The sequence below is a fragment of the Dipodomys spectabilis genome, unplaced genomic scaffold (genome assembly GCF_019054845.1).
Source record: "Dipodomys spectabilis isolate Male_0828 unplaced genomic scaffold, ASM1905484v1 ptg000002l, whole genome shotgun sequence".
Taxonomy (NCBI): Eukaryota; Metazoa; Chordata; class Mammalia; order Rodentia; family Heteromyidae; genus Dipodomys; species Dipodomys spectabilis.
The window spans coordinates 45551733-45834004 of NW_024870679.1; the positions used below are offsets into that span (position 1 = coordinate 45551733).

Here is a 282272-nt window from a genome sequence, read left to right on the forward strand (position 1 = left end):
TGGGAAAGAGTGAGTAACCATGAGAGAGAAATTGATTATTTGACAACTTAGACACACCTCTTCAATATAGTAAAAGGAAAATGCAACACAACTCAGCCACTGACCCAGAGAAATTACCTGTTAAAAAGACACAGGAGTTTGAAATATTCTCTATAATTTGGTTTTAGATATAAAAATCCCAGAGGAAAATCACTAGATTCATGAATGAACAAGGCAACATGTCTCTTCCCAAAGCCAACAACTCCATAATAAAGGACTTACATGAGAGTGAAGAGGAAGGACAGTCAAACAATGAATTCAGAAAAACAATGTGACAAAAGTAATAAATTAAGGGGGAAATATACAAGCAGCTGAGCATATTCAAAGAAGATACAACTGATTTGACAAAACAAACAGCTGAATGAAATAAAGAAAACATTTCAGGATATTAAAGAGGAATGCAATGAATATATAGAAATACAGAAAAGGGGCTGGGAAGGTGGCTCAGTAGCAGAGTGCTTGCCTTGCATGCACGAGGCCCTGAGTTTGATTAATTAGCACTACATTATAAAGAAAAAGCTGGAAGTGGTACTGTGGCTCAAGAGTTAGAGAGCAGGGGCTGGGAAGGTGGCTCAGTGGAGGAGTGCTTGCCTTGCATGCCTGAGGCCCTGGGTTCGATTCCTCAGCACCACATAAGCAAAAAAAGAAAAAAGCCGGAAGTGGCGCTGTGGCTCAAGTGGTAGAGCGCTAGCCCTGAGCTGAAGAGCTGAGGGACAGTGCCCAGGCCCAGAGTTCAGTCCCCATGACTGGACCCCAAAAAAAAAAAAAAAAGAGTTAGAGTGCTAGCCTTGAGCTGAAGAACTGAGGGAAAGTGTTCAGGCCCAGAGTTCAGGCCCCACAACCTACCAAACAAAACAAAACAGAACAAAACCGAAAAAACAAAATTGAAATCCTTCAAATGAAGAACTCAATAGCCCCAATAAAAAAACTTTTTTTTTCTTTTTAAAGCCTAGCTAAAAAACGAAAAAGCCTAGCTAAAACTCAATCAAAAGGAAAGCTAAGGGGCTGGGAATGTGGCTTAGTGGTAGAGTGCTTGCCTAGCATGCATGAAGCCCTGGGTTCAATTCCTCAGTACCACATACACAGAAAAAGCCAGAAGTGGCGCTGTGACTCAAATGGTAGAGTGCTACCCTTGAGCACAAAGAGGCTCAGAGACAGTGCTCAGGCCCTGAGTTCAAGCAAAAAAAAAAAAAAAAAAAAAAAAAGGGTGGGGGAAGCTAATAGATCAGAGTAAGTTGAAAATAGGATATTGGGATTTGAAGATAAATTAGAGGTATTTAATCAAATGGTCAAAGATCAGGGACAGTGCCCAGGCAGACCACGAGTTCAAGTCCCAGGATTAACATGAAAGCCAGAAAGAAAAAAGAAAGAAAGAAAGAAAGAAAGAAAGAAAGAAAGAAAGAAAGAAAGAAAGAAAGAAAGAAATTAAAGAAATATCAAATCTGCAAATCATTGGTATAGATGAAGGAGAAGAGGTACAAATGGAGGACTTTGAGAAACTATGAAATAAAGTAATAGCAGAAAGCTTCTCCAACTTGGAGACATAGAGGGTTATCTAGGTGAAGGAGGTTTACAGAACACCAAACAGGCATATCATTCTGAAAGGTATGTCATGGAGGATCACAGTTTGAAACCAGCCTAAGCAGCAAAGTCTACGAGACTCCATCTCCAACTATCCCGAATAATGCTGGTCTGGAGGCATGGCTGAGGTAGTAGAGTGCCAGTATTAATTAAGCAAGATAGACTAGCAAACACATGAGGCTCTGGGTTCAAACCCTGGTACTGTCACACACACACACACACACACACACACACACACACACACACACACACACACACATTAAACTCTAGAGTCGGTCTTTTAACTTTTTCATTTTTTCTTGCAAATTCCATCTTCACAGTTTTTCCCCTTACTTCCTGGGAATATTATTTGGCCTAATCTTTCAAGCTTTCTATTAAAATTTAAAATTTAGCCTCTACTTGTGAAGCCTTGAGTAGAGGACTTAGCTAAAATCTTACATGAAAATTATGAGAAAATAAATTGATGATGTTTTAAAATCTTCCAGGGAATAATATGCCCATTAAAGTTTGGGAAACACCATCATAGGCCATGGTTGGGTGTTTCTTTTCTTATTTGCAGCTGAAAAATTCTGTTAGAGAGAGTGTAGCAGAGGTCATGGGTCATAGTTGGAGGCCCTGGGTCACATTGCATCAGTCTGCCTTGATTTCAAGAAATTGCTGCAGGAAGTAGAATTCTAAAGACAGCTCTTGCTCCAACATGCTCTGGATATTACTACAAAACTATGTAAAAAATTTCTGGACTGTTTTCAGTTGCCAAGTTTATAGTATTTGTTAGGACAACAAATACAGCTAGGTTGCATGTACAACAAGCCAGCTTAGACTTATCCTATGCTGGCCAGCATATCACTTTAGACACAAAGACATTCAGACTGCATCTCTGTTTGTCCTTATGCATACCTTAAAACGCTCTCTCTCAGGTCAGGTGAATTGCTTGCCAAAAACAGAGATCAGCATGGTGAAATCTATTTGTAGTCCCAGCACTTGAGAAGCTGAGGCAGAAAGATTGCCACTTTAAAATCAGCCTGGGCTACCTAGAAAAATGCTGACTAAAAAAAATAATAGTGGCTAGGAATATAGCTGAGTGGTAAAGTGCTTGCCTTTACCCTGAGATTAATCACCAGCTTCAGGAAAAATAAATAGGCCATTGTTTTGATATATCTTTTTGAAACAAGGTTTTACTGTATAGCACAGACTGGCCTTTTAAATTCATGATCCTCCTGAGTGTTGGGACTACAGGCTGCACTGCTATGCCTAGCAAGGCTATCGGTTTAAACTAAGCGCCACTGAATTTCAATAGACCAGGACAAAAAGTTAAATTAAATTATTTATATAAAGGTCTATGTTACTAACTTGAAACTATTAATTTGAACTTCTAAATACCAGCATTAGAAAAATAGACAAATTTAAATTGATGTTATCAAAATAAATAAGTAACGAAAACAATCTGATTGTAGTAACTAGTCATTTTCCCATTGCTGTCTCCCCACCTCTGCCTTCCAAGGAAAGTAACTTTTAGATGACAAATCTTTTTTTTTTTTTTGGTCAGTCGAAAGGCTTGAACTCTGGGCCTGGGTGCTATTCCTGAGCTCTTCAGCTCAAGGTGAGTGCTTACCACTTGAGCCATAGTGCCACTTCTGGTTTTCTGATGGTTAATTGGATATAAGAGTCTCACAGACTTTCCTGCCCAGTGGCTTTGAACTGTGATCCTCAGATCTCAGCCTCCTGAGTAGCTAGGATTACAGGCATGAGTCACCAGCACTCAGTTTGACAAATCTACTTTTTATTCTTTTATTTCTGCCTTTCCCAGCCTTTCTGTTTATAAAAACCCATTTATTCTGTTCAGCCTATTAGTGCACTTAGTCTATTTTACAGAGTAAGCATTGCCCTGTTCTAGAACCTGAATTAAGATATTCTTAAATCAAGGTACAAATTTAAGGTCAGCCTGGGCTACATAGCAAGTTCCAGGCCAACTTGAGATATACATGAGAACTTGTCTCAAAAAAAAAAAAGTAAATCAAGAGAGATTGGTGGTACATGCTTGTAATCTCAGCACTTGGGAGGCTGAAGCAGGACAGTTCAAGCAAGGGTGGCCTAAGCTACATAGCAATAGGGGTTTAACTCAGGGTATCACCTTAGGCTTGTTAGTTCTGTCCTTTTGCTGCCCCTTAGTAAATTTTCTTATTTCTTTTATTTTTCTTGCTAAAAATATGCTTCAAAGTCATCTGTGTGATTTTACCATTTTGTCCAGGAATATGGTTTTGTTTATATATTTTGTTTATTTTATTTATGTGTATTTTTTCTCAGAAGAATTGTATATCCATCTAAACTTCAAATAATGAAGGTGACTAGGTAAAGAATTGCTAACCATGCTGAATGAATAAAAAATACCACTATCTTTGGCTGTGTTTAAAATTGTTCTCACTCTTTCCTTCCTTCCTTCCTTCCTTCCTTTCTTTCTTTCTTTCTCTCTCTCTCTCTCTTTTTCTTTCTTTCTTTCTTCTGCCAGTCATGGGGTCTGAACTCTGGGGCTGGGCACTGTCCCTCAGTTCTTCAGCTCAAGGCTAGCACTCTACCTACCACTTGAGACATAGCACCACTTCTGGCTTTTTCTGCTTATGTGGTGCTGAGGAATCTAACCCAGGGCCTCATGCATGCAAGGCAAGCACTCTACCACTGAGCCACCTTCCCAGCCCCTGTTTTCACTGTTTCTAATTGAACTGATCATGAAATTAATTCAAAGGGAAAAACAGAGCTGTATTTCATTTCTGAAAACCTGAGAATGAAGACACCACAGAGACTGGCATTATTTCTTTATTTATATGTTACTAAACATAAAGGGGCTTTATCCCTTCATCAAAATCCCCACAAGCGCTATGGCTCAAGAGGTAGAGCCTTAGCGTTGAGCTGAAGAGCTGAGAGACAGCACCCAGGCCCAGAGTTCAGGCCCCATGACTGACAAATAATAATAATAATAATGATAAAAATTTTAATCCCCACAATTCCAAGGGATTTATTTTCATTTTAGGGGACTATACCACATCACCTTGGAGCTGGAGTTTCTTAAACTTCTTTTGTACTAGTGCTGACTTGAGAACAAAATATTCTAATGTCTACTTCTCAAGTAGCTAGGATTACAGGCTTAACTCAAGGTGTTTGCCTAGGACTTCTGGAAAAGAGATATGAATCTCCTTGGGGAAAAAGAACTGTTGCTGAGGCAGCCATTTGTGATCTAAGGGGAGCTGGATTTAGTGTGAAGTCAATGGTGGGGACATCTCAGTTTCTAAGGGCATTGCTTAGACAAATCTACCCACTGCCCTACTGGTGGATTTCTTACTTCCTGAGTTGATACCATTCAATTTGGCTGGTCAGTTTGTATTAGGTAGTATTCGCTCAGCCAACGGCCCTGGGAGTGGGGTGCCCAGACCCTGTTCTGGAGCAGTAGCTGACTAACAAGGAATGAAGACCCAGGCTGACCGCAGGATCTTTTGTCAGGGCTGTGCAAACAGCCGTGCCACGCAGGTCTCCCCCTATAAGGAGGGACACAGAGGCCCTTCGTGCCCTGGCCCAGGCCTGGTGCGTGCCTGCAGCCTGGCTAGTCACAGACTGGCACCTTCTTTCCCGACCCCAGCCGGTGCGGATGCCCGCGGGGGCGTCGACGCGCCTTCGCCAGGCGGCTGCCGTGAGGGGCGGTTCTAGGAGAGCCGCAGACCCCGCTTCCTTTCCTTCCCTTCCCCGTCCCGCCCTCAGCGCCCCAGCGCCCCCAGCGCCCCGAGCGCCGCGCCGTGCCCCTCTCCCTCACCCGGCAGCCCGGGCTGGAGATCGCGCGGGACGCCGCGCGCCCGAGTCTGCTGCTCCCCCGGCCCCCAAGGCGCGCGGCTCGGCGAGCTGGACTTGGTCTGCTCCAGTCCAGTCCCCCCTCGGCTCGCGCCACTTGGTCTGCACCGCCTGCATTCTCTGTGTGCGGGGCCCGCCCGCACTGCGGGAAGAGGCCGGGAGCCGCCCACGTCGCGCGGCGTCGCCGTCTCCGTGGGACGAGGGGAGCCGGGCGCGGGGGGACCCGGGCGGGCGGCCATGGCGCGGCGGGCGGGCAGGTAGCGGGACCGACCAGCAGGCGGGCAGGTAGCGGAAACCGGACCGCAGAGGCCGCCATGGCCCGGCGGCGCCGCCGCGCCTGCATCGCGCTGTTCCTGGTGCTGCTCTTCGCCTTCGGCACGCTCATGGGCCTGCGCACGCTCAAGGCCCCCGATGGGCTCCCGGCCCTGGGCCCGGGCCCGGAGCTGGCGCCCTTTGAGCGGCACCCGGAGGGGGCGCCTGCCCTGGCCGCCCGCGCCCCGGCCGCCCCCGCTGCCCCGCCGCCGCCCCCGCCGGCGCCCCGCACTGCGGACCCCCGCAGCTCGTCCGGGCCGGGCCCCGCCGAGGCCGAGCCCGCCCCCGGGCGGAGTCTGAGCGTCTACTCAGACCTGCACGCCTTCTACTACTCGTGGTATGGCAGCCCGCGACGCGAGGGCCACTACATCCACTGGGACCACGTCATGGTGCCGCACTGGGACCCCAAGATCTCGGCCAGCTACCCCCGCGGCCGCCACAGCCCCCCGGACGACTTGGGCTCCAGCTTCTACCCGGAGCTGGGGCCTTACAGCTCCCGGGACCCCGACGTGCTGCGAGAGCACATGACCCAGCTCAAGGAAGCGGCCATCGGTGAGGCCCCCCCACCCCACCCCAGCCCCTGCAGTCCCCTCACGGGCACCACTCTCCACCAGCCTGATTTCTTATCCCTCCCGCTCTCATCCTGGGCCCACTACTTGGCACTGTCCTTTCCTTCTAGTATTCCCTTTGCCTGTCCGGACCCAACAGCTCCAGGGCTCTGCTACAGGCAGAGCTGCTGGGTACGCGCCAGATCTGTCCTAGGTAGGGACAGCAAAGAGAGGGAGGCAGACTTCATATCTACTGGACTTCCAAGTTCCAGGTAAGCAAGGACTAGGAAACCCCTCAGGAGCATGGAGTCCAGGTGCAGAAGAAAGCAGTAGCTATTCCTGTTTCTGCTGACTGCAGAGAAGAAAGTTTGCCCATGTTGCTGGGCAGAGACAGTTTTCATCAAATGCCTAACTCGAAGACAGGACCCTGGGATCTTCCCACATTGGAGGCTTGGTTAAGATTTTGTCACTGAATTCTGCTGGATTTTACAGTACAGTCAGTATGCTTGGAGATAGCTTGTAAGTAGGAGGAAAATGGAATGACAGTAGCCTGGCCTGGCAACACATGCCTATAACTCTAGCTCTTGAGAAGCTGAAGTAGAAGGATCACCAGTTTGGGGCCAGCCTGCGCTACATAGCAAGACTTTGTCTAAAGGATGTGAGGGGGAGAGGGAGAAGAAAGAACACAGAAAGTAAAAAGATAAGGGAACTACAAAGAGGTGGGTGGGGAGCCTTACAAAGACAAATAAAATAGGGGTCTAGGGGAACTGTCTAGGTTTACAGTACAGAGGGGCAGATGGATAATCAAGGCAAAAATGCTGTATCCTGTAGAAAGCAAGTTGACCTCTAAGCAGGGCTCTCATCCATGTGGACCCCAGGTGGGTGCCTCTTCTAGGGAGATAGTAGTGTTGGTGGCCACCTGCTCACTCCTGCTTGTTATGCCACTTGCGGATGCACCAGTGGAAGCCTTGGGCTTCCTGCTGGTGTGGCATGCTACTGCTCCTTTGGCAGCAATTTCAGCACCTCTGGCGAGGACAGCTCCAGAACGTGAAACTCTTGGGATGTGATCTGCCTAGGATGAACTTGGCCCAAGATTTTCAGGAATTATTTTGCAACTAGAGTTGGTTTGGGGGAGGGGCACACTATTTCCTACCAGGCCTCTGTCCTGTCTCAGGCGTCTTGGTCCTCTCCTGGTACCCACCTGGCATGGCTGATGATAATGGGGAGCCCTCAGATGACCTGGTACCTGCCATTCTGGACACTGCCCATCAGCACAACATCCAGGTGAGTTTCTAAGAAAAGGTCATCTGTTTTCTGTGGAGATTGCCCTTTACCCCACAGTGCCTCTAGGGGAGCTCTTAGCAGCTGTCTAGGAATAGCTAAACATTGAGTGTGGTATTAAGGGAAGGTCTATACAATTTACTTTCTTGAATTCTGAGAAAACTTAATGTAGGTTACAGACCCTGTCCCTGTTAAGCAAGAGCCCAATAAGCCTGCAGACTGAATTCAGACTGAACTCTGGAAGCAGTGTTGGACCAGGTGCTAAGCAGGAAGGGTCACCTTCAGGTGGAAGGACATGAGCTAACATGAGGCCATTTTCCCTAGACATACCAATTGGATACTGCTGTGGTGAAGTAGGAAGGACACAGAAAAGCCCACTCCTCATCCCTGAACCCGCACTGAACAGACACAGCACCTTCCCGTCCATTGCTCTGTCCACTGCTTCCAGTGGTTTCAGGCAGCCAGTGCCACTCACTGGAGCTGGCACAGAGGGGGAGTTGTTGGACATATATCCACTGACCAGTAACTGCTCTGTTTGTCACAGGTGGCCTTCCACATCCAACCCTACAAGGGCCGGGATGACATCACTGTACATGACAACATCAAGTACATCATTGACACGTAAGGCTGCTCCAGGGGCTAGGTGTTGCTGGGAATCAAGGTAGTAGGTTGACAGTCAAGTAAGACTCACTCACACAGTGTTTTTGTCTTGGTGGCACTGAAGTTGAACTCAGAGCCTTGGTTGCTCTACCATTTGAACCATACAAGTGCCCCCTTCCCCCCCCCCCACCAGCCCCACAGTTGTTTTAGAGGAAGAAGGTGCTGGACTTAAGAGTCAGACAATCTGAATGTCAACTCCAGTTCTGCAGTCTGATAAGAGGCAAGCTTCATAAGCTTTGATTTATCTAATACACACATGTGATTCTTACAGTGCTTGCACAGTATCGTTCATAAAATCTTTTTTTTTTTTCTTTTTACTTTCTAGTACTGAGGTTTGAACTGAGGACCTTATGCTCTTTCTTGCTTTCTTGCTCATAACTGGCAATCTACCACTTCAGCCATGTCCCAGCCCAGCTTTTTGCTGGTTATTTTGGAGATGGAGCCTAATGGACTTTTGTGTCTGGGCTATGTTTGTACCATGATCCTCCAGTTCTCTACCACTGGTAGTCAGGAATTTTTTTGTTTGTTTTATTGGCAGAACTGAAGTTTGATCCAGATGCTTTTACCTTTGCTAGCTCCATGAGTCATACCTCCACCCTTTTTCTTTATTTTTGAGATAGGGTCTTATTTTTTGCCCAGGCTGGCCCAAACCCTGATCCTGTTTACACTTCCTGCTGTAGCTGAGATGACAAATATTTGTCACCATGCCTAGCTTTTGCTGCTGAGATAGAACAGAACTACTTTTTTGCTGGGCAGGCTTCAAACCATGATCTTCTTGGTCTGTACCTCCTGAGGAGCAGCTAACTTTACAGGCACCTGCACCCTGCCTCCAAAAAAAAAATGTAATTTTTTAAAACTTTTATTTATTTTTTTTTGTTGGTCATGTGGCCTGAACTCTGGGCCCGGGCACTGTCCCTCAGCTCTTCAGCTCAAGGCTAGCACTCTACCACTTGAGCCACAGCACCACTTCCAGCCTTTTCTGTTTATGTGGTGCTGAGGAATTGAACCCATGCAATTGAACCCTACCACTGAGCCACCTTCCCAGCCCAAAAATCTAAATGTTTATGTGTACCTAAGTACTGTCAGTTATACAGTAATGGACACAACTAGGAAAGTTTCTGATTTCAGTGTTTACATTCTAGTGTGTTAGAGGAACAGGGAAGCCAAGAAAAATTAAAGAGGGAAAACAAAATAGTGGCCCATACTAAGAAAACGTAAGAAATAAAGCAGTTTTAAGTCAAGAATTTACCAAAGAGAAACTCCCTCTCTCCTTGTGTGTATGCTGTGCTACCAAGTTACTCTTCAGCCCTCAAGAAACTATTCAAGCCAGGTGATGGTATCTCATGCCTATAATCCTAGCTACTCAAGAGGCTGAGATCTGAGGATCTTTGTTCAAAGCCACCCCAGGCAGGAAAGTCTGTGATTCTTATCTCCAGCTAACCACCAGAAAACCAGAAGTGGTGCTGTGGCTCAAGTGGTAGAACACTCACCTTGAGTTGAAGAGCTCAGGGACAGAGTTCCAGGCCCCACAACTGACCAAAAAAAAAAAAAGAAAAGAAAAGAAACTACTTGAGAGTTGGGCACTGGACTGGTGGCTCATGCCTGTAATCCTAGGTACCCAGGAAGCTGAGATCTGAGGATCAAGGTTCAAAGCCAGTCAGGTCAGGAAAGTCCATGAGACTTCTAATTAACCACCAGAACTGGAAGTAGAGCTATGGCTCAAAGTGCTAGAGTGCTAGCCTTGAGCAAAAGAGCTCATGGACAGCACCCAGGCTCTGAGTTGAAGCTCCATACTGACAAAACTACTTGAGGTTTAGGTACCAGTGGCTTACATCTGTAATCCTTGCTACCCAGGAGGCTGAGATTGAAGATCATATATGGTTCAAAGCTAGCTTGAGCAGGAAAAGTCTGTGAGACTCCATCCAATTAACCAGCAAAATGCCGGACTGGAGGCATGGCTCAAGAGCACCAGCCATGAGTAAAAAAACAAGTGAGCAAGGCACTGAATTCAAACCACAGTACCAGAACACACACATACATTAAACCTACTTTAGAATGGGTGAACCACATACACCTCTCTAGGGGACAACATGAGCTGACATGAATAAAGTTTAGGCACCAGTGGCTCACACCTGTAATCCTAGCTACTTGGGGGGCTGAGATCTGAGGATTGCGGTTCAAAGCCAGCCTGAGCAGGAAAGTCCATGAGACTTATCTCTCAATAAACCACCAGAAAAAGAGGTGGTGCTGTGGCTCAAGTGGTAGAACGCTAGCCTTGAACTGAAGAGCTGAGGGACAACACCCAGGCCCAAAGTTCAAGCCCCACAATGGACAGAAAAAAAAGTTCTTGTTCTTGTTTTTGTGAGTTTGTGAATTGGTGATCATTTGCTAGTCAGGGAGTGAGCCCCGACCCAAAACTCTCTTGGGCACCTTGATTTTGAACTGCTCAGATTCCAGAATTGTGAGAAATAAATGCAGTTAAGCTACACACACACACACACACACACACACACACACACACACACACACACACACACACACACACACACACACACACACACACACACACACACACACACACACACACACACCTACCTTGCTTTAGTATGTATAAGGCCCTGAAGAGGGTTCAGATCTAAAAAGATCTGAGGGAAGGAAGAAGTTTCATACAGAAGGCTGGCAGAAGGAAAGGCCTAAAAAAGGCAAAGAAGAGACAAGGTAGACAAGGGAATGGAGAAGGTGGTCACAGGAAAGGAGAGGGGTAGGATCACACCAAGTAGGTGGGGATTCTTAGCTCCTGGTTTGAGTTATATATATATATATATATATATACACACACATATATATATTTTTTTTTTTTAATTTTTTTTTTTTTTTTGGGGTCCAGTCGTGGGGCCTGAACTCTGGGCCTGGGCGCTGTCCCTCAGCTCTTCAGCTTAAGGCTAATGCTCTACCACTTGAGCCACAGCGCCACTTCTGGATTTTTTCTTTTTTTGCTTATGTGGTGCTGAGGAATCGAACTCAGGGCCTCATGTATGCAAGGCAAGCACTCTACCACTGAGCCATCTTCCCAGCCCTGAGTAATATTTTAATGAGAAGAAATAGGAAGGCCAGAGTGAAAGTAGACACCAGCTAAGTGGCTATTGCCACTGTCCAGAGGAAAAAGGGTGGTGGCTTGGCTAAGCATAGAGAAGTAAGGTTTAGGGATGACCCAGCTGGGAGAGGAAGGTCAGTCTAACTGTGGATACTAGCTGCTGCATCCTAAGATGCCTGTGCATGAGGAGAACCATCCCATCTCACAGCTGTGCTGGTTTCTCACATGCAACTCAGGCTCCTTCCCCCTGCCCTGCAGGTATGGCTCTCATGGTGCGTTTTACCGCTACAAGAACAGCATGGGCAAGAGCCTCCCACTCTTTTATATCTACGATTCATACCTGACGTCTCCTGAGGCCTGGGCCCACCTCCTAACACCTAACGGGCCCCATTCGATTCGCAACTCCCCCTATGATGGGGTCTTCATAGCACTGTTGGTGGAGGAGGGCCACACCCACGACATCCTGGCTGCAGGATTTGATGGCATGTACACCTATTTTGCCTCCAATGGTTTCTCCTTTGGCTCCTCCCATCAGAACTGGAAAGCTGTGAAGAACTTTTGTGATGCCAACAACCTCATGTTCATTCCCAGTGTTGGGCCTGGCTATATCGACACCAGCATTAGGCCTTGGAACAACCACAATACACGGAACAGGGTCAATGGGAAGTACTATGAGACAGCCTTGCAGGCTGCCCTGAGTGTGAGGCCTGAGATTGTTTCCATCACCTCCTTCAATGAATGGCACGAGGGCACGCAGATTGAGAAGGCTGTCCCAAAGAAGACACCAGCCCGCCTGTATTTAGACTACCTGCCTCATCAACCCAGTCTGTATCTGCAGCTGACTCGCCGATGGGCGGAGCACTTCATCAAGGAGAAGGAGCAGTGGCTGATGTGAGAGGCTGACATTCAAAACTCAGTAGAGGATAGCATTGTGTGGGTTCACTCACTGGTTCCCAGAATAAAACAGTTGGGTGCTTCTTGATGGGCCACCATGCTTCCACAGGGCCCAGACAGGTGGTGTTGGGGTACTGGGCTAGCAGGTGTCTGCCCAGAACCCAAGGCAGAGCAGCTCCACATCCTCAGAAGTTTCATAGAATCCTTCTGCTTTAAGCTGTGGCAGGTGGTGGTTTATGTAATAGAGTTGTCCAGTTACTGCTCTTGGGTCTCAGGGATGACCCAGCTTGCACCCTGTTCCTTCTGCCAGTCTGCATCTTCTCTTCAGGCCTCGTTCCAGAATCATTTGTCTTCTCAAAGATAGGGAAACATACTTGACTTTGTAAAAAAGGAACTTACAGGCTTAACTGGATCCAGATTTCTAAACCCAGTTATCAGGAACAATCTTGAGCATTCACACATTCAACACCTATTAACTGAGCACTGCAGGATGAGCCTGGAGCTGGGGAAAACCTGACTGAGGAAGTCATGTCCTCAAAGCTCATAGGCTTCTACTCTGTTTGGTGTGGCCTCCTTGGCTAGTACCTCCTAGGTGCAATCTTTTTTTTTTTTCTTTCAGTTTCACTGTTGGGAGTTCAATTGTTTTTCATTTCCAAGCTCAGATGAACACAATGCAGGGAGAGGACCAGAACACCCTCTCCCTTTAGCTGCCTGAACAGGATGAAGCTCTCACTAGAGCCACTTTCAGTGCTCTTATGATTTGTATGAAGTAGTATCCTCAATTACAGGTTTCTTGCCCTTAAGACCTCATAAATCTTGACTTCAGATTCTGTGACTAACTGATTTAGGACTGGGAAGGCTATAGTTTTGGCACAATGAAGAGTAGATCAGCTTTAAAAATTACTAGTTTAAGTGAAACTTACAGAGGGAATAGTTAACACAACCCAGTGCTTATTTAGAAACTAATGTTAATTGCAAAGGCCCTAAAAAAGCAGGCCTCTGGAATACCACGTCAATATTCTTAGAATATAATTGAGGCAGTGTGTATTGAAAACCATTGTACTGAGATTTACAGACTCAAGACTGACTCACAATTCTGAAAATCGAGTACAAGGGGGAGGGAAAGTGGAACCTAGGGTCCTATCTCAAGGACACATAGCCCTGAGTAACTGACACAAAACCCCATCAGCCTGGCAACTAGCTTGTGCATTCACTAGGGAAACCAAGGTAGGCAATGCCAGTGGAAAGACATGGATGTTGGCCTGTAGTGATTTCATTTCACACATACACAACTGGAAAAATATGGCAAGGCCAGCGTAAAGAGGTAGCCACCTCACACACTGCTGAAGGCAGTGAAACTTGACTCAGTTCTTTGAAGAGAGCCATAAATGCATATATAACTTTGACCTGGTAATGCTATCCTAGGAAATAATTCAGAAAAAAAAATAAACCATTTACAAATGTGTTTAATAGCATTTTTATTAAAAGTTCGAAATGCCCAATAATTACGTATAACACTTGATATACATATGAATAAGCTGCTGAGTAAACACTGGAGTTAAATAAATTACGCATATAACTTATTCTAGGGATAAATAAGGAAGTACGGCTAAAAAGGATATTATAGATTTGTTTTCAGATATTGTTTAATTTGGATCCCTCTCCAGTATTTCCATCATTAGATCAAAATGATTGTCTTCTGGCTCAGAGGAGAGTGTTTGCTCTATAGCTTTACAATGTTTATCCTAACCAGATTCCAGCTTCAAGAGCCCAAATCCTTGCTGCTGGTTCCCTGGGACTTTACACTAGCACGTCTAGTTGGTTTGGACCACCAGAGGAAGCTCTCACTAGCTTCTAAATCTGTTACTTAAAATTACTTCTCTTTATGTAACCTGGCTGGCCTTGAATACTATATAGCTCAAGTTGTCCTTGATTTTATAATCCTTTCTGTGTGCTGGAATTATAAGTGCTTTGATTTCAGGCACAGGCACTACTATGCCTGGTTTAAAATATTTCATAATTTAAAAGAGGAGGAGGGAAGAAAGGGAAAAAAAAACCAACTATTATTAGAGTCAGGCCATCCTAGGAATGTTCTTTATCTTTATTCAACTTTTGGCTGATATATGAAACTATGGAATAAATATAATCCACTCCCCTCACCCTCCACACGAAGTGTGAGGATAAACCAGCAGTTTCTGGTATGCAATGTCCAGAAAGACATGTTGCCCAAAGCTGGGCTAGGGACATGGCTCCACTGGCCTCTGCAAATGAGGCCTGACAACCAGCAGCAGGCAGACACATAGTATCCAGCAGTGTCCTTGGTTCTCCCTCCTGAGTGTCACGAGCAGGACCCATGTGAAGGGAGCAGCCCGTACTTCTGTTGGAGGATTGCTGTAGTATTTTCCAGAGCACTGAGGAGGACACAGAAGTTAGTTATTGTCTAACTTCTCAAAGCCCTGAGTCAACCAGTCTGCTGATCACGGACTTCTAAAGTACTAGTCTCATGCTCTATTCATCACACTTGATGGATCCTAAAAAGGAGGAAACACCAGCAAATCTAGTCCCACTGTACCTGCCACTTCTCCATGTCTACCTCATCCTCCTCTTCCCTGCCCAGAGCAAGACTAAGAAGTAACAACCTTCACTTCCTCAAAACTTTGTTTCATTTCTCTAATTTCCCTAAAATTCTATCTTCATAGCATAGCAAAGAGACTTACCAGCCTGGACGAATAATGCCAAATTTTCCAGGCACAGATAAGTCAACCACAGTAGAACCAAGGCGACATTCAGGACTCTGGCCATCCCCAATTGGTCCCCCATCAATGACCAGGGACAAATGAGGCCAGAGGTCTTGGAATTCCTGAGAAGAGGGAAAGGAAAAGCATGGCCAAGCATACTGCACACTCAGCATAGATAAGCAAAAACCCAAATTTTGAAACAGGAGGCATCTTCCTCTAGCAGAAGAAACATCTTAGTTAAGCTTAGGACTGCTTGGATACCACATCCTAACAGGTTTTGCCCTTCTGAGTAAAAGTCCCATATAACACCTGTCTAGAACTTAAAAGGACATCAAATTCATTGCTGTTAGGGAGGCCTGAGTGGACTACCTGGGACTCTGATGGGCATCTACAGATGTGGGCTTTGATCCTAAACATTCCATCATACCCATGGTACACATGCAAGGTACTTCATCTAACCCTTCTAATAAGATGGCTGGACATTTGACCACTAAGGGTCCTTCCAGCTCTAGCATTCTGATCCTGGATCTTCATGGACTATGGATCAGGACAGGAGGAATAAAATAGGATGAGCTCTGCAAATACATGCCACATCACTGATTCTGAGCTGTGGTAAAGCTGCTCTAGCCAAAATTGTGGATTGAATTGTTTGCTGCACTAGAGCTCCCCACTTGATGACAATGTAATACACTTAGGGCTAGGAACTCAACGAAGCAGAAAAACACCAGTTATTATGTTGGCCAGGTCAACTGATGGTTGACAAGGTAAGAACTTTCCTCTCTCCTTGTCACATGTCCATCCCTGCAAACCAAGACCAAGCGAAGCCACCATTCTCATGAAAAGGAGAAGCATGCAGTTCTCAATTTCTGAAGCCCATGAGCTCACTTAGGTCTGGGCATAGAAAACTCTTGTCACTTTATATTTAAATTTAAAAAGAAAAGTAAGTGAAATTTCTTTCTGTTCCCATGTCTTCTAAACTATGTAGCCAAGAAAGATTAGAATAATTCTTTCTTTGGCCTGCCTTGTGGCAGAGATAAGAGATGAAGGTCAAAACTTATGTAAAAATCTAGTCACTTAATGGCTGTGTGACTAGAAGTGACTTTTCAGGGCCCAATTTTATCTTCACAGGACTACTAAAGATTTATGGCCTAACAGAAGTCTCTAACAAAGAGAAGACAGTTGTTTCATCAAAGTCTTTCCTATTATACAAAACCTTTCCTAAGTTTTTTTTTTCATTTGGATGCTCTCCCTCAACTTATGGCAACTGAGTAGACTTCTCAAGGATGGACCCAAAGAACCACTCTCCTACCAGGCAGTTTCAGCACACTGGTTCAGAGGAAACCATTTTTGGCCTTCTGAGGCTTCCAGGGGAAGGATTGGGCAATTCTCACCTCTATGTTCAGAGAACTGGTCTGGGAGCTGAGATTAGCACTTGTGAGAGCAAGAGGCCCCCCAAACATCTGGGCCAAGTCTTGCATGAAGGCATGGTCAGGAATCCTGATGCCTACAAGCTATGAGGCAAGAGGAAAGGGAATTATCAGGAAAGTTGGCAAAGACAGAGAATGAATCTACTCTGGATCCTGAAAAGCCAAATGGTCAGAAAAAGTCTGACACACAGGAGGAAACTTGACTCACAGGAGTAAAGGGGTTGAGGTCTTTGTTGAGCTCCCCGGAGCGTTCCATCACCAGGGTCACTGGTCCTGGCAAGAGGTCTTTCAGGAGCTCCTCAGGCACTGTCACTTGGCAGTACCTGGGAAACAAAGGAGCATAAACTTACTCCAAATGAAGAGCCAACTGAGCCAATGGTGAGCCTTTCCTGGCCTTTACGCAATTCCAGGAAAAGGGTTCCTTTGGGTCTACAAATGATCCACCTATCCTCCTGCTTCCCCTCCCAAAGAGCTTGCGCAGAAGGCAGGGCTGCAGAGAAGCACCCGGGCTTGGAGCCCTCGTTTATTTTGGGAGCTACAACAGGAAAAGCGCTGTGATTACTGTGGCAAGTCTCAAGCCCTGTTTATTCTTTTTGACTTTTCTTTTTTTTGGAAAGGCTTTCGCTGCTAAAATGAAGTTCCGGGTTTGCTTCCTTGCCGAGGGCCGCCCCTCACACGCACGGGAGCGCCTGAGCGGCGCGGCACGGCCGGCCTCCGGCGTCGCTGGTCGCTCAGCGCCCAGCCGGGGACCTGGCACACGCGAAAGGTTCGGTACAGATTTCCAGTTCCGGATTCTTCGGGGAGCCCCTCCCGCGCCCAGCGCCTCAGTCTCCCACGCCTGTCACCGGAAGCCCCTCCCGCGGTGCCGCCCCCAGTGGGGCCGGGTCGGGGCGGCCTCACCTGTAGACGTCGGCCACGCGGCCCAGGCACACGGCCAGCGGCTTCACCTCGCTGCGGCCCTTGAGGCGGTACACGGCGTCCAGTGCGGCCGAGCAGCCGGCCGAGCAGGCCAGGCCGTACAGCGTGTCGGTGGGAACGGCCACCACGGCGCCGGCGCGCAGCTCTGCCACGGCGGCCCGCAGCGCCGCGCTCCAGCCGGCGCGCTCGGGGCTGGCGGCCTGCACGGCCCCGCTCCCCGGGAGCCGCAGCAGCCGGGATCCGGGCGCCGCCGGAGCAGGGCAGGGCGGGCGGAGGAGGCGGCCGCTGCGGGCAGAGCCCGCTGGCCCGTCACCCAGCCCCACGCTGGCAGCCACGACGGCCCTCAGCCCCGCGCAGGGACGCGCCGGAGACATCCGCCCAGGCCCGCTTCCGGGGGGAAGTGACGCACACAACCAGCTTCCGGCTCGGGAGGCGCGGCCCCACCTCCGCGCCGGGCAACTTAAAGGGACCGCGACCCCGAGGAGGCTTGAAGGAGACCGGTGGGGACGGGGCGGGGCGCAGCTTTGCGGAGCCATAGCGCAGCGCTGGGGAGGGGGGGCGGCCGAAAAGGGGGTGGTGGTCGGGCCGCGCAGGCGGAGATGGAATGGGGCCCGGGCTCAGGCTGGTCACGGGGGTGAGAGGGGACCCGTCGGGGCGGGGGTGGGGGGAGGGGTGGGAGAGGGTCTCGGACCCCGCGCAAGCGCAGGCCTTGACCGTCGGTGTCTCGCTCTCTCCCCGGCAGGGAGGCTGCCGGCGTGGACCGCGGGAAGGCGGGGCTGGGGCTCGGCGGGAGGCCTCCCCCGCCGCCGCCCCGGGATGAGCGCGCCCAGCAGCTGCTGGACGCCGTGGAGCAGCGGCAGCGGCAGCTCCTGGATACCATTGCCGCCTGTGAGGAGATGTTGCGGCAGCTGGGCCGCCGGCGGCCTGAGCCGGCTGGTGGCGGGGTCAGTGCCCACTCCGGGCTGGGCTGGGGGTGGTGGTGAAGAGTGTCTGCCCACTGGCTAGGCCGGCCAAGAAGCCCTTGCTTCCCAGGGAGAGGGGGTGGAAAAGCGCCCCGCCGCTTGCTTTACCTTTAACCTCCTGTGATCTGGGCGAGAGGTTTTGAAAAAAGTTATCTAAATGCTAGAGGCTACATCCTTGCAGGCCCTAATCCAAGGCCCTTCCTCCCTGGCTTACTTTTCTCCTTTCTGTTCCCACTAGAACGTCTCAGCTAAACCCGGAGCGCCCCCCCAGCCAGTTGCCGCTGCCAGAGGTGGCTTTCCAAAGGATGCTGGCGATGGAGCTGCGGAGCCTTGACCATCCCCCTAGCTGGGCATCCTAACTTCTCTCCCTCCCCAGGGCTGGTGGCTGGACTCTGAATAACTCCCTTCAGGAAAAAGGGGCTAGTCTTCACTGGCAGTGGCGGTACTTGGCCGTTAGCCTGGGATGGCAGCTCTGTTGGCAGTTGGGTTCACTCCCACTTCATCCTGGCTGAAGGCAGTGCTGTGCTTTGAAATGTAGCCCATGATTTCCCAGTCTGATTACTCGGATTTGGGCAGACCAGTAGTGCTGGCCAGAGTGGTCTGGTCTGGCCTGCTTTGGGGGTTCCAGGTGGTATTACATGTTCATTTCATGCTTTGGGAGCTCTAAGCCCCCTTAAACACCTTCAGCAGAGCCTTGATTAAAAGGAAACCTGCAGACTCTCCTGGTGACGGGCCTTTCCTTTCTGTCCCCTCTCCAAGACTGATGGCTGGGGAGGGGGGATGGAAAAAGGTCAGCCATGGGCAGGAATGGGAAGTAATGCCACAGATACTACTAGATTTAAATAAGCATTTAATTAAGATTTCATTAGTATTTAATATTGCTTTTTCAATTCCAAAAAGTTAAATTTTCACTTAGCAGATATTTTAAAGTACAATATTAAGTTTATACAAAATGAGCAATTAAGCAAACACCATTATTTCACATTCTTCAAAAATACAAATTTGTATTTATTCTTTTGGGTTTGGAGGTTTCTTCCTTTGGAAGTACTGAACATGTAACGTTTTCATATCGCTCAGTGGAAGTTTATTGTTCCCATGTTTTACACTTAAAATAAATTTGATGAGACTTTTACATAATCCAAATAAAATTATTTGGGACTTAAAAAATTGTCACTAAGACCACTGGCCAATGATTGGTGTGTGTCAAAAGAAAAAAAGGCAATTTTCAGGGGCGCCTGCCTTGCCTGGCAGATCTGACCCAGAGCCACAAAAACCTGTTTCCAGCCACCTTCCCCAAATTGGGTCTAGGGGGGAATTCACAGGAAAAGGGAATAGCCACTTTGAATTCTGACCTCCAACTCCACTTTCTTCTAAACACAATGAAAGATGTAGGTTGTTGGGAGGCCTGAGAACACAGAGGAAAGGGGCAAGAGAAGCCTCTGACTTGGCACCACTATCAGGGCAAAGATATTGCAGAAAACACCCTGGGTTTTGGTGGGGAAAAGTTTTATGAAAAAAACTCCCGTAAGAAAAAGTTGAAACTGCCTTGAGCGGAGAAAGGGACATGCCATTTATCATCCTTTTGGCGCAGTGGACATACCATCAAAAGGGCAATGTATGATCTTAAACTTCACTTCCAGTAAAAGAAAAAAGCAAGAAAGGAAAAAAAAAAAAAAACAACCTTGTACTATGTACAATGTGACATAAAAATCCAGTTTAATTTGCATTTTTCAGTGCAGACTCAAGCCCTCTCTTGAGTGTAACAGAATTGCTCAAACAATGCCCATCAATTTCCCTTAATGGCATGAAAAGAAACAAGGGACTCTTCTCCCTTCCCCCCAGCCCCCAAGGGTATGCAAGAATAAATGCCTGGGTATGCCAGGCACCAGTGGCTCACACCTGTAACCCTAAGCTATTCTGGAGGCTGAGATCTGAGGATCACAGTTTGAAGCCACCCCAGGCAGGAAAGTCCATGAGACTCTTACCCCAATTGACTACCAAAAGGCCAGAAGTGGAGCTGAGGCTCAAGTAGTAGAGCGCTAGCCTTGAGTAAAAAAGCTCAGGGACAGCACTTAGGCCCTGAGTTCAAGCCCCAAGTCAGCCACAGAAAAGAAAAAAAACAACAAAATAGAACAAACAGATGGTCCAATCAGAAATATGCACTATTCGGTTTTGTTGTTAACCTCCTTTCCCCAAATGTTAAGGAATGAACAATTTTCCTTCCATCTGTCACAGCAGAATCACGTGCAAATTGTATCCATGAATCTTTCTGCTTTGAAGTATTCTTAAAACATCTGTAGTCTATAGCCTGAGAATTGAAGATGAAACAAGAACAGGTGGGGGAAAGGAAGAAAGTTGATCAAGTAGATTATTAATACCTTTGTTTACTGGATTTTATGAAGGCTGGAAGCCTTTTTATGAACCATCACAGGTAGGACAAGGAAGCATATAGAAATGGCTCAAACTAACCCCTCCCCCATCCCCTAACATATTTCTGATTGGTGTTATTTAAAAAATTGTAAACTCTTGAGCAGTTTTGGTGCAATCCCATAAATCAATGGTTTCAGTGATGCTGGAGAAGTCTTTTAAGATCCAGCTGAATGGATGTAATTATAAATATGGCAGTCTAGGAGGTGCCAGGTGTCTTACCGAGGAACAATCTGTCTTTCAGCCATCACTTTGTAATGGTGAAGTGGGGAAAGATGGCAATAGACCAAGAAGTGGTGAAAAGGGCCTCAACAGTCAGCAGAAAAAAATGCCCACAGCAGTTCTCTGGAGAGCCTGAGGGGGGCGCCCAGGGCACGCAGGGAAGGCTTGCATAGATTGAGCTGAGAATGCATAACAGTGGTTCCCTCTGTACAGCCTCACAGCACAAGGGCCAATTGAGTGGAAAAAACACGGAAAAACACGGACAGGCCAGGGCCACATGGGACGACTGTCAAGCTACACATATTGCACCAAAACAAGTGCTTTTCTTTTCACACCTCAATTTAACTTTTTATTCTGAGCAAAAAATAAAACTTTGTGGAAAGTATATATATGTATGTATGTATGTATGTATGTATATATGAGTATATATACACACACACAACAGAAATTGCAGCAATTGGGTTAAAGATAAAATAACCTAAAGTGCGTTTTAATTTTATTATTTCTTTAACATACCAATATGAGGTTCTGCAAACATCCCTCTGGACACATTCAGCATTATACAAAGTCTCAGGAAAACCCATCTACCCTCCATTATCCCCACCAGTCTGCTGCCTTGACCCTGAAATGATCACTTTCCATCCATTGACCCTCCTGGAAGCGGTGAGGAGAAAGTTGCCCCTTCCTGTCTTCCCCAGAGAGGTCTTCCCATCTTAAAGCCTTTCATGACACTACTGTCACCAAATTAGTGGTGCTTCCAAGACTGGCCAGACTCTGCCAGGAAAGATTGACCATTTTTACCTCAACGCTCTGTCTGAGGAGGGCCAAATTCACCAAGGAGTATGGGGGTGCTAGATAGTCTCTTTACCACCTGTCCCCAAACCATCACCTTCTGACGGGAGAGTCCAGCTGAGATGCTAGGGGGAGCTTGTGTAAATCTGGTGGGGGAGGGAGGGCGCCGGGAGGAGGAGGATGGACAATTGCTGAGGTTACCATGGGAAGATGGTAGAGTCCACTTGCTAGCACTCTTTTTTATTCTAACCTCATACTCCAGGTTCACTCCCAGGATGAGGAAAGCACATTCTCCATCAAAGTTCTTTCTGGCTCCAACATAACCAGGGGCCCTTCCTTCTCTAAGGTCCCTAGTACTAGAGGCTGGACTTGTAGAAGGAAAATGGGAGGGAAGAAGTGCTGGCATGGTTGTGGAAGGAAAGTCTGCCTACCCTGTGAAATTTACCTGCTCTGCACCACCACTCACTGACATGTGAAGCACATTTCTGATTTTCCCAAAGTGGATGGAATCAGCTAAGCCTCTCTTGTAAAATCTAAAATGACCCACAAAAGGCAGATACTTCAAGTAGAAAAGTCTGTCAGCATAAATACTGCTTAAGATGCTTCTCCACCCCAAGTCTGTAGAGCAGGAAAAGCCACTTGTATGGACAGGGGCCAATGCCCTAGCTAACCAGGAAGAAACAGTATCTGAACTTGCACATGTCCTTCTCTGGGCTCAGAATCCAAGGTGATCTAAGGATGGGTACATGGGAAGGTCATGACTACCCTCTAATACAAGCTCACTTTAGGGTCCCATCCACTTGCTCTCTCAGAGGTTATACAGAAAACATCAAGGGCCTAAGCTCAAAAATTCTTATAGGAGCCTGGCCTGGCCAAGTGAGCCCGGACAATTCATGCCCAGTACTGGTTTTCTCAGGAGGACTAAGCCATTGTGGTAACAGAAGATTCTTTTTGCCTTATCAACTTCTGCTGAGGCCAATGGATGCCAAGACCATCAGCCTTTTGCAGGAGGGGAGTACAGGTCAAAAAGAAATCAACTCTGGCCAGACTCTGGGCATGAGAATCAGCTACTTGTTCTGAGGTTTTACTTCTCATACAGTAACTGTGCTGCCACCACCCATCCAAGTTTATTCCTGAAACCCAGGCTAAAGGCTGTATCTCTGGCTTCAAGGTTAGTCTTGAAGTCTCAGTGGGCCTGAGTAATGGCTCAGAGAGCAGGAGAATGACCAATACAGATCTCACTGCCTTATGTGAGGACCCTGCTCCTTGCTGGAAGCAGGGAAAGGATCCCTGGGAGACAGATGCTAATTCTACACCTTGGGCCACAAATGGTGTCTGAGCTTGGTGAGCACTCATGACTACATTAGGTAGCCAAAAGAGAGCAACTTTCCATTCTCATGTGGACTGTATTTTATCTTTTATTTTAAGAGACAATGACCTGGAGTCAAAGGCAGACAGATGGATACAATTCTATACACAAATCAAAAAGGTTTTTTTTCCCCTATAGCACAACTTAATGAAAAGTTCCAAATGAGATAACTTATTGCAACATTTCAGGCTTTTTGGTGGAAGGGGACTTTTTTTTTTTTTTTTTTTACCCTGAGTAGATCATTGTTTGTAGGTTTTTTGTTTTGTTTTTTTGTTTTTTGTTTTTTTTTCATCTTTTTGCTTAGAAATCACATGACTAAGCTGAGCAAGTCACACCCTTCTTTGCACTGTACTACGCTTATGCAAAATCGCAGAGGTGAGAGGTGGAGATGGTAGGGAGCAACAAAAAGCCTGGTTAGAGAACCTGGAACCATAAGACCTGCCTGCCAATCACCTGCCAATTCTTTCACACTTCCTTCAAACTGCAACTTCCCCTGAGAAAGCAAGATGCAGCTCTTCTTCTCTGAGGAGGAACACACTGTTGAAGCAGACCCCTAGTTAGTAACTGGCCACAAGCCATGTTTTCACTCAGACAAAGCAGGGGTGTTTGCCAGGAAAAATGCTGTGTGACCCACAAGCCCTTGGCAAGCAACTGAGAGACACAAAGAACCAGGAAGGCAAAGACTGAGGTGGTGCTGCTAGAGCCTGCTCTGCACACACATCATCAACAAATAGCAGTTGAAAGCTTGCCTATAGTCCTGGCACAACCGTCACTCACAGCCATGGGCCAGGCTTGAAGTCACCCATCTGTGCTGAGCCAGCTACAAGATGACCTCTGCAGCATCAACTTGGAATTCCACCAATGTCAAGTGCAAACAACAAAACCATCTCAGCCAACTCACAGCTGTCTCACCTGCCCTGCTATTGCTCACTATGATGCAAAGGTTGGACTTTCCAGACAAATTTTAGCCTCAGAGTCAAAGACATATGGGGAAGAGCAATGCCCAACATAGCGAACTTTCTTCTGCCCAATCCAAAAAACCCCCAGTGCAAAGGATGGGCAGTACCAGAGTGATGGAAACCACATCCTTTCATTTAGTATTTTTATGCACACAAGTAACCTTAATTTCCAAGTTCACATAACAATAAGCAAAAGTGACATACAGTGCAGCCAAACAGTTCACTTATAACTTAGCTTTTTTTTTTTCTCCTCCAAAAGATCAGGTCAGTAAAATGGGTACTCCTGGGATGTGAATAAAGAAAATATGTCTGAAAGGTGAGGCTTTCAAACAGCAGACTTCTTCATCCTTCCAATTTCTGACCCCATGATAGCAGGCATCACGCTTCATGCTTCCTGTTCCCCCTTTTCCTGGAAGTGAGCATGACAGGCCCTTCCCCTGGAGAAGCTGCTGGCCAGGCCCATCTCCTCCACCCCCTACAGTAGTGCTTCAATGCAAATCAGATTGGACGGGTGTCCAGGTTCTGGAAGGACAGGAACTCTGACACATCCATGGCACTTAACATTTCTGTGTGAGGGATGGAAGGAGCCTCAGCCTGTTGGCTTTGCTCAATGGAAAAGGGTCCCATGGAGATGGATGATGAAGGGGGAAGGGGCTGGAAAAGTCTAGGGTGGTAGTTGCAGGCTGGGCCCATCAGGAGGCTGGGAGTTCGGCTCTGGAGGGGGTGGGGAAGAACAGCCCTTTCTCCGACCAGATGCCCGCTCCTTCGCAGAGTCCCGGCATGCACACTGACACTGACATGCCTCCTCTTGTTTGATGATGATCACAGGAACACTGAGGCCAAACTGTTGAACAGAGCTCCCTGCGAGAGAGGTGAGACAGACTGCTCTTCAAGTTGCCATGACTAGATGCAGGCACACACAGACTAGGAAAGGGCTGAGTGCCATGGAGGCAGAAATGGTAAGCAGGATGGGTATCAGGCTCCAGGCCTTGTTCTTGCTTTAAACAGGACTAGGGAAAGCCTCAGACACTCTCCATCCCTCAATACAAAGCCCTCTTTCCCTACAGAAACACATAACAATCCAGATGTACCCCATCCTTCTCAGCTGTTACCTCCCTGCCAGACACGGCAGACACCTCCCTTCTCTTGACACTTTCATACCTCTTGGGCCCTTCTCTTTGCCTAAACCTATCTAATAGACAGTGTTTTCTTCTGGGCAACTTCCACTCACCTTCCATGACTCAGAGCTGACATCCTTCATACCCCTTCTCCCAGGCAGAATTTCCTATGGGCTATGCAGAGGGTAGGCCATGAGAAGCCAACACGGAGCTGTCTGGCACACATGTACAATGCTGTTGCCTTCCTTCTGCACTTCTCCCACACTGATCAGGACCAGTTTAGACTTCAAGCTCCTTAGTACTTCAAGCTTCTCAGTGTGATACATGGTAAGTGTCAGCCAATCTCTTCTTATACAGCTAACCTAGCTTGTGCAGCTTTGTGGTTGGTTCATGTAATTCAACAGAGCTATGGACCAATGAACTCAACAGGATGGTAAGGAGGCCTGAGATCTAGTGCTCTGGTGCTCACAAATGTTTACTTATGACCTTGGGGAGTCATTTAACCTTTTTTGGGTCCAAGATAAATCAATTGATCCATCCACTCATCCATTCATCTCTCAATCCATCCATTCATCCATCTATCCATGAGACCAATTATCACTGAATAGTCTGGCCTGCAACCCTAGAGCTGAACTCTTGATCCTCCTGCTTCAGCTTCCTAAGGGCTGGGATCTTGGGTATGTATTACTATACTCAGCTCTAGGTCCTAGTTTCTTAATATATAAAAGAAAAAGTTCAAAATAAAAATGCCTTCCAGCTATGCATGAGTTTCTGACCTAGATATTGTTTCTTCCTTACTGTAATTAGAAAAGAGTCTAGTCAATTAACAACTGCCCTCTTTAGCATTAACTGTGAATCAAACTTTCTTCTGGCTGCATATAAAAGCTGTATCTGAAAGGCAAAGAACTGTCACTAGGTTAAAAAAAAAAAAGGAAAGAAAAATGGCATCTGCACCAGAAGCCATTACTATAATAAATGATACAATTTAAGTCTGAGAATGGGCAAAGCTTTATAAAACTTCAAAGCTGAGGCAAAGAAATAATTTACTATATCTCAAGGGGCCCAAGAAAATTAACTTGAATTTAAAATTAACATAAAATTACATACCTGTGCTACTGGCTACTGGTACTGCGGTGGTAAAATACACCTGTTCAACTTTAGATGCTTGTTGCTGGAGGAAAAAAAAAGTCACACTTATAGCCACTCCAATATGGAAGACATCCAGAGACCTGAAACCGCCAATTGTAATGGTCATCCAAGAGGATAGAAAACCCCTAGTGTTCGGGGTTTTTGCACTGAGTGATGTTTTGTTTGTGCTCTGCCATGAGGTCACTGCACTATTTGACATTCTGTGCTGACAATGTTCCTAGCTTTGTACCCCAGTACTTGGCTGTCTCCCAGCTGTCTAATTCAGTGGGCTATGTGTCCGAAGACTCCTCCAAGATTGCTTTCTTAAGCTGATGGTTTCCATAGAGGGAGCCCAGGGCTGGCTTTCCCTTGAGGCTGTCACCCCCATGCCATTCTGTTGTGAAAGTAGAAATTTCTTTCTTCCTCTTAGCCTGCACACTAAGAACAGGCTAAGGCTGCTTCTCACAGGTAGTGTGCCCTAGGCAGTGCTGTCAGGGCTGAAAGGGATAGTTCTAGAATGAGCCTGGACTCAGCTACACCTGATTCAAGCCCAAGATCTGTCAATTTCTTTGTTTTTGTTTGTTCGTTTTTTGGGGGGCTGGTCATAGGGCCTGAACTCTGGGCCTGGGCGCTGTCCCTCAGCTCTTCAGCTCAAGGCTAGCGCTCTACCACTTGAGCCACAGCGCCACTTCCGGCTTTTTTCTTTTTCCTTATGTGGTGCTGAGGAATCGAACCCAGGGCCTCTGGCATGTAAGGCATGCGCTCTACCACTGAGCTACCTTCCCAGCCCCAGATCTGTCAATTTCTTAAGAGTCGCAATTTCTTGTAAAAGTTGGAATGTTAACCAAAAATCTTTTCAAAAGACTCATGAAAAATGTCCAGTAAATATCAGTGATATATATATATATATATATGCATATATATATATATATATATAATTTATTTATTTATTTTTTGGCAGTCATGGAGCTTGAACTCTGGGCTTGAATGCTGTCCCTGCACTCTTCAGTGCAAGGCGAACACATTACCACTTGAGCCACAGTGCCACTTCCAGTTCTCTAGTGATTTATTGGAGACAAGAGTCTCATAGGCTTTCCTGCCCGGGCTGGCTCTGAACCGTGATCCTCAGATCTCAGCCTCCTGAGTAGCTAGGATTCCAGGCATGAGCCACTGACACCCAGCTGATTTGTATTGTTATTAAGGAGCAATATAAAATTGTGGCTATATCACATTTATCACTCTAGTACACTTCCTATTAAGTTGACTAACAGATTTCTGCTTTCTTTAAGTCATATTTTAAAAGGGCTTTTTTTCTTAGCCCTAGAAAGCAGTGTTCAAGCTGACTCTGGGAAGAAGTGAAGGCACCTAGCTAAAATAATAATAGATCTTGAGACAAAATAAGTAAAATAAATAAATAAAAATAAAAAATGCTGGGCACTGGTGGCACATGCCTGTAATCCTAGCTACTCAGGAGGTTGAGATCTGAGGATCGCAGTTCGAACCCAGCCCTGGCAGGAAAGTCTGTGAGACTCTTATCTCCAATAAATTACTCAGAACAAGCTGAAAGTGGTACTGTGGCTCAAGTGGTACAGTGCTAGCTTTGAGCACAAAGAGGCTTGGGGACAGCACCCAGGCCCTGAGTTCAAGCCCCAGAACTGACAAAAATAAAAATAAAATAAAATGATGGAGACTTGAGCCCTGGTGTTTGTTTGTTTTGTGCTGGTTCTGGGGCTTGAACTCAAGGCTAAGCACTGTCCCTTAGTTTTTTTCATTAAATGCTAGTGCTCTACCACTTGAATCACATCTCCACTTCTCACTTTTTGGAGGTTAACTGGAGGTAAGAGTCTAACTGACTTTTCTGCAGGGGTTGATTTCCAACCATGATTCTCAGATCTCAGCTTTCTGAGTAGCTAGGATTACATGCATAAGCCATTGGTGCTAGCTATTTTTATTGTTGTTTTATTTTTGAAACAGTATTTGACGCTTGATTCTCCTGTCTCTGTCATACGAGTACTGGGAGTATAGGTGTACGCTACCACACCTGGCTGAATCCCATTTTTAAATACACAAAAATGAATTACATGGAAAAAGAATGACACTTGCTTTATGTACCTTCCCAGTGTTAGGCCCAGAAAAACAATAAACACCACAGCCACATGGAAGCAGTTTGTCACACACTGGACAGACCTTCTCAATGATCCTGGCCACTGATATGGAAATGGGCTGCCATTTCTGGAATTTGAGTACTCTATTTAATCCTATTTTTCCAGCTTGTTTACATCCATCCACAAATTTTCCTCCCTAATACCTCTTTTTCTTCATCTAATTCTACCCAAATCTCAAGACTCCACCCAGAAAGTCCCTTAGCGTCTGAACACTTCAATTGGCAGGACGATCAAATAACTAAGAGCCCAGACCCTGATGCAGTTTGTTTTTGCTTGAGTCCTAGCTTTTTTTTATTTATTTATTTATTTTTTTTGTTCCGGTTGTGGGGCCTGAACTCTGGGCCTGGGCACTGTCCCTCAGCTCTTCAGCTCAAGTCTAGCGCTCTACCACTTGAGCCATAGCGCCACTTCCAGCTTTTTTTTTTTTTTTTGCTTTTTGCTTATGTGGTGCTGGGGAATCGAACCCAGGGCCTCAGGCATGCAAGGCAAGCACTCTACCACTGAACCACCTTCCCAGCCCCCTAGCTTTGTCTGGTGTAAATTACCTGTTGTAATGTGTTAAAAAGTACTTAACGGCTGGCTGAGTGGCTCAAGTGGTAGAACACCTGCCTAGTGAGTATGAGTTTAAACCTGAGTATCACCCCCCCCCAAAAAAAAGCACTTAAAAGCTGGAGATGTAGTTTCAATGGTACAGTACTCTCCTAGCATTCAGAGTCCTGCTCTGAACCCCAAAGGGAGGTGGGAGGGAACTGCTTAGTTAATGGAATGTATGGCACACAAATAGAGACATAGAGACAGTAAAAAGATTAGTGGTTGCTAAGAATGAGGAGAAAGGGAGAGGGCTGCATATGTGAAGCACAGGATAGAACTATTCTGGACACAAACATTATGCATTTCTGAAATCCAACAGAATGTACAGCACAAAGAAAAGACAGACCCTTCTAGGTCAGCCTGAGCTAGAGAGTAAGACCATGTCTCAAAAAATAAACAAAATGAACCTTAATGTAAATTATGGACTTTAATTAATAATAATAATATATTAATTTTGGCTTATCTGATGCAGAATATTAATAATCTGGGAGGGCTAGGAATGTAACTCAGTGGTGGAGCATGTTTTACGTGCTGGACTCTATCCTAAGCATCTAAGTAAAAAAATCTAAAAATTACAAAATTTACATCTACCCACAAATTTAAAAAATGTATATAAAGTAATGACTGGGGGCTGGGAAGTTGGCTCAGTGGTAGAGTGCTTGCCTCGCATGCATAAGGTCCTGGGTTCGATTCCTCAGCACCACATAAGCAGAAAAAAGCCGGAAGTGGCGCTGTGCTCAAGTGGTAAGGCACTAGCCTTGAGCTGAAGAGCTGAGGGATATCACCCAACCCCAGAGTTCGGCCCCCACGACCAACAAAAAATAAAATAATGACTGGCATATGTTAGATCCTCAGTTTAAAAATTTGCCTAGAGCCAAGCACCAGTAGCTCACACCTGTAATCCTAGCTACTCAGGAGAATGAGATCTGAGGACTGCAGTTTGAAGCAGCCCAGGCAGGAAAGTTCGCGAGACTCTTAACTCAGAAAACTAGAAGTGGCACTGCAGCTCAAGTGATCAAAGCCCAGGCCCAGAGTTCAAGCCCCATGACTGACAAAATAAATAAATAAATAAATAGCCTAGTAGCATATGGTAGCATATGCCTGTAAGTTCCTCAGAAGGCTGAGGTAAGATAACTTGAATCCAGAAGTTGAAACCAGACTATACAACACAACTGGAGACTGTCTTTGGGTGACACACAGAGAGAGACAGACAAACAGATAGAGAGAGTGCAAGGTGGTACATGCCTATAATTTAATTTAAGGCCAGCTTGGGCCACATAGTAAATCTCAAAAAGAGAAAAAAATTTACACTTTTTCCTACTTTTAGGCATGTTAGCCTCTTTAACCTGAATGCCTGAATGCCTTGATGGAAAAAAAAAACAAACCCAAACACACATTTTTCACTTTTATCATTCAATTACCCAGTGTGGAGTCTGGTGAAGGGTGGGGCATTTCTAGAATCATCCTTAGAAAATGATTCTAGGGGAGCAGAGGCGTGGCTCAGTGGTATTACATCCCCAATACATGGAGATTAAAAAAAGAAGATTCTATGGTGGGTTCCAGAAGCAGAGTACTTCTCTGACTTGGCCACCACTGTCTGATTCTGTCTCAATGGGTCTCATCAGGCCCTCATGTAGGCTGACTCTGATACGGGGATGAACGCTGTTTTGAAGTATCTTGGATGGACCTCTGAAGCTTTGACGCTTCCCTGTACTAGGTGATGTGATAACCCCACAGATAAGAATAGGCTTTCAAGTGCCTCTACTGTGAGGTAAAAAAGTAAAGGGGTTTTCCTGTCTCCTTATCAGAGGATTATAGTTTTCCTTGATTTTTTGTTTGTTTGTTTATTTTTGCTGGTCATGGGGCCTGAAATCTGGGCCTGGGTACTGTCCCTCAGATTTTCAGCTCAAGGCTAGCGCTCTACCACTTGAGCTACAGCGCCACTTCCGGTTTTCTGGTGGTTTATTGGAGATAGGAGTCTCACGGTCTCTCCTGCCCGCACTTTGAACCGCGATCCTCAGATCTCAGCCTCCTGAGTAGCTAGGATTACAGGCGTGAGCCACCAGCGCCCGGCTTCCCCTTGGTTTTTTTTAAATCACTTAATTATAGCAAAAATGACTCCATGGGAAAATTACATGTTTCTGGGTAAATAAGCTAGCCATTCTCCCATTTCCAATAAAGGACATGTCACCTGTGTAAGTACCCCTCTCCCTACTGGGTATGCATATAGTAATACTTACAATTTGTTCTTGGTTTTGTGGTGAACTAGTTGCACCATTTAATATCCATTGTAAATTCTGCTCTCTCATGACTAGGCTGGGCTGCAGAATGGCCGCGCTGGAATTCGGGGCGATGGTTATGGTGGTATTATTAGTTAAGACAGAGTTGGCACCCAGGGGCAGAGTCTGGACCATGGCTGGCAGGGGCTCAGTAGTACTTTGTGGGGGGGCTGGTGTTGCCACAGCTGATGCCACTGCTGCCGATGCAGAAGCCCCAGCAACAACAGAAAGTCCCGGTACGATGGGCTGGGGGGCCTGGGGGTGCGGAAGAAACTCCTGATGATTAGCAGCAAACTGTGTGCTGTGGGAAACAGGCACTTCTGGAGGTTGTAAGAGAGCAGGGGGGTTGCCAAATGCAGCTTTCTGAGAACCGGGTCCTAGGGAGGGAGCAGGCGGAGGAGCAGATGGAGCTGAGGCTGGTAGATGAGGCTGAGGTGGCTTGGAGATGCCAGGCTGCAGTATAAGCGGGAGAGATAAAGATGCTGAATTTCCTGCAGGTGGCGGAACATCACTGACTGACTCTGCATCACCATTAAAACTTTCAATCAAGGCAGCTGGCGAGAAAAAGAAATAGAAACATATATACATATCCCAAGCCTCATAGGACCCACAAAAACAGTTATGGGCTGAACAAAAGAGCTGAAATCGTTACAAGCTGTTTCCTTCTCTGCTAGCAGGCTGGCTTTCTGCTTTCATTTAGTGACACCTCTGGTCAAAGTAGTAGGCTTCATGATCAACAGTGTTCCTATGTACCATGGCTTGCCAAAGACCAAGCCATAAAAACAATGTGTCCTACAGTTTTCCTGAAAAGAGATGAGGCATCCTTTCTTTGGCGTGACTGGTGAATAACTGACTACTGTAAAGCTTTACTGACAGATTTCCACTCAAATGCAGGAGAGATAAACATCTGAAGCCTGGTTTGTGTGGCACCCACTTCTGAACAGTGTATCCTATCAGAATGAAATGTTCACAGCTCCTTCCATTTTTGAAAGCCAATGAGATTCTGGAAAAACAGACCCTCTGCTTCAGGAGCTAAGGAACTGAATGGAAAGGTCTGTACTTTTCTCACCTTCCATGGAAGCTCTTCCTTTAAGCTAATTGAAATATCTCACTGTGTCAGTCATTCAGTGTATTCATAAATGTGAACTCCCTGCCCAGGGCTGGACAGGAAGAAGAAGAGAGTTTGTAACAAACCTGTCTGCAGAGGATCTTCCTGAATTGCTGTATCATCTGAATTCTGAAACATTGATTCAAAGATGATTGCTGGTGAAATTGTGCTGAGGTCCTGGTCCTGGGTCTGATGGAGAAAGATAAAAGATGTGAGACCACCATTCTGAGAAAGTTCTTCATTACTGGAGAACTAGAATGAACTTCTGAATACACTTCCTGTTTCTGCCTTCATGTATTTCAAAGTGACATCTATTTCCCCAAAGCTTAGATATACTAAAAATCTGGCTACTGAGGAATTAGCTGCTCAGGAGTTGCCTTGCAGGTTGAGCAAATAAAATTTTTTAATAAAGTTTATAAATAAAATAAAAAGTAAAATTTTGTAAATAAAGTTTATTTGAACAAAAACACAGTTACATGTTATTTACATTATGATGATTTATCAACTGTGCATTTAAGACCCATGCTCCGTTCTGCATGCACACTGTACTGTAATAAAAAAGGTTTGTGTATGTGTGTGTGGTACTAGGGGACAAATTAAGGGACTTGTACATATATTATCACTTGTATCACACTCCCAACCCTTTTGTTTGCAGTACTGGGAATAACTCAGAGCTTACACTCTACCACTTGAGCCATACTTCTAGCTCCTTTTTTCATTGGGTATGTTTTTGTTTTGTATGTGTGAGGTGGTAAGCAGGGCTTGAATTCAGGGCCTTGCATATCATTTGGCTTTTTTTCCATCAGGGCTGGTGCTCTACCATTTGAGCCATGCCTCCAGTTCTGCATTATTTTTGAGGTAGGGTCTTATTTTATGCCCAGGCCAGTCTACATTGCAATCCTCTTATGTCACTGGATGCATACCACCTCATCCAGCCACTGATTGAGATGGAACCTCTTTTTGCCTAGGCTAGTTTCAAATCACAATCTCCTGTTTCCACCTTCCAAATATAACTAGAATTATAGTCCTGAGCCATTTCACCTAGCTCAATTTTGTTTTTGTGATAGGCTCTCACTAATTTTGGCTCCAAAAATCTCGATCCTCCTGCCTTTACCTTTTGGGCAACTGAGATGATAGGTGTGTTGTGTTTTTTGAGACAAGGTCACACTATGGTAGCCCAGTCTGGCCTGGAACTTACTCTCTTGCCTCAGTCTCCTGAGTGTTTCAGTCACAGGTATGCACTACCACACCTGGATGAAAAGTTGTTGTTTTTTTATAACCTTTTTTTTTTTTTCCGTCCGGTCGTGGGGCCTGAACTCTGGGCCTGGGCGCTGTCCCTCAGCTCTTCAGCTCAAGGCTAGCACTCTACCACTTGAGCCACAGTGCCACTTCCAGCTTTTTTCTTATGTGGTGCTGAGGAATCGAACAGGGCCTCTGGCATGCAAGGCAAGCGCTCTACCACTGAGCTACCTTCCCAGCCCCTGAAAAGTTTTTTTTTTTTTTTTGGGTCCGGTCGCGGGGCCTGAACTCTAGGTCTGGGCGCTGTCCCTCAGCTCTTCAGCTCAGAGCTAGCGCTCTACCACATGAGCCACAGCACCACTTCCGGCTTTTTTCTTTTTGCTTATGTGGTGCTGAGGAATCGAACCCAGGGCCTCATGCATGCAAGGCAAGCGCTCTACCACTGAGCCACCTTCCCAGCCCCCCTGAAAAGTTTTTTTAATAAAATAAAATAAATAGGCAAGCGGTAAACCACTGCCAGGCTTCCAGACAAAATCGCTAGGGGCAGAATGAGTGGGAATGGCTCTAGAGACAGAACAGGCTGAGCCTCTAAGCCTCTGGGTCGTGGAGCAAAGAGGAAAGAGCAGCAAGAACACAGGAGTTGTCTGGGCCCAGGATGATCACGGAGCTCAGCAACTGAAAGACAGCATGGCCACTCCCTAACAACCCCCACCGATCCTTTCACAAAAGGCCTGAACCAACAAAAAGCTCATTCTATATATTTGGAAGCTCAGATACCCATCAAATAATTATCTCATACAAATTTACCAATTGACTTAAATATGTGGCCATTTTTTTAAAAATCTGAAACACAAGTAAGAGGATCAAAACCTGGGACCAGCAAGGGTATAAAATGAGACCAATGCAAAAAAAAAAAAAAAAAAAAAAAAAAAGGGCTAGAGGTAGCTGGAGTTATAGTGTACCAGCCTTGAGTGAAAAAGAAGGGACAGAAATCAGGCCCGGCGTTCAAATCCCAGCTCTGGCATAAAATAAATAAACAAGTGTTAGGCAACAATGAATAATCCCTCCTAAAAGAACTCTTACTAGGAAGAGGAAAAGAAATCCTAAATGATCAGTGACTGAATACAGAGTGACAAATCTGACACTTCAGGCAAGCCTACCTCAATTTTCCCACCTTCACTTCTAATATACTTACTGTACTGGAATTTTCTTGTAATTCAGAATCTGTGGACAGAAGACCCAACTCATTCAAATAAAGTGAGTGATTTGTATCCTGAGAAAGAGAAAAAAAAAATCTTAAGTAGCAAAACCTAGGCTTTTATAGAATCATATTATATAATAAAATACTTGATTACAATGTCCTTAAGGTTGAAATGTCAGGTGACCAGTTGTGGACACTGTCCCTCAGTTCTTCAGCTCAAGGCTAGCGCTCTACCACTTCAGCCACAGCGCCACTTCTGGCTTTTTCTGCTTATGTGGTGCTGAGGAATCGAACCAGGGCCTCATGCATGCAAGGCAAGAATTCTACCACTGAGCCACCTTCCCAGCCCCTGGTCCTAGGGCTTGAACACAGGGTCTGGACATTGTCCCTGAGCCTCTTTGTGCTCAAGGCTAGCACTCTACAACTTGAGCCATAGTGTCACTTTCGGCTTTTTCTTAGTAATTTATTGGAAATAAGAGTCTCATGGACTTTTCTTTCCAGGCTGACTTTGAACTGTGATCCTTAAACCTCAGCCTTTTGAGTAATAGTAGGAGTTTAGATGTGAGCCACTGGTGCCTGCCATTTCTTGTTTTCTTGAGAGGTGGTACTGGGGCTTCAACTCAGGAGTTCACACTTGCTAGGCATCCATTCTACCACTTGAGCCACACCCATACCCCTTTTGTATTTCTTTCTTTTTTAAATAAGGCCTAACGTTTATGCTTGGGCCACACTGGATCCTAAGCCTCCTATGCATGCTTCCTGCATAGTTGGAATGACTGAAAGCCACCATGCCAAGCTTTTTATTGGTTGAGATGGTATCTCTTGAACTTTTTCCCAGATTAGCCTAGTATATGATCCTTCAATCTCTACCTCCTTATTAATTAGCATTAGAGGTGTGAGCTACCACACTTGGAAGCTTCCATTTCTTTATCCAAGGATAGAGAACTTGCTTAGCATGAACAAGGCCTTGGGTTCAATTTCTGGTACCACACACACAAACACAAAAACAAAGAGTAGTTTCTTTATATATAAAATAGTAAGATAATAAAAGAACTCTGGATAGACATAATAGCTCAGGTTTACAATCCTATCTACTCAGGAGGCAGAGCAGGACTGTGGTTCCAGGCCTCTGTGGGCAATAGTTCAAGAGACCCCCATTCAGCCAACAAAAGCTGGGCATGGTACCTCATGTCTATCACCTCAATGACAGAGAAAGCATATGTAGCAGACTTGTAATCTAGCCTGGCCTGGGCATAAATATGAGACTCTATCCAAAATATAACACAAAGAAATATATGTGATTCAAAAGGTAGAATGCCTGTCAAGCAAGAGCAATGTCCTGAGTTCAAACTCCAGTACCAAATAAATATAAACGTCAAAAAAAAAATAGTTCTTGAAGACCACACCTCCACAAAAGTAAATAAATATAAGGTACCACAGTCCTTGGGTATTTACAGGTAAACAGTTCCAAGGAGACCGACTTAAGAAAGCTCCACATGTGCAGGATACAGAGTTCAGTGCTGTTCTGCAGGTGCTTGATTCATGTTTCCCACAATGCCACCTAACCTCTGCTAAAAACCTGCTGCCTTTCAACAAATCTCCAAGCTTCACTTTAAATTAAGCACACAAACTTTTTACCTTGCTTTGGGGGCACCACTTCTTTTGGGGAGGCAGATTTTCACAAGATTGAGGTAGGGAAACAGCTGACCATACATGATGTAAACACAACTGATGCTAACACAGGAGAGTTGCTCTTCAACAACTGAGCTTCATAACACACATATGGTAATTTAAAAAACTTTGGTTTTGAAATTAATTTATTTTTTTGTTGGTGTTGGGGCTTGAATTCAGGGCCTGGGTACTTTCCCTAAACTCAAGGCTAGCACTCTATCAGTTCCAGCCACAGTACCACTTCTGGTTTTCTAGTGGTTAATTAGAGACCCACAGACTTTCCTGCCTGGGCTAGCTTTGAACCATGGTTCTCAGATTTCAGCCTCCTGAGTAGCTGGGATTATAGGAGTAAGCCACTGGCAGCCAGCTTGTTTTTGAAATTTCTTTTGATTTTAAAAAGTGTGCTGGGCCGGGCGCTAGTGGCTCACACCTGTAATCCTAGCTACTCAGGAGGCTGAGATCTGAGGATCGCGGTTCAAAGCCAGCCCGGGCAGGAAAGACCGTGAGACTCCTATCTCCAATAAACCACCAGAAAACCGGAAGTGGCGCTGTAGCTCAAGTGGTAGAGCGCTCGCTTTGAGCTTAAGAGCTGAGGGACAGCGCCTAGGCCCAGAGTTCAAGCCCCACGACCAACAAAAAAAAAAAAAAAAGTGTGCTGGGAAGGTGGCTCAGTGGTAGAGCGCTTGCCTTGCATACATGAGGCCCTGGGTTCGATTCCTCAGCACCACATAAGCAGAAAAAGCCAGAAGTGGTACTGTGGCTCAAGTGGTAGAGCGCTAGCCTTGAGCTGAAGAGCTGAGGGACAGCGCCCAGGCCCAGAGTTCAGGCCCCACGACCGGACCCCCCCCAAAAAAAGTTATAAAAAGTGTATTATTATTATTATTGCCATGTTTGGTCAAACTGTATATGATAAACCCGCAAATAAGGTAAGCTTACTGTTTTCCTTTTCCGAGAATAAAAGACATAAGCCACTGCTTAATACCATGTTCAAGTGATAACAGCAAATTTATCTATCCTGGGTTCTCCCTGGAACAGAGCTGCAGGGGAGCAGAAAATATGGCAGAACAAACAAACTGCCCAAAACTACACAGGGGCTTTGTGGCCCAGTGGCTGTTACTTTATAGGCAGAAATGGGAAAATGAGAGCCATTCTAAGGCCTCTGAGTTCAAGAGCATCTTCTTCCACCACATCTGATGAAAGTAAGAGAGAAGAACTAAGGCAGAGCCTACAGTACAGTGAGTATGGTAACCTTCTTGGTTTCTGCTACCCAATTACAAAGACTCAGATTTTGACCCAGATTTCTTTCCTCTTGCTAACAGACAGAAGATATTTTAACTTTTTTTTGTAAGACACAAACAACTGCTGTTCTGTGGTAGCCAGATCAAAACAAGAGATGAGAACATTGCACACCTCTGATCCATTTTGTTGTGGAAGTGCATTGTAAGAATGTCCTTTGTTATCATGACCTTTCATGTGACTCTTGAGACTGTACTGAGTGCTGAATGTTCTCTCACAGCCGTTACTGGGACAGAAGAAGGGTCTTTCACCTGGCAAGAATGATAAAGTCATGTTAGTAGATTGAGAAATCTACATTTCTATAAGAGAGGGAAGTAAATAATGTCATGAGGACTGGAGAAGCAGTTATTAAATGATGGGATAAGCTGGGCGCCAGTGGCTCACACCTATAATCCTAGCTGCTCATGAGGCTGAGATGCAGGAAGGTGGTTGGAAGCCACCCTGGGCAGGAAAGTCCATGAGACTTTTTTTTTTTTTGGTCAGTTGTGGGTCTTAAACTCTGGGCCTGGGCGCTGTCCCTGTGCTCTTCAGATCAAGGCTAGCACTCTACTACTTGTGCCACAGCACCACTTCCAGTTTTCTGGTGGTTAATTGGCTAGATAAAGAGTCTCATGTCTCATGGATGTTCCTGCCTGGACTGGCTTTGAACTGCAATCCTCAGATCTCAGCCTCCTGAGTAGCTAGGATTACAGGCGTGAGCCACTGGAACCAGGGCCCAGGAGACTCTTATTTCCAATTAACCACCAGAAAAGTGGAAGTGGAGCCATGGCTCAACGTGGCTCAACAAGGAGAGCACTAGCCTTTAGGGAAAAAGTTCAAGGACAGTGCCCAGCCCTCATTTCAAGCCCCAGGACCAACCAAAAGGAAAAAAAAAAAAGCAAACAAGTTGGATAAACTACACTTTAATTATCACAGTTCTAAAACTTAATACAAAGTAAAACACTTGTTCCTTATGATTTATTTCCTGAGTCCCATCTTCAGATCCTTTCAGGTGAAGGCTAAACTGATGAGGTGAAGGCTCACTCTCTCCCTAGTGCTAGGGAAACAGTCAATAATAGGCTGGATAAAGGTCAAAATGAGAGACTCACCAGTGTGTGTACGGACATGAGTTTTAAGATGGTGGCTTGCTGCAAATGCTTTTCCACAGCCATCATGATCACATCTAAAGTGTACATGCAAAGAGAAACAGAACTTGTTAGCCAAGAGACCTTCAACCTTAACATTTGTAAATGCAAGCTAGAGCAAATGTTCCAAATACTAGGAGATAACAAAGTGGGCCTTGAAAAAGAAAGGTGGCTTATCTGGGCTAAGAAACTAAGGTAAGTATTTCTTATCCTATAGGTAAAGTACATGTTGAGACCTCTAATAAAAAAAATCCTTTTTATCTTCACTTAAACAGAACTCTATTATAGACAGTGAAAATTCATATGAAAAATCTCCTGAGAGTGACATATAGCAAATAGGGAGAACTGGGTGATGGTGGCACATGCCTGAGACAGGAGCAGTTTTGAAGTATACAGGGAGCTTGACATACAACGTGAAAACATACTGTACCTAATACATAGCCATGTAACAAAGTAGCCAATGACTAGTGATGTACAGAGGGGTTACAGTTACATTAGTCAGGTTAATGAGTACATTTCTTTTTGAACAGTATCACCTCTTCCCTCTTTTTCTCCAAGTTTTTCCCTTCCCAATCCCCTTCACCCACAAGTTGTATAGTTCCTTTTCAACATAGTCTCTAATGAATATTACTGCTTCATTAGCTCACCCTGTCCAACCATTTCTTTTTTTTTTTTTTTTTTTTGGGTCCGGTCATGGGGCCTGAACTCTGGGCCTGGGCGCTGTCCCTCAGCTCTTCAGCTCAAGGCTAGCGCTCTACCACTTGAGCCACAGCGCCACTTCCAGCTTTTTTCTTTTTGCTTATGTGGTGCTGAGGAATCAAACCCAGGGCCTCTGGCATGCAAGGCATGCGGCTCTACCACTGAGCCACCTTCCCAGCCTGTCCAACCATTTCTGTATTCCCTCTTACCCACCCCAAAACAGATAAACTTATATACAAAACAAAAAGTACAGAAGTCAAAAACAGAGACAAAGGGAAAACAAAAACAAAAACAAACATACACAAAAAGTAAACTAACCAAAAAACCCTTGTTTCCATTTCTTGGAGTTCATTTTGATAAATATCATTTTATAGGATCATAGGCACATAGCTATTGAGTCTTTGTGATCCTCCCCTAAGAATATGCTCCCTTTGGTCTCACTGTGTGAATGTTTAGAGTCCTGTTTGATTTTTCATGCCCAATTATAATTTTTTGTCTTTTATCATCCATTGTGTTTACTTGTAGATTTATAGATACATTCTATTTACTAGAAACGAGAAACCATGCAACCTATGCTTCTTTGGGTCTGGCTTACTTCACTTAATATAATTTTTTTCTAAGACTCTCCATGTTCTTGCAAGGCATGTACTCTACCACTGAGCTACCTTCCCAGCCCCAACTCTCCATGTTCTTACAAATAGGACAATACTATTCTTTTTGATGGAAACATAGAATTCTATTGCGTATATATATGACCTTTTCTTGATCCATTCATCCACTGAGAGACATTTGGGTTGATTCTATATCTTGGCTATTGTAAACAATGCTGCAATGAGCATGATTGTTGCTCATAGCTTTAGTGTGGCCTGGTTTGGGGTTAATTGGATAAATGCCCAGGAGGGGAATTGCTAGGTCATAGGGATGCTCTATGGTTAGTCTTTTGAGGAACCTCCATACTGCTTTCCAGAATGGTTGAACAAGTTTACATTCCTACCAACAGTGTAGGAGTGTTCTCTTTCGGTCACATCCCTGCCAGCATCTGTTATTGTTGGTTTTCTTGATAATAGTCATTCTAACTGTAGAATCTCAATGTTGTTTTGATTTGCTTTCTTTTATGGCCAAAGATGATGAACATTTTTTTCATGTGTCTACTTTCCAACCTTGCTTCTTATTCTGAGAAGTCTCTCTTAAATTTTTAGCCCTTTATTAATTTTGAGGGTTTGTGAAAATGGCAATACTGCCCAAAGCTATCTACAAATTCAATACAATACTCATCAAAATCCCAACAACATACTTCAATGATATAGAGGAAGCAATTCAAAAATTCATATGGAATAATAGAAGACCCTATATAGCAAAAACAATCCTTAGCAGGAAGAACAGTGCTGGAGAAACATCAATACCAAACTTCAAACTCTATTTCAAAGCCATAGTAATAAAAACAGCTTCGTATTGGCACAAGAACAGACCTGAGCAGCAATGGAATAGAATAGAAGACCCAGAAATGACCCACAGACCTATAACCACCTAATATTCCATAAGGAAGCCAAAAACACTGGATGAAAGAAAGATAGCCTCTTCAACAAATGGTGCAGCACTGGCTATACACATGCAGAAATCCAAAGCTAGATCCTTATATATCACCCCGTATCTGAATCAATTCCAAATGGATCAAAGACCTCAATGTAAGGCTAGATACCCTGAAAATATTATAGGAAAGAATAGGGGAAACACTAGGACTCCTAGACATGAGTTGAAACTTCCTAAATTAAGATCCAGAATCACAACAAATCAAAGAAAGACTGGATAAATAGGACTGCATCAACTGAAGAATTTCTGCTTGGCAAAGGACATAACTAGCAAGAAAAATAACCCACAGAATTGGAGAAGAGCTTTACTAGCTATGCATCAGACAAGGGCCTAATATCAAAAAATTAAATCCGCCAAAAGGAAATTCTGTCTTTTCTTTAGAGTATTAAAGTTTGAACTCATGCTTGCTAGGCATGTACCAAATTTGAGCACCCAGGCCCAGAGTTCAAGCCCCATGACCAACAACAATTGAAAGAGCCGGTTGCTGGTGGCTCACGCCTATAATCCTAGCTACTCAGGAGGCTGAGATCTGAGGATCGCAGTTCAAAGCCAGCCCAGGCAGGTAAGGAAAGTCTGTGAGACTCTTATCTCCAATAAACCACTAGAAAATCGGAAGTGGCACTGTGGCTCAAGTGGTAGAGCGCTTGCCTTGAGCTGAAGAGTGCAGGAACAGCGCCCAAGCTCAGAGTTCAAGCCCCACAGCCGACCAAAAAAAAAAACAAAAAGAAAGACAGACAGACAGGAAGGTAGGAAGAAAGGAAGGGAGGAAGGGATAGCGGTAGGGAAAGAGACAAATACAAAGACAGAGTCTTGGTAGATGTTACAAAGAAGGAAGGAAGAAAGAAAATGATCAAATTTATAGGCCAGGAGCCAGTGGTTCATGCTTGTAATCCTAGCTACTAAGGAGGCTGAGATCTGAGGATCAGGGTTCAAAGCCAGCCCGGGCAGAAAAGTCTGTGAGACTTTTTGTTTGGTCGGTTGTGGGACTTGAACTCCAGGCCCAGAGTTCAAGCCCCAAGACTGATAAAAACAAAACAAAACAAGGGGCTGGGAAGGTGGCTCAGTGGTAAAGTGCTTGCCTTGCATGCATGAGGCCCTGGGTTTGATTCCCCCACATAAGCGGAAAAAGCTGGAGGTAGCACTGTGGCTCAAGTAGTAGAGCACTAGCCTTGAGCTGAAGAGCTGAGGGACAGTGCCCAGGCCCAGAGTTCAGTCCCCACAACTGACAAAAAAAAAAAAAAAAAATTTGAGCCATACCTTAAGCTGTTTGCCTTTTCAGTTATTTTTCTGATAGGGTTTCCTGCTTTTTGCTCTGGCTGACCTTGAATGGCAAGATCCTCCTTATTTACATCTCCCACAAGGCTGCAGTTACAGACCTGGATCAACATACTTGGTTGGCTTGTTGAAATGGAATCTTGCTAACTTTTTGCTATACTGACTGTCAACCACCATCCTTCCAATCTCAACTTCCTATAGCTAGGATTATAGGCACTCACCCCCATGCTGGGTCCTCTCCTTTACTTTCTTGATAACCAAGGCTAGAAGTAATCTTTCCCTCTTTAGAACTACTAAGGCATTTATCTACATGCTTCTTTCAGGCATCTCTTACTTCTTATTTCTTTCTGTGTACATTTCCCATCTGTTCTGCTAAACTGAGATGTCACTGAAGGCAGGATTCATGTAGCCCTTCACATGTAATTGAATTCTCTACATGGTAAACATCCAATAATTACATGTATGAGCAAATGCATTTTCTTATAAATCAAAATATTTCTTTAAACAGAAAACTCTAAAACATTCTAATTTTAAATGATCTATAATAATCACTATATCTAAAGTCCTATCTAATATTTAAGAAAAATAGCAGTTTTAATCATTTAAAAAATAAATGCATAGGTCTAAGTAGAAATGAGAGTCCAAGCAAGGTGCTCATGGCTCACATCTGTAATCCTACTCAGAAGGCTGATATCTAGAGAAAGAATTGTGGTTTTAGGCAAGCTCAGGTAAAACATTTCTCTAGGTTTTATCTTCAGGAAAACCTAGGATGGCCAGGCACCAGTGGCTCATGCCTGTAATCCTAGCTACTCAGGAGGCTGAGTACTGAGGATTGTGGTTCAAAACCAGCCAGGGCTTCAAAATTAAGTCTGTAAGACTCTTATCTACAATTAACTAATAAAAAGCCAGAAATGGAGCGGTGGCTCAAGTGGTAGAGTGCTAGCCTTGAGCAAAAACAGATCAGGGAATGCATCAAGGCACAGAGTTCAAGCCTCAGGACCAGCACATAAACCAATAAACAAATATATGCTAGGTGGAGAAATGATTTAAGTGATTGAGTTGCCAGCCTAGCAAATACAAAATTAGAATCCCCTCAGCAGTTTACAGAGGGAAAATACACTAAGCCTCAGAGCAGCAGCTGTAACAAACTAAAACTAACCATACTTGCCTTTAAAAGGATCATGACTCAAAAATGCAAAATTTAAGAATTCAAAAATTTGAAAGAATTCAATTCCATTTAACTGGTGTCTAAGACCTGTCTCTGGAGACAATTTTGTGTGTGTGTGCTGGTCCTGGGGCTTAAACTCAGGGCTCAGGTTTTTTAGTTGCTCAGTTGCTCAAAGCTATCACTCTACCACTTGGGCCAAAACTCTACTTTCAGCTTTCTGGTGTTTAACTGGAGATAAGAGTAACCATTGAAAAAGAAAAAAAAAAAAAGAGTAACCATTGGCAGTCAATATTCAAGCCACTGTGGGCATCTCACAGTCTCAGACACTATGTACTAACTTGTGGTTCAAAGGAGAGCTTTCTTCTTCATATTTCCCTGATACTCATAAAAGTACCTATCCCACATGAGAGTCAACAAATACTTTCTGAAAATACAGTGGAAGGATGAGGCAGGAAGGTGCCATCCACAGAGTGGGTGCTCCTGGAACCATCTATAATCCTCTAATGTGTAGCAGTTGGCTCCCGCTATCCTGGGCCAAGGCAACACTGCCAGAGAATGAACAAGTATAGGGAGCTTTCCTTTTCTACTTGCAAACTCCTCAGAGTTGCCAAGACACCCTGCTGATACCTGTTCATTGACAAGAGAACAGTAAGACCTACCGAAATGGCTTTTCTCCTGTGTGGGTTCGAACGTGCTTCCTCAGATCACTGAGTGTGGTGAAGTATTTGCTGCAGCCTTGAGATTCACAGTTAAACGTTTTCCCTGTGTGAAGCCTTTGATGTGCTTTCAACCTGCAAAACATCCCAGAGAAATGCCCTATGGTATAATGTACTACAGAACCTCCTGTGCAGCCTAATGTACTGCAGGATCAAGTACTTATGAATCCCATATCTAGGGTATATTAGTATCCACTAAAAAGAGGTTGAGAGAAATAAACAGTGCAATAGTGACTACTCACTGGCTGGGCTTCAAACCTCCACCCTACATCTTACTGGATTAAGTCTGCTACAGAAATGCTTCTACTTACCTAACCACTTAAGACTTGAGCCCAGCATTCTGTGTGCTTTCAAAGTATTAGCTACTGTTATTACTGTTTTCTCTAGCTAATATTGGAGACTAGTGTAAGTCTCCTGATACAAACAGAGGAAGGAGAAATAGTCATCCATTCACAACTTCCCATTTCTCAGGACAGAAAGAAATTATCTTCAGGGTAAGGAGGAAAAAAAAATTACAGAAGATTTAGAATGAAGATCCTGTTCCAAGGGGACCAGTTCCTCTACACTAGCTAAAATTCCAAGGCCAGAATGTCACTCCATGAGCTCTAAAATCTAAACAGAGATGAACTATTACTACTCAGCCTAAAGCATTTCCACTACTAGATGTCCCATAGAGAAGCACAACGGTGAATTATCTCTCTTGCTGAAGGTAACAGCTGGCAGCCACAGGTTAGAGCAGGGTCAGAAGCTGGTGAAGCCATGGAGGAGAGGCCAACCTGTACAGTGTGTTGAATGCCTTTTCACAGCCCTGCACATCGCACTCAAATGGCTTCTCCTTCGTGTGCACTCGCACGTGGATCCTGAGGCTGTAGGAGGTGAGGAAGGCCTTGCCACAGCCTTCTTGATTACAGACAAAGGTGTATTCTCCTCGGTGAGTCTTCTGGTGGGTGCGCAGGTTACCTGCTGTGCTGTAGGTACGGGGGCAGCCCTCGAAGGTGCACTGGTACCGCTTCACCTGGCAGACAGAAGATACCTCATCAATGGGGCAAAATGACTGCCCACACTTACCTCCTTCTGAATTCAGCTGCCAGGAAATGTTGGAGAAAATACAAATGGGTTTCCATCATAAACACAGAAAACCACCTCCAAGGGCATGGGAGAAACCTTCTTGTTGTTCAAAGCACACATAGACAATGCATAGTAAGTATTTGAAGTGACAGTGGTTTTACACACTGCTGTCCATCTATCTCTTGACATATAAGTATATGTTTTCATATGAAATCTTCACATTGTTTTAAGGTGTGATTTAAATTTTTTTCCCTCTGGCACTCCAACTTGATTAGAATTGACCAATGTTAAAGATATTTGCTGACCAATGTAATACTGAGTCTAAAGCATCCTGAAATTGATATAACTAATCAACAGACAGTATTCAGGATTTCTCTGAATAGTTGCCACTGCTTATTTTCAAATCCTCAAAAGAAATGAAAATGCATCATGAATTCTTGGAATATCTGAAAGTATGTAGCATTTTTCAGATCATCAGCCTGATGCTCTCAGTATAGAGGCTTGAACTCAAGGCCTCCTGTTTTCACTCAGCTGTTGCTCTACCACTTGAGCCACTCCTCCAGCCTGGGTTTTTGCTGGTTAGTTAAAGTCTTTGAAACTCAATCCTCTAGGTCTCAGCCTCCTGAATAGTTAGAATTATACTTGTGAGCTACAGGAACCTGGCTCACTACGAACTTCTTGACATGGAAGGAAATGGCAGGGCTACATGCAAGCCTCCATCTCCCTCAATGTCCATGTGCTCCTTGGCAAACTGGCTGCACTGTGTGAAACTATTCTTTTGAACTGCCTGGTACTCAGCCTCTTTCACCCACCCATAATGTCCTTGATTATCTGCAAATATATCCACTGATATACCAGTGCTTTGTCCTGAAAATTCATACTTCTCAACACAGCAGTGCCACAGGACTGTCTCTTCTGAGAGGCTACTCTCTTCTCTCCTAACCTCTAAATAGAGGTGTCTAAAATTTGCCTCTTGAACAAGGCATTTGAATTTTCTGAGCTCCAGGTTCTTTATTTCTCAAATGCAAGTATAAATACCTTTCCTGCCTATCTCACAGGACTCATACACACACACACACACACACACACGCACACGCACGCACGCACACACGCACGCACATATATACACACACACATATGCTAGTATTATTGTCTAGCTTTAAACAACATCTTTGTATGCACAAATCTTGGGGCTTTTTTAAAGTAATTTTTAAGAAATAGTCTTCCCGCCCAGCACCAGTGGCTCACACCTTTAATCCTAGCTACTCAGGAGGCTGAGGTCTGAGGATCAGGTTCAAAGCTAGCCTGGGAAGGAAAGTCCATAAGACTATTATCTCCAATTAACCACCAGAAAACCAAAAGTGGCACTATGGCTCAATATAGTAGAACCCTGCCTTGAGCAAAAGAGCCCAAGCCCTAAGTTTAAGCCTTACAACCAACAACAACAACAACAACAAAAAGGGGTGGTGGTAGTTGTCTCCCTAACATAGCTCAAGGACTCAATCCTCCTGCCTCAGTCTTCTTCCTAAGTATTGGGTCTGTGCCAGCACTCCCCACTGGTATGTACAAGTCCTAATCTTTCTCCAAGGCAGCAATCCGTGTCTCCAGCTTTATGTACTATAGTACATTGATGCTATTTACTTAACAGCTACTGAACTACTATGCCTTAGACAACAAATTCAGTATCATGGAGAAAAGACAAAAATCTCTGAGCCTACAAACAAACACACACATACACAGTACTTTGGGAATATAAAAGGAACTTTAATGACGTGACTGTAAAAGGGGGATGAAGGATGGTTAATGGGCAGGGCAGATATGTGAATATTCTAAAAGTAATATATGTAATGAAAATGGCATAATAAAACCCTCCAACAACTATTTAAAAGAAGGGAGAAGGGGGGCTGGGAAGGTGGCTCAGTGGTAGAGCGCTTGTCTTGCATGCCTGAGGCCCTGGGTTCGATTCCTCAGCACCACATAAGCAAAAAGAAAAAAGCCAGAAGTGGCGCTGTGGCTCAGGTGGTAGAGCACTAGCCTTGAGCTGAAGAGCTGAGGGACAGCGCCCAGGCCCAGAGTTCAGGCCCCACGACCGGACCCCCCCCCCAAAAAAAAAAAAAAACAAAGAAGGGAGAAGGGAGTAGAGGGGCTAAAAGTTATCTAGATGGGGCAAATTTGATCAAACTACTTTATATGGGTATTATAAACATCACAGCGAAGGTTTTTTGGTACAGTTAGATTTAAGTTCATAAGTGTTCTTCAATGATCTTCTAACCCCTCCTAAAATGGAATCAATGAAAACCCAGAGACAAAAGATGTTTCTGACTCAAATTTGTTTGGGGGAGAGGGGTTGGGCGTGGGACTTGAACTAAGCCTAGGTGCTGTCCCTCAGATCTTCAGCTCAAGGCTACCACACTACCTCTTGAGCCACAACGCTACTTCCAGTTTTCTGAGGGGTTTATTGGAGATAAGAGTCTCACAGAGTTTCTTGCCCGGGCTGGCTTTGAACCGCGATCCTCAGATCTCAGCCTCCTGAGTAGCTAGGAAAGGCCTGAGCCACCAGTGCCTGGTTCTGATTCGAATATTTTTTAACTCTTTTGTTTTTAGCTGAGCTAACAAGGTATTTTTCAGATAATCCAGTAGAGAAAGGCCCTGAAAGAGGGAATAAGCATGAGGACAACTGCGCATGTAGGTATCGTTATCCACAAAAAATGGCACTATGTGAGAGATTGGATGGAGTAAGAAAAACAAAAAGCTGGACATGATGGCAAATGCCTGTAATCCTGGCACTTGGGAAACAGAGAGGAGGATGGAGAGTTTGAGGTCAGCTCAAATGGAGTATTGTGATAGCTGGGCGTCACGCCTATAATCCTAGCTACTTAAGAGGCTGAGATCTGAAGATCATGGTTCAAAGCCAGCCTAAGCAGGGAGATCTGTGAGACTCTGATCGCCAATTAACCACCAGAAAACCAAATGGTGTTGTGGCTCAAGTGGCAGAGTGCTAGCCTTAGCTGAAGAGCTCAAGGACAGCTTCCAGGCCCAGCATTCAAGCCCCATGACTGCCAAAAAAAAGGGGGGGGGGGAGAAAGAAAGGAAGGAAGGAAGGAAGGAAGGAAGGAAGGAGGTGATAGTGAACATCATGACATGAATGCCATGGAAATTAAGAATAAAGTGACCAGCTGCCATAGGGACAACGGGGTGCTGAGGACTGAGAGCGGCAAAGTGGAGAAGCTAAGATCAACTCTCAAAATTATGGCCTGCAGGCCAATATAAATTGTGAGGCTACCACTATGGGTTGAATGGGCCCAGGAAGAAATGTCTAATATACACATGAACATACAGGCTGCAAAAGAAGACTTTATAGGGTGCTAGGAATGTGGCTCTGCAGTAGAGTGCTTGCCTAGCATTCATGAAGCCCTGGATTCAATTCCTCAGTACCACATACACAGAAAAAGCTGGAAGTGGCACTGTGGCTCAAGTGGTAGAGTGCCTTGAGCAAAAGAAGCTCAGGGACAGTGTCCAGCCCTTGATTTCAAGCCCCAGAACTGGCACAAAAAAAAAGAAGAGGAAGAGGAAGAAGAGGAAGAGGAAAAGGAAGAGGAAGAGGAGGAGGAAGAGGAGGAGGAGGAAGAAGAAGAATGAGGAGGAGGAAGAGGAGGAGGAGAAGAAGATGATGAAGAAGACAACGATGAAGATTCTAATGGCAGAAGCCTTTGGTACACAGTCAACAGCTGACTTTACTTGTAACACAATACTAAGTATCAGGTTCAGGTATAAGGCCCAACTCTGCCAGTTACAAAAATGAAACTTACTGAGCCTCAATTTCCTTACTTATAGAGGGGCCAAAAATCTATCTTCTTTTAGTTGTTGCAAAGAATATTATTAAGAATAATTTATGTAAAGCATTTAATATAGTAATTGACATATATACCAATCAAGTATACCCAATATCCAATGAAGTAATAGCTCTCATAAGAGGACAAAAGGCAGCCCCCAAAGCTACTAAAATTCAACCTACTAGTGAAAGAAGAGAAGCCTTTGGTGAGTAAGTGGGAGAAGGAAGCATAGAGGCAAAGAATGTCATAGAAGCCAAAAGAAACAGGGTGTCGATGAAAAGGAAATGATCAAAATGTCAAATGGCAGAGAAAATAAGGAAGCCAAGGACTGGGGAAACACGCGGATCACACCTAGGAATTCACTAGTGACTCAGCAAGACTCACGAACAAATGACTGGGGCAGGGGTCAGGATGGAAGTGAATAAATAAAAAAGGAAGTGGAAAGAGTCCAGATGGTAGGCAAACGCACAAGGGGACTTGTGGTGTTCTTCATAAGACTAATTTTTTTGCTTTGTTTTGATTTTGGCTATATTGAGTTATAAACTCAACCTTCATGTGTTAGGCAAGTACTCTAGCACATGCCTCCAGCCCTTTTTGGTTTAGTGTTTTGTTTTGTTTTCCAGATAGGGCAGTTTCTGCAGGGGGGGGGGGGGTGTTGTTGTTGCCTTAGACTGTAATCTTATCTCCACCTCCAACTAGCTTAGGGTTACAGACCTACACCATCCTGTTGGTGCTAGATCTGGAGCAGATTTTAAGGGAGAAATGTCCTGGAAGATCTAGGGAGTAACAGAAAAAAGAGAAAAGGCAATATTGTATATGTAAGGGCTTTAGCTCAGTGGTAGAATGACTACTTGGTATACAATAACTGAATTTGGTTCCCAGCACACAAAACCACCTGGATGGAGAGAAAAGCATAAGGTTGGTAGTTCAGAGCCATTCAGTTTCAAAGACAAAAATGGAAAATAATGGGTGTGATCAAGGAGAAACAGTTTTCTTTTGATTTCATGGTCTGTCTCAGCTACTCAACCCTACTACTGAATAATAAAGTAACTGGAGACATACATAAAACAACAAGGCTATGTTCAAAGAAATTTATGGACAGTGACATTTGAAGTTTATATAATATGGAGTCTTTTGAAAAATGTTTTTAGCCATCTTCTTTCTATTAAAAAAATAATTAGGGCTGGGAAGGTGGCTCAGTGGTAGAGCGCTTGCCTTGCATGCTCAAGGCCCTGGGTTCGATTCCTCAGCACCACATAAGCAAAAAGAAAAAAGCCGGAAGTGGCACTGTGGCTCAAGTGGTAGAGCGCTAGCCTTGAGCTGAAGAGCTGAGGAACAGTGCCCAGGCCCAGAGTTCAGGCCCCACGACCGGACCCAAAAAAAAAAAAAAAAAAATTAAAGATGCCAGGCACCAGTGGCTCACACTTATAATCCTAAACTACACAGTAGGCTGAGATCTGAAGATCATAGTTTGAAGCCAGCCTGGGTAGGAAAGTCCATGAGACTCTTTTTTCTTCTTCTTTTTTTTGCTTGTCCTGGGGCCTGAACCTCAGCTTGCCAGCTCAAGGCTAGCGCTCAACCACTTGAGCCACAGTGTCCCTTCTGGCTTTTTCTGCTCATGTGGTACTGAGGAATGGAACCCAGGGCCTCATGCACACAAGGCAAGCACTCTACCACTGAGCCACCTTCCCAGCCCTCCATGAGACTCTTTTTTTTTGGGGGGGGGGGGGGTCCGGTTGTGGGGCCTGAACTCTGGGCCTGGGCGTTGTCCCTCAGCTCTTCAGCACAAGGCTAGCGCTCTACCACTTGAGCCACAGCGCCACTTCCGGCTTTTTGCTTATGTGGTGCTGAGGAATCGAACCCAGGGCCTCAGGCATGCAAGGCAAGCACTCTACCACTGAGCCACCTTCCCAGCCCCTCCATGAGACTCTTATAGCCAATAAATTACTCAGAAAAAGCCAGAAGTGGGGCTGTGGCACAAGTGGTAGAATACTAGTCTTGAACCCAAAGAGGCACTCAGGCCATGAGTTCAAGCCCCAGGACCCGCGGCGGTGGCAACAACAATACAACAACAACAAATCGTTAAAAATGTTTAAAACTAGGGCTAAAAATGTGGCTTGATGGCTGTACACTTATCAAGCATGCCCAAGGCCCTAGATTCAGTCTCCAGTACTGCCAAACAAACAAGGTAAAAAGGATTCTTAGTTCTATAGCTATACAAAAATCAAGCGACTGGTATGATGGTGTTCACATGTACTCTTAGCACTTGGGAGGTACATGCAGGAGGATAGTGAGTTTAAGATTTGCCAAGGTTGCACAAGACCTTATCTCAAAAAAAAAAAAAAACAAGGAAGGAAGGAAGAGAGGGAGGAAGGGAGGGAGGGAGGGAGGGAGGGAGGAAGGAAGGAAGGAAGGAAGGAAGGAAGGAAGGAAGGAAGGAAGGAAGGAAGGAAGGAAGGAAGGAAGGAAAACAATGAGCAAGCAGCTGATAGATTTGGCCAATGAGCCACAGCCTCTACCAAAATCTGTAGGAGTGAAGAGAGAGGCCAAGACTCCGCCTAGCTCCTCCACCCTCTCTCTCTTTCACTTGTCTAACACTCAATCTAACCTTACACAACTCTTCAGGTTTCTGAGGTACCTATTCACTGCTTGCCTTTCCCACTGCCACACAGGTATACTAGTAAGTATCCATAAAACTGAATTCCTCATCCTTTAATCTCAGGTCTCAGGGCCTAGTTTTGAAGTCAGGCTAGGGTTCTAAAGCAGCCCAAGACTGAGATGCAGTTTAGTGGACAAGCACTTGCCTAGCAAGCAGTATACCCTGCCTGGGTTCCATACTCAGTACCAAAAGCAGAAAAGAAATTTATATATATATATATATATATATATATATATATATATAATAAAACAGTGCTCCACACATACCATCTCTGCTCAAATGATCCAGTCCCAATTCCTTAGCCTGATATTAAATGACATAACTTTTTTGCCCTATTACTAAATAACAAGCCAGTAGAAGGCTATGTCTAGGCCTAAAGGCAACAACATAATTTTCCCCAATTGCAATTCTAATTCCTACTTCCTAGACTTTTCTCTCTCCTCTGCCTTGACTAGAAATGCCCAGATGCTTTATTTGCTTTTCTTAGTTTCCCTGTCTTTCTATAACCGTTCTATGTCGACAGGATAGTGTCCTTCCCTAAATGCCAATAACAACTCATTTGACACTTAGCTTATATTGGTAATTTTCCTCTCTGCATACATCCTGACTTCCCAACAAGACTAAAAGCCACTTCCAAGCTGCCAAGTAGAGATTTCAAAATAACCACTGATCAGTCAGGAAGAGTGACTGTACATGTAGCAATAAAGGAGATATGTCCCAATCATAAAGCTTATGGCAATGATGAGTGATAACAGTAGATTTCATTCTTTTGTTTGTTTTATTGGTCTTGGCTAACCTAGAATTTGTTCTGAGACTGGCCTCAAACCTGTAATCCTTGTACCTCAACCTCCTAAGAGCTGGAATTACAGATGTGCATGACCATACTACCTTAGAAGTTCATTCCTAAAATGCTACAGCAGTTGGTAATTGCTTAGTAGGTAAATAATTGCAACAAATAATTATCTTTCTTGCCTCTCTGCCCTGCTCTATCTGAGTTTATGTACTTGGCCAAATCAAACTTCTGTTACGTGTTCTTGTCTTAAGGGCTAGTATGCAACTAGTACTTATTCCCACTCCAAACTAGAATAGGCATCCTTATTATAGGATCTCATGACTTCTGTGCTCTCTATCTGGGGCTTCTCTAGGCAGAGATTCAGCTAACTATGCATCAAAATATTAGAAAAACTGTCTGTGCTATGTATAGAACTTCTCCCCATTATTTTCCAAATAATACAGTACAACAACTCTAGTGCTTACACTGTATTAGGTAACATGAAGAATCTAAAGATGATTTAAAGTATATAGGAAAAGGTATATAGGTTGTATGCAAACACTACTCTTTTAGAGCAATAAGGGAGGGAAAAAATTAAACAGATTCAAATAGGGGAAGAAGAAGTCAAATAATCCCTATTTGTAGATGATATGACCCTATGCCTAACAGAGTCTATGGACTCTACCAAAAATTTCTACATCTGATAAATGCCTTCAGATATGTAGCAGGATATAAAATAATCACTTAAAAAATCATCAGTCTTAGCTGGGCACCAATGGCTCATGCCTGTAATCCTAGCTACTCAGGAGGCTGAGATATGAGGATCATGGTTCAAAGCAGCCCAGGCTTTCAGAAAGTCTGTAAGACTTTAACCACTGGAAGTGGCACTGTGGCTCAAAGTCGTACAGCATTAGCCTTGAGAGAAAAACTCAGAGACAGTGCCCTGAGTTCATGCCCAACAACCAACCAAGAAAGAAAAAGGAAGGAAGGAAAGAAGGAAGAAAGAAAGAAAGAAAGAAAGGAAGGAAGGAAGGAAGAAAGAGAGAGAGAGAAAGAAAGAGAGAGAGAGAGGGAAGGAGGGAGGGAGGGAGGGAGGGAAGGAGGGAGGGAGGGAGGAGGGGGGGAGGAAAGAAGGGAGGAAGGAAGGAAGGAAGGAAAGGAGGAAGGAAGGGAGGAAAAGAAAACAAACAAGGCTGGGAGGGGACCCTCTTAAACTTCTCGTGGGAATGTATATTAGTGTAACCACTGTGGAAATCAGTCTGGAAGTGCCTCAGAAAACTATCAATAGATGTACTTGTGACCCTAGCACAGCACCATTGTGCATGTATCCAATAGAATAGATAATAATGTACAAGAAAGATACCTGAATACCCATCTTTACTACAGCACTGTTCACTATAGCTAAATCGCAAAATCAACCAAGGTGCCCAACAATAGATGAACGAATAAAGAAGATATGGTATATATATACACATCAGATATCATACAGCCATAAAAAAATGAAATAAATTCATTTGTAGGAGATAAACCAAGTCCAAAAGGCCAACTATATGTGGAAGCTAGTCTTAAAAGACACACATAGCCAGGCACTGGTGGCTCACACCTGTAATCCTAGCTACTCAGGCTGCTGGGATCTTGAAAGTCCCTAATTTTTTTTTTTTTTTGTCGGTTGTGGAGCTTGAACTCTGGACCTGGGTGCTGTCCCTCAGCTCTTCAGCTCAAGACAAATGCTCTACCATGTGAGCCACACCACCACTTCCAATTTTCTGGTGGTTAATTGGAGATAAGTGTCTCATGGACTTTCCTGCCCAGCTCATGAGACTCTTACCTCCAGTAAATTACCAAAAAAAGCCAGAAGTGGTAGAGTGCTAGCTTTGAACAAAGCTAGAGTAGAAGAGTTGTAGAGTGCTAACTTTGAACCAAAGAAGCTTAGGGACTGCACCCAGGCTTAGAATAGCTCAAGCCCCTGGACTAGCTTTAAAAAAAAAAAGACACACACATTTAAGGGCATGCATATATGTATATATAACTACATCTATCTATCTATCTATCTATCTATCTATCTATCTATCTATCTATCTATGTGTCATGCACACAAGACTGTAACTAAGGGATTGTGTAGAAGGAAAAAAGGAAGGGAAGGGTTGGGAAGGTAGCTCAGTGGTAGAGAACTTGCCTTGCATGCATGAGGCCCTGGGTTCAATTCCTAAGCACCATATAAGCAGAAAAAGCCCGAAGTGGTGCTGTGGCTAAAGTGGTAGAGCGCTAGCATTAAGCTGAAGAGCTGAGGGACAATGCCCAGGCCTAGAGTTCAGGCCCCACAACTGACAAAAAAAAAAAAAAGGAAGGGAAGAGAGAAGGTGAATAATTTCAAACTATGATACATCTATGTATAGATATAACATAAGAAGGGACATGATGTAAGCTGCTGACAACAGAGGACAGGAAGTAAGAGAAGCATAAAGTTATTGTGAGCAAAACAAAATATATGTATTTCTAAAATAACATGGTGAACCCCCTTGGTACAATTAATACATGACTAAGAAAACAGTAAAGTTAATAGGCTTGGATGGGGGGCACCAACAGGAGGAGAGAGGGCAAGAAAAGGCAGTGCATGGTAATGAATATAGTGAGCACAGTTTATTTGCATGTATAAAAACAGGACAATGAGACCTGTTGAAATTGTTTTAGGAAAGGGGAAAAAGATGGGGGTGACAGGGGAAGGTTAATGAAAGACATTATTTACATGTGAGGAATTTACATACAAGGACAAAACCTCTCTTGTACAACTAATGTATGTTAATTTAAGAAAATTTAGAAAAAAATTGTGCCTCTACTGAATTTGTACAGAATTTCCCCCTCATCATTGTTCCCTAAACAATACAGCTCAGGGCCTGGGCACTGGTCCTGAGCTTCTTTTGCTCAAGGCTAGCACTCTACCACTTGAGCCACAGCACCACTTTCAGCTTTTTCTGTGTATGTGGTACTGAGGAATCGAACCCAGGGCTTCATAAATGCTAGGCAAGCACTCTACCACTGAGCCACATTCTCAGCCTGTAAAACAACTATTTACTAGTGCTTGTACTGAATTAGATAATGTAAGTAATTAAAAGATGATATATGTATGTGTGTATTATATGCAAATACAACTTGAACATCCATGTACTTTGTATGCATGGGAGGTGCAGTTTTGGAACTAATTCCCAATGGATAATCAGAATGACCGTTTCTCTTTAAAGTAGGAGATAAAATTAAGATGAAATAACATATTACATCATTATCTATAGTTGCCAGGCAAAACAGTATCTGGAAAATAATAGACATTAAATAAATATTTGTTGAATTAAATAATTCAACACAGGGGAACAACTACTCATTGGCTATACTGTAAGCTCCAGAAGAACAGGACGAGGCTTAACTGGTTCACTGACAACATACCCTCAGAAATTAGCCTGAGGAGAAGCAGTGATGCATCCACATTTCTTTTTGGTTCTTTTTGTTTGTTGTTTTTGTTTGTTCTAAGACTTAAACTAGGGGCCTCAGACTTTCATTTAGCTTTCCTGCTCACAACTGGCATTCCACCATGTAAGCCACACACCACCAACCAGCATAGCATTTTGCTGGTTAACTGGACATGGAGTCTGTCTAACTGGTTTCAGTGATCCTATCTCAGCCTTCTGAATATCTAAGATTACTAGTGTAAGCCACTTACACCCAGCTCCATTCACATTTTCCAATGCTATGGAAGTAGTGACAAGGACCACAAGTGGTGAGAAGTAAGTGTATCAAGGAGGATGGTCAACTAGGTAAATGCAGCAGAGAAGATGGATCAAGTATTCTTAGTTGCTTGTAATCTTTGCACTCAGAGGCTGAGGCAGAAGGATCACAAATTCAAAGCCAGTGAGTTTGAAATTAGGCTGGGTTATGGGGCTTCAAAGTAAAATACTGTCTAAAAACAAAAACAGCCAGGCGCTAGTGGCTCATGCCTGTAATCCTAACTACTCAGGAGGCTGAGATCTGCAGATTGCAGTTCAAAGCCAGCCGGGATAAGGAAAGTCTGTGAGACTCTTATCTCCAATATACCACTCAGAAAACCAGAAGCGGTGCTGTGGCTCAAGTGGTAGAGTCCTAGACTTGAGCTGAAGAGCTGAGGGACAGTGCCCAGGCCCAGAGTTCAATCCCCACAACTGATCAAAAAACAAAAACAACAACAACTAGCTGCTCTAGCTTAATAAGATCACTACAAGAGTGGGGCAGTGGCCAAAGTGTAAGGAAGTAAGTACCAACTACACTTTCAAGAAAACTTGAAAGACTAAGGACCGATAATTAGAAGATACAAGTTGAGAAAGTATTTGTATTCAAAACAGGGGTAGACAGTTGAGTATCAAAAGTACCCCTATACAAGCTAAATAAATAATCTTTCACTTCATCTGAAAGAAATAGTTAATACAAATAGCCACTCGGTATCTTTCAGAATTCTTTTAAAATAGCACCAAATTTCAGTAAAAAGGGAAAACTAAACCTCTCCAAGCTGAATCAGAACAGGAAGTTACAAAACCATCCATGCAGTTTTTCTTGATTACACATAGGAAGTATTACAACACTGGAGACTTTTAAAGCAGATGAAGTTGAACACACAAGTATCAAAACTCAGGCTCTGAGAATTATATTGTATTTTGTGCTAAGGAATTAAAAAATAAAACCTTGCTACTAAGAGGCCCAGAATCAAGAGGAGAGCCAAACAGATAAAGAGATAGGAACCAGGTGGCTTGGGAAGCTGAATTGATAAGGAGTGGGTTCAGCACACTAGGGAAAGAATGCAACTTAGACAGGGTGACTAAGAGAAGCCAGAGGTGACACCCAAAGGGAATCTAAAGACTTCAGGGAGGGGTGGCACATAATTACTTTACTTATCAAAATGATATCTATGTAGTGAATTCAATGTCACTAAACACTCCACAGGATATAAAGAAAATTTGTTTTTCTAAGAGAGCTTAAGACTCAACAGGCAACTTCAGCTTTCTTGCACCACCTCACACAGCTGTTGCTAACCACACTGCGTGCTAAGACTCCAAAAAATAGAGCTATGCTACTACTGGGCAGGAAGCCTGAGCCTCCCGGAGAGTGGGTAATGACTTAAAAAGTGTTCCCAGCAGCTCTAAAATAAGAGGAATACTTAACAAAGATGACTGCCCTGTGAAGTCAACAGAACCAGAGAGAGAAAAGTAGAGGAAATAAGCAATAGTGAGAAAATTAAACCCTGAACTCCAAGAAACACAAGTTAAAAAAAAAAAAATTGCCAGGTGCACTAGCTGCGCTGGGTTGCGCACGCCTGTAATCCTAGTTACTCAGGAGGCTGAGATCTGAGGATCCAGGTTCAAAGCCAGCCAGGAAAGTCCAGGCAGGAAAGTCCGTGAGACTTATCTCCAATAAGCCACCAGAAAACTAGAAGTAGCGCTGTGGCTCAAGTGGTGGAGTGCTAGCCTTGAGCTGAAGAGCTAAGGGACAGCGCCCAGGCCAAGAGTTCAAGCCTCACACCAACAAAGAACAAACAAAAAAAAATTTTGCCAGATGCTAGTAGCTCTCGCCTGTAATCCTAGCTACTTAAGAGGCTGAGATCTGAGAATAGCTGTTCAAAGCCAGCAGGGGAAGGAAAATTAGTGAGACTCTTATCTCCAATTCACCCACCGAAAAACCCTGTAAGTGGAGCTATGGCTCAAGTGACAGAGTGCTAGTAGCCTTGAGCAAAAGAAGCTCAGGGATAAACCACCCAGACCCTGAGCTCAAGCCCCAGGACTAGTACTGGGGGAAAAAAAAAAGATGATACTCAGAAAACTCCATTTACAAGCCAGCTGCTGGACGAGCCGGGTGCCCGTAGCTCATCATGCCCGTAAATCCTAGCTACTCAGGAGGCTGAGCTCTGAGAATCAGAGTTCAAAGCCAGCCCAGGCAGGAAGCTCTGTGAGACTCTTATCTCCAATAAACCATTAGAAAACCGGAAGTGGTGCTGTGGCTCAAGCAGTAGAGCACTCGCCTTGAGCTAAAGAGCGCAGGGACAGCAACCAAGCCCAGAGTTCAAGCCCCACAACTGGAAAAAAGAAAAGAAGAGAAAACTACATTGGACAAATATTTGCTATCCTCTACTCAATAAAGAAAGGCCATGTGGACAGATGAATGCTGACTATTATGGCTAGAAGACTTACCCTTCTTCCCCATTACAGGTGACTTCCTTGCCTTCCTCCATACCAAAACTGACCCCCTATACTGACACTGAGCTCATTTCTTCATCCCAAAATGGGTAACCAAACTGCTTGAAGCAGAAATGTAAGAGCTCTGAACTGACCCCATTTCTTCAATAGCACTTGCACACCAGCCATAAGAGCCAAGTTCACACACTCATCATCCTTCCCATAGCTCATCCCCTCCCCCAAGGCTGTACTAATGCTATCTCCTGCCCCTTCAATTCTCAGCTCTGTTCACAGCCTACAGGTCTCAGCATCTGACTTTACAGTCTGAGAAAGTAGTTTCCTACAGAAAGTATAGACTTGGCCTTTAGAAAGTCTTTACCTCATATCTCAGTTCTACCACACTGCCACTGAGTGTTCTCTACAACTCAGGGTTGTTGTTTTTTAAATCTGTGTGAGTATCTATTTTATAAGATTATGAAAGTGAAATACAAAATCATGTCTAAAATCCCAGAGGTCAAGCAGGGTGGGGTATGTCTATAATACCATCTAGTAGGGAAGTGTAGCTAAGAGGTTCAAAGACTGGCCCTGGGCAAAAGGTGTGAGACCTTATCTAAGAAAAAAACTAAAGAAAAAGGGGCTGTAGAAAAGGTTCCAATGGTACTGAGCCTACATAGGAAGCCCCAACTTCAAAACCTCACACCAAACTAAAAGGAAACACAAACCAACCAACCAAAAAAGCCCACCACAGTAACTAGTACACAGCAGCTATTCGACAGATGTTCACTGTCTTACCCTCACTACCCCTCTTCCAGCATAACAAGCTTTTCTTCTTTAGCTGTCAAAGCCCTCAGCTTTGCCTGGTGCCCCAAATGCCCACTGTTAAGGGACTAAAGAAGTCACAGGAAGCCAAGGATGAGTCTGAAACACTACCTGTGGTGTTGCAGGAACCCCTGCAGGGGACCACAAATATCTTCATTTTAAAACAGTTATAGCAGCTCACACCTGTAATTCTAAATTCCTCAGAAGGCTGAGATCTGAGGATCATGGTTTAAAGTCAGCCTAGGCAGGTAAGTCAGAGACTCTTATTTCCAATTAAAACAAAAGCCAGAAGTGGAGCTGTGGCTCAAGTGGTAGAGAGCCTTGAGCCAGGACTGGCACACACACAGACATATGCACACACACAAACACAAACACACAAACACACACATATACATACACACGGAGTTAACAAAGGTGGTTCACATTCCACATTAGTGTTAATACAACAGTTCAGCTAATTGGGGGAGCTGGCAAGTCTTCAATGGACTATCTTAGAGCCCAACAATTTACCACCTGGTTTCAAGAAGAAAATGCTTCCCAACAGTTCATAACAAAAAATGTTTCAACACTGTAAATTATTCTTGAGCTGAAGTTACCTCTGCATCTCCAGTGAAACCACAGAAGTCTATGGGGAAGAGAAGCCAAGTGTACACTTAACTACCATAACAGACCAAACTTTATGCTACATGTGTTATGCATATATTGCTGCCCATTGTTTTATGCATGAATCCCACTTATTCTTCACAGAATGCAATGTAATATTTTTACTTTAAGTTTACAAAAGAAGAAACAGAGCAGCTTGCTTATGGCCACATTGCTAGTATATACCAGAACAAAGATGGAACCTAGGTTGAAGCCATCCTTCATAGAAGAAACTATTTTGAGAATAAGCTTGATCAAAGAATAGAAAGGAAAAGAACACTAAAACCAAGTTCTTCTGGACCTTAAAATAACAAAATTTTGGGATTGGAAAAGTAGCTCAGTTGGTAGAACATCAGCCAGAGTGAAAGTATCAGGTCCCAAGTTCCAGTCCTGGTCTTGGATGGACACACACACACACACACACACACACACACACAATTTAGCAATATCTTATATCCAATAGACTATAGCTTATGTAAAAACCAAACTTGTCCCCTTCCTAGGTCAGTGGGCCTACGTGAAAGAAATACTGATGACCAAGTATTAATGAACATGTAATTGATGCTGATATGTGGCATGGCCTGGTTGTAACAGGAAAACATAGGTGCTCTGTACTGTTATAGACTCTCAACACATGGAGATTCAAAGCTCTGAGGGCAGGGACTGCGTTGTACTGCTTGATATTTGACAAAAATAGAGGAGTCAAATCTTGGCCAGGTAGGGGAGGGAGTGAATGGATCCTTAACATTATATTTCCAAGCAGAGATGTCTGGCTGTCCTAGTTCTGAATGGCAATTCCATGGGAGATTAAGAGGAGATCTGTGAAGAAATATAATCACAGCAGGCAAAGGCAAAGAGTGGAAGGTAGGTGGTTTCCCCTTAGGGAAAGGCAAACATGTAAGTTCCCTGCCTGAGGGATTTATGTTGAGCAGTAAAAGATATTAGATTGCAATCAGGTTTCCTAAGTAAAAGACAAACTGGAGTCAGGATCACCCCCTCCTCGTGTGTGTGTGTGTGTGTGTGTGTGTGTGTGTGTGTGTGTGTGTGTGTGTGTGTGTGTGTGTGTGTGTGTGTGTGTGTGTGTGTGTGTGTGCAATAGAGAAAGCAAACCACAAGCCTCTTGCATGCCAGACAAAGCTCTGTTATTGAGCCACATCCTCAGCACCATCACTCCCCTTTTCCTGAGATAGGATCTTATACATCCCAGGATGGCTTTGAGTCTCCTGCCTTAGATTAGCAGCCTGAGTGCTGGGATTACAAGCACACATTACCACATCAGCTTCTTCTTCCCTCTTACTCTTATACTTAAAATGTGTCAGGCTGAAAAAGAAATCTCAGGCTGTGGGAATGGTCTGTAAAGTGCCTGCCTAGAATGGGTGAGCCCTAAGTTCTATCCATTGCAAAAATAGAGGGGCTGGGAAGGTGGCTCAGTGGTAGAGCGCTTGCCTTGCATGTCAGAGGCCCTGGGTTCGATTCCTCAGCACCACATAAGCAGAAAGAAAAAAGCCGGAAGTGGCGCTGGGGCTCAAGTGGTAGAGCGCTAGCCTTGAGCTGAAGAGCTGAGGGACAGTGCCCAGGCCCAAAGTTCAGGCCCACGACTGGACCCAAAAAAAAAAAAAAAAAGATCACAGACCATTGCAAAAATAGATAAATAAAAGGATGGAGAAGGAAGAGGGAGAAATGAGGAAGAAAGAGGAGGAGAGGGGCTGGGAAGGTGGCTCAGTGGTAGAGCGCTTGCCTTGCATGCATGAGGCCCTGAGTGCGATTCCTCAGCACCACATAAGCAAAAAGAAAAAAGCCGGAAGTGGTGCTGTGGCTCAAGCTGTAGAGCCCTTACCTTGAGCTGAAGAGGGCAGGGACAGCGCCTAGGCCCAGAGTTCAAGCCTCACTACTAACAAAAAAAAAGAAACCTTTAAGGAGTAAACCTTAAAAATGGTTTTAGCTGGGTGCTGGTGGCTCATACCTGTAATCCTAGCTACTCAAGGAGGCTGATATCTAAGGATTTCAGTTCAAAGCCAAGCCAGGTAACAAAGCCCATGAGACTCTTATCTCCTATTAATCTCAAGAAGACCAAAAGTGGAGTTATGGCTCAAAATGGTAGAGCACTAGCCTTGAGCAAAAGAGCTCAGGGACAGTGCCCCGACCCAGAGTTCAAGCCCTACAAATGATTTAAAAAAATAAAAATAAAAGAGCCAGGTGCCAGATTACACCTGTAATCCTAGCTACTCAAGAGGCTGAGATCTGAGGATCACGGTTCAAAGCCAGCCTGGGCATCAAAGTCCCTGAGACTCTTATCTCCAGTAAACCACCAGAAAACTGGAAGTGGCGCTGTGGCTCAAGTGTCAGAATGCTAGCCTTGAGCTGAAGAGCTCAGGGGCAGCGCCCAGGCCCAGAGTTCAGGCCCCAATACTGACCCCCCCCCTAAAAAAAATAAACAAGCCTTCTGAAACTGTTTTAAGAAGGGAAAGTAAGCCAGGCGCTGATGGCTCAGGCCTATAATTCTAGCTACTCAGGAGGCTCTGTGTGGCACTGTGGCTCAAGTGGTAGAATGATAGCCTTGAGCTGAAGAGCTCAGGGAAAGCACCCAGGCCCAGAGTTCAAGCCTCAGGACTGACCAAAAAAAAAAAAAGGGGGGGGGGGCGTAGGAGTCAGGTGCCCAAGGCTCACATCTGTAATCCTGGCTTCCCAAGAGGCTGAGATCTAAGGATCAAGTTTAGAAAACAACCCAGGCAGGAAAGTCTGTGAGACTCTTATCATCAATTAACCACTAAAAAGCCTCAAATGGAGCTGTGGCTGAAGGCACTAGCCTTATTTAAAAAGAACATTTATTTAAATAAGGTTAATTAAGAACAACCTTATTCCAAAATAAGTTAAAAAGAATGCTTTTGAGCAGAATAACAATATTTTGAGGAGAATTTCAAATACACAGCAGTAAAAAAGCAAGTACAAGAATCTGAAATGTGAAATTAAGAGTCTGAATGACCCACAGTCCTACAGTAGGAAGACAATACCTGTAGCAAGGTTTTGGTTGGTTTACTTTTGCACAAGACAAGCATATTGGAAAAAAAATGAAGCAATCAGTAAGCCAACTACACACTACAGCAAACAATGGAACAACCAAAAGCAAACAGGAAAATCAGGCTAAAATCTGACTCAGAAATAAGCTGCTTAGGAAGCCAAGAAGGCTAGATCTCAAACACTTTCTCGAGTAGCACCAGTGCTAGAAAGAAAAACAGGTTGGGAAAAATGGGGAAAAACAAGGGTAGATTAAGAGATTGAGATGCAAATACCAAGATAATATCGTGAAATCAAAAGCTAAGGGTAAGATAGTGCTTCCAGAAGGCAAATCTCCTGAATGTCTATTCAGCAAGATGTCCAAACACTGTAATCAACTGCTGTTTCACTCTCAGCCCTCATCCAACCTCACACCTACCAGTCTCAAGACTTGATTATAAAATCTTTCACAGAGATCTCATGGGAAAAATAAAATAGAGTTGAGATATATCCACACCAGACTAAGGAAAGTCCTCATAATACCTTTGACCTTGTTCAGCATGATTATCAATGACCAGAGATGTGAATGACAAATCAGGTTTGCAAATAGAATAATTGCACACAGTACAACATGAAAAAATAAAAGTCAATGTCACTAGTTTCATAATCATTCCTTCTCCCTTTCTGCCTAGGTCAGCATTTCCCAAAATGTGTTCCATTTAATTCCTGGAAATGAGAGCTGAAAAATGGGTTCACAAGTTTATAACATCTGAAAAATTCTTCACTTTCTTCCTTGTTAGTTTTTAGTATATCAACCGCTCTGAAAAGACCTCTAATAAATAAACTTGGGGGGGGGGGGGGCAGGAGAAAAAATAATAAATAAACTTCTGTTTTGATTTAATGTTTTCCAAACATTTGCTAATGAAACACAATCACATAGTAATCATTAACTGAAGGTAGCCAAAAGGTAGAACCTCATTTAAACTTGCTATGCCAAAAAAGAAAGAAAGAAAGGATGCTAAACTGCTACTGCCTAGTCAGTCTCCTTCCTAACCTAGGAGGAAAAAAAAAAAATCACACCAACTAAAACAACAAACATGGCACTTTCTGCCTCTTCCCTCATCCCCTCCCAGTCTTCCTTACTCTCCAGTGGCTTCACTACCTGTGCTCCACTGAAGGCCTTCTCTTGCAGGATGTAAAGGATAACCATACAACTGGCAGAGCTAAGTGGCTTCCCTGAGGTGTGATCCCTTCACAGGGTCACACTGGAATAGACGGTCAAACTTTACACTCTTCCCTCCACTTTTTTTTTTTTTTTTTTGGTCAGTCATGGGGCTTGAACTCTGGGCCAGGGCGCTGTCCCTGCACTCTTCAGCTCAAGGTAAGGGCTCTACCACTTGAGCCACAGTGCCACTTCTAGTTTTCTAGTGGTTTAGTGAAGATAAGAGTCTCACAGTATCTTAAAAGAAAAAAAAGTCTCACAGACTTTCCTGCCCAGGCTGGCTTTGAACCAGATCCTCAGATCTCAGCCTCCTGAGTAGCTAGGATTACAGGCATGAGCCACTGGTGCTCAGCTTTCCCTCCACTTCTACTACAAGGCATTCCACCCATCTCTAACAATGGTGATCTTCTCTGGTTCCTCTTTCTCTGTCCAACCCTTAAACTCTCAGACCAACTCTTGCTTCTCCCTTAAGCAAATGGCTTACAGTTTAATTGCTACCCTTTCCTGTCTCCACAATCCTAATCCTAAATTGTTTCCTTGACTTCAGACTCTCATTTCCAGTGGGCTTTCAGCTTATGTTTGTTAACTTTTCTCCAAGGACTACACATTCAATACACTCCAACTAACTCCATCAATTTCCCCACCAAACTTTCTGCTCTTCCTGTCTTGATTCTTGTTACTGGAATCAACATTGAAGGGAAGGTGGACAGTAGAGTTAGCTGCTTCCCTATCAGCATACACACAATGTGAATTTGCCTTTGTTCAAAGTACCCACCACACTAGACCTTTCACTGCTAAACTCTTCACCAGCTCCAGCTATTAGCTGTACTAATACATATAAATTCAACACACTTGAAAAAAAAAAACAAAAACAGATGAATCTTTTCAATTCACTTCACTCAAAACCTTTGAATTACACCCAACTCACAACTACATTATTCAATCGCCAATAATATACCAAGTTCCTGAGGTATCAATAAAAGTTCCTCTTTCCTTCATCAGAATTAAATAAAACTCCAAGCCAATGTTCCAAATGTCTTCTAAGTAACACTGCCTCCAAGCTACTACTGCTGCCAGGGCACTCTTTCTAAAGTACTAGTCTAACCACATTGTCTAACCAGGCTCACAATCTCCCACCCAATAGTTTCCCACCATATCTGGAATGCAGTACAAACCTTAGCAAGCTATCTTTGCCTGACCCTCAACAAGGGATTTATGCTATCTTCCATCCTTATCTCTTACTATTCTTTGTTCTAGTCCAAGGGTCACAATACAGCCAAATCTAGCTACCTGCTTGTTTTTGTAAATATCACTCACCACTATCTTTTTGTTTTGTTTTATCCCAGTGCTACACTTCCAAACCTGTGACTCTTGCTTGCTAGGCAAATGCCCTACCACAGAGCATTATCTCCACCCCACTTGAACATTATCTATGACTGCATGGGTGCTATAGCAGAAAAGCTAAGTAGTTATAACAGAGATCACAGAGCTTAGAATATTTACGATTTAGCTTTTTACAAAAAATAAAAATACAGAGCTCTATTCTAACAGGTAATAGGCAATTCCCTAAGATGGCCTATGTTTCATATCATTTCTTAGTGTCTGCCATTCCCATCTCTCAGAAGGATGTGTCTCTGCTTCTGATGTTGACAGCTAGCTTCTGTGTTCTCAGTGTAGAATTTGCACCAACCCACATCATTGTCATACAAATATTTCTACTTCTGTAAACTGTCAATCTGCATCCCCATCCTCACAGAGCATAAAAGCACCTTGCTTTATAAATGTTTACTGAGGGGCTGGGAAGGTGGCTCAGTGGTAGAGTGCTTGCCTTGCATGCATGAGGCCCTGGGTTCAATTCTTCAGCATCACATAAGCAGAAAAGGCTGGAAGTGGTGCTATGGCTCAAGTAGTAGAGTGCTAGCCTTGAGCTGAAGAGCTGAGGGACAGTGCCCAGGCCAAGAGTTCAGGCCCCATGACCAGCAGGAAAAAAAAGAAAAAGTTAGCTTAATTGAAACATCCTATATAAGCTCAAATACTGGGTGGAAATCAACATAATAATATTTAGTATGGAGATATTCTTTTGTCACAGGTACTCAGGCTTGAATTTAGGGCTCAGACTCTCAATTGGCTTTTTTGTTGTTGTTGTTCAGAGCTGGTACTCTACTACTTGAGCCATACACCTCCAGTTCCAGCTTTTTGTTGGTTAATTGGAGATAATAGCCTCTCCGATTTGTTGGCACAGTCTAACTTTGAATTATGAGCCTCAGATCTCAGCCTTCTGAGTAGCTAGGATTACAATTGTGAGGCACTGAGCCTGGCTAGGGAGGTATTCTTAAGGCCAACATATGACTCGTATTCAACTGCCCAAGACTTGACAGTATGCTCAAGACACTAACATGGAAAAGTTTATCAATCCCAGCCAGCACTATTAACATTTAGGGCCAGCTAACTGCTACAGAGAGTTCCCTGTATATTGTAAAATATTCAGTAGAATCTTCAGTCTCTATCCACTATATTCCTGGAACAACTCCCCTATGCGACAAACAAGTGTCTCCAGACATTACTAAATGTCTTCTGAGGGAAAATATTACCCCCAGTTGAGAGCCACTATTCTGGAAGTTTCCAGGTTCAAGGTGACAGAAAGATGATGTTGCTAATAAAACATACACTACCCAGCAATTGTAGTACAGTGTCCAGATTAAAAGATAAAGCCCCAGGGTACTCAATACTATTGACTCACACTTGTGAGATTGTACTCAACTCTAAATTCTAAAGGGACTTGGAAAACTAGAATTCATTCAATTAAAGGTGACCAGGCCAATGGGACACTGGAGGAAAATATCCTAAGAGGAATATTTAACTAAATGGAAGTGGTCAGATAAAAGAGAACTCAGGATCTTTAAGAAAATTGTGGGACTGGTAGTGGGAGAACTAGAACTAGAAAGCTGTGCCTGAAGGGGGCAGATTTGGCTCTATATAAACCAAAAGCTTTCTAACAATCAGAGTGGCCCAACAGTGTATTACATTGAGCCACGATGTCCTTTTGGAGCTGTTCAAGCATAGACCATGATACATCAAACAGGCTGTAGAGAGGGATTCTTGCACACCATGGGAAGTAGTACAAGATTTAAGGTTTTTCTAGCTCTGGGTTAATGCTAGAAAAGGCCAAATGTCATGCATACGCCATATGTAATTCCAAGACCTTAATAACAGCAACATAGGTTTTTGTGAGAGTTTTCTTCTGTTGGGTGCTGAAAAAATAGTATGTCTAGCAATCCAGCAGGCTGAGATTTAAAGAAGAGTGGATGTTTAAAGCCAGTCCCAGAAGACAAGTCCATGAAACTATAAAATAACCAGCAAAAGCAGAGCTGGATATGTGGCTCAATTGGTAGAGAGCCAGCTGTGAACAAGCAAGAGGAATAAGCTCAAGGCTGAGTTCAAACCCCAAGGTTCTGGGTTTTTTTCCTTAAATAATTTATCCTATTTCTGCTTGGTAGCTTCTTACATTTAATCCCCAACACTATAACGACCAGTGACCTATTTTCTGTAATAATTCCTGGATAACTATCACCTCTACCTCTAACCATGTCTTTTATTCTACTAGTACAATTTGTAAAATGCTTTACTCACATTACCTAAATATGAATATAACAACTTATTCAGATGATCTACTCATTTGCAATCTCTTGCCTGAATTATAAACTCTAGCCTTCACAATTCACTAAGCACTCACTAATATATTCCAGAAGATACTCATCTCCCAAACAAATCAATTACATACAATCCAGAGATAAGCCAAATCTAGTTATTTTAGTATCAGACATTCAAGTTTAATTATTTCAGCATCATAAACATAAATTTACTTCAATGTAATTTATATTTTATTCATGATAGGGGAGGAAAATGTGAAATATTACAAATTAGTATTTATAAATTACAATATGGCCATACAATCCAAAAGATCTAGTAAGCAGTCACCATAAAACACAAAGTACATGTGTTGTTAACAGGCAAAAATCACAGTCGGCTCTAAGCCCAGGACTCCTTAACTCCCCAGTTGAAACTGCCAGCAAGTGTTGGATAAAGAGTTACCCAAAAGCCTAACTGGGCCCTCACTAGTCAATTTACTTACTTCTTTGCGTTTCGTTTCTGGACATTCCGATTGCAGAGTAAGGGTTGCACCTTCAATATTTCTTGGCATGGGTGTGGAACCAGGGTTTATAGTCAAATGAATCTGATCTGGTGAGATAATGTGTTGCACGTAACCCTGGGACATTGCTTCCTGGTCTATTAGGAAGCCCTCTTCACCCCCTACCAGAAAAGGCAAGTGTTCTCCACACTGTCCATCGTCATCTTCATCCTCCAAAGTGCCAGGGTCCTGCTCAATAAGAACAGTGGTCCTATCATAAACAGTTCCAGATGAGGAAGGCACCAGTCCATTTTCATCCACAAACCTGAGCATCTTGTCATCGGGGGTCAGGTCATCTTCGTCCGCCTTAAAGAAGATGATGTTGTCGTCTGGACTGTGTTCTCCCATGATTCAATGGTGCTCAGCTCAGTTTCGAGAAATGAAAAGGTAATGACCTTTCTGCAATAGACAAAGTCAGAATTAGTGCCATACCTCAAGAAACACTGACCTTAGCAACATTAGGATTCATTTTCCCCTTCTTATTTAAAACAGCAAGTGAAAAATTGACTTATTTGGAAATACTTTTTTTTTGGTTGGGTATGGGGCTTTAACTCTGGGTCTGGGTGCTGTCCCTCAGCTCTTCAACTCAAAGCAAGTGCTCTACCACTTGCTCTACCACTTGAACCCCAGAGCCACTTCCAGTTTTCTGGTGGCTTATTGGAGATAAGAGTCTCACAACTTTCCTATCCAGGCTGGCTTCGAACTGTGATCCTCAGATCTTAGCCTCCTGAGTAGCTAGGATTACAGATGTCAGGTGTGAACCACTGGTGCCCAGATGTTTTTTGGAAATATTTTTAACTTTGATACAATCAAACAATTTTAAAGGGAAAGCCGTGCTTTTTTTTTCTTCAAAAACTGAAGGAATAAGTAGTCTACAAGATCTTTTAAATGTGTTTTACTGTCAACCAGTTTCAAGATTGGACAAAATACTTGAAGAGGGTAATGGAGCAAATAGAAAGGAGGGTGCTTCAAGGTTGAATGGCTATAAACCTTAAAGTAAGGAGATCCCTTTCAAATATCCCTACATCACACCATAAGGCATACATAGCCACTTGTAGTCTATGGTGGAAGGAGAAAGGCTTGGGATACAGTCAATCACCTACAAATCCTGTCTGTGTCTGCTCCTTATTTACTTGGGTAACTTTTCCTGTGCCTCATTTTTATTACATGTATGGTGAGACTAGTAATTCCTGTTCTCTCAGAAATTGTTAGGAGGAACAAAAGAAAAAATGTATATAAAATAAAATGCCTGGCAAACAACAGAACAACGTGAAAGTCTTCCCCCCCTTACTAGAATAGTTTTGCTTCAGGTGAAGAGCTAATCCCTATCAAGGAACAGCTAATGAAAATCACTTTGTCTCCTGAAATAATATGGCATGGACCAGAAGTTATTCTTGTCCTTAGGGAATGTCTGGAATATAGTACAGGGACACTAGGAGCTCAGGAAATGTCAGCTAAATGAATGACAGATAGACAAGCAGATATACTCCCTTGAGGAAAATACCAAGTTTGAAGCTTTCATGGTTTGTACCAATGATTCTCCCTTCACCAGCAAACACACGGGTTCTACAAAATGTGGGCTTGCTGGGCAGCACAGAGACTTTATAAACAATCGGCATATCACTTTTAACTTGCAGCTGGTTCTGCGCCTTCTCTTCGGCTCGGGGTTGGGATGTGAGCACTGATGTTGTGAGGCGGCCGACAGAGAAGTCGTTCTGTTACCAGGGACAAGTCAAGGGATCTAATCCGGGAGGAACACGCCCGACCCCTAGCTCTGCCTTACGCAATACCAAGGCTGCACATTCGGATGCCGGGAGAGAGGAGAGGACAGCAGGGCCCCGCGGAGCTGGCCCCGCACCTTCGGCGGCGATACGAAGACCAACTTTCCGGGACAAACCAGACCAGGTCTGAGGGAGGCCAAGGAGTGCGAGCCGAGCACCCCAGAGAGACTGAGGTAAGGAGCCTGCCGGGGACAGCCCCTAGTCCCTGACTACAGAGCAAAACCTGCAGACAAGCTGGGGGCGGGAGGGGGGGAGCGGACTACAAGACTGGCGAGCTGGGGCAGGGTCCGGGTCTCCATGGAAACAGGGAAGGGGGGCTGGATGCCCATCCCCATGGAAACGGAGGAGGGGTGGGGTCCCTACGGAGAGTGGAACGAGGTCTCCGCTGGGAAATGCGTCAGGAGGAAGCCTAAGTCCCGCGCCCCCCCGAGAAGTCATAGCCCAAGCCGAGTCTAGTTTTCGCCTTTTACCTCCGCGGCTCCCGGCAACTGCGGCGGCGGCGGCGGCGGCGGCGGCAGCAGCAGCTTCTCCCCTCCCCAGCGGCACCATGATTGCCCCCACCTTTCCCCGCCGTCACTTCCGCTTCCTCTTTCCGGAGGAAGGAGAGGACAGCGGCACGATTCTCTCCGGCGCTTCTGATTGGTGCTCCTATCTGGGAGCTGAGTGCTCGCCTCCAATGGGCGAGCGGGAGGAGCGGGGCGGAGCGGGGCCGCGGAGGCGTCGCGGGGAAGTGTCCGGAGCGTTAACGCGCTGTTCCGGGCTCCTGGTAGCAGCGGCATCCCCAGCCACGAGTTCGAAATACTCTCCGCCCCGTTTGCACACTTATTGCAACCCGAAGTGGGGACGCCCGGCTTGAACCAGCAGGGGGCGAGCTTTCCGGACTTATTCTACCCCACCAGCGCCGCCTTGTCGCCCATCTAAGTTAACTCGGTCAGAAAAGGAAAAGTGGACCAAAGAGGCCGAGTTAGGAGAATTCTTGGCCCTGCCCGAGAGGAAGCGGCCGCCTCTTCCCTTTTCACCCTTTGGTGGACGGTTTCCGATCTACTCACACTCGAGCTCACTTCGGCGGTCTCAAATCAACTTTTCTCCCTTAAGGGTTTCAGCGAACGCCACCTACTGGCCACTCGCTCCCACTGCCCGCTCTTACCCCGCGCCCAGCCTCCATTACCCTGCCAAGTAGTGGCACTGGCGCCCTGGGTACGATTTTGTCTGTACCTCTTATTATGTCCCAGTCTTTTCTAGATGCCTGTGAAGTATAGCTATTGGACCCTCTCTGCAGCCACTGCCTGTTTTCTCCTTGAGGTACTTTTCTGGAATACTCGAGTGGGTCCAGGCGCTGTGGTGGCTCATGCCTGTAAATCCTAGCTATTCAAGAGGCTGAGATCTGAGGATCGCAGTTCTTAGCTTGGGCTGGGAGTTCGTGGACTCTTATTTCCAACTAACCTCCAGAAAGCCAGAAGTGGGGCTGTGGCTCAAATGGTAGAGCACTAGCCATGCACAAAAGATTATGCACAGCGTCCAGGCCCTGAGTTTAAGCCCCAAGACTGGCAAAAAAAAAAAAAAGTGAAAAAAGAGTAGGACAATCTCGAGAGGGGATTAACGCCATTTGACCAACTCTTGCTTGGAAATGTGGATAATGTTGACTATATGCCTTCTTGGGCCCTGACTGGCTTAGCTGTCTCAGTATTAAGCTACGAAGGTTCACAAGTCAATAGCTAAGTGAGAAAAACAAAACATGCACAGGAACAACTGTTAAAAATGTATTTATCATTAAAATATATTAGACTATGAAAGAAGGGATACATTATAAAGAGCTCGGAGGATTTGCAGGCCCAGAAAAATCCATCTGACTCACCAGAACCTGGTTTCCTAAGCCACTGTATTCTCAAAGGCTGAGTGGCCAGCCTCAGAGTTACCTAGCCACATCTAAGTTGGAAGGGGGTAAGAGTTCCTATATACACATTGAGCAGTGGAAGCATCTGTGGTAGCTCAGGGTTGTTTACCCAGGAGCATTCTTACTGTCCAACTCATTCTCCCCTTGGGACTTCCAAGTTTGTCCAAATATCTGATCACAAGTTCAGCCCAGGTTGTAGGAAGGCAATGACTGCCCTCGAGGCAGGTTGAGTGAGCAAAAAAAACAGTTCTATAAAAAAATTTTAAATAAAAAAATGAATAGAAATCTATTTTGCGTTAAATAACTAAAGTTGAACATCAAATGTCAGTTTTACCAAGGTGGAATTCCCCCATGTTTTCACAACTCAGCATAGGGTATGCTAACCCCAAGCACTAGCAATGGGTAGGTGTAGCATCTGGAAGAGACAGCCACTATTCTTGCTTCCAGGTGGCTTTGTTTCATCCCAAGACAGACATCTCTTGAGCTGAAACAGGTAGGGCTAGCAACTGGCTGCCTTGAATGAAACTGGAGATGAGAGAGGCTCAGAGTGGGTTGGAGAGAAACTGATGAATAAACTCTTGAGCTTTTTTCTTCTCTGTGATTTCAAGCTTTGGATGACCAGTTGGGTTTCGAAGCAGTAAGCTGCCAAATATGCTTGCTGTGTGTGGAAATAAAGAAAATACTACTTACTTTTATGTTGTTAGAAATAATTTCTGGTTTCAAAAATAGGGGAGTGGGCCAGGTGCCGGTGGCTCATGCCTGGAATCCTAGCTACTGAGGAGATTGAGATCTCAGGATCTCGGTTCAAAGCCAGCCCGGGCAGGAAAGTCCGAGAGACTCTTATCTCCAATAAACCACTAAAAAACCGGAAGTGGCACTATGGCTCAAGCAGTAGAGCGCTCGCCTTGAGCTGAAGAGCGCAGGGATAGTGCCCAAGCCTAGAGTTTAAGCCCCACAACTGACCAAATAAATAAATATATAAATAAATAAATAAAAATAGGGGAGTGGTGTATGCTATAATCCCAACACTATAAATTCCAGGCCAGCCTAGGGTACATAGTTGAGTTTAAGGTCTGTCTAAACTGCATAGCAAGACCCTTTATTTCTCTGTCTCTTTCTCTTTCTCTTTCTCTCTCTCACACACACACCTATTTTGTTGTTACATGCTAGGCAAGCATTCCATTACTAAGCTATTCCCCCATCTAAACTGAGTATAAATTTTTCCCAGAGCTGGATGTGGTGATGCATACCTGTAATCCTGCATTTGGGAGGCTAAGGCAACAGGATCAAGAGTTCAAAATCAACCTGAGCTATATAGCTAGACCCTGTCTTAAAAAAAATTATTTTTTGCCCCCAGAACTTGACATTTTAAGCTCTGCTGCCAATAACCTGAAACCCTGCAAAGCCTCCTTTCTCAGAATAAATCCATTTGTTTGCAGAGGTGCTTTCTGTAAACACTTGGATACTTACCTAGAATATTCGCATCCAAATGATTTTTCGCTGAATTTTTCAGCAATTCTTGCAAAAACGCCATCAAGTAGTTGAAGACATTTTTATGGCATCTGGGAAGAGTAGAAATGACCTGAAAGAGGAAGAGGTGGGATTTGCCTTTTTTTTTTTTTTTTTGGTTGTGGAGCTTGAACTCTAGACCTGGGCGCTGTCTCTCCACTCTTCAGCTCAAGGGTAATGCTCTACCACTTGAGCCACAGTGTCACTTCCAGTTTTCTGAGTGATTTATTGGAGTTAAGTGTGTCACGGACTTTCCTGCCCTGGCTGGCTTTGAACTGCGATCCTCAGCTCTCAGTCTCCTTAGTAGCTAGGATTACAGACGTGAGCCACCAGCACCAGGCTTTACTGTTTTGTTTTTGTTCTGTGGGTCGTGGGGCCTGAACTCTGGGCCTGGGCACTGTCCCTCAGCTCTTCAGCTCAAGGCTAGTGCTCTACCACTTGAGCCACAGCGCCACTTCTGGCTTTTTCTGCTTATGTGGTGTTGAGGAATCGAACTCAGGGCCTCATGCATGCAAGGCAAGCACTCTACCACTGAACCACCTTCCCAGCCTGATTGCCCGTTTTTGTTCACTCAATTATTTGCCAAGATGCCTGCTATATTCTAAGAACTGAGTATATAATATATGAGCATGAATAAGACTGCACAGAAAACTTTAACCACTTACTGCCTGGCATTAAATACTAAAAGAGAAGCAAGGGTCAAACCCTATGTGAATTTGAAGGTCAGACTTCTAACTCTGTGTTCTCAGAAGACTTAGGAAATAGATGTCAGACCCAATGTCAGTTGGGTCTTGTAATATAAAATTGGACTAGTAGACTACTAGGTAAGGTCTAGAGAGTTCTGGGCCAAGAAAGTATGAAAAATCAAGAGAAGGCAATCAGCAAGACAAACAGAAAAGAGTACACTATTAAGAAATTACTTTTGGCAGAAGCAAACTCACTTAACAGCCATTAAGCATGGAAGGGTTGTTCAGGCTAGAAATCAATGAATAGTACAGCTATTTGCATATCGGGATCAACTGGAAAACTTGAACAAAATACATTCCAAAAGACATTTTCATTCACTGATTGTCAGCTAAGTTCCTGGAACTTGAATTATTGGCAAGTGTTTTAGATTATTCTGTCAATATCTGTTATATAAATGAACCACTAGGTGAAATCATGGGAAGTCTTGAATATTTAAGAAAATAATTGTGCCAGATGTTGGTGGCTCACACCTGCAATCCTAGCTACTCAAAGAGGCTAAAATCTGAGGATCAAGATTCAGAGTCAGGGGCTGGGAAGGTAGCTCAGTGGTACAGCGCTTGCCTTGCATTCATGAAGCCCTGGGTTCGATTCCTCAGCACCACATAAGCAAAAAGAAAAAAGCCAGAAGTGGTGTTGTGGCTCAAGTGGTAGAGCGCTAGCCTTGAGCTGAAGAGCTGAGTGACAGCGCCCAAACCCAGAGTTCAGGCCCTACAACGGGACCCAAAAAAAAAAAAAAAAAGATTCAGAGTCAGCCCAGAAAGATAGGACTTTTTTTTTGCCAGTCCTGGGGCTTAAACTTAGGGCCTGGGAACTGTCCCTGAGCTTCTTTTGCTCAAGGCTAGTATTCTACCACTTCAGTTACATTGCCACTTCCAGCCTTTTCTGTTTAGGTGACACTGATGAATCAGAACCAGGGCTCCATGCATGCAAGGCAAGCACTCTACCACTAAACCACATTCCCAACCTGAGACTCATACCTAGTTAACTAGCAAAAAGTTGGAAGTGGAGATGTGGTTCAAGTGGTAGAGTACTGCCTTGAGCAAAAAACCTTAGCAAAAGTACCAGGCCCTGAATTCAGGCCCCAGTATCAGTATACACACAAAAGTTAATTCTGATGAATCAGAACCAGGGCTCCATGCATGCAAGGCAAGCACTCTACCACTAAACCACATTCCCAACCTGAGACTCATACCTAGTTAACTAGCAAAAAGTTGGAAGTGGAGATGTGGTTCAAGTGGTAGAGTACTGCCTTGAGCAAAAAACCTTAGCAAAAGTACCAGGCCCTGAATTCAGGCCCCAGTATCAGTATACACACAAAAGTTAATTCAAAATGAAAAGCCAAGTGTATTTTTTAGACAATATGACAAAGAGTTTTAGAATATACAATATGATGGTAACATTCAAAATAAATGATTAAGGGAGGTGACAGTGGCTAACACCTATAATCCTTGGAGGCTGAGCTCTCTAGAATCAAAATTTAAGGCCAGCCTGGGCAGAAAAGTCCAATGTAACCAGCAAAAAAGCAGGCTAGGCATGGTTCCATTGTGGTGCTCTAGTCTAGTAAATGCAAGGTTCTAAGTTAAAACCTCAGTATTGCCACACACACACACACACACACACACACACACACACACACACACACACACACACACACACGGTTCCATTGTGGTCATGGTTCCATTGTGGTGCTCTAGTCTAGTAAATGCAAGGTTCTAAGTTAAAACCTCAGTATTGCCACACACACACACACACACACACACACACACACGGTTCCATTGTGGTGCTCTAGTCTAGTAAATGCAAGGTTCTAAGTTAAAACCTCAGTATTGACACACACACACACACACACACACAAAAGCTGAAGGAGAACAGGATAAGGAGAGACCAGAAGAAAGAGGGTAAGTTATAGATCAATGGGACTGGGCACATGGGAGATAAGGACAGGGGAGGAGTCAGAAATGACTCAGGTTTCGGGGTTGAGTCACTAAAATTAAGGGTGATGCTATTAAAAGAAAAAGGGACATGAGAGGAAGAACAGGTTTGAGAAGGAAAGATAGGGCATTCAGTTTCTAAGACTTGCACTTGAGGGACTGTGCCCACTTTATTGTCAGGTGTCATTGCCTGGGGCTGGTAACATGTGTATGCTGATGCTAAGTGGTTCCCCTCACCTGCTTACTCGCTGTGTAACTGCCAGAACACTCCAAGCAATTATGGTAGGCGCTGAAACAGATGACGGGCTCTGGCAGACTCTCCAGGAAAAGCAGCAAGGCTTCAGCTACTGAATGGTTGCTAGCAGCTTTTGGCCTATTGTTAAGGAACAGATGATGATGATGCCCATGGCTAGAAGGCCTAGGGGCAAGCACATGCCAGAAGTGCGGCCTTGTTCAGTCAGGCCCTCCACAGAGCTGGGATGCCAGCCCAGTATCTCAAAGGGACCATGCTGTTTTTCAGCTGAGCCAGACCCTCCTGAGTTCTTGCTATATGGGTTGCTTAAAACTGCCAAGTCTTCTCTATGCAAACTTTAAGAAAAAAAGATGTTAGCTGAGGACACAATATGAGACTGCATTTTGAAAGATTCTTCTTTCCCTTTTCACAAACACAGACACACAGACACACACACATGCCTGAAGGATACAAAGATTATCGATTGTTCCTTTATCCAAACAGTCCCTGATATGTTCAAATTCCAACCTCAAGCCTGGCTGCTGAAACAGATCTTCCTGCAAAAGGAAAGAAAATCACAAAACAATTATTTTCTCAGAAAAGTGACAATAATTTCCCATTTAGCAATATGACCATAGTGCAAAAAAGTAGCAGCAGTGAAACATTTGAATCAACCTAGCAGACAATGACTGAGGCTGATGAGGTTATTCCATCTTGCAGGACTTCTCAGACATGCTTTTATAATAGATCATTAAGCATCTATTACATAACTATTGGTAGGGCACACACAAAACGAGATTCAACACAAGAAGAAAACTGAGAAGCAGTTGATCTTTCCTGTAGTGCTGAGAGATTAAACAGAAAAAAAGAAAATATAAAATGCATGGCCAGAGGTGAGGTGGGACTCAAGTGGCAGAGTACCTGTCTAACCAGCATAAGTTCCTGAGTTTAGACCCCAGTAACATACTCAAAAAAAAAAGGGGGGGGGGGCTGGGAAGATAGCTCAGTGGTAGAGCGCTTGCCTTGCATGCATGAGGCCCTGGGTTCGATTCCTCAGCACCACATAAGCAAAAAGAAAAAAGCTGGAAGAAGTGCTGTGGCTCAAGTGGTAGAGTGCTAGCCTTGAGCTGAAGAGCTGAGGGACAGTGCCCAGGCTCAGAGTTCAGGCCCCACGACCGGACCAAAAAAAAAAAAAAAACTGTGTGTGTGGAAGGGATAGTAGGGGAAAAACAAAGGAGGGGGTAACAATGCTCAATAGGAAATGTACTCATTACCTTACTCATGAAACTGTAACCCCTCTGTACAGTATCTAAAGAAACCATATCCTTTGACATGTCATTTTAATTGAAATAAAGTCAAACCATAAATATTTTGTAAAAGTGTCTAGGTATAAATGATCACAGCATTAAAAAAAAATAAAGCTGGAGACCAGTGATTCATGCTTATAATCCTAGCTACTCAGGAGGCCAAGATCTGAGGACTGTGGTTCAAAGCCAGCCTATGCAGGAAAGTCCAGGAAACTCTTATCTACAATTAAGAACCCAAAAAAGCCAGAAGTAGAGCTGTCACTCAAGTGGTAGAGCATTAGTCTTGAGCAAAAAAGTTCAGGGACTGGAAGTGCCTCTGTGGCTCAAGCAGTAGAGGGCTTGCCTTGAGCTGAAGAATGCAAGGACAGTGCCCAAGACCAGAGTTCAAGGCCCACGACCAACCAAAAAAAAAAAAAAAAAGTAGTAGTTCGGGGACAGCACCTAGGCTCTTGAGTTCAGAACCAGCTCCAGAACCAGCACACACACATAAACACACACACAACAAAGATGGAAAAAAGAGAAAGCCAGAAAAGAATCTCAGCTTTATGTGCAAACAAGGTTTATGAAAGTTATTTTCATTGGTTTTAGATATTTTATATTCACTTGTTTTATAAAGTGACTTAAAATCATGTAACTCTGTTGATAACAACACTAGTATATGTACTGATCACAATTTGCATTTGAAAGGAACTCTACAGAGAAGGTAGAAGAGCACAGTACTTAAAAATATGAATTCTGGGACCTAGGGATGTAATTCACTTGCCTAGCAGATGTGAGGCCCTGGGTTGGATCCCCAGCACTATAAAAACAATAAGAAAAATGTCTGAGGGATGGGAAGGTGGCTCAGTGGTAGAGGGCTTGCCTTGCACACATAATGCCCTGGGTTTGATTCCTCAGTACCACACTAAGCAGAAAAAGCTGGAAGTGATGCTGTGGCTCAAATGGAAGAGTGCTAGCCTTGAGCTGAAATGCTGAGGGACAGCGCCTAGGGCTAGCTAGAATTCAGGACCCACAACCAACAAAAAAAAAGAAAAAGGTTTGATCTCTTTTTTTTTTTTTGGGGGGGGGGAGGTGTCTGGTTGTGGGGCCTGAACTCTGGGCCTGGGCGCTGTCCCTCAGCTCTTCAGCTCAAGGCTAGCACTCTACCACTTGAGCCACAGCGCCACTTCCGGCTTTTTTCTTTTTGCTTATGTGGTGCTGAGGAATCGAACCCAGGGCCTCATGCATGCAAGGCAAGCGCTCTACCACTGAGCCACCTTCCCAGCCCAAGGTTTGATCTCTTAAGTCAGATTCCCACCTCTTCCCATTTATCAACTGTGGGATCCTTTACCTTTCTGGAAATTTGTTTCTTCATCCAAGACCCACTATGAGAATTAAATGGAGCAATTTGGTAATAAACACTTAGAACAGAGCTTGGCACATTCCAGCACCAATAATGTGAGGGTGGAAAAACGTGAAAACAGAACATCATAAGAACATATGTTGCTGGGCTGGAAGCTAAGGGTGTAGCTTAATGGAGAGCACTGGCCTAACATTTATGAGGGCTGGGGAAAAAAAATGTTGCCATGGTATCATACTCTGTAAAGATCTCCAGGGAACCTACAAACAGGTTAGTCAAATTGATCAATTGGCTCCATGAAACTTGCACAAATCACTCTAAGATCAGGCCTCTAGATTCATGGGTTCCATCTGGTCCTCTGCCTCTGCCTAAACAAGTTAGCTCCTCCCATTCCCAGAAGCTAGTGAGAATGCCTGCAAAGGACAGCAGGATGACATCCCAGGAGACTTCCAGATGGCTTTCTGACTGGGGGACCCCAGAGGCGTGGGGAAGGAACATACTGTGCTAAGAAGGCTGTCCTATTCAAGGCTACGTTCCCTTGGGGGAAATCAAGATCAAGTTCCACATGTAACAGCAGTTCTGGAGGAGGTACAAAACATGGCACAAGACCTCTGGAGGAGGAACAGCTGGAGGAAAAACAGCTTTCCACAGTTTCTGGGAGTAAAGGCTTTCAATGTAAAAGGTTCTTGGGGCTGATGGTCTCTCTCAAGGCAATGAGGCCTTTAATACAATTTAAACACAACCTACCTGCTGGATAGCATTTCGGTATAGGTAATCAACCATCATCCAGAGTTCTTTGGGGATTTCCATGGGGCTCTGCAGCTGGCTCACGTCATCTTCTGTCCATATTGGCATTAGAGTCTAATGGAAAAAAAGAAAAATCAGGACAAGATGGCCTATTGGTAGAACTTCTACCAAGCTGGGTTCAGGAGAATGAGTGATATGGGGACTGTAAACCTATGGAAGAAGGGAAGCAGTGCCCCTAACCAAACATTCCAGAAACAAAAATGAAGTCAGAGCCAGGCGCTGGTAGCTCAAACCTATAACCCTAGCTACTCAAGAGGATGGTTTGAAACCAGCCCAGGGAGGAATGTGTATGAGATGCTCATCTCTAATTAACCACCAAAAAGCTGGATGGAGCTGTGGCTCAAGTGGTACAGTGTTAGCCTTGAGGAAAAACAAAAATGAAGTTACGTGGGATAAAAAGGTGATTTTTGAGACCAGGGAGAGAGTTATAGCAAATAGTTTCAAAGAGTCAGATCAAATATGAACCATCTTCTTAGGGGTAAAAAAACAACAAAAACACTGTTCTAGAATTCCCCTATTAGAACCAAAGAAGAGGGTGGTGGTCTAGAGAGGAAAAAATATCATGCTTGGCACTCCAAAGATCTGAGATCCAACTCATGTGATTTGTGACAAACCAAGAGTCTCTAAATGAAAACGTGCATTGGGGAAAAAAAATGAAATCAGCAAATTACCATAAATCTGCCCCAAACTAGTTCCCCAGATATTTGAATTGTCTCCACAGGAACTTCTTTAGATTGAAGCAATTTTAGTTTAGGGTAACCTACTAAGGGATTAAAAAAAAAACTAATAATAGCATAATCTTGTGAACTTTCATTATTTTACAATCCATGGCTGTTCCTATACATGTGCTACTCACCCTCAAAATCCTATGTTGAAACCTAATCACCAAGGTGGTTAGTTCATAAGGGCTGTGCACCCATGAATGGAATTAGTGCTCTTATGAGAGGTAAGAGAGAAGTCCTCACTCCTACTAAGTGAGGACAACACAGCGAAAAGAGGGCTATCTGTGAGCCAAGAAAGTGGGTCCTCACCACACACTAAATGTCTTGAATTTCTCAGCCTCCAGAACTGTGAGTAGTAAATTTCTGTTGTTCATAAACCCAGAGCCTATGGTATTCTGTTACAACAACCTAATGAACTACGACAAGCCCTGGGTGTGAAAAACTGAAAAATAGTTGCATTGCATAGCTGTTCCCTTAGAGAAGTGTTGTCTCCCCCAACATAAGTTGGCTTTATCACTCTCTCTGACCCGCATACCCATATAATATTGCAGAAGTGATGATACTGGAGTTTTGGAGCTTGTGCTACCAAAGACCTTAGCTACTGCTCTCAGGCTCTTACTGCCATATATAGAAACCCAAACTCACATCCTGAAAGACAAGAGTCCATGAGCAGAGAGAGGCCCAGAAAGCAGCCAATACAGAAACATGCCATTACAGTCACCACCTGACTACAATACACAAGTAAGTTGAGGTGGAGACATGGCTTAAGTTGTAGAGCACCAGCACAGCAAGCAAGCTGAGTACAAGTGCAAGACCCTGATTTCAAACCTTGATACCAACAGCAAAAACAAAACAAAGAAAACCAAATTGCTGACACTAGTAGCTCAATCCTACAGTCCTAGCTCCTCAGGAAGCTAAGATGTGAAGATCAAAATTGAAACTCAGTCAGGCACTGGTGGCTCACACCTGTAATCCTAGCTGCTCAGGAGGCTGAGTTCTGAAGATCACAGTTCAGACCCAGCCCAGACAGAAAGTTCATGAGGCTGTTATCTCCAATAAATCACTCAGAAAACTGGAAGTAACACTGTGGCTCAAGTAGTAGAGTGCTAGCTCTGAGCTGAAGAGCTGAGGGACAGCACCCATGCCCAGAGTTCAAGCCCCATTACCAACAAGAACAACAAAAAATGCAAACCCAGCTGGGGCAGAAAAGCCCAAGAAACTAGCTCCGACTAATCAAAAAAAAAAAAAAAAAAAAAAAAAAAAACTGTACTGGAGGCTGGGAAGGTGGCTCAGTGGTAGAGCGCTTGCCTTGCATGCCTGAGGCCCTGGGTTCGATTCCTCAGCACCACATAAGCAAAAAGAAAAAAGCCAGAAGTGGCGCTGTGGCTCAAGTGGTAGAGCGCTAGCCTTGAGCTGAAGAGCTGAGGGACAGTGCCCAGGTCCAGAGTTCAAGCCCCACGACCGGACCCAAAAAACAAAAAGCTATACTGAAGGTATGGCTCAAGTGGTAGAGTACCAGCTGTAAGTGAAAAAGCCCAGTGAGAATGCAAGGCCTTGCAAGCCCTGGTACTAGCACTGAAAACAAAACAAAAAACCAAGTAAGCCTAGGTAAGACCAGCAGAAGAAAACAACAGTCATGAAAAACAACTCACTATTATTTTAATTTGGGGGTGCTTATTACACAGCAGTATATACCTGAAACACTAAGAAAGCTCTAAAAAGTTGAAGAAACTTAAGTATGTTGGAAGCAAGTACAGGAATATCTTGTTTAACTGGCTAGGTTGCTACATAGAACTAGATGTTTCCCTGTAGTTTGAAACTTACCAGCTCACTAACAGTTTCAAGTGGTAGATCTAAGATTGGCTCTCTCATGCAGCACAATGTATGAATGGGAGATCCGAAACAGCTGGGTAGGTAGTTCCCAGACACGGACAAAAAGTAATCCTTTCCCCTGTCCAAGTGCAAAACCAGAATATCCTCAATTTTATCTTCACCTGAGTTGAGTTTTGTGGCCGTGGTCTTATTTACAAAGAGCTCCAATTCAATCACAATGACAGAATCTACAGAAAAAAAAAATTAAAAGAAAAGTAACGTTGGCAAGGGAGAAACTAAGAGGAAAGAAGAAGGAAGAGAATAAGGGTTAGGAAAAGATAATAAAGTCTATACTAACCAACAAGTATCTATATGCTTAGCACTAACTAGTTGCAATAAGTTTATAGCCCAACTACGAAAATGAAGACAACAGAAACTGTTTGATAAACCAGTGCTAAAACATTCAGGTACTACTGTATTCACGGCTCAAGTGGAAGAGCACTTGCCTAGAAAATGTAAAGCTATGGGGCCAGAAACATGGCTTAGTAGTAGAGTGCTTGCCTAGCATGCACCATGCCCTGCATTCAATTTCTTGGTACCACATAAACAGAAAAGGCCAGAAATTGGCATTGAGGTTCAAATGGTAGCATGTTAGCCTTGAGCAAAGATCCTCAGGGACAGTGCCCAGGCCCTGAGTTCAAGCCCCAGGACTGGCCAAAAAAAAAAAAAACAGAAACAAAAAGGAAAAAAAAATGTAAAACTAGGAATTCAATTCCTAGTATTACCAAAAGGAAAGGGGGGGAGGGGAGAGAGAGAGGGAGAGAGAGCAAGAGGAAAAAGAAAAAAATTCAGTAGTAAGTAGTATAACCGAAGTTAGAAGTATTAAGTCAATAAGAAGGCCCGGATCAAAAAGCCTTTCCTGGGCTGGGAAGGTGGCTCAGTGGTAGAGCGCTTGCCTTGCATGCATGAGGCCCTGGGTTCGATTCCTCAGCACCACATAAGCAAAAAGAAAAAAGCCGGAAGTGGCGCTGTGGCTCAATTGGTAGAGCGCTAGCCTTGAGCTGAAGAGCTGAGGGACAGTGCCCAGGCCCAGAGTTCAGGGCCCATGACTGGACCCCCCCCCCCCCAAAAAAAAAAAAAAAAAAAGCCTTTCCTAAGCTGGGCACCAGTGGTTCATGCCAGTAATCCTAGCTACTCGGGAGGTTGAGATCTGAGGATTGTGGTTCAAAGCCAGCCTGGGCAGGAAAGTCCATGAGACTTTTTTTTTTTTTTTTTTGGTCATGGGGCTTGAACTATGGGCCTGGGTGCTGTCCCTCATTTAGCTCAAGGTGAGCGCTCTACCACTTGAGCTACAGCGCCACTTCCGGTTTTCTAGTGGTTTGTTGGAGATAGGAGTCTCATGATCTTTCTTGCCCGGGATGGCTTTGAACCACGATCCTCAGATCTCAGCCTCCTGAGTAGCTAGGATTACAGGTGTGAGCCACCGGTGCCCGGCCATGAGACTCTTATCTCCAATTAACCACCAGAAAACTGGAAGTGGCACTGTGGCTCAAGTGGTAGAGTGCTTGCCTTGAGCTGAAGAGCTGAGGCACAGCACCGAGGCCTAGAATTCAAGCCTCATGACTGACACACACACAGACACACACACAGACACACACACGCAGACACACACACACACACACACACGCAGACACACACACACACACACACACACACACACACACACACACACAGCCTTTCCTAAACCAGGTAAGATAGAGATTCTGAGCCAGTGGACCTTCAGCCTGGGAACTATTCACAAATCTCTGCCTCACCACACCTCATATAGTCTGAAAGGAGAAGCCAGAGGATAGATATGGTACTGCTCAATTTCTCTTTCACAAGAGCAGATCATTGAGGTTGATTATGCTAAGATAGGGGAAATGGCTCCCTTATACCAGCACCTGTTTTACAGTAATCTATGTCTTCTCTTCCTGTGAAATTAAGGAGCATACAAATAACTAAAAATGTTTCTGAAACTGAACACATGTCCCTCACCATTATATACTTTATTATGGATATGTTCAGCTATAAGGTTTTTTGTTTTTTAAGTTTCAGGCAGAGAACAAAAATGCTCAGAAGAAGTTATTTTAAGAGAATGAACCAAGACAGGGTAGGCATTCCTCAGACTAGAAACCAGAAACCTAAGAAAGAGAGGCCTCACCTGGCAGGAGGAATCCTCTGCTGGGGTTGGCACTAAGCCATTGTTTACAGTAAGATTCTTCATCAGGCTTGTTGATAAATTCAAACTGACAGGGTACTTGTCCATTATGAATTGTAAAGGATTCTACTTGTAATTGCATGTACTTCACATTCTGAAAACAGAACTGGGAACAAGCAAAGATCAGTCAGAACCAGTGCCCTGATACTTTCATACAGCTACTTATCCACATACCCCAAACAAGGAAGAAAACAAAGGACCATTTCTTTGAAATGTTTCTGCTTCAGGTATTTACCTAATAGAGTTCCATTACCACTGAAGACCAGTTATCTGTATAACCCGAAGAATCTTTTTAATCTCAAGAGAAGCATCAGTAGGAACACAAATCCACTGCAAGAACACACACCTGTTGTTCTGAAATCTAGGAGCACATCTGGATTATCTTCCAGTTTAGAAGACAAAACAAGCTCTCTTTCTCCAGTGAGCATTATCACCCTCACTCTATCTAGAAGCAGTCCCTCAAGAAAGACCAGAAACCAATCGTAGTAGATAAGGAGATTTAAGTTGTAGGAATAAAAGTGCTCAATGCTAATATTCTAAACATATCCATCCTACCTCACGCTTGGAAAGGGACACAGAAGGAATGTTGGCGTTTTCCATTTTATCCAGGGAGCGAACAATTTCCTCCAGAGTCTTCCGATAGAGTTCTTCATTTACGACCTTCACCTGGAATGGAAGCATCAGAGACTGAGTGTGGAGGCTTATGTTTTCTCATTCTTGGTGTACAGGACATTCACAGCATTAGGAAATAGCAGTTGATAACAATACAGAAAGGACATACTACATGGGCCACGAGGCTGATGGCTATAATCCTAGTGACTCAGAAGGCTGAGTGTGATGCCAGTCAAGGCAGAAAAGTTCTCAAGATTCCACCTCCAACTAACCAACAAAACACCAGGCTGGAGGCATGGCTCAAGTGCTAAAATGACAACCATGATCAAGGAAGCCGAGCAACGGCTCAAGATCCTGTGTTAAAGCCCTGGTATATAAGACAATGGTAAGAAAGACAGTATTAGAGTGATAGCATGTTGGCCACTACTTCTGTGAGGTCGTAGGCAAAAGATGCTCACAGTATGACTTTATTCTGTCTGATGCCACCCAAGGGATGGCAGCAAGAAGCTTTTCTATGACATGAAGCAACATTTCTCAAACTAAGTCTTAAATCCTTGCTGTCAGCCACGAAGATTTTGTTAGGCTCTCTCTTCTGTATTTTGGGTTATAAACTATATATATATATATATATATATATATATATATATATATATATATTCATTTTTCAATAATAAAACTTTCATTATAAAATTCCTTAGGCTTTTCTCTAACTATAAACACCCACATTAGTTCTGAGAGGCCAGTAGCCATATCCTTGAAATAAGGTACAGCACAACACAGAAGTCACTGATGAACAAATACACAGATAATGAATGAAAAGATGACCGACAACACTAGTCATCAGGAAAATGAAGCATGAAATAAGTATAGCTTTCATTTGTTCACTAAACTGGCATTTTTGCCAAATGATTAGCTGAGCACCAGTGGCTCATGCCTATAATCCTAGCTATTCAAGAGGCTGAGATCTGAGGATCACAGTTCAAAGCCAGTCGGGGTGGGGGGAGGGGAGGGGAGGGTATAGGGGTGCTGGGAGGAGCTGGGGAGATAGGAAGGGATGGGAAGGGGAAACAAAGGAATAGTCAACAATGCTTGATAAGAAATGTACTCATGGGACTGGGAAGGTGGCTCAGTGGTAGAGCGCTTGCCTTGCATGCATGAGGCCCTGGGTTCGATTCCTCAGCACCACATAAGCAAAAAGAAAAAGAGCCAGAAGTGGCGCTGTGGTTCATGTGGTAGAACGCTAGCCTTGAGCTGAAGAGCTGAGGGACAGTGCCCAGGCCCAGAGTTCAGGCCCTACAACTGGAGCCCCCCCGCCAAAAAAAATGTACTTATTATCTTACCCATGTAATTGTAACCCCTCTGTATGGTATTTTCACAATAAAAAAAAATCCCCCCCCCAAAAAAAAGAAGCCAGTCCAGGTAGGAAAGTCCATGAGACTGTTCTCTCCAACCATCAAGAAGATAGAAGGAAAGCTGTGGCTCAAGTGGTAGAGCATTAACTAGTCTTGAGCAAAAAGACTCAGGGACAGTGCCTAGGCCCTGAGTTCAAGTCCAGAACTAGCACTAAAAACAAAATAAAACAAAACAGTAAGTTGTACCTTTACTATCATGGAAAAATCTCCTAAGACATATTTAATAAGGAACAAAAAGATGCTCTCAGAATAATACATATAATGTTATCTCTTTATTTTGATGCTAGTCCTGGGACTTGATTTCAAGGCCTACCAGAGCTTTTTTGCTCAACGCTAGTCTACCACTTAAGCTACAGCTCTAATTCCAACTTTTTGGTGGTTCATTGGTGATAAGAGTCTCATGGCACAGGCGCCAGTGGCTCACGCCTGTAATCCTAGTTACTCAGGAGGCTGAGATCTGAAGATCACGGTTCAAAGCCAGCCCGGGCAGGAAAGTCCTTGAAGACTCTTATCTCCAATAAACCACTAAAAAACCAGAAGTGGCACTGTGGCTCAAGTGGTAGAGCCCTCGCCTTTAGCTGAAGAGCACAGAGACAGTGCCCAAACCCAGAGTTCAAGCCTCACGACCGACCAAAAAAGAAAAAAAAAAGAGTCTCATGGCTTCCTTCCTTTGAACAGTGATCCTTAGATTTCAGCCTCCTGAGTAGCTAGGATTGTAGGTGCTATATTTTTTACCAAAAAAAAAGCAGTGGGGGGAGAGGGATGGGATGTAGTCATTGGCAAAGCACTTGCCTAGCAAGTGCAACATCCTGGGTGCAATATCCCAGTACCAAAAAAGAAAAGAAAAAAAAAAAACACACATTTAAAATAAAAGAGGCTAGGTACAGTGGCACATGCCTGCAAATCCCAGCTATGTGGGAGATGTATACAAAGAAGGATCACAAGACCAGCCAGAGCAAAAATGCAAGACTTAATCTGAAAAAAAGTAACTAAAAGTATAAAAGGCTGGGGGAATGGCTAAAGAGGTAAATAAACCCTAGTGCTGCCAGTAAATAAATAAATAGGAAAAACATTTGGTATATTGTACACAGAATAGTGACATACTCACTTATAAATGCATAAAGAAAGATCTAGGGCTAGGAATGTGGCTTAGTGGTAAATTACTTGCCTTGCATGCATGAAGCCCTGGGTTCAATTCCTCAGTACCATATAAACAGAAAAGGCTGGAACTAGCGCTGTGGCTCAAGTGGTAGAGCGCTAGACGAGCAAAAGAAGCTCAAGGACAGTGCCCTGGCCCTGAGTTCAAGCTCTAAGATGGCAAAAAAAAAAAGAAAAAGAAAGATCTAGAAGGATATAACTAAGGGAATTGCTAGCTATATGGAAAAGTATACAAGTCTACTGAAATAATTATTAAGCTAAAACTATGTTACAAAGCTTCCTCATATTCAAGGACAGAGAAAGAGAACAGAAAGACAAAAAGTTGCCCTGATATGAAAAACAGTACCTTATAGAATTTTCCCAGGTACCAGCTTCCCACCTACCCCAACGTCAAACACTGAGCTGACAGGTTTGTGATCGCTGGTCTTCAAGGCCATGTGGCTCTGGTAACTCAGCTGAGTTATGTTCTTTCCTTTCCAGAGAATTCGGTCACACCAGGCAGGGGCACGACACTTCTCACTGAAATGCAAAGTCCATTCTGGGAACACTTCTGAAGAAGCAAGACCCACTGCTGAGCAAGTGCCCAGCTCAGGCAGGTAATAATGGGACAGTCTTAGTGCCCATGTACCCCAGGGATCTAACATTAGTCTGTAAGGAATAATATGTATCCTGTGTGCCATTAAAACAACTACGAAAGCTTCATGAAAACAGTTTACTGGGCTGGAGGCATGGTTCAAATGGTAGAGTGCTAGCTGTGAGGGGAAAGAAAACACACACATACACATATACACACACACAACACACACTTCACTGACTGTTCTTTTTGTTTGTTTTTCAAAGTGTTAGCAAGGATTCATTTTAGTAACTGGGGCTAAAGTAAGGAGAAATAGAAAAAGGGAAACATTTCCTGCTCCCCTGGCAGGAAATGAGAATTAAAGACAGCTGACTCTCTGTCCTCTAGCCTCCTGTGAAAATTAGGACATAATAATAAAAACCATATGAGAATAAGAGCACTATGGTCCTTCAAAGACAGTCCTTAAGGAACAAGCTCTGAATTCCTAGTCCTGAAGTCAAATCCCGCCTCTCTACCACTTATTGTTTAAGAGGCTCTTTGATTTTTCTACGGTGCTGTGGCTCACATCTATAATCCTAGCTACTCAGTAGGCTGAGACCAGAGGATTGTGTTTCAAAACCAGCCCAGGCAGGAAAAAGTCTGTGAAATTCTTATCTCCAATTAACCACCAAAAAGCCAGAAGTATGGCTCAAGAGGTAAAACACTAGCCTTGAGCACAAAGCTCAGGGAAAGTGTCCAGGCCAGAGTTCAAGCCCTAGGACAGGTGAGAGAGAGAGAGAATAAATATGAACAAAGTATATTATATGCATGCTTGGAAATTTCATGATGAAACCCCTTATTATGTATAATTTTGTTTTTATTTTTTGTATAATATATTCTCATAATTTCATTTTTAAAAATCATACCTATTCTAATAAGTGAGATGATGTAAATAAGATATACCAAATAGCATGTGACACACAGTAAGCACTAATAAAAAACAGTATCAAGCTGGGTGCCAGTGGCTCACGCCTGTAAGCCTAGCTACTCAAGAGGCTAAGATCTGAGAATCATGGTTCAAAGCCAGCCCAGGCAGGAAAGTCCGTGAGACACTTATCTCCAATAAACCACTAGAAAAAACTGGAAGTGGCGCTGTAGCTCAAGTGGTAGAGTGTTCGCATTGAGCTGAAGAGCTGACAGATAGTACCCAAGTCCAGAGTTCAAGCCCCACAACCGACAAAAATAAAATAAAATAGTATCAAGGGGCCAGGAATGTGGCTTAGCAGTAGACTGCTTGCCTCACATGCACGGTCTAGAGTTAGATTCTTCAGCACTACATAAACAGAAAAGCCCAGAAGTGGTGCTGTGGCTCAAGTGGTAGAGTTCTAGCCTTGAGCAGAAAGAAGCTCAGGGACAGTGCTCAAGCCCCAGGAGTGGCAGAAAAAAAAAATAGTACCAAGCATATAATAATTAGATATAAGCCAAGTTAGTTTGAACTACTGTAAGCACAGCTGACCTATTATGGAAGCCCAAGGCAGTCAAACAGACAATCTGTGGGAAGGCAGGCTGCTTAAGTGAGCAGACACTGATAGGAAATGTTCCCCCTACCACCCTGCCCCAATTTCCTGTAATTCCTTTTTATAAATATGGAAATTTTTACTGGAGTGAAAAACACAAGGAACGTCATAGAAAAATCATATTCTTCAAGTCCATGAGGTCTATTGCTTCCCAGAATTTCTAGGTTACCATTTGTTCAACCCTCTGGAACCATTTCTGACCTCTGACCTACCTGGTATCCCAGTCATCAGAGCCAGTGTCATATTTGTAGGTAGGCTGGAATGTGAGCTCACCCTCAGTGAAGCCTTCAAAGACAGTCTTTGCAGCCACCTGAATTTTGAGCTGTATAAAAGGATGGGAGAGAAAATACTTCAGAATATAAAGGTTGATACTTGAGAGGCAGGCAGAGATCAGGGAAACACAACTCAAAGCTGGCCCAGGTATAAAAGTTCATAAAACTTCATCTCAACCAATGGCTGGGTGAGTTCTATGTGCCTACATCTCCAACGACATGAGAAAGCACAAATAGGAGGATCACAGCCTAGGCCAACCCAGGCATGAAGTGAGATCCTACTTCAAAAATAACCAATACAGGGCTGGGAAAGTGGCTCAGTGGTAGAGTGCTTGCCTTGCATGCATGAGGTCCTGGGTTCAATTCCTCAGCACCACATAAGCAGAAAAAGCCAGAAGTGACACTGTAGCTCAAGTGGTAGAGTGCTTGCCTTGAGCTGAAGAGCTGAGGGACAGTGCCCAGGCCCAGAGTTCAGGCCCCACGACTGGCAAAAAATAAAAATAACCAATACAAAAAAGGGCCAGAAGCATGGCTCAAAAGGTCAAGTGCCTACCTAGCAAGTCTGAGGTCCTGAATTCAATCCCCAACATCATCAAATACACAAACAAGTCAAATGTTTAATTAATAAGAAAGAAAATCAATTTGAAATCCATACCACTTGAGCTACATGTCTAGCCCTTTGTTTCTGTTATTTTTCTTTTTTTGGGGGGGGTGGGGTGGGGAGTCCGTCATGGGGCCTGAACTCTGGGCCTGGGCACTGTCCCTCAGCTCTTCAGCTCAAGGATAGCGCTCTACCACTTGAGCCACAGAGCCACTTCTGGCTTTTTTCTTTTTGCTTATGTGGTACTGAGGAATCGAACCCAGGGCCTCATGCATGCAAGGCAAGCACTCTACCACTGAGCCACCTTCCCAGCCCCTCTGTTATTTGTGCCTGGCCATCCTAGACCAAAAATCCTCCTGCTCTTCTCCACTTTTCAAGCAGCTACAACTGTAGATATGAGACTCTGTGTCTGGAGTTTTCCTTGGATTTTTGTTGTTGGTGGTGGTGGTGGTTACAGAGCTTGAACTCTGGGCCTGAGGACTGTCCCTCAGCAATTCAGCTCAAGGCAAGCGCTTGAGATAAGCCACTTCCAGTTTTCTGGTGGTTTATTAGAAATAAGAGTCTCACGGATCTTCCTGGCTTTGAACCATGATCCTCAGATCTCAGCCTCCTGAGTAGCTGGGATTACAGATGTGAGCCACTGATGCCCAGCTTTTTCCTTGAATTTTAAGATAGGGTTTTATTATGTAGCCAAGCTGGACTCAAACTCTTGATCTTCCTGCCTTAGCCTCATACTAGGATTACAGGCATGTAATACCATGCTGGTCTGGTGAATCATTTTTAAGGCTCAATCCCTTCTCATCTCCCTCACCTGTTTCTTTTGAGTAAAGATCTCACTATATAGTCCAGGCTGGCCTTGAACTTGTGACTATCCTGCCTTAGCATCCTATGTGTTGGTATGAGTATGTACTATGCCTGGCTTTAAGAATCTTAAATCTGTATCTAGAAGCCTGAATGCCACCTCACTGAGATGTCTTAAACAGCACTAGGTACACTTCAACATACTTTCTCAGCTCCAAGTATCAAACATATCATCCATCCAGCATAGTTGCTTCAAATATATATACAGAGAATTGTGCTCTTAAATTGTGTTATGTGAACTAGAGGAAATTAATCTGCCTTGATTTTCCCATCTGTGAATTTGGGATTTATGACAGAACCTACCTCATAGGCTCATTAGAAAAACTGCCAACAATAAAATAGTGTCTGAGCCAGGCTCCAGTGGCTCACGTCTATAATCCTAGCTACTCAGGAGGCTGAGATCTGAAGCTCACCGTTCAAAGCTAGCCCAGGCAGGAACATCCGTGAGACTCTTTATCTCCAATTAACCACCATAAAACTGGAAATGGTGCTGTTGCTCAAATGGTAGAGCACTAGCCTTGAGCTGAAGAACTCAAGCCCAGGCCCACAGTTCAAACCCTATGACTGGAAAAAAAAAAAAGTGTCTGACACATTTTGAAAGGAATAGTAACATATTGCATTAAATCACAGGGCCCCATCCAAGTCACACACAACAAGTAAGAAAGCCCGCATGTATTCCTGCCTCTTCCTTGGGACCACACTTGGTACTGCATGGATTGGTGGAGAACTGTCATCTCTAACATAGGGGACACAGCCACTTGCCAACTTTCTGAAAATGATTTTCTGGAAACATTATCAAAGGAAAAAGCAACAGAAAGTAATTTTAACATTAGGTATGAATGTGCTGGGTGTTAGTGGCTCATGCCTATAATCCTAGCTACTCGGGAGGCTGACATCTGAGGGTCATAGTTTGAAGCCAGTGTGGAAGAAAACTACATGAGACTCTTATCTACAATTAACCAGCAAAAAATAAAATAAAATAAAAAAAGATCTGGAAGTTGAGCTGTGGCTCAAGTGGTACCATGGCTAACTTTGAGCAAAAAAGCTCAGGGATAACACTCAGGCCCTGAGTTCAAGCCTCAGGACTGGCCAAAAAAAAAAAGGTTTGAATGGAAGAAGATGCCTCTTGAATTGATACATATAGATGTTAAAATCACATGGAAAGTAGATAATACACAAAGTCCGATACTAGTACTTCAGGAAGGACCAGAAAGGACAGCAAATTGAGGTGGATAGCAAAATGGGAATGCCTCAATCCTAAGCACAGATGAAACAGACAGATATGGATAATGCTGATATAAGAATTGAGTAGAAGAAGCTGGGTGCAGGTAGCTCATGCCTGTAATCCTAGCTACTCAGGAGGCTGAGATCTGACGATCACGGTTCAAAGCCATCCCGGGCAGGAAAGTCCATGAGACTCTTATCTCCAATAAACCACCAGAAAACCAGAAGTGGTGCTGTGGCTCAAGCGGAGTGCTCACCTTGAGCTGAAGAGCACAGGGACAGTGCCCAAGCCCAGAGTTCAAGCCCTACGACCAACAGAAAGAAAGAACGAAAGAAAGAAAGAGAGAAAGAAAGAAAGGAAGGAAGGAAGAAAGAAAGAAAGGAAGAATTGAGTATAAGATAAAAAAAAAAGAAAAAAAACTAGAGAGAGGAAAAAAAATGGGCCAATAAAGAAACTAGCCTATAAAAAAGAACTTGTGGGCAAGGATAGGAGGCAAAATGGGGAAAGCAAAGGAAGAGGTGACATTGTCCAAAAAAGAAATACACTCATTACCTAACTTATGAAATGGTAACCTCTCTACGCAACACCTTAATAATAACAAAATTATATTTTAAAAAAAGCAAGCAAAATTAAGATTCTCCTTCAATTAATCTACACTGGGAAAGAAAATGATAATAGAAAGATTTAGATTCATGACAATACTTAGGTTATTAAAATGAGGAGAGTTTAGACTAAGAAAGAAAAGAGACATTTACATTCTGAACAACTCTGACCACTAGAACAGGATTCAAATTTAATGAAAGGAGTAGTAAGAGGACAGTGAGAAAGAAAGACATTTCTCATGTCCTGGAAATGGCTAATGACAAATGCTGGTAGAGAACAGCAGGTTATAGAACTAACTGCTATTAGAATTGAAGAGAGGAACTGAGAAAGATTCCAGGCTTACCCATGAGGAAAAGGATGCAGGTAGCAGGAGGTTCATCCTAAGAAGAATTATTAAATCATCTCAAAGATACCAAGTAGTTTCTTTATCGAAGTTGGGACCCTTTCAGTCTGAAATTTAGACTTCTTGAATAAGTGAGAACATGTTCTTGCTCTCAAAGGAGATAAAGTGCCTCAAGGAAAGAGCCAATGGGGAGACCACTACTGAAGAGAGAAAAGAGAGAAAAGTAGATGAAAAGAAGAAACTACTGGACATCAGGTCCTCAGAAAGCTCCCATGTTGAGGAGGAAGTTAAGGGCTGGGAAGCCAGGCTTCTCTGTGCCCTCACAGCAGAAGCAATTGTCCAAAGAGGACAGAGGTGGCCATCTGTACCTGATCATATGCATACAGGGTTTGAAAGGCCTTCTCTTCGATGAGCTTTTTCACTTTTTCCACATCCAGCTCTTCTATCCTGTAGTTGAGGTCCCCCAGCCACAAGATCACACTGTGAGGACAGAGCACAAAGGTAACAAGGTTTAGGAGGGACTTTAACCCATCCTTTCCAGGGTGCTCCAGACAGAAGTGCCCTGAAGTTCAGCCTTTTGGGAGCTGGGTAGGGAAGTGACATGGCTATTCCACTTTTTTTTTCTTTTGCCATCCCACTTAGCACCATGTGAAAAATGTGACTGACTTACAATTATCTTGGCCCATGATCATTATAAACAATGTTGAATTCTCCTTAACTATTTTGTTCTTATATGACTGAGAAAATAATCTAATAAGATCTCAAAGTAATGCTAGACATGGTAGCACATACCTATGATCCCAGTACTTGGGAGACAAAACAGGAGGGTTTCAAGTTCAAGGCCAACCTGGACTACACAGTGTATTTGAGGCTAGCCTGAGCTATATACATAGCAAGACCTAATCTCTGTCTCTGTCTCTCTCTCCCTGTCTCTCTTTCTCTCTCTCTCTCTCTCTCCCTCTCTCTCTCTCTCTCACACACACACACACACACACACACACGCACGCTCACAGATGAATGAATGAACCCGAAAGCAAAATCACTTATCCCATTGCTGGGAAGATGAAAAAAGAACCAAGAATAGGAAATGATGATGATCTCTCAAGAGCCCCAAACCAGATAATGCCACAAAGCCTTTGCTGCATTACATACATTCCACTTCACAAAACATAATCTCAGTCTCCAGATAGAATTCCTCCAAAAGGATCAACCTTTGTAGTGGAGCCTGGATTTAAACTACTGAGCTCCTGAGCAGTTATGACAGTGGTTTGTTACAACTGCTGCTTTTGGTAAAAGCAAACTCAAGGCTTTCTGATGATACTGATATCACACATCTCATGAAGTCTGAAGCCAACAATCATATCATTGGAGAATGTGAATAGCAGTATGCACACTACCAAATAATGCATCCACAGGCTAAAAGCACACAAACTGACACACAACTCATAAATTACGATACCACAGGTTCACTAGAATACAGAAGCTCAGCTGTGAGAGATCCCTGCAGGGGGTCTTGGAGAAGAAAAGCCATCATGCCAGCCTCCAGAACACCAACAAGCCAGAGACAGCTCCACTGCAGCAGGACAGAAGAGGATAACTTTATTTTCAAGCAAGCACCATGGCCCCAGTGGCTTCCTCTTCTTAAAAAAAATGGCATCAGCTTCAACTATTACCACAAAGCCTGAAGTTCAAAGGCTTTGCATTCAGACAAATAGCAAGGTTTAGCCATAAATGAAACAAAGAGGATGAACACAAGTAAAAGATGCTCTAGGGGGAGATGGAAAGGGATGGGATGGGGAAACAAAGGAGGAGGCAACAATGCTTGATAAGAAATGTACCCATTACCTTGCCCGTGTAATTTTAACCCCTCTGTACGGTATTTTCACAATAAAAAAAAAAAAAAAAAAAAAAAAAAGATGCTCTAAGCAGTTGCAACTGTAGCTTTGTAAAGTAAGAGGAGAAAAAGAGCCAAGTAGAGGCAAGTAGTATTGTCCAATTCTCTTGTGCTCCAGAAAGAATACGCAGAAATTCCTAAAACATAATACTAAAAACTGGATTGAGCTGCTTGGGTTTTTTGTTTGTTTTTGTTTCTGGCTACCTTTCTCATAATGTTATATCTAGACACATTCACATTAAAATAAATTTAATACTCTTCCAGGGACAAATGATGCTGGAAAATGATTCTAGAAGTCTACCAGATGGTAAAGTTAGGGAACTAAGAACTGCCAAGAAAGTTGGCAGCTAGTACCCCCTCCCACAACTGCACACATCACACACATGGAGAACCTCACAGGAAGAAGCCCAGACTCACTCGTGCTTGGTGATGGTGAGAGGGGGAAGACTTGGGTCAACCTGACAAAACTGCATCCGAGAACAAATGTCTTTATAGTCTTGGTTCCTCCTCTCATATTCTTCTGTGTGGGCTGCCAGGTGCGAATTCACAACACAAATACTGGTGTTGTGTAACTGGAACCTGATTGCCACGCCACCTTTGTTACCCTATTAAAGGATAAAAAAAAAAATATATATATATATATATATATATTTTATAAACATATATATATCCAACATACAATTATGTCACAAACTTTCAAAATATTTTGTCTTAAGCCATCTTACTAATAGCTTTATGAGTTTATTTTTTCACAGATAAGCATACAAATCTAGTGTTAGGCATATAACTCAAGTGGTAGATTGACTGAATAGGAAGGCATAAGGCCCTGAGTTAAAATCTAGTACCTAAAAAGATTTTTTTTAAAGAATCCACAAAGGTACAAGGATTAGTCAGTATTGAAAGATGAGTCCAGAGCCTGGCTCTCTCAATTTACTGCTCTTTTCTCCTATCACAGACAAGCCATGTGCTCTCCTTTCTCTACCAAAAATTCTGTTGGCCAGATGCCAGTGGCTCATATCTGTAATCCTATCTCCTCAGGAGGATGAGATCTGGAGATCATGGTTTGAAGCCAGCCTGGGCAGGAAAAGTTCATGAGACTGTTCTCCAGTTAACTACCAGAAAACTGGAAGTGGTGCTATGGCTCAAAGTAGCAAAGTGACAGCCTTGAGTGAAAGCTCAGCTCACGAGTTCAAGCCCCATGACAGACCAAAAAAAAAAAAAAAGGATCTTGCAAATCTGCTGTGAGCATTCTGTTTTTCTTGATGACCCAACACAGATTCTGCACCATTCTTCATGAAATTGTCAGGATTAACCAGAGCCTCTAACACTAAGTAACCAGGAATACAGGTGCTAGTTGGGAAAACAAGCTGAGACTTTACTACCAGATGAACTCTAGTCTGTTCAATCCAGCTCTGCTTGAGGGGACACTGGCTCCCTCAAACTAGCACTGATGTAGTACTGCCAAAACTTGGGAGTCAAGGTCTTTAATGGCAGAATATCAGGCAAGGACTCACCATTCTCCCCATAATTCCTGTCCCCACAGTCTCAGCTGCCACTTCAGAGATATATGCTGCATGTTCCTGTTTGACATATAATAGCAGCATAATCCCAACCAGTCGGATGAGCTTTACCTAGAAAACATTCAAGTTATGGCATGAGAGAGAAATTGTAAACAGGAACAAATGTCCCTAAAGAGAAGTAGTCTTAAAGCTGGCTGACAGCATCAACTCCCGCATGCTGGGATGTAAGATTTGACTCACTGAGCACACTTTACACCTAAATGCTCCCAGTTGACCAGACTCTGAACATTCCCACCCAGAGGCACCTGTTCGAAGGAGATGGAACTGAGAACAAGAACAGAACTAGAACTGGCTTACAATAAAGGTCACTGAAAGGAAAAAAATATCTTAGAATTTCTCTACCAGTAGCACAAAGTTAAAAGGTAACTGGGGCTGGGAATGTGACTTAGTGGTGAATACTTGCCTAGCATGCATGAAGTCCTAGGTTCCATTCCTCAGTACCAGATAAACAGAAAAAGCCAGAAATGGCACTGTGGCTCAAGAGGTAGAGTGCTACTCTGAGCACCAGTGGCTCGCCTATAATCCTAGCTACTCCAGGAGGCTGAGATCTGAGGATTGCAGTTCAAAGCCAGCCCCGGCAAGAAACTTGTAAGACTTATCTCCAATCAACCACTCAGAAAACCAGAAGCAGCACTGTGGCTCAAGTGGTAGAGTGCTCGCCTTGAGCTGAAGAGCTGAGGGACAGCACCCAGGCAGAGTTCAAGCCTCACGACTGGCAAAAAAAAAAAAAGGTAGAGTGCTAGTCTTGAGCAAAAGAAGCTCAGGGACAGTGCCCAGACCCTGAATTCAAGCCCTATGACTAGTAAAATTAAATTAAATTAAAAAAGAATAATAGCCAGGCGCAGGTGGCTCACGCCTGTAATCCTAGCTACTTAGGAGGCTGAGATCTGAGGATCGCAATTCAAAGCCAACCCGTGAAACTCTTATCTCCAATAAACCACCAGAAAACCGGAAGTGGTGCTGTAGCTCAAGTGGTAGTGTGCTAGCCCTGAGCTGAAGAGCTAAGGGACTGCGCTCAGGCCCAGAGTTCAAGCCCCATAACCGACAATAAATAAACAAATAAATAAATAAAATTAATAATAATAATAATAATAAAAGAGGTCTCTGACTTCTCCCTGACCTTTGCATATTTGGCATCTGGATGAAGACTCTCTGACACAGCTTTAAACCATTCTTCCTCCTTTGGAGTATCATGAAAGAAAAAGGCTTCCTTACTCAGATCCAGCTCCTGGAACCTATTAGAAAAGCAGCCAGTTAAGACAGTAGAGGAAGACAACATGGATAAAATGGTTTTCAAACTGGTTTAGAAGCTTATGGCCTAGCTACACTACAGAATCCTCAAGAGGGAATAAAGATAAATATTCAGAGCCAAAGAGCTAACTGATGTATCCCCATTTTACACCTACCATCCCTGGTTCATTCAAGGATCAAAATGAGAACTAGGATTCAAACTCAGTCTACATAAATTTCCATCTAGGCTTCCTTTTCTGGCCTTCCAAACCAACAGGACACAAGATAATGGTGGCAAGATAGTACATGTAAAAAAATGATTTGAAGCTGGGAAGTTGGCTCAGTGGTAGAGTACTTGTCTTGCATGAATGACGCCTGGGTTCCATTCCTCAGCACCACATAAGCAGAAAAAAGCCAGAAGTGGTACTGTGGCTCAAGTGGTAGGGCACGCTAGCCTTGAGCTGAAGGACAGCACCCAGGCCCAGAGTTCAGCCCCCATGACAGAGAAAAAAAAAAAAAAGATTGGGCTAAGGGAGCAGCTCAATGCTAGAGCCCCTGTCTAACAGATGTAAGTAATGCTCTGGGTTCACTTCCCAGCACCAAAACAAAAGGACTTTAGCTAATCGTCCTTACCTGGCAAAAAGTATTTTTTGCTGAAAAATTCAGTTCAAGATGTACAGATTTTAACAGAAGGTAAACTAAGAATTAAATATTAGTATTAAAATGCCAAGCATAGTACTTTGCCAAACTTTTGTTTACTAAGAAGAACATCAAACAGAGAGGCAGCTGTTATTCAACACATGCTCAGTTTTCAATTCTTTCATCTGTCACAAAGACTTGACTACATATTCATGTCCCCATCCCTTCATCATAGTTCAGTGTTTTTGAGAATGGAGAGATGACCAAAAAAGAATCACTCACCCTACACAGTACACATCTGGTGCCTGGATACCATGGCTCAGCCAGGGGCGGAGGCATTCTTTCGGGGATTGTCCATTTACATTGTATGTTCCCACAAAAAACCTGTCCCCCAAGAGAATTGATCAGCGATTTGGAGACAATATGGAGAAAACAGGGGAAAGATTTTACTTGGCTTCAGTCTCTATAAATGGCATTTTTAATATTATTTATTCATTTATTTTTCTAGAGCTGGGCTTGACTCCCAGCCTGGGCACTATCTCTGAGCTTTTTTGCTCAAGGTTAGTGCTCCAAGTCATCAGCAAAAAAGCCACAAGTGGAAGTGGTAAAGCACCAACCTTGAACAAAAAAGCCAAGACTGATACTCAAATCCTTAGAGTTCAAATCTAGTACCAGCATGCAAAATAATAATAATAATAATAATTGAAAAATCCATTAAAAAAACAAAAAACAACAACAACCTGGATGGGATCACTCTTTTTGAAAATGAGGAGAGGAGAGGTTCTATAGTACACAGTTCGCTTTTAAATTCAAGGTGTGGGAGGGAAGTGCTTGAATTCCAGGCCCAGTTAGTTACCTGAAGTTCTGAATGTAGGTGTACTGCTCTTCTTTCTGAAGTAGATGTGACTTCACAATTGTTTCTCTCAGCCCAAACTTTTGCACTGATAAAATATGAGCCTTATCTGATACTGTGATGGTGGAAGAGCGAACCATGTCAGAGATTTCAGACTTGGATTTATTGTGCCTGGAAAAATAAAAGCATTTTTATATTATTTTGATGAGTCCTTGATGGCAAAATAGGTGAATATAAGTCAAAGATAGACATTCCCACAAAGAAGCATCTGAATCACAGAAGACTATAAGAGACCAAAAGTAAGCTTATTTGCTACAACACACATGGAGAACTTACTGAACTTGTATGTTGTTGTTCACATAGTATATTGGTATGGACAGTAGATTCATAGACTCTTAGACCAGAAAGGGACTTTGAAGATAATCTACTATGCTTCATTCATGTTCAAGTGAGAAAAATTAAAGCCACCATCATTTACAAATTTTCTAGGCTGGATGGTGGCACAGTGTGGACTAAAATTCAGACAGGACAATGCTCTTTCTAGAACCCTGTGCATCATCTAACAAGACTTCAAACCTTTCAGACCAGGAGTCAATAGCTCATGCTACTTAAGAGGTTGAAATCTGAGAATCTCAGGTTCAAAGCCAAGCCTGGGGAGATAAATCCTTGTCTTTTACTTCCAATTAACCATCAACAGCCAGAACTGGAGGTGTGGCTCAAATGGTAAAGTGTCATCCTTGTGCAAAAAAAAGCTAAGAAAAACTCAAGGTCCTGAATTCAGATTCCAGAACAAGCATGTGTACACTAGTGCATGCAGGCACATGTGCATATGAACACAGAGGGAGACACACACACACACACACACACACACACACACACACACACACACACACACCTTCAGATTTTTAGTTTTGCATTGCATTCTTTTTTTTTTTTTTGAGTTGGTCATGGGGCTTGAATTCTGGGCGTAAGTAAGCACTGTCCCTGAGCTCTTCAGCGCAAGGCTTTTGCTCTACCATTTGAGCCATAGTGCCACTTCTGGTTTTCTGGTTTCACAGACTTTCCTGCCCGAGCTGGCTTCAAACTGTGATCCTGAGTCTCAGCCTCCTGAGTAGCTAGGATTACAGGCATGAGCCACCAGTGCCTGGCTGGCTAATTCCACTTCTATATCTCTATTTCACAGGAAGTCACCTAAAATAAAAGGAAAGGCAACAAGAGCCAGGTAGTGGCTCATACATGTATGTAATCCTAGCTACTCAGGAGCCTGAAATCTGAAGATTGTGGTTCCAAACCAGCCTGGGCAGGAAAGCCCATGAGATTTTTAATCTTCAATTAACCCACAAAAAAGCCAGAAGTTTTGGCTCAAGTGGTAGAGTGCTAGTCTTGAGCAAAAAAAGTTCAAGGACACTGCCCAGGTCTTGAGTTCAAACCCCAGGACTGGCATCGAGAAAAAAAGGAGAAAGAAGGAGACAGTGGGAGAGAGAGAAGGAGGGGGGGGGAGGGAGAGGGAGAGAGAATATATACTTTATTATTTGTATAGTACTTATACTATAAATTATCCAAGTACCAACTTAAGCAAAATCTGACATATTTACCTATCAGAACCATGACAGTTCCAAGAAAGTTTTGTTGAAGGTTATTTAATGAACCAAGATACATAAGGCACTTAAAACATTCCTAACACTTAATAAATGTCTAATGAGTGTTTATTATCACTACTATGTACATACTAATTAAGGCTATGGAAGGCTTTATCTGTGTAAAACACCACAGCCCAAGTGTAGGTAAAGAAGGACTGATCTGGAGCTGGGAATGTGGCTTAGTGGTAAGAGTGCTTGCCTAGCACACAGGAAGCCCTGGGTTCGATTCCTCAGTACCACATAAACAGAAAAGGCTGGAAGTAGCACTGTGGCTGAAGTGGTGGAGCATTAGCCTTGAGCGAAAGATGCACATGGACAGTGCCCAGGCCCTGAGTTCAAGCCCCGGGACTGACAAGAAAAAAAAGAAGGATGGATCTAGCTACATTTCATTTAGGAATTGTTCATTGTTGCTGATGGGCTTCATTAAAATCTTGACAAGATAAAGTGTTTTATCCAGACCAGATGATTCAGGCTATGATCAATAGGGGGCATTGGAATCTAGACTAAATATACTGTAATAGTGTGTCTCCTGGAAAATTTTTAAAAGTAAATAAACCACAGATTAAGGCCAGCCAGGACAGAAAAGTCCCTAAGATTCCATCTCCAAAATAACCAGCAAAAAAAAAAAAAAAAGTGTGGCCAATCAAGCAAAAGCAAGTAAAGCAAGTAGGAAACCCTGAGTTTAAAAAGAAATAGTCCATGTAAAAGGATGGTGCTAACCATACACAATAAGCGTTCAGTGAATGTCAGATGTTTTTTAGGAACACATCTTAGACCCAGGCTACTTGGAAGAACTTACACCATAAACAATAACAGTCACAGTTCTCTCTCTACTGGTAAGAGCCTCAGTCATAAGAGGTACTAAAAAAAGGGTTAGCCGGGCACTGGTGGCTCACGCCTGTAATCTTAGCTACTGAGGAGGCTGAGATCTGAGGATTACACTTCAAAGCCAGCCCGGGCAAGGAAAGTCCATGAGACTCTTACCTCCAATAAACCACCAGAAAAACGGAAGTGGCGCTGTGGCTCAAGCGGTAGAGTGCTTGCCTTGAGCTGAAGAGCTGAGGGACAGTGCCCAGGCCCAGAGTTCAAGCCCCATGATGGAAAATAAATAAATAAATAAATAATAAATGTAAAAATCAAAAAAGGGTTGCACCAGGCCCTGCTGGCTCATGCCTATAATCCTAGCTACTCAGGAGGCTGAGATCTGAGGATAGCAGTTCAAAGATAGCTCAGGCAGGAAAGTCCATGAGATTCTTATCTCCAATAAACTACTCAGAAAAAGCCTGAAGTGGAGCTGTGGTTCAAGTGAGCCTTGAGCAAAAGAAGCTCAAGGGCAGCAATCACACCCTGAGTTCAAGCCCCAAAACCAGCCAAAAAAAGAAGAAGAAGAGTTGCATTACCTTGGGAGCAAGTTTTCTGGTTTATCCTGACTCCCGGAACTTGGGTTCATAAGCATGTTTTTTCCATTTGGCCTTTCACTGTCAAAGTTAGAGCCACCACCTAGAGAGGAGGAGAAGGAATTGAGACAGACTAAATTCGCTTTAATATACAAAACACAGCTTCTCATGGAAGTGGCGCTGTGGCTCAAGTGGTAGAGCGCTAGCCTTGAGCTGAAGAGCTGAGGGACAGTGTTCAGACCCAGAATTCAAGCCCCACAACCAAAAAAAAAAAGAACACAGCTTCTCAAATGGTAGCCTAGGGAATTGATGGAAGTCCATATATTGCTTAGAAACACTGCAAGGCGCATGCTGGCATCTGGGTGAAATCCCACAGTGCAAACACAGAGGGGAAAGAACATCTTACCTGGATGTCTTTATCACTACAAACATAAATAATTCTAACTAGCCCAACTCTTTTTCTTGGAGATAGAGTGTAAAATAGAAAAATTAAGACCAGCCAGCCACTGGTGGCTCATGCCTGTAATCCTAGTTACTCAGGAAGCTGAGATCTGAGGAACTTGGTTTGAAGCCAGATCGGGCAGGAAAATCCATGAGACTCTTTTTGTTTTTCTTTTTGTTGGTCCTGGGGCTTTAAGTCTGGGCCTGGGTGCTCTTCCTCAGCTCTTCAGCTCAAGACAAGCGCTCTACCACTTGAGCCACTTCCGGTTTTCTAGTGGTTTTATTGGAGATAAGAGTCTCAAGGACTTTCCTGCCCAGGCTGACTTTGAACCACGATCCTCAGATCTCAGCCTCCAGAGTAGCTTGGATTACAGGCGTGAGCCACCGGCACCCAGCCCATGAGACTCTTATCTCCAATTAACCACCAGAAAACCGAAAGTGGTACTATGGCTCAAAGTGGTAGAGAGCTAAACCTTGAGAAGGAAAGGGAAAGGGAAAGGGAAAGGGGAAGGGGAAGGGAAAGGGAAAGGGAAAGGGAAAGGGAAAGGGAAAGGGGAAGGGGAAGGGAAAGGGGAAGGGGAAGGGAAAGGGAAAGGAAAGGAAAGGAAAGGAAAGGAAAGGAAAGGAAAGGAAGGAAAGGGAAAGGAAGGGAAAGGAAGGGAAGAGGGGAAAGGAAGAGGGGGAGGGAGGGAGGGAGGGAAGAAGAAAAGTTAGGAAGGAAGGAAGGAAGGAAGGAAGGAAGGAAGGAAGGAAGGAAGGAAGGAAGGAAAGGAGGGAGGGAGGGAGGGAGGGAGGGAGGGAAGGAAGGAAAAGAAGTAAAGAAAGATTAAGACTTCAAAATCTAGAAATCTGGAAGTGGCACTATGGCTCAAGTGGTAGAGTGCTAGTCTTGAGCTGAAGAGCTGAGGAACAGCGCCTTGGCCCAGAATTCAAGCCCCATGACTGACAAAAAAAAAAAGAAGACGACAAAATCTAGAAACCTGTTTTATCACTTGCTTTATTATTTATTGACATATGACTTTAAACAAACCCTCTAATTTTTCTCAATGTCAGTAATTTGATCTGCTCTACCTTCCACATGATTTAACTGTAAAGCTTAAATGAATTGATATGGAAGTAAGCAATTTAATACACAACACATTCTATAAAACAGAAAATAATTATCTTATTACCATCTTCTGTAAGTGAAACTTCAGCTCTAAAGAAGAGAAAAAGGCAAAGGTCAGACAGCTCACAAACTGGGAAGGGACCCAGTGGTCTGGGAACAAGAAGCAGTTGTCATTGCTGACAATTACCCCTGAAATCCAAAAAAGCCTGAGGATCATCAACAAAAAAATTATTTGGGGAGATTTGTTCAACCAAGATAAACCTTAAAAGGAAAATTAATCTGCCAAGAGTTTCTCAGTTCCTTAAAAGCCAAATTTCCTGTGAACAGAGAACAACATGAAGAAGCCAGGGAGAGATGTGACATCAGTACACAAATTGAGAAAGAACACTGGAGGCATGAAACACTGCTGGAGAATTTTGCTTTGAAGACTACTGCTAAACACGGGTTTCTCTAACAAGCATCATGTGAACCAAAAAGAATAAACTTTTGTAAGAAGAAAACTCACACATTTGAAACATGAAAATAGCTGTACTTCAATGTCTCCAATCAATCACTGAATGCTATGGACTGAATATTTATGCCCTTGCCCATTCATAAGGTAAAATTCCACATCTTACCAAATTGGTATTAGGAGGTAGGACCTTCGAGAGGTGGTTAGGTCCTAAGGGTAGAGCCCACATAAATGGCATTAGTGCCCTTCTTTTTTTTTTTTTTGTCGGTGGTGGGGGCTTGAACTCTGGGCCTGGGCACTGTCCCTCAGCTCTTCAGCTCAAGGCGAGCGCTCTACCACTTGAGCTACAGCGCCACTTCCGGTTTTCTGGTGGTTTATTGGAGATAGGAATCTCACGGTCTCTCCTGCTCGGGCTGGCTTTGAACCGCGATCCTCAGATCTCAGCCTCCTGAGTAGCTAGGATTACAGGCGTGAGCCACCAGCGCCCGGCGCATTAGTGCCCTTCTAAAGGGCTAAGAAGAGAGTTCCCCTTTGGCCATACGACCTTTGGCAAACCAGGGAACAGGCCTTCTTCACTAGACAATATACTACAATGAACTTGGAATTCCTAGGCTCCAGGACTATGAGAAACAAAATGTCTTGTTCGTAAGCCACCCAGTCTAAGGTATTTTGTTATAGCATCCTAATGGAGTAAGACATGACAGCCTTTCAAGTTTGATTCCCAAATGCCTCTCCAATCAATACAGCAACGTCACTGCAATAGAGGCAGTTACTGGCATCTCCCTTAAATGACTTCAAAAGCCTCAACTAGTCTCTCTGCCTCTTATTTCACTCGCCTGGCTCCAATCAAATCTCTGCATAAGGGTTTTTGGAGAAAGATAAATCTGACCACCTCACTTTAAAAAGTTTTTGTGTGTGAATGGTACTTAAGTTTGAACTCAGAACCTTGAGCTTGCTAGGCAGGCACTCTACTAGTTGAGCTAAACCTTCAGACTTTTTTGTTAGTTATTTTTTTGGATAGGGACTTAAGTTGTTGCCTCTTGTGAAAATTCATCCCAGTCTCTACCTTTCCATCTCCCAAGGTGCAGGGATTATAATCATGACCAATTAATGTGGCCCTGCATTAAGCCTTTCAAAGACTCTCTGGTGGATTAACCGAAACTTATATAGTCACCAAGGTTCTTCCCAGTATGAATCCTGCCACCTTCCCCCAAGCTATGTCACTTACAGTCATCTGGCCACCAGCTCCTTGATGACACATTCCAAGTACATTCAAGTCAGTGCAGCTTTGCAGAAGTCCCACTGGAAACTGGCCTTCTTCTCCCTCACTTAGCTTTAGGGCTAACTCCTAACTATCAGTGAGCAGAGGTCAACAGTATTTTTCTGGAAAGGGCTAGAGGGTAGATGACTCAGGATTTTCTAGCCATATAGCATCTGTTACAACTGGTCTACTCTGCCACTATAGTATAAAAGCAATAAAACCAATAAACTTTTATGTGTGGACCCTGAGATTTAAGCATCATAATTTTCTTTTTCTTTCTTTCATGTTTTTTTTGTTCGGTTCTGGGGCTTGAACTCTGGGCCTGGGCACTGTCCCTCAGCTCTTCAGCTCAAGGCTAGCACTCTACTACTTGAGCCACAGCTCTACTTCCAGTTTTCTGGTGGTTAATTAGAGATAAGTTTCATGGACTTTCCTGCCTGGGCTGGTTTTGAACCATGATCCTCAGATCTCAGCCTCTTAAGTAGCTTGGATTATAGGCGTGAGCCACAGGTGCCCAGCCAGCATAATTTTCTCACAAAATATATTTTAAATGTATTAAAAATATAGCAGTATGGGCTGGGCACCAATGGATCATGCCTGTAATACCAGCACTCAGGAGGCCTAGGCAAGAGGACCCCAAAATTCAAGGCCAGCCTGGGACACATAATGCATTCTAGGTTAGTCTGGACTAACAAAATGAGACTGTATCTCAAAAAAATAAGCAAAATCATAGCATTTTACAGAACAAAGAATAAACAGTAATGTACATAACTTTTTTGTTTTTGTTTTTGTTTTTTGGTCAGTGGGGTTTGAACTATGGGCGTGGGCGCTGTCCCTGAGCTCTTCAGCTCAAGGCTAGAGCTCTACCACTTGAGCCACAGTGCCACTTCCTATATAACTTTTTTTTTTTGCCAGTCATGGGGCCAGAACTCTGGGCCTGGGCACTGTCCCTGAGCTCTTCAGCTCCAGGCTAGTGCTCTACCACTGGAGCCATAGCGCCACTTCTGGCTTTTTCTGCTTACGTGGTACTGAGGAATGGAACCTAGGGCCTCAGGCATGCAAGGCAAGCACTCTACCACTGAGCCACCTTCTCAGCCTATAACTTTTTTGAGAGTTGGGAGTCTGGCTCTATTGCCCATGCTGACTGTGAACTCCTGACTCAAGGGATCTTCCCACCTCCATCTCCTGCATAGCTGGAACTACAATATGCACCATCATGACCAACCTGAATACATGCAATTTTTTTAAGTCATTTAGGATTTAATAAGCAGTACTGTCACTCTGCCTTTCTTTGCTCTTCCAGGAGCATATCAAGCTCACTGTCAACTCTTTGCCCATGTTGATCTCTCTATCTGGAATGTGCTTCCTCCTGATCCCCACAGTGCTCACTTCTTAGTTTCATTGAAGGCATTACTCAAATATTAGAAGCTCACTCTGATACTCCATGAGAGGACCCACCACATCATTTTACCCCCTGATTCCAGAGGCTCCTAAACTTTTAGTTCACAGTTCCCTACAGCCTCAAAAATTCTGTCAACACACCTCTAGACCAAAAGAAACACTTCTATCTAATAGAGCCAAATATATACACACATATTTTTTCCCCAACAGCTTAGAAGCCATTTCAAAAACCAACACACAAAAGTAGAAAATACCTCCATCAAGCCAGGAGCCGGTGGCTCACATCTGTAATCCTAGCTACTCAAGAGGCTGAGATCTGAGGATCTCAGTTCAAAGCCGGCCCGGGCAGTAAAGTCCCTGAGACTCTTATCTCCAATAAACCACTAGAAAACCGGAAGTGGTGCTGTGGCTCAAGCGGTAGAGCGCTCCCCTTGAGCTGAAGAGCATAGGGACAGAGCCCAAACCCAGAGTTAAAGCCCCACAACAGACCAAAAAAAAAAAAAAAAAAAAGGGGGGGCTGGGAAGGTGGCTCAGTGGTAGAGCGCTTGCCTTGCATGCTCCAGGCCCTGGGTTCAATTCCTCAGCACCACATAAGCAAAAAGAAAAAAGCCGGAAGTGGCGTTGTGGCTCAAGTGGTAGAGCGCTAGCCTGGAGCTGAAGAGCTGAGGGACAGCGCCCAGGCCCAGAGTTCAGGCCCCACGACTGGACCCAAAAAAAAAAAAAAATTCTCGTCTATTTTTTTTTTGGGGGGGGGGGGGGGGTGTCCGGTCCTAGGGCCTGAACTCTGAGCCTGGGCACTGTCTCTCAGCTCTTCAGCTCAAGGCTAGCACTCTACCACTTGAGCCACAGCGCCACTTCCGGCTTTTTTCTTTTTGCTTATGTGGTGCTGAGGAATCGAACCCAGGGCCTCAGGCATGCAAGGCAAGCGCTCTACCACTGAGCCACCTTCCCAGCCCTATTCCCATCTCTTTTTAACCACAGTTATCACTAATGTGGACCTGCAGTATTACACACCTTCTCTGATCTCAGAATCTGGTTAGATGCCACACATACAATGTTCTACATAGTTTATGTACAGTAGAAGCTTAGCATCCCTAATCCAAAATTGAAAACGTTCTGAGTGACACGAGGAAAATTCTACACCAGGAAATGCTAGTATGCACAAATCATTAAAAAATAATGTAAAAAATTACCCTCAGGCTATGTACATGAAACACAGACCATGTCATGCTTAGATGAGCCCTGCTCCCAGATATCTCATATGTGTAAATATTCCAAAATCTTTCTTTCTTTCAAATCCACAATCTGAAAGTCTTCCAGTCCTAAGCATCTTGGGTAAGAGATTGTTTTCCATCACAACCACCTAAAACCGAGATCTACAATGATTTCATCAAAAGGAAGGCAGGCAGCACCATCTACTGTTGACCTACTGACCTGGGAACTACTCAGACCTTGAAGTTTGGCTAGTTTTCAGCAGATGTGGATTTATCCTGAGAAATTTAAGTTTCCCACGGTGCCTCTGAGTATCACTACAGAGCTCTAGAGATGCATCAGAGCACAGTTTAGAAACCACAGTTAGCCTTAAAACTTTTTCCTCCTAGAACCATTTTTTTGTATCAAATCTTACATTTATAAGAAATCGTGTGTGTGTGTGTGTGTGTGTGTGTGTGTGTGTGTGTATAATTGGATGCCATTCCCACTAAATGTAAACAAGCCCTATGAGGCAGGAAATGGTGTTCTCCATGTTATATTCTTGAGATGCAGGGAGGCCCCTAAGCACACACATGTGTTCCCTACATCAAAGTATTGTAAAACTTAAGTTGAAGTCCTACTCTCTCACTATCTTTCCACAGGATCTAATAACTTAACTCCTTGCTTTTGTTTTCCACCTAAAAAGTAGGTTGTTTATAGCAGCATGCCAGTGATTTCACATCTATAATTCTAGCTAGTCAGGAGGCTGAGATCTGAGGATCATGGTTCAAAACCAGCACAGGCAGGAAAGTCCATGAGACTCTTATCTCCAATTAACCACCAGAAAACCAGAACCAGAGCTGTGGCTCAAGTGGTAAAGCAGTAGCCTTGAATGGAAAAAGCTCAGGGACAGCACCCAAGCCCTGAGTTCAAGCCCCATGACTGACAAAAAAAAAAAAGTAGGTTTAACATAAAAAAGCTCACGGGGCTTTGTAACAGGCAAAGACAATTATCTATCTGTGTTTTTCAACCTAGGGAATTCTTTTTTTTTTTTTTTTTGGGTCCGGTCGTGGGGCCTGAACTCTGGGCCTGGGCGCTGTCCCTCAGCTCTTCACCTCAAGGCTAGTGCTCTACCACTTGAGCCACAGCGCCACTTCCGGCTTTTTTTTTTTCTGCTTATGTGGTGCTGAGGAATCGAACTCAGGGCCTCAGGCATGCAAGGCAAGCACTCTACCACTGAGCCACCTTCCCAGCCCCTAATCTAGGGAATTCTGAGTAAGTGCTCTGTTAGGGATTTCTAAGCGCTCCCTTAGGATTTTTGCTTTTTACTTCCTGTCAGACTGAAAGGCCACCTGGAGACAAGTGGTTTGTCCCTATGGATTCTGCTTCAATCCATGGTGGGTAGTAGACTGGTAAGAAAACTGCCTTGCAGATCTGCATCTTGCCACGGCTCTCACATGAAATCTTTCCCTAGACTTGCTCCAGTAAGACTAGAATGTCTTCATTCACAATGGGAACTTCAAGGGCTGGGAAGGTGGCTCAGTGGTAGTGCGCTTGCCTTGCATGCATGAGGCCCTGGGTTCGATTCCTCTGCACCACATAACCAAAAAGAAAAAAAGCCGGAAGTGGCGCTGTGGCTCAAGTGGTAGAGCGCTAGCCTTGAGGTGAAGAGCTGAGGGACAGCGCCCAGGCCCAGAGTTCAGGCCCCACGACCGGACCCAAAAAAAAAACAAACAATGGGAACTTCAAGGCATGATGTCTAGGGGTTCCAGCCACAAGACTGTCTTCTTAGAAGCTCTTCTCTCCAGAATTTGGCACACAATCTGGTTGCCAGAATCTCTACCAAATACTATTGCACAGAACCATGACCCCTATGGCTGGCCCACCATCATATGATGAAGTACAAACTCATCCTTCAACTTCATGACCCACTCAGGAGTCATCTCTATAAAGCCATCTCTGGCCCTCTCCAAATATATATATTGGGTTTGTTTGTATTTGTTTTTGTTTTGTTTTTGTCGGTCGTGGGGCTTGAACTCTGGGCCTGGGTACTGTCCCTCAGCCCTTCAGCTCAAGGCTAGTGCTCTACTACTTGAGCCATGGCACCACTTCTGGTTTTCTGAGTGGTTTATTGGAGATAAGAGTCTCACAGACTTTTCCTGCCCAGGCTGGCTTTGAACCATGATCCCCAGATCTCAGCCTTCTGAATAGCTAGGATTACAGGTGTGAGCTACCTGCACCTAGCTTCCCTGAAACTCTTATCTCCAATAAACTAGAAAACTCTTATCTCCAGAAAACTCAAATGGTAGGGCACTGGCCTTGAGCTGAAGAGTTGAGGACCAGAGTTCAAGCCCTACAACCAACAACAACAACAACAAAAAATACAATCCTAGAATCTGAGGCACAGTACAACCTATATATAGCAACACTTGGTTAAATAAAGTTTACAAATAGTCTTCTATTAGTAAAAGCAAGTCATACTGCCAAATTGAACTTGGGCCAAACAAAATTATTCTAAGCATTCTGAGCTCTTTGGAATCTAAACGGCCAAAAAGACATTGAGCATGAGCTGATATAGCTATATACATTGGAAAGGAGTGGAATACAAGTCTATGCACATATACCCCACATTTATAAATTACACATGGTTGTGGTTTGTCCCCAAAGGTTCAGTGGAAGCATAGTACTGTGAGTCAAATGTTAAGAGGTGATAGAACTGCTAAGATATAGGACCTATAGAGAGGTAATAAGGTTATTGATGATGGTATTCTCAGAAGAAATTAAGGTGGTAATGGAATCCTACTTGGTTCCCTCAAAAGTGGTTTGTTATAAAAGGATCAAGTGGTTGTAGGCCAGGAGCTGGTGGCTCATACCTGTAATCCTAGCTACTCAGCAAGCTGTGAACTGAGAATGAAGGTTGGAAGCCACCGGGGCAGGAAAGTCAGTGAGACTCTCATTTCAAATTACTACCAGAAAACAGGAAGTGGATCTGTGGCTCAAGTGGTAGAGCACTAGCCTTGAGCAAAAAAGCTTAGGGCTAGTGACCAGGCCTAAGTTCAAGTCCCATGACTGACCCTCCAAAAAGCAAGTCTAAAGGTTATGGCTCAAGTGGTATGTGCTAGCCTAACAGGCAAGAGGCCCTGAGCTCAAACCCCAGTATGGAAAGAAGGAAGGAAGGAAGGGAGGGAGGGAGGGAGGGAGGGAGGGAGGGAGGGAGGAAGGAAGGAAGGAAGGAAGGAAGGAAGGAGCAAGCTAGCCATTGTCATTTCTCAGTGGAAGGATTTACTTTTCTTTTTGCTTGTATGTACTTTCAACGTTAGCTACAATATCTTGTTTTACATACAGACATAGGCTTTGGAGTCAGACTTAGACTTCTTTCCCTAACTCTGGCTGCATGACCTTGAGCAAGTCTACCTAACCTCTCCAAGCCTCTGCTTCCTCAACTGAACAAAAAAAAATAATGGTATCTTCCTCCCAGGGTTGCTATCTTTTTCTCCAAGATTACCTCAAGGCTATCCCTTACTCCATAGCCAAAAAGCACTTAGAAGCCAAACCAGATCTGCTGAAAGCCCAGAACTGCAAAACAAAGACAGGAAACAACAGCATCTCAAGTTCAGTATCTTGAAGCCAGGCCTACAATGAATATGTGATCTGAGTTTTTTCACACAAGGAAAGCAACAAACCAAAATCAAAAGCCCCATTTCTCCCGAGCATGAGTGACTAGAGTTTATAATCCTGTCTGCTCAGAAGTCTGAGGTCTGAGGATTTTGGTTAAAAGCTAGCCTCAGAAGACAAGTCCCAGAGACTCTTATCTCCAATTTACCAGCAAAAAGCCAGAACAGGAGATATGGCTCAAGTGGCAGAATACCAGCTGTGAGTGGAAAAGCTGAGCAAAAGTAAGAGGCCCTGAGTTCAAGCCCCAGTACCAGAAAAACAAGCAAAAAAAAAAAAATCTCATTTCCTTTGCAAAATGTCTATGAGATAGCATTATTTCTTAGTTCCCTGCTCCTTGCTCCTTCTATCTCCATCTTTTGTTCCATTTCCTCTTCTGCGCCCCTTAGTTTTTGTAAGTAGTCCTCAAGATCTAGACCAATGCTGTATAATTTTTTTTCAGTTTTTCTTTATTTTAGGCTTTCTTATAGGAACTGATTTTAGACATAGCAAATAATCATGGTGGAGAACGATTTGTTGTCTCCTATAAATATGGTATTGGAAAACACTGCTTCCATGGAAAGTTACCAATAATATCTCATATTAAAATCATCCTTTTTTCCTTTCAGGTCCGTTGTTTTCAAGGATAGCATTTTATATGGCAAGCACAGGGCAAGGAGAGAGGGAGAGAGAAAGGGAGGAGGGGAAAGGAGATGGGGGGAGAGGGAGAGAAGGGGAGAGGGGAAGAGAGGGAGAGAGGGAGAGAGAGGGAGAGAATGAATGCCTGGCTTTTTTTCTGATTAACTGGATGTAAGAATCTTGTGAACTTGGGCTGGGAAGGTAGCTCAGTGGTAGAGCGCTTGCCTTGCATGCTCGAGGCCCTGGGTTCGATTCCTCAGCACCACATAAGCAAAAAGAAAAAAGCCGGAAGTGGAGCTGTGGCTCAAGTGGTAGAGCGCTAGCCTTGAGCTGAGGGACAACGCCCAGGCCCAGAGTTCAGGCCCCACTACCGGACCCAAAAAAATAAAAAAAAAAAAAGAATCTTGTGAACTTTTCTTAAACTGGCTTCTAACTGCAATCCTCACATCTAGGCTGGCTTGAAACTGCCACGCTCAGATCTCAGTTTCCTAAGTGGCTAGAATTACAGGCATGAACCACTAGTGCCTAACAAGTATAAATTTTTTTGAAAACAGAATATTTTTTTTTTCTTTTGTCAGTCCTGGGGCTTGAACTCTGGGCTTGGGTGCTGTCCCTGTGCTCTTCAGCTCAAGGTGAGCAAGTGTTCTACCACTTGAGCCACAGCGCCACTTCCAGTTTTCTAGTGGTTTACTGGAGATAAAAGTCTCACGGACTTTCCTGCCCCAGCTGGCTTTGAACCACGATCCTCAGATCTCAGCCTCCTGAGTTGCTAGAATTACAGGTGTAAGCCACCAGCACCTGGCAAAAACAGAATATTCTATAATTGCACTCAAGAATACAGTGGCCCTTAGCCACACTTAAGTATCTGAATGTATTTGCTAGAGCAAACAGAAAACTAATTCTTTTATCTAAATGAAAATTTAAACAGCCACATGTAGCAGCTACTGGCTACCACACTGGACAGTGCAGATCTAAGGTTTTTTTATTTATTTTTGTTGGTTGTGGAGCTTGAACTCAAGGCCTATGTGCTGTCTCTGAGCACTTTTGCTCAAGATTAGCATTCTATCACTTTGAGTCACAGCTCTACTTTCAGTTTTCTGGTGGTTAATTGGAGATAAGAGTCTGATGGGCCTTCCCTGCCTGGGCTGCTTTTGAACCTCAATCCTCAGATCTCAGCCTCTCGAGAAGCAAGTCTAAGGTGTTTTTGATGTTGCCATTTTCATTTTTTCAGTGCTAGGGATCAAACCCAGGGCCTCATGCCTTTTTTATGGGGAGGGGGGGTGCCTTGAACTCTGGGCCTGGGTGCTGTCTCTGAGCTCTTAAGCTCAAGGTGAATGCTCTACCACTTGAGCCACAGTACCACTTCTGGTTTTCTGGTGGTTTATTGAAGGTAAGAGTGTCAGGGACTTTCCTGCCAGGGCTGCCTTTGAACCGCGATCCTCAGATCTCAGCCTCCTGAGTAGCTAGGATTATAGGTATGAGCCACCGGTGCCTGGCTAGGGCCTTATGCTTATAGGCAAACAATTTCTTTTTTTTTTTTTGTCGGTCGTGGGGCTTGAACTCTGGGCCTGGGCGCTGTCCCTCAGCTCTTCAGCTCAAGGCGAGTGCTCTACCACTTGAGCTACAGCGCCACTTCCGGTTTTCTGGTGGTTTATTGGAGATAGGAGTCTCACGGTCTCCCCTGCCCGGGCTGGCTTTGAACCACGATCCTCAGATCTCAGCCTTCTGAGTAGCTAGGATTACAGGCGTGAGCCACCAGTGCCCAGCTTAGGCAAACAATTTCTTACCATTGAGCTTATTCCCAATCCCCAGATCTAGGCCTTCCTCCTCCTCTATCAAGAGACTGCCAGCCATTGCAGTTCATTGTTAATAGAGCTCTCCAGCTCTGCCTGAGAGCAGCATTCCACTGTCTTTTGGGCATTTCTATAAGATGTTCTATACATGGGTGGGTTCCATGTAAAACTATGACCCCACTTCTGAGCCCTGTCCCTGAGCTCTCCCAATTGTCACCAGCACCATTATCCATGCAGAAGCCAACCTGCCTTCTACTTATCCCTTTTCTTGGACTCCAAAGAGAGTCAGCCAAGCTTCTCTTCATTCTTACAGCTCCTGTCTTCTAGGCCATTGCCTCAAAGATCTTGCCACTATTCCCCAAGAAAGAAATCCTCCCACTCCTCCAGCGGAATCTCTAGACTTGGCCACAATAAACTTGGACTTCATCCCTGTCTATTCTAAAACTTTCAGTGTTACATCACTGCCCACAGGTCAAAGTCTAAACTGGATCAACTGGCATGGGAGGCCCTTTGCATATTGGCTTTACTCTCTCATACTAGCCAGACAACGCAATCTAAAAAGACTGGTTTCCCACTCATGCCGCCCTCTTCATCCATATAGAAATCGCTCCCTCTGCTCAAGCCCAGCCAAGTTCAACTCCTCCCTTCTCCTTTGTGAAGCCCAACTCAACCACACTAGTCTTTAGCAAGCATTTTTCTGTTTCTTTGTGTGTGTGTGTGTGTGTGTGTGTGTGAAAATACCATACAGAGGGGTTACATTTACATGGACAAGATAATGAGTACATTTCTTATCAAGCATTGTTACCTCCTCCTTTGTTTCCCCTTCCCATCCCTTCCCATCTCCCATCCCCCCCCCCATCCCCAACCCCCACTATATAGGATGTTGGTATAATTTGTGGAGGGGAAGGGAAAAAACAAATCATTTAAATTGGGATACAGGTGGACTCATTGCAACGAGATGTACAAGTCGTTATGTCCAAAAACAAACATTTTGGGCTGGGAAGTTGGCTCAGTGGTAGAGCGCTTGCCTTGCATGCTCGAGGCCCTGGGTTCAATTCCTCAGTACCACATAAGCAAAAAGAAAAAAGCCGGAAGTGGCGCTGTGGCTCAAGTGGTAGAGTGCTAGCCTTGAGCTGAAGAGCTGAGGGACAGTGCCCAGGCCCAGAGTTCAGGCCCCACGACCGGACCCAAAAAAAAAAAAAAAAAAGAAAAAGGAACATTTTTCTGAATTCTGAGCACATTCTTGTCGATCTATCTTGTCTGGCACTTTAAAAGAGTCAAAGCAGGGCTGGGAAAGTGGCTCAGTAGTAGAGTGTTTGTCTTGCATGCCTGAGGCCCTGGGTTCAATTCCTCAGCACCACATAAGCAAAAAAGAAAAAAGCTGGAAGTAGCGCTGTGGCTCAAGTGGTAGAGCACTAGCCTTGAGCTGAAGAGCTGAGGGACAGCATCCAGGCCTAGAGTTCAAGCCCCATGACTGGACCCAAAAAATAAAATAAAATAAAAAGAGTCAAAGGACTTGGGGAGAAAAGCCTTGGGGTTGTTTTTTGGTTTGGGTTTTTTTGTTTTTTGTTTTTTTTTGGTCTGTCAAGGCAGTGCTCTACCACTTGAGCCACAGCACCACTTCCAGTTTTCTGGTGGTTTACTGGAGATAAGAGTCTCATGGACTTTCTTGCTTGGGGTGGCTTTGAACTGTGATCTTCAGATCTCAGCCTCCTGAGTAGCTAGGATTACAGGCTTGAGCCACCCGTGCCCTGCTTAGGGTTGGTTTTTTTGCTTTTTTTTTGTTTTTAGGTGGTTTGTTTGTTTAAAGAAAATAGAGAGCTGCCTGTTTTACTGGATCCAAATATTGTACCATATGAAAACTTTAAGCAAATGAGCTGGTTTGTTTCCTCATTTGTAAAATGGGGAGAGAACTACCACACCTACACAGAAACCAAAGGATAAACAAATGCAATCAGTATAGATCAGGTGCCTAGGAAAATCCAGGTATGCAAAGCACATAAAATTGTTCACGTCCCTCTTCTCCATCACTCCTAATGAGTAAAAACAACTACTCCCAATTTGAAAACCACAGCTACTATTTATTGAATGTTCACTCATGCTAGGTACTTTGCTAAATGCTTTAACCACTGTCTCTACTTACTAGCCCATTTTACAAAAGAGGAAGTTGAGGCTTACAGCAGAAATATCCAATGACATAGAAGCAGAAATGGCATGGTTCACATCAAAACCCAGATCTGCTTAAAGTCAAAACCACACAACCTCCTCTTTTGCAAACATGATTTTCCAATCACTGATGGAACTAAAAACTCTCAGGCTTAAGTACTATGTGAACAGAAGGATTAAGTCTGTTTGGATAACAAAGCAAAAGTACCACAATGGTCTCCACAGGATGTGTGGGTGTGTGGGTGTGTGGCTGTCACTTCTGAGAGAAGATCATGCCCTACCCTACTTGAGCAACTACTAGACAGATCTAGGAGGAAGTATCCCCTCCTATCTCAGTCACCAGACTTAGCATTCATTCCTACGACACCAGAAGAACCTGCATGACCAAGGAGACAAAGCACTGCAAACCACGTACACCAAAATACCTGATAGTTATGAAATGGGCAGGATTAAAGTAGGTTGGTTCAACACCTGTCAAGTTGGGTACACACAGCAGGGTGCTGGCCCATGGACTATCTTAGTCTAGTACAGTGAGAGATGCATTCAGCTCACCAGGTGATAAACAGATCCAGACCCAATTACTGAAAAGTGTTTGTTGGGCTGTCTTAATAATGGTAAGGGTAGAAGTATGACCATGAACATTAATGGTATATATATACTTAAGTTTCATGATAATATTAAACACTACTTTCACTACTTTAGTATCTTTTCTCCTCACAGCACTCTATGGAGCAAGGTGCTATTATCATATTCACATTACAGATCAGGTGATAAGGAGAGAGATAAATAACTTGCTCAAGAGCACATCATGAGTAGTAAGTAGCACAGTCAAGATTCAAACCCAGGATATTCTAGTTGACAGTATGTTCTCCCAGCCAATAATCAATGTCACTTCTCAGAGAAACAAAGGAAAAAACCCTACAAAAGCAAAAAGAAGGCCAGGTGCTGGTGGCTCACACCTACCTACTAAGGAGGTTGAGATCTGAGGATCACAGTTTAAAGCCAGCCCAGGAAAGGAAAAGTCTGTGAGACTCTTATCTCCAATTAACCACCAGAAAACCAGAAGTGGCACTGTGGCTCAGGTGGTAGAGCACTAGCTTTGAGCTAAATAACTCAGAGACAGTGCCCAGGCCCAGAGTTCAAGCCTCGTGACCAACAAAAAAAAGAAAAAAAAAAAAAAAAAACAGCAGAAAGCCAGGTGCTAGTAGCTCACACCTGTAATCCTAGCTACTAAAGAGTCCTGCCAGCCTGGGCAGGAATGTCTGAGAGACTCTTATTTCCAATTATCCACCAGAAAACCAAAAGTGGCGCTGTGACTCAAGTGGTAGAGTGCTATCCTTGAGCTGAAGAGCTGAAGAGCTCAGGAACAGCGCCCAAGCCCAGAATTCAAGCACCACAACCGACAAAAAAAAAAAAAAAAAAGCAAAAAGATTTTTTTTTGTCGGTCGTGAGGCCTAAACTCTGGGCCCTGTCCTTCAGCTCAAGGCTAGCTCTCTACCACGTGAGCCACAGCACCACTTCCAGCTTTTTCTGCTTATGTGGTGCTGAGGTATTGAACCCAGGCCTCATGCATGCAAGGCAAGCACTGTACCACTGATTCACCTTCCCAGCTCCAGCAAAAAGATTTAGCATTATACTATGTTCAGACATAAGTAAGTACATATAGGATAAGAAGTTTAGTTTTGTTTCAGAAACATTTGGAGATACAAAAATGTCTCCAAAGAAAAACAGGCACTGGTGGCTCACACTGTATTCCCAACTATTCAGGAGGCTGAAATCTGGAGGATCATGGTTCAAAGTCAGACTGGCCAGAAAAACCTGCAAGACTCTAATTAGCCAATAATATGCTAGGCTTGCAACGTGGCTCAAATGGTAGAATGCCAGCCAGGAACAAGGAAGCTAGCCTTGAACACAAAGAGGCTCAAGGACAGCGCCCAAACCCCAAAACTGGCAAAACAAAAAGGCTAGCACTCTACCACTTGAGCCACAGCTCCACTTCCAGCTTTTTCTGAGTAGTTTATTAAATATAAGTCTTACAAACCCCATGACCGGCCAAAAAAATTTAAAAGTCTCACAGACTTTCCTGCCTGAGCTAGCTTTAAACTGTGATCCTCAGATATCAACCTTCTAAGTAGCTAGGATTACAGGTGTGAGCCACCAGGATCAGGCTTATCTACCCTCTTTGATCCTCAGTCTCCCTATTATGATTCAGACATGAATTATACCCCAAAAAATTCATGGGTTAAAGGTTTGGACCTAAATGGAGGTATTATTGAAAAGAGATCAAGGAATCAGGGCTGGGAAGGTGGCTCAGTGGTAGAGTGCTTGCCTTGCATGCATGAGGCCCTGGGTTTGATTCCTCAGCACCACATAAGCAGAAAAAGCCGGAAGTGGGGCTGAGGCTCAAGTGGTTGAGTGCTAGCCTTCAGCTGAAGAGCTAAGGGACAGCGCCCAGGCCCAGAGTTCAGGTCCCACGGCTGACATTAAAAAAAGAGAGAGAGATCAAGGAATCAACACAATGCCAATTTTGTTCATAGATTAATACCTTGAAAGATTCATAATTTTTCTTTTTCCTGCAAGCCCAAAGCTAGGGGAACAAAAATAAAGGGTAATGCTGGCCATTAGTGGCTCAAGCCTGTAATCCTAGGAAACTAGGATATGAGTATCACAGTTTGAAGCCAACCCAGGCAGGAAAGTTTGTGAAACTCTTTATCTCCAATTAACTATGAAAAAGTCTGAAGTGGATGAGCTACTGAGGAGGCTGAGATCTAAGGATCATGGTTCAAAACCAGCCCGGGCAGGGAAAGTCGGTGAGACTCTTATCTCCAGTTAACCACTAGAAAACCAGAAGTGTTGCTGTGGCTCAAGTGGTAGAGTGATAGCCTTGATCTGAAGAGCTCAGAAGCAGTGCCCAACCCAAGAGTTCAAGCCCCATGACAGACAAAAAAAGTCTGAAGTGGAGTTGTAGCTCAAGTGGTAGAGTGCTTGCCTTAAGCAAAAAAAAATACCTCAGGGCCAACACCCAGGCCCTCGGTTCAAGTCCCAGGACTGGCACACACAAAAGGGTGAATATATTAAAAACAAAAGTGATGTGACTGAAGTTTCATAATGTTCTGGTCCAGTGTTTCATTATCTGAACAAGTAAGAACAGTTGTTGTGTTTGCCACTTAATGACTTTAAAACTAAATATTGAGCCAGGTGCCTGTAATCCTAGCTACTTAGGATGCTGAGCTCTGAGGATCGTGGTTCAAAGCCAACCAGGGCAGGAAAGTCCGTGAGACTCTTATCTCCAATAAACCACTAGAAAACCAGAAGTGGCACTGTGGCTCAAGCGGTAGAGCGATCGCCTTGAGCTGAAGAGCTGAGGGACAGCGCCCAGGCCCAGAGTTCAAGCCCCACGATGGACCAAAAAAAAAAAACAAAAACAAAAAACTAAATACTGACCATTTCTCTTCCCCTTTCCCTCCCTCTTCTCCAAGTCATAAAGGAAAGTGTAAGAATTTTAAAGAGGGCTGGGAAGGTGGCTCAGTGGTAGAGCGCTTGCCTTGCATGCCTGAGGCCCTGGATTCAATTCCTCAGCACCACATAAGCAAAAAGCCTGAAGTGGCACTGTGGCTCAAGTGGTAGAGTGCTAGCCTTGAGCTGAAGATCTGAGGGACAGCGCCCAGGCCCAGAGTTCAGGCCCCATGACCAGACCCCCCCCCCCCAAAAAAAAGAGAAGATTTGCAAAGAACAATACTCAAATATTCCTTAGAAAAAACAAGCAAACAAAAAAAAGCTGTGGAAAAACTGGGTGTGAGTACATTCATTAATGGAAGGGAAAAATGGTATATACTCTTTTGATTCTGTTATATGCATTTCGATTGTTTGATTCCAATTCCTAAAAAAAGTTATGATTCTATGATCAGTTCAGAATTTCAGGACAGAAGCATCCTAGAACCATATTATTTAACAACTTCTATCTCTGAACAAGGATTACAGTCTAGAAAAGAGTTGTTACACCAAAGTCTGGCTTATTAGTTGGTGAAGCTAAAGTTTAAGAGTACTTGGGGAAAATAAAATTAATAATTCTGAATAATAATTTTTTCTTTTTGGCAGGATTGGGGCTTGAACTCAGGGTCTCCACTTGCCAACTAAGTCAAGCCCTCAGCTCTTTTAGTTATCTGCCAAGTTAAATCCCAGGCTTTTTGCTAGTATCCTGATCCTCCAACTTCTGTCTAGGATTACAGATACACATCAACTGAATTGTTCTTTGCAATAGAATCATAGAATCTTGCAAACTTTTTTTTTTTTTTTGACTAGGGCTCACCTCAAAGTGGATCCATAATTTCATGGCATTATTGAAAGATGGTGAAAACTAAAAGGTAAGGCCTTATTGGAGGACGAAGGTTACCTGGGACACATTTTAGAAAGATAAAAGTTGTCCCCAGACCTTTCTCTTTTTTTTTCTTTTTCTTTTTTGTCGGTCATAGAGCTTGAACTCTGGGCCTGAGTGCTGTCCCTCAGCTCTTCAGCTCAAGGCTAGCGCTCCACCCCTTGAGCTACAGCACCACTTCTGGTTTTCTGGTGGTTTATTGGAAATAAGAGTTTCATGGACTTTCCTGCCCGGGCTGGCTTTGAACTGCGATCCTCAGATCTCAGCCTCCTGAGCAGCTAGGATTACAGGCGTGAGCCTCCGGCGCCCAGCGTCCCCAGACCTTTCTTTGACTCTCGCTCTCAGCTTTCCTTCCACCATGGAGTTTGTGCTTTGCATGGGTCAAAGACAATGGAGCCAGCCAAGCATGGATTCAAACCTATGGAACTGTGAGCCAAAATAAATCTTTCCTCCTTTAAATTGTTTTCTTCAGATGATTTTGTTACAGTAACAAAAAGCTGATGCACCCACTTCTAGTGAAAAATGAAAAGCCTTCCAGAACTTTTATGGCCCAGACATAAGGCCCACAGAACCACAGTGAGTGGTTAATAACAGTGATAATATACTCAGGCTCAAACTGTAAGACTTTGAACTCCATGTGGAACTTGGATTTTACTCTTAAGCAAAGGAAAGTTAAGTGTTTGTTTACACAGTGCATAGTACACAAGGCAAGGAGCTCTTCTGTGGTGTTCATAACACTGGGTAGTTAGCATTAAAAAGAATGGAAAGAATCCATTTTTACCATTTGAGTCTGGCACTATGTAGTTTTCCAGCAACTCTGTTGTTCTTTTGTGTGTGGGTGGTGATTGTGGATGGGGATTAAACCTAAGGCTCTCAGAACACTGTTTTTTTTTTTTTTCTTTTTCTTTTTTTCTTGAGCTGGTACTAGGACTTGAACTGAGGGCCTGGGTGCTTTCCCTGAGCTTTTTCACTCAAGGCAAGAGCTCTACCACTTGAGCCACAGCTTTACTTTCAGCTTTTCAGTTGTTAACTGGAGATAAGAGTCTTAGCCTAAGCTGGGAGGGTGGCTCAGTGGTAGAGTGCTGCTTTGCATGCATGAGGCCCTGGGTTTGATTCCTCTGCACCACATAGACAGAAAAAGCTGAAAGTGGCGCTGTGGCTCAAGTGGTAGAGTGCTAGCCTTGAGCTGAAGAGTTGAGGGACAGCGCCCAGGCCCCAGAGTTCAGGCTCCACAACCAGAAGAAAAAAAAAGTCTTAGCCTACTACTGAGAAGCTAGGATTACATGTATGAGCCACAAGTACCTGAATTGTTATTTTCTTAAAAGTCAACTAAAGCCGGGTGCCAGTGGCTTATGCCTATAATCCTAGCTACTCAGGAGGCTAAGATCTGAGGATTGGGGTTCAAAGCCAGGGCAAGAAATTCTGTGAGACTCTTATCTCCAATAAACCACTACAAACTGGAAGTGGCTCTGTGGCTCAATTGGTAGAGCGCTTGCCTTGAGCTGAAGAGTGCAGGGACAGCACCCAAGCCCAGAGTTCAAGCCCCGAGACTGACAAAAAAAAAGTCAACTAATTTGTTTTAAAAAACTATACATTGTCTAGCATCTCATATCTTAAAAAAAGAAAATGACACAAGTACTCTTGATTTAGCCATTGATATGGGCCCAGATATCTCTAAAACACATCCTGAGCCATGTAAAGTGGAGAGCCCTGGCCTCAATTTGCACCTAGTGCAACTTCAATCGAGGTTAGCAAGGACTAAGAGCAATTACTCTATCCAATAGATAGGCTATTGGAGAGGTTTTATTTTCTCCAAGCTGTCCTTTGGGGGCCTTCTGCTAGCTGCCTGTGGTCTGGTGATAAGGCTGAAAGAGAAGTGGGCAAAAGCAAACCAGGAAGGGTGGGGGAAGTATAGAGTACAGAGTGCAGAGTACACTCAAAGAGGAAGAGGGCAGGAGTGGTTCAGGCTAAGAAGAACCATATTTGTCCTTCCAGTTCAACACAACACATTGTTTTTGAAAACCTACTGAGTTCGAGACATTAGGCTGGCATTTGAGGAGAGGGAACGCAAAATGCTAAGAACATCAAGTTCAAGCTTTTAAAAAAGTACTTGATTGAAAAGTCAACAAAGAAGTGAAAAAGTAGAAGGCTTTATCCAGTATGAATAAGCAGTGAAGTTTGAAGTTAAGAAGAGTTGTGGCTAAGACTGGATTTTTTTTTAACTGTATTTTTTTTTTTTGTCTTTTCTTTTTTGGTACTGGGGATCGAACCCAGGACGTTGCACTTGCTAGGCAAGCACTTTGCCACTGAGCTACATCCCAGCCCTGTGGCTAAGACTGGAGCAGGGAACTGAGGCCATGTTGTGCAGGCCTCCACATCTGAACCTTATTCTAGAGGCAACAAGCTCTGGTACAGATTCAAAGTCATACACAGGAGTGGAATAAGAAAGGCGTGTTCTAGCCAGGCACTGGTAGCTCACGCCTGTAATCCTAGCTACTCGGGAGGCTGAGATCTGAGGATCATGGTTCAAAGCCAGCCTGGGCAGGAAAACCCATGAGACTCATCTCCAATTAACCAGAAAACTGAAGTGGCACTGTGGCTCAAGCAGTAGAGTCCTCGCCTTGAGCTGAAGTGCTGAAGGACAGAGACCAGGACCAGACTTCAGGCCCCACGCAAACAAACAAACAAACAAAAAAAGAACGATGACCAAGGCTTTTAGTGACTGCATTGAATAAAAAAATCCTAGAGGCTGGGCACCAGTGGTTCAGGCCTGTAATCCTAGCTACTTAGGAAGCTGAGATCTGAGAATCGCAGTTCAAAGCCAGCCCGGGCAGGAAAGTCCGTGACTCTTATCTCCAATAAAAACCACTAGAAAACTGGAAGTGGCACTGTGGCTCAAGCGGTAGAGGCTCTCCTTGAGCTGAAGAGCGCAGGGACAGTGCCCAAGTCCAGAGTTCAAGTCCCATGACCGACAAAAAATTTAAAAAGTCCTAGAGAAAAGACAGTGAAGCCATCCTTGGTGAGTCACACCAATTCCAGCACTCAGAAGGCTGAGACAAAAGGTAGCAAATTCAAGGTCAGTCTGGGATACTCAAGGATTTGTGCTCGCTCTGTCTCTTAAACACACATACACCAGGGAAAAAAAAAAGATAATACAGATCTCAGTTCACACTGAGAGGAAACCACCCTAGGATAAGGCCAGAGGGCAGCTGGGTTCTAAGTTATTCCAATGTCTATTATAGCTATGTGTGTCCCAAGGAAAAGAACCCCTAAATAATCTCATATTCCTTAAATCCTGAGTGACCTTCCAGGAGGCAAACTCTTATTCTCATAGTACAGATACAAGAAAGGACAGTTAAGAGAGATGTTTAGCAGGGTGCTGGTGGCTCACACCCGTAATCCTAGCTACTAAGGAGGCTGAGATCTAAGGATCACAGTCCAAAGCCAGCCGGGGAAGGAAAGTCCATAAGACTCTTAACTTCAATAAACCATCAGAAAACTGGAAGTGGCACTGTGGCTCAAGTGGTAGAGCACTAGCCTCAAACTGAAGAGCTGAGGGACAGCACCCAGACCCAGAGCTCAAGCCCCATGACCGAGGGAAAAATAAGAGAGAGAGATGTCTTCTGCTGTACCAAGAAGCAATAGTAAAACAAATATCCAACCCATTCAGTCACATCATTTAAATGTTTATCATAAATATTCCAAGAATGAAAGATTCTCCTCATTTATATTTGTTAGCTTCAGTTTCTTTTTTTTGGATCTGGTCGTGGGGGCTGAGCTCTGGGCCTGGGCGCTATTCCTCAGCTCCTCAGCTCAAGGCTAGTGCTTTACCACTTGAGCCACAGCGCCACTTCCGGTTTTTGCTGCTTATGTGGTGCTGAGGAATGGAACCCAGGGCCTCATGCATGCGAGGCACTCTCCCACTGAGCCAACTTCCCAGCCCAATTAGCTTCAGTTTCTATAATAGATCATCACTAAAGCCTACAAAATTGTTACAGTCACTTTTTATTTTTGTTTCTTTCCTTTAGAGACAGGGTCTCACCAGGCAGCCCAGGATGGCCTTCCAGTTACATGCCACCATGTCCAATACTTTCATTGTTTTTCTTTTTGTTTGGGATTTTTTCTTTTTTTTTTGGGGTCCGGTGTTGGCGCCTGAACTCTGGGCCTGGGCGCTGTCCCTCAGCTCTTCAGCTCAAGGCTAGCGCTCTACCACTTGAGCCACAGTGCCACTTCCGGCTTTTTTCTTTTTGCTTATGTGGTGCTGGGGAATCGAACCCAGGGCCTCATGCATGCAAGGCAAGCACTCTACCACTGAGCCACCTTCCCAGCCCGGGATTTTTTCTTACAGCAAATTTTAAGCAGCAGCAACAACAAAAACCATGTAAATGAACAAGTGTCTGATGCCCCAGAGCTGTCCTTACTCTAATAAATATTGATGCTCCTTCTTGAACTCTTGGTCTCTAAGGATTTTCCTGCACAAAGCTCCACTTCTAATTGAATGTTTGTGGGTTACCTCTCCTGTTCTACCCACAACCACTGTAGAATTTAAAACATACAGTTTTCACAAGAAAGAAAAAAGGCCTTCAGGGGATTCTCCTGTACTAGAAACAAATGTGAGATTAAATGGGGCAAAGAAGGAAAATGGAGAAGGGAATGACAAAGAGAGGAAGAAAATCCAAGTACAGTTCCGTTTTGTTTAAAGAAACAAGTTAGGGGCTGGGAAGGTGGCTCAGTGGTGGAGTGCTTGCCTTGCATGCCTGAGGCCCTGGGTTCCATTCCTCAGCACCACATAAGCAAAAAGAAAAAGGCCAGAAGTGGTGCTGTGGCTCAAGTGGTAGAGTGCTAGCCTTGAGCTGAAGAGCTGAGGGACAGCTCCCAGGCCCAGAGTTCAGGCCCCATGACCGGACCCAAAAATAAATAAATAAATAAATAAAAATAAAGATACAAGTGACTTCAAAATAAGTTAATTTGCCTACAGAAGTCCCTACAAAGGTATCAGTGATGAATGTTGTTTTAAGCAAACTCACTTTCTCCATGCTGAAAGGATTTGGTGGTCACACAGGTTTTACTCATTAATATAGACAAAGCAAGATGAAAGAAAAGAGAGGGAGGGAAAAAAAAGCCTGTGGCTTATTTTTCTAACATTCTCAATGACTCCTACTCTGATAATCTAGGTTACCCTTTATGTTACCCCAGATATAAATAGCATTCATTTCCTTTCACAGGCCAGCAGACTTTAATGCTTTGTCTCCAGAAAGAGAAAAAATACTCATAAATGCATTTCATTCACGATGTGTGTTCCCACAACGCTGGTTCACCTTTAATCAATAATGAAATTAAAATGGAAGCTCCACTTCAAAAGAAAAAGATGTATTTGAAACCACCACTTTGATAAATTTTCCCACAACAGCCCACAAGAGACTTTTGAGTAGCAGTTACCCTTCCAGTGTAAGGCTCAGATTCCTGCAAGAGCACACTCCAGGTCTTTGGTGGTACCCAGGATGCAAAGCAGATTAACTGTTTACAGAATGTCTTAGATGAGTACTCAGTCCAACATAGGATTCCCAGTAGGGTTTGTCTAGGTAAGAGGATCTAGTTGCCAGATAGCAGCAACAAGGCATTGCTCTCAAGTCAGAAAAATCCACCCAAAGTCAGCAGTAATAAAAGAAGTGAACAGAGGTGCTGGTGGCTCATGCCTGTAATCCTACCAATCCTAGATCTGAAGATCCCCAAAGGATCTAAGACTCATTTCCAAATTATCACCAGAAAACTAGAAGTGGCGCTGTGGCTCAAAGTAAAGTGCTAGCCTTGAGCAAAAGACCAGGCCCAGGAGTTCAAGCCCCATAACTGACCAAAAAAAATGTATTTTTTAAAATTTTTTTAAGTGAAGAAACAGAAAAGCTCCTACCTAAAAGAGCTACAAACCAATACCAGTGCAAGATTTTAGCAGCTACGATAGAACAGAAGAGCTGGGCACCAGTGGCTCACATCTAATACTAGCTACTCAGGAAGCTGAGATCTGAAGACTGCGGTTCTAAGCCAGTCCAGGCTTGGAGATTCTTATCTCCAACTAACCAGCAAAAGGCCAGAAGAGGAGCATCAACCTTAGCCAAAAAAGCAAAGGGTGAGTGCCCTGGCCCTGAGTTCAAGCCCTAGGACCAACATGAGAAAAAGAAAGAGGGAGGGAGAGAGGGAAGAAGGGGAGGAGGGGGCGCAAAAGAATCAGATAAACAAGTTGAACCATTGTATCTCATTTCCAGATCACAGCTTAGCTTTTGCAAACAGACCTGACTTTAAAATAGGAGTTTTATCAGAAACTAGCTCCATTTCCTTTTTCCACTATCATCTCCACTCAATTCACCCTAATACTCTTTAAATTCAGCAGAGACAAGTCAAATAAATGAATTGACATTTTGGAAAGAATCAATAAAACAAACTTATCTATCAGGGTGAAGGTAAGGAATGAAATCAGATTCACCATGTCCCCCAAATACCTTGGCCTTCAGATGCTCTTGCCCTTGGCTCACTCTATCAGTACCACCATCCTGCTGCCCTGCTCCTATGGCCTGTCTGCTCTATTTATACACTATCAGACCCCTGCCTGTCAGAATGCCAGTTCCTGGGAAGGAGGACTGCCTAGTTTCTTCTGCATTGTGCAACAAACAGCACTTGGAGCAGCTCCCCCACCCCCACCTTTCTCCCACCCCCCCACCCCCCGCCCCATCAGGTGCCAATACTGGGGCTTGAACTCAGGGCCTAGGAGCTGCCCTTCAGCTTTTTTACTCAAGGCTAGCATTCCACCACTTGAAAGCCACAGCTCTACTTCTGAGTTTTGGTGGATAATTGGAGATAAGAGTCTCATGGAGGGCTAGGAAGATGGCTCAGTGGTTGAGCACTTGCCTTGCATGCCTGAGGCCCTGGGTTCGATTCCTCAGCACCACATAAGTAAAATGAAAAAAGCTGGAAGTGGCGCTGTGGCTCAAGTGGTAGAGCGCTAGCTTTGAGCTGAGGGACAGTGCCCAGGCCCGGAGTTTAGGCCCCATGACAGGACCCAAAAAAAAAAAGAGTCTCATGGACTTCTCTGCCCTGCCTGGCTTGGAACCACAGTCCTCAGATTTCAGCCTCATGAGTAACTAGGATTATAGAGGCGAGCCACCTTAGCCCAGCTTGGAACAGCCTCTTGCCTTGGCTTGGTTCCCCAGGCTACTGGAAAGAGGGTATTTTGGTCATTTGTATATAGGAATTGGAACCTGGACCTCCACTCAGGTGGCCCAAAGGGTTTCTCTTATCTGTTGAAGAAGCACATTGCTCCACTGAGACCATAGCAATTTGGAAACACAGATGGCCCAAAGAGAAATGGGGACTTGGTTTGATACCATGCTAATCATTTTAAGAGGAGCAACTTGGCAGTTCTTATTATATTACCATTTATTGTAGGAACAAATGCTTTCAAACTAATAATTCCTCTGCTGTGCTTGGATAGTTTGCCTATTGTGAAAGTAAATCCAATACTCTGGGATCCCTACACTTTGCTCACCCAGGGGCCAAAACAACTGGCTTTCAAGTTGGGCACCTGTAGCTCATGCCTGTAATCCTAACTATTTAGGAGGCTGAGATCTAAGAATCATGGCTCAAAGCCAGCGCATGCAGGAAAGTCCATGAGACTCATCTCCAATTAACCACCAAAGAGCTAGAAGTAAAGCTGTGGCTCAAGTGGAAGAGCACTAGCCCTGAGAAAAATAAGCTAAGAACCGTGGCCAAGCCATGAGTTCAAACCCCAGGTCTGGAGGGGGGAGGTGGGGAGAATTGGGTTCAGAGCTGTTTGGCCTGATATTCTAGGGAAGACATCATTCTAGTAAGGAAATAGGTAAAGCGTTCCAGCAGTCTGAGTCTAGCCCACTGGCTTTAAAGAAGTAGAACTCACCTCTTTGTGTAGCCATTGGGTCTGTTCTCCTCTGCCAATTATCTGGATCCTGGCAGCCTTTCATGAAGGGCAATGAGAGGGCCTGCTCTTAAACTCTCTTCACATGTGCTAGCACATCTCGGAGTATCATGGAAACTGAAGCAATAGCTATCTCAAGACCAACTCTTCAAGTGAACTCTGAGATAAACCCAAGAGAGATGGAAACTATCAGCATATCTGGCCCTTGAATCGCATCTTGTGCTAGCCACAGTGAAGAAAAAGCCTAAGTGCTGAGGAAGTCCTCAGCTGGCCTCATTTCCTCTCCTTTTACAAACTCTTACTCAACCTGTCACCCTTCCCTACCCCTCATAGTTTCCAAGCCTTGTAAGAGCACAACTACTTGACAAGACTCTTGATCGCTGACGTAGAACAGAGTAGAGTGGTACAAATAGGTACAAGTGGTTATGCCAAAGCTGGCGTGAAACAAGTGCTTCATGGGCACACCCTGGGGACAAAAACCACCAGGGAGCCCTTGGGGGAAGGAATCAGGTCTGCAAACTGACCCAAATTTCAGCCCTGAGTCTCTGGCTCTCCAAAAGCACAGACACCTAACTCAACAATCTGCCTTTTGTGCAACATAGCATTAACCACCAAGGGCTGGATGTCAAAACCAAACAACAAAAAAAACCTTGACCTATTTACCTGAAGCTTCTCCTGGCTTCCAGTCCTAGGACAGCTCCCCCGGACTCCAGCTCGGTGCATGGCCCCATCCAGAAAACCCAGGGTAGAACCTCAGAACACACTGCACCTCATCCAGAGGCACACACGGTCACGGTCGTGTGCACACCCTCCAAACACACCCTCCAAACTCAGATCAGGACCGAAGAGCACGCTCAGCTAGAAAAACTGAGGCCCAGAAAGAGGCCGCGAGCGGCGCCGGGACACAGCGAGTCTGACAACACTGCTTTGCTAAGACCCCCAAATATTCCTCAGCACCCCATTATCACCGGACGCCCCCCCCCCCCATCATGCCCGACTGAGGTTCTCCACAGAACCTCCGTCCCAATGTCTCCACCTCCCGTAGGGCCCAAAGCTCGGTCTTCGCCCCACGCGTCCACCTGCTAACTCGCACGCCCAACCTACCCGAAGGCCCGGCCTCATGCCTCCCACGACCGAGCCTCCCCCTGTCCCCTCCTAAGTCCCGCTTGCCATCCCTCGCCGTACCTGCAGAGTCGCACTCCCGAGAGCCGGCGGCGGCGGACATTTCCCTGCCAGCTTCCTCAAGCTCCTCATCCCGCCGCCCGCCCGCGTGCTCCGCCCACCCCAGACGAGCCCGCCCCCGCGTGCCACTCCCGCCAATCGAAATTACGTTTGACTCACAGCCCCACCCCCAAACAGAACTAACCCCGCCCCCTGATACCTGCTATCCTCGAATCCCCACTTTCCTTTCCAAGATGGATACCTGCCTCCGCCAATTGCCGCGCACCAGGGTGAGGTACCCGGGGCCGTGTTCCAACCGCGTGCTGTGGCAGCCTCTGGCGCTGGCTCCACACACTTGTATCGGGATAGCCAGAGGAACTCAGGATCCGGGGTCGCAGGATCGAAGCCTGTGTCAGGAACAAGGAGCACAGTCTGAACCACGGGCTTGTGTTCTGGGAAGAATCTTCAACTCCGTTGCCCCTGGGCACAGCGTGAGTCTGAGGCCCAAATGCAGTAACGTGCTCTGACCCAGAGAGCCTGCCATTACTCCAGCCTCAAAGAACTGCGCGCTAAGGTCTGTGCTCCATCTATGTATATATATAGATATAGATAGCTTTGTGAGCTAGGAAACGCTTCCAATTTTATATGCGAGGTGACTGCGTTCAGAGAGGTAAAGTCCAGAGTCAGAATCAGGGGTGCATGAATCAGAAGTTAGCATGTTAGAGTAGGTTGGCGCATTAACGTGTAACCTCCGTCTGCAGTTTGCAAGCCACCCCAGGGACATACGCTCTGAGTCAAATGCACGCAAAATAGACTATCAGTGCTGGTCCTCTGGATCCATCTTAACTACCTCTCCTTCCTAGAAGCTCTTGAGCCTCACTTGCTTCCAACTCATAACCGGGTCAGTCTGACTTTAAAACACTTGATAGAAACCCTTCTCCTATCCTGCATATTTGCTTGTGGAGCTACATAAAGTTGATCCAACAGAATTGGACTTGCAAGGACATCAGAAATGGAAAGACCTGGGCTTCTGTCCTGGCTGTGACAGGACAGCACTTTTTAACATTTCTATATACTGACCTATATCCAGTCTCATCTAATCCAAAAACAAAACAAAACAAAATCCACCTTGGATTGTTATGTAAGACATGTTTATATTTCCATTGTGCAAATCAGAAAGCCAAGATGTGGGTCCGGTGCAGGTGGCTCATGCCTGTAATCCTAGCTACTCGGGAGATTGAGATTTGAGGATCGTGGTTTGAAGCCAGTCCAGACTTTAAGTCCATGAGATTCTTACCTCAAATTTACTACCAAAAAGCTGTAAGTAGAGCTGTGTTTGAAGTGGTAAAGCAACAGCCTTGAATGAAAAAGCTAAGCATCAATGCCCAGGCCCTGAGTTTAAGCCCTAATAAAGGCAGAATAAAAGAGAAGGGGGGCCGGCCGGGCACCAGTAGCTTACACCTGTAATCCTAGCTACTCAGGAGGCTGAGATCTGAGGCTCACGGTTCAAAGCCAGCCCTGGCAGGAAAGTCCTTGAAAATCTTATCTTCAGTTAACCACCAGAAAACCAGAAGTGGCACTGTGGCCCAAGTGGTAGAGTGCTCACCTTGAGCTGAAAAGCTGAGGAACAGAGGGTAGGGCCAGAGTTCAAGCCACACTACCAACAAGAGAGAGAGAAAGAGTAAAACAGGAGAGACAGAAATAGTATAGACTTCCTGCTAGTTACTGGAAATGGGATGTGAACCCCAGAGCAGCTAAGAGACCTACAAGACAGATGCTAAAGAAGAAAAAGAACTTATCCATGACTTTAAATTACTTTCAACATTTATATACTATTACCTATAATTCAGTCTTATCAGATCCACCCTAAAAAAGTGGGGTGTCAGTGGCTCATGACTGTAAGCCTAGCTACACAGGATGCTGACATCTGAGGATCACGGGTCAAAGTCATCTTGTGCAGAAAAGTTCATGACATTATTATCTGCAATTAAGCAACAAAAGAGAAAAGTTGGAAATGGGGTTGTGGCTAAAGTGGTAGTATACAACCCTTGGGGATAGCACGCACACTTTGAGATCAAGCCCCAGGACCTGCACACACAAAAAAAAACCTTGGATTGTTAAATCATCCTTGACTTCTCTCCTCTATTCATACAGCTCTGTCCATCCATTTAACAAACATTTGTTAAGTGGCTAGTCACTGTTCTAATCAGTTTTAAAGTTGTCAACACCAAACCAAATTCACAGCTCCCAAGGCAATTTCACTGTCCTCAGTAGAGCCTCCTTAGTACTTCTCCAGCCCATCTTTCCTTCCCAATCTCCCAGTCCTATCCCATGGCCAATTCCCTACTCTCAGCCTCATTCCAAATGCCTGTAGCACTGTAATACATTCCTGTTGATCTCCTCATTCCAGGCTCCTCCTTTCTATGGTTTTTATCAGGGGAGCTTTTCTAATTTCCCAATCTTGCCTAACCACTCCCCAGTTTTCCTTAAGAGCTCTCCACAAGGGCAGAGTCCAAGTTCCTTGTTATTTATTTCAGGCTCTTCAAGAGCTGCCCTCTGCTGGTCTCTCCTGCCCAGCTCTCTCCACAGCTTTTCCAAGATCAGTCCAGCCTGCACTCCTCCCTCTCATTGCATGCCCTTTTCCCTCATAGCCTGGGGGGGGGGGAGGGAGAGGGGGAACAGAGGAGGAAGGGATTCTCTTGTTCTTCTAAGCTTTAACACCATCTCTTTCATCAAGGCCTCCTAGAGCTGTTCACACACAGAGACTGAGACAGAGAGAGACCAAATAAGGAAGAACAAGAGCAAAACAGTTGAAAACTCAGACTCTGGAGTAAGACTCAGCTAAGCTTGTTCATCCTGGCTCTCCACAGTGTACCGGCTGTGCACTCAGGAAAAGCACCTACTGTCTTGGAGCTTCAGTTTCCTTATCTGTAAAATGGAGACCTTGATAATACTAACCGTGAAGGCTGTGGTAAGTATTAAATGTGATCATTTGTTTAAAAAAAAAAAAAGGTTTTAGAATGGTGTCTAACACATAAGTCCAAGAAGGAGAAAATATTTTCTGAGTTGTTGCTATCTGGATGGGAACTTTCACATGTGTTCTTTCTTTCTTATTTGTTGGCTGTGAGGGTTGAACTCAGGGCCTAGGTGCTGTCCCTGAGCTTTTCCTGCTCAAGGCTAGTGCTCTGCCACTTTGAGCCACAATACCACCTCTGGTTTTCTGGTGGTTTATTGGAGGAGATAAGTCTCATGGACTACCAGGGCTGGCTTCAAGCTACCATCATCCTCAGATCTCAGCCTCCCAAGTAGCTAAGATTACAGGCATGAGCCACCAGCACCTGATTCACGTGTGTTCTTTCTTTTAATTCTCACAACTCCATGAGGGATATTCATGACATGTAGAAGATTACCAGAATGAAGGTCCAGAAAAGTGAAGTGGTTTGCCAAAGTCACACAGCTAGGGACTGTCAGAAATGGATTTCAAGTCAAAGAGGCTGTCTCCTTGCTCTTACAGGTTGGCTATCCTTTCCAAAACACTTATAACCAAAAGTGCTTCAGTAGGTTTTAGAGCTGATGGCTCCAGATGCCTATGGCTCATGCCTATAATCCTACCTACTCAGGAGTCTGAATGCTGAGAACTACATTTCAAAGCCAGCCTAAGTAGGAAAGTTTATGAGGCTCTTATCTCCAATTAGCCAGCAGAAACCCACAAGTAGAGCGGTGGCTCAAGTAGTAGAGTGCCAGCCTTAAGTAAAAAAGCTAAGGGACAGTGCCCAGGCCCTGAGTTCAAGCCCCAAGACTGGTACCAAAACCGGGGGGGAGGGGGGGCGGGCGCACCTGGGAATGTGGCTTAGTGGTAGAGTGCTTGATCAGCATACATGAAGCCCTGGGTTTTATTCCTCAGTACCACATAAACAGAAAAAGCTGGAAGTGGCAGTGTGGTTCAAGTGGTAGAGTGCTAGCCTTGAGCCGTAGTGCCCAGGCCCTAAGTTCAAGCCCCAGGACTGGAAAAAAAAAATGTGCATAAAACAAACTTTGATGGTGTGGTATTTTCTACTTGTTGGCATCATATTGGCACTTAAAAAGTTTTGGGGTTTTAGAGCATTTCAGAGTTTGGATTTCCAGATTCAGGATGCTCAACTGGTATTACTGTTACTATCCCTCCTAAAACCATTACTAATAATCATTAAATGATAGTAATTATTTTATTTTTTTTTATTTTTTGCTGGTCATGGGGCCTGAACTCTGAGCCTGGGCACTGTCCTTCAGCTCCTCAGGTCAAGATTAGTGCTCTACCACTTAAGCCACAGAGCCACTTCCAGCTTTTTCTGCTTATTTGGTGCTGAGGAATTGAACGCAGGGCCTCATGTATGCAAGGCAAGCACTCTACCATTGAGCCACCTTCCCAGCCCAAGTAATTATTTTAAAATTTAGAAATAAATGTTCGCCAGGCACTGGTGGCTCAGGCCTGTAATCCTAGCTACTCAGGAGGCTGAGATCTGAGGATCTCGGTTCAAAGCCAGCCAGGGCAGAAAAGACCATGAGACTCCTATCTCCAATAAACCACTAGAAAACTGGAAGTGGGGCTGTAGCTCAAGTGGTAGAGTGCTCGCCTTGAGCTGAAGAGCTGAGGGACAGGGCCCAGACCCAGAGTTCAAGTACCACAACTGACAAAAAAATTAAAAATAAATAAATGTTCCCCTGCTTATAGAATAAATTTTAAACTCCTTAGCCACCCACTCAAAGCTTTATGTTCTTGTTTCTACTTTCTTTCCTCCACCCAGAAGCCAGTTTGCCAGTTCTTCCTGGCACACCTGAGCCCTCAAGCCTCAGGCTTGAGACCAATATACAATCACACAAGGCCAAGCTTTCCCCTTACACCCCCTCCCCCAACACAGAGACTAGATATTGGCCTGAAACAACTAATGCCACTGAGTGAACACCTGAGCCCCAGCACCTGGTGGCTTAAATTTGCATGTTCTGTAATTGGTTCTCTCCTCCTCACAAACTCTCCTTTACCTCCAATCAAAACAAATGCTGTCTAGAAGCCTCTAACCTTTTGCTGCAAAGCCAAAGCTAGACCATTTTCTCAGCTGTAGTGAGGGATAGAGCAGGGTTCAAGAGCAAGAGAACCCACATGACAGGCTTCTCTTGATTCCAGCTATGAGTGGCAGAGAGAAGATGGGCCTCTAGAATCTGCTGGCCGTGCTAACTTGTAAGAAATTCTGCCACAAGGGCTGGGATGTAGCTCAGTGGCAAAGCGCTTGCCTAGCAAGTGCAACGTCCTGGGTTCGATCCCCAGTACCAAAAAAAAAAAAGAAAAGACAAAAAAATACAGTTAAAAAAAAAAAAAAAAAGAAATTCTGCCACAAAGTCACAACCCATACTCTGCAGCCCTGCTTAGAGCCAGAAGAACTAAAGTGCTCTACAGTAGTTAATGCTTGGGTCCAATGCTATATAGTTCATGCTTAGATCCAAAAACCTTAATGCAGAAACACAAATACCATGGCTTGCATACAGTCTGGGAGTGTCACCATTCCATGCCAGGAAACTTGGGAGGGCCACAGAAATTGTAATGTATGAGTTCAAAAGTTAGAAAGTGGACTAGAGTGAGCAGGTCTGTGCCCCAGCCAGTAGATACCCACCCTGTGAGCCTTAGGTCTTACTTACTTGGACAGGCCCTGGTGACTTCCTGGAGGAACATCCTAGTGTGTGAACCAAAGGGCAGTTGGAATACAAGGCTGAGCTTTGCTGTGTCCAGCTGAACAGTCACATCTGAACCTACAGAAGGAGCAGGAAATGAGCCCTTGGCCACCAGGAGTGAAGAGTTAATTTTTTTTTTTAAATTTTTGCCTGTCCTAGGGCTTGAACTCTGGGCCTGGACGCTGTCCCTGAGCTCCTTTTACTCAAGGCTAGCACTCTACCACTTTGAGTCCCAGTGCCACTTCTGATTTTCTGGTGGTTAATTGAAGATAAGAGTCTCACAGACTTTCCTGCTAGGTTTAGCTTCAAACCATGACCCTCCAGTCTCAGCCTCCTGAGTAGCTAGGCTTATAAGTATGTGCCTGGCTCTTAGATTAATTTTAAGTATGGAGTCCCTAGAATAGAGAATTTAGCCCTGGCTCCAGACGGTCCTTTGACTACTACTGCTGATAGGACAATAAAGGATAAAGGAACCCTTTGGCCCCTCAGTTCCAAATGAGCTCCCACTTTTCAGAGGGAGCTCAAGACTCTGAAAAGTCAATACGCCTCACTACTGCATTGCATGGTTCCAGCAGAGACAAGTTCTCTGGAGCTGTAGTCCTTCCGTCACCACCCTCACCCCATGCAGGATGAACAGCACATAGAGGTGGGACTAGGAGAACAGTCCATGAGTTGGTCTTCCTGGAAGTCCCAAGCTCTTTGCTAAGGCACAGTCAAGAAAACAGATGTGAGTCTATCTTCAGAGAACTAGACTAGGAAGCTCCTTATACGTATCATATGCTCAGCCCAAGGTGAGCACTTGAAAAAAGAAAAAAAAATAAAAAGAATGGACAGAAGCCATGTAGCAGAGTGATAAGAGTTAAATGATAGGCTGGGAATGTGGTTTAGTGGTAGAGTGCTTGCCTAGCATGCATGAAGCCGGGAGTTTAATTCCTCAGTACCAGTAAACAGAAAAACCTGGAAGTGGCACTGTGGCTCAAGTGATAGAGTGCTATCCTTGAACAAAAGAAGCTCAGGGACAGTGCCTGAGTTCAAGTCCCAGGACTGGCAAAAAAGAAAGAGAGGGCCGGGGAGGGAGAGAGGGTTCTGGCACCCTGGGCATGACAATGCACAAATGTTATCCCAACTATATGGGAGACACAATGGCTGGGCCTAGTGGCATGTACCTGCCATCCCAAATGACACAGGGTAGCACAGTAAGAGGACCACAGTCCAGGCTGGTTGGACATAAAGCAACACCCTATCTTGAGATTGCCTGCCTAACAAATGTGAGGCCCTAAATACACTCTTCATTACCACCAAAAAAAAATTTAAAAGTAGGGGCTGGGAAGGTGGCTCAGTGGTAGAGTGCTTGCCTTGCATGCATGAGGTCCTAGGTTCGATTCCTCAGCACCACATAAGCAGTAAAAGCCGGAAGTGGGGCTGAGGCTCAAGTGGTAGAGCGCTACTCTACAGCTGAAGAGCTGAAGGACAACGCCCAGGCCCAGAGTTCAGGCCCCACGACCGACCCCCCCCCCCAAAAAAAAATTAAAAAGTATAGGCTTCAGACTCTGGATTCTGAGTTTGAATCCTGGTTCCACTAAGTACTAATTTTTTTAATTTCCCTGCACCTCAGTTCCTTTATCATAAAATGGAGATGAAAACAGCAATAATCTCATATCACAGAGATTTATTTATAGATCTTGCCAAATCTGAGATGAAAACAGTGATAATCTCATATCACAGAGATTTATAGGTCTTGCTAAATCTTTTTTTAATTAAAGGCCCCAACATAGCTTCTGTTTTTGAACTTTTTAGACAGATAGTCTACCACTTGAACACCAACCTCTCAATCTTGCCAAATTTTGTGTATAAAACTTTTAGCAGATAACTTGGCAGAAGATAATCACTGATTAAACATTCACCTCTATTATTATTGCCTAGCAAAGAAATCAGACATTATTTAAGTGAAAACAAATAATTAAATTCCTATGAGTTACAGAGGGCTGGTTAGGATGAGAAAAGACACAAATCAGTGAGAGAAAAGCAATTTCAGAGCTTTGTCAAAGACTTCCTGGGAGCTGGAAGGCATGTGCCTCACACTATATAGCTCATGCCTCTAATCCTAGCTACTCAGGAGGCTGAGACCTGGAGATCACAGTTTTCCAACTGGAGCAGGAAAGTTCATGTGACTCTTAGCTCCAATCAGCTACTAACAAAACCAAAAGCGAAGCTGTGTCTCAAGTGGTAGAATGCCAATCTTGAGCACAAAAGCTCAGGGAAAGCGCCCAGGCCTTGATTTCAAGCCTTGGATAAGCAACAAAAAAAAGAAAGACAGAAAGAAAGAGAGAGAAAAGAAAGAAAGAAAGAAAGGAAGGAAATAAAGAAAGAAAGAAAATGTGTGAAATGAAATCTGGAAGGTACAACTATCCATGGAAAAAGTGTCTAGGTGTAGGAAGGAGGAACCTCTGCCATTAGATTATGTGATGTCTCAGATGACTGAAGCCTTCCAGAGGATTCCAGTGCAGCAAGCCTGTGGAACAATGATAGAGATGAGCCGCAAGAGGTGGGTGGACAGGGCTATATCTGTATAGTCTTATTACCACAATAAGAATAGTGGGAGCCAGAAGTGATGTACTAATGGCTCACTCCTGCAATCCTAGCTACTTAGAAGGCTGAGATCTGAGGATTGTGGTTCAAAGTGAGCCCAGACAGGAAAGACTATGTGATTCATCTTCAATTAACCACCAGAAAAACAGAAGTGGCACTGTGACTCAAAGTAATAGAGCACTAGCCTTGAGTGAAATCGATCAGGGACAGCATCCAGGACTGAATTCAAGCTCCACAACAGACAAAAAAAAAAATTTTTTTTAATAGTGGAGTTGTTCTTATTTCATACCATTCCTCTCTGTTTGAAAATAGTCCTCCCCTTATTCTCCACTGGGACCCAGACTGACAGGACCACTCACCAAGGATGTAGAGTTCACCATCTGGGGATACTGTGGGAAAGGAAAATGAGAAGTCTTTAGCAACTGAGGACCCCTGTCCCCTGACCCCACACACACATACACACAAGAACAGAGAAACCTAGAGGGGGAGAGCTCCCAGAGGAGAGGGATTCATACCACCCAACTTCCTGTGGCACCTTCTTCCAGTGTAAAATCCCGAGAGACTGGTATAATCTGATCCAAAGAGACATCATCCCCTGTAATGGCCATCCTCCGGTGTGTGTACAGGAAGAGACTAAGGGCAGAAAGCAGAAATGAGAACAGAACCCACTGCCCATACCATGGAGCCCCGAGCGCTCATGCTCTCTCAGTCCTTCTGTCCTGGTAGTAGCCTGGCTGGACCCACTTCTCAACCTCTGACCACAATGACCTTGAAGGGTACAATTTATGAATGAAGGGCTGGGAAGGTGGCTCACTGGTAGACTGCTTGCTTTGCATGCATGAAGCCCTGGGTTCGATTCTTCAGCACCACATCAGCAAAAAAAAAAAAGCCAGAAGTGGCGCTAGCCTTGAGCTGAAGAGCTGAGGGACAGCACCCAGGCCCAGAGTTCAAGCCCCACGACCGGACCCAAAAAAAAAAAAAATTTATGAATGAAGCCACAAAAGTTGTACTTGTCTCATTTGGAAGAGCACTTCCCTTGTTAGCAAAACACAGCTGATTTGGCCTGGATTGTATGTTACAGGAACTGTGCATGCTTAGCTACCTCCTTTCTTTACCTGAATGTCAGTTCCCCTACCTATAAAATCAGGAGAGTGGATTAGGAAATGTCTAGGGCTCCCCTCCCCCAGCTCTGAGACACTAAGATTCACTTATTAGCTATGAGACCTCTGCCAAGTATTATTCTCTTCTCCTGTGTAATAGGCAGATATTCCCAGGTGACACTTAATGAGCACCTTCTTTGTACTTCATACTGTGTTTAAAACCTTTACATGTACTGACTTACTTTAATCTTTTTGCTCTAGGGGAGGGTGTGCTAGGGACTGAACCCATGGTCTTATACCTACCTGCGCTCTACCACTGAATTATACCCTCATCCCCAATACTCTAATCTTTCATCTGAGAAAAGGGATAAAACAACTTGCCTAGGATTACAATGCCTAGATGTGAATCCAGACATTCTGGCCAGAAGCTCAAGATGTGGACACTGTGATAACTATGTCTTTTCCAGAAGTCTCCTCCATGTCTTGATGATTATATGAGTTAATGCATGCAAAAAGGCTTTAAATATGGTGTTCAAGGAACAATCACTATCATTATCTCTCTCTAGGAGACTTAGACCCAGCCCTGGAGGGATGGCTGAAGTCCAACTGGAGGGTACAGTGAAGTCTGTTATGGCCCAGAAAACCGGGTGCCCAGACCCTATCACTCACGCGTATTCCTGGCCACCATGCTCCAGGCGGTAGCGCACCAACCCCAGCAGGCGGCTCTGCCTGCTGTCTCCCTCACACAGCGTACCTTGTACTGCCTGCTGCTCAGTCAAGGGAAAATCAAAGTCCAGGCCAGGCTGTTCCAAATCCAGTTCACTCCACTAATCCCTGCCTTTTCCTGCCCTGCCCCCCTCCCCAAGGTGTGAGCTTGGATAAGTCATTTCACCTGTGAGCCTTGGTCATTGTGAAATTGGAATTAATAGTTTCCATTATCTCCAGGTTGGAAGTTGCATATTTAAAGCACCTGGCAGAGTGTCTAGGACCAAGTAAGTACTTTAGAAATAAATAGTAGGCTCCTTCTCTTCTGATGGCTAAAAGAGGGGTAAGGGACAGTGACTGACATTGTCCATTCGACTTCTCAAAGCCAGGGCAGGCCCAGCCTGCGGGGAGCTCAAGTTTAGAAAGGATATGATGATGCAGTATTCCCCCTCTGCCAGCGTCTCCTGGATAGCCACAGACTGGTCCATGCTGGATCCTGTTGAGCAGACATGCATGGAGGAGAGTTGATGGAAATTAATTTGGGTCAATTCCATGAGGTGACAGAAGGAGGGGGAGGGCTTTTGAAGAGGAAGGGGGAGGGGGACTTTGTAGAGGAAGAAGAAAAGGCCTGGTCCTTCCCCACAGGTCTTCTCCCTACAATGTGCCTTTGAGTTTCCAGGGTCCCCATCCCTTTTCCTCTGACCATGTCTGATTCATTGTACCACCCACCCTCTGTCTGGGAGGGCATCCAGCTGTTCCTGAGTGGGGACCAGACTTCTTGTTGCAAATAGGAGACCGGGTTCCCATGCTTCTAGGATAGGTCTCGGCCTCCAGGATTGGTCCTCTCTGGGAGAAGGTGATGACATATATGAATATAGTCAGAGAGAGAGACATCTCCCCTTACTCTAGGAAGGGAGAATCCCACCCAAGAAAGAAGCCCAATCCTGTTGGCTCCTTTTTATCTGGAGGCGGGAAAAGCAGCTCGCCCTGTTGTTCTTTGCCCTCACCCCACCCAGCAGGCCCGTTGCATCAGCCTCGGACTAGGGGTGGGCTGTCTGACAGCCGCTGGGCAGGGGTCCCAGCCGTCAGCTTGTCCACTTCCTCTCACTCCGCATCCCCTTATAGCGCCCCCGCCTCCCCCGCCATTGCCACCTACCTCCCCAGCTGTCAACGCTAGGTCCTTGGTACACGGGCTGAGGCCGAGCCAGGAACTACATTTCCCAGCAGCCCCTGGTGCCACAGGACCGCCGGACGGCCTGCAAGTCCCAGCATGCCCGAGTCAGTACTGGGGGCGTCTCCACATCCCTGTTAACTCCGTAGGTCCTGGGATAGCTGGGCTTCCAGTGTTGGGAAACCTCTCTAGTCCATGCCGTATCCTCAGTCCTCCAGATCATCGAACCAAGATTCCTTTCCCCCTCAAAGGGGGAAAAAAATCTCCTCTCCTTAATTCCACTCACTCCCTAGAGGGGATAGTTCTGACCTCTGCTGAGACTCTTTCTCCCTTAAATAACTACCCTATCCACGTGCCCTTGGTAGAGAGATTTGTCTTTTCAGGCTTCATTATCCTCTTCTAAGTTTAGGAAGTTGTTCCAGATGGGCAGGTTAGATAAGAGATTCCTGAAAGGTCTCTCTTGGCCTGTGGGCCATTTGCTAAAATGAGTTTCTTGAGGACTCATCCATTTTGAATAACTGGATCTCAGGACATATTTGTTCAATTAATGAATTATCTTAATGACAACACCTGCTCTCTAGTGATCTCTAATGATCCACAGTGAAAGAGCAGCTGGGCCAGTGGTGGGGAAGGAGTAACTTTTTTTTTCTTTTTCTTTTTGTTATTATAAAGGTGATATACAGAAGGGTTATCGTTACATAACTCAAGTAATGAGTACATTTCTCTTTGGACAATGTCACCCCACCAGTTTCATTTCTAACTAGTCCCCTCCTCTTCCCCTAAAGACTAGTTCAGCCCTTTCCAGAAGCAGATGTTCAATCTTAGTTATTTTCCTGGAAACATTTACTACACTAATGGAGCACAAGCTTATTAGAATTTAGTTTCAAAGTCAAATGGGGGATGCAAGGGAAAGGGATTGATTCCGACTCTTTGAGATTAAGGAGGTAGATGTCAGGGAACCGACCCTGAGGTCTCCTTTTCTTTCTTTCTTTCTTTCCTTCCTTCCTTTCTTTGCTTGCTTTGCTTGCTCTCTTTCTGATACTGGAATTTGAACTCAGGGCCTCTGTTTGTTTGCAAGGCTGGCATTCTACCACTTAAGCCACACACATCCAGTCCCTTTTGGGGGGGAGGGGGCTGGTTATTTTGGAGATGAAGCCTTACAGACTATTCTACCTAGGCTGTCTTTGAACCCCTATTCTCTAGATATCAGCCTTCTGAGTAGCTAGGAGATTATAGGCATGAGCCATTAGTTCATGGCTCTAATCTTCCTCTTAATGTCAAAGGCTTGAACTGAGAGCCTGGGCACTATCCCTGAGTTCTTTTGCTGGTTAATTAGAAATAAGAGTTTCATAGACTTTCCTGCCCAGGCTGGCTTTGAACTGTGATCCTCAGATTTCTGCCTCCTAAGTGTAAGGTCCGCTCCTGGCTGGCTAGCAGACTCCACCCCCCTCGCAGCAAAGTCTCCATCCAGTACCTGCGTTACCTAGGCAACTGGGACACCTGGAAGAGGTCACATCGGCATCCACTGAGGTCACATCTGAATTTGATGTGGCCACACCTTTCTCCACCCATACCCTAGATAAGGCCTAGCCCAGGCCCAGACGCCCTCTTTCCTAGCTCTCTTTCCCACCTCTCTTTCCCAGCTCATTCCTTCTCTTCTCTTTCCCGCTCCCTTCTCTTTCCTAGCTCTTTCTTTCCCACCTTTCCCAGATTCTCTCTTTTCTAGCTCTTTTCTCCTTCTTTCCCAGCTCTCTCTCTCTCCCAGCTCTCTTTCCCAGGCCTTTTCCCCACCACGTGGAGGACCAAGATGGCTTGGTGCCAGCCAGAATGATGAATAAACTTACCCCTTACCTGAATTCCACGTGCGTGGTGCTGTTCTTACTCGACTACCTCTTTTTAAAAACCTAACATTAAGTAGCTAGGATTATAGACATGAAACACCAGTGCCCAGCCAGTTTTTTCATCTATGAAAAGTACCTGGCTGCACCTAGTTTTTCCAGGCCCTCAGTTCAAGCTCTGCAGCTAACAAAAAAACAAAAAGAAAAGACTGTCTTTGAAGGATTCTGGAGTCTCCACTATATAGGAGTTGGGTAGGAAGCTTTCTGTCTTTTGGAGATTTTCCCAGAAAAATCCAAGCCTCTCTTGGGATTGTAAAGAAGGTACTGCCATCTAGATGGGCCCCTGTTCAGGCCTAGGCTATGGAGTAATGAATGAATCCTGTTCACTAAGGATACAGCTACAGGGATCTGAACAGGTGGTTTGGGGGCCTGCAAAGCCTACAGGGTCTTCCTAGATGTTATACCCTGATTCTGTTAAGCCAATAAGATCAGGAGCAAAGAACAGAGGAGCAGTGGTGTGTAAGCAGCCTGGACCCATGACAGGAGGATACTAGTGGGCCCTAAAACTGAGGTTCCCATCCTGAAGGAGTTAGGTATCTGAGACCAAAGTTTGACAGCACTATGAGTAGCTGGGCTGAACCTCAGCCTCATGACCCCTGGGGCTTCCCGCCATGAGGACCTGTCTGCAACTGACAATGTAGTCAGAGCTGCAGATGGGACCATTCATCCTCCCATTATCCCTCTCTTCTCCTCACAGAGGCAGACAGTATGAAATGAAACTTGGGCTGAGCTGCTCCTCACTGGTCTCCTAGCTCCTTTCCCATGAGGTCAGCCAGTCCCCAGAGACCAGTAAGATCAGGAACAAGTAGGCATAGCATGGAGATGTGAAAAATTCTAGCTGTGGCCCTGGGCTTTGACATTATGTAGAGCTGAGAAAGTCAAACTAGTTAGAGTCCAGGCAGGCTAGCTTGCCCAAGATCGAACTCCAATGAGACTCCAGGACTGCAGCTCTGAGAGAGGACAGTAGCCCAAACCTTGGTGTGCCTCAAGCTTACTTCACAGAACTCTGAGCCCTCAGAGCACATGCTCACAGCTTCCTGCCCTTTTGAAACAACTGCTTCCTTGGCAGGAGAAAGTGGTGCAGTTTTTCTCCTGGAAGAGAAAGCAGGACACTAAGACAGGAACCTCAACACTGTGACACAGGGACACTGTGCCTGTGTCACTGGTCCTGGCCAGCCACCACATGTTGACAATGATTTCTCCTCCACTTCTCAGAGCAGGCATCTGTAACAAGATGGTGGTTACCAGGGATGGAGTGGGGAGTGGCTTGTCCTTTGATGGATTGCCAGCTTGGGAGTAGAACAGGCAGCCTGGGGAAGTACTGTCACACCTTTGGGGTGGGGGCAACTCCTCTGAAAAGTTGTGTTGTGAACAACTCACAACCTGTAATCTCCCCTGGACAGACACAGGCTGCTCTATGTCTCCTTGGAGCTGGAAAAACTAGACAAGTTGGTCTGGGGGAAGTGAGAGGATCTGTTAGAGAGCAGGTAGCCCAGCTTTAGAGAACTTATTGGGGAGGAAAACTTCAGAGGTAGGTGTCAGGCAGACAAGAGGTTGAGAGGCTGGTGAAAATCGGGCTGTGATTTGGGGGCCTATTCAAGGCTAAGGTAGAGCTGGGTGAGTAGTGGGCAGAAGGACTATGAGCTTGTGAAGTCAGAGGTTATAGCAGTTGGGGTAGAGGGGTATCTCAGAGTTGAGACCTAACCATATACCAGTGGTTTATAGCTGTAATCCCAGTTGCACAGAAGGCTGAGATCTGAGGATTGAAGTTTTGGTTTCTTTGTTTTTTGCCAGTCTCAGGAGGCTTGAATTCTGGGCCTGGGTGCTGTCCCCAAGCTTTTTTGTTCAAGGCTAGCAGTCTACCACTTGAGCCACAGTGCCACTCCTGGCTTTTTCTAAGTGGTTTATTAGAGAGACGAGTCTCACAGACTTTCCTGCCTGGGCTGGCTTCAAACCAAGATCCTCAAATCTCAGTCTCCTGAGTAGAATTATAGGTGTAAGCAACCAGCACCCAGGGTCTGGGAGATTCTCATTTCCAATTAACCACCATAAAATCAGAATGGAGATGTGACTCAAATGGTAGAGCACCAGCCTTAAGTGAAAAAAGTTAGTGTCCATGCCCTAAGTTCAAGACCCAGTTAAGAGAATGAGACAGAGAGACAGAAGGAGTTGGGGCACTAGGGATGAGCACCAAGGGTAGGGATGTCTCACTAGAGACTGAGGTGGACTCACTGAGCACCAGGCAAAGAGGCTGGACCAAGGCTGGGACTTGGGTTGTTAGACAGTGGTCAGCAGGGAGGAGATACAACTGGTTCTATTTCATGCATCACAGCTACCCAGGAGGAAGAGGTACAGCCACCTTGGGCCTTATCTCAGCTTCTCTCAGCATCCCAAATACACTGTTCTCCCTCTCGCTCCTCAGTCTCTGTGTCTGACCGTGCCTGGATGCCAGCAAGGCCCTCCTCTCCCCTTCACCTCAGAATGACATTTTGTCTGGGCTCCATCCTGCTCCAGCCCTACACCATGTAGTGGTATCCCCTGAGCCCCACACTCTGCCATCTGGTGGGAGATCCTTGCCTCCTGGTGGTGCATCTCTATGGAGCAATGATAGTCCTAGCTTGTCTGTGATGGGTTGGAGCACTGTGTGACTCCCATCCTCATAGGTGGCAGGAGAGTATTGGTTAAGGTTTTTCCCTCCTTTACATGTTGCTTACCTAGACAGGAGTAGGGGTCAGCTGACTTTTTTTCTTCTTTTTATTGGCAGTACTGGAATCTGAACTCAAACTCTTGTGCTTGCTCTACCACTTGAGCTACCATGCCTGTAACCCTACCTACTCAGGAGGTGAGATCTGAGGATCACGGCTCAAAGCCAGCCCGGGCAAGAAAGTCTGTGAGACTCTTTTTTTCGGGGGGGGAGGGGGGAGTTGGTCATGGGGCTTGAACTCTGGGCCTGGGCACTGTCCCTCAGCTCTTCAGCTCAAGGATAGCCCTCTACCACTTGGGCCACAGCGCCATTTCCAGCTTTTTTCTGCTTATGTGGTACTGAGGAATTGAACCCAGGGCCTCATGCATGTGAGGCAAGCACTCTACCACTGAGCCACCTTCCCAGCCCATCCATGAGACTCTTTTTTTTTTTTTTTGAGTCCGGTTGTGGGGCCTGAACTCTGGGCCTGGGCACTGTCCCTCAGCTCTTCAGCTCAAGGCTAGCGCTCTACTACTTGAGCCACAGCACCACTTCTGGCTTTTTTCGTTTTGCTTATGTGGTGCTGAGACCCAGGGTCTCAGGCATGCAAGGCAAGTGCTCTACCACTGAGCCACCTTCCCAGCCCCCATCCATGAGACTCTTATCTCTAGTTAACCACCAGAAAACCAGAAGTGGCACTGTGGGTCAAACAGTAGAGCACGTGCCTTGAGCTGAAGAGCTTAGGGATAGTGCCCAGGCCCAGAGTTCAAGCCCATGACTGACCCCCCCCCCCCAAAAAACATGCAGGGAAGACCAGGGTCTCTGAGCTGAGAACAGCTACCTTTGAGCAAAGCAGCCCCACCACAGACATCTGACTGAGTACTGCAGGATCTAAAGAATGAAGAACCAGCCTAGGGCAGCCCAAGCAAGGCTGCAAAGAGAAAACTCCTGTCATCACACCACAGATGGGTAAACTGAGGCTGTCAAGCAGGGAGGCCAACCAGTAGGAAACACAGGATCCCAAGAGCTCAGTTTTTGCTTCCTAGAGGCCCTACTGTTACAGGGACAGCCTGAGGCAGGCCTAGGGGAGTTGCATCCTAGTAATAGCCCCCCTGAGAGTGGATGCTGTTGGCCTGTCAACAAAAACATCCGAGGCTCAAGGGGAAACCCTCAGTCAGAAGTCTGGCTTAACCGGGTGCTGGTGGCTCATGCCTGTAATCCTAGCTACTCAGGAGGCTGAGATCTGAGGATCGCGGTTCAAAGCCAGCCGGGGTGGGAGAGCCCATGAGACTCCTATCTCCAATAAACCACCAGAAAAACTGAAGTGGCGCTGTAGCTCAAGTGGTAGAGCGCTGGCCTTGAGCTGAAGAGCTGAGGGACAGTGCCCAGGCCCAGAGTTCAAGCCCCACAACCGACAAAAAAAAAAAAAAAGTCTGGTTTACTTTGTTAAAAGCTACTTCAGGATTCAGACTCCAACTCGTCCTTAAGTTTGATCTGAGCCAAGGGCAGGAGGCAGTTCTGATTCGGATTCTTCAATCCCAGACTTTATCCCAATGTGTCTGCTTTTTCATGGAAGTCTTTTTTTCATAGTGGTGATGGGAGTGGACATTATTCTCATCTTCTTGTCTTACCTAGGAAGCTGAGCACAGCTACCACTTCTGACTCCTACAGCCAAGGGGCATCTGATCTTTTTCCTCCTGGCACTAATTCTCCATTAGCCCTCACCTGTCTCTTGGTGACAGCTGCCAGGGTGCTGTGATTCAGGGGAAAGCGGTCAGCAAACCACCTGTCTGGGTGCCTTGTGATGGTGGTGTTTGATACATGAATAGGGCCATGCTCAGGGTGAAGTGCAGTTTGAACAATAGGGCCCCCTTCTCTCCATCCTCATCCTTTGACCCAGAGCCTCCACTACTCAAGAAGCAGTTCTTATCCAGTCTGTATTTCTCCAAGGGGATTTCAGACTCCACAGCTAAAAGGATTAGAGCCAGGTGCCTGTCATTGTGAGGACACAGGTCTCCCACATGAGCCCGTTTTTCCATCCCTAGTTGGGACAGATGAGGCTGGAAGGACAACTCAAGAAAATCAGAAGGCTGTGCAAAGCCTACTGGTGACCTCCTGGCTAGACTTTTGTTTTAAGCCTAAGCACTTCTCCAAGGTTAGAATATTTTTGGTATTCCTATCCCTCCCCCCACCCCCAGCTGTGGTATGTGGATGAGTCAGGGAGGTTCAGGTGCAGTCCCTGGAAGCTGGCAGCTGCCCCTCCTTCCTTGTGGGGGAAGTGGCAGCAGAGTGGTAGGGGTGGAGAAGTTAGGTCAGTTACTTAACACATTCAATCTTAGTTGCTATTGAAAAATGGATGGGACTGGAGAATATCATGTTGAGCTAGATAAGCTAGACTCAAAAAGCCAAATATTGGTGGCTCAGTGGTAGAGTGCTTGCCTTGCAAGCCTGAGGCCCTAGGTTCGATTCCTCAGCACCATATAAGCAAAAAGAAAAAAGCCGGAAGTGGCGCTGTAGCTCAAGTGGTAGAGCGTTAGCCTTGAGCAAAAGCAGCTCAGGGACAGTGCCCAGGCCCTGAATTCAAGCCCATGTATGAAGATGGCATAAGGAGCCTCAATGAAAGCTGTTTTTCAATAGAGGATTGGAGAAGAGCTGTGGCTCAAAGTGGTAGAGCACTAGCCTTGAGTGAAAGAGCTCAGGGATAGCACCCAGGTTCTGAGTTCACACCCCATGTCCAACAACAACAAAAGCCTTCAATAGAGGATTAGAAGGGTTGGGGGAAAGTAATTTCTTAGCAATACTCAAATACCATAGGGAAAAGCCTTGGTATAATGAATACACTAAAAATAAAAGAATGATAGAAAAGTAAAACAGGATCAGATGGGAGTGTGGGCACCAGTGGAATGGGGGTAGGATTAGAAAAGAGGGTGAATGAGGATGAGTATGGTCTGTTGAAGTAGTTTATTCATGTATGAAAATAGAACAATGAAGCCTGCTGAAAGAGGGAGAGTGGGTTGGAGGAGAGTGCTAAAGGGGGTGAGGTTGGTGAGGATACATTGTATACATGTGTGGGAATATCACAATGAAACCCTTGTATAACTAACTTATGTGCCCTATTAAAAAAATAGAATCTTAGCTGCTACTCAAGTTGGTGAGAATGAGGTAGGGAGGCATTAAGAAATACAAGATTGCATTAGTTCTCAGTCCTGGGCTTCAGAAAAAGACACACTGAGAATAAGGGCTGGTTTTATTTTCCCACAGAATCTTTTTTTTTTTTTTTTAAATATAAAACGAAGATAAAACACATCTCAACCCTACAATGTGCCAGCATGTCTTGTTTCTACAAGACTCATGCTAGACCATGACTATGTAGCAAAGAGTCTTTAATAAGAGCATTTGGTTGGGAGAAATAGAAAAAGATCTCGGGGAAGCCTAGGCAAGCCCAAAGTTGAGCAACATCTCTGAACACTAGAGCAGTCCTTGTCTCTTCAGATCCTCGTATGTCTTCTTGTTCACAACATTTCCACTGGAGTCTTCATACTCTTCCTACAATAGAAGGAGTACACCTGGTTAGCTATACTCCCTGGGAGAAACATCTGGAACCAATCTCTGAGCACCCTGACCCACTTGATCTGATCCCATGGCACACCCTGGCAATCATGAGATTGGCATTCATCTAGCACAGCCTTTCTCAAATAGGGTTCCACAAGAGTATGAACTTCTCTTAACATCCAGAATGGTACCTTTAGGGTACCTAAGGAGAGTTCATTTACATCATTTCTTGTGTTTAAGATAAGGAACCCTGGCTGAGAAAGCCTGCCCTAAGTCAGTAGTTTTCAAAGGCTTACCAAAAAGCCTAGGTTTCTGCCCCAGGAGGCTGAGAAGGCTGAGTTTCCCCACATACAGGGCAGTTCAGCTTGATTTTATTTTGTATACTAGAGTCCAACATTCCAGCTGGGAAGGGTTTTGTTGCTAAAAAAATAAATACTGCAAGCTACTGTTGTGAAAGAAAAGGAGTCGACTTCCTGTCTCCAAGGGGCCTGAGGTCTATTGCTATCACAACTTACTCTGGGCATTCCTTATCTCTGAAACCTGCAGCTTGGAGATGATCTCTACTTCAATAAGCAACCCCACCCCCACCTTGGGTGGGAGAAACCTCTCTTAGCACATGCTGTTCTCAAAGGAGATCTAGTGCATGACAAAGACTGAGCCACCACAGCACTAGAGACTGGGTACTCCTACTTGTCACTTCAGAATTTCAGTGAGAGAACACAACCTGTTTTAACATATTTAAATTACGACAAATATCATAACCAAATGAGGCTTCTCGTCAAGTCAGTTTGCAGATACTGTCACACAGAACATGTCACTGATAAACCAAGAACCATCTCTGTTTCCCACCTACAGGGTGAGGGAGGGAGTGCTTCCTGTTGGTCTGCCTCTAATGCAATGCATATCAGCACCTACCTCAGTGTCGGGCTGCCATCGCTCTGAAGCCTTCTGCAGTTTCAACTTGGCCCACACTGAAGATGAGAAATGAGCATCATAAGGACTGATAACTATCCACTGGGTCCACATGCTTGCACCATTCCCTGCCTCCAGCTCCCCAGCTCTAGCAGGCTATCCCAGCGACTGCTTCTGATACTTGTGCCTGCCCCAAACAATTTGTTTTGGAACTGAATTTGTTTTGGACTACCTATAAACAAAAAAAACTTCCATGGGGCTGGGAAGGTGGCTCAGTGGTAGAGTACTTGCCTTGCATGCTCAAGGCCCTGGGTTCGATTCCTCAAGCACCACATAAGAAAAAAGCCGGAAGTGGCACTGTGGCTCAAGTGGTAGAGTGCAAGCCTTGAGCTGAAGAGCTGAGGGACAGCGCCCAGGCCCAGAGTTCAGGCTCCACGACTGGACCCCAAAAAAAAAACAAAAACACAAAAAAACAAAAAAAACTTCCACTGCAAAATTTACCATGACCTTACTTTTCTGTAAAAGAAAAGGTGGCCGGGCGCCAGTGGCTCACGCCTGTAATCCCTGCTACTCAGAAGACTGAGATCTGAGGATCGTGACTCGAAGCCAGCCAGGGGAGGAAAGTCCGTGAGACTATTATCTCCAATAAACCACTAGAAAACCAGAAGTGGTGCTGTGGCTCAAGTAGTAGAGCACTTGTCTTGAGCTGAAGAGCACAAGGACATCATTCAAGCCCCATGACTGGGGGGGCGGAGGGGGGGTGGGGAGAAGGTAGACTAAACATAACCAAAGACTTCTCAGAATATAGAACTGATACTCTAAAAGGATGACATTAATGTGAAACAACCTATAGAAATTATAGGAGAAAGTGACTTCTCTCAAAATTTCTTAATAGGGCCAGGAGCTAGTGGCTCATGCCTGTAATGCTACTCAGGAGACTGATATCAAGAGAGTTCATGAGACTCTTATCTCCAATTAAACACCAAAAAACCAGAAGTAGAACTGTGGCTCAAAGTGGTAAAACACTAGCCTTGAGCAAAAAAAGCTTAGGACAGTGTCCAAGCCCTGAATTCAAGGCCCCCCCACCACCAAAAGTTTTTCAAGGAAGGGAATGTGGCTTGGTGGTAGAGTGCTTGTCTAGCATGCATGAAGCCATAGGTTCAATTCCTCAGTACCACATAAACAAAGCCAGAAGTGGCGCTATGGCTCAAGTGGTAGAGTGCTAGCCTTGAGCTGAAGAGCTGAGGAATAGCACTCAGGACCAGAGTTCAAACCCCACGACCGACATTAAAAAAAAAAAAAAAAAGTTTTTCAAGTTCAAGACACTGGTAGCTCACACCTGCAATTTTAGCTACTAAGAAGCTGAGATTTGAAGCCACCTTGGGCAGAAAAGACCATAATACCCACCAAAAAAGTTGGAAATGGAGCTGTGGCTCAAGTGGCCTTTTTAATATGACCTTGTCTCTCCCATACACACATAGCAACTTTTTTTTTGGTTGGTCGCAGAGCTTGAACTCTGGGTCTGGGCACTGTCCCTCAGCTCTTCAGCTCAAGGCTAATGTTCTACCACTTGAGCCACAGCGCCACTCTGGTTTTTTTTTTTTTTGGGTCCGGTCGTGGGGCTTGAACTCTGGGCCTGGGCGCTGTCCCTCAGCTCTTCAGCTCAAGACTAGCGCTCTACCACTTGAGCCACAGCACCACTTCCGGCTTTTTTCTTTTTGCTTATGTGGTGCTGAGGAATCGAACCCAGGGCCTCAGGCATGCAAGGCAAGTGCTCTACCACTGAGCCACCTTCCCAGCTCCGCCACTCTGGTTTTCTGAGTGACTTATTAGAGATAAGAGTCTTACAGGCTTTCTTGCCCAGGCTGGCTTTCAACCATGATCCTCAGATCTCAGCCTCCTGAGTAGCTAGCATTACAGGTGTGAGATACCAGCGCCCGGCACACAGCAACATTTTGAAAGGTCACTTTTATTTAGCTCTGCCATGGAGGATCTGACAACCAGACATAGGAGCCAAAGGAGTTAGCTGATCACACCACTGAGCAGGGTGCTAAGTATAGCTGAAAGGAGTGTCTGTTATTCAACAAAGGGGAGTGGGTAAAGTGAAACATGACAGAGATGAGAGAAGCCAGAAAGAAAATGAGTTTGCCAGGAAGATGATAGCGACAGAAAATGTTTCTACTGCCAGGAAAACTGGAGGCCTCTGACTGCTGTAGCAGTAAGTTCCTGACACTGTATGTGCTCTATCTACTCATTCTTTCTCCAAGAGGTATTTTGTGGCTGTGTTTTTGTATCTCTGCCCTGTTGCCTCGGAAATAAGCTTACTGAGGTCATTCTTCTTTCTTCCTTTATATTAGTGGTTCTAACACATCAAAATCAACTCTGAAAAAATATGTAACTCTCCCTCAAAATCTTCCACGTAGAGGTCACAGACCCATGCTAAAAGTCTTGTTTTACACTTAGCATAAGGTTCTTCTCAAAGGAGATGCAATCAGGACTGCTACACTTTCCTCTAATTATGTACTAATTATGTCTGCTCTAGCCTTTTTATACCCACTATCTATTGCCCTTCGGTCTGCATACACAAGAGTATTGGGGACAGTGGCTGTAGGAGGAATGGCTACTTGGCTAGGCTAGCAAACAGTCAACAAACTACTTACAGGAGACAGCATCTTCAATCTGTGTCACATTAGCAAAATGAGCAGTGTTGGGTATACCCAAGCACCTCATTCCATGAGCATGACGCCATTCCTAGGGGAGAGAAGCAAATGGACAATGGGATATGGGTACAGTTGAATTAAAGCACTCACTCCATTCTACTCAAAAGTCCTAACCTGATCCCTCTGCGTAAGACTCCAAAAAATGCAGCTTGTAAAGTTTGCTGTGACTGACAAATGGGTGACATCAAAGAGCAAACGGAATTCTCTTAGGTTTAGATTCTAGACTCAGTTGTATTATAGACACAATTTCTAGGTCAACACCACAGTATCATGACAACTCAAACCTCATGCCTCCCATATGCTGTGGGAGAAGCTGACAGATCCCAGCAATCTCTACAATCAGCATTAGGGGTATGGTAGTATGTTGGTGCCATCTCTGTACTACTGATTGGGGTGAAGAGGATGTAAGAGGAAGAGAAACTGAAGTTGTGACCATTTTGGATCTGGGATATCAAGCCAATGGCTCTGAATTCCTTACAGCAAAGTGCCGCTGGAAGGCCTTAGGTCCTCTGTAGGTGTAGTTCCCACAAATCTCACAGTTGTAGTTGATATTTAGGCCATGAAGTTTATATAGCCAGTAGGGAATAGGCTAAAAGAAACCACATAAGAAACACTGTTAGTTTACTTCAGTCTGCATGTTGCTTCCTAAAGGGGAACAGGGAGGAAGTGGGAGTGTGGGACTCACTTTGCCATCCCAGCCCAGAGGCAGGTTTTTGGGATTGTAAATGATCTCATTCTCTTCATCTTCACTTTCACTCTCACTAATCTGTTCTTCTTCCTCCTCTTCCCGCTCCTCTCCTGTTCTGGCTTGCTTGCGTTGTACATTTTCATGAGTAAGTTGTCGCTGTTCCTAAAATAGATCATATAAAAAAGGAATGTCAGAGCAAAGTAATAACAAAACACAAAAAGGATGTTTTCTATTTTCCAGAAACTAGCTAATCCTTCACTTCCAAGGGAAAGTTTTTTTGTTGTAGAATACAGAAAAGTCTTAACTTCACACTAAAACTTCCTACCAGCACAATTTGCTTGCTCCGGAAGGAAAAGTCAAAGACTGTTGAGCTGGGCACTGGTGGCTCACACCTGTAATCCTAGCTACTCAGGAGACTGAGACCTAAAGATCACAGTTCAAAGCCAGCTTGGGCAGAAAAGTCAATGAGACTCTTATCTCCAATTAACTATCAGAAAACCACAAGTGGAGCTGTGGCCCAAAGTGGTAGCCTTGAGCAAAGTAGCTTATAGACAGTGCCCAAGCTCTGAGTTCAAGCCCTTTGACCAACAAAACAAACAACAAAATGAATGTCATCCATCAGTGGCTCATGCCTGTAATCCTAGCTACTCAGGAGGCTGAGATTTGAGGATCTCAGTTCAAAGCTAGCCCAGGCAGAAAAGTCGCCAATTAACCACCAGAAAACAGGAAGTGGAGCTTTGGCTCTAAGTGGCAGAGCTAACCTTGAGCATATATATAGGCTTAAGGACAGTGCCCAGGCCAAGTTCAAGCCCCACAACTGACAAAAAAACATGATTGTCAATCATGTGCCTAAATTATTTATCTGAAGCTGCAGACCATCAGAAAATAGTCTCATCTGTTCTGCCCTCAAGAATTTCCTGAACATTTTGTTTCTCCTTTCTGTTGTCACTGACATAAAAACAACCACTTTTTAACTTGCCTGAGCCTCCTTGATCCAGGCCACTAACGATTCTGCTGTCAGATATTTCTGTTCATAAAACCAAATCTCTCTTTCGTTCTATCTCCTTTGTGCCATTCCTGGGGCTTGAACTCAGGACCTGGGCTTTTTGTTTTTTTTGGTCGGTCATGGGGCTTGAACTTTGGGCTTGGATGTTGTCCCTCAGTTCTTCAGCTCAAGGCTAGTGCTCTACCACTTGAGCCACAGCACCTCGTCTGCCTTTTCTGTTTCTGTTGCGCTAAGGAATCGAACCCATGGCCTCATGCATGCGAGGCAAGTACTCTACCACTGAGCCACCTTCCCAGACCTGAGTATCTCATTCTTGGGTGACCCTCTGGCCTCAGCAGAAGCTCAGGCACTACTCAGATAGCACTATAAACAGAAGAATCCTTTCTGGACAATGGGCAGCCTTGAGAATATCACCCAACAACAGAGCAGGAACCTCTTAATGGGCCAAAGACTGAGAGAACTGGGGCTGGGAAGGTGGATCAGTGGTAGAGCGCTTGCCTTTGCATGAGTGAGGCCCTGGGTTCGATTCCCCAGCACCATATAAGCAAAAAGAAAAAAAGCCAGAAGTGGTGCTGTGGCTCAAGTGGTAGAGTGCTAGCCTTGAGCTGAAGAGCTGAGGGACAGCGCCCAGGCCCAGAGTTCAGGCCCCACGACTGGACCCAAAAAAACAAACAAACAAACAAACAAAAAAGACTGAGAGAACTCTATTCCTCTTTGGAAGCTGAAAAAAATTCCTGAGTTCCTGTCTCTCTTACTTTCATCATTAGTAGTATTTACTACTACCATCAGTAGAGCCACTTAAGAGATCACACAAGCAAAAGGGTAGCTACTTACCCCAAGAATCTCCACATATTCATAGATCTGAGCTTCTAGGAAAGCAATGTCTTTGTTCCTCTCAGTGTCTCTGAGAACAAGAAATAAACTGTCAATGTTTTTTTCTTTCATGTGATTGTTTCTAACACATTTATGACATTATTTCTTTGTTGCTTTGTATGTCCCTCCCCCACGGTATAACCTCTGCTTTCACTGTATTTAATGTCGGTATAATTTGTGGAGAGGAAGGGAAAAAACAAATCGTTTAAATAGGGATACAGATGGACCCATTGCAATAATGAGATGTATAAATCATTATGTCGAAAACGAACTTTTCAACTTTGGTGAGGAGGGGGAGGAAAAATGGGTGGGGGAAGGGCAGAGGGGAGGATGGGAAGGGATGGGAAAGGGACACAAAGGAGGAGGCTACAATGCTTGGTAAGAAGTGTACTCATTATCTTGCCCATGTAATTGTAACCCCTCTGTACAGTATTTTCACAATAAAAAAAAAAAAAGAAATAAACTGTAATTCAAGGTTCCTGTATTCACCCAATCTTGGTTCCCAGGTTTGAGAACACTCATTCCATGACTGCATTAAAAATTACATATGAGCCGGGCACTGGTGGCCCATGCCTGTAATCCTAGCTACTCAAGAGGCTGAGATCTGAGGATCGCAGTTCAAAGCCAGCCTGGGCAGGAAAGTCCGTGAGACTCTTTTTTTTTTTTTTTTTGTCGGTTGTGGGGCTTGAACTCGGCCTGGGCGCTGTCCCTCAGCTCTTCAGCTCAAGGCGAGTGCTCTACCACTTGAGCTACAGCACCACTTTTCTGGTGGTTTATTGGAGATAAGAGACTCACGGTCTCTCCTGCCCGGGCTGGCTTTGAACCGTGATCCTCAGATCTCAGCCTCCTGAGTAGCTAGGATTACAGGCGTGAGCCACCAGCGCCCAGCTCCGTGAGACTCTTATCTCCAATAAAACCACTAGAAAACCAGAAGTGGAGCTGTGGCTCAAGCGGTAGAGTGCTCACCTTGAGCTGAAGAGCTGAGGGACAGCACCCAAGCCCAGAGTTCAAGCCCCACGACCGACAAAAAAAAAAATTACTTATGAGCCAGGTGTCAGTGGCTCACACCTGTAATCCTACTCAGGAGGCTGAGACCTGAGGATCACGGTTCAAAGCCAGTCCCGGCAGGAAAGTCCGTGAGACTTTAATCTCCAATAAACCACCAGAAAACCGGAAGTGGTGCTGTAGCTCAAGTGGTAGAGCACTCGCCTTGAGCTGAAGAGCTAAGGGACAGCTGAAGAGCTAATGGACAGCGCCCAGGCCCAGAGTTCAAGCCCCAAGGCAAAAAAAAAAAAAAAATTATACATATACATGAGAGCCAGGTGATGGTGGCTCACATTACCTTCTGCCAGTCCTGGGACTTGAACTCAGAACCAGGAGGCTGAAATCTTAGAATCGTGGTTCAAAACCAGACTGGGTAGGAAAGTCCATGAGATTCTTATCTCCAATTAACCACAAAAAAGCTCAAATGATAGTCTTGAGGAAGAAGTTCAGGGAAAGCATCCAGGCCTTAAGTTCAGGCCTAGGACTGGTGTCCAATAAAATAAATAAATAAATAAAATTACACATGACAAACAGAGCAAATGCTCTGTTCGTTTCAACAAATCCTCACAAAGTCCTGAGGTTATTTTTTAGGATGCATGGAGGTTTGCTCTTTGACCTCACCGACAAGGGAAGAGACCACTGAAATTTCATGTTATAACCTACAAACATAATGTGGTAAAGAAGAATGAGTTTGCAAGCAAGCAGACGTTGCCAAATATTGAACTCTGCTCTTAGCAACTATAAGAAAGTTATACTAAGAGTTTTCTGAATCCTCAACCTACAAAAATCAGGAAAATTACTTTCAGGGTTGTTGTAATAATTACAAAAAATACCCTAGATAAGCAAGCAAGAACAGCTTCTGTTATTGGAAAAAATTAGCTTAGAAAAATATTCTTTGAGCTTTTTTACTTTTCCTTCCCCTCTGTCTCTGCGCTCTTCCATCTCATGCAGGCTGGCAGTTTGCTCTTTGCTACTTGAATAAAAAAGAAAAGAAAAAATATTCTTTGAGCTGGTCGTCAGTGGCTCAGGCCTGTAATCCTAGCAACTCAGAAGGCTGAGATTTGAGGATTGTGGTTGAAAACCAGCCAAGACAGGAAAGTCTCTAAGACTCTTATCTCCAAATAACTACCAGAAAACTGGAAGTGGCACTGTGGCTCAAAGTGGTAGAATGCTAGCCTTGAGAGAGCTAGCTCAGGGAAAGTGCTGGGCTCTGAGTTCAAGCCCCTCAAGATAAATAAATAAATAAATATCTGAATTTACTAATCCTTTAAAACCCTTCACTGTATTTATTACTTATAAAGGTAATAAAGGCACCTAAAACAGCATGTCAACATCAAAAATTTTACTGGTTTCCACTCCCCTGAGTGTTCTTGTTATATAAGAACCAAAAACATTAACAGAGCTATACAGCAGACTGGATTTCTATGAACCAACACTGGCAATGAAACAGTCTTAAAAACTTCCACTGTAGTAAGAGTCTCCGTGGAATTGATACTTAAAAGCCACAGCAGAAGCCGTGGCTTATGCCTGTAATCCTAGCTACACAGGATGCTGAGATCTGAGAATCATGGTTTAAAGCCAACCTGGGCAGTAAAGTCCATGAGACTCTTATCTCCAATAAAGCACCAGAAAACCAGAAGTGGTGCTGTGGCTCAAGTGGTAGAGCACTTGCCTTGAGCTGAATTACTGAGGGACAGCGTCCAGGCCTAGAGATCAAGCCCCACAACCAACTAAAAAACCCAAAAACACACACACAAAAAAACCCCACAGCATAGGTACTGTCCCATCACCACTTACCGCTTAGTGCCCTTTGTTTTTGGATTTTTGGCAAACAGAGAGGTGTCAAGAGACTCCAGTGATTTTCCTTTGGTGCTGAACAGCCTCTGGGCTCGTTCCTCTAGGGTCCTAAAGAGAGAGGGGCACAGGATTTCAGAGTGACTTCACTACACAGGCAGTATGGGTGACAGAAAAAATGTAACCAGAGGCATGAAGAGGATCACACAAACATACAGCAAATGGTAGTTTTGATGGAAAAATGAGTCCTTACCCACCACATTTCAGGCCTAAAGCTAAGAGTGCAGATTTCAATCTGTCCAGACCCAGGGAAGCCAACTCCTGTAATAAAACACACAAATTACAGTACCACATAATTTGGGGAAATAGTAAATGCAGGTTTGTGTGTGGTAGGTCCCAGGCTGTGGCGTGGGAGCATGTTCCACAGACTGATGCCATGTATTAAGTTCAAACTCTCCACAGAACTGATTCTGAGACATGTTCAGATTCAAGTCATACTGGTAGTGTTCTAATACCTTCATCACAGCTTAACTTAAACTGGAATTATTATTTCCCAGTTTTCATAGTTGGATATGGCTTTTTGTTTGCTATTTGCTTTTGTTTTGCAGTGATGGGAATCAAACCCAGGACCTTGTGATCCTCAGATCTCGGCCTCCTGAGTAGCTAGGAATTACAGGTGTGAGCCACCAGTGCCCAGCTAGATTTCCTTTTTATCTTCCCGCATTCCTTATATATATCTGTTCCCAGGAAATGGTGTCTTATTATTATAGGTCCAAGGTATTAAAGATAGGAGAACAAGTGTTTTCTCTCAAAGACGTACAGGTGAGACCAGTACTGCTGCTGGAAACATACCTCCCAGGAGGAGAACGCAGAGAGGTCAAGATGGGCTCCAGCATGGGTCAAAGCACTGCTTGTCTCTTTCTGGGAAAAAAAAGAATTGCTTATTAAAATCCAAGTTTGGAAGTAGCGCTATAGCTCAAAGTGGTAGAGTGCTAGCCTTGAGCAAAAGCACTCAGGGACAGCTCTTGGGTCCTCAATTCAAGCCCCACTACTGGCAAAACATAAATTTTAAAAATTAAAAAATGAAATAAAATTCAAGTTTATTCAGATGAAGGTAAGAGAGCCATCCAAATTACCAGGTATGGTTGGCTCCTTTATTATACACACTTATAAGTAAGGACCAAACAGGAATGGAGTAATAGAACAGATGACCTGAGCCAGGTGTAGTAGTGCACACCTGCTATGCAAGCACTCAGGAAGGAAGAAGGTTCAAGGCCAGCTTAGGTACAAAGCAAGACTCAGACTCAAGAGAGCAAAAACAAAAAACAAAACAAGCCAGGCACTGGTAGCTCAGCTACTCAGGAGGTTAAAATTTCAGGATCATAGTTTGAAACCAGCCCAGGCAGACAAATCCCAGGCTCTTATCTCCAATTAACTAGCAAAAAGCTAGAAATAGAGCTGTGGTTCAAATGGGAGAGTGTCATCCTTGAACAAAAAAAGCTAAGGGGTACACTCAGGCTGAGTTCAAGCCCCAGTACCAGCACTAAATAAGTAAATAAAATAACAACAACAAAAAAACACCCAGATGACTAAATAAGTCATTGAATTCCAAGAAAAACTTAAGTTTGCCATCAGGAATAAAAATACATAGATTTCTTTTTTTTTTTTTGTTGGTCGTGGGGCTTGAACTCTGGGCCTGGGCGCTGTCCCTCAGCTCTTCAGCTCAAGGCGAGCGCTCTACCACTTGAGCTACAGCGCCACTTCCGGTTTTCTGGTGGTTTATTGGAGATAGGAGTCTCACGGTCTCTCCTGCCCAGGCTGGCTTTGAACCGCGATCCTCAGATCTCAGCCTCCTGAGTAGGTAGGATTACAGGCGTGAGCCACCAGCGCCCGACAAAAATACATAGATTTCTATAGCACAATCTGATCAAATAAATAAGTAGATAACAATAAATAAATAAATAAATAAATAAAATTTAGGTTAGCAGGAACCACACAGCAACCATAAGGTAGGCAGTAAAAATCCTGGGCACAATCAATGGCAAATCTTTTTTTTAATGTTCGTGGTGGGACTTGAACTCTGGGCCTTGGTGCTGTCCCTCAGCTCTTCAACTCAAGGCAAGTGCTCTACCACTTGAGCTACAGCCCACTTCCGGTTTCCTGAATGGCTTATTGGAGATAAAAGTCTCACAAAGTTTGCTGCCCAGGCTGGCTTTGAACTGTGATCCTCAGATCTCAGCCTCCTGAGTAGCTTGGATTATAGGTGTGAGCCACTGATGCCCCCTCAATGACAAATCTTGTGCCAAAGAATACAAAGAAAGGGCTGGGAAGGTAGCTTAGTGGTAGAGTGCTTGCCTTGCATGCATAAAGCCCTGCATTCAATTCCTTAGCACCACATAAGCAGAAAAAGCTGCCCCCACGACCAACAAAAAAAAAAAAAAGAAAAAAAATACAAAGAAAACGGAGCATGCCTGCCAGAGGACACTTCATAGACAGAGCTTATACTGAAAGAACAGCAACTAATGCCTGAAGCAGAAGCCCAACAGTGAAGTAAAATAGCCATTTCAAGGCCTGGCATGACCTCTACCCACACCCCATGAAAGCTCACCGGCCACCCAGGGAAGGTGCCATTTTCCCACTTCTTTTCAAATTCGTTCTGAATCTTCCCAAAAAGTTCATTTTGATCTTGAAGGGGCTTCACTCTGTCTGTGTAATCCTGAAGGTACTCAAGCAGCATCTCCAGGTACCTACAAAGGAACACACAGTACACAGAGAGAAAATAGGGTTTCTACTGTTGATACACTCTTTTACTCCATAAATTTCACTCATAATTCTAGTAATACTAGTTTGTTTTTTTTTTTGGTTGGTCATGGGGCTTGAACTCTGGGCCTGGGCGCTGTCCCTCAGCTGTTTAGCTCAAGGCTAGTGCTCTACCACTTGAGCCACAGCGCAACTTCTGGTTTTCTGGTGGTTAACTGGAGATAAGAGTCTCATGGACTTTCCTGCCTGGGCTGGCTTTGAACCGTGATCCTTAGGATCTCAGCCTCCTGAGTAACTAGGATTACAGGTGTGAGCCACCAGCGCCAGACTGAGTCACTTATTTTTTGGATTCCAAGGTCTCCTGAACGCTAGGCAAGTACTCTACTACTGAGCGGCATCTTCAGCCCAACAATCATGTTTCAATGTGCTTATTTTCATGCCAACATCAATACCCCCTCCTTCTTCCATTTTGTGTCAGTACTGGAGCTTGAACTCTAGGCCTTGCACTCTTGGCTTTTTCAATCTTGGCTGAATCCTTGAATCCTTCCCCCAGGTCTAGCTTTTTGCTGGTTAATTGGAGATGAGTCTTACAGACTTTCCTGCCCACGCTGGCTTCAAACATTGATCCTCATACTTGAGCCTCCTGAGTAGGCAGGATTACAGATGTGAGCCAGCTTCTCACTCCTTTTATCCTCATAACATAATGCCAATTTTTCATGTCTTAATTAACTCACAAATAACTATTTCTGGTAAAAAGAAAGTGAGAAAAAGGGGAAGTTAGGAGTATAGGTTCACTAACCAGGAGCAGAGTTAACACAAAAATTTGGGTTTAACATCACATCCAGGCACCTCATTTTTGCCACAATCTGAGAAAAATCTAAAATTTTTCACATTAAACTCTAAAAACACAGATGTCCCTGAATGGGAGGCTTCCTTCTACAATTAAGCAAATTCAAAAATAGTATGGGTATAAGATTGAAGATGTGCTCACAAATTCATCTTGTCCAAAGCCAGAGAATTATAAATATTCTATCTTTTAAGCCAGGCACCAGTGGCTCAAGCCTGTAATCCTATTTACTCAGGTGGCAGAGACTGGAGAAGCTCTAGAAGCCAGCTTGAGTAGAACAGTCTGAGAGGTTTCGTTTCCATATTATCTAGCCAAACACTGCACTGGAGGTATGGCTCAAGTGGTTGAGTAACAGTCATAATTAAAAACAAAACAAAACAAAAAGCTGAGTGAAACTAAGAGGCTTGGAGTTCACGCCCAGGTAGTACTGGAAAAACAAAACAAAAACTGCTTTGTTCATAGCTCTTAAACCCAATGAGGCCGGGCGCTGGTGGCTCACGCCTGTAATCCTAGCTACTCAGGAGGCTGAGATCTGAGGATCGCGGTTCAAAGCCAGCCCGGGCAGGAGAGACCGTGAGACTCCTATCTCCAATAAACCACCAGAAAACCGGAAGTGGCGCTGTAGCTCAAGTGGTAGAGTGCTCGCCTTGAGCTGAAGAGCTGAGGGACAGCGCTCAGGCCCAGAGTTCAAGCCCCACGACCGACAAAAAAAAAAAAAAAAAAAAACCCAATGAGCCATAGAAGTTATTCAGGTATACTTGTTTTTTTTTTTTTTGGTTGGTCGTGGGTCTTGAACTCTGGGCGCTGTCTCTCAACTCTTCAGCTCAAGATAAGCACTCTACCACTTGAGCTACACAGCCACTTCTGGTTTCTGGTGGTTAATTGGAGATAAAGATTCTCACAGACTTTCCTGCCTTGGCTGGCTTTTAACCGCGATCCTGAGATCTCAGCCTCATGAGTAGCTAGGATTACAGGTGTGAGCCACTGAAACCCACCTCATGTATACTTTTTGGGCAACAAAATTCAAAACTTTGCCCTCAAAGCTGCATATTATTCTTTTCCTTTATTGGTATCAGTCCTGGGGCTTGAACTCAGTGCCTGGTTAGTACTCCTGAACTTCTTTGGCCAAGGCTAGTGCTCTACTACTTGAGCCACAGCTCTACTTCCAGCTTTTTGGTAATTTAGTGGAGGTAAGAGTCTCACAGACTTTCATGCTCAGGCTGGCTTGGAACTTCCATCCTCAGATCTCAGCTTCCTGAGTAGCTAGATAACAGGCACGACCCACTGGCACCCCACCTTCACTTTTCTTTTTCCTTTTCTTTTTTAGTCAGTCGTGGGGCTTGAAATCTGGGCCTGGGCCCTCCCTGTCCCTGCGCTCTTCAGCTTAAGGTAAGCACTCTATCATTTGAGCCACAGCACCACTTCCAGTTTTCTGGTGGTTAATTGGAGATGAGAGTCTCATGGACTTTTCTGCTTGGGCTGGCTTTGAATGGCAATTCTTAGATCTCAGCCTCCTGAGTAGCTAGGATCACAGGTGTGAGACACCAGCTCCCAGCCTTCACCCACTCTTCCTTCCTCCCTCCCTCGTTCTCCCCCCCCCCCCCACCTTTCTTTCTTTCTTTCTTTTCTTTTGTGCCAGTGCTGGGGCTTGAACTCAGGGTCTGGACACTGTCCCTGAGCTTCTTTCTTGCTCAAGACTAACACTTTACCACTTGAGCCATGGCCCACTTCCGGCTTTTTCTGTTTAAGTGATACTGAAGAATTGAACCCAGGGCTTCATGCAGGCTAGGCAAGCACTCTACCAGTAGGCCACATTCCCAGTCCTTCACATTACTTTTGAATCCAATTCAGTAGAAGCCTACAAGATGTTAATACTTACCTCTTAGACACACACACACACACAAAATACTTACCTCTTATATTCTGCATTCTTCCTTTCTTTAGGAATGTCAAATAACTGGTCAAAGATGGACAAGTATGTGATATAATCCAACTTCTAAAAGGAGAAAGTGAAAACAAAAAAGTTGGGTGAGTGTGCTAACTTAAAATTAATCTTCAATAAGTGAGATCAGAATTGATTATTGTCTAGTGAAATAATAAGGCCTGGCTTACTTTAGTTTTTATTTCGCCATCCTTTAGTACAAATAGTGACTTGGTTCTTCTGAACCAAGTAAAAGAATATCAGATACATCATTAACTCAACAAAATAAATATCAAGTTAACAAGCAGTAATACAAAAGAAACATTTGCTGCTATGTACTACATGTCAGACATATCTTGAGCTAAACTATGACATCCTAAAATAAAGTCCTGAAAGGTGCCAAATGATTATTCATACTACCACTTATTGAGCATCTTTCTCCCAAGTAGAGGGATCCAGAAAAGAACAAAATGAATAAGCAATCTGTCCTCAGAGCTTAAAGTTTAGTCACTTCACTCTGGAGATATTTCTTCACAATTCTATAAGAAACAATCATAAACTTCCTGGGGCCTTTCTGAGACTGTCATATTCAACTTCACCTCCTATGATGGGCTATTTTTTTTGTTGTTGTTGTTTGTAGGGCTTGAACTCTGGATTTGAGGGCGGCTCTTCAGCTCAAGGCTAGAGCTCTACCACTTGAGCCACAGCACCACTTCTGGCCTTTTCTGTTTCTGTGGTGCTGAGGAATCAAACCTAGGGCCTCATGCATGTGAGGAAAGCACTCTACTACTGAACCACCTTCCCAGCCCACGATGGGCTATTTTTAAGTGTCCTTTAGAAAAGATATTGCATAGACCTTTGCTGGAAAGGATCATGCTGTACTTCTCGTAACTTAGTACCATATGCACCTACCCCAGAATATGGTTTCATGGGTTTAAACAATGTTTTTGTTTTGTTTTGTTTTCATTTTGTCGGTTGTGGGGCTTGAACTTTGGACCTAGACACTGTCCCTCAGCTCTTCAGCTCAAAGTGAGTGCTTTGAACTTTCCTGCCTGGGCTGGCTTTGAACAGTGATCCTAAGATCTCAGCCTCCTGAGTAACTAAGATTAAAGGCATGAGCCACCAGTGCCTGGCAACAATGTTTACTTTTATTTATGAATTTATCTTTTGGTTGGTGCTGGGGCTTAAACTCAGGGCCTAGGTGCTATCCCTGAGTTTTTTTGCTTAAGGCTAACATTCTAACACTTTGAGCAACAGCTCCACTTCTAGTTTTCTGGTGGCTAATTAGAGATAAGAGTCTCACAGAATTTCTTGCTCAGGCTGGCTTCAAACTGCCTCCTCAATAGCTGGGATTACAGGTATGAGCCATCCAGCACCAGGCAGAAGAGTTTATTTTCACAAAAGTAAATGTGCATGTTATATAAACAAAATAATGCATTAATACATAAAGTTTGTTGAGTTTACTGTAAAAACCTGACTTTCATTTTGAATAGTTTCACTGATGAAAGTGAATTGCCTATTTACTATTCATGCAATAGTTACTAAGCACAGGGAAAAACTGTTGATTGTCCATGTCTTTTTTTTTTTTTGGGTCCAGTCGTGGGGCCTGAACTCTGGGCCTAGGCGCTGTCCCTCAGCTCTTCAGCTCAAGGTTAGCACTCTACCACTTGAGCCACAGTGCCACTTCTGGCTTTTTTTCTTTTTGCTTATGTGGTGCTGGGGAATTGAACCCAGGGCCTCAGGCATACAAGGCAAGTGCTCTACCACTGAGCCACCTTCCCAGTCCTGTCCATGTCTTAGTTTTTGCTCAGCAGCATGATATAGCCCAAGAATCAGACCCTCTCTCCTCTCTCCCCATCCTTACCTCAGATGCCTTCAGGTTAATGTACTTGAGGTAACAGTCATGGAGATCAAGGTAACGACCATATCCTTCTTCATCTGTGAATTCCACCAAGTCTGAAAGAATCACACATATTAATGACTCAGACATTAGACATTTTTCCAATGGACTGTTTCCAACTCCATGAGGCAATCTTTTTCCCAAATGTCTTTCCTATCTTACAAAGTCAACAGACCAGCTTTCCAGGCCAGTGTACTTAATTAAGCAAGGACAGCACAAAATGAACATTTTGTAAAAAGCCAGCTTAGGATATCAATCTGATCTAAAAACCAGTGAATATAAAACCAGCAGAAAAACCCAGCTCTAAGCTCCTTGAGGCCTGGTGCACAAATCTGAGCTGTCACTAACTTGTATGTTTGTAAAGGAGAGAAATGTTAAATCTGACTTACTCTGTGCCTCTTCACTTGGATTCTCTCGTGCCTTTAAGAGCTCTTCAAATTCCACTGACATTGGCACACAGATCTGGGAGACAAGAGAAATGTTTGCTGATGTAAAACTCAATGTCATAGAAATGAGACATACATAAAGTTGCACTTCTGACATATTACTTGGCCTTACTTTTTTCAAGAGAAGCCAGTTACTTTGTTACTTTTTTCACGTATTGTCTAAAAATACATGCTCAAGAAAACACAAGAAAGAAAACCTCAAATAACATAAAAGAATGCAAATCCTCGTTTACTGAAAACTTTTACTTCTGAAAATAGGTAGCCACTATTAACAACCTTTTTCTACACTTCAAGTTCCCAAACTTTGCTGTATGTTAGCATTACCTGGGGAGTATTAAAAAATTCCTTATGCCGGGTGCTGGTGTCTCATGCCTGTAATCCTAGCTACTGAGGAGGCTGAGACAGGAGGATCACAGTTCAAAGCCAGCCTGGGCAGGAACATCTCTTATCTCCAATTAACCACCAGAAAAACCAGAAGTGGCACTGTGGCTCAAGTGGTAGAGCGCTCACCTTGAGCTGAAGAATTGAGGAACTGAGGGACAGCGCCCAGGCCCAGAGTTCAAGCCCCACTGCCGACCAAAAAAAAAAAAAAAGCAGCCATCTCCAGTTAAACAGAAAAATGCTGGACGGGAGGCACAAATGGCAGTGCACCAGCCATAGGCAAGTAAGCTTAGGAAGAACCTGAGGCCCTGAGTTCAAGCTCTGGTGATAATAAAAACAAAACAAAAAACAAAAAACCCCTTATGTACCTGACTTTGATTAAATCAAATGAGAACAGATGGCACACTCTTGTAGTAGTGAGCTTCTCCTTTCTGGCCTTTTAGGCTCCCTCCTTAATCTGTTCCTTTCAGTATGTATGTCTCCTCTAGGATACTTAAGACATTCCTCCCTCTAACCTTTTCCTGCCAGCTTCTTTTGTTCTGGTTCTAGGGATAGAATCCAGGGCCTTGAGGATGGAAAGTATTCTACAATTGAGCAATGAACTCTAGTGTGTGTGTGTGTGTGTGTGTGTGTGTGTGTGTGTGTGTGTGTGTGTGTGTGTGTGTGTGTGTGTGTGTGTGTGTGTGTGTGTGTGTGTGTGTGTGTGTGTTTGAATAGTTCCCAGGCTGTGTGTGTGTGTGTGTGTGTGTGTGTGTGTGTGTGTGTGTGTGTGTGTGTTTGAATAGTTCCCAGGCTGAAGGTCCACTGGCTCAGAATCTCTATTTTACCTGCTGTGTGTGTGTGTGTGTGTGTGTGTGTTGAGATAGGTCTTACTAACTTTGTCTGGGCTAGCTGTGAATTCAAGATCCTCTTGCCTCCCCCACTTCCAGAGTAGGGCTTACAGGTGAGAGCCACCGTGCTGGGCTTCTAATAGCCTTTTTATGCATGTTCCAAATCCATACTTTTACTTACTCATTACTCACCTTACCCCAGTAACCAGAGTTCATTTCCACTACTTCACTGAAACAATAATCCTGGCAATCAACAATAGTTGATACCTTGACCACCTTTCTGAGCCTTTGTGATATAAGTGTTCATGGATAGCTTTTCTGTTAAGTACACTGTCCTAAGTGTGCCCCAAAGTACCTGGAAAAATTCTTACAGGCAATATCTTGCCCATGTAATTGTAACCCCTCTGTCTGGTATTTTCACAATTAAAAAAAAAATTCTTGGGCTGGGAAGGTGACTCAGTGGTAGAGCGCTCCCCTTGCATGCTTGAGGCCCTGGGTTCGATTCCTCAGCACCACATAAGCAGAAAAAAAAAAGCCGGAAATGGCGTTGTGGCTCAAGTGGTAGAGTGCTAGCCTTGAGCTGAAGAGCTGAGGGACAGTACCCAGGCCCAGAGTTCAGGCCCCACGACCAGACCCAAAAAAAAAAATTCTTACAGGCTAGGTTCTGGTGGTTCATACTTGTAATCCTAGCTACTCAGGAGGCTGAGATCTGAGGACTGAGGTTCAAAGCCAGTCCCAGCAGGAAAGTCTGTGAATCTTTTTTTTTTTTTTTTGGTCAGTCGTGGGGCTTGATCTTTGGGCCTGAGCACTGTCTCTCAGGTCTTCAGCTCAAGGTGAGCGCTCTACCACTTGTGCTACAGTGCCACTTCCAGTTTTCTGGTGGTTTATTGGAGATAAGAGTTTCACGGACTTTCCTGCCTGGACTGGCTTTGAACCGTGATCCTCAGATCTCAGTCTCCTGAGTAGCTAGGATTACAGGCCTGAGCCACAGGCGCCCGGCAAGTCTGTGAATCTTATTTTCACTTAACCACCAAAAAGCCAGAAGTGGAGCTGTGGTACAGTACTGACCTTGAGCAAAAAAGCTGAGGGACACTACCTCAGGCCCTGTCTTCAAACCCCCCAGATGAGCATTTAAAAAAAATAAATAATTCTGACAATCTCTTTTTACATTTTATGTCTCCACAACTCTATGGCTACTAGCTTTAACCATAAAGTCCATGTAATGATCCAAAATCCAAATCAAAGCTTTCATTTCTTTTCTTTTTTTTTTTTTGTTGGTCGTGGGGCTTGAACTCTGGGCTTGGGCGCTGTCCCTGCGCTCTTCAGCTCAAGGCAAGCACTCTACCACTTGAGCCACAGCACCACTTCCGGTTTTCTAGTGGTTTATTGGAGATAAGAGTCTCATGGATTTTCCTACCCGGGCTGGCTTTGAACCTCTATCCTCAGATCTCAGCCTCCTGAGTAGCTAGGATTACAGGCATGAGCCACCGGCGCCTGGCTAAAGCTTTCATTTCTTTTTTTTTGGGTCCGGTCGTAGGGCTTGAACTCTGGGCCTGGGCGCTGTCCCTCAGCTCTTCAGCTCAAGGCTAGCACTCTACCCCTTGAGCCACAGCGCCACTTCCAGCTTTTTTCTTTTTGCTTATGTGGTGCTGAGGAATCGAACCCAGGGCCTCAGGCATGCAAGGCAAGCACTCTACCACTGAGCCATCTTCCCAGCCCTAAAGCTTTCATTTCTTGCACTAACCTGTCACCTAACTCCAACTGCTCCTGAGACACTTCACCTAAAAGTTCATGTTTGAAAAAAGACAAAAAAAACCTACATGAAAAAACTCCCTTCCTTCCTTCCTTTTGTCCTTAAATCTTTTAGTATGGTCTTTAGGTAGGTTTGGAAGAAATATTCTCTCAGGCCATACCTCATTTGGGTGCTTCCGATGGAATTCCTTTATTTGCTTGAGTCTGTTGTAGAATTCAGCAAACTCATTGGGTCCTGAAATAGCATTGAGCTCCTCCTTTCTTAACCTGCAATTTCAGGGAAAATCCGAATAGATTAGTGCAAAAAGTTAATTCTTTCATCACATGGCTCCTCAGAAGCCCTTAATCCTAGACTGGCTGAGTGTCAACTTACCCATCCTTGTCATCATATAAATCCCTCAGGTTCCCGCTGACCTCCATATACCTCTGAAATGCAAACACAAACACATCAGAATGAAATAATTGGTACAACTGTAGAGCTAACAACCAACAAGGGCCCAAGGACTTCATGAGATATGCCTTATAAGTTCCCATGCTTTCTGGAACCTTTAAGAGTCAGCTTGTGGCCAGGCGCCAGTGGCTCACTCCTGTAATCCTAGCTACTCAGGAGACTGAGATCTGAGGATGGTGGTTCAAAGCCAGCCCAGGCGGGAAAGTCTGTGAAACTTATCTCCAATAAACCACTCAGAAAACTGGAAGTGGCACAGTGGCTCAAGTGGTAGAGAGCTTGCCTTGAGCTGAAGAGCTGAGGGGCAGTGCCCAGGCCCATAGTTCAGGCCCCAGGACCGGCAAAAACAACAACAAAAACAAACAAACAAACAAAAAAAAAACCCCAGTGTCTTGGAAGAAAAACATGAACATATACTGCTCCCTTATTTCAAAGACAGTGAACCTTCTGTGTACGTCCAAGGGATATAAGATGTATCAAGGGTCTTGGTTGCGAGCATCTAAGAACGAACACGTTCCCCACTGAAGAGAGGCGAGGAAGGGCAGTGTAGCTCCTTCGCATCAGACAGCCGTGGACTGGCCAGCCCACTTACCTGCGGTCAAGGCTCCTGTCGAGTTCCCACCTTCTCCGCCCCGCTTTTCCCGCCCACCAGGACCCAAGAAGAGACAGACTGCTGGGTACTCACATCTTGCATGGCCCGAGTGCGGTGGTCGGAATTTATCTGATCCCGGAGCTGCAGAAAGGCAAACAGTGACACAGAGGCCGTTAGATGAGTACTGGGGATGGGAAGGCGGCCCAAGGGCGGGGCGTACCCGCTTAGGTCTTAGCGGCTGAAGCAGAGGTGTTCTGGGGTGCGGGGACCCCCGGGAGAGCGTTACCCGTGCTCCGAGGCGACCCAAGAGGAGGCGGGGCCTGGGCGCAAGCAGGGTCTGCGCCCCGAGAAGGCGTTGGGAGAGTCAGCGGGACAGGGGCCCGGACGCGGCCCTGAGCACGTCCCACTCACCGTAGATTTCTTAGTGAGCATCTCTTTGGCCATGACGTCCATGAGCCTTTCCTTCTCCTCGTGGTATCGCCGCTGCTGCTCCAGAATCGTCTCCATCTTCTCTCCGCCACGGAATTTCAATTCACACCACCACCAAGGCCGGAAGCAGCTCCTGCCGCCTGTCCCGCCTGCGTATCCCTCACGTTGTGCAGCCGGCTGCGCCAAAGTTCCGTGCGGGCCGGAAGTGCCTCGGGGACCGAGGGAAAAGGAACACAGGGAGCTCGAGACTATGCTACCGGGATGGACACAGTGCCCCCTGCTGGTCGGAGGTGTAGAGGCGTCAGCCTATAGACTCAACCCAAAACTGTGAGGATGAGTGGGTCCCTAGTTTCTTGGAGCTCCTTCGAGTCCATTGGAAGGGTAGGCATATTTGAGTAGGTGGACTAGTTGAGTATGGTTGGGAGTTGAGAAACTGGAATTTCAATCTTGCTTTGTGACTTCAGATAACACTTTTTCCTTTCTCTATTCCTCAAAGTCTGTTCTCTCTCTCTCTCTGCCAGCCCTGAGCTTGCCCTGGGACCTGTCCCTGAGCTGCTACTGCTCGAGGCTAGCACTCTACCACTTGAGCCACAGCACCACTACTGGCTTTTTCTGTTTATGTGATACTGAGCAATTGAACCCAGGGCTTCATGCATGCTAGGCAAGCACTCTATCACTAACCTACATTCCCAGCCCTTTCCTTTTTTTTTTTTTTTTCCTTTTTTTCTTCTATTGGTCATGGAGTTTGAACTCTGAGCCTGGGAGCTGTCCGTGAGCTCTTCAGCTCTACCACTTGAGCCACAGCTCCACTTCTGGCTTTCTGGTGGTTAATTGGAGATGACTCTCATGGAAGGCTGGGAAGGTGGCTCAGTAGTAGAGTGCTTGCCTCACATGCATGAGGTCCTGGGTTCAATTCCTCAGCACCACATAAGCAGAAAAAGCCGGAAGTGGTGCTGTGGCTCCAGTGGTAGAATGCTAGCCTTGAGCTTAAGAGCTGAGGGACAGCACCCAGGCCCAGAGTTCAGGCCCCATGACGCGCAAAAAAAAAAAAGTCTCATGAACTTTCCTGCCTGGGCTGGCTTTGAAGTGATCCTCAGATCTCAGCCTCCTGATTAGCTAGGATTACAGACCTGAGCCACCAGCTCCCGACTGTCTTTCTTCTAACATGGAGATGCTGCTGCTTATTATTATTTTTATATTATTGTTGCTGTTGTTATTATGCAAGTCCTGGGGCTTGAACTCAGGGTCTGGGAACTGTTCCTGAGCATTTTTGCACAAGGATAGTGCTGTTTCACTTAAACCACAGCTTTACTTCTTGCTCTTCAGTGATCAATTGGAGATTAGAGTTTCATGGACTTTCTTGTCCAAGCAGCTTTGAACTATGATCCGTAGGTCTCAACCTCCTGAGTAGCTAGGCTATAGGCATGAGCCATTGGTGCCCCAACAGTGCTTTTTTGATTTTTTTAAACAAAATTCACATGTTAAGAACCTTCATTTGTTTTATCAGCAAGGGATCCAAAGTATGGTGCACCTAAACAGTGAAGTGCTATACAGTCTTGAAAAGTCAAGGCTGGGGATGTGGGTCAGTGGTAGTAAACTTGCCCTGCATGTGAAAGCCACTGATTTCATCCCCAGCATAAGGCAGGCCTAGGAAGTTGATATCGTGTGTATGTACACTTCTAGGTAGTAAAATGAAAATGTATGGCCATGTGTTCATATGAGATTATTCATTCTCAACAAAAACTAGATGCCCCAGGATCTATTAGCTGGTTAACAGATAAGCATAATGTGGTAAGTCTAAGTCTATACAATGCATTGTTATTCAGCAATGAAGGAATTCTAGGAGTGAACCCTGAAAAGCATCATTGCTACATACAAAAGTCAGATGCAAAAATGACACAATGTGTGGTCAAAAAAGCAAATCCATGGAGACAAAGAGTAGATGAGTGGTTTCTTATAACTGGCAATGACTACAAATGGTTCCAAGGAATCCTTTTTGGGTAAGAAGAATATTCCAAAATTGGTCAACTTTTTTTTTTTTTGGTGGGTCCTGGGGCTTGAACTCTGGGCCTGAGCGCAGTCCCTGAGCTCTTCAGCTCAAGGCGAGTGCTCTACAACTTGAGCCACAGTACCACTTCTGGGTTTCCAGTGGTTTATTGGAGATAAGAGTTTCATGGATTTTCCTGCCCCGGCTGGCTTTAGACTACAATCCTTAGATCTCAGCCTCCTGAGTACCTGGGATTACAGGCCTGAGCCACTGGTGACTGGCTAGAGATATTTTTTAGGTGTACATGTTTGTTTTCTTTCTTCCTTCCCCCTTCCTCCCCTCTCTTTTCTTTTTTTGGTCGGTCCTGGGGCTTGAACTCATGGCCTGGGTGCTGTCCCTCAGCTTTTCCCCTCAAAACTAGTGCTCTACCATTTTAAGCCACAGCACCACTTCTAGTTTTCTGGTTGTTAATTGGAGATAAGAGTTTTCCTGGTCTGGCTTTGAACTATGATCATTAGATTTCAGCCTGCTGATTAGCTAGAATTATAGGCATGAGCTATCAGCACCTGGCTTTTCTTTCTTTTTTTTTTTGTCGGTCGTGGGGCTTGAACTCTGGGCCTGGGCGCTGTCCCTCAGCTCTTCAGCTCAAGGCGAGCACTCTACCACTTGAGCTACAGCGCCACTTCTGGTTTTCTGGTGGTTTATTGGAGATAGGAGTCTCACGGTCTCTCCTGCCCAGGCTGGCTTTGAACCTCGATCCTCAGATCTCAGCCTCCTGAGTAGCTAGGATTACAGGTGTGAGCCACCAGTGCCCGGCACTGGCTTTTTTTTTCTTATCTGTCACTTGTGACAGGCCCCAACCTCATATATTACTTTTCAAATTTAAAAATAAATTGCTTGTAAGATGTTAAATCTAAAAATTTTATATATTTGGGCTGAAGGCCTGGTTCAAATGGGGTGCCTGCTTTGCAAGTTCAAGGCCCATGTTCAAACTCCATCCCTTCAATGAAATAAATGTTTACACAGAAATAAAGGAAAGTTGGGTGCTGGTGGCTCATGCCTGTAATCCTCAGGAGGCTGAGATCTGAGGATTGTGTGTCCAAGCCAGCTCAGGTAGGAGAGCCTGTGAGACTCATATCTGATTAACTTCCAACAAAGAAACAAATGAAGTACAGGTTGTAGCTGAGGATCCCTTTCTCTTCAGGAGGAAGGTAGAGCACTCAAGCATCTACTCTGTCATTCAGCCTCAAAACAGAAGCCTTCCAGCCCCCAAACGCTCTTTCACCTACACTGCCACAAACTGGTCCCTAGGTCTTGTCTTTGTCCCTGCTGCCCCATCTTCTGCCTCCTGGACTACTGCCCAGTGCAGGAGTGTCCCGGATAACCTGCTCAACTTACCCCTCCAATCCATTCATTATTCACGCACTGCTAGTAATCTCCTTGAACCCCATCTTCTCTCACCACTCTCTGCTTTTACATATTTGCACGGGCTGCTTTGCCCACAGGGTGAGGTCTGTTTAACTTGGCATCTGACTTCTCAGGAGCTGGGCTCTACCATGCCATTTTAGTCTTTTGGCCACTTCCTTTAAATGCAATGACGCGTTGCTTCCCCACAGCAGCGCATGTTTCCAGGCCTGGGGGGGGGGGGGGGGGGCTTTGGCCAGCTGCTCTCTAAACTGGGATTGCTCTTCCTCAACAAGTATTTATTGACCCTGCAGTAAATGCCGGGAGCTGAACAGGAGGTGTGAGCCAGGCAGGGGCGAGCCCAGCCCCAGGGTTGGCGGGGAAGGGGAGGGAAACGACACAAGGAGAACCTAAACCGACAAGTGGAAGCTCTTCGTTAGAGGCTCTGGCGTTAAGGCGTTTGGTAAGATCTGTCCACAAGGTCCATCAACTCAGGCGTCATGAAGTTGAGGCTTTGCACTGGGGCCGGGAGGGCTTTGAAGCGCGGGTGCACCGGTGACTTCACCCCGGCAGCTCGGTGGCGGGGAGGGTGCCTGTCCCGGTTTCTGCCCTGCGGTGGGGCCCCGCCTTCCCGAGGCCGAGGGGTGGGGCGGTGGAGCCGGGGTGGGGGGGTAAGGGCCGGGTCTACCCCTCCCTCGCTCCCCAGCCTCGGGCCGCGGAGGCCCCCAGAGCGCACAAACCTGCACCCGCAGCCAGACGGTGCAGCCACGGGGTAGGAGGGAGAGGGGGAGGGACCAGGGGCGCGAGCCCCGCCCATCGCCCCACTTCGGGGACAGTCCCCCCCTTCCCACTTATTCCCGCCCCCGCCCTTGAATCACGGAGGGGGGGAGGCGGGGCCATGACCCATTCATACTGGGAATCGGATCCAGATGTTCCCGCGGCGCGTGCAGCAACATCCTTGCCTTTTTTGGCAAAAAAACGTGCGGCGGGCCAGCGGATCCGGATCCTGGGCCGCCCCCACTAATCCTCGGGAAGGGGGTGATGGTGATGGTTAAAAGACCTGAGGGGTCTGCCTGACTGGGGAATCTAGGCGCCTGCACTGAGGGGGGGGTGGGGAATCGGGGCGGAGCTGTTAGGGGAGGGAGAACCCCACTGTCTTCTGGCTCCAGTCTGGGACCTCCCTTCCCTACTGGGAGCTTGAGCCCGCTGCCAGCAGGGGGTTGGCAGGCCAAGCTTGGAACCGCCCGGTAGCTGCTGTGGGGGATCCCCTTCCTGGGGGGGGTGGGGGTGGGAGGGGCTTTCCCACCCCATGGCCCGCCCCACAGAGGTCTAGAAGAGCTAGAGTCCGCAAAGAAAAGCTTTGTCACCCTCTGGACAGACCAACACGCAGAGGCCTGGGCCTCCTCACACTGCTTTATTGCAGAATCTAGGACAGGGTGAGCTAACCCGCACCCCTCTCTGCCCATCTCTGGGCTAGATGGAGCTGAAATAAAATGAGAAGATGGACATGAGCTGGGCAGCCCCCAGTACCTTAGGACCCCCACCCGCTGCTCTGGGGATGCAGATGGGACTTAGGCAGGGTGGAACCAAAAAAGACAGAGGGCTTTTGAGGACTTCTCAGACACAGATAAGAAACTTTAGGTGGATTCAGACAAGTCTAGACTGAAGTCTAGAAGTCTAGACTGATCTGGGTCCCGGTGTCTAGATTTGGAAGGCTGGGAATCTAGAGCCCTGATTTGGTTGAGGGAGCTTGATCTGGAAAGTCAGACTGTAGGAGAGGGCCCAGTTCTGGAATTCAGATTTGGGATAGTGCAGCTTGAATCCAAAAGAGCCTGAGTTTGGGGGCCCTGGGTCAGTGAGTACCAGTTGGGGTGTGATGGAATAGGGGAGACAATCTTGAAGCTCAGGAGAAGCCTCATTCTGGGGAGGAGCTGGATCCCAGAGATGGTTCAGGAAAGTAGCCAGAGTCCTGGTGTCCTGGAGCCCTGGTTTGGGAAAGCCCAGGCCAGGAGCCCTGGCTCAGAGCCCTTCCTGGCTGCAGCCCTGGCACATCACTTGGTCTCCATTGGGCACAAAGCCTTGGCCCACCAGGGAGGTGGAGCAGCGGGCGCAGCAGAAGCAGCTGTGGTGCCAGTGCTGGTCTTCATAGGACACGTACTTGCCTCCACCAAGTCCTGAAGAGAGGTTAGTGCTGCAGATCTGGGGTGACTCCTACCCCACAGCAGTACCCACTACCACACCCAGCCCTTGCCTGCACCCTCCTCCACCTGTCCCACCTGTGATGGGGCTCTTGCAGCTGCTGCACTTGGGTGCAAAGAGTTCTCCAAAACAGGCCACGCAGTAGGGATCCTCATCCCGAGAGGTGAACTGCTGTCCTGCCAAGGGCGTCTGGCACCCAGTGCACACCAGGCATTCTCGATGCCAGGGCTGATCGCGGTATGTCACTCCCCCCTGGGTCAGCGTCTGCAGGGGTAGCATCCATCAGCAGAGGGAGTGGGTATTCCCATCCCACACAGCAGGCCTTACCCCTAGCCCGCTGGCCCAGCCCCCACCTTGCTGCAGCGGGCACAGCGAGGAGCAAACTTGTTCTCATAGCAGGGCACGCAGTAGTGAGCACCCTTGTCGGGCACAAAGGAACGTGAGCCCAGCGGCTGCTCACAGCCACTGCACAGGAAGCAATGTTCATGCCACGTCTGGCCTCCATATTCCAGCTTCCGAGACCCTGTGGGAAACAGGAGTCCCACTTAGAGGCTGTGTCCCAGCTCCTGAGGGCCACTCTGCTAACCACCCCTAACCACCCCTTCCCCAGCATCCCTACTGCTTCTATAGCCTGAGCAGGGTGGTATCCACACACATGCAGCAAGACCCCCACCATGTATATTGCACATGCTAGGCTCTCCCCAAACACTGGACACTGTGTTCAACACGTTAGGCAAGTGTGTAAAGCCTCTATGTCTGATAAGATTATCCCCAAGATTATTTTAACATCCTCCATGTAATCGACATGTTGATTCAGTACATGCTAAGCCCTTATACACCAGAAATGAATTTCACACACACACACACACACACACACACACACACACACGAGAGGAAAGCCCACATACACTATGCAAGCAAATCTCTTCCTGCACTAAGTACTAATGTCCCAAGTATGGGATGTGTAGTATATGGTGTGTGTGTGTGTGTGTGTGTGTGTTTTGTGCCAGTACTGGGGCTTGAAGTCAGGGCCTAAGCACTGACCTTTAGTTTTTTCACTTAAGGCTCATAGTGCTTTACTACTTGAGTCAGAGCTCTACTTTGAATTTTTGCTGATTAATTGGAGTCTCATGAACTTTGTCTTTGAATCAGGATCCTCAGATCCCAGCCTCCTGAGCAGCAAGGATTATAGGTGTAGGCATGTTACACTCCTCCATGTTCCTGACATGTTACTCTACATACATGCCAAGTCCTCACATGTCTGTCAGACAAGCATGTGGGTCTCTACACATGCTTGGTTTAACCTCTCCTCCCATAAAGTTCCAATACAGCAAGCACAAGTTTTAGCACACCCTAAAGTTCCTCTATGCATGCAGGTTCACATACCACACATGCTTAGCTCCTAGGAGAGCACCAGTTTTTGCACCTGCCCAGTTTTCATGGGCAGACTGGATGTGCCAATCCCTGTGAACCTCACTGGCACACCAGAGATTTCCAGGAACGTACTGCCTGTGCAAGCATGTGTGTGCATGTCATGCGAGCTACCCATGCTGTGCCTCCATCTATGTATCAGGCAAATGTGAAGGTCCTACAGAAGTGCCAGGCATGCCACCCTGGATGAGGCCCCTGGGACGTACCAGGCATGACGGTCTCTCCACAGGCAGAGCACTGTGAGGAGAAGGCACTGCAGTAGCAGTCATTGCAGAGCAACTCTCTCTCCTGGCAGGTGAAGGGCTCATCAGCTAGTGAGCGCTGGCAGCGGCAGCAGCGGAAACAGCCCTCATGGAAGTGGCGGTCCTCATAGAACAGCTCCTGTGGAGGCATGGCAGGGATACTGGCACCCAGGAGAGGTAGACTCATCCTCTGCCTCCTCCTGCCAGGGTCCACTCTTTTTGCCCTGTTGTCTGGGTCTTACCCTGCAGTCATGCCCAATAAGCTGCTGGCACTCAGCACAGGTGTTGGCAAAGGTGTCATCATAACAGGGCACGCAGTAGGGACCGCTGTCTGTCTGGATGTACTTACGGCCAAACAGGGACTCGCAGCATTTTGCACAGTCGAATGTCTCGCTCATTGTTGCAATGTGAGTGAGCCCTGTTAGGAAGAGAACGTGGGGTAGGGTCATCCAGAATGGCTCTAACTTATCCCGTAGCAAAGAGCAATTTGCATTAAAAAAAAAAGGAAGGTGGTTCAAAGCCAGCCTGGGCAGAAATATCCATAAGACTCCAATTAACCAGCAAAAAGCTGGACGTAGAGATGTGCATCTTAAGTGGATAGAGCACTTGTGTGTGTGTGTGTGTGTGTGTGTGTGTGTGTGTGCGCGCGCCAGTGCCAGTCCTGAGGCTTGAACTCAGGTGCTGTCACTTCAGCCGCAGCTCCACTTCCAGCTTTTTTGCTAGTTTATTGGAGACAAGAGTCTCACAGACTTTCTTGTCTGGGCTGGCTTTGAACCATGATTCTCAAATCTCAGCTAGGATTTATAGGCGTGAGCCACTGGTGCCCAGCTAGAGCATTATCTTTGTGTGAAAAAAGTGAAGGGACAGTATCCAGGCCCTGAATACAAGCCCCAGTACAGGCACAAAAACAAACAAACCAACAAACAAATGAAAGCAAGAAGAAACCAGGCACAAGAAAAGCCAGATGATGGGCTGGGAAGGTGGCTCAGTGGTAGAGCACTTGCCTTGCATGCCTGAGGCCCTGGGTTCGATTCCTTAGCACCACATAAGCAAAGAAATAAGCCAGAAGTGGCGCTGTGGCTCAAGTGGTAGAGCACTAGCCTTGAGCTGAAGAGCTGAGGGACAGCGCCCAGGCCCAGAGTTCAGGCCCAGGACCATACCCTCCCCCACCCAAAAAAAAGAAAACAAAGAGAAAAAATGTCAGATGAGCCAGAGGGCAGCAGGTGCGGCTAGAGAAGGGCTGCTCTGGAAACTCCAAAGTCCTACATATTTATTTCTGTAAAAAAAGTGGAAAAGGGTCAGGAAGCAGAGTTGTTTTCTTATCTTGGCCTTGGCAGATCTGGGGGGGAAGGGGCTTTTCCTGGGTCAGTGACTCATTTCCTGCCCAGCCTGAGGTTAGCCTTCATGTCCCTGACTGTCCCAGGATAGCAGGGACAGGAAGCCCCCTACTCTATATCATATGGACAGCCTTCTCACCTTCTCCTGAGCCCCCACCTCCCTGGGTATAAAAGAACCTTTACCTAGAGCTCTGACCTGAGAAGTTAGGGAATGAGAAGGGGCAGTGTAGGCCCCATCCTGATCCAGGAAACGGTGGAATGCTAGAGCGATGCTGGACTGGTGAAGCATGGAGGGTGGTGTCCGAAGTCGGGCCTCCCCTCCCAGGAGGATCAGCCAAGCAAAAGGAATTTGAGACATTCAGCCTACGTTTAGGCAGGAAGGAAATCCTGCAAGCTGGACACAGCTAAGTGTCCCCAGCTGGACCCTCTACCTTCATCCCCTTCCACCCTTGCTGTGTCTCTGGTCACATCAGTCTGGGCAGCCTTGCCTGCAAACATCTGCTGCAGCTGTGCTGGCACTGAGGGCCAGCTGTCAGATTCTGCCAGCAGGAGGGAGAAAAAGGGAAAACGAGATGCCAGGGGAAGCAGAAAGGAATTGGAGACAAGAACAGAGTGCCCCTTGGCACCTTCTGCCAGGCATCTCTCCTGGCTGCATCTCAAAGTCTTCAGGACCCTTCTCTTCTCTAGGTCACGACTTCCAATCCCCTACCTCTGGAGAAACAGCCTCTACCCACCTTTCCTGATTCCTCAGTATCTGAGACTGAGTGTGAAGGGTGGAAGAGACATGTCTTCCCCAATCAGGCCCCCTTCTTAGGTGGGGAGGACATAGGGGAGTCCTAAGAGCTATTGCTACAGACACCCAGCCCCCCCACCAAACCTCAGACACTTTCCATTTTCTCAGGAACAAAGCATGTTTGTGGGATGAGGTCATCCACACAGCTGCCTGTGGAACAGGAACATGAGGAACAAGGGTGTGCGTGTGCATGTGTGTGGAAAGTGGGGTTCCCAATCCCTTCTACAGCCTGATTCCAGTCTCTGGCCCCAAAGTCCAAGCTCCTGGACTCTGTCTTCCTCCACCATGAAGCCTGCTCCCTGAGAATTGGGTGGTGAAGAGGAACATGAGGACCCATAGGAAGGGGATGTCCTGCCAGCTGTACTATAGGCCTGGGGAAGTTAATTGGAAGTACAAAAGAACCCACCAACCCCCTTTCCCGCCCTATTAGATTTCTTGCACTAGCAGTCCCCAGAGCCTGCCCTGGCTCAAGTTGAAGGAAAAAGCCCTCCTTTTCTCAGCCACCCCCAACGGGAAATTCTCACCAACAGCGTCACTCTGGCTTGGAGTTCAGACTTCAGGCGCCAACAGATGCCCTAAGCCTGTAGGGCCTGAATCTTTGGGGCTTATGAGTTTGAAGCCTTCCTTGTGTACAATGGTAGAACACTCCAAGAGGAGCACGTGGTGACTAGAGCTAGGGTCTTCAAAGCAAGAACCTTTAGGGTAAGGTCTAGGCTGTAAGGTGGAGAGTATCTTCCCTGACACTAGCCCTAGGTTTCCTCTGGCCCAGTATCTGAGGATTGCCTGGGCTGTAAGCCACTAGGCAGCAGGGGGCCACACAGATGGAGTTCAGCCATGTGCCCTGGGTCTTTTCCTTCCTGGTTTGGCCAGCAGCAGCAGCAGCAGCAGCCACCTTCCCAGGCCCAGGCTAGCCCTGGATCCGCCCTCTGGGAGCTTGGGCACTGAGACTGGTTACTCCAAATAGGGTATGGGTGTGGCTTCAGCTTCCTTCCCAGAATCCCCCAATCCCTTAATCTATCCAGATGGACTCTGATGAGGGCAGTAAAGGGCACCATCAAGCCCACCTGTCTCTGCCTGTCCCTGTCCCTCCCCCTTTCTCTGGCAAGGCTGCAGGACCGAAGGGGTAAGTAAGGGTAGTCTTATATTCCTTTCTGGCTGATAAGGGCAGGATTTACAGGAGATGGCTTGCATCCCCTTTGCCTACCAACACACACCACTATACCTAGACCTAGATACAACACACCACCCCTTTCCCTCCCCAGTAAACCTCGTGGAGCTCAGAATAGCCACATATCTGTATAGTGCCATAGTGTGTATAGACTTGCACAAGCTGTGAAATATAAACCAGAGTTGGCATCCTGTGACCTTGGACAAGTCATACACCCTAAGTCCAAGAGTCCATCTAATTAAATGAGATGATGCTATCTTCTACCTTCTGGAGTTGTTGTCAGACTTAAATATGAGAAACCTTGCAAAGCACCTGGCAGGTAACAACTCCTCAGGAAACTATAGCCATCTGTATTTTCTCTATGAGCCCCTTGCTGGCATTTGACAGGTCTCCAGCAATCCTGGATCAGGGAGCTGGCCTGGACCTTTTCAGAATAGGCCTAGAGAGAATAGTGGAGGTCGGAGGCCCATGTGTCTAGCAGGGAAAAATACTGGGACCAATAGTGATTCCAGCCTAGTTAGCCGGACTCCAGTGGGCATAGCTGTAAGAGGTCTCATACAGGCACACAGGTGTACACACCTATTTTCTGCTCTGTCCTCACAAAGTACATTCCCACTATCGTCTCATCAGATCTCACAAAAGGCAGGCAGAGCACAAAGCAGCCAGGGACAGGGCAGGGACATGGCCAAGGTTGCTCAGGTATCAGAGGAGGCTCTTGTACCTTACAACCTGGAGTCCTCTCCTTAGAGATGCTTCAGTGGTGGTAGAGGGGGTGGTCAGCTTTTCAGCAAAGGGAGGACAAGAGAGACACCAGAGCCCAGCTTTCCTCCTGCCAGTCCTGTGATTGGAAGACACTCAGAAGCCTTCCCAATTACCCATGCCAACTGCTCAACCCTTTTGTCTACCCCCCACTCCACCCTCTACCATACACAGTCTAAGAGGACCTAGGCCAGGCCTCACAGCTGTGAGTCAGAATCACAGCAGACCCCTCCCCCAACTCCTAGGAGTTGACAGGAGACTTAAAGGAAAGAAATAGAAGTCCTCCTCCACTGCCCCCCCCCCACTCCCCTCCCTGCTACCAGGCATTAACCCCAAACTCTGCTCTCCCTCTCCCTCCCCCACAAAGCTTGGAAGTCCAAGCAGTTTAGGGGAAAAGGGGTGGGGAGCAGATCTGGCAGCTGCTCTAGGGATAGGAGAGGAACAGTTCATTCACCCGGGTCCCCCAGGGCTGAAGCAGCTCTTCCAAGATTTGAGTTTAAAAATAAGTTAAGGCTGTCTTGGTGGTTGAGTTTTGTGCACAGGGCTCCTTTTTATCTCTCTTAGTCTCAGGCCCTCAGCTTTCTGGATGATCTTAGAGTCCTATCTTCCCATAGCTTTGTTAACTCTCCCCCCCCCAACCCCTTCAAGGCTGGATCTTTCTTGGAGGTCTATCTCAGAGCCCTAGCCGGCCTCCACTCAGCAGTTTTGCACACTTAGGCTGCTGTCTTTAGGTCTGGGTCTCTCTGAATCTCTAAAGAGGTTCTTCCTCCACTCTGGAGATCTCTATTTCTCTCTGTACATCCCATGTCTTGATGTCTCAGTGTCCCTAAAGGGCTGGACGTCTGGTTTCACCACCCCCTCTTTATCTGTCTCAGCATCCAGTCCTTGATCTCTTAGCATCTCGGCCTGCCGGGAGTGTCTGTCTCTAGTAAGGTCTCTAAGGCCTGAGGCAGATTTAGCACGAGCCTAAGGAAGCTCTAGCCTCAGGGCCCTCCCCGGCCTTGGGAAGGGCCCAGCTATGTGTGCTTTTTCTTCAAATGCTCCCCATAACCCGGATCCACTCCTTGCCTTGGGTCCTGTAGCTCAGCAGCTCAGTCCGTCCAGCCTGGGTCCCTGTTTGAATAGTCTCCTGCAGCCTCCGGTGGCTGGTGTGTCCCTGTCTGTCTCGGTCTCTCCCTTCGACAGGCTTTCGAGAAGCCTCATTTTCTCCAACCCTCCAATGTCCCTCTCGATTTTTCAATTTTAAACTTGATCCCCTCCCCCGCCCAACTCTCGCAGCGGCTCCCGCCCAGCCGGGGTGGTCGGAAAAGGGCGCGCTCCTGGGCTCCGCGTGTCCCGGGAGCCCGCGGTGGAACCGGGCGGAGGACCGGAGGCAGAAGTGTGTGTGTAGGGGAGGGCGGGCGGCTCGCGGGGCCCCCTCTGCACCCCGTGGTTCCGGCGCGGAGCCGGTCCCGGGAACTGGGTCGGGCGGGGGTGGGGGCCGCTCACCTCCAAGCGTGCGCGAGATCGGGGCGCGCGCGCGGCGCGAGTGGGGCGGGCAGCCGGATCCCTGGGCGACTCCTACCTGCGGGGCCGGGGCCGAGCCGGGGCCGCGCGGCCAAGACAGCGGCTACCTCGGGCTGTGCTGGCGAGTGGGCGCGCGGCCCCGAGGCTCCGAGGAAGTGAGCGCGGGCCCGCCCCGCCCCCCCGGCCCCCCAGCCTGCGGGCGGGGGCCAGACCCCGCCCTCTCCCCGCCGGCCGCCAGCCCGCCCCCGCCAGCCCCCCTCGGGCCCTGCCCAACCTGGCTCCCCAAACTACCCGGCTGCTAGCACCCCGCCCCGGCCCCCCTGCGGCCGCGCCAGCCACTCTCTCTCTTTCTCTCTCTCCGCGTCCCCTTTCCCAAACCCCAGTTGCAGCCAGGGACCCCTGTATTCTCTCCCCCAGGGGCGCACGCAGGACCCAGCCGGGACGGGATCCCTCTGGGGAACCTAGCGTCCTCACGCGTGCTCGCGTTCCTCCGTCACCTCACCCCCAACCCCAGCTTACCCCCGACTGACTGCCCGAGAGGGAGTGTTTTTTATTTGACTTTCATGGCCCTGTCAGTGGGGACCAGAGGGGTGAAGGGAGGACCCCCGCCCCCAGCACACACCTCTAGGATCTGACCTTGAAAGGGCTTTATTCGGTAACTGAGTGACAATAAATCGCCTTCCCACCCCTGGCTGCGTCCTGGCACCGAGGGGGTCCTGCCTCTGTGTCCAAAGGGCAGGCCTGGGATAGTTGGGACCTTTAGCGGCCCAGGAGACCCTAAAAGTCCCCTGCCTTTCTCCGGAAGGGGTGTGAGCAGTGTGAGTGGCTGGGGCGCTGCAGGGCGGCGACCAAGGAACCCTCTGTCATTTCTGACCCTCTGGCTTGTCAGCGTGCCTGGGCGAGAGGACTGGCGCCTGCCAGGGACACAGGGCCCCTCCAGGTCTTTGAGGCCACCCCCCCTGGGATCCTCAGGCTTGTCACTAGGAATAAATAGCTTCAGTCTGGAAGGGTGGGGGAGGAAAGGAGGAGGTTTTGCTGTTCTGTTTGCAAAACAAGACAACAAACTAACCCTGGAAACCACCTCAGCATCTAGGGGAGATGCACATGCCCATAGAGGCTCCCCTTCACCCCAATACCCCAAGCTCTCAATGCAGGGCCCTTGGGAAGCCTGAGGCTCCTTCTCTCTCTCCTCTCTCTCTCTCTTTCTGGTCGGTCGTGGGGCTTGAACTCTGGGCTTGGCCGCTATCCCTGTGCTCTTCAGTTCAAGGCTAGCGCTCCACCGCTTGAGCCCACAGCACCACTTCCGGTTTTCTAGTGGTTAATTGGAGATAAGAATCTCACAGATGGCTGGGAAGGTGGCTCAGTGGTAGAGTGCTTGCCTTGCATGCATGAGGCCCTGGGTTCGATTTCCTCAGCACCACATAAGCAAAAAGAAAAAAACCAGAAGTGGCGCTGTGGCTCAAGTGGTAGAGTGCTAGCCTTGAGCTGAAGAGCTGAGGGACAGCGCCCAGGCCCAGAGTTCAGACCCCACGACGACCAGACCCAAAAAAAAAAAAGAATCTCACAGATTTTTCTGCCCCGGCTGGCTTTGAACTGTGATCCTCAGATCTCAGCCTCCTGAGTAGCTAGGATTACAGGCGTGAGCCACTGGCTTTTCGGTATCTGTTCTCTAGGTCCCAAGTAAACTTCCAGACCTTCTTTTAAAACTTAATTGCTTATTATTGTTGATGCCTAAACTGTAAGTGGCATGAGAGCAGGCATTTGGGTCCGGTTTGTTTAATACTGCATTCCCATTTGGTGCACAGCCAATGCCTGACATGTAAGTAATGTCTGATGAATGAATGTATGACTCTATTTCAATGTGGTTCCCTACTTCCTCAGTTAGGGCGATAGGCATCTGCTAGTGAGGCAGCCTGTGGATGGACTTTTCTCTGGGATTTTGTCTTGTAGGCACTGGAGACTCAGCCCAGGGTGATGCCTTAGAGGACTCTTTCTGTTTGGAGCAGAGGAGTCTGTTTTACAGTAAGGAGAGGGCAAAGATGGGGAGTCATCAAAAAGGGATGGGTTATAACTGAGCAAAAAAAGTGCTGGATGAAAAGCAGAGTCTTGGGAGCTATGTTCTTCATTCACGCCTTGAATCTCTGCTGAACAGCCTTCAGGAGAGCCTATATTTCCTGAGTTCTTACTTTGTGCCAGTCTCTAAACACTTGATAAACATTAACGCATTTAATTAACAAAACATATATATATATATATATATATATATATATATCTTTTTAGCGATGAGAAAATGGTGATGGGGGGGCACAGAGAGATGAATTTGCCAGTCACACAACTAATAATGGTAAAGTTAGTCAAACCCAGACTGGCAACTGTCAAAACCCTTTATGACAACATTGAGCTTATTAGGCTCTATATTATCATTTCACCTCTGTAGGCCTCTGTCTCCTCATCTGTTAAGTGGTGGACTCTGTCTTTTGGCACTGTTCTAAGGATAGGGCCAGGGTACACAATAGGTCTTCAGTATGTGAGAACTCTGTTCTCTTTCAGGATCAAGTGTTAAGGTCCTGCTGCTTAAACTTGGAATCTAGAGGTCACGAAAGTTAGGAGACCTCTGGCTCAGCCAGCCAGGGGAAGGGAGTCTGGCCTGGGGCAGTGGGACTATGCCCTTTCCCCTCTCTATTTCCACTCCCCAGTGGGCTCACATTTCTCTGCTTTATTTCCATTGGCCTAGGAAGACATGCCCTAGGGAGTTCAAGGATCAGCCACATGGACTCCCTGTTCCTGTCCCCAATCTGTCCTCCCCCCCTCCCTAGGAAACAGGTGTGTCTGAGCAAGAGTTGGAACCAGGGCCTGGGTACTGAATAGCAAGTCTTTGGTAAGTGGTATCTGGTTGCCTCTTCTTCCCTATCTCATACTCAGAGTCCCATAGTTTCTCCTCTCATCTTGCAAGAATTTTCAGAAGCAAGCCTTGGGTCAGTGCTGACAGGCCTCTTATGGTTTTCTCTGGGTGCTGAATCACTCTCTGGTGTCTGCAAACCACAAGCCCTCCTTCCTCCTGTGAGCAAATACCCTTTCTTCCTTGATATATTGCTCACCCTTACCATTGCAATGCCTAGAGCCCTTGGAGACCTCAAGGCTTAACAATTATCCTCTTTCAAATTTCCCAGATACTTTCCTTGTGATCCCAAGCCTGCAGAGATGTAGACCTTGAAATTAGTGATTTTCATAGAGCATGGGAAAGAAGAATACAGAGAGAACATGGTTAAATGTTGACTATGCAGGGTACCATGCTTACACTAGTCATAAACTCCTTTAATCTTTACAAAAAACATGTGAGGTGGTTATTGCTATCACTTTACAGAGAAGATGGGGAAGGACATACAGCTCAGATATTTTGACAATATGGCTTTAACTAACAAGTCAATAGGTAATAGTTGTGCAATTTCAATTTCAAACTGGGGTTGACTCCAGAATCTTCCACATCCAATGTAGAGATGGCTTCTTCTGCCTCTCTTGGTCAACACTTCTTCAGAGGAAGTGGCTGAGACTTCAGACAAGTGCCTGGGGCTGCCACCTGAATTTTCTGATGTTTTCGACTGCTGGCTGAGTTTCTTAACTGATATGAAGCTAGAAAAGTGGACTCAGGCCAGATGATGAAGGATCTCATCTTCAAATGGCAGGTGACAAACAAGATGGAGTTTTGTTAACGAATGTGGCACCCATGCCCTCATTGAGCAAAGATCTAGTGCAGGAGTAGGAAAAACTTATCACACAGCAGATCCCAGCTACTTTAACCTCCTTCAATGCCCACTGATCCCCTGGTCTTGGCATTTCTGGGGACTCTGAAACAAGGATTTCCCCAGACCTTTTCAGCTGGAGAGGTGATTACTGTTTTGAGAAATGGATACAATAATGGAACCTGCCGAAAGTCACATAGTAGAAAAGAAACCAAATGCCTCAGGATTTGCTTTGCTGTCTTTCTTTCTCTCTCTTTCTCTCTGTCAACTTGAAGGCAGGGATAGTAATGCTAAAAAAAAAAAAAGGATAGCTGTGGGTAGCTTGTGTCAGTGGTTCACACGTGAAATTCTAGCTACTCAGGAGGCTGATGTCTGAGGATCGTGTTTCAAAGCCAGCCCTGGTATGAAAGTTCATGAGACACTTTTCTCCAATTAGCCATCAGAAAGCTAGAAGTGGAGCTGTAGCTCAAATGGTAGAGTTCCAGCCATAAGCAAAAAATTAAGTGACAAGGCCTAGACCCTGAGTTCAAACCCTAGTACTGGCAGAAAAGACACAAAACACAACAAAACAATGATAGCTTCATTTTTTATTGTGAACCTGTTAACAGGTTAACACAGCATTAAGCACATCAACCATACTACTTCATTTAACTTTCACAACAATCTTGTGGTTCTAGTATTACACTGCTTTACAGAGGAGTTTGAGGTTCAGCTAACTTTTCTTTGGTTAGTATCAGAGTGAGGATCAGAATAATACCCCATGGTCATTCAGTCTTAACCCTTACAATGTACTTTGACGCACATTCGGCTAGCCAGCCAACCAGCTATTCCCTCCAGGGTGTGAGTGACTCAGAACTTTTAAACTACTGTCATTAGGTGATTCTCTTCAATGCTGCTTATAGACAATTCCTCAATTCTATGCTCTCGACTGTCCTATGAGGCACGAAGTGCATGCTATTATTATCTGCCTTTTATGGGTTAGAAAAACGATGCTCATTAAAGTCAAGAAACTAGCTCAAAGTCATGGAGCCAGTGATTCAGTACCAGAGCCAAATAAGCCTTTTTGTCTCTTCCTGGTGTGTTTTCTGGTAAGCTGTAGGATTCACACTGATCCTAGCTTTAAATGTACCACGTAAATAATGCTAGTAAGGAAGAATTTCAGGTGAGGACACCAACGCACACAAACCCAGTACAGCCCGAAGCAAAGCTCAAACCACGTGTTCCCAGGTGCCAACGCGCGGCGGAGCGTCTCCGGACAAGGTCTCCGGACGACGTCTCCGGACGCGTGGATCTGCATTGGCGAGTAAGAGTTGGCTTTCGTTGAGTCACAGGACTACACGGAGGAAACTACATCTCCCAGGAGGCGCTTGTCCCAAGAGCCCTGAACTTGGTGACATAGTTCCTGAAAATCAGGCTTCCTATAGGCTGACTGGCGGAAGTGGGTGGTTCCAAGCTCCTGGGCGGGCCGAGCACGCTTCCGGAAGCCTAAATCGACGTAGTGGCCCGGGCGGTACGGTAACCTGCATAGTCTTTTGAGATTTTCCAGGAATCTGCGGCCATGGCCGCGGCTTTTCGTAAAGCGGCTAAGTCCCGGCAGCGGGAACACCGAGAGCGAAGCCAGGTAGGATCGCATTGGCCCCACGAGCGCTGGCTGGTGGCCCTTTGAGTTGCTCCCGCCCTGACTCCCTCGCCTCTTCGGCGTCTGGGTCGCGGCCTAGCGTGTTTGCCAAATATGTAATAGACGGAAGTGTTGAGAGTGACGTCCGCGTCGCTGGGAGGCTGCGGGGCCGAGGCTTGGGGCGGCTTTCTGTATAGGAAGAGAGGCTGCCGCCTCCCTCCCCTTCCACGTGGGGACAGATCTACCCTGCAGAGGTTTCAGTGGGTAATTAAGTGAGATGGTGTGTGTCAAGTGCCTGGCCTTGAAGCTGGAATTGGAACCCACACCCGACAGACACTGAGCTCTGCCTGCTGAGTACACCGGTCATTGACTGGACATCAATGTTACTACGTGGTGGGATCAAGTGTGGGATCTGTGGTTCACGAAGATCTGCCATGTTGGGTTTATACCCGTGAAACAGATCCAGAGAGTGACTTGACCATTTACAGATAGAATAAACAGATAGACGATCATTTACAGTCCCTCAATTAAGGCAGGATAGATGGGTGGATATTGGGTTTCCCAGAAGGATGTCTGTGCGAGAAGGTTGAATAGAAATAAGAACGTATGTAGATTCAATTTCTCCACATGACTGTTGTCAGAAATCACGTAATACCTGCTTCAGAAAGGCCCTTATAGACATCTAGTCCTACCTCATTTTAGGTGGGAGCAGCCGCAGATGGATTTGTCTCAAGTTATACAGCTGACTGATGGTATAGAACTAAGACCTCTTGAACACAGTGCAGTCTTTCTGCTTATTAGCATTTATTGTGTACCTGCTATATGCTCAGTGAGAGAACTGGAAGCCACGGTATAATTTGTCATTTTGTATAGTAGGCTATAGGCAGACTAATCTAAAATTAATTATACCTGTTTCACAGGTATAAACCCAATGTGGCAGATCTTCGTGATCCACAGATCCCATACTTGATACCACCACTTAGTAACGTCAATGTCTGGTCAATCTAGGAGTGCTCAACCAAGTGCAGAATGCTTTATTCTCATTACCATTGAACTCAAAAATTTTTCAGAAGTAACTCAGGTTTAACAGATGAGGAAACAAAGGCTTGGACAGGTTGAGTACTTTGGCCAAAGTCATACAGGTAAAGCTGGCAAGGGGCAAAGCAAGAAGTTACAACCAGGTATTTTGAATCCAGAGACTACGAGGAGATCTATAATGATGCAACTTTATAAGAGATGGCACATAAAAGATTCTAAATGTGGAATGTGTGTGGAAAGGGGTTGAGATGATAAGAGAACTTTATTGTAAAATTTGGACTTGGAGAGCAGTTTTGCCTTTTCAAGGCAAAGCCATCACTTGATTGACTGGTTGGGAGAGGTTCTCACTGTGTAGCCCAGGCTGACCTGGGACTTGTTATCCTCTGTCTCAGCCTCCCCATTCCTGGGATTACAGGCAAGAACCACAAGTCTCCACATGAAGGTACATATCTTGAACATTGCAATATATAAGGCACATCCCTACATGCTTTACAAGGTGGTAATATATCCCTGTGAGGTATGATGTTGCCCTGTTTTACAAGTAGGAATCTGATGCTTAAAGAGATTGGTATATCCTGAGCCACTGTTGCAAGAAGATTGAAGTAACAGAGAGGGGCTTTGAAGCCTGGTCATGGCAGTGTCTCCACAGGAATTGAATGTCATTGTAGGAAAGGAGAAGAAAAGGCCATACTGAAAAGTTGGGTGAACACATTGACTATTACATTCCCTGTATATATTCAGGGAATTCCCTGTATGTATTATATATTCAGAACTTTATCCCATTCTTCCTTTAGTGAGGCAGTTGGAGGAGCAACTGAAGAAACCTTATATGGAGGGGATACATATGTAGACTACATAGGCAATATCAGGTTTCCTTCTATAACAACACATGTACATTCATGCAACATGACAGGTCTTAAGATTTTTTGTTAGGAGGGAGGATGAAATCACAGTTTTTTTGTTAGGTAGGAGGATGAAACTCTGGACTTGCGCTCAGGATCTTACCCATGTAGCAGTCCTTTTTGCTGTAGTCATTTTCGAGATAGTCTCTCATTTTGGCCTTGGGTCAGGCTCAGACCTCTTATCTCTCCACCTCCCTTGGAACTGGGATTAGTAGGTGGGAGACAGGGCTTGGAAGGTGGTTCAGTGGTAGAGTGCTTGCCTTGCATGCATGAGGCCCTGGTTCAATTCCTTAGCATCACATAAGCAGAAAAAGCTGGAAGTGGCGCTATGGCTCAAGTGGTAGAGTGTTAGCCTTGAGCTGAAGAGCTGAGGGACAGCGTCCAGGCCTTGGACCAACCTCCCCCCCCAAAAAAAAATAGGTGGGAGTTGCTGTGCCAGAAGATTTTAAGATTTCTGCTTTATGTTCTTTTGACTCTTAAGGTTCATTTCTCTGTCAAACTCCTTTGGCTGTATTTAAAATAAAAGCTGTCTTCTGATGAAGAGGTGTGGAGTTGTGTCTGTTGTGTCTCTTGAAAGAAAAAAGGTGGTAAAGGTGACTGTTAAGAATTCTACCTAAAGCCAGGCACTGGTGGCTCACACCTGAAATCCTAGCTCATCAGGAGGCTGAGATGTAAAGATCACAGTTTAAAACCAGCCCAGGCAGGACAGTCAGTGAGACTTAACTCTGATTAACTACCAGAAAGCTGGAAGTGAAACTGTCTTAAGTTGTAGAGTGATAGTTTTGAGCAAAATAAGCTCAAGGACAGAGAGGTCTCTGTCCTGAGTTCAAGCCCCAGGATCGACACACACACAAAAAGAACTTCACAGGTTTAAATACAGGTTTCAATGGTAGAGAAATGTATGTACTTTCTCAGAATCAAGAATCTTCAGAGCAGAGGAGGATAGAGTCTAATGGAGTGTGTGAGGTCCTGGATTGGCCCAGGCAGAGTGAGTTCTGGAGTTAGAATTGCTATTTCCTGGTTCCATACTCTTGCATAGATAATCTTTATCTGCCTTCTGGAAAATTGATGTAACTCTGTGCTTTGCTTTCTTTTTGTAACTGGGGATTAAATGAGATGGTGTAACATACAAAGTGCATTGCTTTGTAACATGTTCTATTAGGATGATGTAGGCAAAAACAGCTTGCATAGATCCTTATATATAGCACACCCCTAATGAATGGTAGCTTGTAGAAAGGTACTTTAGTCATATACCTCCATGCTTAGTCTGTCTGAGAAAGTACTTTCCATCATTCATGGTTTTCTTCTACCTTGCATTAAATGTACAAGAACAGTACAGTGATCCCTCACCTATTGCTGGAGTTATGTTCCAGAGGGCCCCCCCCCCCCCCCCCATAGGTGAAAATCTGCAAAGTAGCAGCATTATATAGTTACCCCTTGCTGTATTGCAGGTCACTTACTGTTACTTCTCAGATTCTCACCTATGGTGCGCTTCTCTGGAATGTAACTTCTGTGATAGGTGAGGGATCACTAGAGTTTTTTGTTTTTTGTTTTGTTTGGCTAGTCCTGGGGCTTGAACTCAGTGCCTGGGCACTGCCCCAGAGCCCCTTCGTACTCTAGCACTCTACCACTTGAGCCACAGTGCCACTTCCGGCCTTTTCTGTTTATTGAACCCAGGGCTTCAGGCACGCTAGGCAAGCTCCCTACCACTAAGCCACATTCCCAGCCCTATCACAGGTTATTTTAAAAACAAAAAACAAAACAAAACAAAAAAAATGGGCTGGGAATGTGGCTTAGTGGTAGAGAGCTTGCCTAGCATGCATGAAGCCCTGGGTTCAGTTCCTCAATACCACATAAACAGAAAAAGCCAGAAGTGGTGCTGTGGCTCAAGTAGTAGAGTGCTATCCTTGAGCAAAAGACGCTCAGGGACAGTGTCCAGGCCCTGAGTGCAAGCCCCAGGACTGGCAAAAACACAAAACAATCCCCTCTCCCCCCGACCCGTGATAAAGTGAAGCCACAATGTGAACCGTGATTTAGTGAGGGATGGCTGTACATGTGAAATGGATACCTGCCATGTGACATGCCATGTATAGGCTCTGCTACTTAGGGCTCACTGAGCCCTGAGAGCTAAGTACTATTGATTTCCCCTTCCCTTTTCTCTTTTTTTTTTGAGCTGATCCTGGGGCTTGAACACAGGGCCTGGGTACTGTCCCTGAGCCATTTTTGCTCAAGGCTAGCACTTTACCACTTTTTTTTTTTTTTTTTTGGTTGGTCATAAGGTCCGAACTCTGGTCCTGGGTGCTGTCCCTCAGCTCTTCAGCTGAAGGCTAGTGCCCTACCACTTGAGCCACAGCACCACTTCCAGTTTTCTGGTGGTTTATTGGAGATAAGAGTCTCACAGACTTTCCTGCCCAGGCTGGCTTTGTACCGGGATCCTCAGATCTCAGTCTCCTGAGTAGCTAGGATTAGAGGCGTGAGCTGCTGGTACCCATTTTCTCTTCTTGAGACAGAGTAGCTCAGGCTGGCCATCCTCTTGCCTTAGACTTCACCACTCCTGCCCTTACTAATCTCATTTTACAGTTAGGAAATATCAGCTCAGAGATGTTAAGTAACTCGCCCAAGGTTACACTGTGAAGAGGTAAAGCATGGATTTAAACCTAATTCTCCAGATTCTAAATTTAGTTCCCTTACCACATTTGCCTCCTGTTACTATGTTTTTCTCTTGTAGTAGTTTATAAGCCCTTGGATTAACTTGGTAGTAATTTTAGTACAACTGGCAACTGCTTGCTTAGTGCCGAGTCATTGTTGCCTTTCTCTGACCTTAATAGGCCAAGAATCGTACTATGGCAGTGCTTGTGACCTGTCTGGCGCCTACATAGTCCCTCTCATCCTTGGGCAGAGCCCAGTTAGGGGGAGGGGGAAAGGAACATAGTAATGGGTCTGCTCCAAGGACACAGATTTACCCAGCACTGCAGACTTGGTCCCATCAGATGTTAATGTTGATTTGAACATGTTTTTGCTGGAGAAACTAAGGTTAAATTTATTCCTTTTGTTTTATAGCCTGGCTTTCGAAAACATCTTGGTCTTCTGGAGAAAAAGAAAGATTACAAACTTCGTGCAGAGTAAGTCCAGTCTTTTTGGCAGGGGTGCTGCCAAGAAAGCTTACAACTTCTCTGCACTGCAACTGAGGGTCCGTGTCCAACTGGAAAATAATTCATGTCATTGATAAAATGGCCAAAGCTGTGGAAATCTGCTGGATATATTTCTCTTTTCCTAAGCTTCTCTCTAAACTAGCTGCATTATAAATCATTTTTACTGTGTTGCTCCAGATAATTTCCTCTTACTGGTTTTGATTTGCCCTCTTTCTTTGTGTTTGAATCAAATGGTGAATCTTTTTTCTCCCTTTTCTTGAAGTATGAGATAGGATCTAAAGTTCTATTTTTTGAGTCTCTTATATCACTGTGTATGGAATGGAATGAAGAAATATGAAAGATGGATTCATGAGCCTACACGTGGATGATAATGAACTTAGAAAACATTTTAAAAAACAGTTATGCCCCTTTTCTCTTTAGCACTTTATTTGCAAAGGGCTTATAGCTATATGTTTCAGCTGAGGCCCTTCTTATGCTTTTAGCGTAGGTTCCAGAGTTGTGTGGCTATTTTCTTTTCTTTTAGTTTTTTGAAACTAATAGTAATAAGCATGTATTATGACTGGGTGTGTCAGTGTTCTAAGAGATTTACATTTTTTTTTATATTTCTCCAACAACCGTCTGGGGGGTAGGTTACTGATTATACTAATTTTACAGTGATGCTAGGATATAGAACAGTGTACTTACTTCTCCACAGTTACTCAGCTAGAAGTGAATGAGGAACTCAGATTTGAACCTGACAGTGTGGCTTCAGAATCCACCACTCCAGTCATTTGGCTCTGACAGTATGTAGTTTCTCAATCATACTGGATATCTGGTGCTGAAAGTTGTACCAGAACCACATCCAAGGAGAATTGGGGCTTCTTTGGGTGTCCATTGTAATAGAAATGGCACAAAGATTTATGTGGAATAGGAACAGTTCATTCTAGATACGGTTGGGAAAGAAGATAAGGACCCTCCAGAGACACCAGCCTAACTCAGTGGAATATAGATTTCATTTTTGTGTGAACTTTTAGGGTTTTTTTTTTTTGGGTCCAGTCGTGGGGCGGGAACTCTGGGCCTGGGCGCTGTCCCTCAGCTCTTCAGCTCAGGGCTAGTGCTCCACCACTTGAGCCACAGTGCCACTTCCGGCTTTTTTCTTTTTGCTTATGTGGTGCTGAGGAATCGAACCCAGGGCCTCATGCATGCAAGGCAAGAGCTCTGCCACTGAGCCACCTTCCCAGCCCTTTTGTTTTGTTTTTAAGTCAAAGTTTTGCTGTGTAGTCTATTCTGGTGCCTCCAGCTTCTGATTCTCCTTAGTATTCTGAATGCTGCACCATTCCCAGCTTATATCAGCTTTTAAATGCTTGTAAAGTCTTCTCAGTGTGTGTGTGTGTGTGTGTGTGTATATGTGTGTATTTTGTTGCCTTCCATCCCCAGTGAACCTTATGTTAACCTGTTATTTTTTTTAAGTGATTATCATAAAAAACAAGAATTCCTCAAAGCTCTTCGAAAGAAGGCTCTTGAAAAAAATCCAGATGAATTCTATTATAAAATGACGCGAGTTAAGCTCCAGGTGGGTACAAAATGAATGAATTGGTGTTTTGATCCTTAAGTATTTGAAAATAAAGGTGAGGTTGAGAATATGGCTTAGTGGTAGATAGAGTGCTTGCCTGGAATGCATGAAGCACTGGGTTTGCTTCCTCAGTACTACATATATAGAAAAAGCTAACATGATGCTGTGGCTCAAGTGGTAGGGTGCTAGCCTTGAGCAAAAAGAAGTTTAAGGACAGTGCCCAGGCCCTGAGTTCAGGCCCCAGGACTAGTGAAAAAGAAAAAAAAAGAAAAGAAAGGTGAGGGAAATGATGGGAGGAAGGATCCTTGGTTTAAATTTAGCTCTTTTGCAGTTGGTCCAGGTGCTGTTGTCCAAGGCAGAACTGTCTCTTCTTGAACAGTATGCATTCCTGCTTCTGTGTGCACATTGTCTTACACTTGTAGTTTGCTGAGAGTAGGTGATTAGAGGGGATGCAGTGAATGTACATCTTAGAAGCCCTTTGCCTTGAGTTACTGTTCTTGAGGCAGCATTGAGTTGTACTTCTTCTAAACATGAACTATGTCAATAACATATTAATGATCATATTCTAATAGGGAATGTATTTTTAAAATTTGGATTTTAGGATGGAGTTCATATTATTAAGGAGACTAAGGAAGAAGTAACTCCAGAACAGCTCAAGCTGATGAGAACACAGGATGTCAAATACATAGAAATGAAAAGGCTTGCGGAAGCTAAGGTAACAATTAACTCTTGGTTCTGATGTATGAAAGGAAAGAAATCCATTAATCTCAAGTTACCAATTGATTTCTTCTGGCATTTACAGTCTTACAGTATGCTTTATTGGGTAAAGGGTATGGCTTACATGGTAGAGTGCCTGCCTACAGTGTACTTGATTGTAATAAGATTTAGAAGTAAACTTATAGAGAGTAGAGTTCAGATTTAAGAATGAGACAGGTTCTGACTCTGCCATTTGTAAGTCCCAAGGCTGTAGGTAAATTAAGGCTGTAGGTAAATTAAGGCTGTTTGTTCATTCCTATTTTATACAACTGTTGCAAAGATTGAGTTCTGTAGAATGTCTAGCCTGGTGTATGATAAATTGGTTGGTGCTTGATAAATTTTGGTTCTCTCCTTTTGAAGAGTGAAATGAATTATTGATTAAGTTATCAATAATAATAATAATAACAGTAATAATATAATGTAAAATGTTCTAAGCTTTTGTAAATTTGTATCTGAGATTGCAGAAGAACCCAATTTAAAGAAAGGCCATATTCTGTATTCTAGAAAATTGAAAGACTAAAATCAGAGCTCCATCTGCTGGATTTCCAGGGGAAGCAACAAAATAAGCATGTGTTCTTTTTTGATACCAAAAAGGAAGGTATGAAATGTTTGAAGACTTTTGGGACAACCTACCATATTACTATTGTGGTCCAGTGTTAGAGATGGATGATTTTTTTAAGGATTGTCTTGAATTTTAGTTGCACAGTTTGATATTGCTACTCACCTGCAAACAGCCCCGGAACTAGTCGACAGAGTATTTAATAGACCCAGGATAGAGACCTTGCAGAAGGAAAAAGTGAAAGGAGTTACCCATGAGACTCGACTTAAGGTAATTTCCCCCATTTTGCTCAGATGGGAGTTTGGGACAATCTTGAGTCTTTTATTGGTTTTTATTTTTTATTTTCCTTGGTCACTACCTTAGCATTGTGGAAGGATTTGATGATTGAAGTGAAAGTGGGGAAGGGTTCCTTAGAATCTAAGGCTGGAGAACGTGTGACCCTAATCAATGGTCAGGAGCTTAGATTCTTGGTTTGAATTCAACCCTGATCCTGTGTCCTGTGCTCTGTGCTCTGTGTTCTATGCTGTGTGTGTGTGTGTGTGTGTGTGTGTGTGTGTGTGTGTGTGTGTGTGTGTGTGTGTGTGTGTGTGTGTGTGTGTGTGTGTGTGTGTGTGTGTGTGTGTGTGTGTGTGTGTTTTGTGCGTTTTGTGCCGGTCGTGGGGTTTGAACTCAGGGCCTGGACACTGTCCATGAACTTTTTTGCTCAAGGGTAACACTACCATTTGAACCACAGCTCTATTTATAGCTTTTTAGTGTTTAATTGGAAATAATACTCTCAGAGACTTTCCTGGCTGGGCTGGCTTCTGAGGTGCTCGGATCTCAGCCTCTTGAGTTGCTAAGTTATAAGCCTGAGCCACCAGTGCCCACCAGTCACCAACATTTTTAAAATGCAGATTAAGGCGGGAGCATTGACATTTCAGGTATGTAGTATCCAGTGTTTGATGCTGAACCTTTAGCAGTGCATACACATATTAGGAGGTCCTTCATATTATGTATTTGTAATCAGAATTTTATATTGACTTTTCTTTATGGTACTTTCTATTATTTAACTAGGTCGTAAAGCAGATACGCTTTTCCCCAAAGCCTTCTGGAGTTGAACTCTCACTTCTGACTGATTCATTTGAAAAAAAAAAAAAAAAATGCTGTCAATGTGTTTCAAGCAGACAGCTGTTCTGTTTTGATTTGAATCATTTACACTGCATCAGTTTTGCTTCCAATGTTTAATTTCACAGCAGTTTTCTCTCGCTCAGAGGCAGCTAAACTTGCTTTAGTAATATAAATACCCCTAATTAGTTTGACTATATTGGGTAATCCCATAAATTTGACAGTCTGTGCAATAAAGTGAAAACAAAAGCTGTCTGAAACCACTGCTGTGAGACTATGCTAGAATGGGTGAGTCGTTGGAAGTCTGGAGCCCAGTAATATTCCTCTTTATGAAGATAACACTTCCAGCTGAGGAGCCAGCTGACTAGTGTTCTTGTGATAACCCTGTTTGTCAATTAGTTGTATTTTCAATTAGCTGTGTTGCTGACACTTCCCAAGTGTGGTGGTAGTTCTTAAAGAGACTAGTATTCCAAACACATGTGAAGAATAGTTCACTATCACAGTTCTTAGAAGTTATGAAGGTTTAGATCTTGACATTTTTGTCTGGTATTGTTTTGTTCAGATTTTGTTATGAGATTGCTTGTGGGTGGATTGCAAGTCTGGAACTTGGAGTGGGTGAACAATCCATGAATGGGCTTTAGGAGATCTATGAACACTCACCTCCCACATTGAAATTTTGTGCAAATATGTATAACAGGTTGAGCACTCTTAACTTAAAATGCTCCAGAATTGGAAACTTTTTGAGTGCTGACGTGATGCCACAAGTGGAAAATTCCATACTTGATTTCATATGGGTCACAGTCAGAATTCAGGTATACTGAAAATGTACCAGATTATCTTCATGCTGTATAGGAAACTTTGCTTTCAGATACCTTGGGTCTCGTGCCCAAGATATGTGTTATATACATGCAAATATTCCAAAACCCCCAAAATTCAAAATCCATAGCACTCTGATCCCAAGCATTTTGGATAAGGGATATGTAACGTGCCATGCTATCTCAAGAAAAATCCAATGTTTCATCAGTTTCTCAGAGGTTTATGATTCCCCCAAACTGAAGGAACCAGTGGCCTCTGAGGTATTAGCATAGAGTATTCTCAGGTCAGCTCCTGTGAAAAAAAATCCTTTTGCCATCATGGCCAATGGCCTTTCTTTGCTCCCTGCTCACTTTGTATAGGATTTCCAGTACATTGCTGCTATCATCTCAGGTAATTGAGGTGGTCACACAGAGATTGAAAAAGCTTAGCATAGCATAGCAATGGGAAAATACTTGGTTTAGGGGAACCAGGACAGTCCTCACTGCTATATGTCCTTTGGGCTGTTATTTTTCTTCTCTAGACCTCATTCTACATTTGCAAAATGAAAAGTTTCAGTAAGGTAGTCTGCAAGATTCCTTTCAGGTATAGAATGTGATGTTTCTAGAGTTGCCAACTTTATAGTAAAGACATTGTGTTAATTCTGGAATAAGGAAGGGAGTCTATAAAACCATTTATGCATTTGGGTTTCATTTGTAACCTAAGAGCCAGTTTCTTGTTAATTTTTGCCTGTTAATTATTTTGCTTAAAATATATGTGTTTCTTCTCTAGCGGATAGCTAAAGAAAGGCAAAAGCAGTATAACTGCTTGATGCAGCGGATTGAACGAGAGAAGAAAATGTTCATTATTTCTCAGAAAATACAAACACGCAAAGATCTTATGGTGAGTACAGAGAGCCTTTGGCACAACTCCCTCTCCCTCTCTCTCCTTGTAAAGGTCTTAACTGAGACTGAATTTCAGCTGTGTGTAAATCAAGCCCAGTGAAAATGTCTGCTCCTCAGGGGCAGTGGTTTGAGCCAGTGTTTCTTGCTCTGACAGTGTGGAAATGTTCCTTGATTAAGAAGGTAATAAGGGGGTTATTAGTCAGTGCCTTGGAACAGCAAAGGGTAGGATCGGGTAGCATATGAACTTTATAGCTTATGAGCAGCTCCTGTAACATTTAAACAGGTTAACAAAACAGTGCATGTCACTCATTGGTGTTTAAAAATAGACAACATTGTGTAGTTAAATAGCAGAGCTAAGGAATAGAAGATGCCTCTTTCATATTATTACTCTTCTAAATGTCAAATTCTTTAGCCTTGCAGATCATTGAGGTCAGTCTTTCTCAACTGGGGTTCCGTGAGAGAATGAGAATTAGAATTTTAAATGCAACAGTTATTTGAGCACTCCTCTAGGTGCTTCCTACATAGCCAGTACAGTACTGTCTGGATGCTTGGAGGAAGGTCACTCATTGCATACGGTGGATGCCCAGGGCAGAAGGGCTCCATGCCTTCACTACTTTGAGGGATGTCTTAGAGGCTTTTTCTGAGGAAGCTTTTCAGTTTTCCTGTTTCATAAGCCTTCTCTTTCTGTTTACTGATCATCTTTTTATTCTTACAGGATAAAACTCAGAAGGTGAAGGTGAAGAAAGAAACAGTAAACTCCCCAGCTATTTATAGATTTCAGCATTGTCGAAAACGTTGAAGTGTTATAAAATAGCCCTATCATTCCATATCAACAATACGTTGTTTTTGAAGTATGAATGGTTCTATTGGTCCAGATGTGTGGGTTTTCTGTTTGTGAGCATGGTTTCTTGTCAGTCTGGTAGTGGATGCCTTTCTATGAACATTAAAGTAACTTCCTCCATGGCATTGTTGTGGATTATGAAATCAGTCTTGTTTTTGTGTATGGTACTTAAAGTTTTTAAAATTCATTTTTAATTCCAATACTTACACTAGAACAAATATTTATTGAATTCTAGGAACTAGAATGATGAGCTGAACAACTACTATGTACAATTTCTTCCAGTTATAAAGCTGGGCAATCAGGTTTTGTTTATATTTTTGTTTATCTAGTTGTAATTACAGTATATTTTATAACCTAGTTTTTTGTTTTTTTGGGTCCGGTCATGGGGCCTGAACTCTGGGCTGGGCGCTGTCCCTCAGCTCTTCAGCTCAAGGCTAGCACTCTACCACTTGAGCCACAGCGCCACTTCCGAATTTTTTCTTTTTTGCTTATGTGGTGCTGAGGAATCGAACCCAGGGCCTCATGCATGCAAGGCAAGTGCTCTACCACTGAGCCACATTCCCAGCCCCTATAACCTAGTTTTTAATTAGACCAGCTCTTTTCCATTGTGATACATCTCTGACAGGTTTTTTTTTTTTTTTTTTGTCGGTTGTGGGGTTTGAACTCTGGGCTTGAATACTGCCCCTGGGCTCTTCAGCTCAAGGCAAATATTCTACCACTTGAGCCACAGTGCCACTTCTGGTTTTCTGGTGGTTTATTGGAGATAAGAGTCTTATGGACTTTCCTGCCTGGGCTGGGTTTGAGCCGTGATCCTCAGATCTCAGCCTCCTGAGTAGCTAGGATTATAGTCGTGAGCCACCAACGCCTGGCTATCTCTGACTTTTTCAAAAGTAATATATACTTACAGTAAAAATTAAAATAAGTATTTTTAGTAATTAGTGTTTTAGTCAATGGGTAGACTGATTTTGTTGCCATTTACTCAGGTACCTTTATCCAAGGATAATTTATTTTCTTACACTTTTTTTTCTCTTTTTGGTGGTACTGGGGTTTGAATGAGGACTTGCAATTTGCTAGGCTGGTGCTCTATCACTTAGCTATAGCTCCAACCTAGTTCGTAGTTGCCTGTTTTGGAGATGGCACCTAGTGAACTTTTATGCCCAGGCTGGCTTCAAACGGTAATCTTTTTGGTCTCTGCCTCCTGAGTAGAGTTACAGGTATGAGTCACGGTGCTCGACTTTTTCTTTTACATCTGAAGATAGAAACTCAAAGAACTAGGAACACACAGGACATATCTATTTTATCAATGAAGCAGACAGCAAAACAGAATAGAGACTGGGCACCAGTGGCTTACATCTGTAAGCCTATTACTCAGGAGGTTGAAGTCTGAGGATCATTGTTTGAAGCCAGTCCAGACAGGAAATTCTGAGACTCTTACCAGCAAAAATCCAGAAGTGGAGGTGTTGTTCAGATGACAGAGCCATCCTTGAGTGACAAAAACCAAGTAAAAGTATGAGGCCTGAATTCAAGACCCAGTACCAAAAAAAAAAAAAAAAAAAAAAACAGAACAGAACACTTTCTGCCAACTGCTAATTCCAAGGTATAAATGGCTTCACTTGAAAATACAGATCCCAGGCTCTACTGGGCTGCTTCCTTCTCTTCCCAGGGTTCCACCCTTCCTCTCTTTACCCTTATAGGGATAGTAAGTCAAGACCAGTCAGAACAGGACTGAGCATGCTTAGAGCAAGTATGGGAGAACAGGGAACAGGGTTCTGGGAAGCTTGCTCACACCTCACCCTCTGGAGGAGGAACAGCCTTGCGTGGATTTGAGAGTTTCTTTTGGAAAAAAATTAGTGTTAATACTTAAGAAGTGCTTATGACTGCTAGGTTCCTGTGTAAAACTTAGAATAAAATCCTGTTTCTTAAGGATGGTACATTGTCTTCATATCTAGAGCCCTGAAAATAAAGGCCAGGGGAGCAGTAATGAGCAGCTTTTACTTTGAAGAAGGAGTTGCACTCCATTCTGGTGAGGTACCTGAGCACAGCCAATGCTAATTGGAGTTCCAGACTCATCACAAGGATGTTAGACAGGGCCTGGAAGGTTCCAAGAAGCCAGAGTGAAAGGGAAGGTTGAGGCTTTCCGAGTGGTTTGCAAAAGTGGTTCACAGTCTGTCTTAGATGCCAAGGAATAATGTGTTTGGGGATCCGCAGCTGGGTACTACTGCTCTGGCTCTTGCCATTGCTGGATGGGGAGGTGAGAGGATTGGGAATATGGTTGAGTGCCTTCTCATGAAGTGTACATCTACTAAAAGATGCACTTCATAGGCTCTCACATTCATGGATGCACAAGGCACCAATAACTAGGGCATCATAAACAGATATGGGCATACCTACACATCTGGCATGTGGACACAAATGGAGAGGATGTGCACACCAAAAGTAGCTAGAAACAAGTTTCAGGCTGAAGGTAGAAGCAAGAGAATAAGGCTAGGTGTCCTGAATTGCTTTTTTTTTTTTTATTTTTGGGTCCGGTACTGGGGCCTGAACTCTGGGCCTGGGCACTGTCCCTCAGCTCTTCAGCTTAAGGCTAACGCTCTACCACTTGAGCCACAAAGCCACTTGCGGCTTTTTTCTTTATGTGGTGCTGAGGAATCGAACCCAGGGCCTCATGCATGCAAGGCAAGTGCTCTACCACTGCGCCACCTTCCCAGCCCTCCTGAATTGCTTTGACACGAAGAGCTACGTCAGGCCCAAGGGTTCTAAGTAATACTTGACAGGCTTTACCTCAAGGGTTCTGAGAATAGAGCTTTGATGCTTTGGTTCAATGGCACCCTAGATTCCTGGGTCATTGGAGAGAGTTTTCTTAGTGCTTACCTTCCTAGACTTGGGGTGGTTTGGGTCATTCGTGGCATATAACTGGCTGTGCCAAGGCTATGGACAACCTGCCCAAGTGGAAAGCTTCTCTTGGGTTGGTGTTGGCTCAGGGCTCCTTGCATAAGCCAAGTCTCCAAAGCACAGTTCCATGAACTATGTGGGGCTCATGGAACCCCGGGAACTGCCCAAGAGAATGTACTTGGCTCAGTATTTTGTTCATGGTCAGTTTTGGGCCTTTTTGACCAAGCAGGACAGTATGTCAAGCCCTCAGTGTGTTGAATAGGACAAGAATCTATTCCATAGACGGAACTGGTTCCTGGTGACAGGCTGGGAAAGGCCCCAGCAGGTGGAGCTGCTGCCCCTTCCCTGGGCTGGTTCTCATGAAAAGCTGGTGTTCACCTACTGTGGTAGGTACACTGTGTTGTCTGAAGCTTTGGGTACTTGGTATCATTTAAAAAAAAATTTGTTTTACTCTTGATAATACTGGGGTTGAACTCAGGACCTTGTGCTTACTAGGCAGGTGCTTTATCCTTGAACCACATCCCCAGCTAATTTGCTTTAGTTATTTTTCATGCAGGGTCTTGGTTTTGTCCTGGGACCAGCCTGGACCACAAACTTCCTCACCTGTGTCTTCTGCTGTGGCTGGAATCATACACATGCACCACCATAACCAACTTTACTTTTTGTTTTTGTTTTTTGTTTTTGTTGGTCATGAGGCTTGAACTCTGGGCCTGGGCACTATCCCTCAGCTCTTCAGCTCAAGACTACCAACTTTACTTTTTGAAATGAAGGGAGGGAGTCTCACTTTTTGTTCTGGTTGGCCTCAAACTATGATCTTCTCAATCTGCTTCCTGAGTTGCTGGGGTTATAAGTGTAAGCTACCAAGGCAGCCTTGAGGGAAAGCCCCTGGTGAAGAAAAGTTTGCTACTCCCAAGTGTGAGTAATGTGACTTTGCCTTCCTGTGTCTGGTGAGGATGGTGTAGGGAGTATTAGTCTTTTTCAGAGCAGTGTCAGAGCCTCAGTTTCCCTAAAGGTGATTCTGCAGGACGTGGTAAGGGTTGCTTCCATGCAGTGTGGAGTATGGCTTGTTCTCTCCCTGTGCTGCTTACTGGCTGTGGGTCACCAAACAATTAGAGCTGCACGTCTTCCAGCAGGGAAGGCAGCCAACAGATGCAGGCTGCTGCTCCTGCCTGTGGGGGCTGGCGGGGCCAGGGCCTGTTGGGACTTGAAGCAGTGAGGCAAGTAGGTGTGTGGTGCTGGGCTCCTTCCTCCTCAAGCCCTCAGCTTGCCAGTTCCCGGAGCCTCATGCACTAGGTGTTAGGGAAGGGCGGGTGGAACCTTGGGTGGGAGTCCTGGCCTGAAGCAGATAGCCAGTGGTGGAATTGGGGGTGGACCTGAAATTCCATCCTGAGTTGAGCTGGCAGGTTTCTTGGGCTTGTGTAGCTGCCTTCTAGGGTCAAAGGGTGCGCTCTTCTCTCTCTTGCTGCCAGGTCATGGAGCCTCCCTGCTGGCAGGACTCCCACCAGCTCCTGGGTCTACCAGAATGTGTAGGGAAGGATGAGAACAGCTGTGAGACATGGAGCAGCAGAGCTGCTCCCAAGCCCATGACTGAGCGTGTGGCTCGGTGGGAGAGCACTTAGGAAGCATGTGCAAGGCTCTGGGTTCAGTCCCCAGCGTTGCCAATAACTAAATAGATAAATAGATAAAAGTATACTGAAGTCCATTTCTGAGACTTAGGAAACTAGAAGAGGCTGCCCAGTTCATGTTTGTGCTTGTTTTTCTAAACTACCCTGGTCAGAGGAAAAATATCCTGTTTCTTAAGATGTCTTAATAAGGAATCTCCCTGCTCCATGTTCCTGGTCTATCCTCATGACATTTGGGAGGCCCTGTCACAGCTGTGTCAGCTCTCCTAGTCCACTTTCCTCCATGGCTTTAGTAACAGAGCGATGACTGTTTCCTTTCACGGTGAGTCTGGAGCCCTCTATTTCTGTGACGTGGCAAGAGTCTGGTCCAGAACAGAGCTAAGGACCTGTCTACTTCTAGGCAGGGCACTGCTATGTTTGGGAGTAGGAGAATGGTGGGAAAGAAGCCCTTTCCTGTCCCCTATCTGTCACGATGGCCATGCTCAGATTGGAAGTGTTAATGAAACCAGTGCCTAGAGGCAGCTCCCTGTCCGGCCCCTCCCACCCCCTGAACCTGCCTGACTCATTTACAGCTTTCTCCCAGTACCCCAAAGCCTTCTCTGTAAGGTGACAAATGTGGGGGGTTGGTTTCAGGTTTCAGGTTTTCACTTACTGGGTGGAAAAAAAAAAAAAAAAGTGAAAGCCTTTCCATTCCAAAAAAACCCCCAGCTTGTACAGCAGAAACAACTTGTCCTGAAACTGTTAAAATCCCCCTCATCTTTTCATCTGCTCAGTCACTGGGACTAGAGTCTGGAGGGTTAAGAGGAAGGGTCTGGAGCCAGTCTGTACTAAGGAAATCCCCTTTGGAGGTGGCAACTCCTACCTTCCTGCAGGAAGGACCTTTTTAGGCCCCCTATGGTCTCCAGTGCCCAGTGGGATGGGACAGTCAGCTCAGGGAGAACAGTAAGGAACTGCCAGTTCCCTAGCTAATTTGATCCCAGGGAGTCTGGGACAAGTGTCCCTCCCTTAGAAAGAACTCTTTAGGTAGAGTGGTAGGTAGGGAAATACAGGATCCATCTGGCACATGAAGGCTGGGGGTAGTACCCCCTCCTGTTACTGGCTGGTAGCATTATAAGCCACCCCCTGCCAGGGGCAGATGGTCTTCCCAGCAGATGGAGACTAGGCCAGCAGTGGCTGGATGGGCTATCTAGTGTCAGCCTGGCCTCCGGCTAATCAGACAACCAGAGGGGCAGTGACAAGGCTGAATGTGTATAGAAGTCCTGGCCTTATTAGGCCATTCTGGGAGAGAGGTAAAGAGGAGACCCCAGAGGGGAACCAGTGATCTTGGGGACACATTTCAGTTTGCTGTGTAGGGGTGGCAGGTGCTTGGGGTCCTAACACTGCTTTCCTATCTAGGATCCTGGTGTCGTCCAGTTCTCCACAGAAGGGGATAGTCTCCAAGGTAGGAGCCTCTGTTGGGGGCTGCAGCCTGGCCTGCTAGATACAGACCCCTTTCAGGTCTCCAGGGCTGGGCCTGGGCAGCAGCTCCTCCCAGAGGACACGCCCGTTTATTATGCGCCCCTGCTCCCTCACCACTCCGCCAGGCAGCGGCCTTCATTAGCGGAGGAGCTGGGGTCTGTTTTGGCTGCCTCATCAGCATCAGTGAACTGCGTCCCTGCGAGATTTGATACAATTTAATTAACCTAATTAAAAGCTCTGATTGCAGAGATGATTGGGGTAGCGCCAGCAGCGACTGCATATTTATAATGAGCTGCAAGGTGTGGGACTGCAGCCAAACGCCACGCATCTTAATGAGCGGGAGCCGGGAGCCAGGGAGCGGGAGCGGGAACGTTTATTTTTGGCAACAATGCCCAGTTCCTCCCTGCCAGGGAGTCAGAGACCCAGGGAGCAGAGAGGGACCTGCCCGGTGTGCTCTTCCATACAAGGTGGAAGCAGAAACGTGTGCTTTCTGCACATTCATGAGCCTTTGAATCCCTCTAGGAACACTGTAGAAAGTAGGGGGCTGGGACCCCAGCAATTCATTTTTCCTGCCTCTGCTTTTGGAACCATGAGCCTGCCCACCTGAGGACATGGGGACCAGCAGAAACACCTCACTTCGAAGTTTCAGGATTCCTGTCCTTCTCTCAAATTTACCCAAGTAGAGGCAGAGATTGAGAGGACTAAGGCCCAGAGGTTGAGTGGGAGTTCAAAAAGGGAGTCCCCAGTGTTCAAGAGTCTCAGGTGAGGATCCTGAGCCTGCGGAAAGCAGGAGAAACAGTGGAGAGGACCTCCCTGCTCATTCTAGAAGCTGAGGTCCCATCTGGGATCATCTCCCCTGGAGTCCTCTCCCACTACCTCTGTCTAGGGAGTCTTCATTTATCTGACTCAGCGCTTCCCTTTAAATCACATCTAATAATATCCAGAGTCAGAGCTGAGACAGAGACGCTGTGGCTGAAGGAGCACCAGTGAGAAGGGGCATGCTGCCCCCAGGTGTCAAGGGATGGGGGGGGTCTCAAGGGTGGCAAGAATGAGGGCTGGGCTCTGAGGTGGGGAAGAAATGAGGAGCAGCCTCCCAGGCCCCTGCCCCCCATTCCTGCTCTAGAGCTTGTGTAGGTCATGAGCTCAGCCAGGCTGGCCCAGCCCCCCCAGTGTTTTGAGCACTGCCAGGACAAGATGAGATTTGTCCCCAGCCCACCTTGCAGAGTTGCAGCTGTTTAGCTCCCTTATCAATCTTCTCTGTGGGTTTAATCATCTCTCTGTCATCCTGCTGGGGCAGCCCTCCCCTTACTGGAGCCCCCAGAGGGGCTGGAGCTTCTCAGCCCTGCTCTCTCCAGGCCCCCTCCCCCAGGCACAGACGTCTTCCCTCTGCTGATTCCCTGGTTGGAGACAGAGGGTGGTCCAGAATGGCTCTGCCCCAAGTCTCAGTGGCCGGGACCAGGTGTGATGTCCTTATTTCTGTAAGATATAAATGAGATTTAGGTCCCCATTTGACTCTGTTCCAGGCTCCGGAGAAGAGGGCTTAGAGGCTGTCCATGAGGGCCTTTAGTCCAGACAGAGAAGATTCTTTGTACAGGTATGGCACAGGCTAGCCCCTTGGGTGTGTGTGCCAACCAGTCCTGGCTTCCTTTCCTGGGTGGGTCCTGTGGGATTCAGGAGCCTGTGGGCAGGAGCCGTAAGCCCACAGCTTTGTGAGCATCTTGGAAAAGGGTGCACAGGAGTCAATGGAGCCTGTGTTGTGGTCCAGGCTGGGAGCCAGGGTGCAAGGGGCTCCGGGGCCCCTCCCAGTTCTGACGTGCAAGATGACCTTCAGGGTGCGATTTGGCCTTCTCTGCTTCACTCTTTCCCCCTTGGAGCAGCTGGGGAATGGGCAGGGAGGGGGTGGCATGATGGCATATGTGGCCCTCAAGGAACATGAGAGAAAGGGTCCTTCCTCCATCACTCCCATTCCCCAGCCAGGCATTCTCAGCTCCTCTCACCATATATCCAAAGAGGATGTGAAGTCCTGGAGAGAGATGCGATCCAGCTGAGCCTTGCTCAACTTGTCCTCTAGGTAAAGGCAGAGGGACCCACTAGGAGATGATCAACGTCTGGAGCGATACCAGCCTAAGCCTGGGCTGGAGTGGGGTTTGTTTGGTTCAGCACAAAGTTGGCTCTGGAAGACAATGGAGTGTTGAGGCTTTGGTCCTCATCTCACATGACCTGATTAGGGATGTGGGTGGACTGCACATGGCTAAACTGCCTGGGCTGACCTTTGGTCGCTGGCTAGGGAAGAGAGGAAGCCATGAAGTCTCCTGCCCACTCAGTACTCTGGGCACCCTGCCATTCAACCCTAGGAACTGCCCTCTGGCCACATGTACCCTGTCTTCCACCTACCTTCTTTTAATCTTTGCCCTTTGCTCCATTATGTGTGAGTATTTGTATGTTTATTGTGTGTATTTGTGCACAGTTGTGCACAGCTTTATGAATGTAAGAATAGGCACACAGGATGAAAGACAGGAAGAGAAGAAATCCCCTTTATGGGTTTTCCCCAATCAGGAATAAAGATCTTGTTTCTTCCATAGTGGGGATGATACCTGGGATGAGAATGTGTGTCTCTGCACATGGTGCTCATGTGGTGGTCAGTGTTCCCTTCTCTTCTTTATTCTTTGATTTATATCATTCTTTTTTTTTCTCTCCATCCCCCCCCCCCCCCGCCAGTTGTGGGGCTTTAGCTCTAGGCCTGGGTGCTGTCCTTGAGTTCTTTAGCTCAAGGCTAGCACTCTACCACTTGAGCCACAGTGTCACTTCCGGCCTTTTCTGTTTATGTGATGCTGAGGAATCGAACCCCGGCCTCATGCATGCAAGGCAAACACTCTACTGCTGAGCCACCTTCCCAGCTGTATCATTCTTTAATAATTAGAGATGACATCTGCTGCCACATTTTGCAGCTCAAGATGAAGCCATAACAATGACTTTCAAGGTGACAGACCTTTGGTCCCACTTTCAAAAGCAAAAAGGAGAAGTCAAGCATGGTGATGCATGCTGTAATCCCAGCACTCTGGAGACAGGAAGATCAAGAGTTTAAGGCTCAGGCCTGTAATCCTTAGCTACTCAGGAGGCTGAGATCTGAGGATCACAGTTCAAAGCCAGCCTGGGTAGGAAAGTCCATGAGACTCTTATCTCTAATAAACCACTAGAAAACCAGAAGTGGCGCTGTGGCTCAAGCTGTAGAGCACTTGCCTTGAGCTGAAGAGTGCAGGGACAGCGCCCAAACCCAGAGTTCAAGCCTCATGACTGACAAAAACAAAACAAAAAAAACTAGCCAGCAAAGAAAATCCTTGACATTCTTATCTCCAGTTACCAGCAGAAAGCCGAAAGTGGAGTTGTAGCTCAAGTGGTAGGGCACCAGCCTTGAGTGAAAAAGCTAAAGAACAGGCCCTGAGTTTAAGTTCCAGCACTGGCACCAAAATGAAAAGGAAAAAAAAAATACATAGAGAATTCCGGGCCATTCTGGGCTACAAAGTGAAACCCTATCTCAAAAATAATTTTTTTTTTTTTTAACAAAAGGAAACAGAAGGACTTGGAAGTTGTATAATTACTGTAATTACTGAAGTAACTAAAAATGACCATTGAGGATGTAAGGCACGTGTGTGTACATGCACGTATGTGCACATGAATTATACACAAAAACACAACTGTGATCCTTGAATGGGTTTGTCTGTCTGTCTTCCTTCTCCTTTTCACATTGCTAAGTGGTTGTGGCAAAGAGGGAGATATCTTAAGAAAATCGTCCCTTGAAATCTCCAGGGGTTTGAGGTCTAGGGCCTCATAGATGAACAAGCCAGCCCAGGTGAGCAGCCTATAACCCACCTTTGTCACACATCATTATTATAAACATCCTGTGAAGGTTTTTGGATGAGTCTCCCCTAGTGAAAGTCCCACTGATTTTTTTTCCCCACTAGGACCAACTGTGCACTAAGCACATGTGGAAGGAAGCTACCTGCTCAGACTTGGGTGGGATGGGGTGAAATGGCAGATGGTCACCCTGGAGGCTGGGTGAGAAGGAACAGCACATGCACTTCATATCACTGTCTGGACATCTCTCAGATTACAGCTTTAAGTGAGTTGGTTGAGGAATGTTTCTGGACCATCTCAATTCCTTTCCTTCTCTTCCCTTCATAGTCTTACGAATCCCTGTGGACACTGTGGGAGACAGTATAGGAATAGGCCTTAGCAATGAGAAGGGCCTGGACTGAGCTGAAGGTTTGGTAATGATTTTATGAGTTGGGTTGGGGATGAGACCCAATCAGGGGGGGCTAAATCTGAGGTTAGATCTGGGATTCAAAGTTGAGGCTGAGTTTCTAGAATGTGGACTAAAGTGGGATGGTAGAGGTTGGCAGGGCATCTCTTTTAGTCTTGACAGAATTCTGAGATGTCTATTTTTAGAGACTGAGGCAGATATTCTCCCCCAAGGAAGAGAGTGGTGTCTGTTCTCCCCTGGAGGGGCGGAACAGGTCCCCTCCCCCTGTTCTGAGTAGAGACATACATCATCAAGGGGCCGGGACTCCCTAGATGTATTGCCCTAATACGTCGCTATAGCAACCCCACTCTAATCCTGCATTATTCTAATGTGGTGCCCTCCCCACTGTGATGTATAGCTTGGGTCTCAGAGCTGCTGGGCCCCTTCTGTGACAGAGTCAGATCCAAGTACCCCAGGCCTGGGTGGGTTGGAGGCTGTTTTCCTTGGGTCCCATCTTGATTCTCATCGGGTACATGGAATCATTTTTGAGGCGGGCTGAGGAGGGAGTCTGGCCCATCATCCTCGGCGCCTGCCTACTGAGGGAGGAGAAGCGGCAGGTCATGTGTCTTTGGCCCTGGCACACGAGTGCCTGACGCACCGACCCACGCCAGCCTGCCCAGCCTGGGGACCTGAGGCCTTGGGGTTGGGGGCCAGGGCAGGACAATGGTTGCATTCCGGTTGTTAGCCACAGGCCCCCATTGTTTCTGTGGACACTGCCTGCTTGAGGGTTGCAGTTCTGGCCCTCACCCCTTGCAGAGCGTAGGATGCTCCCTGGACCACTCCCCGGGGACCATAGAGGGGTGATTCATGGGGTGGCCAGGGCATAGCAGGCCCCAGCTATGTCCAGATTCTGGGGGATAAAAAGGGGAGGTGACTGAGGGCTGTTTGTATCAGGGGTGGGGGCTGAATAGCCAGAGGACTCAACCACGTCATCTCCTATCCGTCCTTGTGTGTGGGCTGGTCAGAGAGGCCCCATTGTCAGAGGAGCAGGCCCACCCAGGCTGGAAGCAAGATCGTCAAAACTAAGAAGACCCATCCACTGACCTTCACATTATACTGATGGACTATTTGAAGTAAGGGAAATGGCAGGGATTTGCTTTAAGTCACTAAGTCACACATCCAGATAGTGACAGGCCAGGAACCAGGACTTTGCCCTGTAGTGACCTAGTGCTGAGGTGTGGCTTCTATCAACATTTTCCCCCTCTCTATTTCTCTCTTTTTGTGGAGAATTTGAAATCAGAGCCTCACACTTGTTAGGCAGGCATTCTAGACTGAGCCATGTCTCTAACCCTTTCTTGCACTGTAAGATGGGGTCTTACTTCCTGTCTGGGCCCAGGCCTGGCAATGATCTGCCTATATTAGGCTTCCCATTGTAGTTTGGATGCCAGGTGCATGCCTTGATTTATTTTATTTTTGGTGCCAATCCTGTGGCTTGAACTCAGGGTCTGCGTGCTGTCCCTGAACTGGTGCTCTGTGACTTGAGCTACATCTCCATTTCCAGCTTTGTGGTAGTTAATTGGAGATAAAAGTCTCATGGGCTTTTCCTACCTGGGCTGACTTTGAACCTCAATCCTTAGATCTCAGCATCCTGAGTTGTTAGGATTATAAGCGTGAGCCACTGGCACCTGGCTTTCTCCTGTTTTCTTTGAAATCTTTCTAAATCAGAAAGAGGAAGAAACAAGAGCTAAGGCTACATACAGAGGTTACATGGATGATACCTTCTGTGGGGCTCTGAAGAAATGAGTGGGAACAAGAGGGTCCCAACACTCTGACATGCCACCAAACAATCTCCTCACTAGACTGTCATATACCTAATCTACACAACTGAGAGGCTGGGAAAGAAAGAGACAGAGAAACTGGTCTATCTCTGTGTTCAACATAGGGCCTGATTTAGATCACTGAATGGTAGATGAATAGCTGGGTAGTCGAATAGATGGTTGAAGGGCGGAGAGATGAATGGATGAGTTGATGGGTGGTGGGTGGGTAGATGGATGAATGGATGGGTGAGTAGATTGATGAATGAAGCATGGATGGAGTAGGAGGGATGGATGGATGAATATAGAAGGGAATGCCTATTTCATTTTTTTAAAAAGTGAAAATGATAGCTGGGCACCAGTAGCTGATGCCTATAGTCTTAGCTACTCATGAGGCTAAGACCTGAGGATCATGGTTTGAAGCCGGCCGAGTCAGGAAAGTCCATGAGACTCTTATCTCCAAGTAACTACTGGAAAAACAGAAGTGGAGCTGTGGCTCAAAGTGATTGAACGCTAGCCTTGAGCAAAGATGCTCAGGGACAAGTGCCTAGGCCCTGAGTTCAAGCCCCATAATCACCACCACCACCACCAATAAAATGAAAATGATAGGAAAAGCCTACACTTCCAAAAGACTGAAAGTGAGTCATCTCTCTAGAAGGAGAATGACCAGCCTATTTCATATTTTGTGGTCCAGGGATGATGAATGGCCCTGTTTAGTATGAATTGTGAAATGAGGCCTGGATCAGTCCCTAAGGATGAGCATAGTTTCATGGTCAACCTCTGGGCAAGGCTGCAGGGAAATCTTTTGGTCTATGGTCAAAATATGGCAAGGGGCCAGTGGAGAAAGGTCCTGACCAGGGCAGAAAAGGCATAAAGTTTCCGGGAGGGTGGTAAGTGGGGTCTAAGGGTTCCAGAGCAGATCTACTTGCCTCCTTGAGATGAGGCCAGGGCCTTAGGCAAATGCCCACAGATTCCTCATGGTCCAACTTAATGGTACCATTCTGTATGAGATGTTCCCTGCCCCTCTGGATGCTGTCTCTCCAGAAACTAGCACAGACCTTTAGTATGTAGACGGGGCTCACTATACATTGTTGGAGGCCTGGGGTTGCCATAAACAGGGAGAATGTATGGAACAGATTGAGAGGCTGCATCCATCACTCATTTGGGTCTCAGTTTACTCATCTGTGGACTGGGGGTGGACAATTCAAACATTTCTTTCCAGAGTGGTTTTGAGAATAAAAGAATTCTAGGAGAGGGAACAGTAGGCATTATTTCTCTGCAACTGTTTCAGCTTAGCAATATATAATATATATTATACAGATAAAATTATTTTTACAGCTAGCATTTAATGTGCACTCACAATGTGCCAGGCTCTCTTCTAAGTGTATATATACATATATATGTATATATATATATTTTTCTTATCTAGTCCTCAAGGCAATCATATGAAGTAGATGCTATTATTATCTTCATTTATAGGTGAGGAAACTGAGGTATGGAGAGATTAAGTAGACTGCCAAAAGACCTATAGGTAGTCAGTGGTGCAGACAAGATGATTGCCTGGGTAGATGCCAGGACTGCTGCTGCTGCTGACTTTTTCTCCTCCTCCTCCTCTTCCTTCCTCTTTTTTCCTTTTCCTCCTCCTCCTCCCTCTTCTTCCTCCTCCTCTCCCTCCTCCTCCTCCCCCTCCTCTTCCCTTCTCCTCTTCCTCCTCCCTCCTCCCTCCCTCATCCTCCTCCCTCTCCCTCCTCCTCCTCCTCCTGCCTCCTCCTCCTCCTCCTTCCTGTTCCAATCATGGGGCTTGAACTCAGGACCTGGGCACTGTTTCTGAGCTTTTTTGCTCAAGGCTAATGCTCTACCTGTTTGAGCCACAGCCTCACTTCTGGTTTTCTGGTGGTTAGTTGGCATCTCTTGGACTTTCCAACCTGAGCTGGCTTTGACTGTGATTCTTAGATCTCAGCTTCCTGAGTAGCAGGTGTGAGCCACCAGTGCTCAGCCAGGGCCACATTCTGTTACTCTATGCGACTGCTTGGTGCATGAAGGCTTGCAGTGGATCATTCAGATGGCTTCTTGATCCTATGTAAGGGTCCCCAACTTCCTTGAATCCCATGGGACTTACATGACTGGTTGGTGGAGAGTAAGTCAGATCTTAGTCAATTAGCTCTAACACCTTTGGATGCCAACATCTCTCCTGGAGTTCTGGAACTTATTCTGCTTTAGTCAAATAGCCAAGCATTGAACACAGTTGTGTGCCCTGGTAAGAAGTATACAAAAGAACACGGACCCAAGAACCAAAGAAAAATGGACTTTATCCCAGATGGTAATGTTAGTTTTGCTGTCTTGCTAGTCACTAAAACTCTGTGAGCACGTTTCCTCATTTATGAAATAGGAATATATAATGTGAGATAGTGAAAATAAAGCACAAAGTAAGCGATAGATAAGTACTATGTCAGGGTGCTTTAGACAGAGTAGGGACCAAGGTAAATGTTCAGTAAATATATTCTTTCCTTGTTTCTGGACAATGTTCTATCCAGCTCTCAACAAACTAGCTTTCACTCATCTCTTATGCTAATTACTGTGTTCATTATCCCGCTTAATTCTCAAAAATAGCTAAAATAATAACGGAACTGCCATTGTTACCATGTCAGGAAACAGGCACAGAAATGTAAGATGCTGCCCTGAAGTCGCACCACTGATTTTTAAAAAAAGGCAGAGCCCGGTGCTGGTGGCTCACACTTGTCATCCTAGTTACCTAGGAGGCTGAGATCTGAGGATTGCTGTTTGAAACTAGCCCTGGCAGAAAAGTCTGTAAAACTCGAATCTTCAATAAACTACTCAGAAAAAGCCAGAAGTGGCTCTTGAGCACAAAGAGGCTCAGGGATAATGCCCAGGCCCTGAGGTTAAGCCCTGGAACAGCCCCCGCCCCCCCAAAAAAAAGTGGGTTCAGGATTAATCTATCTAGTCTTACAGCTCATCTGCTTTGTCATTCTGCTGTTTCCTCCAAGTGTGGAATGCTTCCAGAGGGACTTTGATGACACTGGGAGACAGGTGACCCATAGAGACTGAAGGGGGCCTTATCACAGGCTACATCCAGGAGCTGCTTGAATCAGCTCTGCCAGCTTCTGCATGAAGAAATACTCTCTCCTTCCCAGCCCAGCCCAGTCCAGCCCATGGAAAGCCCAAGGACACTGACAATACTGCACTTAAGGTCACTGGAGTAGCAGTAGTGCAGGGTCCAGGTCTGCCCTGACTCTTGTTTCTGTTCAAAGCTGAATAATCTGGAGCCTTTGAAGGATTTCTGAAAAGCCATCAGGAGTGAATCATTGACTTAGGGAGGCGATGAATCAACCGGGAGTTCATAAAACGGCAAATGAATCGGGTGTGAGAGCGACAGAGGCACTGCTATTCCCCACAACCCTCCGGGGACAGAGAGCCGAGAGAAAAGAAATAAAAATAACACGAGGCCGCACGCCTGCTGTAAACCCGAGGCAACCCCTCCTTCCACGGGGGGAGACGGAATAGAACTGAGGACTAGGACCCACTGGTGGGTGAATTGGGACAGAAGAGGATCTGAGGGCATGCTGGGCTCCCTGGGTCTTAGCCGTGGGTGTAATTAACAAATGCCTTTTTCCCTTCTTTTCAGGAGCCCTCACAAGAAAGAACACTGATTTTGACGAACACCCAAAATAATGTGAGATCAGGCACCATGCATTATGCATGAGGTCTGATTTAACATGAACATTATTTCTTGTGTATGAGACCATATGCCTCCGTGCTGTCTCTGCAGCCTAATAATACCCAGACCCACCCTGGTCGGACTCAGCGGGAGATGTGTCCACTGGTGTGTGTGTGTGTGCAGGGGTGAGGCAGGGGATGGAGCAAAGTCTTCCTAGTGCTTAGGTCATCTAAGGAGAGCCCACTCAGATGCCCTGGAGGGAGGTGGGGGTGGGAACAGGAGGTGGGTTATGCCCTCCAGGAAACACCAGGGAGCTAGGCATGGGGGTAACCTAGTGAGAGTGTCACTGTGTGTACCTGCATGTGTGAATGCAGGGGTGTGTGTGTGTGTGTGTGTGTGTGTGTGTGTGTGTGTAAGAGAAAAAAGAGGAGGAGGGAAGGAGGGAGAAAAGAGGGGCGGAGAGAAGGAAGAGAGAAAGACAGAAAGAGAGAGAGAGCATAAGCACAAGGGAGTGACATCAGAAGCCTGTGACTAGGTGAAGCTGGGTTCATTGCATGGTGGATGTGGGGGTTTGTGCAATGGCTGAGGTTTTACTGCACAAAAATGATGGCGGAAAGAATAGATCTAATTGCTGTGTGTGTTTGTATATATATACGCATATGTACGTGTGGGGGTGTGTGTTTAAAAAATAAGATCACACATACATACAAACACACAGACTAACTTTAATTATCTGAAAGGAGCAGGGAGAGATCCGGGAGGAGCAGGGACAGTGATGGGCAGGGCTGTGTTTAGAAAGCTGTTTGTGGGACAAGGGCTTGGAAATCCTGGGAACAGAGGGCCTTGGTTAAATGTGACACAAGATGGTGATATGTGCTAAATCCAATATTACATGTGCCAGGTACCTGGTGACTCCCAAGAATTCAGTATCAAAAATCAAAATGCTGATCCTTGGATGACCAACACTGGTGTGGCTGAGGTCATGGGTGTGTGAGTATATGAGTAAACTGGTGAGGGTTGGGCTTTTAAGCTGAGAGGAATGATGGGGAAGGGGATGAACAGGAAACAGAAGAACTAATAGTAGTGAGTAACAGTGGGTTTCTGAGCATGGTTGTACAAATGAGCAGGTGGTAGATGGAAAGGGAAGGAGGCCTGTGTGTGTGTGTGTGTGTGTGTGAAGTAGGATTAGGAGCTAAAGTTGCCTCTCTCCTAGCTGGCATATCTCATAGAACAGCCACCTTAAAACTGATCGGAGGGGGGGGGGGGGAGGCAGGCTTATGAACTTCAAGGTGAGGCTGGCCCTGCTGCCACCATCCAGTTCTGGGACCAATAGAGGGCAGTCCTCCCCCATAGAGTCCTGAGAGGAGCAAGGGGAGCCCTGAATGGCCCAGTGAACACAAACTCTTAGACCTTCAAATAAGACAGGCAGGGACAAAATTGATGGCTCCAGTTTCTAAGCTGCAAGCTCTGGGTAGATATTCTTGGCTGAGCTTACTTGGAGCATTTAGGCCAGATGACCAGCCTTCTTTTTGGTCCACCCCCAGCCTAGGTAATTCTCTTTTCTGGAGCTAATGATGGGCTGGGGAAAGTTCGTGGGAGACAGGCAGCTTTGCCTTGAACGGGTCAAATATTGATTCTTCCCCATGTAGGCCAGAACCTGTCCAGCGGAGGCCAAGTTCCAAATAGCTCCAAGTAAACTGTGGTAAGGGTTCAGTTAGAGCTGTGGAGAGTCAAGTCCAGGCCATGAGATGATTGCCTAGGGCCTATGTCATGCATAGGAGCCAGTGTAAGGACAGGAGTTGAGGGAGAATTGCCAAGTTTTTGAGGCTTAGGGCCGGTGCCTTCTGTGTTTGCCTTCATTGACTACAAGGGACCATGACAACCACCTTCCTTTTTTTTTTCCCCCAGCATTGGCTAACCTTGCAAATATTCTAGCTCCCAGAATTTGCAGTATAGCTTGGATTTTCTTTCCTATGTTCTTACTTCTGGGATTTACACAACCAATGAATAGTATATACACCAGTTCAAGCAGGTATTTCCATACAGGGTGAAGTTCTATTTAGATGAACCAGTGACTGGCATGGCCGTTGGAAATAGTTTTGTTCAAGTGCAAAGGAGATGGAGGGAGATAGGGTCCAAAAATTCCCAGTTCGCTAAGGAATGCTTAAGATGCCTGGGAAGTTAACATATGTCTCTCTGAAACAAGAGGGTTTCTGTGGCTCTTGGGAGCAAGCAGGTAGATATACAAATGTCTGGGATGGAGAAACTGTGGACATGTCCACCATTCATTGTGCCTTTCTTAAACTCTATTCTCTCTAGACAGATTCCAGGGGAAAACATTTCTTCCCTCCCTCCCTCCTTTCCTCCCTCCCTCCCTCCGTGTATGTGTGTGTGTGTGTGTTTCTTTGTAAAGTTAGAGGTATGAAGTTGCTATGTTGATCATCAGGGGCTAGAGTCTGGGAGAAACCCTAGGACTTTCTGCCATGGGGCTTAATCACAGGGTAGCTGTTCTGGGCTGGTGTCTCATTAAGTAAAATCCTTGTAAAGTGGGAGATTTTCTTCCATCCCCTTTCCCACTTCCATTTCTTCTTTCTTTTCTTTCTTTCTTTTTCTTTTCTCTGTCTCAGCTGCTGCTGGTTCTTGGGAGGTCACATTGTTTTGCTGTTTTTGAGTTGACTTGCTTAAATAAGAAACCCACCCTCTTGTACAGGATTAAGCAGACAATTAGGAAATCAATCAATCAATTGGTGTCAGCTGCAAGCAAGAGACCAGTGAAAGGCCCCCTTCTTTCTGAAGCCTCTTTTCCAACCTTAAAACCTGCTGAGATCTGGGGCAGAGGCTGGTGGGACCAGGCGCCTGTGATTCATTTATTTCTCTTTCAGCCCCTACCCCCACCTGGAGGCTGGAATAAATCTGAGCATGGAGAAATTATAAGGAAGTGAGGAGAGTGGGATGGCTTAAAAGTTTTATATGTAGTAGAATAGGAAATGAGAGGCCAAGGTAGGATGGCCAGTAGTGGCTGGCTTCCGGCTGTGTTTTTGGTAACAAGTTCCCGGCCTCCTTAAGAAGCAGGAGGTGGTTCCCTGGCCCACCATATGGGGAGCACAGGGATGGGGACATGGGTGTTCGTCACAGGACTATTCATTTACTATGGTTGGACCAAAGAAATACAGAAAATAAAAAGGAGCAGCAAGAACTTTTGAAAACCACAGCAGCCTTTGTACATGCTGAGATAATTTTCCCCTCCCCCTGCAATATTGGGTGGGGGCAGAGCCCAGAAAGTTGCCAGAAATCATCAGCCTAGTGACTGTCGTATAGGCCAGGAACATCTCTTTGGACATCCCTGATGCCAACAGCCAAGGGCTCTCACAGAACTGGACTTACGACAGTTCCCCTGGCAGGAATGGCTCCCAGGTCCCTTCACTATGGATCCATGGATATAACTTTCTCCTCAGACAAGCAATTGTGCCTTCAACTTTGGCTCCATGAAGGATCAAGGAAACCTCCTGTGATTTCTCCCGAGAAGGGAAAAGAATTGCATCTATCAAGGAAAAAGGAGTTGTTTTAGGAAAATATACTATCTTGACTTTTGACGAAGGTTTTCTTGACTTTTTTTTTTAACTTGCCCCATCTGCCCCAACCCTGACCCTCGGAGAGGATGTTGCTCTGAAGGTGTGGAGTCCTCGCTCCTTCAGTATATGCATTACTCCGTGGAGGTGAAGGTGGTCCACGGTGGTGGGGAAGGTCCTTGGGTGCCTGTCTCTGGGGATGTCAAATCCTTCCCCACAGTACAGTTGCCTGTGTCCCCACTTTTCCCTAAGAGAAGTTAGGGCATGTGCTCTTCGAGGCTTTGCCCATGCAAACAAGGCAGAGCTCCCTCCCAAGCTGACTCAGTTCTGCAGTACTGCCCAATAGACCTCAGTCTAAGCTGTCACACGCCCACTGGACCCTGGTGGGCTTGGGCACCACTTCTGGGCAGAGAACCAGTTGAGATAGAAGAGTGGGACGGGATCAGGTTTCCAGTTGCCCCAGGAATTAAAATGGGGAACTTGGCCTGGACCCCAGGTGTGGGGTGCAAAGTGAAACCAAAGTTAGACGTTGTGGTATTGGGCAGGAGATGCATAGATTCTAGGCTGGTGATCCAAGTAGGTGAGCTACTTCCTAAGTGGAGAGTAGTAATCAAGTTGTGTCTGAGGAACAGCTGACCCATGTTTTGGGTGGTGTCCTAGGCACTGGTACGGTGTCTGTAGTCCATGGGAGAGGGATGTGAAGTGAGTTCACTTTCCCTACACTGACACACCTAAGGCAGACAGACCCAACTGTTGCCCAAGAAACAGGCGGTCCTGATACTAGCTTGGTTCCCTTTCTCTTTTTTAGGGAGGCCAGAAATTTAGAGGAGGTGAAGCTCCCGGGAAAACCAACCCAGCCCTAGCAGTAAAGAGAACAGGACACAGCCCTGGGGTACATGTTTATGTGAGTAATAAAATATTTACTATAACATAAATATAAAGGGAACTTCCCAGTCTACATTATTATTATTTGCAATAAAGATACAAAGAGAACGCACCAAAACATTGTTCCAAAAATAAAAAATAAAATAACAAAATTTAAATTCAAACCATAACAGAAGAAAGAAATGGAAAAAAAGGGGAAGCTCCAAAATACATCGAGAAAATAAATAAAGATGGGCCAGAAATCAGGAAATCATATTAAAATATCTTTTTCGGATTAGTCGGGTGTACAAAATCGTTTAGGATGGGGCGGGGGCGGGGGTGACAACCCAGGAAACCAAAAATAAAAACCAAGCACAAAATGTTTCTTTCCCACCCCCCGCCAGTGTGTACATATCTCACATATTTACATGGTTCCCACCTTACCCCAAACTTGGGGAATTTCTCTCTGGGGCTCCCCCAGCACCCTGCAATTCCCCGGGGCTGGAAAGGGAGTAGAGGAAAGCTGGAGGGAATCAGGCAGAAGGTTTTTTTTTTTTTTTTCTTTTTTTCTCCTTTCAGGGAACGGCTTATTTCTACAGCTGGTTAAAAAATATCTCCAAACTTTTCCAAGTTTCGTCCGTCCTGGCCAGGAGGGCAGGGCTCGGCGGGGAGCGGGGACCCCCCCACCCCCCGCCCCGCGCGGTGACTGAAGTCTGCTGCGGGGGACCGGGAGCGGGGGTGAGGGGGGAGGCCCCCTCCTATCCGGTGTGTGTGGCCGCGGACACCCCTCTGGCGAGGCCAGGATCCGAGCCGAAGCTCGGATAAAACGAAACGAAAAATGAACACTCGAATATTTTGTCAGTTTTTTTTGTTTTTGTTTTGCTTTTTTTTGGGGGGTGTGTGTTGGGGAGGGGGAGAAGGGTTGGGAAAGATAAAGAGGGGAAAAATAAATTAGGCTAGATTAAAGCTTTGGCTATTTCCTGCTTTTATACACAGACGCGGCTCTCGCGGCCTCCCCTCCGGGGCCCCGATAAATACAGTATACAGCGATTTAAATTAAGGGCGCGGGCGGAGTTAGAAGGACCCCAGGAGCAGAGGGGCCCCAGGAATAAATAAAAACTGTAAAAAAAAAAAAAAAAGAACCCCAACAAAAAACGAAAACCCCAAGCCCGGAGAAAGGGAAAGGGGAGGATGGGGCGCATCCTTCTGGGAGAGAAGAGGCCCGGAGCGGAGAACGTGACAGCCCCCCACCCCTGCCCCGCAGGCAGAGGGGAGAGGGGATGCGGATCTCTCTCCTCGCTTCGTCCTCTCTCCCGGGGATATCCCTAAACCCCGCACCGCGTTACCTGTCGCTGTGGGGAGGCCGCTGCCGGGATCCGGCCCCGAACAGCCCGGGGTGGGGTGGGGTAGGGGTTGGGGTCGTCGAGGGGACGGGGACAAGGCGCAGGCAGCGGGCAGGATGCCCAGGGTGAGTTGGCGCGTCCCCGATCTTCGCTGCTTTCTCTCTCGGGGCTCGGGCGACACAGCCCCGATGGACTGTCTCCGCCACTCGCCGGAGAGGGTCGTCCCGGCGTTTGGTTTTTGTTTGAAAGTTTCTGGGCTTTTTTTTTTTTTGTTGTTGTTGTTTGTAAAATCCAAAGCAACCGAACAAAAAGAGTCCAGGCCGCGCGGGAGGTCTGCGCGCCCGCGTCTCGCCGCGCCTCGCCGCCGGCTGCGAGGGGTGTTGGGGGCGGGGGGAGCCCAGCCCGCGGGGTCACTGCACCGAGCCCGGCAGTGTGTGGTGGTGGTGGTGGTGCAGCGCGGCTGGAGGCGGGGGCGGGGGCGCCGAGGGCGGCGACGCGCCGCCCCCGCCCGGCCCCAGCTCCCCGGGCGCGTAAACGTCGTCCATGGGCGGGTGGCCCGCGCCGGCCGCGGGGGTCATGCGCTTCTCTTTCTGCCGCCGGTTGCAGAACCACACGCGCACCACCTCCTTCTCCAGCTGCAGGCTGTCAGCCAGGCCCGTGATCTCGTGCGCCGAGGGCTTGGGGCACTTGAGGAAATGGCTCTCCAGCGCGCCTTTCACCCCGACCTCGATGGACGTGCGCTTCTTGCGCTTGCGGCCCTGCGCCGCGATCTTGTCCAGGTTGGTGGGGCTGCCGCTGGACGAGTCGGTCTCCTCCAGCCACTTGTTGAGCAGCGGCTTGAGCTTGCACATGTTCTTGAAGCTCAGCTGCAGGGCTTCGAAGCGGCAGATGGTGGTCTGCGAGAACACGTTCCCGTACAGCGTGCCCAGCGCCAGCCCCACGTCGGCCTGCGTGAAGCCCAGCTTGATGCGCCGCTGCTTGAACTGCTTGGCGAACTGCTCCAGGTCGTCAGAGCTGGGCGCATCCTCGTCCGAGTGCTCGCCCACCGACGAGCCACCACCGCCCGCGCCCGGGTGCAGGTGTGCCGCCGCCGCGTGCAGGCCGCCCGCGTGTGCGTGTCCGTGTGCGTGTCCGTGGGCGCCCAGGTGCGGCGGCGGCGACGGCTCCAGTTGTGCCTCGTGGCCGTCCTCGTGCAGCGCGTGGTGCAGGCCCGGCCCCGCGCCACCACCGCCCGCCGCCAGCATCCCGGCCAGGCCGCCGCCGCCGCCCCCTGGGTAGGCCGCCTGCGCGTACAGCCCAAGCGGCTGCGGCTGGTGGCCCCCGCCGGCCCCAGGCGACGGCGACATGGCTGGGCCCAAGTGGTGCGCCGTGCCTCCCTGCGCCCATGCCGCACCCGCGTGGGCCGCCCCCTGGTGCACCAGGCGCGCGTGGAAACCTCCACCGCCGCCGCCGTCGTCAGCTCGGCCAGTGCCACCACCCGCCTTGCCGTGTTCCAGGTGAGGGCCACCGGCCCAGTCGCCGCCGCCGCCGCCTCCGGTGGGAAGCCACTGGGGGTGCGCTAGGCCCACGGGGTGGCCCGCGCCCGCGCCCAGCCACTCGTGGTGCATAAGCTTCTGCACTTCGCGGTACGCGGCCCCCGCGTGTAGCCGCTCAGCGGCCGCCGCCGCCGCCGCTGCCGCCGCGGCATCCGGATGCATGAGCGGTCCCGTGCCCCCAGCTCCGCCGCCGGGGCCCCGCGGCAGGTACTGCGCTGTGGTGGCCATGTCGCCCCGCGCCCTGCGCCGCGCCGCGCCGCCGCCGCCGCTTCGCTCCGTCTGCGGGCCCCGCCGCCGCGCTCCGCCGGCTTAAAGCCCCGACCGGCTCGGCGCTCTGGAGCCCCACCCCGCCGGGCGCCCATTGGCTGCCCGCGGAGCCGCCTCCCGCCCCCCGGCCTCGGCCCCCGCCCCCCACGCCCGCCAGCCTCCGGGCCCGGCAGCCCGGAGCTCGCCATTGGGTCTCTCTACGGGGGTCCCGCGCGCCGGCCATGCTGATTGGCCGCTGGGGCTTCATTCACGCCCCCCCCAGCCCTCCGCGTACACATTCACGCCCCGGGGGCGCGGTCGCCACGTGGGGAGTGGCGCGGGGGTGGCCCTGGGACCGCACCCCCTCTCGTCCTGGCTGCGTGGGCCCCGCTTTTCCCCAACGCTGGAGACTCAGAGCTCGGCCGGTCCCACATTCCACGCGGGCTGAATTCCCGCCTGCATCGCACCTGGGCGGCATGGATTACGGGCTCCGGGAGGCGCTCGGGCTCCGAGAAGCGACTCAGCCCCTGGCTCCTCTTCTCCGCAGTGCCGCTTCCTGCGGGCCGGCATTCCCGCGGGTCTGGGCTGCTGCGAGCTCGAGCTCCAGGCGGCTCGGGTTCCCGGCTCGGTTCCGGCGCGGCCATTCCCCTCTCCTGCCTCGCCTCCTGCAGCTTCCAGGTTGCCCTGAGCGCTCCTGCGCGGGCCACCTTGGCCCGTCTCGGTTTCCCGCTCTTCTGCGCGGACCTTTACAGCCTTGCCAGCGCCTCGGGTGCCGACGGCGTCGGATGGGCTCCCGCTTCGGGCCTCGCAGCGACACCCTCTTCTTCTTCTTCTGGGCGCCGAGGCCAGGTGAGTACCGCGCGGGAGCTCCGCGCCGGGACAGCCGGCGGCAGACGTTTTGTGTGGAGACCAGCGCTTCTGTAACCCTGCCTGGTTCCCGGACGACCTCGAGGTGGAGACTGTGGCTCTGGGGAAAACATCACTAGCTCGGAGGGTTGGGGGGAGGGGGTGATGGACACCGGACCCAGTCCTGCGCGGCTGTAGCCTTCTTGCCCCAGTTTGAATGGTTCATTGGTGGTGGTCATGCGGGGTCACGCCCCAGGAAGCTTGCTATAAAAGGGGAGTGGCGTGGACTCAGGGAAGGAAAAGGGAAGCTGGCACTTCAGAGATCCCTCTTGCAGACTGGGAGCTGTCCAGCCTGGTGTGGAGCCCTGGGTTGGAGTTTACCTGGACTTGCGCAGAGCTTTTCAAAAGGGAACTGAGGTTGAGGAGTTCTAGTTGGAAAAGCTGGGGGTGGTGAAATTTCACCGCCTCCTCATTTCCGCAGCTCTGAGAGCTTCCTGAAGCATCCTGAGTGGAGGAAGACCCTAGCTGCAGCTCTTCTGTACCTTCTTGCCCTACCAGGCCCTTTGCCTCCTCCTGACCCCCACATGGAGGTTTGGGTCCTGGAGAGTTTTTTTTTCCATTGCTAGTTCTCTCTCTCTCTCTCTCTCTCTTTTTGTTCTTGGTCTTCCTTCAAATGGATTTACAGATTCCAGGGCCCTGGGTACCTGATCCTAGGACGGAATGAAGGTTCAGCTAGGGCTTAGCTAGGGCCAGACTAGGTAAGTCAGTACTGTGGAATAAAGCCTTAGGGTGTGAAGATAGGTGATGGGGGCTTGCTCTAGAGGCAGCTGCTGTGAAGATATTTCAGCAGGTGGGACAGAATCGAGAGTGACAAGTGTTATCGTGGATAAAGATGATGCTCATCCGAGCCCTGAGTGCTCCAAGTCCAGTCTCTGGCTATTCCTTGGAGGGAAGGATTAGGACAGGACATAGCCCTTGTCTGGCTAGTGGCTCTATCTTGAACAGGGTCCTTTAGCTCATTTTAGCTGCAGAAGCTGTAACAGATCTCTGTGCCTGATCCTAGCTTAGGATACCGGGCTTTCTGGACTCTGGCCTGGGCAGTGGTCACTTGGAGGCAACCCAGGGTCTCCCACTCCGAACCAGGAAGTAAGATCAAGGCTGGGAGTCCAGCAGTGAAGTTTCATTTCACCCCAACATTAATCAGACCTAACCTAACCCAGCCTGTGTGACACTGAAGCCTGGGCTTCCTTTTAATCTGTAACTGCCACTATCTTTCTAGGTAAGAGTAACTCTGCTCCATCCTCTCTGGCCCTTGGTTTTCCTCCTTGTAAATTGGAAACACAAAAACAACAAAGGAATAATGACCCCCCCCCCCCCCCCCCCCCCCGCAAACAAACAAAAAATCCTTAGTATCAGAAACAGCTCTTTTGGCTCACTAGGGTGATAGAAAACAATGGAAATGAAAATCCCTCAGAAGGGGCTTTTACTCTGGTCTAGTGGGTGGGCAGGCAAGGCACTCCCTTTCTTTAGCAAAATCGTAGCTTCTCCTCTGTAGAGGAGGCTTATGGAGGTTTGAAACATACTTCTAGCTGTGATGGTCTACGATTTTATACAACTGATTCCGTACATCTGTGCCTGTTCCTCCTGGAGAATGGGAAATGTCCAGATAGTGGACACGTGTGTTGATGTCCAGGTTTTTGAGGTTGCCATTGAGGCTTAGAGAATAGGGACCAGTAGGTAAGGTGCTTTAAAAAGTACTTTCCCGACCATTCTTTTGCCCATCACCACCCTCAGCGTGTAAATAAAAAGCATGAGACTTGCTGGTGCATTCCTGCCTGTCCTTCTCCTCATTGCTGTGGAGTGGGGGAGGCTGCCTGAGGAGTGGCAGCTGAGACTGTCAGTAAAGAGAACCCGAAGTCCTCACCCTGGCAGCTCTCAGAAGCAGGCCAGGGCCAGCTGGCCCTCCGGAATCTGTGTTCCCAGTTTAGTGCTGAGTTGAGAGTTGTCTATAGTAGCCAGGCTGATGGTAGGTTTCCAGCTTGTTGCCCATCACCCTCCATTAGCAGCATGTGATTTCGTGTGAAATTACTTTGGAGCCTCAGCATCTCCATCTTAAAATGGGGATAGTAATGCATACCGTCTCAGGATTGCTCTGAAACTCCAAGGAAATGATAAAGCATGTGATTTAAGTGTCCTTTACATATTAGACACTGCCCTAGGGGTGATTAGCAGTGTGAACTAAAGGGAAGGTAAAAATGGCTTTGGAAATTTTAGACCTTGTATAATGATCTGGGTTTGTCTTGAGTCACAATTTTCTTGGGAGTTAAGTTTTTCCCCAAAAGTCTTAACATTCTCCTTCTTCTTGTTCCTGGAGATTCGATGTGGGACACTGGGGGCTGTGACACAGCTCCTGGCAAATATCTGAAGCTGTAAGTTTTGATCTGTCTAGAAGTACCAACTTCACAGATCCTGAATAGAATTCTTTATATTACAATACTCAACTGAAGGTGTACATGCCAAAGCTGGACACTCACCTGACCCATGCAGAAACCAAACACCGAGGACATGCCAAGGGACACACACACACACACACACACACACACACACACACACCAGGTAGTTTAACACCAGGCAAATATTATTGTTTCAATATAGACCTACAGACATATGTCATTAGACCAAATAATCAGAGTTACACAAAGCAACACTTAATGATAAATACAGGCATATGTCTAATTGGGGACAAACAGGGAACTCACGTATAGGCTGAACTAGGCCCACAGATAGTTAGACACGTGAGACCTCTAGGCTGTGGGGGTCATAGACATGGACACTCACAGCTGGCATGTGCCATTATCCACACAAATAGGCAGACCATCGTATTTATTAGCACACACACACACAGAACCAGCCATGCACACTCTCAAATGCACAGATACAAAGAGCCTCGTCTCTATCCTGCAGATATGCAGACATCTACACTCAAACTCATAAGGGACCAGACATCAGAAAAGCATTGTGTCCTGCCCAGAGTTTTGTCTATATGCAGTTTTGTAACAACAGTAGGCCCAAAGAGCCAGAGAAGCTCTTGTTTTCCTGTTTTTCTCCCATTCTTCTTGTCTGTGGAGAACAGCTCTCAGTGAGGCGGCTGCTAGCCTCCACAGGCTCCAGGGCCTCCCTCCCCAGCGGGGGGCCCTACCCAGCCCAGCCCCAGGCGGGAGCTGCATGGCTTTCCCAGAGCGGGGCTGCTTCCTCCAAGCTCTGGAGTGTGACCGAGCGCCTGCTCATTTGACACAGGTCACCGAGCCTCCAGCAGATGGGGCCCTCGCTGTGGGGGGTCTCCCAGCCAGAGGGGCAGTGGGGGTGGGGTGAGGGAGGCCCTGCGGGGAGGAGCAGGAGCTCCAGCAAGCTCTAGCTCTGAAAGCTGTATGCAGAGCCTGGGGTCACAGACACAGACCTGCTCCCTGGAGACGCAGCAGACTGGGCTGGCCTCCAGAACACGACCACGCTCAGCCAGTCGCCATCAGCGCCCTGGAGGCCACGTATGCTCTGCCCCACATCCCAGGCAGGGCAGCCTGCACAATGGCACACGGAGCCCAGGCTTGGGGGCGGGGTGGAGAATGAGTGGCATTTTGACTCAGCTTGTCTTTGCAAGCAGCTGGGTCTGGCTACTTTCCCCTTGGGTCTGGCTACTTTCCCCTCAGGTCTTTGAGTCCTCTTTTACCCCTGCCTCCCCTGCCAATGGGTCAGGAGTCCAGGAAACAAAGAGGGCAGGTGTAGCCACAGATCCAAGACCTTTTCAATGCTGTGGGGGCCCTGACTCAGGCCAATCCATGATATTGGGTAATCTCAGTTTCCTAATCTCCATGCTCCTCTAGCACCTGCCACTGGGAGTTTTTGCAAGTCAAGAATGAGGGGGAGAGGTAGACAGGGGAGCGAAGGGACCCATGCAGAGGGCTGCTGGAGGAACTGTGTCTTAGATATTGTTCTGCACCTGTGGCCTTTGAGTCTTTGAGGCTGTCTGTGCTGGGACAGTATTCACCACCTATTTCCTTTCCGTTCTCATGCCCTAGATTGTGCATTTCCAGAGAGCCTGACTTAGGAATCACCACCCAGGGTCTCATTTGGGTCCTCATTCAAGTTTGTTGGATCACTTTGGGCCAGTCTTGGTCTCCTAATCTTTGTGACCCTTAGTGTGAACCTTCATCTGTGAGCTGGTCAAGGTTGTCTCTGTTGGGCTATTTGGGAAGGTGGGTTGAAATCAGTACTCAAATGGAAGTTTAGAAAGGAAACATATGAAGGAAACATATGACTTGTTTTTCCACCTTCTGGGGTAAGCAGTTAAGAGCAGAGCTTGCCTGTTCCCTGTTCCCTGCACCCTTATTCAGCTCTTCTCTTTCTCCTCTTCCTCTTCTTCCTCCTCTCCACCACCACTACCACCACCACCTCCTCCTCCTCTTCCTCTTCTTTCTTTTCCTTCCTTCCTTCCTTCCTTCCTTCCTTCCTTCCTTCCTTCCTTCCTTCCTTCCTTCCTTCCTTCCCTCCCTCCCTCCCTCCCTCCCTCCCTCCCTCTCTCCTTCCCTCCTACCTTCCCTCTTCTCTGCAATACTGGGGTTTGAACTCAAGAACTTGTGCTTGTTAGGCAGTCTTCTACCACTGAGTCATGCTTTTCTGCTTTAGTTACTGTTACAATTATTTTTTTGGATAAGATCTTGCTGACTTTTTTAAAATTTAGTTTTTGCTGAGGATGGACTTGAACCTTGATCCTCTTGATCTCTGCCTCCCGAGTAGCTGGGATTATAGATGTGTGAAGGGTTTCAGGACCCTGCTTGTTTGGGGATGGAATGTAGGTTTTAAAAAATCAATTTTATTTACTTTCTGTTTTGATGCCAGTCTTGGGGTTTGAACTCAGGGCTTGGGTGCTGCCCCTGAGCTATTTTTTTTTTTTTTTTTTTGTGGGTCGTGGGGCTTGAACTCTGGGCCTGGGCGTTGTCCGTCAGCTCTTCAACTCAAGGCGAGCGCTCTACCACTTGAGCTACAGCGCCACTTCCCCTGAGCTATTTTTTTACACAAGGATAGCACTCTATCACTTGAGCCACATCTCTATTTCAAGCTTTTTTGGTGATTAATTGGAGATAAAAGTCTCAAGGACTTTCCTGCCTGGGCTGGCTTTGATTTGGGATCCTCAGATCTCAGCCTCCTGTGTAGGATTACCAGTGCCTGGCTCCTGGGATGCAGTTTTGAAGAGTGGAGGGGCCCTGGCTGTCACAGATTCCTAGTCTTGGGAGGCAGAAGTTGGGGGATAAGGGATCTTTTTTTTTTTTTAAATCTGCCCGACCCAGGAGGTATGCTAGACCAAGATGTAATGATCCTAGCTCCAAGCTTCAGTTCCCTCTGAACTCCAGATTTCCAGTTCATCTTCCTTCTGTGTCTTTAGAGCCCAGGGCAGAGGAGGGCAAGGATATGGGGCATGGCTGCCCTTGACTGAGAAACAAGTAGTCTCCTTACTTCATCTCAGCCTCCTGTCTCAGTGCTGGTCAAGGGAAGGAGGCATGCAAGGTGAAATAGGGACCGATCTTTCATTGCACTTCCCCCTCTGTTTTAAACTCTCTCGGTCTGTATGAGGGTGAGAGTCCTCTCCCAGCCATACTAAATGGATCGGTAGAATATTCAAATTAGGAGCAGTCAATGGCTCTTCAAACTTCTACTTTTATTTTAAGCAGCTCGGAGCCTGTGAGCTGGTGTTAATGCCCACAGTCCCGTAATGCAGAGCACGCTCTCTGCAAATCGGTAAATCATTAGCGGGGGGATTAATCACTCTGAAAGGCTGGGGCTGGGTTTTAGTTTCTTTCTTGTGCTTTTTGTCTCTGTCTTTCTCTTTCCTTCTTTCTCTCTTTCTTTTACACTTTCATGTCCATAGCTGTGATGGGGGTGGGGTGGGGACAGAGAGTGATCATTTAGGTCCTTGTCACCATCTTTAGAAGAGTTGAGGTGCCTTCCTGGGCCTGAGGTTGACTTTATGGCCCACTTGCAGGTTGGGAGTCAGGCGGCAGCTTGGAGGGGGCTAAAGGTGGAAAGAAAGGACTTCCCTTGTACTCACACTGTTTGCAATTCTAAGTTAGTGTCGTGGTGTGCTTGTGTATATGGTGACTGTATGTTAGCATGCTTGCATGCATTCCTGCGTTTATAGTTTATGGAAGCCCGTAAGTACTTGTGTGTTCTTGTTAAGGTGCTTGGGCTTGGTTTATATTACTGTGTGTGTATGCCTGTATTTGTGACTGTGTGCATTTGAAAGGGATTGGAATGTTTTATGTTAGGGGGATACCCCTTTCTCCTGTGTGAGAGCAGCATTAGGGTTGGTGGTGAGGACAAGAGGGCAGAACTGGAGGGAAGTGCCCAACCAGTGCTGACTAGGGGGTGTGGCTCAGGGTTGATTTGCATAGCATGAGCCGGCCACCAGTGGAGGCTTCTCAGGCACCTCCCTCCCATCCTGGATATAATGACTGCCTTTTTCTTTTTTACCCAGGGACATCTATCACTCCACGCTTTCAGTAGCTCCCTTCCCCCCCCCCCCCCCCCCCCCCGCCACCTCACAGCCTTAGCACAGGGGGCCTTGAGGAGAGAGCATCCTTCCATCCAGGCCTGGATGCCCCCGTGAAGGCTCTTGGAGAAGGAAGATTGTCCTTTCAGCCACCACCAAATTGATGTTTGTCTCCACACTGTGTGTCCTTGTCATCATCGTCGTGTTTCCCCCCCCTTCCCACCACCATGGTTGGCTTCCAGATCTTTCTCATTCACCTCCAGCAGCTCAGCTCAGTTTGGGAGTGGTAAATCCCTTCAAATGACTCAGGAAAGATATTCCCCTGAACATGCCTGTGGCTGGTGGATGCTGTGGATGAGGTCACAGACTTCCCCTGACCCCCAGTCCTCGTGCCAGGGGTATGAGGTGAGATTCATTGGGTCTTCCATAAACCTGGTCCTTGCTCAAATGCCCCCTTCCTATATGCCCAGCCCCGGTGGCCCAGGGCATCACTGCCTGCCACTGCACATGTGGCCCACTCCCGTACCTGGGCTTCACTCTTGGCTACTCTGTGTGTCTCTCCCTCCTCCTTATGGTAGCTGCCTGGGGGCAGGGGGAAAGAATGGTATAGCTCTTTGGCTTAACGAATTGTCTGGGCTCAGTGCTGCCCTTGCCTAGCCTTCTTGTGGGCAGCAGGTGGAGGGTGGAAGTAGTGAATGAGGATTTTAGGAATTACATTTTCCCAGGGACTTCTCAGCATCTTTATATATCTCTGGTGGCAGACATCTGTCTGAGCTTAGGGTAGCATCTGCCTGGGTTGGAGACAACATCTGTTTGAGGCTGGGACACCTGGCTGAGCCCAGCACATGATCTGGCCCCGGGACAGCTTCTGTCTGGGCACAGGACATGTGTTTGAGCCTGGCACAACATCTGTCTGGGCCTGGTGCAGCGTCGTCTTGGCCTGGGGGCAGTGTCTGTTCGAGCCCTGGACTTGTGTCTGACGTGGGGATGTCTACTGGGTCTGGCATAAATACCTGTCTGAGCCTGGGGATGGCCTTGCCATTGCAGATAAAATCACCCTCAAGCCTCAACTTTGCTTTGTGGCTGAGAACAGAGTGGGAGAAGAGCTCTCACCTCTGCTTTCCTTTCTGTCAGGAAAGGGCTCTTAGGTCACGTGCCTCAGTTTACCTTTAACGATGGGCCCATTGGCCTTGTTGCTTTAGGTATCTCAAGGACTGGCTGAAGCCTGCTACACTCCAGTGGCTCCTGAACACCAAAATTAACGGGTGGGATAAGGGCAATGGCAGGTTGTGAGATCCAGTGGCTGGGGCTGGGAAGTGGCTCAGTGGTAGACTGCTTGCCTTGCATGCATGAGGCCCTGGGTTCGAATCCTCAGCACTGCATAAACAGAAAAAGCCAGACGTGGCGCTGTGGCTTAAGTAGAGGGCTAGCCTTGAGCTGAAGATCCGAGCGACAGCACCCAGGCCCAGAGTTTAGGCCCCACGACCAACCCCCCCCCCCCCAAAAAAAAAAAAATCTGGATCCTTCATTTGGGGAGTTGACTCAAATGAGGATGCTCTTGCTGAGACACAACTCAGACATGTCCCTCTGGCTCCTGAGACACCTTCCTGATCTCTTTTATGTATGTGCTCAGACTTATGCCTCAGGTGGTTCTGTGTCTACATCTCTGAATTCAGCCGTGCCTAGCTCTGTTCCCCCAAAGATTCCAAGCCCTTCCTGGTCTTCCACACTTTGCACTTTCCTGCTTCAAATTCTTTACGTCTCAGCTCAAGGGTCACTGGCTGTGGGACGTTTCCCTTGCTAGACCAAGCCACAGTCTAGCCACACTTCCAAAGGTGGCTCTGTGGTAGCATTTGTAAGGCTTATAGAGTGTGATAGGCTCTGTGTGTCTCTCTTTCCCATGGGAAGGTGGACTGCCTGCCTGCCTGCCTGCCTGCCTGCCTTCCTCCTTCCTTCCTTCCTTCCTTCCTTCCTTCCTTCCTTCCTTCCTTCCTTCCTTCCTTTTTTCCTTCCTTCTTTCTTTCCTCCCTCCCTCTCTCCTCTCTCTCCTCCTCTCCCTTTTCTTCCCCTCCCCTTCTCTTTCCTTTATTTTGCTTTGGAACCCAGGCTGACTTTGAAGTCTTGATCCTCTTGGCTTAACCTCCCCAGTGCTGGGATTACAGGTCATGCCACCACTCCAGCAAGAGTGCCCATCTAATGAGATGTGGCTGTGCCCCTGTGCCTTAGATCCTACATTATAAAAAGAGGATGAGGGGGATACTGTAGATACTGGCTTTCAGTCTCAGAGGATGGGGCAGATATACTTCACACCTGTTTGGTTCTGGTAGCCAAGTAGGGCTGTGTAGCGGGCCCAGAGTACCCAGGCCAAGGATCTACTGGGGCTCAGTCCTTATCCAGTGTTCTTTATTCATGAGCAAGATGAAGATGTAGTGGATGATAAGAGTTGATGCTGATTGCCTACAGGAGCAGAAGAGAGCAGGTGGGAGGCTGAGGTCCAGGCACAGTAGCTTGTCTGGGAGATGTGGGAATGGACTGGAGTCTAGGCCAGTGTCAGAACCTTGATCTGAGGTTGACAGGGAACAGTCCTGCTTGGCTCAAGTGGAAAAGCTACAGGGTCATCAGGTTTGCTGGTGCTGACAGACAGGTGTTTTCAATATACACAGTATATACATAGTTGTGTCCAGAGCAAGATGACCTCCTTAGTTAGGCCAGGGTCAGAGGGGTGCCAAGTTCCAGGAGAGGATCCCAGAGAGAGGGGGAGAGGTAGGTGGTTGAAGAGTGGGAGCACTTGAGGACACGACGATGATGATGATGATTTGTTCCAGTCCTGGGCTTTGAACTCAGGGCCTAGGCACTGTCCCTAAACTATTTTGCTCAAAGCTAGCATTCTACCACTTGAGCCCCAGCTCCACTTCTGGCATTTTGTGGTTAATTGGAGATAAGAGTCTAACAGATTTTTCCTGACCAGACTGGCTTTGAACTGCATTCCTTAGATCCCAGTATGTTCCTTAGATCTTAGTCTCCTGAGTAGCTAGGATTATAGGCGTGAGCCACCAGGGCCCGGCTGCTCCCTGGACTTTATTATGGCTCAGTCTTTGTGGCTTTTACTCTGCCAATTGGGAATGTCTTTATTGCTTTTGTGACTGATAAAAGCAATACGAATTCATTTGTATAGATCCTTTACCCCAGAAGTATCTGAAGAAGAAAGTAAAAGCCCTCCATGGGCCTCTCTGCCTCATCTGTCCTAACTAATCCTATTGGATTCATCTTTCCAAGCCTTTTTGCATGGATGCACACTTTTAAAAACAAGCCAGGATTTATTGAGGGCGTATTATGTGCAGGTGCTGGGCTAAATGCCTCTGTGGTGGGGTACATATTGTGTCCTTACAAGAACATTACGAGGTAGGTGAAGGTATTATCCCCATTTTACAAATGGAGAAACTGAGACTTGGCGAGTTCTGTAGGTTGTGATATACATTTACATCTATGGAGGTGTTATGTATAAACATATGGATAGTCACAGCTACAATTTTTTTTTTGTCACAGTCTCAAAAGGTAGTCCAGGCTGGTTTCAAACTCCTTCTGCCTCTCAGGTGCTAGAATTACAAGTGTGCACCACCATGCCTGGCTCCAACTAATATTTCTGATCATCTGTTTTGGGCCAGCCATTGGAGATATAACAGTGAAAGATGAGTCTCCTATCCTTAGGGAATGCATATTCTAGAAAAGGATAAAAGAGATTCAGGTAGTAAAGTAGGAAACTACTCCACAGTCAAGATGACCACAGGCTGTAGCAGGCATTGTGCAGGGATCTCAGCTGGAGTGATAAAGTTGCTGGAGAGGAGAAGTGTCTCTTCAAAGACTGATGTTGGAGCTGAGACTTGAAGGAGAAGAAGGGCCAGCCATCCAGTGAGCCTTAGGGAGAGGTTCTGATCAGACATCAGTTAGGGCCTCTGATGCATTCAAGGAACTGGAGGAGGCCATGTTGCTGGAGAGAGGGGCAGAGAGGAGATGAGCTGGAGTGGAGAGCCAGGAGAAGGGAGCCTCGATCTAGTAGGGCTTTGGATCAGGCTGGCTTTGAACCTTTTTTATTTTTTTGGTCTAAGACTGAGACTTGAACTCTGTACCTGACACTTTTGCTCATTGGGTGGCACTCTACCAACTGAGCCACACTTCCAACCCCTGGCTTTGAACCTTGATCCTCAGATCTCAGCTTCCTGAGTATGTAGGATTATAGGCATAGGCTATAAGTTCCTACTTTTTAAGGTTGTCCTGAAGATTGCATGAGGTCTGTGTAGTGTCACAGTTCAGATTGCCCCCAATGCAGTGCTTGAGATGAGGATGTGAGCATGTGCAGGGAAGTACGTCAGGGAACATTGGTGGGGAAAGGGCATGTGGGATTGGAAGGGCTAGGACTGCTCATGAGCACTGAAGCCTCACAGGGGACCCTGCACACAGGAAAGTTCTCGCACTGGGTAGGAGAATCATGTATAGGCGCTGGTTTGTTTATTTCCCCATACAGCAGTCATTCCAGGGCTGGGCAGCCTCCTCCACATCAGAAGCCCTCAGGCAAAGCTGCCACTGTAGGCACTGACATGGTAGGGCCTGGAGGGATAGGAGCTCTCTGCTAATCTGTGGTATTGGAAGGACCTAATAAATGACAGCAATGATTGCTACTGTTATTATTAATGATTATTGCTATTATTGTGAGAATAAAATTAGATGATATTAAAAAAACAGTGTAGCTGAGTGTAGTGGCTTAGGCCTGTTAATCCTAACTTCTTGGGAAGCAGAGATTGGGGGATCAAGATTCAAGGTCAGCCTGGATATAAAAATTCATTGGTTGAGGCTCCATCTCAACCAATGGTGGGGCACAGTGGCACATGTCTGTCATGTGTCATGTCAGTGTTACGGGGAAGCCCAAGGAGGAAGGTTGCTGCTCAGGTCCACCAGAGCATAAAAGGAGACCCACCTCAAAAATAACCAACCCAGAGCAAAGAAAGGGGTGACATTGTCCGAAGAAAGAAATGAACGCATTATCTAACTTATGAAATGTTATGACACTTTAATTAAACAATACAATTATAATATTACACATATATGTATAATATTCTACACACATATATTGTTAGTCCTGGGGCTTGAACTCTGGGTCTGGGTACTGTCCCTGAGCTTCTTTTGCTCAAGGCAAGCACTCTACCAATTGAATCACAGTGCCACTTTCCTCTTTTTTGAGTACTTTATTGGAGATAAAGTCTCACAGATTTTTCTAGCCCAGACTGGCTTTGAACCACAATCCTCAAATCTCAGCCTCCTGAGTATCTAAGATTACAGGCCTGAGCCACCAGCACCCAGTTTAAAATTATATTAAAAAAGATAACCAACACAAAAAAGGGCTAGAGGTGTGGCTCATGTGGTAGTCACCTGCCTAACAAGTGTGAGGGAGACACTAAATTCAATCCTCATCAGCACCAAACTGAAACAAAACATTAATGCATGTAGAGTGCTTAATACCAATTCCATTTTAAGCGTTTCCTATAGTATCTCATTTAATCCAGGTAGCAGTGTGGGTAGGAGAATGTCTTGCACAAAGTGGGCAATCAATAAATGGTGGCTGTTATGATTGGAAGGTTCTTGAGTCTCAAAAGCTGAATTTGAGATAGTTCAGTGGCCCCCCCAGCTGCTGAAGACTCTTTGTCCCAACCCTCCTGAGTGGCAGGCAGTCTCCTGGGTACCTGGAGATGCTGACCTAGCAGTGAAAGATGCAAATTCCTACCTGGTTTGCATATGATTTACACATGTTTATTTATGAGTATCTTAATGATTTTTCTGCCAGGCTTTAGAGGCTGTGGCTAGTGTGGATGTGGGCACAGCTTTGAGAGAGAGAGAGAGAGAGAGAGAGAGAGAGAGAGAGAGAGTGCGTGTGTGTGTGTGTGTGTGTGTGTGTGTGTGTATGATGTGTGGTATGGCTGTTGGGTGGGGTGAAAGTAGCTTTTGAAGTTTTGGGGTGACTGATAGGAAGCCTGGAGCCTGTGGGTGGTATGAGCAGCCGGGCTGCTCAAGGCTTCAGGACCAGGGTCTGCAGGTGGCCACATTCTTGTTGCAGCCAGTTTGCCAGCAAGGGTGTGCACTTAGGAGCGCAGAGCTGGCAATCCAGGACAGAATCTGGGGTCCAGGGCAGGACCATGGAGCTGGGAGAAAGCTTCCTCCAGAGTAGAAGCTCAGAGATACGAGGCCCTCCCTCCAGGTCCCCTCTCCCCCAGTGCTGCTTAGGTATTCCGGGAGTGGGAGTGCAATTTGCAACCAGGGTCTAGACAGGAGCTGGGAAAATCTGTACGTGCCGGCAGAGCTCCAGCCTTGTGCTGCTTAGATCCTTTATTTGCTGTAATCTTTACTTGGGTGGGCCCAGAGGGGCTGTGGCTAGCATCTCTCCTCAGAATGGAGGAAGAAGAGACTCAGAGCTGTATTAATTTATCCAACACCACACAGCAAATGAGTAAAGGTACCCGGATTGGAATCCAACTCCATGTTCTTCCAGAGTCCAAGCATATAGTCCCTTCTGGCTCAGCTGAGGATCAGATAAAAGAAACGGTCATTTAATTTGTGTGGGAAAAATAAGCTCAAGTGTGTTGAGAGTTTTGCTCCAGTGGTTGGAACACAGTTAAGTGCTCAATAAATGCCTTTTTTTGGTGCCAATATTCAGGGCCTTTGGCTCTTGCTTGGCTTTTTTTTTTTTCTTTTTTCTGTGTGTGTGTGTGTGTGTGTGTGTGTGTGTGTGTGTGTGTGTGTGTGTGTGTGTGTGTGTGTGTGTGTGTGTGTGTGTGTGTGTGTGTGTGTGTGTGTGTGTGTGTGTGCGCGCGGGCTTAAACTTTGGGCTTAGACACTGTCCCTGAGCTTCTTTTGCTCAAGGCTAGTACCCTATCACTTGAGCCGCAGCACCATTTCCAGATTTTTCTGTTTATGTGGTACTGAGGAATCGAACCTAGGGTTTCATGCGTGCTAGGCAGGCACTACCCCTAAGCCACATTCCCAGCCATCTTGCTTGGCTTTTTTGTTAAAGTTGGCACTCTACCACTTGAACCACAGCTCTGCTTTCAGCTTTTTGGTGGTGTTTGTTGGAGATAAGAGTTTCATGGTCCTTCCTGCCCAGGCTGATTTTGAATTGTGGCCCTCAGAGCTCAGCCTTCTGAGTATTTAGAATTACAGGTGTGAGCCACAAGCACCTGGCGTACTCTTTTCTTCTAAGTGGCGGAGCCAGGGTTCTCCAATCCTGGCCTGTGGGACTCAGCAGTTCTCATGGAGCCATGGTTCTTGCCAGGGCTGTTGAGAGGGCAGGTGGTTGGGGGTAGAGCATGTGGGTTGGGTGGAACCTTGTCACGCCTAGACACAGCTGGCCATCAGCACATGACTGGGGACACTTGCTAGGCCAGAGCCACTGTTGCCTCAAGTCCTAGTCTGGGTGAGAAGGGGACCCTGAGAATGTATAGCTGTGTCTAAGATTTGCCTCTGTGTGTGTGTGTGTGTGTGTGTGTGTGTGTGTGTGTGTGTGTGTGTGTGTATAGGCAATGGTCAAGACCCTTTCTTCTTTCCAGCTGTAGAGATCTGAATCTGGTGAAGGAGTGTGGGAAATCATTCTTGAAAGAGGGACCAGCCAGTGCACAGTGCAAAAGCCCTGGGGTTGGGGATGAGTTTCTTGTGAGCATCTTCCATAGTATCTATAGAGATACCCGTCCTCCAGTGGAGGAGTTAAATAGGAGCAAGATTCACCCAGTCAACAAGTATTTAGTACCTATTTTGTGCTAGGTCCCATCCTAACAATCAGTACTTGACCAAATTGATTCATTTTATGCACCACCACAGTGAGTTGGGGAAGCCTGGCGGGGGACAGTTGGTCTCCCTTTTATTTTTCCAGGCTCTTCATGGCCATCAGGATCCTCACAATAGGTGGCATTAGGGGCAGCTCTGCTGTTGGATCTTTCTTGCCTTGGAAGCTTCTGGGAGAGTGGGGGACCACCCAGCAAGCTCCACCTCAGAACTTCCTATTTTCCCTGTCACCTCTCTGCAGTGCATCTTCTGACTCTTCCAGCCATCTGCATGGCTCAAGTGCTGTCCTCTGACTCTGCTCAGAGAGCCAGATTCCAGCTTGGGGCTGAGGCTCTTGGCAAGGGGAGAAGAAAGGCCCACACCTGCTTTCTGTTCGTATCGTCCCAAGATGCTCCCTGGGGCCTCACGGGCTCCTCTGGAGGCAGCGGGGCCACTGTGTGTCCTGCTTGGCTTCCTCTGCCCTTTCTTCAGGAGGGTCAGTGCACTGGTCCTTAGGCAGAGTGGTCTTCTGGTTCCTGAGTGTCCACCACTTTTTTGTGCTCTCCACACCCCATGCCCTGAGTTCCTCATCTTCTAGGGGAGAATGGGCAGAAAATAAAATTGCTCAACATTCAGAGCCTGACATTTCGGTCTGCCTTTTGTGAGTAAATAAACCTGAGAGAAGGGGTTTTGGGTGAGGTAAAGGAAAAATAAAATTCTGCTGTTGAGCTGTGCCAATCTGGAAACTGTGGCTCCATCTGCCTGTCCATTCATTCATCCATCCATCCACTCATCCATATAGTCATCCACTCATTCTTCTATCTATCTGTTCACCTACCCATCCATATATCTATTCATATATCCATATGTCCATCCATCATCTATCCATCTACTCACCCACCTATCCATCCATCCATCCATCCATCCACCTATCCATCTATCCATATAGTCATCCATCCATTCACCCACCCATCCATATATTCATATATCCATATGTCCATTCATTATCTGTCTATCTACTCACCACCTATCCATCCATCCATCCATCCATCCATCCATCCATTCTTCCATCCATCTATCCACTCATCTATATAGTCATCCATTCATTCATCTATCCATGTATTCACCCACCCATCCATATATCTATTCACATATCCATATGTCCATCCATCATCTGTCCATCTACTCACCCACCCATCCATCCATCCATCCACCCCCCCCCACTCACCCACCTACCCATCTGTCCACCTGCTGACTGATGCCTAATTTAGTCTCTCGCTCAGTTATGCTTATTGAGTTAATGTGCTGGAGAACCAGTCAATGTTTACATTTGTGACCCACCTATTGGTATATTTCTTTTTCCCACTTGCTTTGTGGGGAAGCTCCTTGCGTAGGGGAGCCCCCCTCTACAGAATGAAGAGGAAGGGCTCTGTCTCGCTGTGGGCATACTGGCAGCTTGCTACCTGGCCTTGCTACCTGGCAGCCTACTCTGCCGTAGGGGCTGCTGGTGCCCCCCGTGAACGCAAAACATTTGGAGTGATGCAGTTGTGTTTCTGTGTTGCTGGAGTAAGCAGTCAGAGACTCCTAGCCTGGGAAGCAGGAAGAATTAGGGGAGCTGTCATTTTGGCAAAACAGGTATACCCAATGGAGTTTGAGGTATATGGGGGAGGGGCGAGTATGGTTTTGGACCAGGCTGTTGCTGTGAGCCTGGGAATTCAGGCCGCTCTCCTCTTCCTTCCTGTTTTATCCTTCTCCCTGCCCAGACCAGGCCTGGCTTGGGGAGCAAGTGTAGGCAGCTAGCAGGTGATGGCTCCAAGCTGCCTGTTGGCGGTGGAGCTGCAGAAGAAGCACTGAGAGTGACTTACATCAAGATAGAGACAGAGATGCAGAGAAGAGGCTGAGGGATGGGGAGAGGGAGGATTCGCAGGAAGCTGGGGTAGGGAGCCAGGGTAGAGCAGAATGAGGAGGAAGTGGCAGGCAGATGGGTGTGGAAGCGTCACCAGGCGCCTGCCATGCACACAGCAGCCCACCGTGGACAAAACCCCCTCAGAGTGTCCTGGCTGGATGGGGGCAGGGAAGCGCTCCAGCCGCTGGTGGAAGGGCCGATGCGAAGTGGGTCTCCCTACCTGGGATGGTGAGTGGTCTCAACTCTGAACTGGGCCTGAGACTTCCCCAACATCCCGCAGCCTGGGGTGAACGTTGCTGTCTTACGTTGTCGGGTCCTGCTGCCAGGACACTGTTGTCCCTCTTTCTGGGGGAAGTCACCCACCAGAGGCCTCTGTCTTGTCCCCTCCCTCCTGTCTCCTGCTGTCAGGCTGTGGTGGGGCACTCATCTTTCCCTCTGTTGTGGTAGGTCAGGGCCCAGCTCAGGAGACTGCCTTGGTGAAATTGGGAGCATCTTTCTCAGGCTTACCTCTCCTTCCTGAGCTCCCTGCATCTAGTGCTGGGCAGCAGTTGGTGGTGAGCACACCCCGGCCTGCCCCCTTACTTCCTCCCTAGAGCATCCTGCAGGGCCGGTCCCTCCTCCCCAGCTCCTTGTGGGATTGGCTGGAGCCTTAGGATGACTGACAACTTCCTCCCTCCCTTTACTCCGTCTCCTTCTCTCCCTCTCTCCTGGGTGTTCCAGACAGTCTGTCCAGTAGATTCCTCCGCAAGCTTCCTTCATACCATGCTCATGGTTTCACTTAGCGTCCCTGGACTCTAACCCTGACCATTGGACCCCAGCCCAGACTCAGTTCCTCATGCCTGTTGTCTTTCTAATCCTTCTGGCTATCAGGCCTGGGTTTTGCACATGAATGTCTGTGTGTATCTGGGAGAAGTAAGAGGAGGGACTGTCCACCCAGTCAACCCACCCTGGGCAGAAGAAAATCCACAGGAATCTTGGCCCCCGTGGGTAAGCTCAGAGGGGCAGGCCCAGCCTGCTTCCTGGCTCACCGGTAGTGTTAAATGATGGTGATTTACTTCCTTTCTACCCCAGGCCCTTTGCACTTGCCGTTCCTTTGCTAGAAATGATTTCGCATCTCACTCCTTTGCTTGATTCAGAGTTCTACTCCAATCCCTCTTTCCTTTTCTGTCCACCATGGCAAAGAAAGAGATGCCTTCCTACTCCTCTCTAATCCCTTAGGCTGATCATTAATTCTCATGTAATATTACACCTCTGCATCTATAGACAGGAAGCGTGAGGCCTCAGGAAGGAAGGACATTGCTCAAGTTCACAGTCCTAAAAGTAATAGGCGGCTACCTTTGATTGAACATTTGCTCTGTACTAGTAGTTATACATTTCTTCTGTCTGTTCCCCCATTTTCTCAGGAGTCGCCATTTTTTTTTTTGCATGAAAAATCTGAGGTTCAGAGAGGTAAAGTGATTTGTCTAAAGTCACACAGTAGTTGCACCTGACAGTGAGATTTGGCTTTTTTTTCCCCCCTAAACTCTAGCTGTCCAAACTCTGGGATCCTGGTTTCCTGCATCCCAGGCCAGAGTTTTGGGGTCCTGACCGAGGCCTCTGCAGGTGGGAGATTAGTTATCAACATGGAAGGTACATCGGGAGTCTGGCCTCAGTGTGGGGGTACATCAAGTCAGTGGAGAAGGAGCAGGGGCCCTCACTGTGGAGTCCCAGGCAGGCAGGCAGGCAGGCAGGCAGGCAGGCAGGCAGGCAGGCAGGCCGGCCGCCACCCCCCCCCCCCCACTGCCCCCAGCAGCTGGTGGCTCATCCCTCCGTGGGAGCTGGAGTTGCCTCTCCGCCTCTGCCTGCCTGAGCTCAGGGCAGAACTCGGCTTCATGTATTATTAATAGCCCTGCCAGCCTTCCTGTTTTCACGCTGATAACCTGCTGCGGAGGGCGGTGGGGGAGGCCAGAGCAAGGTGGCAAACCCAGAGCTTCTGGGCTGTCCCTGAAGCGCAGCAGCTCTGCGGGGCTGGCGCAGCCCCAAGTCTCTGAAGTTGGCCTCAGAGCCTCCTGGATCTTCTCTGAGGGGGTCTGTGGGAGGGAGCGGGGTGCTAAAGGTCTTGGGGTAGGGGGGTGTGGGGTGTGGGGGTGGCGTGTCTTGGTCTTAGGAATGTCCCAAGGGCCGTCTCCCCTCTATCCATTTAGGACGCAGAGCTTACCCAGCCCTGGCCCTTCCCACGGAGGACATGCCCATATCTAGGCCGTGTGTGTGTGTGTGTGTGTGTGTGTGTGTGTGTGTGTGTGTGTGTGTGTGTGTGTGTGTGTGTGTGTGTGTGTGTGTACAGGCTCTGGCCCTTGAGATACCCTGGGTCAAAGAACTTAGGTAGGTCCAGCCATATCTGGACTTTAGGCTGTACCTGAGCTGGCTTCTGCCTGACCCCTGCCCATTACCCATCTTGTTTCCTCTAGAGGGATGGGTAGAGGAACTTTCCTTGGCCCACCTTCCTGCTGGAGGTCAGCAAGTGTGGGTCTGCCACACAAGTGTGTGACTCTTTGTTCTTGTTGACTGGTGTCACACTGGTACTTTGAAATCTTTCACCGGTGTCCAATCAGCACTCCTAAAACATCATGGTGTCCCACGTCCAGAGTCAGTAGTTGGGCTCTGACCAGCCTGGGCCCTCTCTAGGTCCAGTAGGGAGAGTGTGCTGCATCTCACCTTGGGCACGCCTTTGACCTCTGCACTTCCTCTCCCTTCATTATTTCTTCCTCTTCCTTCCTGAGTAACAATATTAAAAGCCTTAATGAGAGGGCTGGAAAGGTGGCTCAGTGGTAGAGCGCTTGCCTTGCATGCATGAAGCCCTGGGTTCGATTCCTCAGCACCACATAAGCAGAAAAAAGCTGGAAGTGGTGCTGTGGCTCAAGCGGTAGAGTGCTAGCCTTGAGCTGAAGAGCTGAGAGACAGCGCCCAGGCCCAGAGTTCAGGCCCCATGACCGACAAAAAAAAAAAGCCATAATGAGAGTGGTGAACATCTCTAGTGTACTTATTAGTTATGACCTGGGTTTGTCTGAAGGTTCACGTCATGAGTGCGGCCTTGCTGTGAGCAGGCACCATGCCATAGCCATTTTACAGATGAAGTCACTGAGGCACGGAGATGGTTAAGGATCATCTGGTCACACGGCTGACAGGACAGTGCTGGGATCCCCACCAGATCCACCATCTGGGCCACCAGGGACCAGCTTGGTTCTGGGTCTCTGTGAGGACCACTTTCGGCCTCCACAGTCCCTGCCCTCAGATCCTGGTCGCAGGCTGCAGCCTCATTGCCTCCTGCGGTCGGCACACATTGAATACACAGAGCTAGCTGTTTTGGGTTTCTCCTGATGCCCTCCCCGTGTGCCCTCTCCCCCCCCGCCCCCCTCCCGCTCCCCTTCAGCAAGATTGCAATCCTGGTCTGGCTTGTTCCATGTTGTCTGGTGCAGGGGCCAGCCCTGGGTCACTACGGGATGATGAGGGGAACCTATGCAGGCACCTGGCACCTGACCCTGTAGATGAGGCTTGGTGCCGAGCCTCTGGACTTGTTAGATACCGGTTCCAGCAGTCAGTGTATTTTGTTATTGCTTTCCACATGCCAGGCCCTGTTTCAAGGGCTAAGGATTTCAGCGGCAGAGAAACCAACTGAAACAATCCTTGTTCTCTTAGTCGAAGCTTATGTTCTCGTCAGGGAGACATCCAAGAGACCCATGAAGAAGTGAGATATGAAGTCTTTAATGATAGGTGTTCAAAGAGAAACATGTAAAGCAGGAGAAGGGATAAGAATTCTCCCAAAGAGGTTGAAATATGAATAGATTGGTTCACAGCCTGCCAGACTTCACTGAGTAGGTGACAGATACCAAGGGAGGGAGAAAACAGTTATTTACTGGGGGAAGGGAAAGGAAGATACTAGGCAGTGCAAAGGACGTGGGGTAGGAACTTGTTGGATATGTGTGAGCAGCAACATGCAGGCCAGGGTGTTTAGAAGGAGGAGCATGGAGGAGAAAATAGGTAAAAGTTGTTGGAATCAAGAGAAGCAGGTAGAGAAGGACTAAGAGAGAAGGTTGTAAAATGGGGCCGATTTTCACTGTGTTCTAGGGAGGGTCAGTTATGAGGAGCAGGGGAAGACTACTTCCAGTAGCTCAAAAAGTCTCTTTAGAGTTAGGTGCCACATCTGTAATCCTAGCTACTCAGGAGGCTGAGATCTGGGCATCACGATTTGAAGCTAGCCTCCACAGGAAAAGTCCGTGAGACTTTTATCTCCAATTAACTGCCCAAAAGCCAGAAGTGGAGCTGTGCCTCAAGAGGTAGACCATCAACTTTAAGCAAAAAAGCTCAGGGAAGGCACCCTGGCTCTTGAGTTCAAGCCCAGTACTGACACACATAAAGCCTCTTTGGGCTTTCATAGATCCTGGTGCAGCATGGGAATGCCTTCAAGTTACTCCCTTCCTGAACATGAGAAGGCCCTAGCTAAGGGCAGCCCTGGCCCTGGGTCCAGCATAGCCAGATCAAGATGAACAGGAGGAGGGATCCAGGGGCTGGGAAGGCTGGCAGTGTGGGCCAGAAAGGAGGTGGTACAAGAGGGAAGAGCCTGGGTTGAGGGGTTGATCCAGTGGTCACGGGAGAAGATGCTAGAACCTCTGTCTGACAGGAGTCTCGAATGTTGTCCAGAAGTGGTGTCCAGGCAGGTGATACCCTGGGCAGGGAGTGTGTGGACTGGATTTATTTGCCTGACGCCACACCCCACCCCAGAGCCTTAAGCGCCGGGCATCATAAATAAAACTCACCTAATAAATCTCCCCTGTAAATTTTCTGCGTAGAATTTCATTACTCGTCTCGTTTCCAGTCATTAGGTTTTAGTCCAATTTGGAGTTGTCCCGATGGCTGTGTAAATCATGCCTCTGTCCCGGGGAGTGTGAGCTCTGGGGAGAAGCAGGGACTGAGCCGGGGTGGGTGGGGTGGGGGTGCCAGCTTGAGCTGGGCCCTGTGTAGCTGCCTGCGGGGCATCAGCCGCTTCCCTGCAGCCCCTGCCCTGCACAGGGAAGAGGGACCTCATTAGCGGTACCTAATTTTCTCGGGAGCCTCATGCACATTGTTGTGAATGTCCCCCTCAAGCCCCACAGAGTAGGAACTACTATTACCGTCTTTACCCAGAGGTGCACAGTTTGTGGTTTGCTCCTAGCAGTCTGGCTTTGAGCCTTAGGTTTTCTAACTTCAAATCCAGCAGCCTATATCCTGGTTAGAGGAAGCTGAGAAGAGCCGAGTACAATGCGACCACCTTCAGCAAGCCCTCCTTGCTTCCTAAGCTGGAGCTGACTTTTCTTCTGTACCTCTGCCACTACCTTTGTGGTGTGTGTGTGTGTGTGTGTGTGTGTGTGTGTGTATGCGTGTGCATGTGCTCTGGTACTGGGACTTGAACTCAGGATCTGAGTACTGTCCTTTAGCTTTATCCACTCAAGGCTAGTGTTTTACCATGTGAGTCACAGCCCTGCTTCTGGCTTTTTGGTGGTTACTTGGAGATAAGAGTCTCATGGACTTTTCTGCCTGGGCTGGCTTTGAACCACAATCCTCAGATCTCAGCTTCCTGAGTAGCTAGGATTTCAGGCATGAGCCACTGGTACCTGGCTGCCACTATCTTTGAACCACCCAGGAAGCGTTCACTCCTTGTTACCCACTGTGCTTTCTGGCAAATGGCTCCTTGGATTTTCACTCACAGCCCTTGATGTGCTTGCAGTTAGAGTCCAGTACTGAGTTGTCTTCCCGTCTAAGCTGGAAGCTCCCTGAGGGCTGTGGCCAGGTATGATTGGATTATGTCTATTCCAGGATGTAGTATGGTATTTGGCACACCATAGAGTATGGGTCAAACTTTCTTGACTGGATGTTTGAAAGAATAAACGAAAGAACGGGGTAGACATGGAGGGGGGTGGAGACGATGTCGGTGGGCCCACATCTCTCCATGCAGGTCAGGCAGGGAGCCTTGTATCCAGGCCTCAGCTCTCACCCTAATGTCAACATTAGCCCCAGACCAAACTCTTAGGCTGACCTCATCCTTGATCCCCTAAGTGGGTCTACTCTGAGTCTAACTCCAACTGCAGACTATCCCAAGTCTAACTTTAATCCCCATCCAACTCTTGCCTATGGTGCAATGCAACTTCTAACCTTAGCCCTGGCTACTAACCCATCTCCTCAGCCCCCCAGCCCCAGCCTCACTCCCAGCCCTAACTGTGGCCCTTGGCTTCCACTCCAAATAGTTCTGATCCAACCTTAGCCCTCACCTCATCCTCAGGGCTCATGCCCTTCATCTTAGCCTGGATGCTCTTTGACCCCCAAATCAGCTTTCACCGCAGCTGCTACTCAACCATAGATCCAACCCCATCCTCAGCCCCTGTTTTATGAGTACCCCTGGCCTCATCTCAGCCCCAACCTAGACTTCAACCCAAGTCTCTATCTGAGATATCAGCTGCCCCGCTCCCACCCCTCCATTGTTACCTGTCTGTCCTCTGCGAAGCAGCAGCTCTTCCTCACCCACTGGCAGGGAGCAGCCATGACACTTGTCATCCTCTCCCCACCTGCCTTCACTCTGCCATTCCCCTAAGAGCCCAGTGGTAACTCCCCTTCCCCAGGCCGGTTTCTGCTGTACAAACCACGTCTGCACCCTTAGCTGACAGGTCTCGGAAAGCCGCCACAGGGCTGGCTACTTCACACATGGAAATGGGGTTCTGAGATGTCCTAGCGGGCTTGTGGTGAAGGGGGGTGTCAGCACCAGTTTTCTAACTCCACTCTGTCCAGTCCTAGCCATGTGTCCCTACTGAGGGGAAGACGAGAGGGGTTCTGAGCACTGGGTGTGAGTATGGGTTGCAAGAGCAGACCCCCCCCATCCATTCCTCAGCACCCTTGGGTGGTCCACACTAATCGATGGTGCAGAATCAGTCAGAGTACGCCTGCCCTGAGTTCATTTGTGAGGGAGAGACATGGAACACAGGGAAGAGCACGAGTGGGGCTGAGTGTCAGGCCAGGGACCTGGCAGGAAACAAGTGCTTTGCTGTAATGAAGGGAGGGGCTGTGTACGGAGCCATGGGGGTGTGTGGTACAGGAAGTGGAAATGGTGTTGTAGGGTCCCAGGAGTGCTGGCGCTGTGGAGCATGTGATGCCAGCCCAGTGCCCGTTGTCATCATGGAGAAACACAGCCCCTTCTGGAATTGTCCCAGAGGGAGGAGCATGGGGGGAGATCCAGACCTCCATCTCTCTCTCTCCTCCACCCTCTGCCTGTGCCCCCACCGGTTAGACCTCACCAGGGACACCCAGGCCCCTGCAGGCATCTGAGGTCAGCTGGGGCCCAGCACAGGGCCGAGTAGGGCAGGGATGAGTCTGAGCAGAGGAATCCCATGGAGGGTAAACAGCACAAGGAAAAAGAGAGAATGGGGACAGACAGACAAAGAGAAACAGAGGGAGGTGGTGAGTGTGTGAGGGGGAGTGAGAAAAAGGGCTCAGGCTGTTTGTCTGGGTGCGTCTGCTGAGCCCAAATCCCCAAATCCGGCTTGTCTGTGTCTCCTGAATAAACTTCTGGGAAGTGAATGCCTGAAGCTGGCAGAGTGCAGAGAAGTCAGCAAATATGTGAGCGGTGAATTCCAAGCCTTCTGTTCCCAGCTCCTGGGAGAAGCAGCAGAGCCTCAGGGCGGCCGTCCCCACCCCACCTTTGGTGCCCTGCCTGGCTGCTCTCCCTATGGCCTCTACCAGGCATTTCTGGAACCAGAAAAGAGTCTCTCATCCAGCTCAGCAGCCCTGAGGTCCAGTGGAGCATAAATATGTGGAGTTATTCCCCGAGGTTTGTGCAGCCTGGCATGGTTACTCATGGTTTTGCTTTTCTAGTGTCTCTGGGAGGCAAGCTGCCTAAAGACCCTTGTTGGAATTTTATAGGTGAGGAAACGGAGGATCATTGGCAAGGTGTGTTTCCAAGGCCATGTTGTGAATTAGTTGCAGGGCTTTGAACTTGAACCTGACCTCACACTGAGCCCTGACCCAGCTTCAGAGTTGTGCCACACTGGAATACTCTAGAGATTTACAAGTTTTCCAAAAGCAACTTTATTATAGAAAGATCACTAGGATTTTGTGAGTGAATGTGTGTGTGTGTGTGTGTGTGTGTGTGTGTGTACCCCCGCACACGCACGCGACAATATTAGGAGCTAAAGTCAGAGCCTGGATGCTATCTTTGAGCTTTTTCTGCTCAAGGCTGGTACTCTGCCACTTGAACCACAACTCTATGTCTAACTTTTTGCTGGTTAATTGGAGATAAGAGTCTGATGGATTTGTCTGTTTGGTCTGGCTTTGTATTGTGATCCTCGGATCTCAGCCTTCTGAGTAGTTAGGATGACAGGTGTGAGCCATCAGCTGGCTGGGAGATCACTACTATTTATGAAATCTGTGTTGGTTTTTTCTAGGCACCATGCTGAGCACATTGCATGAATCACCGCAACAATTTTTAAGTTAGGAACCATCATTTTTCTTGTCCCCCTCCCTTTTGTGTGTGTGTGTGTGTGTGTGTGTGTGTGTGTGTGTGTGTGTGTGTGTTATGCGGGTGTTTGTGTGTACATATTGGTCCTGGGGCTTGAACTCACAGCCTGGATGCTGTCCCTAAATTTTTATCTTAAGTCCACTTGAGCTACAGCTCTGCTTCCTATTTTTTTGGCTGTTAATTAGCGATAAGAGTCTCACAAACTTTCCTACCCTGGCTGATTTAGAACTGCAGTTCTCATATCTCAGTCTCCTGAGTAGCTAGGATTACAGGCTAGGGCACTCTGTGCAAGGGCACTCTGCATTATCCTCATTTTTTTTCAGTTTTTAATTATTAGTACCTTTAAGTAGTTGTATCAAGGAGTCTCCATTTAACAAAGCAGTTTATGAATATACTATGTCTTAATGTCACCTCTTTTAACAGTCTCATCCAACTCTCCCCTGGCCACCCCATTCCTCATTTTAAAAGTAGAAAAACAGTCTCTGAGAGGCTCAGTAACTTTCCTAATATTCCACAGCTAGCATGTTTTGGAGCTAGGACTATTCTGCTTAGCAAGGTTCAGACATTGTGGTTCTTTCCTCTTCTGAAAACAAATGCTCTACAGATCCCTAAATAGGAATGGGCACAAGCAAGCTTGCTGGATTCAGTTCCTAGTTCTTTCAGCCTTGGCTGAATGAGCCCTCCTCATTCTATCCCTGGGCAAGTTCTAGCCCCCAGGGGCAGCCTTGAGAGAGAAAGCTAGAAGGGTTGCTTTTCCTTACACACCCCAGGGGAAGGAGAAGAGATGGGAGGATTGCACAAAGAATATTGTGTCTTGCATGGGGAAGCATGGTCATTCCCATTACACTTGTAGGTCTGCTACACACTGAGAGACATGGCTGTCTGTCTGCCAAGGGAAGATGCTGGGCATGGGCGAAGGGCTAGAAGTGTGAAAGATTGAACACTCAACTCAGAACCATGAGGAAGAGAGGTAGGCAAGGAGGACTTCACAGGAAGTGTGGACAGGGCTTTTGCCACCACCTGTTCCATCAAGCAACCTCATCTTGTCCCTCAATAACTCTCCTATTTTCCTTACCTCCAGAGGGTCCCAGGAAAGAGCAAGGGGACTCAGAATCCTGGCTGCAACATGAGCTATAGAAATGCTTAGGAGCCACAGACCTGGTACCCACTTGCTCATTTGGGGAACTACCTTGCCTCCCTAGGCTTGTTTCCTTCCATGCAGAAGGAGGAGGTGGCCTCTGTGATTTGCGGCTTCCTCTGTACCAACCCCTCTCCCCCATCTCAGATCCCTGTTGCATCTCTTCATGGAGCTCCTCCCATCCCATCTCCAGCTTCTGGACAGAGGCTCTGGCCATGGTGCTGAAGGTGGCTATGACCTGCACAGGGCCTTGGAGATGAGAGGTGAGAATCCTGCACCCACCAAAACCTGTGAGGGTGGAGGAAAACTACCCTAACTGAGCATGTACTAAGGGCCAAGGTCATTGTGGTTCACTTCACGTGTGTTGGCCCATCACAGCCTGTGACTAGAAGGAGGAGGTCATCATGGGGAGACTGAGTCTCAGGAGCTGTGGCTCCTCATACCTTCTAGGAAACTAGAGGCTGTTCTTTTGAGTTTGGGTTTCAAATAGCCCTGGTTCCTAGAGATGGTCCTGGGACAATTCAGGACAGCTGAGAAAACAGTGGCATGCAGAAATGGTTGATGGAACTGTGAGGGAACGTCTGTTGACATTGATTCTGAGCCTGCGGCCAGAGATGAATGATTGAAACACCAGGCTTGTTAAAGCGAGAGCACGTTTGATTTCTCTCCCCTGCACTGCATGCGATTTCGCTAGAGGGAAGTTAGCAATCAGCTAATTGACATTGAATTAACCATGAAACTCAGCTCGTGCCTTCTCTCTGAAGCGCTCCAGCAAGACTTTATCAAGGCTTTGAATTATTGATTATTACTTATAGCTCTGATGGGGTGATTTCCTTTTATTTGTTTTCACGTTGGGTGTCCTTCATAAGTGTCCCTGAGAGGCAGGCATAGACATAGAACTTCATATTGCAGGGCAGCAGGGAGAAGGCCAAGGCCAGGTCCAGGGACAAACAGGCCCAGACAGACCATCCTGACCCTGAGAAACAAACCTGTAGCTTGTTAAACTATAGAGCCTTTTGCTTCCTTCCCTCCTTCCCTCCCTCATTTTCTTTTTTTCTTTTTTCTTTTTTTTGGGTCCGGTCGTGGGGCCTGAACTCTGGGCCTGGGCGCTGTCCCTCAGCTCTATCAGCTCAAGGCAAGCACTCTACCATTTGAGCCACAGTGCCACTCCCGGCTTTTTTTTTTCCGGCTTACGTGGTGCTGAGGAATCGAACCCAGGGCCTCATGCATGCAAGGCAAGCGCTCTACCACTGAGCCACCTTCCCAGCCCCCCTCCCTCATTTTCTTCCTCCCTCCTTTCCCTTTCTCCTTCCCCTCCCCTCGTTCCTCCCGCCCCCATCTTCCCCCATCCCCTTCTCCCTCCCCTCCCCTCTTCTCTTTCTTTCAGGGGTTTGAACTCAGGACTTTGCACTTGTTAAGCCAAATGCTCTACTACTTGAGCCACAACCACAATCCATTTTAACTTTAGTTATTTTCCAGGTAGGGTGTCTAGTTTTCCCCTGAGACCTGCCTCAGCCCATGACCCTCCTACCTATGCCTCTCACACGGCAGGGATTACAGGTATGTGCCATCACACCTGACTGGCACTTTTGCTTTTGTCACTGTAGCAAATCCTAATGTGCTAGCAAGGCCTGTGAATGTGGGTCATTCCTGACACATCATGTGTAAGGGTCTAAATGCACCTGTTCTCCCTTTGTCACCACTCACACCCCATATGTAAGGACCACTGTATTCTATTTGTGATGCCTTTCAATACCTGTATACTTTTACAGCATCCAAACAAAATGGCATTGTGGATTCTGCTCACATATGCTGGGGGCCAGGAGTACATGCTTCCCTGAGATACAGTCTTGAGGAACGCTCAACTATTCCCCTTGGAACTGTCCACTGGTTTGGGTCTTGTCTCCATGGAGTGCTTGCTTTCCTTTGTCAGCTCTTCAGAGATGTGACATTGTCTGCAGCCTCCTGTCTTTCTGACAGCATTCCTTTCTCTCCTAGATGTACTTCGCAAGTAATTTTTTTTTTTTTTTTTTTTGGTTGGTCATGGGGCTGAACTCTGGGCTTGGGCGCTGTCCCTGTGCTCTTCAGCTCAAGGCGAGTGCTCTACCGCTTGAGCCACAGCGCCACTTCTGGTTTTCGAGTGGTTTATTGGAGACAAGAGTCTCATGGACTTTCCTGCCCGGGCTGGCTTTGAGCCGTGATCCTCAGATCTCAGCCTCCTGAGTAGCTAGCATTACAGGCGTGAGCCACCGGCACCCGGCTGCAAGTAATTTTTTTGAACATTGCTCCATTTCTTCCTCACCAGACTAGACTTCAGTCTCCTCCTCAGGTTGATCTCTTTTCATGCATTCATGGGAATGCAGCACACCTGGGAGCCTCTAAAGTACAATACCTAGATCACGACTGAACACCTCAGAGATGGTCTGAACGCCATATTGGCCAAGCAGAACCATCACCTTCTTCAAACTGGATAGTAAACCTTTAATGATCCAGACAGACTCGGGTAAGCAGCTTCCTTCTATGCAGACAGACACTGCTCATTGAATTCACGTGCTCCAGTAGTTCCCGCAGAGCCACGGGACTCACCTGGCCAGTGGCCTGGGAGCTGCAGGGATGGATGGATGATGAGACATTTAGGAGCTGGGGAAGTGACATTCAGGCTCTTTCTCCTGGCTGTGGTGGCCTGTGAGCCATGTGGTCCCAATGGCGTCACTGTAGGACACAAGCAACCTGGACCCTGGTCAGTGCTGGAAAGGAAGAATTGGCCTGGAGAGTGGCTGGACCACAGAGACTTTGAACAGAAGCAAGTGTTTGTGTACATAACCCCTGAAGTTGTAGCAGTCCTTGTGGCTCCGGTGGTCCTGCCTCGCCAGCCTGACTGACAGGCCGGCCTGCTGCTGTTCAGCTGCCTGGGGCTGGACTCCAAGTTTGTTTCATCACCTAGGCAGCAGCTCATGCTAAGCCCAGCCTCCTCCTCTCCCCAGCTAGACCTGCAGCCATTCTTCATCTTCATCAGCTGAAGGCCAGTGGCCACACTTTATTCTTCTTTATTCTCGCCTAGTGCCTAGTGTCCTGCACAGGGGACATTAACCATGGCAGCAGAAAGCAGATATAGAAAGGAACTTCCAGAAGCATTCAGATGAAGGTGGAAAATATCTCCTTAGCTATTTCTCTGGAAGGAGGCAATATACACTCAGATCTCCAGTTTATCAGACCAGCACTGTATCCCTTGGCTAGATATGTGCACTGACTCTGTCTCTTTTATCCTGTTCTCTCTCTGTGTCTCTCTTTGTCTTTGTCTCTGTCTCTTTCTCTTGTCACTATAGCAAGGGGCTTGAATTTAGGGACCAGGGCACTTTCCCTTACATTTTTCACTCAGGGCTAGTGCTCTTACCACTTGAGCCATACTTCCACTTCCAGCTTTATTTTTGCTAGATTGAAGAGTCTCTTGGATTTGTCTACTTGTGCTGGCTTCAAACCTCAATCCTCAGATCTCAGCCTTCTACAAGTAGCTAGGAGTCTAGGTATGAGCCATTGGCGCACAGCTTCTGAGTTTCTTCCAAAGGAGATAATAGTCCCAGTCTCTTGGGAATTGGGAATTCCCAGTGGTTTAGGAAAGGTAGAGTCAGAAGGTTTATAGTGAGCTGGGAAGGTGGGTCAATGGTAGAGTGCTTGCCTTGCATGCATGATGCCCTGGGTTCAATTCCTCAGTACCATATAAGCAGAAAAAAAAAAGCAGGAAGTGGTGCTGTGGCTCAAATGGTAGAGCACTAGCCTTGAGCTGAAGAGCTGAGGGATAGTGTATAGGCCCAGAGTTCAGGCCCCACCACCGATTAAAAAAAAGTTTATAGCACATTGCATTAAATACATACCACCATGTCCATTAACATGGTCACACAGGATCAGGGTGTAGCATTTCCCCTACATCCAGGTAGGGAGCAGAGGAGGTCATCTAGGAAGGGTCTCAACTCAAGGCAGTCATCAGTGGGGAGTGGGGCTTAGATATTCTGATCAAACGGGTCCTTTCTAGTTCAAGGCCAGACATCCAGGCCCTTCCTGTAGCAGTGTCCCTCAGAGGACACTTGAGTATCCAGGCCTCCTTTCCTCTCTTGCTGGACTTCATTGCAACACATATATCTTCAGCTTGCCACATCTGTCTGGCCAGTTTCTCTACTGCATCTCTGTGTGGTTCTGGCAGAAACCTGGGGCAAGTGGATGGGGTAGTTGGGATTCACGTCTGCTGGCAGATGTTCCCTGGGCAAGGGAGGGCAGGTGGCCTCTGGGAAGATGCTATATTACATGTGTACAGCACACACCTCATGGCATCTGAAAGTTTAAAATTCCTACCTCCACCCCCTACCTCCCAACAAATGTCCCTGTACAAACACATACTATTTTGGGTCCTAAGACCCAAAGAGAAAAGAGGCAGCTGGCATTTTCTGAGTGCTAAAGTGATATTGCATTTTCACATTTCCATGGAGAAAGGCTTTTTATTCCCATTTGAAGGATGAGAAATGGTTTGATCTGGGAACTCAAGACCGCACATGCTCACCTACACAACCTGCCTTTTTTTTCAATACTTCCTTCCTCATAAGATTCTTCCTCTGGCTTCACCTTTCCCCGCCGTCCACCTGGGTGAGTGTACAATTTCCTTGCCTCTCTCACATCTTGGAAACATGCTGAGCCCTGTGATATGTTCATACCTGTTTCTTCTTCTGAAACGGGAACAACACCCCTTTCTCTCAGGACTGTTGTGAAAAATCAGTTGAGCTGGTGTGCATAAGCATCTCGTACCCTGCCTGGTGAGGAGTTAGCTGAGCTTATCATTAATATCATAATATCCAATGTGCAGTGGGTATTATGTTTAAATATAGTGCTCACGTTCCAGGCATGATGCTCATTGCTGTATACTGTAAACCTTGTTATTACTCAAGCAACATTAGAGGCAGGCATCAGGACATTCCCTTTTTTTTTTTTATTTTAAAGTTGGAGAAATTAAGTTGGGGAGATATTAAAACACCAAGATCATACAGCAAGGAAGAGATAGAATAGGATTTTAAATTCTGGTCTTTTGACTCTGTAGGTTTGTTGGATATGACCAGAGCCATCACTAATAATAATATAACAATAGCAAATCCATACTAAATAAACATAGTGTTTCTATATTTATATCTATGTTCAAAGTTATACGTCTATATTTGTAGCTATATCTCTGCTCACTGAGGAAGTTCCTGTAGTTAGTTAATTATTACTATTTTTATCTACACGAGACTAAGAAAAATGTAATTTACTTGAGATATACAGCTAGGGACTCAGGAGGGAGCCATCCTTGGTAGAAAAGTTTGAGAAGGGGCTGGGAAGGTGGCTCAGTGGTAGAGCGCTTGCCTTGCATGCATGAGGCCCTGGGTTCGATTCCTCAACACCACATAAGCAAAAAGAAAAAAGTCGGAAGTGGCACTGTGGCTCAAGTGGTAGAGCAGTAGCCTTGAGCTGAAGAGCTGAGCCCAGAGTTCAGGCCTCACGACTGGACCCAAAAACAAAATTAAAAAAAAAAAGTTTGAGAAACTTACGTCCAATGAAAGAGCAAAATGTTGGACTGGAGGTGTGGCTCAAGTGGTAGAATGCCAATTGTGAGCAAAAAAGCTGAGTTTAAGCTCTGGTACCAGCACAAAACAACAACAAAATCCAAAGAGCTAGCAGCTAGGAAACTTCAAGTCTTCCATAGCCCATGCATTCCCCCAATAAAGGGAGAAAGCATATATTGTGCATCATTTTTATGCCATATGATGCTGTTTTAAAATTCTTTACAAAATATGTACTGAAGACAAATAGATTCAGGAATTTCAGAGGAAGGGATAAATACATACCAAGCCAAGAATAATAATACAAAAGAAGGTGTGCCGATTGCCAGCCTGCCAATGGCCCCGGGTCATAGTCAGTTTGGTTCAGCTTGATCCAGTCTTGGCCAGCCCTGTACATTTTGAGCTGGTCCCAACAGGTCTGGTTTGATCTGAGCGAGCTCAAATCAGTTAGATCTGGTTGCCACTAGCCAGCACCAGCCTGCACTGGATTGACCCAGTTTAAGTCCTTGCCAGTCTCCCAAGTTGACTTGCCTCTCAGTCTTAGAGTTTTGGTACTTTTGGAGGAAGTCCTTCTCTGTCCCTAAGCTTTTTCTGCTCAAGGCCAGTGCTATGCTCTTTGAGCGACAGCTCCACTTGTGGCTTTTTGGTAGCATTGAAGATAAGAGTCCTATAGACTTTCCTATCTGGGCTAGCTTTGAACTAGAATCCTCAGATTTTAGCCTCCTGTGTGCTAGGATTAGCGGTATGAGTTACCAGCATCTGGCTTTCTTCCTTTCTGAAGATGCCAATTTAGGGAATGTGAATGGGCAGACAGGAGCTGTCCCCTGTGGAGTGAGACTAGTCAGGGAGAGGTGGGTGGGTGGTGTCCCCTGCCACAGTTTACGTGCATGTTGCTCACTTCACTCCTAGATCCTGAAACAGATCATACCAATTAAGCATTGTTGTGTGTGGGGTTGAGGCAGGGAGGTGGGCACAGGGTAGGTGCTGGCTGATGCGATGCCACATTGTATTACCTTTGGGCAAAGGGAATGAGCACCAAGCAGGACTGGCTGGGAATAGGGCCTCCATGTGGCTGGATCCTGGATGACCATGGGGCTGCTCTGTCTCTGGTGGGACTAGGGTGTGATGATGCTGTGGGACTGATGAGACCCGATGCTTCAGACACCCAGCACCAGGGTCTGCTGGCAGCTGAAGAACCCCGCCCCAGGGATGGCCCCCTCCTCCTTGCTGTTAGTGCCATGCCTGTGGTAGTGAGGATGTAGGCTAGAGGACAGGCCCAGCCAGTTGTGGATGTCTATCCTTACAATTTAGAAGACATTTGCCTAATGCCCCATCCAGGCTTGGGGAGACTGAGCAGCAGGCAGCCTGAGCTCTTCCTCACACTTATGGCTCTGTTCTGAAGAGGGGGTTGGGGGGATCCTATTTCTAACACCTGTTTCCCTCTCCCCACCCCCCTTACGCAAACTTCTCCTTAGGAGGGTGGTAAGGCCAAGGCCCAACTCTCCTCCCCTCAGTCCCTTGCTTGTTACCTCCACCTGGCATGAATAGGTCATACAGGACTCAGAGACCGCTTCTTATTTCCTGTCCCTTCTGTGGTCCTAGCTCTAGGTCCTCTGGGAGGTTAGGGCCATGAAGCTGTGCGGGGAAAGGTTTCCTGTATGTTAATCCTCAGGGGTGGCCTTACTGGCCTGTATCAGAGTCTGCTTTGCCCCCAAGAATTGACTCTTTACCAGGGACCGGTTGCTTGGGGATCAAGTGCCTTGGAGACCACCTGTGCACAGGGTCTGGCTGCTGTCTGGGTCCTGGGGGTCTGGCCGTCCAGGAGCCAGCTAGGTTCAGGGACTACCTGACTGTGGCAGAGCCCCTTTAAGGGATCACTGTGTTGGGGCCCATCTGTACCCAAGGCTGACGCTCTCCTGGGACTGCCTGAATGCTAACCGAGACTGCTTGTGGTCTGATGGCACTCAGAGTGTCTATGGCCAGGGAGCCAGTGTTCCCAGTGGCTGGCTGTGCACAGCAGTGCCTGTGCTTAGAGACTGTTTCCAGGGACTACCTATGTCTAGAAACAAGCATTTCCCAACTGTCAGTTATGTTCAGGGACAGCTGTACCTGGTAAAGGTGCCCAGTCTAGGGATTAGCATGCAGAACTAGTGAGCACTGTCACCACATGCCTGGTGCCGTCTCTGCCCATTAGGTCATTTCATCCCCAGGACAAGCCCAGGAGGAGGAGTTATCAACCCCACTTACAGGTGGAAAAACTGTGGTTCATAGAGATGAAGATTTTTTTCTCATCTTTTTATTGGGGGCAGTATTAGGGATTGGACTCAGGGTTTTGTGCTCCAGTGTGCTTGAGTTATACCCCTAGGCCCTTTGCTTTTAGTTTGTTTTTCTAGATAGAGTCTCTCACTAGCTTTACTCAGTGTGGCTTCAAACTGCCATCCACCTACCTCTGTTTCCTGGGTAGCTGGGCATACAGCTATCCTACCTCTATTTCCTGAGTAGCTGGGCATACAGCTATGACCTGCCATGCTCATCTGGCTCTTGGAGCCACAGCACCACTTCCGGTTTTCTGGTGGTTAACTGGAGGTAAGAGTCTCATGGAAGCCAGGCGCCATTGGCTCAGCCTGTGATCCTAGCTACTCCAGGAGGCTGAGATCTGAGGATTGCGGTTCAAAGCCAGCCCAGGCAGGAAAGTCCATGAGACTCTTATCTCCAATAAACCACTAGAAAACTGGAAGTGGCGCTGTGGCTTAAGTGGTAGAGTGCTTGCCTTGAGCTGAAGAGCTGAGGGACAGCGCCCAGGCCCAGAGTTCAAGCCCCATGACCGACAAAAAAAAAGTCTCGTGGATGTTCCTGCTCAGCCTGGCTTTGAACCTCTATTCTCAGATCTCAGCCTCCTGAGTAGCTAGGATTACAGGCATATAGAACTCTTTAGGATGACTATGTGATTATTGGATTTTGAGACTGGGGTCTCTCTCTTTCTCACAGAAAGACAAAACGGTCATGGATCAGAGCCCTGGCTTTTGGTTTGCCTTAGCAAGTTCAGGCTGTCTATGCCAGGGGCCCTGACTTTTCAGGGAAGAAGGGTGTTTGGCAGGACTGGAAGGAAGGGCTTCCTGCAGGCTACATTCCTGCGTGCTGCCGTGGAGGCGGGCAGACTGGGGAGAGGAGGCCTGGGATCTCAGCACAAGCTCTCTTTCATGAGTGATCAACAAGGCTCCTTCAGAGCCAGGACTCGGCTGCACAAACACACACATCTGGGCTGCTGGCAGGATCGGGCAGCGGAACTCCCTAACAGCTGGCCAGCTGAGCCTGACCTTCTGGACAAAGGGAGCTTTGGCCCTGTGGGGACTCCCAGGAACTTGGGGCTCTGGGGGGTACAGCGGCTGCCTTAGCTATCCATGGGGAATGGTACTCTTGTGTTAATTTTTCTGTCTGTGACAACACTTCCTGAGGAGGTAGGGCCTTCTCCCCCCAGCTCCAGCCCTGCTAAGAAGATACAACGAAGGCTACAGGCAGGGGGGGTTGTGACTTGTATAGTATCTGAGCAGCCAGCCTGTCTAACCCCATTTGATGGAGCTTGTAATTTTGTGGAGGAGAAAGACTCTGATCAGTGGAAGAAAACAGTGGCAAATATCAGCTGTTCCTACCCAGTGTTCTTTAGGTTCTAGGCACCATTCTGGCTGTTTTATACTTTTAACTCATTTCATCCCATTAACAACTAGATAAGGGGGTTATTATTCCCACTTTATAAATCCAGCAATTGACGCCTAGAGAGCTTAGGTGACTTTGTGGGAAGTCTTATGGCTTGTAAGTAGCTGAGCCAGGATTTGAACTCAGAATTTTTTTTTTGGTTAGTTGTGGAGCTTGAACTCAGGACCTGAGCACTGTCCCTGAGCTTTTCTGCTGAAGGCTAGTGCTCTACCACTTTGAGCAACAGATCCACTTCTGTTTTTTAGGTGGTTAATTGCAAATAAGAGTCTCATTACCTTTCCTGCCAGAGCTGGCTTTGAACCTCAATCCTCAAATCTTAGCTTCCTAAGTGTTAGGTTTTTAAAAAGAGGTAGCCGAGTAAGAACAGCACCACGCACGTGGTATTCAGGTAAGGGGTAGGTTTATTCAGTAGACCTGCTGGGACCAGGCAAGGTTGGCACTCCACGTGGCTGGGAAAGAGAGAGGAAAGAGCTAGAGCAGAGAGAGAGCAGAGAGAGCTAGAAAAGAAGAGCAAGAGCAAGAGAGCTAGAAAAGAAGAGCAAGAGAGCTAGAAACGAACAGAGAGAGAAAGAGAGAGTCTGGGCTGGGCTAGCCCTTATCTAGGGTATGGGCGGGGAAAGGTGTGGCCACATCAAATTCAGATGTGACCTCAGCGGATGCAGATGTGACCTCTTCCAGGTGTCCCAGTTGCCTAGGTAACGCAGGTACTGGGTGGAGACTTTGCTGCGAGGAGGGTGGAGTCTGCTAGCCATCCAGGAGCGGACCTTACATTCCAGCCTTTTAATAATCATGAAATAGGGCGAGGATTCTCTCTGGCTACTTCCTGCTGACAAGGGGCGTCGACAATAGGGGTAAAAGGCTGGAATTTGGTCTCCTCCCAGAGAAGGCAGTGAGCAGCAGCTGTCCCTTGGTGGCGTGAGTCCTTAGGTGAAGTCTGGAGAAGTCTCATGAGCATTGAGGGGCTGGAAAAAAATACTAGAGAGCAAATAAATGGCAAGAGGAAGGACTTGGGCTGAAAATGTTGTTAGAAATGTCCCTAGCTACTTCTGACATCTGGCTACTAGGTAGAGAAGTCAGGTGACAAAGGCAAGAATATAAATTCCTGTTCAGTTAATAGGTACACAGGTATAGACATTAGCTGGGTAGGCTTCTTACTTCCACTGACCTCCCGGCTCTGGTTAATTTTGAAATGGCAGGCACAAAGTAGCTGATGTGACATTATCTCCTCTTACTCTTCTCCATGTTCCCTTGTTCCCCAGACTGGCTGAGTCTAGGTACTCGTTGCTGGGATGGCTTGTCCCAGTTGGTATTCAAGATTTGAACTCAAGGCCTGGGCACTGTCCCTGAGCACTTCTGCTCAAGGCTAGCACTGAACCACTTTGAGTTATAGTACCACTATTATTTAAGGAGGTTTGAACTCAAGGCCTGGGCACTGTCCCTGAGCACTTCTGCTCAAGGCTAGTGCTCTACCACATTGAGTTACAATAGCACTTCCAGTATTTGGCTGGTTAGAGATAAGAGTCTTGAGCCATGCTTCCAGCCTGGCTCTTTGCAGGTTAGTTGGGAGATGGAGTCTTAGGGATTTTTCAGCCTGGACTGGCTTTGAACCAAAATCTTTGCCACAAAAGCCCTTTATTATTTCCAATTAAAGCAACAAGGAGATCAAGTAGAATAAGTAGAGCTTACCTGGTTCTTATCAAGAATTGACCAACAAATATTCTGAAATAACAAAACTCATTAGATGTGATGAGAATTTTAGCATAGATATGCCCAGTATTTTAGAACCATGTAGTCAGTAGTAGAATATACAACACAAAACAAAAAAGGCAAAACTCAAAACCTAAAATTTCGACAACATTTAGACATCTTTGCTAACAAAGCATATCAGATGGTTGGGCCTCCGTTACCAGGGCCTGTGAAAAGAGCAACTTGTTAGCAAGGCACCTTAGAATAGATGGAGTAGTAAACTTAGTGGAAGGTTAAGGGTCAGATGGAGCCAAACCCTTAACCTACCACGTGGCCAAGATGGCGAATTCAAGATGGCGAATTTCTGAAAAAATGCAAAGAAAGCCTGAACAAATAGATCAAGCCTACATTGGCTAGCCTTTGAGAGGGAACCTAGAGGGGGGTCCCTGGGACCCAGCCTGCGTCGCACTCTTCAGGGCACAAGCCAAAATGTAGAAAAGAGAAAGGGAGAGATAGGGAAAGTTGGACATGAATGGCAGAGAGAGAGCAAAGAGAGCCCGAAAGTAAACAGACTTCTGATCATTTACCATTGCAGTAGCAAAAACTGTACTTCTGAGAATGGCATAAAAATGAGGCTCTCTGGCTTTCCAGGGAGTGCAGGAGACATTTCAAAGGGGTTTCACGGCTCAGGCGTGATTCATAGCACCCCATTAAATGAGTAGGAGACTCAGTCTGGTGAGTGAAGGAGAGCTGACCAGGCAGAAGCGGCGTCCCGACTTCCCCCAGAGCCCTCTAGAGAGAAATGGCCAAGCCCCCAAAGCCAAGCGTCCTCGGCTGCAGAGGTGACCGGCCTTTCAGCTAAAGGCCGTAGGAGCTCTCTGGCGTGGCGCCACGTCTGGACAGAGACTGAGTAACAGAGAGCCGTAGAGTAGTTTCACTCACCAGAGTAGAGAAGTGGTGTGGACGTGAATGTGAAGGCAGCAATGGTATCGATGCGCTGATTCCGCCGCAGACAGACTGGTTCGCAAAAGGCCGTCAGAACTGTGGGTATTCCTCAGAGCAAAAAGGGAAGAACAAAAAGAGAAAAAAGAGGAAAAAAACAGAGAAATCCCAGCTATCCTGACTTTCAGCCTTTATCCGAGTCACAGCACCATTTATGTTAGGTTTTTAAAAAGAGGTAGCCGAGTAAGAACAGCACCACGCACGTGGTATTCAGGTAAGGGGTAGGTTTATTCAGTAGACCTGCTGGGACCAGGCAAGGTTGGCACTCCACGTGGCTGGGAAAGAGAGAGGAAAGAGCTAGAGCAGAGAGAGAGCAGACAGAGCTAGAAAAGAAGAGCAAGAGCAAGAGCTAGAAAAGAAGAGCAAGAGAGCTAGAAACGAACAGAGAGAGAAAGAGAGAGTCTGGGCCTGGGCTAGCCCTTATCTAGGGTATGGGCGTGGAAAGGTGTGGCCACATCAAATTCAGATGTGACCTCAGCGGATGCAGATGTGACCTCTTCCAGGTGTCCCAGTTGCCTAGGTAACGCAGGTACTGGGTGGAGACTTTGCTGCGAGGAGGGTGGAGTCTGCTAGCCATCCAGGAGTGAACCTTACACTAAGTAGTTAAGGTTACAGGTGTAAACCACCAGTCCCTGGCTTAGAGTGTATTCTTATCAGTTATATACCTTTACACAGTCAGTAAGGGGACTGGCTGCTGGGGAGGGAAGTGGGAATGCAGCTTAGGGAGGGTGGCTGGGTGGCAGGGAGAGGCAGTCATCAGAATATAGGTGGAAGCCAGCGGCTATGCAGCCTGGACCAGGGCAGGGCAGTGGACAGGTTTGGGAGAACATGGAATGGCAGTAGCTGTTGGCTGGCTGGGTGTGGGAGTGAGGGTGGAGTTGGGGTTCCTACCCTGGGCCTGGGGAAAGAACCAGTCAGCTTTGTCACAGGGCCTGGTAGGCTCACCATGGCCTTCCTGCCTCGTTGGGAGAAAGGATGTGTTTGGGGTCTCTGGAATTGCTGTGTTCCGGATGCCAGAAGCATCCTCATGGGCTGGGGCAGGAGGAAGGGACAGTAGGTGTAGGGTGAGCAGAGAAGTTCCCATCTGGGTATCGATCCTGATTTAAAGCCTGACTGCTGATTTGAGCTGTAAAACAGAGATTCATGTGGGATTCATTGTACCTTCATTTCTTTGGAAGTGATGCCTTGGGAAGCAAAGCCTCCCTCCAGGCCATGTGGGGACAGTGGTGTGGCAAAAGACTGGGAGCTAGGCCAAGCTGGTTTACAGCATCATTCAGCAAGGTCGAAGGGTGGAGGCTCAGGAGATCTGGACTCTAGTCTGTAAGATGTGCTGTGATGCTTTGGATATGTCCTTGCCACTCTGGACCTTAGTCATCTGGCTAGGAAGTAGAGTCAGGGTAGTCTTGCCTGGCAGGTGGAGAGACTATAGCTACTCATGTTTAGCACCTGAGATGGAGCTGGCTAGAAAGAGTTTATTCCAAGTTTGTTCACTCATTCAATAAGTGTTTAACTGAATACTTAGTGTCAGGCCCTCTGGTGTGCTGGTGACTCACACCTATAATCCTAGCTACTCAGGAAGCTGAGCTCTGAGGATTGTGTTTCCAGGAAAGTCTGTGATACTCTTATTTCTAATAACTACAAAAAGAAAGAAAGAAAGAAAGAAAGAGAGAAAGGAAAGAAAGAAAAGTGCTAGGTCCTGGCCTTGAGGTTACAATAAAGTGGTGAAACAAAGGTTGGCAAAATCCTGGCTTCCCAAAGCTCACTGAGCAGTGGGGGCAACAGATAGTGACAAATAAAAGAAGAAATAAATCAGTAGGGTACAGAAACAGCAGAATGTGCAGCAGTGCTGAATGAGCCAGAAGCAACCCCTCTGACGATAGTGATGATGGTGAGAAGCCTTCTTCAGTTCAGAAGAGGTGGGCAGGGAGGCAGGGATCTCCTGAGAAGGCACCAGGTAAGTGGAGGCTTAACTGAGGTGAAGCCAGCTTGAGATGCTCAAAGAAGAGCTGGCAGGGCTGGGAAGGTGGCTCAGTGGTAGAGCACTTGCCTTGCATGCTCAAGGCCCTGGGTTTGATTCCTCAGCACCACATAAGAAAAAAGCCAGAAGTGGCGCTGTGGCTCAAGTGGTAGAGTCCTAGCCTAGAGCTGAGGGATAGTGCCCAGGCCCAGAGTTCAGGCCCCACGACCAGACCAAAAAAAAAAAGAAGAGCTGGCAAGCAAAGGTCCTATGGAGTAAGGAGGGCCTTGGTGGGAGAGGATGAAGGTAGGAGAGAAGCCAGGTCAGGTAGGGCTTTGTAGATCCTTAGGAGTCTGAACTTTCTCGTGTGTGTGTGTGTGTGTGTGTGTGTGTGTGTGTGTGTGTGTGTGTGTGTGTGTGTGTGTGTGTGTGTGTGTGTGTGTGTGTGAATATTGGTGCTTGAACTCAGGGTATGGGTGCTTCTCCCTTAGCTTTTTCACTCAAGGATGGTGCTCTATTACTTGAGCCATGGCTCCACTTCTGGCTTTTTGTCAATTAATTGCAGATAAAAGTCTCATGGAGGGCTGGGATGGTGGCTCAGTGGTAGAGCGCTTGCCTTGCATGCCTGAGGCCCTCGGTTCGATTCCTCAGTGCTAGCCTTGAGCTGAAGAGCTGAGGGACAGCACCCAGGCCCAGAGTTCAGGCCCCACAACCGGACCCAAAAAAAAAAAAAGTCTCATGGACTTTCCTGCCTAGGCTGACTTCAAACAGTGATCCTTAGATTTCAGCCTCCTGAGTAGCCCTTAGGATTCTAGGCAAAGAGCCAATGGCACTGGGATGTGGCTGTTCCTCCTCCTCCTCTTCTTCCTCCTCCTCTCTTGTCCTCCACTCCTCCTCCTCCTCCTTTTCCTCCTTTGTCTCCTCCTTTTCTTTCTTCTTCTTCTTCTTCTTCTTCTTCTTCTTCTTCTTCTTCTTCTTCTTCTTCTTCTTCTCCTCCTCCTCCTCCTCCTCCTCCTCCTCCTCCTCCTCCTCCTCCTCCTCCTCCTCCTCCTCCTCCTCCTCCTCCTTCTTCTTCTTCTTTCTTCTTCCTCCTCCTCCTCTTCCTCCTTCTCCTCTTCTTCTTCTTCCTCTCCTGCTCCTCCTCCTCCTCCTTCTCCTCTTTTTCCTCTCCTCCTCCTTCTCCTCCTCTTCCTCCTCCTATTTCTTTTTTAAGATGGGGATGTAGATATGTTGCCCAGGCTAGTCTTGAACTCCTGAGCTCAAGTGATTCTTCTGCTTCAGTGTCTCAGACTGGGCTGGGCTTACACCATGTCCAGTCAGTGTAAACTTGTCTAAGAATGATAGGAACCTTGAGAGACGTTTGCAGCCTGGGAAAGACTTAGTGAGGTACTGTGACTATCTAGGGAGGGGGACTGAATGGAGGGAGCATTCCATGCTCGACCCCTCTGACTCCTATGTCCATCCAGTTCTACTAGAAGAGCAACCTTCTATCTCCTTAGGTCTTCTCAGCCCTACCCCTCTTCCAGACTGGGTACCAGGCAGCAACGAGGGCCTAGAGGCAGAGGACTAGCTGTGAGCCCTGGGCTGGGACTGGGGTGCAGGAACTGTGGAGCATGGGTAGGGCTGCCCTGCCTGTTTCCACCCCCTATTCAGGGCAGGTCCCCACCCCCAGCAGCATGGGGCTTTTGAATTAAAAAGTCTTAACTTTTTCTTTTAAATGGCAGCTCTGTGTACTGTACATGGTAATTAATACATTAGCATTTATGCAAAATACCATCACAGCCGGGCTGGTATGTCAGCTGCCTTCCTGAGCTGCAAAAATGTGAGCGCCCCGAGGTACCTCAGACAGGCCTCCGCCCTTAGCAGACAGCTCTATTTGACCTGCATGGTTCTCTAGCATGTCTGGGGGAGCCTGGGTACGTTCACACGTCTGTGCACACTAGCCAGTGTGCTACTTCCTGTGTGGGTCTGTGGCCTGCGTGTGTCCTTGTGTGTGGGTGTGCATGCATGTGAGAAGGTCTTTGTGTCTGAGTGTGCCTCTCTGTTGGTCTGGGCATGAGTATAATACAGGTTTCTGTGGTTTTATATGACTGTGTGTGTGTGTGTGTGTGTGTGTGTGTGTGCGTGCGTGCGCGTGCGTGCATGCGCTCAGGTACATGTCTGTGGCTCTGTGCAGTCTCATTGGGGGCATGTACATGATTATGTGTCTGCATGTCTGTGTATATCTATACACACATGTGTCTATATGTATGGTCATGCATTTCCACGCTCATATGTGTATGCCATGGCTACTGACATGTAAATGCCTCTGGGTGGATCATTTGTGAGTCTCTAAGTCAATATGACTGTTCGTGTGCCTTTGTGTGTGCATGGGTAGATTCTTGTGCACGTCACTTGTGTGTATGTGTGCACTCATCTGTATGCTTGCTAGAGTGTTTATGGAATGAAGTTGCAGTGCTACAGAGTGACCTCTGCATCTAAATCCTAGTTGCACTTCTTGCAGCTCTGTGGCCTTGGGAAAGCCATTCCACTTCTCTGAGCTGGTTTCCTCATCTGTAAAACAGGACTGAGGAACCTACTCCGCCATGACAAGAGTGCATGCTCTCAGGTTGCGGGGCCCTGCAGCCAAGGAGGGCACTGTACAGTGGACCACAGGAACCAGGAAATAAGCTATGACAACCTGGTCAATGGAGGATGATGGCTGAGGCCAGCCCAGGGTGCTCCAGGGAGCATTTTTTGGCCCTGAGTGGGAGGTAGGGAAGGGTGAGCTGGGGTCAGAGGGCATTTCTCAGAGCTGGTGGCTGTTGAGTGGCATCTAAGAAGAGGATCAGAAATTCACCAGACAAAACCCCAGGAAGAGGGAGCAAGCTGGGTGGAGCTCAGTCAAGGAGTGGTGGCTCTGCCTGGCCCATGTGGTGGGCAGGAGTAGGCGTGGGTGGACAGGGCCTCCCAGGGATGTGGACCCTGAGGACAACTGGCAGCCACCAAGTTCCTTCTTCATGAAGGAGCAAGCTCTCTTGGACAGGAGGAAGGAACAGGGAGGTTGGTTATGGCCAGAGGTAGGACATCACATTCGTGACTTGCAGAGGCAGAGGAAGGGCAAGGTGTGGATGGGCTCATGGTGTTCTTGGGGGGACAGCCAGCAGCAGTACCCAGTTTGTGTCCTGGTGGTTGGGAGGTGGGTGAGGATGTTCACAGGAAGAGATGTGAAGCTTCCTTTGAAGGAGATGTCATTCATTTCTGCGTGCATCCATCCATGATTCATTCATTCATTCCCTCAGCATGTATTAAGCATCGAGAGAACAAGATGAGTAAGATGGGAGATTGCTGTAGGAAGAATTAGAATCAGAGACAAAGGCCCAGGAGCAAGACACATGGGGGATTCTGGGAAGGAATATGAAAGGCTCAGGATGTGGGGAGTGTTGTTGACAGAAGAGAGCAGGGCCCTGCCAGTACGGGCAAAGTAGGAAACAGGCTTGGAGAAGACCAATGGGAGGTGTGAAAGCATTGGTAGGTTTGTATTTTAGGAAATCTTTTTCCTGCTCTTCTTGCCCATGCCCCATAATTGAGGGATCTGGTCTTGCAGTCTGTGAAGTGGGGCTGCTTTGTGTTGTTGCCACACAGTTGTGAAGTGACTGAATTTGGGTCCTGGAGATAAGTCCCTGCCCTTAGGGTATTCCTGTCTAATAGGCCTGGAGAAGACAAGCCTACTGTGACAGAGGCTAGCAGGTAGTAGATGCTCAATGAATATTTGATGAGTAAATTGCTGATTGGATGGAGACTGGCACTGGGGTCTGCAGGAGCTGAAGAAGGCATCCAATGTGCCCTTGGGTGGGGGATGAGGGAAGGCTCCAAGTAAAAGGAACAGGGTCAGCATGGACACAGGTGTGGCGGTGTGGCAGCTTTGAGGGTGGGGCTGGCAGAGTTTTAAGTTATTATAGTGGCTGTTATACCATGTATGTGCAGTGGTGAGGTGCAGCAGGGGGGTAGGGTGGGCGGAGACAGAAAGAGGCTATATCACAAAAGACCTTGTGTGTTAAGCTGAGATGAAGTTTATTCCCCTTCTCCACAGGGAAGATGGAGCCACAGAAGGCTTTAAAGTGGAGGCACCACTGTTTGATTTTTAATTTTAATTTTTAGAGCACCCTCTTGGTCCTGGATCTAGATGGAAGGCAGGTAGGCAACCATGGTGTCATTGTGGCTTAGTTTCAGGTAATGATCATGACACTGTGTTTCTTGGAATGGTCTTGAGAGGTGTGGACACCTCTTTTTCCCTTTGGATTTAGTCTGGGGCTTGGACTCAAGAGTGTGGGCACTGTCCCTGAGCTTTTTTATTTTATTTTATATTGTTATTATAAAGGTGATCTATAGAGGCCCTGAGGGTTTGTTTTTTTTTTTGGTTGTTGTTCAGGACTGATGCTCTACCACTTGAGCCATAGCTCCACTTATGGCTTTTTTGGTAGTTATTTGGAGATAGTCTCACAGCCTTTCTTTCCCTTAGCTGGCTTTGAACTGTGATCTTCAGATCTCAGCCTCTTGAGTAGCTAGTATAGGTGTGAGCCGTCAGCACCTGGCTATCGATTTTTTTTTTTAGGTCCGGTCGTGGGGCCTGAACTCTGGGTCTGGGCGCTGTCCCTCAGCTCTTCAGCTCAAGGCTAGCACTCTACCACTTGAGCCACGCGCCACTTTCAGCTTTTTTCTTTTTTGCTTATGTGGTGCTGAGGAATCGAACCCAGGGTCTCAAGCATGCAAGGCAAGCGCTCTACCACTGAGCCACCTTCCCAGCCTCTTGATTTTTTTTTAAAACAGAATTGCAAGATTATGGACAGAAACCCCGATTTCTACTCTACTCCTTAACTTCTTGATCTGGGCCTTGGATTGGTTAGGTCACTTGGCTTCTCCTTGGGAAGGGCTTTATTTTGCCTCCTGGAGTCCAGGGTCCCCTCAGGGCACTGGAGGTCTGCAGGTATGTATGTGTGTGTGTGGGGGGCGGGGGGGTTGGCCCTCATGTATTCTTCTGAATAGGAAGAGAGGAGGAGGGAGGATGAGGACGAGGACAACAAGGACAAGCTCATGTATTTTCATGCCATGGCTGTGGTGCTCAGTCCCACAGTCCCAGCTCACAGGGGCTAGGAGGCCGCTCTGGGGTGTATGGACCCTTCCTGTAAACAGGCATGGTGCTATTGTTCAAAATGGAATTGGTCCCAGGAAGCTTGGAGCCTTGGAAAATCTTGCTATGAATTTTGCAAAACGGCTCTGAGGCGATAAAGCATGTCAGAAGACACAAATGTGGAAATCCCTATTTAGAAACTCCACTCTGGACACGCAGAGCTTACAGAGGAGGGGTGGGGCAGGGGTGTCGGCCCCACTGCCCTCCCCCGTAGCCTAGGATGGTGGCCAGCTGTGCCAGAAGAGGAGACGGACCCTTGGCCCCCATGGCCCTGGCTCCTGTCCAGTCATTTTGTAGCCTCCTTGGATTTGAGCTCATGAAAAGTCCTCCCCTTAACCTTTCCCTATGTACCTACACTTTTCCCCCCTTTTGAAAGCAGCTTTATCATTTTGAAAAAGAAAAAAAAAAGATACATATGCTCATTGCAAAAAAAAAATCAGACAATATGGAAAAGTTCAAAGAAAAATGTGAAAACCACCTCAGATTTCGCCAGCCAGAGATAACCACATAACATTTTGGTGAACGTCCTTCCAGACTTCTCTGTATGCATAAATATACACAAATAGATTCCACGTATGCCATTGTACCCCGAATGAGATCAGATGACACATGCTGTTCTGTCACCTGTTTCCCTCCCCCCAACTCAGCAATATGTCATGGACATCCTTCGTGTCAGTTCGTATACATCCACCCCACAGTTCTCATATCTGCCTTGTCTGCGTTGTGTGTGTGGATCACATGGCCATGTCTCACTGGTCCCTCTGCAGCCGATGGAGAGACATGGATTTGCATTGTTTTGCTCTTACCAAAGTCTCTGCAGTGAACATCTGTGTGCTTATATCATTTCCCATCTCATTCATTCACTTTCATTCATTCTACAGATGTTCATTAGCTATGTTCTATGTACCAGCCCAATGCCAAGTGTGGGATATAGAAATGGGGCACAAAATAGATATGGTCAGCCTTTGCTCTTACAGAGTTTATGATGTAGTGGATAATGAAGGCATTGGGCCCCTCTTAGCAGGAAGATGTCAATTCTTTTTTTTTCTTTTTGGTGAACATGTGTGTTAAGCAATTATTCAACCAGCACTGTTCAAGCAGTTCCAGCAACAGCGTACTAGCCATGAGACAATTAAGCAAGAAAGGCAAGTAGACTTGGGAATCAAGCAAGGCTTCCCAGAGAAGGTTGGGGGCCTGGAATGTAGCATTTGCCCAGCATGTATGTGCAAAGTGCTGGGTTGAATACCTCACACCACAAAAATGACCAGAAAAGAGCAAAGAACAAAGTTGAGTGGGCAAAAGGCAGGGAGTAGTACTTTCAATTATCAACATCTGGGAGAATGCCTACATGTGGAATTCGGGGTGGGAGGGCAGTCAGAGAGTAAGCAGAGCTTGCGTTTTGTCACATGCTGTAAATTGCTCTCCATGAAGGTTGCATGAATTTACAATCCCAGGAAGGGTGCTCTGTGAAGATAGTGTGCTTGGTTCACTTGCGGGGCTAAGCACAGGGCTGGACCTGAAAGGGGACATCGTGGCTGGGGCCATTATTATTATTAACTTTGCCAATCTTATTAGTGAAAAATGATACCTCATCTTTGTTTTTAACTAATATATTTTCTTTCTCTCTCCTCTCCTCTCTTTTCTTTTTTCTTTTCCTTCCTTCCTTCCTTCCTTCCTTCCTTCCTTCCTTCCTTCCTTCCTTCCTTCCTTCCTTCCTTCCTTCCTCCCTCCCTCCCTTCCTTCCTTCCTCTCTCTTTCTTTCTTTCTTTCTTTCTTTCTTTCTTTCTTTCTTTCTTTCTTTCTTTCTTTCTTTCTTTCTTTCTTTCTTTCTTTCTTTCTTTCTTTCTTTCTGTCTCTTCCCTCCCCTCCCCTCCCCTCCCTTTCTGCAGGAAATTGAGCCCTTTCGGGGAAGATAAACTGCATTACTTTCTTAGGCCACCCTTGTCGGAGCTTTCCTGTGCCCCATGGGGAGGCGGGAAATATCCAGGCTTCTCAGTCTGCACTGGGTCCCATGTTCAGATCAGAGCCCTTCTGTGGTGGAGATGGGTTTCCCATGGCTGGGAGGGTAGGTTGGAACTGTACAAGACCAGTGGCATTGTCCCCGTGGGGTGGGCCAGGCAGAGGCTGGGGAGCTTGGAAAGCAGAAACCACATGCCATTAGGAGTGCTTAGAGATCCCAGGTGCTTCTGGATGATATTAATGCAGCTATATGAATATTAATGGCACATCATTAATATTAATGACAATAATAAACAAGTGTGAGGATTATTTTTAAAGAGGACTGCTGCTCCAGCTGTTGCCTCTGTTCATTAGAAAGCCTCGGAGGTCTTGGCCTTCCTCGTCCCCAGACTTCTGGCAGGCTCCGTGGCATCCTCACCACTTTTGCCCGGGCATCGCCGAGTCCAAAGGGCATTTTGAACACTTTGGATGGAAGGTGACTGAATGTAAGGAAATCCTGGATTTCCATCCCAGGAACTCTGGGCCACGTGCACTGGCAGGGACAAGGAATGGCAGATGGGCTGCTGTGTGGACAGGCAACTGTGGTGACTACTTCTGACCCTTCCAGACACAAGACCCCATGATCTGTGTTCCCAGAGGAGTGTGAGCCAGGGGGCCTGCAAGGGGCCAATCCCTCACAAAGGTGGCGAGAGGAATTACCCCGCTAAAGTGGTCATGAATTATAGAAAGGAAGAGAGGGAGGAAGGCCCGGAATATCGTATGTGTAAATAAACCGGCGTGGCGGGCAAACATAAAAGCCAGCCAGCCAGCCACCAAGCTCCTGTGCCCACAGCGCCCCTGCTCCTGCAGGCCCGCCTCCTGCCAAGTACCACAGCGAGTCACTTACAACCTCCTCCTTCAAAGGATTTGTTAATAAGTCAATGACGGAACATCTAAAGGGGAAAAATATTTCTCTTTATAGTTGGGAGATAATTGTCCCAGGAAAAAAAAAAAAAGAGAAAAGAAACAACAAACCTTTAATTACAACTCACATGGAGAAAGCTTGATTTGTGGGCAGAGCCCAAATGCTGAGGAGCTGGATGTAAAATATTTGTAATATTTAGGGAACCTAGAGTTTTACATAAAAGTAAACAGCATTGCCTGAAGGCACAATTTCCAGCAACACAATAAAATGTGCAGTGAATTTATGGCGGCCATCCATTAGCTCTTACCAAGGCAACGTCGCCCCTATCTGTCGTCCATCATTATAACAGAGGGTTAATGCACCGAATTTACATAAAAAAGTCATATTGTCTGCATGAATTATTTACACTCGAAGCTGTTTTTACAGCTTGGTTTCAAGCTGGATTCTGGGAGAGATTCTACCAGTAAATTACTCTGTGGAGACCTGGCTCTATAACTGTGAGCCGAGCCGGCAATGAAAAGAAAGGAAAATGGGCAGGCCCTGGCGGGTCGTTGCTGCTCACGCCTCTCGGGTGGGGGGCTGGAGGCAGCCATGGAAGCTTCAGGAGCCTGTGGGACCCCGCTGTAGTTGGGGGTTCTGCCTTTGGACCCCTGGCTTCCTGGTTGCAGCCCAGCTGCCCATGCACTCAAAGCTGGTAGGGGCTTGGTTGAACTTCGGCAATTTTCCGGAAGGGCTTCAGGGTTCCGGGGTCAGGGTTCTGGAAAGGGAGGGGTTGAAGCTGCTGTATTTGGTGGAGCAGAGTTTAGAAGCCTGAGTAAACACTCCTTATCCCCATTGTACAGATGGAAAACCAGAGGCACATAGGAGCTCACCTGTCCAAGAGCAGGAAGTGAATTCATCCCAGGTTAAACAGCTCAGGAGGAGGTACTAGTGATGATGTCCCTACCCACCAGATCCCCCTTCTTTTTTATAGGACTTTGGGTTCATCTGAGTCAGTTTTAATGGTTGGGCTGTGGTGGGATGAGCTGTTTTGGGACATTGGATTTTCTTTATTTGGGGATAAGGAGAACTGGGGAGAACTGCTCAGGTTTGCAGGTGGTATGGGGTTATGAGGAGCAGGCCACCCAAGGGAAAGACCTAGATTCATGTGCATGTGTATGTCCACACATGTGTGTGCTAGTACTACGACTTGGACTCAGTCTCTCTCACTCTTGAATAGTTTTCTTTTCCTTTCTTTCTTCCTTTTTCCTTCCTTCCTTCCTTCCTTCCTTCCTTCCTTCCTTCCTTCCTTCCTTCCTTCCTTCCTTCCTTTTTCTTTCTTTCTTTCTTTCTTTCTTTCTCTCTCTCTCTCTCTTTCTTTCTTTCTTTTCTTTTCTTTGCCTTTTTTTTGCTCATGGCTAGTGCTCAATTATGTGGTTCTATTTCTAGCCTTTTGGTGGTTTATTAGAGATGAGTCTCCTGGACTTTCCTGCCTGGGTTGGCTTTAAACTGCAATCCTCAGATCTCAGCCTCCTGAGTAATTAGGATTACCGGCATGAGCCAGCAGCACCTGGTTAACCTGGATTTGAAATTCCATGTTGTCCGTGTAGCTTTGGGTAAGCATTGAGGCTCAGTGGCCTCATCTGTGAAATGGGGTTTCTAATCTCTACCCCTCTATCCTGCCCCAGAGGAATGTGAGATACTCAAAGGGCAGACTTGGGGAGTGTGACAAGCCACAGCATGGGGTCTACAGTGTTGAGGTTGGATGGATGGAAGGATTCGAGAGTGCAAGGCAGACAGACAAGATGATTGTGGGCAATCCCATGCAAAGAGGGCAAAGAATCTTAGAGATGCAGAGACAGGAAGAGACAAGGCATAAATACATAGAAACAGCAGGACAGAGATGGAGGAGTTAGGGTGGCTCCAGCTGCTTTGGGCTCTGGCTGTCTGGAGCTCTAAGGCCGCTATCCAGGTCAGGGAATAGGCTGGCTGGGCTGGGCAGGGCCTGCCCTGAAGTTGTGCCACTTGCAATCAGTCCAAGAAGTGCCTGAGTTTCTCTCTGGCTGCAGTGCCTGGCTCTGGAACACCAGCACTGGGACGGACGTGGATTTGTCAAAGTCATCTCTGCACTGCATCACCCAGGACAGGTCCCAGGGGCCTGGAGACAATGAATGACTTCCTGCTGGAGGGCGGCTCTATGGCAGCCAGGCTCTCTGTACACTGGCAGATAATCACTCGAGCCAAGGGAACCCCTGTCTGTGGCGGTGTGATTTAAACCTGAACTTTTGCTTCACTTTCTTTCATCCCCAGGAGAAGTAAGATTTAGAATGGCACATTTCTGTGTCTTCCTAGGAGCCTGTAGGCACACACTCATGTGCGCCCTTGTGCCTGTGTGCCTGTGTGTGTGCACGCACACAAAGGTACTTACCCATTTCAAACTCCCTATATGTGCTCTTCTTTCCAAGACACACCCAAGCCACTCAAGGTCCCTGTCCACCCACCAACTCATGGTTCCATGTTAGTGTGGGGGAGGGGTGAGCGGGGAGGGGGGAGGCCGGTGGGATTGATTTGAGAGGACCAGCTATGATGTGTGGGGTGGGTGGGAGATGAAGTAGATAACGGATGTGACCATCTCAGGAAACCCTCCAAGCCTTCTCCCGCTTTCCTATATGGAAGAGGGAGCAAGGTTTGTGTTCTCTGTGTGTATGTGTCTGTGTGTATTTGCTAATACTGAGGTTGAACTCAGGGCCTGGGGACTGTCTCTTTGTTTTTCTTTTTGCTCAAGGCTAGCATTCTACCACTTAAGCCACAGCTCTACTTCTGGCTTTTTGGTGGTTAATTGGAGATAAGAGTCTCATGGACTTTCCTGCTTGGATTGGCTTCTAACTGAGATCCTCAGCTCTCAGCTTCCTGAGTAGCTAAGATTACAGGTTTGAGCACCCAGCTGAGCATCTTAGCAGTTTGGTTCACATCTGTGTCCCAGCCCTTAAAAGTATCCCTGGCACCAATGAGCACGCTAGTGCACATCTATTGAATGGAGAAATGCTTGACTCCAACACCTGCTTCTTGGGTTTCTGCAGAGGCCCCTCTCCTTAAAACACTAACCTTCCCCCTCTCAACCCTCCAGCTCACCCACACTTGTTAGAACAAGACTTCCTTTGCCATTGCACCAAGTGACGTACTCGTTTCTGCTTACTTTTCTCTGTTCTTCTAAGTTGTACCTTGTTGGTCTTCCCATCAGAGTGAAAACTGTCCCTGGGATAGGACTTGGGCTCAGTTTGGCCACTGATTCACCCCAGTGGCCAAGTCCAGGGCTGTACACAGCCCAGGTACTTTGGCTACACTTTTTGAAGGAGTGGATGGCTTTCTCTGTGGTACGAAGGGTGGAGTGGCCATGTGGCGTTATGGGACATGCCAGTGACGGTGGCGGCTGCAGTGTGGCTGTGTGGGTGCCTGGGGTGTGAAGCAGATGAGCTGCTCCCATGCCTTGTCAGAGAGGCTCCTCTGGATAGAGGATTGGGTTCTGGCTGTCATGCTTGGACGTGGTCAAGACTTGTACCCAATGGCTCCCTTGGGAGTCTTTTTTGCCTCTGGCTGTCCCCAGGCCCAAGCCTCAGTGCCATCCCCAAAGCCACTTTCCGCTTCCCATGTGTGATGTATATCCTGAGCTTGGAGAATTCCTTCCAGGTGTGGTCTTGGTATGCACCACTGAGCTGGGACAGCAGGAGGAGGGGTGTGAAGGCTGGTAGTGGTGCTGGCAGTTGGTCCCAGTATCTGGATGGCCAGGGATGTGACTGAAAGAGGGGCATTGAGGGGCACTTGATGGGTGGGATCTTAGCCTGCCAGGGTTTATATAGGTAGTAGGGTTTGGTCAGAGGCATTGGGGTTTTGCAGTATGTGGCTGAGCCCTGATCAAGGGCTGGGGAAGAAGGTCTTGATCACCACAAGCCTGGCTGGAAGTCAAAAGCACAGCATAAGGGAACCTAGGATGCCAAGGTGAAGATCGGCTTTTGGGACCAAGCAAGATGAAAAGGCCCTTGATCCCCCCTGCAGGGAGTGATGGGGTCTGTGCCAACACTCAGTTCCTTCTACTTGAGGCTGGTAGGCAGAGCTGCTGGAAGGAGGGGTGAGATGTGGCCCCCTGTGGACAACAGAACCAGGATCAGTGGAGCTTCCAGCCTGAACCTTAAAGATCGATGCAGCAGATTCAGAGACCCAGTGCTCCTCCCTCCCCCAGCGGTACCATGTTCAGGGGCTGACCGAGCTGTGCTTGGCTTTCATGCTGACCAGCTGTGTGATGTTGGAAGGTTTATTTAACTTCCCTGGACCTCAACTTCCTCAGCGGCAAAATGCAAGCCCTTTTCCTTTTCTTTTATTGTCACGTGTCTTGGAGGAATGAAACTGTCATTACTATTGTTGCTATTATTATTAATTATTACTATTACTATTATTTTTGTTGGTCATGGGCCTGAACACTATCCCTGAAGCTTTTTCTGCTCAAGGCTAGCACTCTACCACTTTGAGCCACAGCTCCATGTGATTAATTAGAGATAAGAGTCTCATGGAATTTCCTGCCTAGGTTGGCTTTGAATTGTGATCCTCAGATTCTCAGCCTCCTGAGTAGCTAGGATTACAGGCATGAGCCATCAATGCAAGGCCTGTTGCTGTTACTAAACAGCGCCCAGATCTAGGAAGGAGGACATCAGTTACAGAAGACCAGGGTTTCAGCCCATCTATAGCCAGCATGAGGGCGTAGCATGGATGGCCATGTTTGTGACCCTGGGTTCAGCCGGGCTTCACCAAGACTGGGTAAGCCTTGTGACTGGTGGGTGAAGAAATGAGCAGGGTGAGCTGGTGGAAGTGGCTCACACCTGTAATCCTAGCTACTCAGGAGGCTGAGAGCTGAGAATCATGGTTCAAAGCCAACTTGGACAGGAAAGTCTGTGAGACTTTTATCTCCAATTAACCACCAGAAATCAAAAGTGGAGTTGTAGCTCAAAGTGGCAGAGTGCACTAGCCTTGAGCAGACAAGCTCAGGGATAGCACCCAGGCCCTGAGTTTAAGCCCCATGACCAACAGAGAGAGAGAGAGAGAGAGAGAGAGAGAGAGAGAGAGAGAGAGAGAGAGAGAGAGAGAGAGAGAGAGAGAATGAGAGAAAAAAGAGAGAGAGAAAATGAGAGAAAACGAGAGAGAGAACGAGAGAGAACAAGAGAAAGGAGCAAGGAAGGTGGGGTAGAAAAGAAAGTTCTTTTCTGAGCTCTGGCACGTGCTGGGTCCTGTATACATGTGCCAGGTTGTACTAGATCCTCACACGCTCTTGTGACCATCTGCATCACTCTTCTCTCTGGGAAGGGGAGTGACGTGACCAAGGCTGGTGGCGCTGGGATTCAAAGCTGGCTCTGTCTGAGCTGTCCTGCTCTGTCACATGGCTCTGAAGACAATGGTTAGCAGGGCTCTCCAGGGAGGACCGAGGCTGTGAGGGCTGCAAGCTGGCTGAGTGACAGCTGCAGGGCGCTTGTGAGGCGGGACCTGGTCCATCTTTGGAGATGGCTGTGGGTTCTTACCTGTCTATGTTGGGGACCAGGAAGAAGATGCCCGGGGCAGGGTTTTGACCAGAGAAGGTAGTAGAGAGCCACATGCCATCTCAGGTAGCCAAATCAGGATCTAGAAAGATCTTGGCAGGCCAAGGAAGGAGGGACAAGGTACGCTTAGCATGATGAAGTATCACAGAAATAAATGTTGGGGCCCATCCTGACTACAAGGGAATATTATAGAGGTGAACAGCAGCCCGTGAGAAAGGGACTTAGGAACTCAAGCGTCAGCTGACTCAGTGTGGATCAGCAGGCTAGGCTGATGGAGGTATGGGGTTAGGGTGAGGGGAGGGGACCACCCTCTAGCCTCTGCCTTGCTATAGTTTCTTTGAGCATATTTGAAGGTCAGTTGCTGTTTTCTATTTTCAGTTTTCTTTGTCTTTCTTTGTGGGTTCTTAGGAGAGACAGAGCCCTCCTGGAGTCTGACCTTTGGATTCCACACAGATCAGCCCCCAAATGATACCTTTAAAGGTGGGGAAAGAAGTTGTAGATATATGGAGCTTTTGTTTGAGCAGCAATTCTTGGGTTGGGTCTTCTTTTTAATTTGAAACTCAGAGCCTTTCACTTATTAGGTATCTAGGTGCTCTACCCCTCAAGCCATGCCTCCAGACTTTTTATGTTTTATTTCTCATGTTTTTGCCTGGGGGCAGACTCAGACTTTAGTCCTTCCATCTACAGCTTACTGTGTAGCTGAGATTATGGGCACATGCCAGGAGGCCCAGCTAATTGATTGAGATAAGGTCTTAAAACTTTTTTTTTTTTTTGGCCAGGGCTGGCCTTGAACCATGATCCTCCTGCTCTTTACTCTTGATCAGCAAGGACTACAGTCTTGAGTCATTGTACCTGGATTCCTCATCAGATGAGGGAGAGGAAAATGCTGTTTCCTGCAAGTTCTGACACTGGGATGGTTCCTGGTCCCCTTGGTCCCTGGCCAGGCTTGTCTGGCCCCTTTGAACCATCCTTTTGCTGGTAGTCAGGCTGGCTCTGGTCTGCTGGGGGCTGGGCTGGAGCAGGGAGCCTGGCTTTAATCACATGGGGGCCTGAATCTCCAACTTGAGCTGGTGTCACCTGCCAAACTGAGTTGGGCACAGGAAGAGCCTGGCGGGGAGACGCGCTGTTGAATTTGGAGGCTGTGCTCCGCTCTGGAATGCACTTCTCCTGGCAGCTGCACCGCAGTGAAGCTGTTGAGCTTCCCTCTCTCCTGCCAGGATCACAGCCACTTTTTCCCGAGAAAGAAACAGGGCTGCAGGCAGCTTTACTCATTAAATACTTCTTTTCCTCTTAAATCTGTTTTTGTGATTTTTTTTTTTTTGGTGCAAGAACGGAAAAGTAAAACGGATGATATTGAGATAAACAAGGCATTTGTGATAGGAAGGTTCAAGCAGATTGTTGGGGGTAGGGAAGGGGGTTTGGAGACGCCCCATGTTTCTGCACACAGCCTGCTCAGAGCCTGTTGAGGACGGAGGCAGGGGAGGGGTGCAGAGTCTGCCCACCTCCCAGCCCCCCGAGCTTGCTTCTACAATGTCTTAGCGTTCTCTGAGAAAGGCCATGGTAAATGGTGCTGTCATTTTTAAAGCGCCTACTAAGTGCTAGGCCTGTACCATGGATATGCTCAGCCAGTCCTGGTAACAGCCCTGGGTGGGTAGACCTATTGTATAGGTTGGGAAAGTTGAGGCTCTTGGTGGTTTAAGTCCATCTTCAGGCTTATACAGAGCTGGGGTTTGAATTTCTCTGTTGGACTTCAGATACTCTGCTGTTTTGGCTCTACCTTGTGACCCAGAGCATGTGTTTTGAGTTGTGGGATATAGAAGGAGGAGGAGGAATGGAGGAGGAGGAAGAGGAGGAGGAGGAGGAAGAGGAGGAGGAAGAGAAAGCTGAGGAGGGGGCATCATGCCTGGTGAGTGAAAATTACTTGAGTGAGTCAAGGCCTGGGAGCCGGGTTCTTTGTGACAGGGCTGGCTAGGGGAAGGGTGTGGGCGCGGGTGTGGTGGAGGGTGTGGATGGGCTTGGCTTGATAACCAAGATAGGATGCTGAGGGCCTTGGAAGTAAGTGGAAGCCAGCAGAGGGAAAGGAACTGAGGAGGGAAGCTGGTGGTTCTGGCTTGGGGAATGGGTCCCACATGGAGAATCAGCTTGGAGAATATAAGGCAAAGAAAGAGCCCTGGGCTAGAAAGCAAGCGGGATACTCTTGTCCTGGCACTGCCATTGACTTGCTGTGTGATCTTAGCCAAATCCCCTCTGGGCCTAAGGTCTCCCCTCTGCAAAATGACACAACTGGACTGAAGGACCCCTAAGGACCCTTGTAGGGCCTTATAAAGAAAGTTAGTGACTATGGAGTCCAGAGGGACATTGTTCTCCATAGAATGATGAACTGTCAGGGTGAATCTTTCAACTCAAGTCTTATTTGCTCCTTAAAGGATGAAGAGGAGCCATGGAGGCAAAGGAAAAGACTACCCTGGCACCTGACTCAGTGTGACCAAAGGCCTGGATGGAGACAAGAGGTAGGGTTGTGTGTGTGTGCATGTGTGTACATGCGTGGGTGCTGTATATATGTACTGGACAGGCTAGTGCTGTTGAAGAACAAAGACTAGCATGGTGATAGTAGTGTGGAAAAGAAGGAGGAGGAGGAAGAGGAGGAGGAGGAGGAGGAGGAGGAGGAAGAGAGTGATTAAGCAGAAGAGGAAGATAGGGCTGTGTCTCAGAGGACCAAGGAGCTTTGACTCCACCCCCTAGGTAGGTGGCAGTTTTGTTGAGGAGGTTCCACAGAGGATGGGATAGATACAAGCCAAGGGTGAGAGTTGGAAGGAGGGCCTGCACCAATGAGAGAAAGCCAGGGCTGAGCTGTACTTGCACGTGTGCTCATGGGCCTAAGACAGCCACCTGGCCTTCAGGTGTAACACCTGTGTGGAATAGGTGGGGTCTGTTGGTTGGTGGAAGGTGGGGAGCAGCAGGAGGGAAGAGTCAGGAAGCACAGGAGGAGAAGGCAATGTGTTGGGGAGGCGGAGG

General features: G+C 46.4%; 9 protein-coding genes across 18 annotated transcripts; 3 read left to right on the forward strand and 6 right to left on the reverse strand.

The window, feature by feature from the left end:
• The first annotated feature begins 5765 nt into the window (after nt 1-5765).
• Nucleotides 5766-12456, forward strand: Maneal (mannosidase endo-alpha like). 2 transcript variants are annotated; one of them, XM_042676383.1, is made up of 4 exons: nt 5766-6318; nt 7489-7598; nt 8140-8216; nt 11608-12456. In XM_042676383.1, exons 1-4 carry the CDS (start codon nt 5769-5771, stop codon nt 12242-12244), a joined length of 1374 nt encoding a protein of 457 aa, XP_042532317.1. In that variant the 5' UTR covers nt 5766-5768; the 3' UTR covers nt 12245-12456. The 2 variants fall into 2 exon arrangements, with proteins under 2 accessions (XP_042532317.1, XP_042532326.1); XM_042676392.1 differs by lacking the exons at nt 5766-6318; nt 8140-8216 and having other exon boundaries at nt 7528-7598.
• Nucleotides 12457-13704: 1248 nt separating this feature from the next.
• Nucleotides 13705-17700, reverse strand: Yrdc (yrdC N6-threonylcarbamoyltransferase domain containing). Its single transcript, XM_042676403.1, has 5 exons — nt 17309-17700; nt 16617-16731; nt 16373-16492; nt 14961-15103; nt 13705-14654 (listed from the first exon to the last, which is right to left on the reverse strand). Exons 1-5 carry the CDS (start codon nt 17698-17700, stop codon nt 14582-14584), a joined length of 843 nt encoding a protein of 280 aa, XP_042532337.1. The 3' UTR covers nt 13705-14581.
• Nucleotides 17701-17739: 39 nt separating this feature from the next.
• Nucleotides 17740-19944, forward strand: CUNH1orf122 (chromosome unknown C1orf122 homolog). 2 transcript variants are annotated; one of them, XM_042676421.1, is made up of 3 exons: nt 17740-17826; nt 18069-18270; nt 18527-19944. In XM_042676421.1, exons 2-3 carry the CDS (start codon nt 18223-18225, stop codon nt 18620-18622), a joined length of 144 nt encoding a protein of 47 aa, XP_042532355.1. In that variant the 5' UTR covers nt 17740-17826; nt 18069-18222; the 3' UTR covers nt 18623-19944. The 2 variants fall into 2 exon arrangements, with proteins under 2 accessions (XP_042532355.1, XP_042532347.1); XM_042676413.1 differs by lacking the exon at nt 17740-17826 and adding an exon at nt 17857-17960.
• Nucleotides 19945-23228: 3284 nt separating this feature from the next.
• On the reverse strand, nt 23229-71154 carry Mtf1 (metal regulatory transcription factor 1). 3 transcript variants are annotated; one of them, XM_042674927.1, is made up of 11 exons: nt 71063-71154; nt 68755-69210; nt 45202-45440; nt 44369-44500; nt 38942-39015; nt 37968-38104; nt 34881-34958; nt 32533-32635; nt 31300-31892; nt 26283-26343; nt 23229-24918 (listed from the first exon to the last, which is right to left on the reverse strand). In XM_042674927.1, exons 2-11 carry the CDS (start codon nt 69157-69159, stop codon nt 24722-24724), a joined length of 2019 nt encoding a protein of 672 aa, XP_042530861.1. In that variant the 5' UTR covers nt 69160-69210; nt 71063-71154; the 3' UTR covers nt 23229-24721. The 3 variants fall into 3 exon arrangements, with proteins under 3 accessions (XP_042530861.1, XP_042530852.1, XP_042530870.1); XM_042674918.1 differs by having other exon boundaries at nt 26283-26346; XM_042674936.1 differs by lacking the exon at nt 71063-71154 and having other exon boundaries at nt 26283-26346; nt 68755-69000; nt 69077-69164.
• Nucleotides 71155-72339: 1185 nt separating this feature from the next.
• On the reverse strand, nt 72340-142460 carry Inpp5b (inositol polyphosphate-5-phosphatase B). 2 transcript variants are annotated; one of them, XM_042674897.1, is made up of 24 exons: nt 142436-142460; nt 141711-141775; nt 141244-141338; nt 140010-140107; nt 139834-139863; nt 136853-136963; nt 131449-131589; nt 103606-103705; nt 100569-100736; nt 99995-100096; nt 98964-99078; nt 97778-97894; nt 96681-96868; nt 94738-94849; nt 90677-90786; nt 88718-88853; nt 85708-85818; nt 85096-85258; nt 82905-83140; nt 80299-80412; nt 77378-77462; nt 76911-77038; nt 73957-74068; nt 72340-73144 (listed from the first exon to the last, which is right to left on the reverse strand). In XM_042674897.1, the coding sequence occupies exons 2-24, from the start codon at nt 141765-141767 to the stop codon at nt 73029-73031; spliced, it is 2745 nt and encodes a 914-aa protein (XP_042530831.1). In that variant the 5' UTR covers nt 141768-141775; nt 142436-142460; the 3' UTR covers nt 72340-73028. The 2 variants fall into 2 exon arrangements, with proteins under 2 accessions (XP_042530831.1, XP_042530840.1); XM_042674906.1 differs by lacking the exons at nt 131449-131589; nt 136853-136963; nt 139834-139863; ... (2 more) ...; nt 141711-141775; nt 142436-142460 and adding exons at nt 130004-130180; nt 131207-131274.
• A 7800-nt stretch (nt 142461-150260) lies between these two features.
• Nucleotides 150261-172107, reverse strand: Sf3a3 (splicing factor 3a subunit 3). Its single transcript, XM_042684737.1, has 17 exons — nt 171909-172107; nt 171591-171638; nt 170831-170883; nt 170619-170724; nt 167438-167510; nt 167013-167104; nt 165141-165223; nt 162229-162367; nt 160473-160541; nt 159874-159941; nt 159624-159731; nt 156744-156813; nt 154901-155065; nt 154694-154804; nt 154156-154246; nt 151499-151554; nt 150261-150577 (listed from the first exon to the last, which is right to left on the reverse strand). Exons 1-17 carry the CDS (start codon nt 172002-172004, stop codon nt 150500-150502), a joined length of 1506 nt encoding a protein of 501 aa, XP_042540671.1. The 5' UTR covers nt 172005-172107; the 3' UTR covers nt 150261-150499.
• A 4604-nt stretch (nt 172108-176711) lies between these two features.
• Fhl3 (four and a half LIM domains 3) lies at nt 176712-184864 on the reverse strand. Of its 5 annotated transcripts, none has more exons than XM_042681280.1 (6): nt 184811-184864; nt 179432-179607; nt 179154-179328; nt 177870-178039; nt 177594-177780; nt 176712-177491 (listed from the first exon to the last, which is right to left on the reverse strand). In XM_042681280.1, exons 2-6 carry the CDS (start codon nt 179585-179587, stop codon nt 177337-177339), a joined length of 843 nt encoding a protein of 280 aa, XP_042537214.1. In that variant the 5' UTR covers nt 179588-179607; nt 184811-184864; the 3' UTR covers nt 176712-177336. The 5 variants fall into 5 exon arrangements, with proteins under 5 accessions (XP_042537214.1, XP_042537218.1, XP_042537210.1 ...); XM_042681284.1 differs by lacking the exon at nt 184811-184864 and adding an exon at nt 184735-184794 and having other exon boundaries at nt 176712-177485; XM_042681276.1 differs by lacking the exon at nt 184811-184864 and adding an exon at nt 184735-184794.
• Nucleotides 184865-189970: 5106 nt separating this feature from the next.
• Nucleotides 189971-201854, forward strand: Utp11 (UTP11 small subunit processome component). Its single transcript, XM_042681296.1, has 8 exons — nt 189971-190113; nt 195111-195172; nt 196652-196754; nt 197356-197469; nt 198015-198108; nt 198209-198339; nt 200758-200868; nt 201586-201854. Exons 1-8 carry the CDS (start codon nt 190051-190053, stop codon nt 201667-201669), a joined length of 762 nt encoding a protein of 253 aa, XP_042537230.1. The 5' UTR covers nt 189971-190050; the 3' UTR covers nt 201670-201854.
• Nucleotides 201855-223470: 21616 nt separating this feature from the next.
• On the reverse strand, nt 223471-225002 carry Pou3f1 (POU class 3 homeobox 1). The gene has a single exon (XM_042683955.1). The coding sequence runs from the start codon at nt 224950-224952 to the stop codon at nt 223600-223602; it is 1353 nt and encodes a 450-aa protein (XP_042539889.1). The 5' UTR covers nt 224953-225002; the 3' UTR covers nt 223471-223599.
• Nucleotides 225003-282272: the final 57270 nt, after the last annotated feature.

Excerpts from the sequence above, each read along its gene's own strand:
- Maneal (XM_042676383.1), top strand. The coding sequence starts at position 5,769 with ATGGCCCGGCGGCGCCGCCGCGCCTGCATCGCGCTGTTCCTGGTGCTG. Across the intron at positions 6,319-7,488 it reads GCTCAAGGAAGCGGCCATCG|GCGTCTTGGTCCTCTCCTGG; the intron begins GTGAGGCCCCCC and ends GTCCTGTCTCAG. Across the intron at positions 8,217-11,607 it reads ATCAAGTACATCATTGACAC|GTATGGCTCTCATGGTGCGT; the intron begins GTAAGGCTGCTC and ends CCTGCCCTGCAG.
- Yrdc (XM_042676403.1), bottom strand. The coding sequence starts at position 17,700 with ATGTCTCCGGCGCGTCCCTGCGCGGGGCTGAGGGCCGTCGTGGCTGCC. Across the intron at positions 16,732-17,308 it reads CGCGTGGCCGACGTCTACAG|GTACTGCCAAGTGACAGTGC; the intron begins GTGAGGCCGCCC and ends TTTGTTTCCCAG. Across the intron at positions 16,493-16,616 it reads ACCTCAACCCCTTTACTCCT|CTTGTAGGCATCAGGATTCC; the intron begins GTGAGTCAAGTT and ends CTTGCCTCATAG.
- CUNH1orf122 (XM_042676413.1), top strand. The coding sequence starts at position 17,926 with ATGGAATGGGGCCCGGGCTCAGGCTGGTCACGGGG. Across the intron at positions 17,961-18,068 it reads GGCTCAGGCTGGTCACGGGG|GGAGGCTGCCGGCGTGGACC; the intron begins GTGAGAGGGGAC and ends TCTCCCCGGCAG. Across the intron at positions 18,271-18,526 it reads CTGAGCCGGCTGGTGGCGGG|AACGTCTCAGCTAAACCCGG; the intron begins GTCAGTGCCCAC and ends TGTTCCCACTAG.
- Mtf1 (XM_042674918.1), bottom strand. The coding sequence starts at position 69,159 with ATGGGAGAACACAGTCCAGACGACAACATCATCTTCTTTAAGGCGGAC. Across the intron at positions 34,959-37,967 it reads CACAACAAAATGGATCAGAG|GATACAAATCACTCACTTTA; the intron begins GTGTGCAATGTT and ends TCTCTTTCTCAG. Across the intron at positions 31,893-32,532 it reads GGAAGATCCTCTGCAGACAG|CTGCCTTGATTGAAAGTTTT; the intron begins GTTTGTTACAAA and ends TTTTCTCGCCAG.
- Inpp5b (XM_042674897.1), bottom strand. The coding sequence starts at position 141,767 with ATGGACCAGTCTGTGGCTATCCAGGAGACGCTGGCAGAGGGGGAATAC. Across the intron at positions 141,339-141,710 it reads AGGGGGAATACTGCATCATC|GCAGTACAAGGTACGCTGTG; the intron begins ATATCCTTTCTA and ends ACTGAGCAGCAG. Across the intron at positions 74,069-76,910 it reads GTTACACAGCGAGTAAGCAG|GTCATTTCTACTCTTCCCAG; the intron begins GTGAGGGGAACC and ends TTCCTCTTTCAG.
- Sf3a3 (XM_042684737.1), bottom strand. The coding sequence starts at position 172,004 with ATGGAGACGATTCTGGAGCAGCAGCGGCGATACCACGAGGAGAAGGAA. Across the intron at positions 167,511-170,618 it reads ATCGGAAGCACCCAAATGAG|ATCTGTGTGCCAATGTCAGT; the intron begins GTATGGCCTGAG and ends CTTGTCTCCCAG. Across the intron at positions 156,814-159,623 it reads AAAACAAAGGGCACTAAGCG|AGACACTGAGAGGAACAAAG; the intron begins GTAAGTGGTGAT and ends TCTTGTTCTCAG.
- Fhl3 (XM_042681280.1), bottom strand. The coding sequence starts at position 179,587 with ATGAGCGAGACATTCGACTGTGCAAAATGCTGCGAGTCCCTGTTTGGC. Across the intron at positions 177,781-177,869 it reads GCTGTGCCCGCTGCAGCAAG|ACGCTGACCCAGGGGGGAGT; the intron begins GTGGGGGCTGGG and ends CTACCCCTGCAG. Across the intron at positions 177,492-177,593 it reads CTGCAAGAGCCCCATCACAG|GACTTGGTGGAGGCAAGTAC; the intron begins GTGGGACAGGTG and ends ACCTCTCTTCAG.
- Utp11 (XM_042681296.1), top strand. The coding sequence starts at position 190,051 with ATGGCCGCGGCTTTTCGTAAAGCGGCTAAGTCCCGGCAGCGGGAACAC. Across the intron at positions 198,340-200,757 it reads CCCATGAGACTCGACTTAAG|CGGATAGCTAAAGAAAGGCA; the intron begins GTAATTTCCCCC and ends TTTCTTCTCTAG. Across the intron at positions 200,869-201,585 it reads AAACACGCAAAGATCTTATG|GATAAAACTCAGAAGGTGAA; the intron begins GTGAGTACAGAG and ends TTATTCTTACAG.
- Pou3f1 (XM_042683955.1), bottom strand. The coding sequence starts at position 224,952 with ATGGCCACCACAGCGCAGTACCTGCCGCGGGGCCCCGGCGGCGGAGCT.